At 35.7% G+C, this 285,108-nt stretch overlaps 2 protein-coding genes across 2 annotated transcripts; both read left to right on the top strand.

Moving 5' to 3' along the window:
- The first annotated feature begins 288 nt into the window (after positions 1-288).
- Positions 289-227,258, top strand: LOC101888469 (probable serine/threonine-protein kinase DDB_G0280133). The gene is made up of 5 exons (XM_059121296.1): positions 289-3,132; positions 200,388-200,523; positions 203,301-203,512; positions 225,917-226,224; positions 226,310-227,258. The coding sequence occupies exons 1-5, from the start codon at positions 1,396-1,398 to the stop codon at positions 226,428-226,430; spliced, it is 2,514 nt and encodes an 837-aa protein (XP_058977279.1). The 5' UTR covers positions 289-1,395; the 3' UTR covers positions 226,431-227,258.
- Positions 168,291-171,106, top strand: LOC131802004 (uncharacterized). Its single transcript, XM_059121305.1, has 6 exons — positions 168,291-168,971; positions 169,044-169,165; positions 169,223-169,363; positions 169,423-169,635; positions 169,707-170,270; positions 170,337-171,106. Exons 1-5 carry the CDS (start codon positions 168,668-168,670, stop codon positions 170,253-170,255), a joined length of 1,329 nt encoding a protein of 442 aa, XP_058977288.1. The 5' UTR covers positions 168,291-168,667; the 3' UTR covers positions 170,256-170,270; positions 170,337-171,106.
- Positions 227,259-285,108: the final 57,850 nt, after the last annotated feature.

Genomic DNA, 285,108 nt, shown 5'->3' on the forward strand with positions numbered 1-285,108 from the left:
TTGTATCGCATCAATGAACGGTGGTGATGGTGGTGGCTGCGTAACAACATGTTGCTACGTTTTATGTTGCGCATGTAACTGCATTCGTTCGTTGCTTTGTACGACGAAGTGCTGGCCCGAATGTAACTAAGCCAGAACACAAACAACAACAATGACAACGACAGCAGCAGCAGTGCTTTACTTGCTTGCTTTGCTCTATGTTTCAGACTCTTTGTTTTTGTTTACATGTTTTGAACGCATGGACGTTGTCTGCGATGGCTGGATGATTTTCAATTTCAGTTTTTTGCTTGACTTCGTGTTTAACTGTTCGTATTGACGGTGGAATTTTCAAAACCAAACGGCAACAATTTAAAAAAAAATAATCATATTCTCTGAGAGTCACTTACCAGAGGCACATTACAAATAAAATTATTTACAACAACAAAACAAAAAATAAAAGAAGATATTGTCATTTTTATGCTGCCGCTGCTGAATGGCAACAAACGGTGTTTTTGTTTTGGAATTTTTCCCTGCTTCTAAGCAGCAAGTGTGAGTGCGTGCGAGCGTGCGAATGAATGTGTGACGGCATTTTGACCCAGACCAGAAGTGAAAGATTAACAAATTCCAGTGGTGAATAATATTTCGGCTTAATTAGAATTTATGTGAAAAAAAATCTTTGATTGATTTATTGAATGGCCTTTCAAAAAATTGTGTGTGAGAGTAAAACCAATCTCTTGTAAAGTGTTCGCCAGTCTAAGTGGATCTGTGTGCGTGTGAATGAACTTGAAAATTGTTTGACAACCACGACAACGGAAAACGTAAACAAAAAAACTAAATGTGTGCGCTTAGAGTAATCAAAGCTTCAAAATTGCATAAATTACAATTCAAGTTCTTGTAAAGCGAAGGAGGAAATCTTTCGCAACCGCAGCAAAGTAGCAACAACAATTCAATCGCTAATACCACATTTTTGTGTTGGCTGCTGTGTGGAAACTTCAGAAACGTTGTCGGTCTATCGGTCGGTCGGACGTCGGGTTAGAAGCCGCAAGTTTGTTTACCCGCAAAAATAAAGGTGCGTTTCTTGAAGCCATTTGGCAATTACATTCAAGTGGTTGTCTGTCTAACTGACTGTCATGTCAGAGGCAAAATTGTGTTTAATTTTCTTTTGAAAATTGTGACAACAAAAGAAGTGCTCACTCAATCTCAAATAAAACGAAAATAAAAAAATTAATGAATTTAAAGTGATTTGAATTTGAAACGAAAAAGGAAGAGTTATCAAGAAAAAAAAATTAAATTAAAAGAGGTGTTCTTAAGTGCTTTTTGCTAAAAAAGATCATAAATTTCAGTTTAAAAATCGTTGGTCCCAAAACAATCTTTACGACCACAAACGAATATAAAAACAACATTCTCCTTGACAGGATGAAAGCATTAAATATGGACTTTTACCCACAACCATCTGCGGCATTATCTGCCGCCTCAACTCTCTCATCGAAATCTTGGGATCATATGCCACGCAGGCGCAGAAGATTCATGGGCCAGATGAATTTAATGTTATTGATGTTTCTGGGCTGCTGTATCGGTGCGATTTTATGGCCCCAGTTTAGTGTTGCTGCTGCCGCATCGGATTCCTCACTGCAAGACTTTGGATCCGTTACTGGGAAAGGTGAGAACATCTTTATGCTTGCCAGCAGCAGCAGCAACAACAACAACAACAACGGTGATGATCTTGGCAATGCCTTTCCCGGCTCCATACAAGGCAAAGGCCATGCATTCGACGACGACGATGACGGAGACGACGATGATGACTATGGCGATGGCGATGACAACAATCAAGGTGATGCAACTAATGCTGCAAAAATGCCACTAATGTCAAATGCCAGAAAAGAACAAGCATCGATCGACGAAGACATAGAAATGATGCAACGCTCACCACAATCTTCTAACATGCCAGTGCCCGCAGATCTCAACAAGCCACAATCTGAAAATAATCGTCATCTTAGATATCAGCAAATACAGCAAGCTCTGCGAGAACCCATAACACCTTTGCCTCCCAAACACTATCATCAGGGGCATCACCATCGTCATCATCATCAGCAGCAGCATCACAACAACCACCACCAGCAACAACATTATCGTCATCATGGCAAACACACGGCCGAGGACAAGAAGGAGGAGCAGGAGGATGAATTTAAATGGCCCTTGCCACCACCTCGTTCCAGGCAACACTACGAGCATCATCAGAGGCAACAACATTTGCGCCATCATCAACGACAACATTTGCATCACCACAGACGGCACAATTTCACTGGCACCGCAACAACAACCAGCTCCACAACGACAACCACAACTATGAGACCCCGTTATTTTGATCGCGACGGTTTGTACAGCAATTCCATGGCCTGGTTGCCGCCAACCACTCAAGGGCCCCTGCACGAGGAGGATGGGGAAGGAGAGGGTGAAGGCGGAAAACAAAACAAACATTTCTATAATCCCCATAATCGTTTGTTCAACGATGGCGAGGACGACCGCCAAAAACAGCAGGAGGACAAGGAACAGGAATTCAAACGCATTTCGCTGTCGTTGGATGCCCAAAAGGATAGCTTAGCCGGGGATAATGGCGATAATATCTTAAAACTCGATAGCGCCGATGATGAGTTGGACGATGATGATGACGACTATTCCTACGAAGATGACCTTGAAGATGTGAACACCAAAAATAAGAGTCCTCCTGTCGGAGGGCCCAATGCTGCAAAAGTCAATGTTAAACGTTACACGGCCCCAAACAGAAATCCCTATAAGCCCTCCGTCTCCTCCTATGGCTCCCGGAAACGTCCACAGCCACCCGCACGAAATGCCTTTGATGAAGACTATGACAGCCCAGCTTCAAATGACAACAACAACAACGAAAATGATGATGACACTTTTTCCGATGAGAAATGGAATAAAATTGAACACGAACACTATCGCAAACAGCAACAACATCAAAGAGCCATGCAGGCCTTGCGTTCGCGGCGACCATCGACAGGACCCGCAACTCTGGATAATTCTCCCAACAGCGTCAAGAACAATAAATACTCTTCCTCTGCTTCTTCATCATCATCACCGGTGGTACTTTCGAAATCAACAGCATCAGCAAAGCGTCCAGTTGTAAATGAGGTAAGTGTCGTATTTTATCTCCCAAGCCAACCCTAACACCCCTTGCCTGGTGATCTGAAGACCTTATCAGTTCCAGTTCACAAAAAAGTGTCATTTGCTGCTCTCTGTGCACCTCCCCCCTCCCCCTTTTTTGTTAATTTCGAAAACAGCAGGCAACAAAAAACTATTTACAAAAACAAAAAAGCAAAGCACTTGTGTTTGTTTAACGCTTAAGCGGCGTGCAATGACAGCGGTGGCGGAGCAGCCAATAGCTTTGTAATTCCTCCAACAATAACTATAACAACGACAACAAAGGTAGAGGAACCGTTTTGTAGTTTCCATAGCATTAACCCCGCCACAATACACTTGGAAAAAGGTGTTTATTTTAATGCAGGTTAAACGGGGTAAGGATATAATGATCATTGTTTTTAGGGAATATAAATAGATAAAAAAACTTCAACAAAGTCAAACGCCATAATTTTTACATTTTTTTTTAATTTTATTGAATGAAAGCAAAAAATGTCGGAAATAACATCAAATCTTAGAATAAGTTTAGATTTGTTCGAATAGGTCACCTTTGCACGAATTATGGCCTTCAAACGGCCAATGAAACCGTCATACGCTGCCCGAATGTTGCTCTGCGATATTTTGGCCCACTGACCGACCCTTTGGTATTTTATAGTCACAACCTTGCTTTCCAAAATACTCCAGAAACAATAGTCCAACGGATTGGTATTCGGAAATTTTGGTGACCGTTGTGTGCTGGAAATGAAGCGAGGAACCTTATTTTGTAACCATTCTTGGGTAGCACGAGTGCGATGTGGCTGAGTCCTGTTGGAATGTCCTAGGTCTGCGGCCAAAATGTTTGCGTGACCAAGGCTTCAATACACCCTCCAGAATATTTTCGCGATAATGTTCGGCATTTATACTGATGCCACGGTCGATTAATGCAAGCGGAGAGCGACCATCGGCTGTTATGGCGGCCGCCCACTATCACCATGGCAGGCGCTTGAGTTCTGGTGGCCAACCGAAAATGCGCATTTTCAGCTGACCTCTTTGATTGTTCACAAAGCTGGACAACGAATATTTTCTCATCGGAGAAAACCAAATTCGGCAGTTTACCACTTTCGGCCAAGCGAAGCAACTCTTTAGCTCTTTTGAGCCCATTTTCTTTCTGTTGCGGTGTAAGTTGTTGCACTTTTTGGAATTTCAATGGTGTTACCCCGAGCTGATTTTTCAATATTTGCCGATATGTCCAGCTCACGAGCCATTTTTCGGCCACTGCGACGCGGGTTTCGGTCAAGTCGCTGCTTTACTTTTCGAACCATTTCTGCGGATTTTCCTCTTTTCTTCCGTCCACTTCCTTGACGTTGGGCTACGCTACCAGTATTGCTATGTCGAAAACCCGTTACTAAATAATGGGTTTATCATTTTTATTTTGTTTCCTGATAAAGGGGTTGAACTGGCGATCTTCTATTTAACAAATCAAAATTCTTCGAAGATTCTAACTAGCGTCCTTACGTTTTGTAGTCGAATGTGCTTACTCTGTGCTGCCGTTACTCATTACTTAGTGTTATAAAAATAATAAATTTTGCTTTGTTAGTTTTTCAAGAATAAGTCGGTATAATTTAGCTCACAGGTAATGCAGAGGGCATGTAATTGTCATTACTGGTAAGGCTAAAAATTGCACATACATTTTCACAACTGTCGGACGAGTGGCTAAGAAATGACAGCAGTCTGAAGTTGGTTGCAGTTTTTTGTCCTCTTGTTATTATTCTCATTCCATTAGCCCAAAGGCTGATTTCGTGGTCATACCCTTTATTGGGGATAGTTGACCAAATTGTTAAGGATTTTTTCAGGATAGGATTCATAGCGACTACCCACTTATACAAATTTCCTCCTGAATTACACAAGAGTATATATTTCGGGATTCATTTTCCACTGTGTATAAACTCCCTGTAGTCTGTAATGCACTTCCATTCACATGGATCTCGTGCTGCTGCTGTGCTTTGACAATAAATTGCGTAGCTAGTTGTTGTTGTTTTTATTGGCGTAATGTGACGATGGCTATGCGACAGATCATCAGCCGGTCTATTTAGCCAGTCAGCCAGCCATCCCCGCCAGCCCCACTTACTCACACGTCTGGGCATTCGTCATCCACATTTCCAGATACATAGATACATTGTTCGCTCAACAGGAGATGGTTGGATGTATGAATGCCGTGCTAAAGGTTGATGCGCACTTTGTTGTTTTATTCATTGGTCTCGCGTTTTTGTTGTTTTGTTCTAGCCACCACTTTATGTTCGTTCTTCATTTTCATTGTTGTTTTTTATTTTTTTTTTGTTCATTGCATTGTATTTTATTTTATTCGATTTCAGTTTTGTGGTCTATAGTAATTTGTTTAATCATTAATCGTTCTTTTTTTTGTTTTGTTTTCCAACTGGATTGTAAGTTTCGTTTTTATTGTGGGTCTTTGTTTTCGTTTTTTTTCTGTTGCAATTACTATTAAATAATTGATGAAAGGGTATCTGGTGTTGTTGTTTTTGCTGTTTCATATGATATGATGGAATGTAACAACAATAGGGTAGGTGGGGAAGGAATTGTATGGGCCCAATTCCGCGTATAAGAATTGGTAATGTTGATCCAATAGCGAAATATGTTAGGGGGTTTCCAGCAATTGATCGGAAATTAATTTATTATCAGAAATTGGAAATCAGGTTAGAGGAAATTACCTAGAATTGGGTTTCCTTTGCATAAATGTATCTATTTGTTTTTTTTCTGTTTTGGCTATACAGCCAATGCTTGAATGGGTAGTTGCTCATAAATAAATGCTAATGAAAAGACAAAAGACTTGAAACAAAATATATGATACCTACCACAAAAGCGTAAATGCCTCTGGGGCATTGACTTCCAATTGTTGAGGAATTCAAAAATGTAGAACGATTTTTATACTAATTTCCTGCCATAAAACCCCGCAACACAATAGGGTTACATGGGCAGGTCGAAACTTTATTACCATTACCGCCTAATTATGACATCTCAAAAAATAACCCTTTTTTTATTGGGTTCTATTAATTGCTTATGGTTTAATGATACGCTCATTTTCGGATTAGAATCCCAAATTGGTTGCAGTCGAAAACAAGGTCTGGCTGTCTGATTACTTTGAAATACCATAAAACATCTCACCAAAGGGTGAGATAAAAAAACTGCAACAAAGTCAAAAGCCATAATTACTATTTTTTTTACATTTTATTGAAGAAAACCAATGGTTAGCGTCAAATTTTAAAATAAGTTTACATTTGTTCCAATTGGTCAACGTTGGCACGAATTATGACTTCAAACGGCCAATGAAACCGTCACACGCTGCCCGAATGTTGCTCTGCGGTATTTTGGTCCATTCCCGGCGAAGGGCTTACTTGAGGTGATCGGCACCTTGGTATTTTTTTAGTGCCAACCTTGCTTTCCATACTCCAGACACAACAGTTCAACAGATTGATATCCGGAGATTTTGGTGGCCATTGTGCGCTGGAAATGAAGCGAGGCACCTCATTTTGTACCCATTCTTGGGAGGTACGTGCTGAGTGCGATGGTGCTGAGTCCTGTTGGAATGTCCAAGGTCTGCGGCCCAAAGCTTTAATATACCCTCCAGAATATTTTCACAATAATACTCGGTATTTGTTCTGATGCCATGGTCGATTAATACGAGCGGGAGCAACCATCACCATGGCCGGCGCTTGAGTTCTGGTGGCCAACCGAAGTTGCACATTTTCAGCTGACCTCTTTGGCAAGTAAACACGATAATTTCGTTGCTGGACAACGAATGTTCTCATCGGAGAAAACCAAATTCTGCAGCTCACCACTTTTGGCCAAGCGAAGCAACTCTTTTTAAGTCCATTTTCTTTTAGTTGCGATGTAAGTTCTTGCACTTTTTGGAATTTCAATGGTTTTACCCCGAGATAATTTTTCAACATTTGCGAATTGAATATTGCGATATTTTCAGCTCACGAGCCATTTTTCGGCCACTGCGACTCGGGTTTCGATCAAGTCGCTTCTTTACTTTTCGAATCATTTCTGCTAATGTTGCTGTTTTCTTCGGTCCACTTACTTGACGTCGGGCTACGCTACCAGTACCACGGTAACGAGCGATGGCACGAGACACAAAATATTTATTCACATTTAAATGCTGGAGTGCTCTAACGATAGCCACTTTTGGGTTTTCAGCCAAATATAAAGAAATCACACTATCCTACTTGAATTCTATTACGAATAACTTTTTTCTGGAAAATTCTCACCAAAACAATACGCTTGTAAACAATATAATGAGCTGTCACTGGAATAATTTTAACAGCTGTCGGACGAGTGGCTTAGAAATGACAGCAGTCTGAAGATGTTTCATTTTTTTATCTTATCCTGTAGTCCATGCTCCACTAAATATCAGCCCCAATATTCCATCAAATAACAATTTGCATATTCCGAACTACAGAAATTGCCATCAGAAACTTGTAAGAAAATCGTCTACGCCCTTAATAACATGATAATCAGTATATTTAGATGTTATTTGGATGTTGTGCATGGATGGCCCAAAGCAAGAAAGCCATGCGTAGGTACCTCTATTCCCCTATCTACGCCTACCTCCCTCCCTCCCTCCCTCCCTCCCACTCTTCCGCATTACCAGTTCAAGATGCTAACTAACATCAAAAAGGCAGCAATTTTTTTGTTATCTACCTCAGCATCGTCTTGAGGCTGTGCCCAGTCAGCCGACCAGCCACCACATGTTTTGTGGTTAGCCCCAGCCAAGAGACATCGTTGTAATGTCAGTTTCTTGGTCAGTCAGTCAGCTAGTCGGTCAATCAGTTAGTAAAAGATGGTTAGTCGGATGAAGCATGGATGGCTAGGAAAAAAAAATAAATTGGCGTGGTGACCGTCTATGCATTCATTGTCTGAACGACCGTCTGTCTGTCGATCTGTCTATGTCTTGCAATGTCAGTTTATTACAAATCAGTTTTCAAACATTATCCATCTTTGGTAATGTGTTTTGTGGTTGTTGTTGTTGTTTTTCGCCATGTTTGGGATGTTATTACTTTTTGTTTTCAAGTCAGACTTTACCTTGAGGACATTTGAAGATATTATAAAAGTCATGTTTTTTTCAGAAGGTAATGTCATTATTGTCTGAGGAAGTATGAAGTTGTGTTGAATTTAGAATTATTGGGCTTACAGTTTGAAGATGTTTTTTTCGACCATAATAATATTGAAATAACAAATAGAATCACGAAGAATCGGTTACGAAGTACAAAAATGATGGGCTTAACCACATTATACATACAGCCAAAACGGGACCAGACGAGTTTCCACGAGAAGGGGAATAATAGCTTCTTTTTGAAAATTCATAAATTAATTCCTTAAAATTCAAAACAATTGAGAGCGAAAATCAAAATATTTGCTAGTTTTATTGCATTGGTTGGTAAGCGTTAGAATATCTGAAAACCTTCAGACGGCAACTTGTAGTTGGCTGCAGCACTAAAAAAAGTGTATGCATTGGAAGCAATGTAGTTGTTGTGGACAAAAAATCCATCACTACAAAAACAAAACGTTGCTGTGAAAAAGATCTGCCAATAGAACTTGAGTCGAACCTGGAGAATTTCTAGTGTATAATTCGCATATGCTAATTTGCAATAAGTTCGAAATATATACTACTTTCCAGAGAACGGCCCTTGTAAGCCATCAACCACATCAAATATGCCTGATGAGCCGCTTAACCTACGGCGAAACGCGTCGCATAGTGGTGAGTGTGTGATAGTGTCTATCTGGCTTTCCTTTTCACTGCAAATTTCAGATCATTAAGCTCGTCTCGAAAGAGAAAACAAACACTTAAATCATAAAACATATGATCTTCGCCTTAATAAGGCAAAACTCGAAAACCAAATTCGTCAGTCTACCACTTTTGGCCAAGCGAAGCAACACTTTAGCTCTTATGAGTCTATTTTCTTTCTGTTGCGGTGTAAGTTCTTGCACTTTTGGAATTTCAATGGCTTAACCCCGAGCTCTTTTATCAATATTTGCCGAATGGAATATTGCGATATGTGCAGAACACGAGCAATTTTTCGGCCACTGCGACGCGGGTCGCTTCTTTACTTTTCGAACCATTTCTGCTGATGCTGCTGTTTTCTTCTGTCCACTTCCTTGACGTCGGGCTACGCTACCAGTATCGCGGTAACGAGTCGGATGAAGACACAAAAGATTAATTCACATTTAAATGCTGGTGTGCTCTAACGATAGCCACTTGTTTTTTTCCAAATTATATAGAAATCACACTATCGCGCTTGAATTCCATCACGAATAACTTTTTTCTGGAAAATTCTTATCAAAATGATTTTGTAGGCTTTTAAACAATATAATGAGCTGTTACTGGAATAATTTTAACAGCTGTCGGACGAGTGGTTTAGAAATGACAGCAGTCTGAAGTTGGTTGACGTTTTTTCATCTCACCCTATTCTCTTTTATATATCGATTCATTCCAATTCTCAGCATTGGGTGTTCCCAGCATTCTCATTCGAGATATTGATTTTTCCGCCCAACCGTTTTCCTTCTCCTACTAGGAAGTAAAAAATCATACCTTTGCAGTGATCCCTAACATTTTCTGCACCTTTCCTATGGCATTAGTACTTCCTAGTCATTGTTTTTGTTTTTCCCCATTAAAAAAACATTGTTGCTATTGTTTGGCTTAGAACAACTAGACGTAACTGAGCCCTTCTCTCGAGGCTCATCCCATCCTCAATCCCATCATGTCGCATGACAATTGTCAATTGTTTGTTGTTGTTGATGTTGCTGTAAAAAGACAATGTTACATGTATCGATGGCATTTTTTGACTTTGATCTTGGAGCAGCAGAAACAACCGCAGCATCGACAGCAGGAGGAACAGCAACATTAAAACAATAAAACCCATTGACTGCTTGGAAGGAAAACATTTCTCTGCGAACAGCCAGTTATCTGTTTTCTATTTTACTGGCGCCATCGACGCCAATGAAGGCGGAATAGCAGAGAGAGAAGAAATTACCAAAGAAGGGATCAACGGAAGTCTTGTTGTTTTTCTTTATTGTTTTCATAATAGCTACTCACGCTGGCGATGATGGAGATGCCAGGACGGTCGGCGGACATGGTGACAAACTTCCAACGAAGAAGGTAAAGCCATAGCTACCATCTTGCAATCATCTCGTTCGTATGGGAGGCAGCGAGCCACTTGCAATAATGTAGGAAAAATTAAAAAACATGTCTGGTGGCGCCACAGCCCGATCTGCGCTCCATTAACGATCCATATCACTTGGCAAAATAATAACAATTAAGTCATTGATCTATCTTGTGGTGGCGGCCAGTCATCATCACCGGGCCAGTCGAATGGAGCCAGCGCCAGGATGATGATGATGACGGCAACGGTGACGCTGACGATGATGGCAGTGAGTGGCTTTCAAAACAGGCTTGGCACTTTCGACTGATCGATTGGATCTGTGGTAATTACTGGTGTAAATTAATTATAAATCGTTTGTTTTCCAAAGTTTCCAACATTGTGTGCAAATCAATTTAAGTATTTCGTTTCGGATTATCGAGGGTAAGAGAGCGGTCTGGGGGTAAAGCAGGATGCTTTGGCCTGTATCGTTGTTAAAAGCTAGTTTGTCTCGTGCTAAAGTGTTATAATGATTTGTCATTCGAATGAAATTGACCAGGCCAATAAAATGTTATGGAAATTAATTGAAACTTGAAACTTAACAAGAAAAAGTAATAAACAGAGGAAGTTGGTTAGGTCCACATGGGCTATTTGTAATCCGCTGCAATAGAGGATATCAAGAAATTTATGGAGTTCGAAGGTATTGCTATAAGGAGGGTTTAAGAGATTGTGTACTATTTTAGGGTCATCATCATTAGTGACGTATTTCTATCCTTGATATTTTTAAGTAATTTTCTAAGATTACGATTATAGCTTCGACCATCCTTCACATTTTCCCAGAGATTCACGATTATAGCTCTAATAATCATTTAAAATCTTCATAATAACCAACTTCTGTAGCTCTGACATTTCTTAAAAAGCATCCTTAAAATCAGTCCCATGCCAAAATATCCTTGAATTAAGCTCTGATAGTCCCACTATAATTATTTTCAAATAGTGGTTCTACCAACTCGTCAAGATCGGCGGTCGTAGTTTTTATTGTCGTTGCCAAATATTAAGAAATAACGTCTTCAAATGTAAACCCTAGAATCCCACAGTGGCAATATCAATATCAAATTCAGCTCTATCCCTCCACCCAATACCTAATTTAGTAACATTTGGTACAAATTCAGTACGCATATCCAAAAACCAGGCGGTTCTCTGAACTACAGACACCAACAGTTGCATCACAATCAAATTTCTCTTTAATGCTCTATTTCTTCAAGCAATTTACAATTCCAGACACCAACGGCGATTCAAGTACAAAATCTCAAAATCATCTCCATATCTCAATCCAAGGTACCAACAGAGACATCCACTCAACTTCCGGGATTCCACTTCTATACGTTCACTCAATACTAAATTTAATAGCATTTAATACTTTTCGAAAAATTATAGTATGCATTTTTAAAACCACCTCCATATCTCAACTTATGATCCAACAATGACCTTAATATCAAATGTTAATATTTCTGCTCTTCAATTACCAAATTTAGTACAATTTACTACAAATTCAGTACGTATTTCCAAAACCAGTTCCTTCTCTTAACCACCGACACCGACAGTGACATTCAAATCAAATTTCGGACTATTTAGTATTTTTCGTACAATTATAGTACACACACCCAACTCCATATCTTAATTCCAGATACTAATAGAGAACTAAATATAAAATTTCAAGATTCTAGCTCTATCTATTCACCCAATACCCAAAACCACTTTCTTATCTTAACCATGGACACATCTACATGAAATTTCAGGAATTCAGCTCTATTCCTTCACTCAATACCAATTTGGTACCATTTAGAACTATTCGAACAAATATAGCACACATTTCCAAAACCACCTCCGTATCTCAATTCCAGATACCAAGTGATACTTCAATATCAAATTTGAGGTTTCGACCCCCCATCCCTTCACTCAATACCAAAGGTAGTACCATTCAATACTTTTCGTACAATTATAGTACACATTTCCGAAACCATCTACGTGGGTCCAAATTTCAAGTATTATTTCTTAAGCCAATACCAAATTCTACCATAGATAGTACTATTTAGTACTTTTCGTGCACTTGTACGTGCACCTACCACCAACAGGGATGCAAAATTTCAAAATTCCTACTTCACCCGTTTTGCCTCAATCAAACTGTTCCAAATTAAGTACTATTTAGTACTACAGTTCAAATACTTAGTACACACTTCCAAAAACCACATTCATACTTTCCAACCTTGATCAGCGACTTTCATTCAAAATTTCAGAATTCTAACTCATTCCGTTTCTTCAATACGAAGTATTAAATTTTCAGTACTTTTCGTAATATTTTAGTACGCATTTCCAAAATTGCAGCCTTATCACAGGCATACGCACCAATACTGATTCTCGTGATAAAATTCAAGATCCTACCTTTAGCAGTTTCGACTGGGCGTTGATTCTCTATCAGCCAGTCAGATTGAGAGCCAACTATCGAATATATCAAATTTCTTTATCTGATAGCTAAAAAAACCCGAAAAATTGCAAACCTTCTGACCCGACTCACAACGACAAATTATATCGGTATCGAATTAAAATGATTGAGAATACCTTTTAAATATTTCATATCAGATCCGTATTTGTATATGGGAACTATATTGTGCATAGCACCCACAATGCAATTGCATATATATCGATAGCGATACAAATTGCATATATATCGCTTACTTTCTTCCAAAATGACGTGGCAGAAAAACGCCACTTACGAGAGCTATCGTTAAAAGAAAGTGTTTACGAGCTCAATTAAATTTCGTAATAAAGAACGCCGCCACAAAAAGCATTGAGTATTTTCATTATATTCATTGACCATTAACGAGATCCAAAAAAAAAATCACTTTTCAGAATTGCATCATTCGAATTTAGTGCAAAATTCAAGTGAAACAAAGATCATTGTCCCCACCCCATGCACGCACCCATTCACATTCATACACACACACACAAGTACTCAAAGGAAATTCAGCCAAAAAAAATTGGAACACATGGCAATTCCATTGCTGCTCACTCGCATAATCTTTGCCATAAAACTTATTATAGAGATTTTGTTTTATTTTCTACTCCCATCATCTTCCGTCTTGTTGTTGTTTTAATTCTAAACCATTTCGTCGTTTGGATTTTCTTTTTTTTTGTTAATTTTGTTTCTATCGTTGACCCATTTTCAAAGTAATTTTCATTCGTTCTTCTTCTTTTTTGTTTTCTGTTTGGGCATTTTCATGTCGCGATCATTGTCGGATGTGTTTTTGTGGCTCTGGTCTTGCACTTCTTCCTATGCCTCCCAAAAAAAACCAAGTCAAAGTAGTTGTTTTTTAGACAATTTATGTTCTTTAAATTGTTTTTAATTAAAAAAATGAAATCGGGTGCTGGGCCTGCACTCCATGGAATGACGCGATTCTGTTTTGTTTAATCGATGAACAAACATTGTTATTTCGGCCCAATCATGCGTAACTAATGTAACTATAGAGCTGGCATACTTCCTACCAGGGGGGCTCTTACCCCTTCCCCTTCCCCTTCCCACCATTAATATTTGGTATAAGACTCTAATTAATCTGTCCATTATTCAACGTTTTAGTGTTTTGGCGTTTTTAAAGCCATTAATATTTTATTACCAAATTAATCCCATCCATTAGCTGATTATGTAATTTATTTCTTTCGTCTTCCATTTCCTATTTCCCACCTTCTGTTGTTGGTGATGAAGAAGACATTCCATAAGGTCGTAGCTTATCCCCAAAACATATTTCGAACCCATGCAAAAAGGGTTTGGCCCTATTTTGGTTTGGCTGGCAATTCATTTCCATAATAAAAAAGACAAACACTCAAAGGTTGACCCCAAAAAACAGAAGAAGCAGGAGAGGAAAAATAAAAAAACTCAATTCCTCGCGTCATTTCTATTGTTGCGTGTCATTTCCCCAAAGAATATTTTATTTTTGCCTAATGAGCAGCACTCTTTTGACACGAGAACTGATGCCCAACAACTGGGCCCCCGCCGAACGACGATATGTGCCAGTGACAATTCCGACAGTTCGAAGGTCATTCGCAATACTCAATGACTTTGGCATTAATCGAGTCGTTGGTACTCTTCTCCTTTGTCTTTTGCTGCTTCGTTTTTTCCACGCTTTCAATCAGCTAAATGACAGCAGTTTTTCAGCTTTGTTCATTAATTATGATGTTGTTTGGAGTCATTAAATAAACATTATGATATAATAAATGCTTGCCAAGCTTAATTTGATAAATGAATGAATGAATGAAAAATTAATAACAGCGTTTAGACTCGGATGATGAAAAACTGGGTTTATGTTTCGATTTCAAAGAAACATATTAATGGTATTTTTTTCATACTTTGAAAATACTTTTCATAATACTCATTGACCTCCAGTATACCTCGATGATGACAATATCCAATAATAAAAATTGTGACATATTTACACCCAGAATTCTTAAAGGCGCTAACTTCGATTGACCTGAAATTTTCAAAAAAATAAATAAATAAAAATAAATAAATAAACTAAAATAAAATAAATAAATAAATAAATAACGTTAAAATTATGCTAAAATCTTAAAAATACCGAATGTAACCGTTATATTGGGGTCGATACGAAGACGTGGACCTACATAAGCAACTTTTGTCATATGTCATTTAAATACGAAATTTGAAAAAAGTCCCGTGAATAGTGTAGATAAAATCATCAAAATCGTCAAAATGGGGGCTATGCAAAGACCTGTACCTGCATTAACAATTTTCTGCCACATGCTGTAATACCTATTAGGAACTTAGAATCCGAAATTTCAAACAATTTCAAATGCCAAATATCGGGGGTACAGTTGTATGGGGACAATACGATATCGAGGACCTCCGTAGACAATACTCTTCCAGGGGATAAACTATTCAGAAGGAACTCCTTGTGTGGCTTTTCACGCAATTCCATTGAAAAATATAGCTAAACTCATCACAATACCGAATATAGGGAGGTACCGTTATATGGGGTATATATGATATCGTGGACCTATATAGGCAATGCTCTTCCTGGGTATAAAGTACTCACAAGGAACTCCTTTGGTGGATTTTCAGACAATTTTATTGAAAAATTTGGCTGCAATCGTCAAAATACCGAATATCTGGGGGGTACCGTTATATGGGGGATATATGATATCATGGACCGATATAGTCCATATTGGAACATTTGTACAAAATTGAAAAATTGAACAGTCCGGAAATTTGATTTATACGTCCGTCTGTCTGGCGCATGATATCTCTCAAAGGGAGTATCCGATTTGACTCAAACTCTGTACATGGTAGTATTATTTGTCAAGCTTATATCGAGTTCGAAGATGACAATATCGGTCGACTCCTTCTGGTACCTCCCAATAAATGGTCGGCATTTTCAAAGAAAATATTTTACTGCACAGAATGAGAAGGGATGATCCGAGTTTGCTATAATTCGCAAATCCTAAAACTTCCATCAGCTAGGTGAGGTGCAAAAACGGACAACATTGGCCCACTCCATCAAGTACCTCCCCCACAAAGGGTCAACATTTTGTAAAATTATACCTCTTATAAAATGTGATATGAGAGTCCGATTGTCTTCAACTTTTACACATCACAATATTTCTACCAACACAATATCATGTGGATATCATGGATATATTGGTCCAGGTACCTCCCCCACAAGTGGTCAGCCTGTTAAATATCAAGGAAGCTCAAAAACCGCTAAATTAATATCCGATTCTCTTCAAAGTTGCCACATCTCAATATTTCTATCAGCACAAGGTCTGTCATAAAGATGGTAGAGATCGCACCATTTGTTCCGGTACCTCCCCCACACAGGGTATAAACTGAAATAAGCTAAGCATTCGGTTCTCTTTAAATTTCATACATCCCATTATTTCTACTAACACAAGGTCTGATGTGACATATATCGGCGCACTCCTTCTGGTAACTCCCCCACAAGGGGTCAAAATCTGAATGTCTATAAATCCCATAAAACACGAAATTTACATACGGTTCCATTCACACTTGCCACATTTCAGTATTTCTAACAACATAAGATCTGTTATAAAGTTGGTAGAGATCGGATCATTTCTTCTGGTTCCTACCCCATATTGAGTTCAAGATTTTGAAAAACAAAACCCTAAAAGAAAGAGTAATTAGCGTCCAAAACTCTTCAAATTTCACACATACAAACATTTTTGCTAACACAAGATTTGTTGTGCAGATGACAAATATCTGCGAACCCCTTCTGGTACCTCAACCACAAAGGGTCACAATATTCAATACTTTCATCAGTCATAACTTACGAACAAGTCAGAGATTCGTTACAAATTGCAATATCTAAATATTTCTCTCAACCAGAGACCTGAGATGGATATGGAATTTATTATTTCGCATAAAATTGGGTATAAATGTTCGATTTCCTTTTAAGTTTGAACATGCCAATATTTTATCTGTATTAGATCAAGTATGAAAATGGAATACTTCGGTCCCCAATATTTGTTACCTCATGATGGTATTTGGGTTTAAGACATGGAGGTTGCTTGGAAATGCGTCCAGTGTTTTTACGAAAAGTACTAAATTGGGTATAGGGTGAGGGGGTAGGCCTGCAATCCTCCAAATTGATATGGACGTCTTTACTGGTATCTGAAATTGAGATATAGATTGAGATTTTTTAATTTGTACTAAATTTGGATCACTGTTGGTGTCTATGATTGAGAGATGTAGATTGTTTTTGACATACGTACTAAATTTGGTATTGGGTGATGGAGCTTAAATTCTCAAATTTGATACTGAGGACACTGCGATTTTCTGATGTTTAAATATGCAGACATTAAAGTTGTTTTTGGCAGAAATATTGGTGGTGTGTGAAACGGAAGTGAATTTACACAATTTTCATGAAAGACAATATAAGAGTAACATATTACGAATTCATTATTACCCCGAATTCAAATAGCATTACGTTAAATCCAAAAAAAAAAAAAAAACCTATTTAAAATTCATTATTTCTAGACACCAAGTTTAGCATATGATTACATATTTAAAACCAACATTTAGTTATGTTTCCTCATCTTCGACCAAGAAAACCACATCCGCTCACAATCGTTTTCATAATATTTTGGTAATTCTGTTTCTGTTTCCCCCAAAAATTACATAATCTTCTTCCACCCGGTACCCATGTCAGACAGCCTGTCTGCCCGTCAGAAAATATTAATATGATGCGATAAAACGAAACAAAATAACGCTAAATGTAAACGATATAAAACAATTATTTAATAAACCTTCCTTCCCCCCAAAACAAAAGAAAAAAAGTTATTTAATAAATTCCACCATCAAATTATAAATTTGTAAACGCTAATAGACAGATGCCTGACACGGCGTCCACCATTAAAGCTGGAATGTTTTTAATTCAATACTTTTTGTGGCAAGATAATGGCCCAGCTGATGAATATGACGATGATAATGATGATTAAGATAATGGTGGGGCAGACGCCGGTGCCAGTGGTGTTGAGCGGTGAGGTGAGGCTAGGCTGATGATAATGGCTCAGTTTCGCCGATGTAAATGAGGCACTTAAGCCGTTCGCCTTTGCCAGTTGTCCGTCAACTGTCCTTCGCCCATTGGTTTGAGTTCATCTTTCGTCATGCCCATTTGTCAGTCGGTCGGTCTGCCTGACCATTTGACTCTTTTGTCTTGTTGTTGTTGCTGCTGTTGTTGTTGATGATGATTGTTAATGTAACACACAAATGCGAAATTAATTTGCGTGTGGTTGCCTGGCTTCAACGCTTAGCTGGGTTATTTGGCTTGGCTGGCTAACTGACTTGTTGTGCAGTGTGGTGGCATGGCTGGTGTTGGGCCGAGGTGCCGGCCGGGTGGTAAACGCCAAGTCCGAACAATCCATCTACACAAAATTTAACGCCTGAGCGTGGACGCCGTTGATGGGTAGCTGTTGCCATTGTTGTTATCGCAGCTCGTAGCCCCCGTTGATGAGACGACGACGATGCTGCTGCTGATGATTGCTGGCTCTTAACTTATTTTCTTGGTTAATGTACTCCAACGTATTGTTGAATTTGCTTTTATTATTGTTGTTGGCGTTATTGTTATTTTTGTTTTTTTTTTTGTTTTTGAGCTGTTGAATATAATGTAAACTTTGCTGCATGATGGGTTAGCTAACTTTTAATGCTGTTTCCTCTGTTAAACCAACAAATGAAAAATAACAAAAATAAAAATAACAACAGAGAAACAGCAAAATGAAAATTAAAACAACAACAAATATACAATGTTTTTCTCACTCACCTCGCGTGCAATTCGTTTATTTATTTGAAAATGAATGAAAAGTATTTTGAGTTCATTAGAGCTTTTGCAACGTTGTTGAAAGTTTAACGACCAAAATTCCTTCGACAGGATATTGGAACATTTTTAATTTCTAAAGCTCAGTTTTGACGTTAAAGTAGATATAGAATTCTACGGAAAAATTGTAGGCATAGTAAAAATCTACTTTCATTACTAATCCGCATTTTTTGCATTATTTCTGATGACAACCACATACCCTCCGCATTAGCAGTATGCTAAAAATAACGAGTTATTCCCTTAGAACTTACAAGTCAAAATACCTCATCTCAAATAATGAGTTACGGCGGCATAGACACGAATGTAGTGAAATAAAACTCAAATTTAACTCACATATTGTAAAATCGGAGATGGTTCTTTTTCTACTTATTTATTGGTTCTTGTTGTCTGTACTTATTCCTATGACATGCCCATCTTAAAAGAAGGGGTAAGTTTGCAGTTTTGGAACTAGTTACTAGTATCAAAATTCACTTATTCTCATTTCAAATCGGAGTGCTGAAAACTCCATTCCCTAGCATTACCGATTACCCAGGCTTCGAACTTTGTACCTTTTTATAGTGCAGGGATACATTCTTAGATTTTAAACGCAGTTTATTCTCAAAATGTTTATTGTTTGTTTTCCTCTTATTCTGACTATGTTGTAATGATCCACTAAGTGAAAATAATAAATATAGTACCACTTAATACTTGTCATCTTTACCCTTTTCGTTAAAGGCGATCTTGATTTCATATTTCTGTATGCTAGCCTTATAGCTTCTTTCATTACAAATTGTAATACATTGGTTACAATAATGAAAATCGTAATGATATTCGAAATTCCAGCTTTATTAAATACCCTAAAACTAATTGTTAAGACTCACGCACTAACTGGTACCACTAGGTACATTTGAGGAACACATTTTCATTCTATCATTTTCATCTAATCATCCGATATAAATGGGCAAATCTATTACATTTTTATAAAAATTTTAGTAACTGAAAATAAATACCAAATTTTACACAGGCTCTTATCTCTAGCAATGACAGGACAACACTTAACTTCACTTCATATTAAAGTTAGCTCCGGCCCACTTATAGAAAAAATTCCCTAAACCACCTACATATCTCAAAGCATTTCTCTAAAGAGATTACTGCTCCAAATTTAACAATATGTAACTTTTCCTGCTGACAGTAAAAGTTTTACCAATTTTGGTGATTTTTAGAGGCCATTTGGTATATTTTGTACACAAATCAAACAACTTAAAATCAACTTAATATTTTTTATTAAAAAAAATCTTTAATATTTTTTATTAAAAAATATCTACTATATACTGTATCTGTACTTTTCGTACATTTATTGTATCAATTCTCAACAACCTTCCACTTGGTACAAATTTAGCACTTTTCGTACATTTCCTGTACACCAACAGAGTGTCTAAAGAAATGTTCACACCTTACCAATGGTACTAAATATTGAACATTTAGTACTTCTCTAACAATTTTGATACGAATCTCCAAGAAGGAGTTCATACGTCCGAATTAGGTAGTTAAACTAACATAAAGTTTTTATTATCAGTTCTTTTCAAACATTCAATACCGATTTTTCAATATTATTTACCTGTTGCATATTTTTTATATCGAACTTTTAGTACTTTTTTATACCTTCCACCATACATATTATGGAGGGTATATAAGGAAGCTAAAATTTTGCACAGAACAGTATTTTGTCTGCAGGCAGATCAAGTTCGAAGAAGGGCTATATCGGTCCACGATATCGTATCGGTACCTCCGATATTCGGTTTTTTGATGATTGTAGCCAACTTTTTCACTGAAATTGTCTGAAAATCCCCAAAAGGAGTTCCTTCGGAGTACTTAATCCCCTGGAAGAGTATTGTCTATATACATCCACGATATCGTATTTTCCGCATATAACGGTATTTTGATGATTTTAGCTACATTTAGGATTAGGACCGCATTTCCCTATGTCTTCGTATATACCCCAATATAACGGCTATATTCGGTATTTTTAAGATTTTAGCAGAATTATAAGGGGTAAAATTTACCACCACGTCATAAAATACGTCCCAAAATTTTACCTCGACAGTTAAAGGTTAATTTTTAATATCAAATACTCAGAAATAGTTAGTATTCTGGTATTTTTTGTACTTTTTGTATTGACAATTTTGCTATTACACCCTAAATATGGTTTCGAAAGTAGTTTCTAAGTACGTCCTTGGATAACTGTATGGATAAAAATTTGGGCAAATTAGATCAAGTTCAAAAATGAAATAAATTGGTCCACTGATTTTGGTAATATATTCTCTAGCCACGCATAGGGTCAGACATAGTAAATCTCATTCAACACGAATGGAACCGATGAAAGTCCAAACTTCGCACAGTAGTGCACAGTACAGAATTTAAAATTGTTTCAAACTATTCACAATATTTTTTGCCACAGTAGCCATTCCGCAACCACATATTTGTATTTTCTTCTAAATTAATATTTGGCATTTTCATTAAATATTCAAAAAAAAATTCTTCAAAACATCTTCAAAATTCCACTTCAAAATTTGTTTACAAGTAGCTAAATGTTGTTAACAAATTGTTTAAATCGAGTGGCTAATTTTTATTGGAGAACATTCTTTAGCCACAAAATACATGACACTGAAAAATGAGGTATTTATAATAGCCAAACACACTCACACACACATTCTCGTGGTGAAGTTTCAAGTGGAATCCCCACGGTTTTGAAAAACTAATTCTTGCACTTCAGCTAGGAGGCGTGGCATAGTGTGTTTATAGGGTAGGGTGTATCAAAACATTCGATCGAACCGAAATTATTGTTATTTTGTGTTTACTTCTTCTTCAACTTCATGTCTTCTTCAATGGATAAAATGCAGCGAAAAGCAAAGAAAACAAAAACAATTGCAACAACAGCAACACAAGCATTGGCTAACCATCATCGTCATCGTCAAGCAGCAGATACTAAACCAAGCAATTCATAATTTACAAGTTTACAAGTGTTGTTCCACTTTTCGGAGAGCGTTTTGTTTTTTGTCTACACTGAGTTGTTGATGCTGCTTCTTCTTATTTGGTGTGGTTAGTGTGTTTTTGTGTGAATTTGTTATTGTTGGTATTTTTAATGTGGCTGTCGCTCCTGGCCATTACAAAGCAATTTGCTGAGGTTAATTCGCTGTGAATTTTGATTTAATTAAAAAAGCAAATCCACATTAAACCGGATGGATTTAAAGTAAGCCGTGGAGTAGCAGGCGTGTGGATGTTAGACATCTTGTGTAATCATTAGACATTAACATGCCATCAAACAGCTACCACCTCCACAGCCATGTCCGCAACGAGACATAACCCCAGTAGTTGCCACCAGAAATTCCTTGGAAATTAGTTTTCAATTAATTCATTTAGATCATCTGCATTTGTCCTAAAATCCCGGCATAGTTTTCACTCATTGCGAATTTATCGCTGCATCGGATTCCAGGGAAAATCTCACGCTTCACGGGTTGGAATTTGCATAGAGCCCAAGGAGGCAATGACTGTTCTTAGTTTTGTTTTTTATTCCTAGACTGCCGGATCTTTGCAATGCCATCATTGTGACGGCGGCAGTGGTGGTGGCGGTGGTGCCACATGTGTTTGCAACAGCCATAATTTACTGCACGCATTATTGCAACAACAAGAACAACAACACCGACAACTGCAATGCTGCTATGTTGTCTGTGTAGATGTAGATATGTGTGTACGATTGTATTTATTCGAATTAAGCATCAACAGAACAGCAAACCATTCATAGCCAATGTCGGGCGGACAAATGGCCAAATGAGTAGCTGTCGTTCCTTGCAGCTTGTCCATTTGTGTGCCTCTTGGCGGCAACATTTTTCCAATAATGGCCTATGTCCGTTTTATTTCAAATCGAGGGGGTTACAGAAAGAACACACATTGAAGCAATAATTTCTATTTTGCATCTAGGATTGTTGTTGTTGTCGTTCCTCTTGTTATTGTTGGTGTTGTTGCTGTCTCTTTGTTCATGCGTTTTGTAAATGAATTTAGATTTGTTAATTTGCCTTTGCTTATGACAAACATATATATGCAGGCGTACGAACGATTCGGGGGAAGGTATCCAAATCGATCAGAATCTATAGATTCGATATATATAGATGGGATGGGATTAAATTTGAAATAAATCGTTTCATGTCTTAGTATTGTCTCCATGAGGAACATAATTAGTCCATACACCTTAATATTATGATTGAATCCGGCAGAAAGAAGATTTTCTTTGTCTTTCCCCAATACATAAAGCCAGTTTCCCAATTTACAGAGGCATTTCAGCAAATATGCTCATTTATATCGGCCTAAGGTTAATTCCTGGCACAGTAATCCCGATTAAATCGCTTGATTTGAGGGAGGAAGTATGTTTGGCTATAAAATTCCAGAATGTCTTGAAGTTTGCAGCGACTGTGGTCGACTGGTCCGCAGTTGCAGATCTACCAAACAAGAGAAGTATAAGGTTGTCTTTTTCACAGACGGGATATACAGGGTGAGATAAAAAATTGCAATGAAGTCAAATGCCATAATTGCTACATTTTTTTTTAAATTTTGCTGAATGAAAGCAAAAAATGTCGGAAATAGCATCAAAATTTAGAATAAGTGTAGATTTGTAGGAATTGGTCACCTTTGACACGAATTATGGTCTGAAGGCCAATAAAATCATCACACGCTGCCCGAATGTTGCTCTGCGGTATTTTGGCCCATTCCCGGCGAGGCCCTTGCTTGAGGTGATTGACACTTTGGTATTTTTTAGAGCCAACATTGCTTTCCTATATACTCCAGACAAAATAGTCCAACGGATTGGTATCCGGAGATTTTGGTGGCCATTCTGCGCTAGAAATGAAGCGAGAAACTTCATTTTGTAACCATTCTTGGGTGGTGCGTGCTGAGTCCTGTTGAAATGTCCAAGGTCTGCGGCCAAAATGTTTGCGTGCCCAAGCCTTAAATTCACCCTTCAGAATATTTCCGCTGTAATATTCGGGATCTATTCTAATGCCACGGTCGATTAATACGAGCGGAGGGCGACCATCGGCCCACACCATCACCATGGCCGTCGATTGAGTTCTGTGGCCACATTTTCAGCTGACGATCATTTAGTTTGTTTAGAAACTGCTGGACAACGAATGTTTTCTCATCGGAGAAAACCAAATTCGGCAGTTCACCACTTTCGGCCAAGCGAAGCACACTTTAGCTCTTTTGAGTCTATTTTCTTTCCCTTGCGGCGTAAGTTCTTGCACTTTTTTGAATTTTCAGTGGCTTTACCCCGAGCTCATTTTTCAATATTTGCCGAATGGGATATTGCGATATGTTCAGCTCACGAGCCATTTCGGCCACTGCGAAGCGGATTTCGATCAAGTCGCTTCTTTACTTTTCGAAACATTTCTTCTGATGTTCATGTTTTCTTTCGTTCACTTCCTTACGTCGGGCTACGCTACCAGTATCACGGTAACGAGCGATGGTACGAGACACAAAGGATTTATTCGCATTTAAATGCTGGAGTGCTATAACGATAGCCATTTGTGGGTTTCCAGCCAAATATAAAGAAATCACACTATCGCGCTTGAATTCCATCTCGAGTATTTTTTTTTCTGGAAAATTCTCACCAAAATGCTTTTGCACACTTGTGAACAATATAATGAGCTGTCACTGGAATAATTTTAACAGCTGTCGGACGAGTGGCTTAGAAATGACAGCAGTCTGAAATTGGTTGCAGTTTTTTCATCTCATCGTGTATATATATATTTTGGATCAGCGTAAAATTCTAAGATGATTTAGCGACGTCCGTCCGTCGGTGCGTCTGTCTGAAAACGAATAGAGATAGAAGGGTAACATTTTAACATGTGTATTTTCCCAGTAGGCAGGTTATGTTCGTAAATGGGCCATGTAGGTCCAAGTTTTCGTATAGCCCCCATGTAACAGTATTTCCCAATATTCGGTATTTTGAATTACTATATCACTCGCGAGAATTGTTTCAAATTTCGTATTCCAAGTTTTTAATGGTCACTACAGCCTATGTCTAAATATTTCGTATACACGTCTTCGTATAGGCCCCATATAATGGTACCTTCCGATATTCGGTATTTGCTGATTTTAGCGACATTATTTACCCGAATTGTTTCAAATTTCGTATTTGAAGTTTTTAGGGTGCCTATGACAAAAAATTACTTATGCAGGTCCGCGTTTTCATATAAGTCCGTATAAAGCTCATCATTTTAACGATATTTTTTGGATGTGGTGAAGGGTATTAATAGTTATGCCTGACCGAACTGAGCTCATTTTTTAGTTGTTTTTGGGGTTCGGTGTGCTTTTACACTTGGTTGGTGTCAATATCCTGATTGCAGACCATGCAGTCGACCAAGGAATCTAGATATCGGTTGGTATATATCTCCCCATGCATGACTAATCCATTCAAACTGAAAAGCAGGATTGTCAATTTGTGTGCGTTTCTCTACAAAAACAAAAAAAAAAAACACATTTGTGAAATAACAACAAATTATTATACCCCACAAGAAAATCGTACAAATTTATGAGAATTTATTCTGTTCTGGTGTTGTTCTCGTTGTTGCTGCTGCTGTTGAATATCTCAGGCGAAGCCATGCGGCGAAAAAGTCATCAACAGCGTCATACCAGTCGTCATCGTTCTTTCTCATCGAATGAACGTGTCAGGAATTGCAGTATTTTGTTTTAGCAAATGTTTTGCTGCTCTGCATCTTGTTGTTGTTGGTGTTTTGTTTAATTTTTTATTTGTTTTTGTTGTTTAATGACATTTATGAGAGTATAACATTGTGCGGATTATCACCCTCTTCTGAATAATTTGTGGCCAAGTGTTTGCTGGCAGAGATGGGAGTTTTTAGGGGAAAAGTAATCGCGGCAATTAAAAGATGATATATAAATGATAGGTATATAGATAGATAAATGCATAGATTGTATAATAGGTGGATGCTCTAATGAACTCCCAAACGAGGTCGTAACAAAGAAAGCTGATAAAGAAAAATTATTTTTATTTCTGTTCCAAAAATTGTATTTTTTGTTTCTTTTTTTAAATGCGTTTAATGAAATAAATTTACTATGAAAATGAAAGCCAGAGAGACAAGATCATGCACTCAACACTATGCTACTTTTTCGCCTTTGGTTAGACGGCTCGTCAGGTATTACAAGGGTCGTCCTTTGGAAAGTAGCATTTATTTCGATGTTTATACGATAAAGACATGTGTGAATTAATCACCGGAACTAGTCCCCTTTATTCGAAACTTCCGAGAGTAAAGCTCGCCTAGATAGAGAAAAAAGTAATCATATGTTCTTAGTACAGATTTGTATTTCCCATCCCTGCCCTGGGGTGATTTATCGTATAGCAATTTTCTATTCTAGTTGTGTTTTTTTCGTATTTGTTTTAAAATCGTCTCCTCCACCCACCCAATGATTTGTCTAAAATATTGTTTATTAATAAAAAAAAAAATAAAATAAGGTTGTTCCCATTTCTTTGAAAAGTAAAAGGGGGCGTTAAAAATGAATTTTGTTGTCGCAGTCTTTGCAGTAGCAGTCGCCACTGTCGTCATGGATGTCATTATTTTAGTTTTGTTATTGCTTTTGTGCGTGTTGGCAATATGTTTTGATGATTTGCTGGTAGTTTCATTTATTTGGGTTTGCAATGCAGCAATTGTTCTTGTTATTTTTGTAGTTATGAATATAGTGAATTAAGGTTGCCAGATTCGTCGATTCAATCAAGTGGGAATTGTATAATTCGCCAATGTAATGTTACTCAAAAAGTTCTGTTTTTTATAAGATCCTTATATAAATTATTGCGGTTTCCTGTCAATTGATAACCTATCAAAAGAGAATCGATAACTTTAATTTGACAAAAATGATAAATGACAACGATTTCCAAGGAAAGCTCTTTTTTAAGCCAAATTTGCAATAAAGTCAAATATGTCTCGAAAATTCTAAAATTTAAAATATTTTTCCTAAACTAAAGTTTCGGAAACGATTTTAAGCCAAAATTGCTTCAAAAAGTTACCACTTCTTTTGACTTCGTTCGCCATGAATCCATGTTTCGAATCCATGCGAATTATGTGTCTCAAAGCAAATGCAACTTTTTTTACTCTTCCAATGCCACCCTCAGAACCTATCCCTCACATACTCCATAAAGTGAGATGCGTATATAGTTTTTTTTAAAAAAATTTTAATCTCCAATTAATTTTTTAAGTATCGTATTTAACTGAAAGCTGAGACTCTTCTTGACTCGAATTCGAGTGAGAGCATTCCTGAGAAAAAGATAAAATCGTGCATTCTCTGTTTTCTTAAGTCTCTCGAATAAGAGCTAGCCTGTTTTACTTGTTTTCAAGTGGGAGTAAAATTAACTCGGAAAGAAACACAAAAACAAAGAAAAAACAATTAAAAAGTTAAGTTCGGCCGGACCGAATATTTAGTACCATCCACAATTTTGAAGAAACTTTAAAAATTTAAAAATTTCCGTCGCGAAATACCTCTTGAAGTAAAACCGTTATATGGGGGCTAAATGAAGACGTGGTGCTGCATAGCTATTTTTTTTGTCATTTTTGTCGATTCCGAACTTCAAATACGAACTTTGAAACACTTCCGCTTAATAATGTAAATACCGGATAAAGAGAGGTGCGGTTATATGAGGGCTATATGAAGACATAAACGACCTACATTAGACATTTTTCCGTTATCGGTTGAAGTACCCATTACGAACTTCCAAAACGAAATTTAAAGCAATTCGGGTATATAATGTCCCTAAAATTATTAAAATACTGAATATCTGGTAAAAAATGTCGCCAAAAACATCATAATACCGTATATCGAGGTGTGTCATTTTATGGAGGATATACGATATCATGGACTTATGTAGACAATTCTCTTCCAGGGGATAAAGTACCCACAAGGAACTCCTAGTGTGAATTTTCAGACAATTCCGTTGAAAAAGTTGGCTTAAATCCTCAATATACCGAATATCGTGGGGTCACGTATATGGAGGCTATACGATATCGTGGACCTACATAGATAATTCTCTTCCAAGGGTTAACGTACTCACAAGGAACTTATTGAGTAGATTTTCAGACAATTCCATTGGAAAATGTGGCTAAAATCATGAAAATACCCAATATCGGGAGGTACCGTTATATGGGGTATATAGGTTATTGTGGACCTGTATAGACAATTCTCTTTCAGGGGGTAAAATACTCACAAAGAACTGTGTAGAATTCCAGACAATTCCATTGAAAAATGTGGCTAAAATCATCAAAATACCGAACATCGGGGGGTTATTGTGGCTATACGATATCTGATCTTTGAAAAATTTAACTTCCTATTTTAATTAGTTTTGAGTCTAGTGTGATTACGACAGGCCGACAGACGGACGGACAGGTCTAAGTCGTCTTAGAATTTTTCGCTGATAGAGTTACAAACGGAATGTCGAACTTAGTATACCCTCCATACTGTGTATGGTGGAGGGTATAAAAACACGTAGAACCTGCATTGTCACCAACCTACACCAATAAAACATATAATAGTTTTTTTGCTTTTGTTTTTTATACACAAAATTCGCCGGGCCGTTTTTATGTTTTCCACTTCTTGGATTTTGAACACAATGTCCCGAGTAAACCCCAGGAACATTAAATACTATTACACACAACATGTCAAAAAAATATTTTTTTTTCACTCCATTTCAGTCTTAGTTAGAGTAACTCTTTTTGAGCATTACGATTCTAACTCTAAAATTTAAGAGAGATTAATTTCGTGCAAAGCTCTGACTCTTCGAGAACCCTTGCTAGCGAGAAAGTTTCACTTTCGAGTAAAAACGAGGAACCCCAATATTTTTCTTATGGAACACCTGGCAACCCTGTTAGCGGACTATGCATAAAAATAAGTGCAGTAAGTCTTTCAAGTTTTTCAATTAACTTATGATTTCCTTTGTTGTCGTCGTTGTTATTGCTGTGGGGGAGAGTGATATGTAGGGGGTCTTTGATGCAATTGTTTCGTTTCAGATATTCTTTTGTCGTCTCTTAGCAGCCCAGAGTCGTTAATCAATTTTGCATAGAAATAAAATTGAGCTGTGAGCTGCATGTCTGGCCAATGATACATTTGGCGAAAGTAATAAAATAACGAATTGAAATGAGAAATTGTGTGTTGTTGTTTTGCATATATTGTTGTTGTAATATGCAGAACAGACAGACAATGTCTATGCCTCATTGTTGAATTGATGGTTGGTTTAATGTGTCTGCGATCAGAGTTTTCATCACCCTGTGTCACAGACGCCATAAGTCCTTTGTGTAGAAGAGCAGCCATATGTTGCAAGGTATTTAGTGAGGGACAAGGAGTCAATGGCAGCAGAAAAAACGGAAGTTTGGAATGCGATAATTGTGCAGGGAATGAGGAGGAATTTACAAAAAGTTTATAATAAACTGAGTTTTGTGTTAAGCCAACCTTTTCTCTAATGGTTTATTGCTTAATATCTTCCTAACCTTGTTTTGCAACTTGTGGTCTTCAACTTAATATGTTTCTAACCTTGTTTCCGGTCTCCGTTTGTAACTTTTAGTTATATAAAACATGCTTAATTCCTTGTAATTTGGGTATTAATTTAATTCTCCCATTTTTTTCTCTCTTCTTTTCTTTTTAGGTAAGTTCTGCTGCACAAACCACCATACAAAAACAACAAATCGAATTATTTACGGTAATATTTTTGAAGAGTCAAGTTTTATTTGTATTTGGTTTTGGTCTTCCCCCTGTTTAACCTCTTCCATTACAATAACCTTTGACTTCCAACATTTTGATTAATGACCTAATCCAACGACTAAAAGTGTGAGACTGTAAGGTGGCATTACAAACTTTTAATGACTATTTATTGGCTGTTGGAATCAAAAAATTGGGAAAAACAGTAATTAATCACTCGGTTTTTGCTTGCAACAGCATTTTGTGCGTTTGCATGAATTAACCAAGGAGTGGATGTGAAAAATCGTTTACAGTTCATCTGTTAAAAATATGGTTAGAAATACCCTTAGAAAAAAGGTAATCGAAATCAAACGTGTATTAAAAACAATATTTGGGAGTGGAAAAGTATAACAAAAACACCCAGCAAAAAATTAATAGTACAAATTTTTAGATCTTCAAGTGGGAAAAAATCCAGAAACAAAAGGGGAAAAAATAATAATAATTTTTCATGTAAAAGAGTCAGCTATGTTTCATATAGAGCCTATATGTTATTAGATAAGTCAAAAATCGAAATAATGGTTTTATGTCCCAAATAATGTTCTATATCGCCTTAAAGGAATAACAGTTTAGCAAATTTGGACAAATCTTCAGGTTAGACTACGATCAGTGCAGCTCACACAATATTTTGGGATTCCATAAGAATTTACGGTTTACCAGACAAGTTTTGTTCCTCACTCTTCTACTGAAAAAAAACTTGTGTATTTAAGAATTTTGGTTATGCGAAGAAGAATTAGGGCTTTCCGTAATCGAGTCCTGGTTTATCGATTTTTTGACTCGGACTTTTTATAAAACCCCCAAAAAGTCGAAAAAGGGTCAATTGATGTCAAATAACAGCTCACAAACTTACCTTTCCAAAAGGCTACAATTTGTGCTAATACCTTTTTCGGGTCCAGAGATATAGGTCTTTCCACCCGCGTAACCGCATGTTTTCTATAAAAAAGCTTTATTTCGCGTAGCTGGCCTTTGGCTTCCAAATTATCAAATTTAGAAAACTTTGGTTCACGTTAGCCAGTGGGGACATAACCACAGGAGAATATCTCAAGCATATATCTGGTAAGTAGATTCGGGTCTTGAACCGTCTTCAAGAAAAAAATAGTTTCCCGGAATCAGGGTAAAAATGCCTGGCAAAAATGTTGAAAAAATTGAAGAGTTTTTACCAAACTAGAGTTAAGCCTAAATGGAGAATCCAGTTTTGTTTCAACTTCGCAAATCCTAATATTTGTATCAGCACTTGGTACCTCCCCCGCAAAGGGTTAGGATTAAGAAAAATCACAAATGTGTTAAAATGTGAAATAAAACTTCAATTGTCCTCAAAGTTCGCACATTGCTGTATTTCTTACAACTCTAGCTCTGCTATAAAAATAGGATAGAATGGACGGGATTGATATTTTTCAAAATTTTGACCCTTTGTGTGGGAGATACACGATGGAGTTGGAGTGGACCTATATTGCCCTTCTTCGAACTCAATCTAAATTTAACAATAAAATTACGATGTACCAAGTTTGAATCAAATCGGATACGCCTTTGACTGCACAGAAATAGAAAGGCTTATCCGATTTTGCTCCAACTTTGCAAATCCTAATATTGACATCATTGCTAGGTCAGGTGCGAAAGTGGACAATATCGGTCCACTCCACCAAGTACCTCCCCAAAAGGGGAAAAATTTTGAAAAATTTAAACTCAAATGAAATGTCTCATAAGAGTCTGTTTGACTATAAATTTCACACATTACAATAACTTCCCCAAGAAAGGTACCAGCAACTCTTAAAATCGAAGCTCTTAAACTTCGAATTCCATTAAAACTTGCACATCTGAATATATCTATCAACACAAGATCTGTTATAAAGAAGAAATCCGAAATAAGCATTCGGTTCTCTTCAAATTTCACACATCCCATTATTTCTACTAACACAAGATCTGTCGTGAAGATGGAATATATCGGGACACTCCTTCTGGTACCTCCTCGAAAACAGGTTGAAAATTTTTGAAAATCTATAGGCCCATAAAGCACGAAATATGCATCCAACTCTCTTCAAATTTCACACACACAAACATTTTTGCTAACACAAGATCTGCTGTGAAGATGATTTATATCTGCGAACGAATGTCAAAGTTTACGCCTTAGACGTGTTCTTTCGCGTCTGGGAGCCAGTTGGTCATTCTTTTTCCTGATGGATTTGGTGTATTTTTTTACGAAAATTCGATCGGTTTTATCAAGCTGTACAAATCTCTTCGATATTTCTTGATTTTATTTTAAGCTTAAAATATTCGCTTTCTTCTTTCAAAACTTTTCACAAACTACAATAAAAATTTGTTTGGTTAGCGGCAAAATAAAAGCTTCTTCCGGTCACAAAATCTAATAGAATTTGCCAAACAGTTTTCCGACTGCTTTTTATTTTTATATTCGCTGCCAATGGAGATTTTCTTTTGATTTTTTTATGTGCATTTCCATTTACATCGGGGATAGGAATTCATTCCCTTTCTAAGGGGGTGCACGAACTTGTATTGGAATCGCTTGCTGTACATCTTCTATGACGATCTGCTCGATGATGATGATTATGATGACTTAAGTGTTGGTTTCTTTATGATTTGTTTATTTCTTTCACGCCATGGACTATTACTGGCAGCATTGGTGGTGGGTTGGGGGTCATTGTTAAAAAAGATTTCTAGTTGGAGTTGGGTTTGCCTTGATTTTTTTTTCCGAAGAACAAAAAAATATAAACTAAACAATAGAGAAACGCAACAAAACTGAAAAAAAAAAACAGAGCCTAAAAACGACAATGGCAAAAGTCATTATGGTCCGGTGCCGCCGCCTGTTGGTAAATGCGATTTTATGGGAGCAACGAGTGAAATATTCCATCGACAGGGTCGTTCATTGATTTTAGCCGGTGCAGTTGTTGCACATGTTGGGGGTGCTGTTGCTGTTGTTGTTATTAGTAGTAGTATTATTGTTTTTCATTATTTATTTCAATGAAAATGCCATGAAAAACTCATGGGAAGAAGGAAGCTATGGTGGATGGCCATAACATGTTCAGCGTCATGGCTGCACTGGAGTTGGTTATTCAGTTGGTGTAGTTTTTTTTTTTTTTTGTGAGTCAGTTATGGTTGAAACATTCAATGAACAAGTGATGCCCATAAAGGGTCTGTTGCATTTGAGCCCCCCCCCCCCATTCCCTCTTCTCCTCTCTCATGCATTCATGAAATTCAAATGATTCAGTTGCAGTTGTTGTAACAAGGCTGAGGAGCAGATGATTTTTTTTGCAGTTATAAACATCAGTCGTTGGGTTTTTTTTTTTTTAATTTTGGAAGTCCAACCAGAGAGAAATGTTTTCTTTTTTTTAACTTTATTTTGGATTCGTTACGAATTTTATGTGTGTCTGTTCATTGTTCGTTTTGGCTTATTTTTGTTGCACTTTTACGCTTGGTTTTATTGGCCGGGGGTATTGGAAAAGTTTTCATGTTCAGTTGTTGTTCGATGGAAGTTATGAAAAAACACCAGAAAATAGTTTTTGTTTTCATTTGAAGTTTTTCTTTTCATTCATTTGATATGTTGTTATTGTTTTGTTGAATTTGGGAAACTTCATACACACATCTATACATACATATATGCATGTCTGGCAGAATGATGTCAGCGGAGGGCCAGTAGGTAGTGATATTCCCCATGTTATACTCTGATTTTCCCAGTATAAAATTGAAATCAAATTAAATTTAAATAAATTATATTTATATTTACCTGTTGTTTTTGTTGTTGTTTCGAAGAACTGTTATAAACTAGTGCAGTGGGTCAAGCCTTCTTCGGATGAAATGTTAAATGATAACGCCATGTTTTAGATAACTTCTAAAATGAGAGTGTGCCGGGTGGAAGATAACCACCTGCATCAAATGCTGTGTGGCCATAAATCAAATGGCGCTTTTCTTCGTATTAGAGATGACAACATTGTTGCCATTTACAGATGATAAGTTGAGAGTCTTATGGGAGATGATGGTGATATCGGATGCATGAGGAAAAAGTGATGTCACTATATAAGCGAAAAATTTAGTCCACTTGTGTTTGTATGAAAACAAGTTAAAAATTATCAGTCGTTTTTGCCGACAGATGTATACCCTCAGCCAATGTTCGATTATTTAAATATATTTTGACTTCAGTTATGATTGCTCAAATTATTTATCCTCTATGTTGTAGGCTTAGAAGGAATTGGCCAATATTGTCAATTTCGTATCGGACCTAAATAAATATGACCCTTTGCGAGTGATATACCAGAAGGGGTGGGCCGATACCTATCATCTTCACAACATATCTTGCGTTAGCTAAAATGTTTCAATGTGTGAAATTTGAAGAGAATTGAAAGCTTATTTCGCGTTTTATGGGCGTTTTATTTTCCAAATATTTGAACGCTTTGTGGGGGAGTACCAGAAAAAATGGTTGGAGGTACCAGAAAAAATGGTTCGATCTCTACAACCTTAATAACAGATCTCATGTTGATGGATATACCCGTTTTATGACCCTTTGAGGGGGACGTACCAGAAGGCGTGAATCGATATATCCCGTCTTCACAGCAGATCTTGTGTTAGTAGAATAAATGGGATGTGTGAAATATGATGAGAATCAGATGCTTATTTCAGATTTTATGATCGTTTTGGTTATTCAAAACTTTGACCCCTTGTGGTGGAGGTACTAGAAGGAGTGGCCCGATCTCTACCATATTTATAACAGATCTTGTGTTGATGGAAATATTGAGCTGAAGCCTGAATGGAATCTGATATTAATCTATCGTTTTATGAGCTTCATTAATATTCAAAATTTTGACCCTTTCTGGTGGAGGTACCAGAAGGAGTGGACCGATATATTCCATCTTCACACCAGACCTTGGATTAATAAAAATATTGTGATGCGTGCTATTTGAAGACAATCAGACTTTTACATCACATTTCATAAGAGTTATAATAATTTAAAATGTTTACCCTCTGTGGGAGAGGTACTTGATGGAGTGGACCGACATTATCCATTTTCGCACATTATATAGCACTAATGGAAATATTAGGATTTGCAAAGTTGGAGGAAAATCGGATTATACTTTCTCTCTTTGTGAAGTAAAATATTTTTTTTTTTTTTTTTTTTGAAAATTTCGACTTATTGTGGGAGAGGTAGGAGTGTGGAGTGAACCGATATGGCCCATCTCCGAACTCGATCTAAGCACCAGCCAGACATGCAGACGGACGGACGAATATCGCTAGATTGACTCCAAATGTCCTGAAACGGATTTGGTCCAAAAACCAATGGTCAACAACCGTTATTTCGTTGAGCCACGCTTTGGCCGTATCCATTGATATATATCCTCTCTAGCCATATGGCTGAGGTTAAAAAAATGTATGGGGAAATGTAGCTAAAACTAGCAAAATGCATAGAGTTCAGGTAAACCCTATAAAGAGATTCAATAGTATCTACCCACTTGTTCTGGTATTTCCTCATCAAATAATTCCCCAATTTCCTTCGAACTTTTCATATATCGATCCAATACTTCCGGTCTGTTCCAAAAACAAAAAAAAAAAAAAAAAAAATAAATAAATAAATAAAATAAATTAAAAAAATATTTCATAGAAATCGAAATGTGTATCCATGACATCGTAATATTCTGGGTATTTTTATGGGGATATAGGAACGTTTTTTTTTTTTCAAAAAAATTATCAAAATTTTAAAATATAAACACATTTTTTTTAAGGCCAGTTTCGAAAATGATCGCCTCTCCCTTATAGAGTCTAAATATATAAAAATTGTAGATAATTGTCCCTTTTTCCTTCAAACTTATATAATACTTGTATTAGTTAAGTTATTTTGGTACCTGCCCCGCAAAATCTCAAATTTTAAAGAAATCAGTTTCCCATTTGTAATCCCTATATCAGCACATTCCATACATCCTCGAAATTGGAAAAAATGTCGCTCTCTGAGAAGTTGGCACACTCCAATATGCTTGCTCATGTTACCGAAGGGAGGTACCGAAGACACGAAAACGTGGACCTTGATATTCAAAATTCCACCACCGCAGGTGGAACCCACTACAACCACAAATACCATTTTTTAGACAAATCCTTGGCAAAATGTGTCAAAAATCATCAAAATACCAAAATCGGGAGGTAACCTTATATAGGGGCTATCCCAAAACGTGGGCCGATGTATCTCATTTACAATACCAACCATCCTACACACAATACGTGCCAAATTTTAAAGCTCTACGACAAATATTGTGTTGCTGTGATTCAACTGACAGATAGGCGGACATCGTTAAATCGACTTAGAATTATATGCTGATCTTGAATATATATATTTTATGGGGTCTGTGACGAATATTTAGAAATGTTACAAACGTAATGACAAATTTAATATACCCTCCTTTCCAAGGTGGAGGGTACAATAATAAATCAAACCCAATTTGCCCCACCGTAATATTTCAATCAGTCTTGATGCATAAAAATTAAAATTAGATCCTCTTTATAGGAAGATTTAAATTCAGCCTCAGTAGTATTTTTATTACGTTTAAATTAGGCCCAATTCTTCCCATACCTCACTGAAATTTCCGGAGCCCACACTTTATTCTATGTATTTCAAATTGCAAGTAAGACATCTAAGGTCAAACCCTACTTTTTGGGTCACATATGATTTGTATACATACGTATGTAAAGGACCTATGCTAATGAAATATATCTGTCGCCTAATCGTGTATTACATTTTAACCTGTTTTAGTTTATGTAGTCAAATAATATCGGAAGACATTACATTTTTGTTCGCCTTCCGAATTTTATTATATAACAATAAATAACCAAGAGACGTTTTGTTTTTTCTTTACCCCAAACATTTCTTGTGTTTACATCACGATATTCGTTTGTTTTTCTTTTCTTTTTGTTTAAGAGCGTGTGTGTTTGTGTTAAATTCATGTTAACAACACCGCTAATAGTTTTGATGAAGATGACGTTGATGTTGTTGTTGTTGCTACTTCTTTATAAATGCATTTGCTAGAAGCTAAATTCCTTAGCTATTGCTTGTTACCACCTATAAATATTTTTGTGGGGGCCATATGTTGGCAACAATCGAATTCCACACATTGGGTTAAATTAATTTTGTGTTGTTCTCTTCCTCGACTTCGACATTTTGACATCACTTAACACCAAATGGTTTGACACCTGGCTGCTGCACTTTGGAAACTTGATTCGTAACCAAATGGCCCATTCACCTGCTTCTCTCATTGTAAACAGTGTTGCTTTTTTTCAATAAACAATTTGAAAATATGGGTTAAATGCCATTCCAGAAGTAAGGGTATTGAAAGAGTTATGCGTTATGGTGTGAAGAGTGGAAAACCATTTTGCATACACCCTTCCCACAGCCAGCCAGTCATCGGAAATTGCATAAATTGCAGTCGGCCATTTATTAATTAAAAATGATATCATCCATGCAAATGAGAAATAGATAAGCTTTTATGTTTTGTTCTTTTCATTAATTTCTAAAACTCCTTCCGGTTTAATTTCTTATTAGATCTCTATCCAACAATCGTAATAATGTTATTCTTCTTTCATTTCTCCTAGACGGATTTTTTTTTAGTTCTTGTGGAATGTGTGAATGACATGTCTGTGTGTGCGTGTGTGTGTGCGAAGGAGAGAGTGGATGCTATTACGGCAAATTAATTGTTCGCCATTTAACGCAATATCACGACAAAGCAATAAATCTCCATATTCACAAATGAAATATAATGTCTATTTGTTTATGAGGTATTCAAGTGTACAGTGGCTCACAGTAAAAATTTAATTGAAATAAAAATAAATTTTGATGCTCAAAAAATTGAGAATAAAAACATTTATAAAAGTCAAAATTAGGTTGAGAAGTCCGAAAAATTTCTCGAATTTAAATGCAGAGTGAAACTCACCCGAATTCGAGCGGGACTTCTCCCGGAATAAAAATATACTCAAAAAATCGATTAAACTCAATTTTTCGATGTCGATACTAACTCGAATTCGAGAGGGAGCGCTTCTGGGCGTAGAAAAATCGAGCAATCTCAATTTTTCGATGTCGCTCGAGTAGGAGTGAGCATGTTTTCCTTTTTTTCTTGAGTGGGAATAAAATCCGTTCTATATCGACCAGATTATACTCTTGCGAATCCTTTTTTAGTTTTTGTCATACCGCTCTTATATTTCTATGTATGCGTATTTTTTCTGTAAACACCACCCCCCTTTTCCCCCCGTTTCTACAGTACACAGTAATTACACACGTACACACAAATCACACCATGTAATCACTAGGGTGTACTCCTACACAAAAGAGATAAGTAGAAAAATATTCCCACTCATTGATCAATCCTGCTTGCGAGCAAGTTTCGCTTCCGAGTAAAAATGTTCAAATCAGTGCTCTGCATCTATCGAATCCTTGGGTAAAATCCGTTTCAGGAAATTTGCAGTAGGACTACGTTGTTTAAAGGCGGTAACCGATTTGGGCAAACATCTCCTAAAATGTGGAAAAGTCTTCAATTTTCGTAAGACTTCGCAAAATGTAGTAAAGACAACTCCATACCCTTTTCCTTACCAGTAGGCCAAAAAATAATTAAAAGAACATAATCTCTGCATTAACAGAGGGCCCAAAAATAACGAATTATTCCCCAAAAACTTCAAAAGCAAAATAATTTACTAATGGTGTGCCCGACTTTTAATCAGATGAACACCAGGTCAATACCTCCATCAGACATGCAAATACCGAAGAACGAAGTTTGATGAAATTAGAAAGAATTTCAAATCGTATGTTCTAAAAATAGAACTGTTGTTTTTTATACTTATTAACAGGCTCTTAGTGGCAATTTGGTAAGTACATACTTCCAATGCCATGTACATATTAAAATAAAAGGTTAGGAAGCTGTTTTGTAGGTAGTTACTTGTTCGAAAACGTATCTAATAAAACCCATTATTTGGTAATAACATTTGTTGCTGGAATTACCACCTCTCAACTTAACTTCCAAATTTTAAGAAAGTCGAGGATAGCCGATGTGGCCATGAGTCAAGTCTTCACAAGGTAGAACTTAATGTAATTTGTAATTGTTTATTTTAGCTAATTTATCTTAAATGATGGCGAATCTTAACAAGTCTATCCTATAAGAAGCCACAACATTTCGTTTAGAAGAACTTTTAAAAAAATTTCGTTATTTTCATCCCAAAAACAATTTTTTTGTTGAGCCACTGTAAACACACGGTTCACATTAATCATCTACAATAAGTGGTGAATGCTCTAAGTGAATGAATTTGTGTGTATGTGTGTGTTTTTTCTCCCGGCCAACGTTTTAATGAAATTGTATCTATTCATTAAAATGAACAAAAAACAGGTGCTCGCAACTGAAGATTGTGGGGAAATTGCCATCTGGTCGGGATAATAAACAAAGTGTGGGGGGGAAAGGGGGTCGGCCGACAGATATTGGGTGGGATATAATCTATATATAAATCACTCATGCGGAAACATTATAAGAAATTTTCCTTTCTAGGCCGACGATGTCGGGGGTGGTGGCGGAATACTCAGTGTGCACGCTTTGCCTGCTTGCTTGACACTTTGTGATTTCGATTTCATCGACAAACGGAAGCTGTTTCCTTTGTGTGTGCGCTTGATCCTTTGTAATTCATTGTTCACACACAATTACAATAACAACAATGGATTTGCACAATTGCATTTGCGTTTTATTTAATAATTAATTATCATAAATATTTCATACAGGATGATGTTGATTTGATGATGATGATGGGATTGATTTAATTTTTGTTGGTTTGACTTTATTTTGACATTCCATCATTTTAATGGAATTTTACTTTAGCGATCTATATCTGTGTGTACGTATGTATGTATGTGTGTTGTATGTCATTTATTATTCAGTAACTTTTGCCCCAACAAAAATAAATTCCAAACAGGATATTTAAAAATTAAATAAATTGAATCTCTGCAACCTCTAACGGAAATTACAACATTTCATTGTGCAAATGAAATTGACACCAACAGCTGTTGCCATTATTTTTAATTAAGTTTGAAATTTTCGCAGAACATAATAGAATTTAATATGTAAATTGATGTATTTTTTTTGGTAAAGGGTAGGACAACTGGGAATCCGAAAATGTCACTTTTTTGTGAATTTTTATGGTTTTTTCATGGAACAGTAACTTATTTGCTAGAAGAGTTTGTAAAATTTATTAAATAAATAATACAAATATTTAGTCCGATTTTTATAATATTCTGCACAAGTCATAGGTTTTTCCAGGTTCCTGTATAAAGTTACGAAAATAGAACCCATATTAGTGTAGGTCAAATTTACATAAAATTGTCTCAAATGCTCAATATCTACCTATAAAGAATATAATTTGATATATTTGACCGAATTCAGCTTATAATGACCCTATCAAGATCCAAGAATCCGCATTAAATATCTTCCATCTAAATATGGACATTATTTTCATGGTGATTTATAGCTGAACCTGAAATTTCAACAGATAGATTGGTTCTAAAAATTAACCAAAAATTCTTTTTATAATTATTTCCAAGATCTAAAGTTGTTCAAAAATCTCAAATACGAAATCAGTTAGAGGCCTTGTTTAAACATTCAAATCGGGATGACAGTATGGCGGATCCAATGAAAAGTGGTTCTCAAGATCAATTTATTTTACAAAGATTTTGTTTCCAAAAATGATGGCTGTAAATAAAAATAATGGTTTTGAAATCGTCTTGTTGATATTCGAGTTATGGCGGTTCAATTCTACAGGCTGAGACAAAAAAACTACAACAAAGTCAAACGCCATAATTGTTACATTTTTTTCAAATTTTATTAAAAGAAATCAAAAATGTCGGAAATAGCTTCGAATTTAAGAATAAGTTCAGATTTGTTCGAATTGGTCACCTTTGACACGAATTGTGGCCTTCAAACGGCCAATGAAACTGTCACTGCCCCAATGTTGCTCTGTGGTGTTTTGCCCCATTCCCTGCGAATCGCTTGCTTGAGGTGATCGACACTTTCGTATTTTTTAGTGCCAACCTTGTTTTCCAAAATACTGCAGACACTATAGTCCAACGGATTGCTATCCGGAGATTTTGGTGGCCATTGTGTGCTGGGAATGAAGCGAGGAACCTCATTTTGTAACCACTCTTGGGTGGCGCATGCTGAGTGCGAGGGTGCTGAGTCTACGGCCAAAATGTTTGCGTGCCCAAGGCTTTAATACACACTCCAGAATATTTTCGCGATAATATTCGGCGACCCACGCCAGCACCATGGTCAGCGCTTGAATTCTGGTGACCAACCGAAGGTGCACATTTTCAACTGTTCTCTTTGGCAAGTAAACACGATCATTTTGTTTGTTTACATACGACTAGACAACGAATATTTTCTCATCGGAAAAAAAACAAAAAGTGCTCGAAAAGTACTAAAGAGCACCAAATTTAGTACCATTTTATATTATGTGAATGGATAGAGGAAAAGTAGTGAATTTTCTGTTGGAATCAAGTTTGGGAAGTAGGGCTGATATAGTTAGGTGGTTTCGGAAATGTGCCAATTAAAACTGTACTTAATGCTACCATTTGGCTTTTGGGTGAATGGATGAAAGTGTAAATTTTGTATAGAAGGAGTTTTTTTTACAAATGTGTACAACAAGTGTACGAAAATTACTAAATAGTACATAATGTAGCATATAGCATGAGCATCACTGTGAATGCGACGCGTTGACACTTTAACGTTTTAAATGGTACTAAATTTAATATAGATTGTTGAAAAAAGAGCTGGAATTGTGAATATTGGTTTGGCGATCACTGTGAGTGTAATTAAAAAAACTCGTAATATAATATATTTGAAAAGTTCTAGTTGGTACAAAATTAGGCATAACTGTTGGAATTGAGCTGAACTTTAGGTTAGACAACGGACAATTTGCAGACTGCTAAATTTGGTAGTGAGTGTAAGGACAAAGCTGGAAATGTAAATTTTGGCACCAGGACTATGGTGAGTGTATAGCTCTTATATGGGGAGGCCGAGTTGCTAATACGTACAAATAGGCAACATGTGCATTGTTTTAGACCTAAGAGTACGATTTTTTGTATATGCGTAAAAAATTTTATATATAAAAAATTGCAGTCTTTCATTTAATAATCTGCACTATTTGGGATAAAAATTCACACATAAATTCACTTAATATAACATTTTGTTTCTACACAAGAAGTAGCGGATATTTGTTAGCGTAAATAAAATAGTTCGAATTTTTGTGGCAATGAAATTCTGAAATTACAATTGTAATTTTCTCGTTCCAAATTTCATCAGAAAAAGTATAATTCATGGCCCCCTTAAATTGCTTATAATTATTTTTTTTTTTTAATTTCATATGACAATTTAAGGTACTACAAGATGATGTCTAATGTCATGGCGACCCAAATAGAATAGAGAAAAATTGAGCATGACAAAGTTTTAAGAACTAAAAAATTCACTATTCTCAACATATCAAGCTTAAGCACCCTCATCACAAAGTATTTCCTCCACCTACAACATATGCATGTATGTGTGTATATATGTAAGCAAACATATGACTCAGGTGTTGTATTTCCTCTAAAATTGCCAAATCATTTACCAACAACTTGTGTCACACTTCAAGCGAACACATCTGTCTGTCTCTCTGTCTGTTTGTCTCTCCGTCTGTTTGGTTAATTATTTTATTTTTTTTTGTTTTTGTTTTCCATGGAGATTCCAATACATAAAATGAACGATACAATGCAAGGTGTCTTATAAATGAATTGTAATGCTAATGAAGTTTTCCCATCCATCTCCTACTCGTATGTGCGGTTTCCACAAAACATGTTGCTGTTGGTGTTCTTGTTGTTGTCACGTCGAGTGAGCGAGGTACAACAATGTTTTCAGAAACGCTTAAAATGTAATAAAAACCACATTAAACAATTGCAAGTGCCGCCTGCTGCCTGCTGTTGTTATTTGTGGTAATGCCACCTAGCAACTAGGATCGAGGGGTGGCTGGTTGAGGGTCTATCTACTATCCAAGTATGTAGCATTTCTGCCACTTCAAAACAAGGCGTTTGGCTGTTTGCTAGTCATTTTGAGGAGACTCGATGGTAGTTGATGACATGAAAATTGCATGGGAAAAATAACGAAAGGAGTGGTGGTTGATGGGTTGCCTGGCTGGCTGGCGGTCTGGTTGGTTCAGTGGTTAATGTGAAAATGTCATGAAACTATGTTAATTATTTCTATGCCAAAAACACATGAACTTGAACTAATTTAATTAGATACAGGTGGAAATTTTAAATAATTTTCCAAAAGAATCCGAACAGGGGAAGGGTGTTTCTTCTACCCGATACTTATGTCATTAATATGTCTGGAGTCTAGAGTGTATTACCACGAAATTAGTTTTCTAAATCTTTTTTAACTTTTAAAAAGGGTGTTATTACAAAGCTTACATTTAAATACATGTATCCAATAAATTGGAAACATAATCGTCTCAAATTCTAGAAACACAAGCAGATACTTGTATTTCCTTTGGCACAATAAATTTCCATGGAACTCCACAAGCCTTTGCAAAATAATAATTATTAATTATTATCTTACCATATTACGCAACCGTAGGAAGGCCATAGACACCTGGAACAAATCGCAAAAAATAATAATTAAAAATAAATAATCGCAATGCTTGTGTTACACTTCTGCTTCCTCCTTCGTCATCTGGTTCTCAGAAGTGGTAGCCTAATAACAGCTATAAATAAATTAAAGCATAACAGCTTCAAATTTCACAGAAATTCTTCAGTAGCAGGATACGAAGAATAACAGAAAAACGCCAACAGCATTGAAATCAATCCATGTTCATGGCCAGCCAGAAGTTGTTGAATAATTGAAAAACTGCACTCACACATACAACGGAGAAGAATGGTGCACAAAATTAAGATTATGATGATGAAGAGGAGGATGATAATAATGATGATGTTGCCGAGGTTGCAAGAAAAGCGGATGTGTTATTCTTGGGAATCTCTTCGGGGAAAAACGCCAGATATAACAAATAATTCCAGGGGGTAAACTAAGAAAACGGATGATGATTCTATAACGGGAATTAAAATGCAATTTAATGTTGAAAGTGTATGTGTGTGTGTGTGGGAGAAAAGGACATTTGGATTATCTAAAATCTCTCAATTTTATCTGCAGAAAAGCTAATTTAATTTGATTTTCTAATTCTGAAAAACAATTTTATTAGGTATTTGGATTATAAGTTATGGAAAACTAAGTTTTGGAGAGAAAAACGGAATTATATCCAAAAAGGTCATAGTGGCGAAAGTCGTATTCACCAATAACTCAAAATTAAAAAAAATTACAGTGGATTTGAAGAATGCCTTAATGGCAGAGGGGCTGGTATGGGTTCCTAGCCTTAAAATTAATTTTCTCACAAATTTTACCTATTTTCATTAAAATTGTTTGCCTCGACATTAAATTTTGACATTGAATGTATGTTTGTAAAGTGCCAACCATTTTAGTACAGTTTCTTTTCCAAATTACAACAGAAATGTAGGGTGATTTTAAAGTTTATGAGAAAAGTGCGGGATAAGGCTAAGTTTTTTTTTTCGAAATTCATACTAGAAGGGTACGAAAAGTTTTAAAAAGTACCAAATATAGTACTATTTGCATTGCACGAAAGGATAGAGCTAGAACTCTGAAGTTTGGAGGAGAAGTCATCGATGGAGTGTAGTGTTTTTGGGAAATTCGAACTTTAAGTGTACGAAAAGTTCTAAAAGCTACTAATTTGATATTGTCTACGGGAATCAAAGTAGGAAAGTGTGCCTGATATCAGGAGGTTTTGGAAATACGTATTTAGCTGCACAAATTGTACAAAATAGTACTACATTTGGTACAATTTTGTACTTACAATGTAAATGTGTTCAAAAGGTCGTAAAATAAGTGTACGGAATATTCTGTACTGTACTAAATACTGTGCTGTACTAAATTAGAGGCTAAGAATATAACTGAATTTATAAAAGTAGTACGAAATTCAGTGTGAAGTGTTGGTAAGGAGCTAAGGCAGAACTTTGAGTATTAGTTCGGAACTGCAAATTGTACGATTTCTTTAAAAGTTAAACTTTTGACTTTATCTTTCTAAAATACAATGAAAGATTTCTTGGGCTAGAGGGTGGGACCGCCGTTTTCTTTTCATTTTCTAGGAACTTTAAGTGCTGATGGGAGATTATTTTCAATCGATCGCTAAGGTTTATAATGTTTTTGATGCCATAAGACTTAATACAAAAAATGATTCGTCATATTAACCAGATCTCCGAAAAACTCGTTCGAATTCGAATACAACGATCACAGCCCCCCCCTCTCTCTTCCCCCTTGTCCACTCTTTTCCCTCGAACGCCCTCACACAGAAATCAGAAAACAAAATATTTTTTTTTCACTCGATTTCACTCTTACATATTTTCAAACGATTCGCCTTCTAATTTTGACTTTTGACTAGGGACTGTTCCCATACATAACAAAGGAATGAAGAGTATACTCCAAATAGAACTCACACTCTTTGAACAACACGGCTCTCGCTAATTTTTTAATCCCGAGTGAATACGAGCAAATCGGTGCTCTGAATTTTTGATGACATTTCCATTAAATTGATTTCAGTTAAATAATATTTGCGTGAATCTTAAGACATAATTGTGCAACATTTATTGTGAAATTGTAACAACATAAATTTCCCTCTCTGACCAACAATAGGAATTCAAAGTTTCTAAACTGAGTATTTACATACTAAATGCACTCAACTTTCTTTTGTGGAAGGTAAATCAAATTTATGAATGGCCATAAAAGCCTTTGTATTACCACAGATCATTTCGGCCGCGTGCCAGCCATCCTACCAGCAAAGGAAGAGTTTCAACATCCAGACTAAATTTAAACTCAAATTTCCTTCCACAAATAATAATAAAAGCAACTGACTGTCATCCTCAAAACATATATTTTCACGAAGTTGCATTTTTCCCTTTTTTCTACCAAAGGCAGCGGCGTAATAACGGGGAATTTTTCAGATTGTTATTGCATTGCGGATGATAGAACAAAAACTAAGAAAAAAAAAACACATCATCAGAATAGTCAACAGCGAAATTGCTGTTCGTAGGAAGTTGTAATAAAGTTGGAGTAAACAGAAGATATATTCATTTTACACTGGGTAACAAGGGTAGAAGAAGTTTTTTTTTCAAGTTTTAGAATTTCAGCACAGAAACCAATATTGTATCAGAGATTAGTAGCTTGAAACAAATAGCTGATATCATCCAAATATTAAATGAACTACGCTTAAAAAACCATTTTTTAATATTGGCTTACATTTTAAAACAATAAATAATTTGTTTCCCATTTCAATTTTGACTAGCCTAGACCATAGTCATTTTCAAATTGGCAAAAATCCTCAAATAATTCTTGAAAAGTGTTTTTAAAAATCCTTTTCAAAAATCTTTTAAACGAACCTTAAAAACTTTTAAAATGTCTACTCTAAACTTTAAAAGTCTGTTAAAATATACAGGATAAATAAACTTTTATTCCCCAAAGAGTTTCTCAAAACAAAAAAAAAAAAGAATGTAATTCCAATTCGATTGTAAGTTCACGATTATAGCCCTGAGAGCCCTTCTGAAAATGTTAAAAAAAAATCCACAAAAACGTCTTTCAAAACCCCGCTGAGGAAATCGCCGTTAATTATCCTGAGAGCGATTCAAATGAAAGAGTTCACATTTATTTCAGTCGTTTAAAGATATTTTTGAAAATGCTTCCAAAATATTCTAAGTTTCCATGATTATTGCTCTTAGGGTCCTTGAAAAAATATTCTTGCCCTAAGAGTCCTTGCGATATCCTTCAAACGTATTCTTAAAAAAATTACTCTAAAGTGTTCCCTGAAAGAGTAGTCCTAATAATTTGATTTAGGAGTCCTTTAAAAATGTATATCCTTAAAAATCAGGATTATTAAAAATCCTGTAAAAACTATCTTAAAATTCACGACTTTTAGATCTCTGATATATATTCATAATTCCCTTGGTAGAGTTTGTTAAAATTCATTATTGCCATCCTTCCTTATCCTTAATATACCAATATAAGGCCTTTTAAACTATACTTCAAAATTTTGTCTTATATTTCCACTAACCACGCTTATTACTTTAAGAGTCAGTGAAGAAATATTTCAAAAATCAAAAAGCTTTGTCCCTAAAATTCTCCAAAGTATTATTTAGGAAGGTTTTTATATATTTTTATAATCATTTCAAAAATATTCTCTAATATCCTCGCATATTCCTCCAATTTCTAATTTTCTGTTGTCGTGTGTAAAATCTACAAACAGATCAAGTTAGAAAAAAATTTTCCCGACTACAAGCAGGAAGACAACCGACAAACATGAAACTGTGTTTGTGATTGTCTAAAAATTGGATAGAATGCAATGCAGCCAGGAATTAAAACAGCCTTACTTCTTAAGCAGCATCGACTTGCCTTAATCGCAGACTCCAATGCCAATGCAATGGGATGAAGTGCTGCTACAACCACACACTTACAGATCCCAAATAGCCAACTCCTTGTCTTGCAACCAGTATCTATTACACAGCTGACGATTGTAAATTGAGTTGTAAACGAACGAAGCAGCAACTGCCAAACGTATTACGTTATTAAGAATGGGACTAAAGCCAGCCAGGCAGGCAACAAATCCAATTCTACTATGGAGGAGCCAACCACCAAATTGCTCAACAAACAGCATTAGCCAGGGCAATAGAAAAGGAGTAGGCGAAAATGATAAAGAAGAAGAAGAAAAATACTCGAGCATAGAAAGAAGAAAAATGGAAAATCTAGACTTTTCATTTATTCTCGAAGAATATTTATCTTTGAGCATTTAGTATCAACGCCCGCCCTATTTGCCATTTAAATCCGTTATGTACACTTGGCCTAATGAACAAACCGCACACTCACACACATTAACACACTCACATACACTCTTATAACACATTCAATCAAAGTTCCCCACACATAGACACACACACTGGCAGATAACAACTTTTAGTTTGTGATATAAGCCAAAGGCTTAAACTTCTCTCTCCCTCTCTCTCTCTCTCTCTCTCTTTTTGGCCGGCCTCCCTATGCACTCAGAGTTACATGCCTATGCCATGGCAGTTAATTGAAGTAAGGCAATTTACAATGGGAAGTTAGGAGCTGCGAGGAGGCGAAGTACCAACAGAGTTTTGCCAAAATGGCATTTGCATATTTGCAAGTTTATGGTAAAACAATTTCCAATTCCTTGTCAGCCACTAAACATTTTTAAGAGGCTTAAGCGACAGCATGAAAAAATTCAACAAAAAATCTTAATGTAATAAAGCCGGAACGAATGCACTAAACGAATGAGCAAACCATAAAATACCTTTTGGCAATAAATTCTATTAATTTTTAAAGTAAATTTTCCCTTTTTGAGGGTGGCCAGAGCAGTTAACAAATGGTTAAGATTTTAACAAGTTGGAAAGTATCAGTTGGTTGGCTGACAAATATGTACGCTTAGTCTATGGACGTCTAGGTGATTAGGTCGATGCCCTACAAAACGAGAGTATTTCTTCAATTTCAGATTAAAACAAACAAAAAAGGATCAGCCGATTTTGCGGACAAATGTATACCCTCAGCCAATGTTCGATTATTTAAAAACATTTTAACTTCTATTTTGATTATTCAAACTGTTGACCCTCTGTGTAGTAGGTACCGAAGGAGTGGGGCAATATTTTTCATTTCGTATCGAACCTAAATAAATATGATATAAATAATGCGACGTGACATGTTTGGACAATATTGGTTACTTCCTTCACTATCAGGGTGAGATAAAAAAACCTGCAACAAAGTCAAACGCCATATTTTTACATTTTTTTAGATTTTAGTGAATGATAACAAAACATGTCGGAAATAGCATCAAATTTTAGAATAAGTTTAGATTTGTTCGAAGGGCCACCTTTGACACGAATTATGGCCTTCAAACGGCCAACGAAACCGTCACACGCTGCCCGAATATTGCTCTGCGGTATTTTAGCTCATTCCCGGCGAAGCGCTTGCGTGAAGTGATCGACACTTTGGTATTTTTAGTGCCAACCTTGTTTTCCAAAATATTCCAGACACAATAGTCTAAGGGATTGGTATCCGGAGATTTTAGTGGTCATTGTGCGCTGGAAATGAAGCGAGGAACCTCATTTTGTAACCATTCTAGGGGGCGCGTGCTGAGTGCGGTAGCGCTGAGTCCTGTTGGAATGTTTAAGGTCTGCGGCAAAAATGTTTGCGTGCACAAGGCTTTAATACACCCTCCAGAATATTTTCGCGATAATAGTCGAAATTTATTCTGATGCCACAATGTCGATTAATACGAGCGGAGAGCGACCATCGGCTGTTATGGCGGCCCACACCATCACCATGGCCGGCGCTTGAGTTGTGGTGGCCAACCAAAGGTGCACATTTTCAGTTGACCTCTTTGGCAAGTAAACACGATCATTTTGTTTGTTTACAAACAGCTGGACAACGAATGTTTTCTCATTGGAGAAAACCAAATTCGGCAGTTCACCACTTTCGACCAAGCGAAGCAACACTAGCTCTTTTGAGTCTATTTTCTGTCTGTTGCGGTGTAAGTTCTTGCACTTTTTGGAATTTCAATGGCTTTACCCGATCTCATTTTTCAATATTTGCTATGGAATATTGAGATTTGTCAAAAATGTCTGAGGGGAATCGGATGTTAATTTCGCTTTCTATAGGCTTTATGAATATTTAAAATATTGACCCTTTGTGAGAGAGGAACCAGAAGGAGTGTATTGATATATTCCATCTTCATACGCGACCTTAGTTTGATATTGTGATGTGTGTATTTTGAAGGCAATCGGACTCTTACGTCACATTTTATAAGAGTTATAATTATTCAAAATGCTGACCCTTTGTGGGGGTCGTACTTGATGAAGTTGACCGACATTGTCTATTTTCGCACCTGACCGAGCACTGATGGAAATATTAGGATTTCCAAAGTTGGAGCAAAATCAGATTATTCCTTCTCTTTCTGTACAATAAATTATTTTATTTGGAAATATTGATATTTTGATAATATCCATCTCCGAAGTCGATCTAAGTTTGACACTATTATTACAATGTACCAAGTTTTGATCAAATCGCATACTCCCTTGTTTTTTTTTTTTTTTGAATATTTATAATTTAAGGTAAGATTTAGACTTTTATTCGCTTCTAAGGCTTATATTGGAATTTTTTAAAAATTTATATTGTTAAATATGTTGTCTAAGATGCCGGTTAAAGGGAGATTTGAGTCTAATTTTAGAAAAAAGACTACAAGGATCTCTTTGGTAAGGGATCAATTTTTCGACGAAAATAAGTTTGTTCTCTTTTTAATTTTTTTTAAATTTTACCGGGTATATTATATACCTTAAATAAGTGGATTCTAGGAATCCTAATCCAAAGATTTCAAAAAAGTGGAAGGATGGAATTTTTACCCTCTTTTCTGGTTAGTTTTCGATGTGAAATTTCAAAACGTTGATAAGCGTATATTATATTTTTCATAATTTGTTTTAATCAATTTCATAATCTAATGAATTTTTCTAATAAATATTTAAAAAATGTGTTTTTTTTTGTCTTAGAATGTTCTTAAAGAGGTTCGAATGTATAAGCAGGAACAGTCAGCACTATGGGAATGGGGTTGTCTTTTTTTATAAGCCTATATTTGACCTCTTTATGAAGAACAGAGTAAATTCAGGTCAACCAAATCTTCATCTTTGAAATGTGTTGAAATTTTTCATTTCTACACGATTTTGTATATTTTTTGTTTTAGTTTATCACACTGGCCTGGTCACCTTAAAATCAATTACAACCTGTCTTAACATATAAAACGCTTGCTACCGTTGCTGTTTATGTTATTGGGGGGATAATATAAATTCTAATGACTTATTTAAGATACTACCAATATTTAAGTAAATGGCCGGCAGCCTAAAAAAAATATTCGAAACTGATTGTTTATTCCAACGTCGTGAATTGTGTTTTTCTTTATCCGACACCAGCGATAACTGTATATCTAGCTATCGAGAATGAAGAATAAAAATATGTTGCTTGCCAGCTACTGCATAAATATGTACGGCATGTTTGTGGACGGTCGGTTGGTTCGCATGTCCAAGTTTTGGAGTAACAAACGCCTCAAACTCAAATCGAATCCAATCGAATCGATTGCATGCAGCATTTTTTCACATGAATAAATTGAAATTGATTAAATCCATCATTCTCACACCCCTGACAGGCAGGCTGTGATGCTGCTGCTGGTGTTCTAGACATGTGATATGTTTGGTAGATATTTTGTTTGGATGTTGAACAACAGTTCTTAAAATTGATTACAAAATATTTACTAAATAAAGAGCTGACCTGTAACCTGTCCGGCGAGTGTTGTAATCAAATGGCTGGGGAGGGGGTTGGGTTTGAATTATAATTTTACATTTGGGAAAAAGCTGTTTTAGATTCATTTAACGCTTCTGTTTTGGCATTTGGAAATATATCACTTCGAAATGTTGTTGCTTTTTGTTGTTGTCTGTGTGGTCAAATCCGCTTTTGCCTTTGTTGCGGATGATGGTGGCCCACCGATGTTTGTTTGCTGTTGCAACATTATTGGCTGATATATCAGCAACAGCATGGCCATTGCCGGTCAACAATCAGCCAGTAGCATTAAATTAATTCCAGTGATTTGTATACTAACTACATAACAGTAGCAAATGTTTGCAGTGTACACTGGGAGAAATGCAGAATCACTCAAAGGAATAATAAGACACGCCAAGATTTTTTGATATGGATAAGAATCAATAGATCTTTTAAGCTATAGTGGCGATTTAATATATCGGATTTCCTAATTTCCATATTTCTTTTTTTTCTCAGTGTATTTCACTGTGCCATTGCATTCACAGCTGTGCAAAATCAATATCCCACTTCAATTGGCCACATTGCGTACATACCCCGTTTATCGGCTTTTTCCTGCATCGCCGTAGAGGAGGTCTCCGTAATTGCCATAAATGTTTACCTTTCACTATAAATTAATTTTACTTTGTATGTTTCCAAAAAAAAAAGGAGAAAAATACTTTCGTTTTGAACATTTTTGACATGAAATCAGCCAAACAACCGACCAACATATGTGGTAGTTAAATGACATGTTTGAACATGAACTTATATAATATTGGAATTGATTCAAATCCCATGAAACATGAATATGAATGAAATGCAATTGGAATTTTTAAAATATATAAAGTGAAAATATGTTCGCCATATTTCATGAAGTTTTAAGAAGAAATGGATAGTAAAATCTGATCGTAATGGGCAGGCTCGTTTGGGAGTTTTTTTTTTTAATTATTAATTTTTTTCTTTTCCTTTTATACCAAATGTCTTCAAAATCTTTCATTTTTATGTTTATCGAGGAAGATATTAGTAAAACCAGTGCACAATGGACCCATATCCAATTTCAGCTTTATTCCTTCACCCAATACCAAATTTAGCATCATTTATCTCTCAATCAAAATCTGTCAATCCTAGACACCATCAGTTATCCACATTCGTACAATTATGGTACACATTTCCCAAGCCACTTCCTTATCTAAATTCGATCAAAAAAAAAAAAAAAAAAGAGAACTTATTATCAAATTTCACGATTCCAGCTCTATCCCTTCACCCAATACCCAATTTTGTAGAACCTAGTACTTTTCGAACAGTACACATATTTAGTACACATTTCACAAAGCACCTCCATATCTTAACTACAGACACCAACAGCGACATATATTTTATATTTGAGGATTCCAGCCCCACTGGTACTACTTTTGGTACAGTGATATTACACACTTTCAAAATCAGCTCCTTGTATACCGGCTACACATGCGACCCTAATACCAAATTTCAGCTTTCAAGCACTACTTGTTCAACCAATAACAAATTGTAGCAATCATATTACTATTTAGTACCATTCGTGCATTGTAGTACCCATTTCTGAAAACCACCTCTTTATCACAAACCAATCTCTAACAGGGACCCCAATATATAATTTTAGAATTCCAGCTTCATCAGTTCAGCCTTAACTAAACTCTTCAAAATTTAGTACCATTTAATACAGTTCGCACACTTTGTACACATATCCAAAACCACCTTCCTATATCAAACTTATTTGCCAACCTTTATCCTCATATCAAGTTTCAAGTTTTTAGTCTTATCCGTTTAAATAATACCAAATTGTACCATCTTTGATGTCTAATTCCACTTTACAACTTTTCGTAACCTTAATGTTGGAAACTCCAGCTCATTCCGTCTGTCCAAGAAAACTTATTTACTGTTTAGTACATTTTATTACTCTTCGTACCCTTTTAGTACGAATTTCCAAAAACCCAGTCTTCTCACACACCAAGGCTGATCCTCGGGGGGTTTCAATTTTTTAGGTTGGACCGTTTCTTCTGGGCGTTGATTCTGTATACTAGATCCCTTGAAGAATCTAATTTAAAATCCGCGATTATTACCCAAATAATTACTAAAAATGTTCCTAAAAATCCAGGACTAGCTTCCAAAGGACATCCAAAGTGCTTTATATATAAATATGTAAAAGCTCATCAAAAAAGCCATAAAAACTCCACAATTTTCTTCTGAAGACATTAAAATACTGGATTATCCTCGCAAATTTGTTCAAATGCTACTAAAATTATCTAAATGCTAATAAAAAAGAATCCTTATAAATCAACAGTTATTTTTCATTAAAAAATCCACGGTTATAGCTCGGAAGGATCTTTAAACTTTCGACTAAAAATCAACAATTTTAGCTTTGAAGATTATTTAAAAAGTTTATCCACGATTATTGTTCGAAGGGCCTTTAAAAGTGCACCAAAAATTCACAATTATAATTCCGAAGGTCCTTCATAAAAGATCCAAGATTATAGCATTAAAGGGTCTTGAACATTTCATTAAAATTCCACGAAAGTGGTTCTGATGAACCATTAAAAATTCCATTTAAAATCCACTGTTATAGCTCCGAAGGACTAGTAAAAATTCCTCTAAAGATCCACCTCCAAAGGGCCTTTAAAAATTGCAACAAAAATTCACGATTGTAGCTCCGTAGGACCTTAAACATTTTATAACAATAATAGCTCCGAAGGGTTTTTAAAAATTGCATCAAAAATCGATTATAGTTATAGTTCCTTTAAAAGTTTTCAATTGTTGTCCTGGAGGGCCTTTCGCAAATTTCAATAGGAATATCCACGATTATAGCCCTGAGGTGAGGGGCAATTAAAATGTCATTAAAATCCAAGATTATAGCTGCGAAAGCTCCTTTTATTTGATTGGTTTAGAAGAACCTTTTCAAAAAATTGCATTTAAAAATCCAAGATTATAACTTCGAAGGGACTATAATTTTTTCACTAAAAAATCCACTATTGTAGCTCCAAAGGGAGACGACCACTGCTTCAGAGGGAATACAAAAAAATTTCAAAAAAAAAAAATATCCCAGAAATTTCATTCGCAACACATGACTATCTTTCAAAGACTGTTCAAAAGGTTTTGTTAAAAATCCACGATTATAAATGAAATATTGCCATTATAAAACCAAATCCTAAACAACTCTGAAAGTGTCTACAGAAATTACAGCTTTGAAGGTTTCTACAAGATTTCCATTGAAAATTGACTATTATATTGGCTCTGAAAAACATTTAACTAAAAATCCTTTTTAACTTTAAAAATCGAAGAATTTACCTCAAAAGGTTTCTCAAATGTCATTAAAGAATCGATTTGTTAGTGCTGAAGGCTTCAGCAAAAAAAAAAAAAAAAAATCATTAAAGACCCGAAGATTATAACTCGTTAGTCCCGTCAAATAATACATTACAAAATGCAAGATTTAAGCTCTATAGTCTACTTTACAACTGTCGTTAATATTTGATAAAAACAATATTTTGTTAGAAAAATAGAAAGTTTTAAAATTCAGTTCGGCCATATAGGAATTCTTTATTTCTCTTTTATCTTCCCCATTTTCGCTTCCATATTCCTTGGTGTGATTATCGTTTATCCTTGAAACAATTTGTAACACTGTATCTCCACTTCAACTCGTACAGCGTGCCATCTAACTCTGTGTGTGTGTGCGCCATTCCCCTGGGGAATGCGAGAGAAATATTCTCTTCTCTTTGAACAAATAAATAAATGTTCGCTGTTGTTATTGCGGTTAATGTTTATTTTATGCAATACTTTATCTGCCTCCAGATACAGTATCATCTCTCTTTATGTATGTGTGTGTATGGGTTTGGGTATTTCATACAAATGAAAGTTTATAGCGAGCGAGCGAACGAGAGCAAAGAGAAGAAAAATTGGAATGCCGGTTCAAAGTTGTTTATTTAGTTTTTATGTAAAACTATTATTTATATTTTTTTTCTATAGATTTTTTGTTTGGTGAGTTTTGTTGCTTGTGTTATGGGTCTTTGATGGTGCTCCCATTAACCCTTTGAAGGTCGGGAGGTGTCTTCTAAAAGCAAATTGTGAGATAATTACACATCGATAATTAACCAGCTACTAGTAGGAAATTTCATGTCTGGGTGGTTTTGAGCTTTGCCACAAAAGGGTTAAGACATCTTGGATGCTTTATAGACTTTTCAAAATTTAAAAGCTTGTAAAACATTATAGTGATATGTATATAACCTTCAATATCCTCAGAACAGTTTTGGTATATCCTCGCTACTCAAAAGCCTCCATATAAGGTTATGGTCGAGTTTCAGATTTATTGTTCCCAATCCAATCATTTTTAGCCATATGGGTACAGAGGGTATATATAATTTGATACGGCCAAAACGTTCCTTATCGAAATAATGGTTTTAGTCTCCAGGACTCTTTGGACCAAATACGTTTCAGGACTTTTGGAGTCGATCTAGCGATATCCGTCCATCCGTCTGTCTGGCTGGAGCACACGATAACTCTTGAAGGGAGTATCCGATATGGTGCAAATTTGGTACACCGTAATATTATTGTCTGACTCAGATCGAATTCGGAGATGGGCAGCAACCTTTCACTACTTCTGGTACCTCCCCACTAAAAGTCGACATTTTTTATTGCAAAGAACGAGAAATTTTAATCCGACTTTATTCCAACTTTGTATCATTGCTAGGTCAGGTGCGAAAATGGACAATATCGGTCCACTCCATTCCCCTCGGGAAGGGTCAAACATATGAAAACTTTTAACATTTTATAAAATGTGATGCAAGAGTCCGATTGTCTTCAAATTACACACATCACAATATTTTTATTAAGCCAAGGTCTGGTGTGAAGATGGAATATATAGGTGCTCTCTTTCTGGTACTTCCCCCACAAAGGGTAAAAAATTTCAATATCCAAGAAACTCATGAAACGCGAAATTAACATCGGATTCCGTTCAGACTTGGTACATTCCAGTAATTCCATCAACACAATATCTGTTATAACGATGGTGGGAATCGGACCATTCCTTCTGATACCGGTCCCACAAAGAGTCAAAGTTTTGAAAAACCAAAACGATTATTAAATCCGAAATAAGCATACGGTTCACTTCATATTTCACACATCCTATTGTTTCTTCTCACACAAGATCTGCTGTGAAGATGGAGTATATCGGTTTACTCCTTCTGCTACCTCCCCCACAATGGGGGTACATTTTGAATATTCGTGAAGTTCATAAAACGCGAAATTATCATCCGATTCCATTCAGACTTGGCAAATCTCTATATTTCTACCAACACAAAATTTGTTATAAAGATTGTAGAGATCGGACCATTTCTTCTGGCACCTCCCCTCAAAGGGTTAACATTTTGAATAATTACAACTATTTTTAAATGTGATGAAGAGTCCGATTGTCTTCAAATTACACACATCAAAATTTTTTATTAACCCAAGGTCTGGTGTAAAGATGGAATATATCTGTCCACTCATGCTGGTACCTCACCCACAAAGGGTCACAATTGTAACTATTTTTATCTGTCATAACTTACGAAATAAGTCAGCAATTGGGAGAATAATAAGAGTTTGACTCAGGTTTGGGTTTGTGGTACAGTACAACTAATTTGTATGACCCGACATGTACTAACCCACTGTATGTCCTGTATTTCAACACTTAGAAAAACTTTCATTAATGTAGAATTTTATATGCGAAATTATCTACACCTTCAAATAACTAAAATGTTGAGATATCTTGTATGGAGCCTGAGCAAAACATGGACCTTTCTCCCTAAATTGATCTCCAAATTTAATATTTCACCAGTTCTTTTGTAAAAACCAAATACTTGGCACATAAGGGTTAATAAAATACGAGCATATTACCGTTCTCTAACCTTGCCAAACTTCAATTTTGCTGCATTCGCCGTCCCACAAATAGTATTCTGCTAATATAGAAACTAGCTCCAGTTTCTATTGCCCTCCTCTGTGGCAATTATATGAATGGAATTCCTTGAACTACACCAGCATCGTCGTCGTCCTCCTCATCATCATCGCCATCCTTGCATAAAATATAGACATCGAGCGAGGGCAGGGACAAACACAACCGTGGGCACATTTCACATCTTTAATGAACATGAACTTCGTTTTTATGGCCCTGCTTCTTCGACATCGTCCTACGCTCCCCGGTGAGAATGGCGAAATGAATGGGTTGAACAGAATCTTTTAATTGCAATTTCTTGTCTTTTTGGCTCAATATACAAGATTTTTCGGTTTTATGATACGTAGAGATGGAATAATTGCACAACCACCACCCATACGGAGGAGATGCCACACAACGCATGGAGGGAAATAGGAAAATTATTTATGTTTATAAAGATTTCCATTTGAAAATGAAGAAAAATTCCAGTGCATACATGTGTATTCCATACAAAAGTCATTCATTCGTTTATGTTGCATTCATTTATTTCTACACATGTCTTGGATTGAAGAGAGAGACAATGTGTTTCCCCTCTCTTTGAAGTCCATATCTCAGAATTATTTAAATTTCAAATCTGACAGAGAGGAGTAAAGCACACAATTTATGGGTTTCTTTTTCTTCTTGAGGTCTTCCTCATTATGCGAGGGATACATTGTTGGTCCACTCGTATTTTTCTCAGCATAACACCGCGATGATTCACCTCTTGAGCCGAGTGCATTTCATAATTTCAAGATTTACGTTTTTTACGACATTTCACTTCCCTCATGTTTATATGTGTTACATACATATGTTTCTATGTGTACCACACATTGCATTTCTCTTTTGATTCCTTTTTGCCATTTTATCTCGTTTTTATTTATCTTTTCCTTTCCTTTCCGATTATATGTTTTATTGTAATAAATTAAGAAAATGAAACTATGTGTAACAAAGACAATTGTTATGTCAAAGGTTTGTTTTTGTTGTTGTTGTTGTTTGTTCTTTCGATGTGCCTTCAAACAACACAAATTTATTTTCAAGGATATCTTTTGTAAAATGCAAACAAAATCATTTTTGTTTAAATCCTTTTGTAGTTCACATTTCATTCATATGCAAAATGTTGGTTGGATGAATATTTTTTTCGGCCTAGTGTCGATTTTAGTTGCTTTTCAAAGGAGGAGGAGGCTTTGTGACAATGGCCGGAGAGCAAGATAGAATGCATGAGGTCATGCCATTTAGAATTTTTTTAAGGATTGTTTGAAATGCTCGTCCCACCGAAATGTCTGGTTATTAAAAATGTATGATCATGGAAATGTTTTTCGGAAATATTGCTCGAGATTATTAAAGAAATAATTTTGAAATCTAAAATGGTAATGTGACTTATAAATACTTACATGAATAAGTGTACTGCAGATAAGCCTTAGAATGTTTTCATCGCAGAAGGGACAAAGCAAAGACTTGTCATTTATTTAATAACACATAGAAATTACGACCTAGGCCACATATTTTCCATAAGACCAAAATTGTAAGTCTGTAAAATAAGAATTTTTGAGATATGTTTTTTTTTTTCGATAACCTGCTGCATTCTTAGTTTTTGTACAGTTGACCATCTGTACCTGTAATTTTACTAAAGTTGAGCGATAAGTTTGAGCTTTAAATGAAAAGATAAGTTTAGAAATGTTCTAAGAAAAATGTAACTCTGCCACTATTGCTACAATTTTGAAAGTTTTCATGCAGGTCACTTTTGGCGCATTTAGCAGAGATTTAGAAAATTTACACTACAAGGTGCTTAAAGTACTGTACCACTGAGAGGCAGATAGAAGCCTGAATGTAAATATGCTACCGTGCCTATTAGGAATAAAATGGTAGGCACAAAGAAATTGTGTGAATTCGTACTGAAAGGGTACGAAAGGTACCAAAAGGCACAGTTCTATACATTTGTCTGTGGGTGTTTCTTGGAAGTGATTACTAAGTTGTTGTTTATGATTCTGAATTAGACAAACAAATACGGGTACAAAGACTACTATATGCATTGAAAGCTTGGAAAGTGTTTGGGTGCGAAATTAGGTGAGAGGTACATTTATATGCCTCTACGTTACATTGACGTTTTAAAGGACTACTTACCATTTAGCTGTGTGGCGCCCAACGAATTCACAATTGAGTCTTTAGAAAAAACTGAAATAAAAACATTTAAGTTTTTAATTTCATACTTTACCCGAAAAGAACACAAACCATCCCATCTTCTATTAGCGGACTTTATACAAAATTGGCGCCCAACATAATATCTCCTTTCCAAGATCTGCAATTAAGTTAGATCAATAATAAATGCAATATTTAATTAAGATTTTTTCATTCGTTACTGCCAATAGAAGCCCCGAAAGTCCCGAAGTAATAAACAGCATAGCAATGTGGCGCCCAACGTATCAAGCGAGTAAGAAACAAAATCTGTAGTAAAAAAATTGGCATTGAAAACTTTATTCTTTGTTTATTCTTTTTTGATTAAAATGTTGAGAAGATCTTGCAATTAGCTCTATTTCGTGACCGAAATTTGTAGGAAATGGCGCCCAACATGATTCTTAAATAGTTGATATCTAATGAAAAATTAGACATTCAATATAAGAGGTTTATTGGCCTTCTTCCAATAGATTAAAAGAACTGTTTCTCGGCAGAAACCCCTATTGGTTGTATGGCGCCCAACGTAACAATTGATTTCTTAGCAAAAAACCGCGAAGTTAAAAATTGGACTTCTGGACTAAATCTTAGCGCCCATAAAAAGGCCTTGTGCAAATAGCGCCTAAAATGATAAACTAAGTTTTTGTAATTTTGACAATCCAATCTATCAATGAGATATTCATTGGAGAAGATTTTTTATAGATCCTCTCTCAATAGAGACGCAAAACAATATGTCCATTATCTTCTGATAACATTTCCAGCGGTAGGGCGCCCAATATGAAAAATTACCCTAACGTTTCTGTAAAAAATAGCATACATCATAGCATAGGGCTTCAGTATTACATAACAAAATTCGCCCGTTTTTCATCACAAATGGCGCCCAACGTGATATTCAGTTTTTCAGCTTGTCAATGCAATAAAAATTCTAATTTTAAAAAGCGTCAAAAATCGGTCCATCATCAGCAGGTCCATACTAACTGTATAACACCCAACGTATAAAAAATGAGTCTACAAAAAAATTCCTTAAAGTAATGAATTTAATTCTTCACTTACATACATCGCCCTACAAAAATGTTGAGAAGGCTATATAAATGTCAAATTGGAGCCCAAAGTGATTTAAAGAAACAAATGGAGTAGTAGAAGCTCTGAGTGGGGGAAACTGCGAAAGAAACTCAAACTTCATAAAATATTAAACGAAATTGTAAAGAAGGCCCCTATAACTACCTAATTAGGAACTATTGTAAAGTTTTGAAAAATCTTTAAAAAAAGTAAAAAATGGTGAATAATTCAAGCTCGCAAACGGCGATATTTAAACAAATGAGATTTGTATACAAATCAGGTATGTATTTATGATCTGGCAGCTTGCTAAGTACAAAGGAGAATTCCTCAGTAAGGAATGTCGCTGCATCTTCAAGAAATAGAGATTTTTCCCATTATATTTAATCTTTTTATATCTCTTTTCTTTCGCAAGAGTAATTGCTGACAATTCCCCGAATCTCCGCTTCATTCAACAGTTCACCTGTTGTTCCATTTGCATTTACAAATGGGCCGTGAGAATATGCAAAACTATTTCAAGTGGAACCCACAATCTTCTGCATATCTGACGACTTTACGTGCGATTATTTCACAAATGCATATTTTTTGTTGTTCCTTGATGTTGATGTTTTTCACCATTTCCATTTGTTTATTGTTCTGTTTGTAGATGTGGGCCTGCTCATCGTAGAAAAAAAGTTGACTTTTCGTATGTCTGTGTGATATTTTCTTTTCTTTGTGAAAATTGAAGAAAAAACTACAACGATAACAAATCCTAATGTATACTTACCCAATTTGTGTTTACTCGCCTGGAAAGATACACAAACGCACACACACACGCACATAGAAATGCATCCTCACATCCACACATTACATTGGATTACATATTTGCATAAGAGTAATGATTTGTTTGTCTGCTGTTATTTTCTCCGAATCACATCTTTTGCCTTCTGCCGCTTAAACACTCTCATCATCCAGTTTTGTATTCTCCTCCAATCCAACTATGGCAAATGTTGTTCTACAAATTGTTTGTTCTTTTGAATGTTGACTAACTGGATGACTGACGGAATGACTGACTGTCTTGATGATGACAATCTGACTTCTTTGGTAGACTATCAGATGTGAGAAGCATTTGTTCTCGCAAGTAATTACAGATCCTTGCCATTGTTTGTTTTTAGCTTAAATGCCTTTGTTGTATTCCTTTTGGCCACACACACAAACATACATACGCACACACACTAGCATGCATTGGCCTTTTGGATAGATATGTTGTTGTTGTTCGTGATAACAAAACTTTTGTTTTGTTTTGATTTTCAAGCCAAGAACAAATTAATTTACAAAATCAGATAAGACAAACTAACAACAACAACAAGAACACAAATAGAATTTCAAGACAGAATCGGCTTGGTAAAGAAACCATCGATAAGATTTGAGTTATGGCTAATTGCATAGACTTTTTGTCGTCTACACGAGGTCATCTGTTTGCTGCAGTTGTTGTGTTTTTTTTATCAAAAGGACTTGCAGTCAAGGATATGTTTTGAAAGTTAATTAAGATTATTTATGTTATCGTATATTGTTGTAAAAGTGGGAGGGTAATATGGATGTTGTTGTTCTTGGAAAAGTGTAGAGAATATTTCGGAGATTTAGTTTTCAAAACTGAACTTGGGGTTCAAAGGTATATTTTGTGATTTTGTGGGGTTTCAATATTTGTACTGTTTCAAATGAGTGGACCTTCCTATCAGTGGTTATCTGCAAAAAAAAATGTTGGATTTAATTGTAAATATTAATTGCCCGGGCTCCTCCAAACCTCCCGCACAGGGTTTGCCATTTTTTAAAGGAAGGAGTCAACGAGACAATAATTTTTTATCGTTCCATTTTGCCTGCAACCAAATTCAGACTGCTGTCATTTCTAATCCACTCGTCCGACAGCTGCTAAAATTATTCCAGTTACAGGTCATTATATTGTTTACAAGCGTACAAAAGCATTTTGGGGAGAATTTTCCAAAAAAAAGTTATTCGTGATGGAATTCAAGCGTGATAGTGTGATTCCTTTATATTTGGCTAGAAAACCACAAGTGGCTACCGTTAGAGAACTCCAGCATTTAAGTGTGAATAAATCTTTTGTGTCTCGTACCATCGCTCGTTACCGTGATACCGGTAGTGTAGCCCGAAGTCAAGGAATTGGACGGAAGAAAACAGCAACATCAGCAGAAATGGTTCGAAAACTACAGAAGCGTCACAATGGCCGAAAAATGGCTCGTGATCTGAACATATCGCAATATTCCATTCGGCAAATATTGAAAAAAGAGCTCGGGGTAAAGCCATTGAAATTCCAAAAAGTGCAAAAACTTACTCTGCAACATAAAGAAAATAGATTAAAAAGAGCTAAAGAGTTGCTTCGCTTGGCCGAAAGTGGTGAACTGCCGAATTTGGTTTTCTCCGATGAGAAAACATTCGTTGTCCAGAAGTTTGTAAACAAATAAAATGATCGTGTTTACTTGCCAAAGAAGTCAGCTGAAAATATGCACCTTCGGTTGGCCACAAGAACTCAAGCGCACCCCTTGGTGATGGTGTGGGCCGCAATAACAGCCGATGGTCGCTCTCCGCTCGTTTTAATTGACTATGGCATCAGAATAAATGCCGAGTATTATCGCGAAAATATACTGCAGGGTGTATTAAAGCCTTGGGCACGCAAACATTTTGACCGCAGACCTTGGACTCAGCACCATCGCATTCAGCATGCGCCACCCAAGAATAGTTAAAAAAAGAGGTACCTCGCTTCATTTCCAGGGCACAATGGCTACCAAAATCTCCGGATACCAATCCGTTGGACTATTGTGTCTGGAGCATTTTGGAAAGCAAGGTTGGCACTAAAAAATAGCAAAGTATCGATCACCTCAAACAAGCACTTCGCCGGGAATAGGCTAAAATACCGCAGAGCAACTTTCGGGCAGCGTGTGACGGTTTCATTGACCGTTTGAAGGCCATAATTCGTGCCAAAAGTGACCAATTCGAACAAATCTAAACTTATTCTAAAATTGGATGCTATTTCCTACATTTTTTGCTTTTATTCAATAAAATTAAAAAAATAAAAATCATGGCGTTCGACCTTGTTACAGTTTTTTATCTCACCCTGTAACTGTACCTTCGATTTTCGGTTTTTTTTTAATAATTTTTGTCACATGTTTTACCGGTATTGTATCAAATTTGGTATTTGCAGTCCGGTATTGATACTACCACCACTGAGTTTTTGCAATGGTCAAATCAAAGTCAAATCTAAAATATTTTTGTTGTTGTGATTAAAATCGGGTGTATACAACAAATACATCAATTTGGTTTATATTTTAAACTACAAATTCCCATGACCTTATCATTTTACTAGAATTCACTTATCAACTTACACATCCTTTTATCAGTTGTTGGTATTGCGTTATTGCTATCTATGCGATATCAGATTGTAATGCGTTCCTTACCAATACAAAACTCCTTGTTTGTTTCTGTCACAGGACAACAGAATTTATGGCAAGGCTTTTGAGAGAAACAAACATCACTATTTTCCAAAGACCGTGTTACTTTTTTTTTGCAATATCTTGCCTGTGCTACTGCAGCTGTCATAAATTACAGATGCAACGCAATCATCCTCGGCATCATCGATTCTGCCATCCAAAAGGGCTACTATCCTACCTTGTTTCCCTTCAACCTTTGATAATTTATGATTTGAGGAGGCAAAACTGCTCCCCACTGCATTGCAAAAAAAAAAAAAAAAAAACGAGGCAGCATGTCGCTAATGTCTGACGACTACTGATTCCATCTGGAGCATCGGAGAGAAAGAAATGATGATGATGATGACGACGACGATGGTGGCTAAGCTGTTATGGTTGCTTCTCCTTCCGCTGGGTCATTGTTGACTTTATGTTTGTGAAATGTTTTGCCAATACAAAGTTTTTATCGATATTTTTATAGCTTCCACTCCGGCGGAAGAAGTTACGGGCAGATATGAGGAACAAAACTACAGACGGCAACTTGAAATACATTGAATGTTAAAATAATGCAAAATGTTATTGCTTTAGTTTTGTGATTGTTGTTGTAGTTTTTGTATCCGTTGAATTCGGTACAGAAATTACAGTTTTATGGTTATATCTCCACAATGTTTTGACAGGAGGTAGTTTCTGTTTACCAGGATAGTTCGATAACAGAAAAATAATATTTATTTTTTTAAATAGTATTTTTATATCTACTTTGAAAATATTTTGAAAGGTTAAAACTCTAGGACGATTGAAAAATATATTTTGAGTTCATCAGAATAAAAAAAAAAAATAAATAAAATAATAAAAAACACAACAACAACAATTTCAGACAAAATACCGTCTACGCAATTAGGCGAATATATCACGAAGGAAAGAACTAAAATTAATGATTTCGACAAAAACTACGCAGTTTGTATAGATTTCAGGATTTTTTGAAATAATGCCACTTTCGAAGGAGGGACACATATTTTCCAACTTCGAACATAATCGATGTCTTATAACACAAGTTTTCAATTTTGATCCCTATATTTATTTGATAACAATTTATTGTGATGTTCGAAGTTTGGATCAACACGAGTACTTCACTTGCCTTATGTGAGATTTAAATTTTTTTAAATTGTGGCTGTCTGTAGGAGAAAGCTCGCACGTTGGAAATATTAAGATGTGCAAAGTTTGGAAAAATCGGAAACTTATTTCACATTTTAGCGAGTTATGACAATTCAAAATGTTGGTCCCTTCGTGGAGGAGGTTCCAGCACCAATATTAATTAGTTTCGCATTTAACCTAAGTTTGGTTTAAATATTACAATATATATTCGTATTTGTGATAAGCGGGGTTAGAAGAAAATGGATAAGAAAATTTCACATTTTATGGAACTTGTATTTTCGTGGGGGAGGTACCGAAGTTTGATATAAAAATTACGATGTAAAGTTTTAAAAATTTTGGATATTCGAAAATAAAAAAAAAAATCTGAAATAAACTTCACATTTTAAAAATTTTTCAAAATTTCTTGAGGAAAGTACGTTAAAGCATTGGTCTGTTTTCCACCTGGCTGAAGCTTTATTATGGTGTGCTAAATTTGGACAATACGGAGTCCTCCATGCATACGCATTTTATGAGATTTCTTTTTTTTTTTTTTTTTTTGACTTTGTTGAAAGGAACCTCCTAGAAGTATTGTAATATTATTGTCAAATTTAGATCGAGTTCGGAGATAGGCAATATAGGTCCATTCATCCAAAATTTCCACGGAAAATAAGATGCGAAAATGCACAATATCGATCCACTCCATCATGTACCTCCCACACTAAGGATAAAAATTGTGAGTAATTATCACTCTTATAAAAAACGAAATAAGTATCCGATTCTCTTCAAATTTTACACATGACAATATTTCGACAAACACAAAACCTGATGTAAATAGGGAATATATCGGTCCAATCCTTCTGGTATCTCCCCCACAAAGATTCTAAATTTTGAGTAATTATGTCTCTAATAATTTTCGAAAAAAAAAACATTCGATTCTCTTCAAATTTTACAAATCTCTATATTTCTATTAACACATAATCAGGTGTGTTCCATATCGCTTCACTCCTTCTTATATATAAAAATCGAAATGAGCATCAGATTATTTTCTACCTTGGTACATTCCAACATTTCTATACACACAAGAAAATGTGTAAATATTCCATATCCATCGGCTCACTCCTTCTAGTACCTCCCCCACAAAAGGATTACATTTTGATTAACAATTCGCATATCATATTACAATTTAACTGATCATATTAACATGCCTTCCTCCAGTTGAACATCTGTAAGGAGAGGCCTAAGTTTGATTAAATTTTGCAGTGTATCATGCTTAGAACAATCGGATGCTTCTTTTGAGCGATATAGAGAGCCATGCAGACGGCCGGACATGTTTAAATAGGTTTCAAATATCGTGAAACAAAATTTTTTAATTTTTTTAAATAGGGTTAAAACCCCCTTTACACGGCATCGTTCCAAACCACATTATCCTACAGTTGAATTTGCCATAAATTTCTTCCATGGGTTCCAAAAGACACCAAAAGTAAAAAACTCATCTCAGTGTTAGGCTGAGGTTTCCCAACATCCTGAGGTTTCTTCTTCTTAGGACTTTCTTCATGACAGAGCAAAAAATAAATTTAGAGGCTGTGTTATTTATTCGTCTGTCTTATATATTAAGTTGACAAAATCTCTCACAATTTCCTGAAATCATTATCTCTCATTTTCCTTTTTAACGTTTCCCTTCCATAGACTGTCTTCCCGCTGCTTCACTCAATGCCAATAAATATTAAAATGTTGCATTGAATTTCAATATTTCAATTTCTTTGTGGCTCCTAATTCCCAAATTTATTACCTTCAATAGAATTAACTGCCATCACCACCACCACCACTCCGAAGAAGAAGAAGCCGCAGTCGAAGAACCGACCACAAAAAAATTATTTAATTTTCAATCTCATAAATATGATTTATCGCTAAACATCTACAACAGTGTTGTTTTATGACTCTTATTTTCAAAGCGAGCTATTCTCATATTACCGGGCTAAAGACGACGTGATTTGGTTTGGCTAGCCTAAGGAAAAGAAAACGAAAGTGTTGGCCATGGCATGGCTGGCGGACTGACTGTGGCATGTATGTACAGAGGGATTTTCATTTATCACCTCTAACAGGCAAAGCGCAAAGTAAAGAGGCTCGTCTTACAATCAATTGCCTGTTAAGTTTCGTTTTTTTTTCTTCTCTCCTTGGTGGTGGCAATAAGTTTGGGTCTTAAATCACTCTCACTTCTGCGGAACGAAGGCAATTTGACTGCATGGGAAAATAATAAAGTATTTCAGATATTAGGCTTAGGCACCGCTCCGTGTGCAGCAGCATTTGAATCTTCAGACGTGAGCTGAGGTTGTGGTCTCAGGCACTTTGACACCTAATATTTCGTGAACGTGCCTTGCCACGAGCAGACGACGCTGACGAAGAAGAAAATGAAATATGAAAAATAATAAAGCGGTCTTAAGTCATTTTCATGTGACATTTTGATACGATGAAGTCGACTTTCCCATATTAAAAATCTAAATTATGAATGCGGAATATTGAATTACTTTAATATTCCGTGAGCGTTTTCTTCACTTCATCTTTGTTTGTAAGTCAGTGGGTTAATGTTTTTTTTTTTTGAAAATCTGAATTTGATTTAAGTGTCGCAGCTGACAAGAATATTGCCCCGAGAATGGTAATAAAATATTTGATTGTTTATTTTTAGTATTTGAATACATATACACATTCGTAAACAAATACATACATCTGTTTTTAAGTATAGTTGTTGGTGAAGGTCACTCACTACTTGCCCCAATGATAAGCCTCACTTTCCTATGGAAGCTATTTCTTCTGTCTGGGAAAAATTAATAAATACGTATTTAAAATTCAAGGAAACAATTTTATGTTTTCTCAATTGTTTTCAAAATAAATAAAACATTTTAATTACGGCGCCAACTTGCAAACTTTGTAATTATTTTGGTGTAGAATAATTTAATATATATAGCTCGGAGAAGCAGCAGCTTTCTATTTCTGGCGCTGAGTGTGAACAGAATATTAATTTTTTCAGATGTCAGTGACAAGCAGTGGTGCAAGTATGGCTGTAACCTGTTTAAAAAAATTGAGTCTCCTTTAAAAAATAGACCATAGAAGACCTGCAATAGAGGAGCTCTTGTATCATATGACCTATAGATATTCGAGAGGCTTTTTAATTATTCTAGGATAATAGAAAACGTTCAGAATAGCTGAATAGCTGATTGATAATGGGAGATCTCTAAGTCGTCTAAAGACAATATGATTCCTCTTAGTCTTCCAAAGACTGTAGGACTCGTCTAGGTCTTTATCGGCAATAGGTGACCTCTGTCTCCATATACAATAAGATATCTATAGACAATTTAAAACCTCTGGGTCTGAAAATAAAAAAAAAATATGAGATCGGGGTCTTTTATTAAAATTAAGGGAACTCTAGTCTTCAGGGGAGCCCTTGGTCTTCTTTAAACAATTCTAGGTCTCCTACAAACAATTGGAGATCATCACCTACAAACAATAAGAGACTTCTAGGGCTTCTGCAAACAATAACAGACCTCTAGGCCTTCTATAGACGATGCCAAGCCTCTTAGTTTTCTATAGACTATAAAAGACCTCTAGGTGTTCTATAGACATTAGGAGAACTCTAGGTCTACTATAAGCGATATGATACATCTAGGCCTTCTATAAACAATAGGATATATCAAGGTCTTCTACAGTCAATAAGAGACCTATAGGTCTTCTATAGACAATAGGACACCTGTAGGCTAATAAAAGACCTGTTGGTCTTCTGTAGACTATAGGTGACCTGTAAGACTTCTTTAGGCAATAGGAGATCTATAGCTCTTCTATAGACAATGGGAGACCTAAAGGTCTTTTGTAGTCAATAGGAGACCTGTAGGTCTTCTACACACAATTGGAGACCTGTAGGTTTTGCATAGACAATTGGCCACCTCTAGGTTTTCTATAGACAACCTCTGTAGGTCTTGCATAGACAATTGGCCACCTCTAGGTCTTCTATAGACAACCTCTAGGTCTTCTATATACAATTGGAGACCTGTAGGTCTTCTATAGGCAATGGGAGACCTGTAGGTCTTCTATAGACAATAGGTGACCTGTAGGTCTTCTATATGCAATAGGAGAGCTATCGATCTTCTTCGATATGAGACCTATCGGACAATAGCAGACCTCTAGGTCTCCTATAGACAATGCGAGTAGGTTTTAGTTGTAGGTTTTCTAAAACCAATAGGAGACCTATAGGACTTCTTTAGAAAATAGTATACCTTTAGGTTTTCTGTAGACAGTAGGTGGCCCTTAGGTTGTCTATAGACAATACGAGACCTCTAGGTCTTCTATAGACAAAATAATAGCCAATGTCTTCTATAGGCAAAAAATACAGGGTGAGATAAAAAAACTCGATATTTTTTTTTTATTTTATTGGGAGTTCACCACTTTCTAAGCCAAGGCCAAGCGAAGCAACTCTTTAGCTCTTTTGAGTCTTTTTTCTTCTGTTGCGGTGTAAGTTCTTGCACTTTTTGGAATATCAATGGCTTTGACCCCGAGCTCATTTTTCAATATTTGCCGAATGGAATATTGCGATATGTTCAGCTCACGAACCATTCTTTGGCCACTGCAACGCGGGTTTCGATCAAGTCGCTTCCTTACTTTTCGAATCATTTCTGCTGATGTTGCTGTTTTCTTCCGCCCACTTCCTTGATGTCGGGCTATGCTACCAGTATCACGGTAACGAGCGATGGTACGAGACACAATGGATTTATTCACATTTAAATGCTGGAGTGCTCTAACGCGCTTGAATTCCATCACGTATAACTTTTTTTCTGAAAAATGCTTAAGCACGCTTGTAAGCAATATAATGGGCTGTCACTGGAATAATTTTAACAGCTGTCGGACGAGTGGCTTGGAAATGACAGCAGTCTGAAGTTGGTTGCAGTTTTTTCATCTCACCCTGTTGAACTCTATGTCTTCTCCCGATAATTTCTTTTGTCTTCGATTAAGCTGTAATATTTTCTAGCATTTCTGTCATTTTCTAAAAAAAAATCTCTGTCATCCAAACCATTTTCTAAATCGGAACAAGAATTCGGAACATGTAAAACTTAAAATTTTTGTGCGACTTAAAATTCTTATGCGTATTAAAATTTTTCTTCTGAGTTTGAGCCATAAGTTCTCTGACTCAGCCCATATTAATTAAGCAATTATTTGACAATTTTAATGGCAACTTCGTTCTGAGATTTATATCGAATGGGACAGTTAACATAAAGTTACGGTAAAATACGACCAATATTCCAATGACAGCAGTCTGGGCCAACTTCGCCACTTGCCCAAGTGAGTAAGTGAATGAGCAGCATTCATAAGAGCCAGGCGAACGTGTCACAACAAACATTTAATTGTCTACAAACATTGAAAAGTTATTTACGAACAACTTGTTGTTGTTGTTGCCTTTGTTGCCGCAGTAGTTGGTATTCATTTTTTCTGTGTTTTCAAAAATTGAATGCTATTGAATTTGATGTCTAAGGCTGAGGAATGCCAGTGGTGGGGTGCACCCCAAAAGCTCTGATGTCCATTGCGGTGCGGTGCGCACCCATGAGCCTCTGACATGTTAAATTATAACTCTGCGATGCCAAATTTGGTGAGGAAAAAAAACAACCAACCCGGTACGTATCTGAGGAACGTTAATAGTGTCTTTAGCAGCTAGTTTGTCATTTTTTTTCTTCTTTGAGGGAGGGAGGTTAGGTGCATTTTTTTGTTGGTTGCCAGTTGAGGTTCGTTATCTGCGTTGATCTGTTGGAACAACTTGGTATACCACATACCAGAGTCAAATGGTAGTATTTTTTTATGGTCACACTTACTCTCATTTAAGGCAATGCATTTGCATGAGTTGTGTGTTCGAAAAAAATAACAATAACAATAACAAAAAACACCGAAAAATATAAACATTGAAATTCGACATTTTTACCTTTCCATTTCTTGTTTTTTTTCGGTTTCGTCGGTGCAAGGTGTGAAGGTGATAAAGCATCCATCCAAATTCAAATAATTTATTGTTGTTGCACTAAAGTGTTATGCCGTGAACTGTTGTCAGAGCTTCGTTGTGTGGCATTTGGAGGGTGCTTAAAAATTGCCTTAAATATAATAAAAATTCAAATGAAAATAACAAAAAAAAAAACTCTGTGTCTGTTTTCTCTCTTTCTTCTCTGCCATTCCAATTTGTGTTATCATTGTCAATAGACAATGCCTAGGCACAGGCTTTAATGTCTAAAAGAGATATGTTTGTTTGCGAGTGTGTACTTTGATGTATGCACATATTTATTTAGAGTTACAGTTACAGATACCCTAGCTGCATACAATCGTATTTGTAAAATGCATTCATGTCTATATTTCGAGTTGTATGTCTGTCTGTCTGTCTGTCGTTCGTTTGGTATGTCCGTCCGTCCGTCCGTCCGTCCGTCCGTCTGTCTGTCTGCCTTCCATTCCATTTCGTTTTATTTCGTTTGTCTGCAATAAAAGATAATTTTATTGAGGGAGGGTGTTAATTCGTTGCACATTTCACATTTCAATTGAAATCCATAAGTAAATATTCAAATAACTTCGATAATAATCATAAAAGATGTTGTTATTGTTGTTGTTGTTGTTACTCTCTCCGGCTGGTGGTTTCAGTGTGCGATAGCAATGGACATGATTTTACACTTTAAATAAATGTTTATATGATCTAATTTTTACAGCACTTTTTTGTGTTTGAAGTGTGAGGAATATTGGGATGCAACACCCTGCATATCGTACAAACATATTTAAATATATAGGAAGTTGGATTTCTCAAGGAAAATTATAAAATCTGTCATCTAATGTTCCTAATATTTGTATTAAATTTAAGAAGTAAAACCTTTGGTATGGCTTCTTTTAAACTTGTTTTCTATATATACTAAATTAAAACAAAAATATATAATATAAAACTATGAAAAATACATGCCTAGCTTTTACTTAAAATAAAATTTGCCAATGATAAGTAAAATATTCCGAGCACCATAGAGTTCCTACCTTAGACACTGTAGCTTTAAAAATGTGGTCGCTGTAATTTATTATTTGCAGTTCTGCCTGAACAAAATATGATTGCTCCTGTGTATCAGGATCAATATTAGTGGGCCGGTGTTGACATCTGGAACTGGATTTTGAAATACGCACTAAAAAGTACATAAAGCACTAAATGGTAATAAATGAGCTATTGGGGAAGGGATAGAGCTGGAAACTTGGAATTAAGGTATGTTTGTTGTTGAGTAGAGTAGACGAACCAAATATTTTTTATTGGAAATTCGAACAATAGTATATGATAACTGATAGAATTACAAATCTGAAATTTGGTATGAAGATCTAGTTGAGGGTGGAGTTAAGTAGGTAGTTTTGGAAAATCTGTATGAAATGTTACTAAATTTGGTACAATATGGTTTTGAGCCGAGGAATAAGGGTGGAATGTTTGAAATAAGCATACAACTATATCACAATAGGTGTTCTTTAGGGTACTAAATTTGGTATATAATGATGAAAGGAACTGGACTCATGAAATTTGATGATCATAATGATCATTGTGAATGCGATGCGTTTAGATAAGGAGGCCAACTTGGGGAAGTCTATTCTAAAGTGCACGAAAAACACTGAATGGTATACAATTTGGTATAGAGTTTAGGAAAATAATGATAATAATGCACAGGTTTTGGAAAAGCCTTTTTACATTGAGTACGAATGGTTCTAAATTCGGTGTAAAAAATCTGTGAGTATGTAACTTTTAAATAATTAAGTCGATTTCCAAATACGTATTGTAAAAGGTTCGTAGAGTACGAAACGGTACTAAATTTGGTATTAGAGTGTATTAAGATCACTGCGAAATATAGCAGTTCCAATTTTGTACATATTTCGAGTTTGGAGATGGACACAATTTAGTTTTGGTAATTTCCCTACAAAGAATCAAATTTTTGAGTATTTATGCTTCTAATTCGAAATGAGTCGCAGATTTCCTTCAGTTCGAAATCCCGAGCTCAAAGATGGGATATAGGGTGAGATGAAAAAACTGCAACCAAATTCAGACTGTTATCATTTCCAAGCCACTCGTCCGACAGCTGTTAAAATTATTCCAGTGACAGGTCATTATATTGTTTACAAGCGTACAAAAGCATTTTGGTGAGGATATGCCAGAAAAAAAGATATTCGTGATGGAATTCAAGCGTGATAGTGTGATTTCTTTATATTTGGCTGGAAAACCACAAGTGGCTATGGTTAGAGCACTCCACCATTTAAATGTGAATTAATCTTTTGTGTCTCGTACCATCGCTCGTTACCGTGATACTGGTAGCATAGCCCGACGTCAAGGAAGTGGACGGAAGAAAACAACAACATCAGCAGAAATGGTTCGAAAAGTAAAGAAGCCACCCGCATCGCAATGGCCGAAAAATGGCTCGTGAGCTGAACATATCGCAATATTCCATTTGGCAAACAAACAAAATGATCGTGTTTACTTGCAGAAGAAGTCAGCTGAAAATGTGCACCTTCGGTTGGCCACCAGAACTCAAGCGCCGGCAGCCGATGGTCGCTCTCCGCTCGACCGTGGCATCATAATAAATGCCGAATATTATCGCGAAAATATTCTGGAGGGTGTATTAAGACCTTGGGCACGCAAACATTTTGGCCGCAGACCTTGGACATCCACCAGGACTCAGCACCATCGCACTCAGCACGCGCCATCCAAGAGTGGTTACAAAATGACGTTCCCCGCTTCATTTCCAGCGCAAAATGGCCACCAAATCTCTGGATACCAATCCGTTGGACTATTGCGTCTAGAGTATTTTGGAAAGCAAGGTTGGCACTAAAAAATACCAAAGTGCCGATCACCTCAAGCAAGCGCTTCGCCGGAAATCGGCCAAAATACCGCAGAACAACATTCGGGCAGCGTGTGCCGATTTGATTGGCCGTTTAAAGGCCATAATTCGTGCCAAAGGTGAGCAATTCGAACCAATCTAAACTTATTCTAAAATTATGCTATTGATGCTATTTCCGAAATAAAAAAAAAATGTAAAAATTATGGCGTTTGCCCTTGTTGTAGTTTTTTTTTATTCCACCCTGTATTTACTTTCTTGGTCTATAATGTTTATTTCGAGGAGTTACAAACGGAGTGACAACCTTGATATAACCTCCATAGTATGGTGGAGGGTATAAAATACGGTTGCCATCCCCGTGAAGAAACAATTAAATACTTGCTGCAGTGATTGCAATATTTTTTAGGGATCGATATATTATATCTGAAAAATACATGGCTAGCTATTTCTTAAGATCTGATAGCGGCAAGTGAGTTGAAGATAAGAGTATTTTTCTTTCAAACCTACAGTTCCTACCAGAGACACCGTTTTTTCAAAATCTCCTTAACCTCATAACCAAAGCTTTAAAAATGTGGCCGTGTTCACTTTTCCCGAAAATTTTAGTTGCTCCAAAGGGAATAAAATTTTTTCTTGAAATATGGGGTAGTTATTCTTGAAATTTTCTTTTATCTGTTGTATACATATTTTGACACCCTATTGTGCTGTTTCACAAACAAACATAAATTTATGCACGCACTTGAATGTTTTTACTCCATTTCCATAAACCTATCGGATAATAAGAGATAAAATCTAAAATTATTATTAACAGATATTAAAAATAATGTGATAAACAGGCTGCTGCCAACGATAGGAGGTCCGGTTCGGTTCAAGTGGGCTGTGGGTGGTCATAGAAAAGCTACTTAAAAATAATATTTTCCGGAATTTCATTCAGCACTTTTTGTAATCGAAAATATTTCAAAATTTAATCTAAAATTGAAAAAATATTTTAAATGAATATTTTGTTTTTGGAACATTACGTTAGCAATTAGAGTGTTTAGGGCTCTTTTTCTTGTTGCATGTCCATAATGTGCCACCTCTAGCTGGCATGCATGCTTTGTTATGCGGTCTTTAAATAGTTATTAATTTTCATTTAAAATTAGCCCCTATTTTATTACTTTGGCGGTTCGCCGCCACAGCCGTCAAAAAACCAACGAACAGACAACAAAGTTTGCCATTTAATTAATATGTTACGAGAGTACAAATATTGACTGATGGCGAACAAAACGCCATCATGTCGAGAGTAGTCAGCGCAACGTTTATTGTTGCGGTTAAGTTTAACTTGTGGTTAACACTACAACTTAACCATAAAAACATTCGTAGGAAAGTGAAAAAAGCGAACAAACAAACGACGACAACAGCAACATGTTACATTTCATTTCATGGTTCGTTAACGTTATTGTTGTGACAAAAGTAGCAACTGCAGCACTAACAACTGTGGTCCAATGGACCCTAGCAGTGGTCACGCTTGTCGAAATTGTGGGGCATGGGTGGACCACCAGCAGACAAAAGAAGAGACATTAAAAGCAATTACCAATTACCACCAACAGCATGCAATTGGGTTCATCACAAAGTTACTTCACATAAATCGAAACGAGGCGAGAGGAGTACCAATGGGGGGTGTCCGTCCTACTCGATCATACTTGGCTTGGCATGTTCGAATGTCCACTTTGGATGTTGTCTCCATTCACATCAAATAAATGTTGGACATGACACATTCACATGAGATGTCAGACATCATTACAATGCTGATGATGATGATGGCCATAGTGGCTGACCACCCCCGAATGCAACACTTACACCTCATGGCAATTTTCGAGCTGGGAGTGTCACTTTGCAAGTGTGTGTGTAAGTGTGTTTTTGTATAGCATTCCAATGACTCCATTGTTGCCGGTGCAATCACGTTGCAGGGAAAAGTGTTAATTTTAACACCGTTTCTGGCCATCTCTACCGGTAAACATGACGATGATGCTGATGATGTACTCTGGACCACAACAGATTGTCCGGCCTCATCTCATGAATGGTTAGTTGGTTGTAGTACAGTTTTACAACTCAATGGTCGCTTTCTCTCTCTCTCTCTCTCTTTCTCTCCATCATCAGCATCGGTATTGTCATTGTCAGTGGCATCTCTCCCACAAGATAGTCTATGTTTGAGACCGCCTTGCAATTTGTCCATTCTTATGGCCAACGACTTCTTTTGCAACTCTAACAACAACAACAACTTTACGACAATGCAACTCCATCGTCTGTTCATCTGTCTGCCCATGTTGTCCATCAGGGAAGCAATTAAAAATTATTGCAACATCGGCAAGTCCCCATTTTTATTGTTAATGTTTGAGTGATGTCTTCATTTTTATGATGTTCTGGCAAATTGTGTATTAACACAGCCGACAATGGCAACAACATGAATGACGGATGAGTTAGGTGGTTGGTTGGTAATTGCCTCTGGAAGTTGGGCAATGCAGGAAGGTACACGGTAATAAATATACAATTTTAAACAGGGGCTCAATGTCGGTCTGCGTCGAATAAAAACCACTCCTAAGGCTGCTAAAAAAATAAATATAAATTGGTTTTAGCCTTTGGATAACCAATCTTAGCCAGAATCTAAGGATCCTCAATATTTCTTAATGGTCTGTCCTCCCAGCAAAAACTTAATGTTCAGCATTCAAAATATGAGTTTTAAAACTTTACTTTGGTCACAAAATGTCTAAAAGTTATTGAAAGTGTCTCATACCATTTTCCATATTTTTTTAAAATAAAAAAACGAACAAAAAAATCGAAAACAATAAAAATGTTTATTTGTTTGATTGCCGTTGATTTTGTATCTCAATTTTTAGATTTCCATTTCATTTGATTGTCTGCTACTCCTTTATGTTCGTGTGTGTGTGTGCGTGCGTACGTCTGTGTCATTGTTGCTAAAAACCATAAATTTTTTGCATAAATTAATGTCAACAATTGTCAAGTTATCGCTTGACGTGCATGACAACTTTTGTCCGACGCATAGCAATCTTAAAATTTTCAACCGAACAGAAATAGTCTGTTCTGGCTGTCCATCCGTCCGTCTGTCTGTTCGACTGTCTCAGACAATAGACAAAAGCACAGAGCAGAACAATGCGAAACAATTGACCGACCCGACTGGTATGTGTCCAATAGGGTGAGTGACACACGATATGACCAAGACAATGTCATAAATAGAACATAACACAAGGAGCACAAGTTATCATCATGTCCAAGGACATGGGTACACACAGCGAAGGAAGGAAAAAAGAAAAAAACAAATCTTGTTAAACACTCAAAGAAATATTTGTTACTGAAAAGTAATTACAATACGAGAATCCTTATTTGCCTTAACATTTGAGGAGACAATAAAAACAGGTACAGAGGATTTTGTCAGGTTTCCGAACATATCAAAATTAGTTGATCATGGAGTATACAGATCGACTTCTTCTGTCACCTCTGCTACAAAAACGGACTATATTTGATCAAATCGAAGTTGTTCTGTATTTTTTTTTAAACAAAGGCGAGTTTCACTACCTTCTCGAAATCGAGTTACAAATCTCTCAGTAATTGCTTCTGTGTTTTTTGTACCCAAAATCAGCTGATATTTTTGCTGCTTTTACACAAGATCTCTAACCAAACACAATAAGATTTTTCCACTCGATTTCAATCTTAGAGAAAACTCTTACCCTATTACGAACATTTTGACTCCCACTCCTATTTTGCAAACGAGAGTGAGTGCTCTCACATAGAACACATATATGGGAAGTAATCTTCTTGTTAAAATCGACTCTTCAATCACTTCCGCCGGTGAGTTTTTTTCGCTCGCGAGTAAAGTCAAGTAAATTCGAGCTCTGGTTAAAACTCGTAATGTTTATATAGCGATACCTCCCTCCCTCCCTCCCTCCCTCTAGTACTTCCAATCAAATGGACAATATTTCAATTCGATGGTGGTATCGGATTCGGTTGAAACTTTGCAGATCGTAAGGTCAAACCCGGAAGAATCAGTGAAGGAAATTAAAAAAAAACTATTTAATTTTACATTTATAAAAGTAAAGTAAGAGGGTAAATAAAGTTTGTCAATCCGTTTGTAATATCTCGAAATATGGAGTTAGGACCCCACAAAGTATATATATTCTTGATAATGTCCGTCCTTGATAAAGTCACTAGCTTCCGAACGAAATGACGCAGGTTGATCAAATTTTACTCAGATGTATTTCATGTCTACAGGACTTTTGGTATTATTGGGCAAGTTTCGAGGTAGCTTCCATATAACTGTACACGCAGATTTAAGGTCTTTTAGTAGTTTTAGTTACAATTGTGACCCAAATTTCTTGTAAATTTCTTTCTTACCTTTGGCATGAATTATGGCCTTCAAACGGCAAATGAAACCGTCACACGCTGCCCGAAAATTGCTCTGCGGTATTTTGACCCATTCCCGGCGAAGCGCTTGCTTGAGGTGATCGCCACTTTGGTATTTTTTACTGACAACCTTGCTTTCCAAAATACTCCAGACACAATAGTCCAACGGATTGGTATCCGGAGATTTTTTGGCCACCTTGCGCTGGCCACATTTTGTAACCATTCTTGGGGGGGCGCATGCTGAGTGCAATGATGCTGAGTCCTCTTGGAATATCCAAGTTCTGCGACGAAAATGCGTGCCCAAGACTTTAATACGTCCTCCAGAATATTTTCGCGATAATATTCGGCATTTACGTCGCTTCTTTACTTTTCGAACCATTTCTGCTGATGTTGCTGTATTTTTCCGTCCACTTCCTTGACGTCGAGCTACGCTACCAAGTATCACGGTAACGAGCGATGGTACGAGACACAAAAGATTTATTCACATTTAAATGCTGAAGTGCTCTAACTATAGCCACTTGTGGAAATCACACTATTACGCTTGAATTCCATCACGAATAACTTTTTTTCTGGAAAATTCTCTCAAAATTGCTTTTGTACGCTTGTAAACAATATAATAAGCTGTCACTGGAATAATTTTAACAGCTGTCGGAAGAGTGGCTTGGAATTGACAGCATTCTGAAGTTGGTTGCAGTTTTTTCATCTCATCCTGATCTTGACAGAATCAACTTAATTTTTTAAACTTGGAGTTTGGAGTTCTTAATATGCACCAATTTCTCCGGCACACGTTTTTGTCCCATATAACTGTAACGCCTAATATTCGGAGTTTTTGAAATGATTTTCTACGGTTTTTTTACTTCTTACAAATTTCTTCCAAATGGTGTGGGGTATTAAAGCGGCGGACTTTGCTGCTTTTCTATTTTTTTTAATTTTGAACATTTTAAAATTTCTGTCAATAAATAAATAAATAAAAAAAAAAAAAAATAAATAAAAAATAATATTTTCGACATAGAACAGGAAGGGGAAATCCGAGAGTATGCTATATACTTCGAACATTTTCAATTAATGTATCACTGCCCGAAATTGGACAATATCAGTTCATCCCACTCGGAATATTTAATTGGAACTTATAAATTGAGCGAAGTCCACTATTAGGGCTCAATCTTTACATGTCGCAATATAAGAGCAAGTAGTAGATAGTAGAGCATATCAAAGACCTCCTGATACTTTCCATCTTCTTTTCATAATTTCGAATTTTTATTTAATATTGATAGTAACAAGACATTTTTATTTCTTATATTTTCAGGTGAGTTTCTTTCGTCGATACTCTTCTACCAACAAACCAAATGAAATATTTATTTTATGGGTATGTAAATTTTTATCAATTCAATTCTGGTTTAACCAGGATCTCTACCATTCAACGTAAGAAATATTACATTTTATGGAGATACATCTTTGTCCAAAATGATTACTAATGTGAACGAACTGCTCAAGGATGTGGAGTGTGCTATTAAAGTTTTTAGAACTTTTTAATCTTGAATATATTATAAAATAGAGATAAACATGAAATTATGGTAATTTTCGGTGATGTCATAATAATAGTTTTAAGTCCAACGTCTAAGGACAAATGAAGCTGTTACAACAAATATGTGCGGGTGGGTTAAACGAATTTGGCTAAAGATAAATATTATTTGCAATGATTTGTTTGCACAACAAATAAAAACAATAACAACAACAACACCATAAACCAAAAATTAAACAACAACCACTTTAACAACTGTCGCTAGCAAAGCTCTGGCAGACAGCTAGGCAGGCATAGGCCCGTATACTACCACGATTGTAAAACAGTAGTGATTGTTGAAGGTGGCTGTATTTAGAAGATAACAGCAAAAAACGCCATCCATCCAGTCAGCCAGCACTTGGGTATTTGCAAATGACATTTTACACAAAAACAAAATAGTAGTAGCAAGCGAGTAAAACCAAATCTTTCATGCAAACGACAACTACTTAGCTGTCGGTCATATGCCTGAGGAGGAGGGAGTCTTTAAGAATACAAAAGATTTGCCGTTTTTTCTGCTTGGCATCGCCATATCTTTGGGGTTTTCAAAAAAGGTAAATATGGGTATTTACATAGCCATTGTGTCAGGAGGGGATTCAGTGGAACAAGACCAACCAACATCTACGGACAAAGCTTGACGTTTGAATGGCCATAATGGTGTTGCAGATAAAAAACGCAATGGATGTGGTGGTACTCCACCGAACTGAGCGTTTCGTTGTTACTTTGCAGACTAAATGACTGACCGACCTGCTGAATGGCAGTCATTTAGCCGGCCGGCCGGCGGTATTAACTGCTTACCATAATGAGTGTTCGGCTACCATGTATACATGCCACCAAGCAACCATGTGAGCATGTGAGCTTGTGAACGCATTCAAGTGGCATTCGAGCAATGTCCGCTGCGAGTATCCGCGGCGAAACAGTATCTTGTAAAATATGATTATTTAATGTAAATAATTGTAAATGTTGGATTTGCCATGCAACGCCTTATTTTCAACACATTATTTTTATTTATTTGTTGGTGGTGGTGCTGGTTGGTGGTGGTGTGGGAGCAAGTTTGAGTTATGACGTGGCAATATCTTTATTAAGTAGCGTTGAAAACAATTCAAAAGTGTCCATCATTGCGACGATAGTCAAGTGAAATAATTCTCTGCCTCCTCTTTGGGTTATTGGACTCTTAAATGGCCAAAGAGTTAAGTGGTTTTAATGTATTTCCATATATTTTCGTTAATCGGAACTTTACATGAAGCTAAGCTGATTTTAATTGTAGTTCAGTTAATGTTTTATCTTCAATGGAGGATTATAGCGGATGTTTTTGGGTTATTTTATGTGGAGTGCTATTGCATGGGTTGAATACATAGAGTGACCATAATAAGCGTATCGCTTTCGAAATTCTAGAAAATTTCAAAGGGGTTTAACTAATAGTCACAAATCTCTTATAGGGGTTGGTTTATTTAGAGTTAGTTTTTGGATCCCAGGACCAACCATAAAGGGCCAGTCTTAATTGTAATCTGCTACCATAAGAAAAAAATCTCATCTCGATGTTATCTACTTTCGGGCATTTATCAATGCCTTTAATCCAAAAAAACCCTCAAAACCCTCCGTCGCATAGAGCTCCATAGAGAACCAGTAAAAACTCGTAGTTAGAAGTACTAACAACTTCGGATAGAGCTATAATCCAGGGTGTGATGTAGGGGTTCTTGGAGATCAACACTGAAAGGTAGAAGTAAGTATGAAATACTTTACTATGGGAAGAGGTAGGATTCTGATAGCAAATTTGATATGTTGTTTCTTCTGGTGAAGATAGAGTGACCTGCGTAGATTCGCTTAACATTTATAAAGCCGCCAATCTTCATCGGTTCCCTCAGTTTTATATTTGAAGGTGTTCTCCTCAGAAGTTATTTAAAATAATTCCCTCTAAAAACTTCTCGGCAAAAATTTTAATTGCAAATTTCATGCCAAGCCTTTTTTAACATTTTGGATCAAATAAGTAGTTTTTCACTAAAGAGCTGCTCTTGTTTGCTGGTTGGGTAACCAGATTTCTTGCCTTTAACCTCCTTGGCATGTCATGTCATGGGATATTATCCTTTTTTCCCGGTTTCTACCCAAAATGGTCATATACCTCGAAATTGTACAGATTTTCCAAATAATTTTTGAAAATTCGATCCTATTTTTAGGATCCAATCAGAATTGGCAAATAACTCGAAACTTGCGTTTTTTACAGAAGTTCATAGAGTTAGCCTTTTTTTAGGATAACGACAGATATCCAAATATCATTAGGTGGTGCTTTCCATATGCATTATATTGATACCAATATTCTACTGTCTCCCATGATTTTAACACGACTTAATAGGCGGTCCTGGTCGTTCTGTCTTTATTTTATTAATAATTAGTATTGTGACAATTTTCAAGGAGCTCGAATCACCAACACATCGGTCTGTTATCCAGAGCTCCGATTTGCTTTATTTTCCTAGCGAGTGAAAAATACTCACGAGTGGTTACACTTGAACAGATTTACAAGACGTTTAGTCTATAATCTTTAGGTTTATGTAGGGGTGCTCACAAGCACTTCTGTTGGAAAAAGTTGAAGTGGGAGTCCAAATGTTCGAAATATATTAAGAGTATACTCCAAAAATGAATCGAGTGGATTTTTGATGTTAAAATAGATTGGAGGGGTATTTTTGGAGATCGTGTATAAAGCCAAAAGAAAACAGTAGAATTTATTGGAAGGGTACAGATTGACGAAGATGCTCTTCAATCATTTGTTCTATAGAGTAGTCGGAAAGACTAGAATCAGCTCGATTTCAAGTGTACTTTACTCATACTCGGAAACAAGCAAAATAGCGTGCATGCTCTTATTCGAGCGGTTTAAAATAAAAGAGTATACTCGATTTCGTTTTTCTACTCGCAGTAGAAATCCCGCTCGAATGCGAGTAGAGATTGAAACTCCGAGCTCTACTGTTACTCTAGATCAGCTATGAGCAGCCTCGAACGAAAAAGTATCAACAAAGCACACATATTCTATCTCTATTTTCATTTACCGTTGTAATACAAATATTATGAGCAAGGCTGATCTAAATCAGAGCTAGCCTGCCACTACCAACATAAAAGCTGTGATTGTGTGTGTTTCATAGACATGGACATGGGGAGAGTAACTCTCCCTCTCTCGGTTAACATTGTGTGTGCTAATTCTTTGCGACTTTGAAAATTATGAAATCAAGCGACCTGAAAACTGCAAAGCTATGGCTGTCTGCAAAGCAAATTCTTTGTTGGTAAACAAGGAAGCAGTTCTGGTGGTGAGTCTACAGATCGATAGTTTGTTATATATATGGGGAGACGTAGGGAATGGGCAATGTGTTGGCGAGCGATAGTGCTCGGTTAACTACATATGGTTCGTGCCGCTGCTAGTATTCATTTTATCTAAACTAACGAAAAGTTCCACTGACCAAAATAAATACCGTTATCGTGAAATTTGACTATTTTTTAACTGAATTTAAAGTTTTTATACCCTAAATAGATTTGTAGAAATAGAGAAATACTGCCTGATATTGTTTTTCAGACACTTAAGTCCGTACTAATTACACTTTATTAGTTCCGGAAGAATTAGTTTTGTTTTCTTTTTTTACAAATATTTCGTTGCATTGAACTTCTTTTTATTTTTATCTAGGACACATTCCTCCTTAACTGGATTTTTTTTACGTTCCCGAGGAATGCTGTACAGAATCGTTACAAATAATATTACTTTATTCTGACCACAGTGACATTCAAACTCGTCTTAATTATTCGTCCGGTATCTTCTCTGCCCCGTTCGGTTTACACTAATTCATAAGTTTTGGGTCATTACGTCGAGAAAAAGACGAAATAAAATAGATGGCAAAATTCGAGAGACACCTGCATTTGCTCTGTGTGCTGTGGAACTATCTGTCCGTCCGTCCGCATGTTCGCCAGCAATGCTAATGATGCAATCACCAACCTTGAATGACTTGTAAATTTTTGTTTGGAATTCCATTCATTCGTGTTCTCTAGCACCAGCTATCAGCTTTTGGACCAATAGTTTGTTTGCGGCACTTGTTGTCAGTGTCGAGTGTTGTAGTGGTTGTTGCTGTGAATTTACATTATGCGTAATGAGTGCCGCCGCCATTCCATTTGCCCATTGAGACGGAAACTTTGCATTGAACCGATGCAGCAGAAATGCAATTTATGACTCATAATTGCAAATATTTTGTTAAGAGGAGAGATAAACGTAAGCCAGCCATTCAGCTACATAATTGAAAGTCGTATTAGAAGCAATTTTTTGAAAAGTGGTTTTTGGTTATGGGAAGAAAGAAAAACAAAACAAAAACGAATAAAAATGTGGAATCGTTAATTTATTGAGCGGAAAAGAAAACATGTAAAAAATATAGGAAATTTGTTTAGGGAACTAGTCTAATGACTAGCTTTGGCATAAAATAGGAAATAATTTGAATGGAAATAATTCATAATTTGAGAGATAAAGCAGAAATGAACTTTGTCGCCGTTTTGAATTCCTAGTTGGTAAATATGAAGAAAGTGTTGGCAAAAATTCCAAGCACTTAGTCCTTGGAATTTATATAGCGTTCAAATATAATAATACAATAATTTTCTTAGGATATAAGTAAGCAGCGTAGAGTAATAAGGGGTTGAGTATTTTGGTGAGATCGAAAAATAATATTTGGGACTAACTATGTAAAATATAAATTTTAATTATTTGTAAAATTTTTCAATAAATATTGGGAGAAGGAATAGAGATAAAATTCTGAAATTTGTTATAGATGTCACAATTGGTGTCTGTGGTTAAGATATAGAGGTGGTTTTTGAAACGTGTACTGTAATTGTTCAAATAGAACTAAGTGGTACTAAATTGGGTATATGGGGAAGGAATAGCGGTTAAATACTATCACTGACGGTGTCTATGGTTAAGAGAAGGAACTGGATTGGATATTCAGAGTATAATTGGAAATTACAGGGCTGAAAACCTGAAATTCGATATTTAGGGCACAGATAGTATCTTAGGTTGAGATATGAAGATTGTTTTCGAAATGTGACTGTGATTGTCCGAAAAGTAGTAAGTGGTACTGAATTGGGCTAAATTTGGTGAAGGGATAGAGCTGGAATCCCGAAATTTGATATTGAGGTCATTGTTGGTATCTGGAATTGAGATATGGAGGCGGTTTTGAAAATGCGTACTATAATTGTAAGAAAAGTACTAAATGTTACTAAATTTGTATCACTGTCTATGACGAAGAGATGTCTATGACGAAGAGATGTAGATTATTTTGGATGTGTACTAAATTTGAATAAATTTGGTATTGGGTAAGGGATAGAGCTGAAATTCTGAAATTTGATGTTGAGGTCACAGCTGGTTTCTAGGGTTTACATCATGATTTCATCCCGACTTTTTTATAGGACGACTTTTGTGAAATGAGAATCACACTGACTTCTTGTCTTTCCCAAAATATAACAAAATATTGCGAAGACTACCAGCACCTTTTCAACTGAGAACTCCTCGAGTTCTGTAAGTCGAAGAAACATTCACTCAGTCTCCTGTGGGTGAGTTTGTTGGCGTTTTTTTAAATATCCCTGTATAAGTATCCTTGTATTTTAAATCCTTTGAATAGGATAATTCCTTTTGCCAATTCTGCCGATCCTATATTGGTATCATTGGAAAGCTCATAAAGAGTACTATCTGTTGGCAAAGGAAGCTAGGTTCGTACCGATTCTGAGATACATGGAAATATCTGGCGGTCTCCGTAGACAAGGTAAATTTTAGAACAATTACGCCGACCAACTGAGCAAAGATTAAATTGTTTTTAAATATATTCTTATAACAATAGGTTCTTATTAACAGTCATCCTAGCTAAATATGATCAAGGATTATCATACAAATTATGTATGGTCTACGTCATGGGTCCTTAGGCGCTTTTTTTCTTTGCCTTATGCCTAATATTTCTCAATTTTAGACACCACAAAAACTTCTGTGGTACCACAACTTCATTGTGACATAAAATTCGGCACATTACGCGCTCTTATTCTTAATGTTCTGCATACTTGTGGAATAAATCTCAAACAATCTTACGTTAATTGCCTCTAAATTATGAAAATTGGCAATAAAACTCATAGATTACGCAATTTACACGCTATAACAAAATTTATTAACTGCACTTGCAAAACTATAAAACTTTAATTTAGCAAAGCTAAACGCACTATTTACCTGCCCCGTCCCCCTTCCAGCATCCATTAATGCCTCAGCTACCTCTGCTAAGCCTTAAAGTGGTTTTTATGACATTCGACTGCCAGTTGGCAGCTCTGTGGCAAATGTAGAAAATATTTGCATTATTTAAATGAAATGTCACTCAAATCTAATGATAAACTGTCATTCTATTATGAAATGTTGACGAACATGAAATGCATTCAAGTCATTAATTAAATAATTTTTGTGACAAAATTATTTCATCATAAATCAAGTAATTATTTTTATTAGTATTGTTATTATCATTAAGGCAGGCGAGAAAAATAACCTATTCGGAATAAATTAACTTTAATTAGAGAGGATATTCAAGGAAATGTAAACAAATGTAAATGTAAAAAGGATATAATACAAACGGGTCAATCAACACATTAACATAAATTATTAATAATTTTCGCTAATTGGATAATTTGCCAAATGAAAGAGATAGATAACTTTGTTTCTTTTCTCTAGCCTTTAAAGTATGTAAATAGGCTACAAACATATTTATTTATAATTAACTGAATTTTAAGCCGAAACTTGGTTTTTCCACAAACATTTTTCATATGAAATGTTGATTAATTTTAATTTAATAAAGCCTTTTTTGCTAAGGCCAACCCGGACTTCCTTTTTTACATTGCCGTTTTTTTTTTGTTTTTTTGAAAGGCTCTTCAAATTCTCCCTTTAGTTGTTGACCTCTATCCACTTGAGAGCCCAGCAAATTGTTGACAAGGACGTTTACATAAAAATGGCCACAAATAAAAGAATTGCCGTTTTTTGTCTCCTCTTTCCAAGAATTCCCATTAATTTTCAATTGCTAAAAATCGTTCTCTGTTTTCGTTTAATTGAAAAGAACAAAAAAACCAAAATCAAAACAATTTCGTATCTTTTTATGTGTGTTGATTTTTTTTTGGTTCTGAACCCAAAGCTAAAACCAAAGGAAAAGTTCACACCAAAAAGTCAAAGCCATTAAATGTAAAATGAACCCATTCACACAGTCACTCACAACAATACTCTTTTGTTTTCATAGCTAGCTTTCTTTTCATAGCTAGAAAGAAAGAACAGCAGATGAGCCTGTGTTGCTTTAAGGAAGTAAATTGAACACAAATGAATTAGAACAACTTCCAAGAATGGGACAAAAAGAAAGAAAAAACGCCAAATAATACAAAGGGCCAAGGGACAGTGTTTCAAGGACTATGGATTGGAAAAATGGAATATTGCTACTGATTAGTTTTTCTATGTACAAATCACAACTGCAAAAAAATTCAAAGTGTTGGGTCTATAAGCGATTTCTAAATTCTATCACATATAATTATGAAAAATATCTTATAGGAATCTCTTGAAAATAGACAAATATTTACAATTGATGTATTGAGAATTTAAAAATTAAATCAATCCTTAATTTGACCAAAATAAAAGATATATTTTTGGGAACATTAAAAGTTGTAAATGAATATTCCTGACTCTCAAATACAAAATGAAAAAAAAAAAACTTATTATCATGGTCAAGGTAATATTTTATTAAAAATGGACAAGCTTTCATATTATCCAAAATTATCGTCTTATTTTTTCCTATTTAGCCCCATTTAGCGCTCATTTGTCCTTTTTATGGCATATCATCTGCCCCTCCCCTACTATGAAACAAATGGGGTTTATTATACCCTACATCACACTGAGTCTTTGTGCATTTGAAGATAGATAAAGAAGCGAGTTAGAACCATAGTTTCTTTTGATGATCTGATTGATTGATTCTATATCAAATTCTAAGCCGATTTTTGTAAACAAAGTGCAGGTAGAATTAATTTCGCGATAGGGATGAAATTGTTTGACCCAAGGACGAACCCTGTTGAAATCGTAATGATAATAATAATGTAACGATACAGGGTGAGATAAAAAAACTGCAACAAAGTCAAGCGCCATAATTTTCACATTTTTTTTTAATTTTATTGAATGAAAGCAAAAATTGTCGAAAATAACATGACATTTTAGAATAACTTTAAATTTGTTCGAATTAGTCACCTTTGGCACGAATTATGGCCGTCAAACGTCACACGCTGCCCGAATGTTGCTCTGTGGTATTATGGTCCATTCCCAGCGAGGTGCTTGCTTGAGGTGATCGACACTTTGGTATTTTCAAGTGCCAATATTGCTTTCCAAAATACTCCGGACACAATAGTCCAAGGGATCGGTATCCGGAGATTTTGGTGGCCATTGTGCGCTGGAAATGAAGCGAGGAAACTCATTTTTTAACCATTTTGGGGTGCCGCGTTGTGAGTGCAATGGTGCTGAGTCCTCTTGAAATGTTCGAGGTCAGCGACGAAATGTTTGCGTGCCCAAGGCTTTAATACACCCTCCAGTATATTTTCGCGATAATATTCGGCATTTATTCTGATGCCACCGTCGATTACTACGAGCGGAGAGCGACCACCGGCCGTTATGATGGCCCACACCATTACCAGGCCGCTGCTTGATTTCTTGTGGCCAACCGAAGGTGCACATTTTCAGCTGACCTCTTTGGCAAGTAAACACGATCATTTTGCTGGTATACAAACTGCTGGACAACGAATGTTTTCTCATCGAAGAAAACCAAATTCGGCAGTTCATCACTTTCTGCCAAGCGAAGCAACTCTTTAGCTCTTTTGAGTCTATTTTCTGTCTGTTGTGGTGTAAATTCTTGCACTTTTTGGATTTTCAATGGTGTTACCCCAAGGCCATTTCTCAATATTTGCCGAATGGAATATTGGGATATTTTCAGCACACGAGCCAAGTCCCTTCTTTACTTTTCGAACCATTTCTGCTGATTTTGCTGTTTTCATCCGTCCACTTCCTTGATGTCGGGCTAGGCTACAGTTTTTTTTATCTCACCCCGTAGTCCGGTATGATCGTACATAGCAATACTTTAAACTTCATAGCTTTTCTAGAACTAATATCGCGTATCCCCACATCAAGGTTTTGAAAAAAAAAAAAAAAAAAAAAAAATAGCTACTTGCTACATATGAGCATTTGGCAATTAGATAACCAAAACTTACGGCCCTTTTGGATGCCTTGTAAGACGTGGAAACAACTCCTGCGTTGTTGATTTAAGTAGCTGTGACTTACATTTATATTACATCAGTTGTTCTTCTAAAATGGCCTCCTAATGTCGCCTCTTGGGACCACTGTTCAGCTTGTAAGGAAATATGTTTTCATGTAAGAATTCTGAAAATGTTTCGCAAAAAAACAAAAAGAAAAACGTAAAAGCAACAAGAATCAATCAACACAGCTGTTGGTCAAAGGCCACCGAGTTGCTCGAATGAATGTGGATGGTCAGACGGGTTGGGCAAATGTAATCATGTATCCGAACATTCTAAATGGACTCAAAATAGAGGAAAAAAAAACTGAAAGAACATTTGCTTCCACACAGCTATGCGAAGTGCCTACAAATGAGATCAGTTCGGAGCAGCAAAGTCGTCCATTTGATGACTTTGAGAAGGAAAGGAGGAATTTCGTTGCAGTCACACATCAAAATAAAGTGTTTGGCCGAAAAGCAACCAGACAAAATGCGAGTGCAAATGTCAAAACACAAGACAAAAACCCCTCCGCCAAGACGCGGCGAAAGGCAAGGAGTAAAGATTGAATATTTTGATAATAAAAAAAAAACTTGTTTTCCTCATTTTCCGTTGTGTTTTCGTCGGTGGCAGGACCAACAAACAAAGGCAACTTTTCAATTTCCGTGATTGATGATGTTGTTAAAATCGAGAAGACGGGGAAAAAATTGAAAAGAAAATGAAATAGAACAAAAAAAAAACAACAAAATGAATTTCAGAATATTTAAGTACCACGAAAGAAAATTGCTACGAAGTGGAGTGAGTGAGTGAGTGATGGAATGAAGGAGTTGCCCAGTGATTTGTTTTGGTGTATTTCGAAATTTCGGGGAGTAAACAGAACATGGGAAAATAAAACGCCCCCTTTTAAAGAGTGAAAACAAAAATGTGAGAAAAACACGTTTTTTTTTTGGAAATTTGTTAAATTACAAGTTGCATTTAGTACTACGCCTGGTTGAGATTTTTGTTGTTATTTCCCTAATGCACCTTATTTAGTTTTAATTAAGATTGATTTTCAGTTTTTCAGGTCATGTCTTCTAAATGAGAAGTTCGTTGTCAATGAATGATGTATTAGTTATATGTATGCACATCAAGTGGCAAAGAAATGTCAAATATCACTGGCCCTTACACCTTCAAGAAACCTAAAAATGTTAAAAATATAGAAAATTTTGTCTTTTCAAAGACCCTGTGGAGTCGAATTTGAAATGACAATAGACAGTCTTTAAAAAAATTTAAATCATGGTTATTCAAAATTTTGACCAATTTTGGAGGAGGTACCAGAAGGAGTTATTTTCCGTCTTTACACTACATCTTGTTTTAGTAGAAATATTTGGATGTGTGAAATTTGAAGAGAATTGGAAGTATATTTCGCATATTATGAGAAATTTTGACGGGTTATGGGAAGGTACCAGAAGGAGTGGTGTGATATATCCCATCTTCACACCTGATTATGTGTTAATATAAATACTGGGATGTGTCAAGTTTGAAAATAATCGAATGCTGATTTCGCATTTTATGAACTTCATAGTTATTCAAATGTTGACCCCTGTGTGGGGTAGGTACCAGAGCTTCATTTGTAAAATTTTAACAAAATTGGATGATCCTTTCTTGTCCTATACGGAAAGTTATTTTCTGTGTGGTGTGGTCATATATTGTCCATATCTGAGCGATGTACCAAGTTTGAACTAAATCGGATACTTCTTGCAAGAATTATTGTGCGTACCTGCCAGACAGGCGGACGTACGGACGGATGGTCACTGCTAGATCGACTCCATATGTCCTGAAACGGATTTGGTCCAAAGAGACATAGGGTCTACAACCGTTATTTCAGATCTCATTGATTGTGTTTGGGACTCAATGTTCCGTGTTGGATCTTCATCCTACGCTAATTAATAATTAATCTAATATACAAGGTCCTGAGATTTGAAAGAGAAGATCGTCATACACCTTATTGTACATCCTTCACAAAGTTTTCTAAAAAAAAAGAACACGTGGTGGATTGGATATCGTCCGTTAGGAAGATAAACAAGAAAAAAAGCAGTATGTTCGGAATTTGGAAATTTTCAAAACAAAAAAAAAAAACTTCCGCTAAAAATGCTGTTAAAATCTTAAAAATACCGGATATAGCCGTTACATTGGGGTCTACACGAATACGTGGACCTCCATAAGCAACTTTTTCCACAAGCCATTACAACATTCAAATACGAAACTTAAAAAAAAATCCGGTGAATAATGTAGTTTAAGTTATCAAAATACCGAATATAGGGATGTACTGAAATATGGGGCCTATACGAAGGCCAGGACCTGCATAAACAATTTTCTGACTGTAGTTCCCATTACGAACTCTAAATACGAAATTTGAAACAACTCCGGTGAAGATGTCCCTAAAAGTGTCAAAATATTGTATATTGGGGGAACCGTTGTATGTGGGCTATACGACGGTATCGTGTACCTATATAGACATTACTCTTTCAGGAAGTAAAGTGCTTGAAAAGAACTTCTAACTCATTAGAATACCGAATATATGGGGAATGTACGATATCATGGACAATAAAGGGGGGAATTCTTTTGTGGATTTTCAAACAATTCCATTGAAAAACTTGGCTACAATTATGTGGCTAAAATCATCAAAATACCGAATAACGGGGGTACGGTTATATGGGAGCTATACGATATCGTGGACTGATATAGCCCATCTTCGAACTTGACCTTGACTGCACACAAAAGACTGATCTGTGCCAAATTTTAGTTTTCTATATTTATTCCTTTTGACTCTAGCGTGATTCCAACAGACGGACGGGCTAAATTTTTAGAATTTTACACTGATCAAGAATATATATATTTTGTTATGTATTAAAGGGTTATTTCGATGAGTTACAAACGGAATGGCAAACCTAACATACCATCCATACTATGTATGGTGGAGGGTATAAAAAAGACTAGTAAATACTTGTAAACCTCATATATACTCCTCATTGAATTTTACAAACTTTAAATTGAAGAAGTGATTTAGGGCATAATTCGGTGACATTCCGACTGATTTGTCTTGAAACCAGCTTTAGGTAAAAATATTCCATAACATTATTCGTTAAATTTAAAAAACCCTTAAAATAAGTTTTATTTTATCGATGCACATATCGGAATTTTTATAGTACATTGCAATGTATGTTTACAACAAGTTGTAATATCTACACTTATCGATACACCCACCCACATGCAGAGACAATAAATACGGCATTATTAAATTAATTTATTAATTAAGTAATAAAAAACAAACAACAAACAAGCAAACATTGCTGCAAATACACACTGGGAGTTGTCCATGTGTGTGTGTGTTTTTCGGTTGGCATTCATATACATATGTGTGTGTGTGTGATCGATAATGCCTTTGTGGTTGTTGGCCACAAATTAAGCCTTTCGAATAGGTGTTAAAATGTTCAATTGCCCGACGTCATCGCGGACGTGGCCGAAGCTTACACAGGGGATTTGTGCAGAAAACACGTAGCCAATAGGGTTCAATAAAGCGGAAATGTATCCGGATTTAAAAATACATAAAATTATTAATGGCATCCCCATACAGCCATTCAGGTGGTGGCAGTGGCCATGGAATTTATGGTGCATTACAACTCCCCCCCCCCCCCCCCCCCCCCTTCATTGCCAATAATGCGATAATAAACCCAAATATTATTCAAAAATGAAAATAAATCAAATCCATAAAAAAATCCAAATTAATTTGTTATTCCCAAGCCATGAACCCCCCTAGGGCGTTAATAAGGCAAAGTGTTAACATGACAGACCGACCACCACACGACGTTCCTCGTAGAATGTCCACAAAACATAAATCTATCGAATTATCCATTCGGGCGGCGGTAATAAAACGTGTTAGTCTGGATGTGTGACTGGCGACGTGACATGGTCACCGCTACGTGATGGTGCGTAATGTCAAAGTGCGTGAAATGGACACGTCGCTGTTGTGTCCATTCCATTCAAAATATTTATCTGTTGATCAGCTCTCTAACAACCGAACATGTGTAAGTGGTTGAATGGGAAAAAGTGTTGCTGCTGTTGCTATCTAGATTCTTGTTAGATTTCCTTTTGGACAACTGCATTATTTTGTAAGCTGTTAACGTAAGCAACAACAACAACAACACCAACTGCAATATAATATTTCCCCCTGTCATGGTTTAACCCCTTCGCCAAGAACACGTCGCATCATGGCCAGTGACAAAGCCACTTTCAAACCAGTGTCGCTGTTGTTGTTGCTGCCACCACTTCTGTTGACTTCCTTAGTGTCTGTCTGTCTGTCTGTCTGCCTGTTGTCGTCTAGCATCCAGTCTTCTATTCATGGGAAATCCAAGTAAGAGCTCCGAAACACGTCCAAGAATGTATTGCACATGGCCAAGATGTTTTGTCTTCGAGTGTTGGATTGCCAGTTTGTTGTCTTGCCAGACAGAATGTCTGTTTATATTTTTGTATGAAAGAAAAACAAAAATGATTTAATAGCCAAAAGTAAAACTTTTTAACACCGATTTTAGATATGGGGTTGCTGTGGTCGTTTTTTTTTTGTTTTTGCATTGTTGTGAGAACTGAGAATAATCTGGTTGACATTAAATATACCTCCCATGTAGGTCTAAATCTTATGATTCATATCGATGTTGTGAAGTCATCCGTAGAATTTTTGTTTGTCGTTATTACAAGTTCCTGCCTCTTCTACATTATGTGGAATTTTGGGATTAAGATTTTTTAGAATCCTTGCTTTTTAGATATATAGTATCTCCAACAATTTTGCCGATGGCAATACGAGTTACCAAAGGGTATTTTTGGTCCTTTCTTTCAAAATACGATTAAAAATCCTTGTAAATCGTTGCAAGCCAAACTATTCCTCCAAATAATTTGTTATAAAATTCTATGGGTTCAAGAGGGCAATAAAATTCTCAATCATGCTTAAACGTTAGGTATTATAGATTAAAAAATATTAAACACGCATTTTAGGGCTAAAGACATACTTCATGTGTGTTTATGAAAAATTCTTCAACAAATGTCAGTATAAGTCACTAAAGAAATCTCTTTTTCCATTATGTATCATATATACAGGGTAAGATGAAAAAACTGCAAACAACTTCAGACTGCTGTCATTTCTAAGCCATTCGTCCGACAGCTGTTAAAATTATTCCAGTGACAGCTAATTATGTTGTTTACAAGCGTATAAAAGCATTTTGGTGAGCATTTTCCAGAAAAAAAGTTATTCGTGATGGAATTCAAGCGGGATTGTGTGATTTCTTTATATTTGACTGGAAAACCACAAGTGGCTATCGTTAGAGCACTTCAGCATTTCAGTGTGAATAAATTGTTTGTGTCTCGTACCATCGCTCGTTACCGTGATACTGGTAGCGTAGCCCGACGTCGATGAAGTGGACGGAAGAAAACAGAAACATCAGCAGAAATGGTTCGAAAATTAAAGAAGCGACTTGATCGAAACGCGCGTCGCTATGGCCAAAAAATGGTTCGTGAGCTGAACGCATCGCAATATTCCATTCGGCAAATATTGAAAAATGAGCACGGGGTAAAGCCATTGAAATTCCAAAAATTGCAAGAACAGGAAGAAAATAGACTCAAAAGAGCTAAAGAGTTGCTTCGCTTGGCCGAAAGTGGTGAACTGCCGAATTTGGTTTTCTCCGATGAGAACATTCGCAGTTTGTAAACAAACAAAATGATCGTGTCTACTTGCCAAAGAGGTCAGCTGAAATTGGCCACCAGAACTCACGCGCCGGCCATGGTGATGGTGTGGGAAGCCATAACAGCCGATGGTCACTCTCCGTTCGTATTAATCGACCGTGGCATAAGAATAAATGCCGAATATTATCACGAAAATATTCTGGAGGGTGTATTTAAGCCTTGGGCACGCAAACTTTTGGCCGCATACCAGGACCCAGCACCATCGCACTCAGCACACGCCGCCCAAGAATGGTTACAAAATGGGGTTCCTCGCTTTATTTCCAGCGCACAATGGCCAACAAAATCTTTGGATGCCAATCCGTTGAACTCTTGTGTCTGAAGTATTTTGGAAAGCAAGGTTGGCACTAAAAAAATACCAAAGTGCCGATCACCTCAAACAAGCGCTTCGCCAAGAATGGGCCGAAATATCGCAAAGCAACATTCGGGCAGCGTGTGACGGTTTCATTGGCCGTTTGAAGGACATAATTCGTGCCAAATATAACCAATTCGAACAAATCTAAACTTATTCTAAAATTTGATGCTATTTCCTACATTTTTTGCTTTCATTCAATAAACTTTATAAAAAAAAATTAAAAATTATGGCGTTTGACTTTCTAAGTTGATTTAACGATGTCTCTCTGTCGGTCTCTTGATATCACGATACAGCCCACATTATTTGACATAGAGCTTCTAAATTTGGCACAACAACTTGAATTGAGTCTAGGATGGTTGCTATTGAAACTACACGTTTTCGTTTAGCCACCATATAACGGATCATATTTTCCATATGAACATCAAACTTTTTGAATACGAAGAACTTTCAAAAAATTAGATAAGAATTACCGTTGTAATTTTTGTTAAAGTTTAGTCAGTATTAAATGTACTTTTACATTAGGTTTATGCAAGTGTTCTGTTGCGGCCTTCCTGAAGATAGAAAAACAATCCTCCAACTGGGGAAAATATTAACTTACATTTATTTTGGTGATGGTTTTTATTTTTAACGGCTATAATTCGGAAGCATCGGCATTTTCCTTTTATTATTTTGGCTTATGCTTCGAAAGAGTAATATAATACAATAATGCTGTTTTGGATACAGCATTGGCGGTAATGATTTTTTTTTAATTCTGAGAACAGATCATAATTTAGTGTTTTTAAGATTATTTCCTATTTTCCTGATAACAATGTTTAGTCATATGGATTGATGATCGCCACCAAACCCAAAACTATTCTCTAACAAAGAAAAAAGTTCATGGATATCACGGATTTCTATTGGCAACAACGATTCCATATTCAATAACGTATTCTACAATCGTTAAAATGAAACTTCAATATTCCTATTATTTTAATTTCTTTTCATTGCTGTATTGACATTTTATTTTAATTTTTAAACATCTCTTTGAATGTGACACTTGACACAAAAGCGGAGACAAATTGTTTTTATTTTATGTTGTTGCAAAATATAAAACCAGTAATGTAATTTCACTTTTTCCCAATGCTTTGACAATCCATCACAATTTTATTTTTTTATTTCTGCAATTTCAACACATAGCTCTGGGTGACATTTCGATTCATTCATCATTTCACGACTTGTCTTGTCACTTTTGTCCTATATATGAATAATTGCAATATTGCACATTTCAAACCATCTGTGAGACATTAGAAAACAACAACAACTACAACAACACCACCAACAATAGCAAACAACAAGTGTCAACAATATGCACAATCACTCACTTAAAATGGGTTTTGAATTAATTTCCAACTTGTGTCCCATTTTTTGAAGAAAAATTGTAATCATGTTAAGTGATGTCATTGTCATTCATTTTTATTCATTCCGAAGTAGAAGACGAAGAAAAAAAATGTTTTATGTCTTATTTTTGTTTGTGGCCCCCATAAAACTATGACAGCGGCAGCAGCAGCAGCAGTTTTAAACCCATTAACCTCAAAAGCCAAGAACTGTAGAGAAAATATAAAGTTTCGTTAGTGATACCACCCACAGAATGAACGCCGGAGAGAAAAAAATCGGCTTCAATGTTTTTTTTTTATGGTAGATGTTTGTTTGTAATCCTACAATTTATATGCACTATAAAAGACGACACAAGTTGTTAATCTGAACGTACTCACACACACGCATACATGGTCATATTTCACATACAATTCCTGGCGCAAATTTTTAAACATTGTCCCCAAAAAAGCCAAGGCCCAGACCAGGCCAGACCGCCTCTCATAAACTATCGATTGAACAATTTATGTTGAAATTTATTCGATTATTATGCGCCTCTTTTGCCACAAAATGACAGTTTGTGGCTGTATTTTGTGCTACAGTGAGCACTGGTTAAATGCAATTTGGGAAAAGGGCAATATGGTGTAAGACGATGAAGACAGGTAATTTAAGCGGTATCACCTGTGAGTTTTCAAATTATACCCCCAAGACGGGAAGATTGACGACAAAGTCATTATCAAATTAACAAATTGCAGCCACACAACAAACCGAATCTTAAAGTTGTATACCTCACTGCATATCCCGCTCCTCACTTCACCATTGACTTGAGTAGCGAACACCCATCCTAAATGTAGTAGGAGAAGAAATATGCGATTTGTGCGTGTTTGCCAAGCCCTAGAAGGGGATTAGGTATCACTCTTAGTCGATTGCAACCACACACACACACATGTGTACAAGGTTCTGTGTGTGTTTGTCAAAATCGTTCATCATTAACAGTGGTTATCAAGGATAATCTGTATTGGGAAAATTGTAAAAATGCAGACTTACTTTTCCAATCCCAGTTATTTTTTTTTTTTTGATATTTTAAATAAGTTATAAGATACGATATTTAGGGTAGTCATGTATACAAAATTTTTGGAACCGTCCATAGCTCTATGGGCTAGGATATTGTATTATTTGAAAATAAAAAAAAAAAAAATAATAAGATTTCCAATTGGTAAGTTTTTACTAGAGGGAGTTAGACCCTAGAATTTTGGAATAGCCACCGTTCAACGGTACATCTCGAAATGCTTCATTAACTAAAATCAAACCACTTTGAATTTTCCACTACTGGCTATTACAGGGAATTATAAGAAAATTTGTAGCAAATTCGAAAAAAATTCTAAATTTGCCGAAAATTTAAAAGGTAATGATGATATACAGGGTGAGATAAAAAACTGCAACAAAGACAAACGCCACAATTTTTACATGTTTTTTTTAAATTTTATTGAATGAAAACAAAAAATGTCGGAAATAGCATCAAATTTTAGAATAAGTTTAGATTTGTTGGAATTGGTCGCCGTTGGCACGAATTATGGCCTACAAACAGCCAATGAAACCGTCACACGCCGCCCGTTCCCGGCGAAGCGCTTGCTTGAGGTGATTGACATTTTCATAATTTTTTAGTGCCAACCTTGCTTTCCAAAAAACTCCAGACACAATAGTCCAACGGATTGGTATCCGGAGATTTTGGTGGCCATTTTGCGCTAGAAATGAAGCGAGGAACCTCAGTTTGTAACCATTCTTGGGTGGCTCGTGCTGAATACGATGGTACTGAGTCCTGTTGGAATGCCCAAGGTCTGCGGCCAAAAAGTTTGCGTGCCCTCCAGAATATTTTCGCGATAATATTCGGAGTTTATTCTGATCATCGACCATCGGCTGTTATGGCGGCCCACACCATCACAATGGCCGGTGCTTGAGTTCTGGTGGCCAACCGAAGGTGCACATTTTCAGCTGACCTCTTTGGCAAGTACGACTATCATTTTGTTTGTTTACAAACTGCTGGACAACGAATGTTTTCTCATCGGAGAAAACCAAATTCGGCAGTTCACCACTTTCGACCAAGCGAAGCAACTCTTTAGCTCTTTTGAGTCCATTTTCTTTCTGTTGCGGTGTAAGTTCTTGCACTTTTTGGAATTTCAATGGCTTTACCCCGAGCTCTTTTTTCAATATTTGCCGAATGGAATATTGCGATATGTTTAGCTCACTAGTCATTTTTCGGCCATTGCGACGCGGGTTCCGATCAAGTCGCTTCTTTACTTTACGAACCATTTCTGCTGATGTTACTGTTTTCTTCCGTCCACTTCCTTGACGTCGGGCTACGCTACTAGTATCACGGTAACGAGCGATGGCGCGAGATCCAAATGATATATTCACATTTAAATGCAGGAGTGCTCTAACGATAGCCACATGCGGTTTTCCAGCCAATAAATATAATATAAAGAAATCACACTATCTCGCTTGAATTCCATCACGAATATCTTTTTTTTCCTGGAAAATTCTTACCAAAGTGATTTTGTACGCTTGTAAACAATATAATGAGCTGTCACAGCAATCATTTTAACAGCAGTCGGACGAGTGGCTTAGAAATGACAGCAGTCTGAAGTTGGTTGCAGTTTTTTTATCTCAACTTGTATATCACTTATTCAATAAAATTCGAGCAAAGTAAATTGTCTCCAACATGCTCCACAAGTTGCACACAAAACTCCTGTGCATATGCTCCACAAGAAACTGAATGAAAAATCAGACGACAAAAATACGCCTTTTCAGTGTTCGCAGGCATTAGCATAAAGCCCACCACCACATCAACATCAAAGCTCGTTCAATGCTGACAAATCATTGGTGTTTGCCAAAACTGAAAGGCACCATTAATCGAAGCCATTGTAAATTAAGACTTTCCTTAAGTGCACTGAAAGTGCAGCTCGACATCGCCAGCAACTCCCAAGGAAATGCTTTAAAAATTTCATTCTTAAAAATACTCAGGCAGAGAGAGAGAAAAAAGGCAAACAAATCTTCATTAAGTCAAAGCATAAAACACTTCATAAATCATGTCAGGCAAACGTTTAATACTTAATAAATTACTAAGCTCAACTCGCATGTTGAGCAATGCGGATACCGGCGTATAAAGTTGAGACTTGAAAAAAAAAAAAAACGGGGAAAAAAGGAAAATAATTCCAAACGACGACAAGTCAACAACAATACAGATATTAAATCGACGCACACTCACATGCATGTATGCGCAGACAGGACACAATGCAACAAAAAACTGCCGGACAAAACATAATGTTCAATATTCATTAATGCGAACAAATTGCATTGGAACGTTTTAAATGGGCTGTAATATTGCACTTGATGGTGTCCAGGAACGTAGAGAGGATTTGATTTCAAATATATTTTTGTCCAGAGAGGAAGATATAAATTTTTGATTCTACGTCCCTGCTCAATCCAAATGCCATATGTTGCATGTTGCACACACATAATGTCCAGCATGCATCAATTAATTCCAAAAATGCCAGCACAACAAATAAAGCTATTATTTCCAGACAACCTAACTGTCCAAACTTGGGGAATAGGGATTTTATTAAAGCCAAGCCATAGTCCACATAATAGAGTGGGTGGTCTGGATTGTAATATTTCCTTACATTGTATCAAATAATTTTAAGCAATTTCACAACGAAGTAAAAAAAAACATTTGTCAAAAACCCAATTTTTCCAATCGCTGATGTATGCCGCCTCACCCTTTTGTTTTATTCTTTCTTCTGTCGTTGTCTACATGAAAAAGGTTGCCCTCCAGTCTCCATCCCTTTGGAATTTGACACCAATTGATGTCAAAATAATTTTTTTTTCGAATAAATAAAACGAAAGTCAGACACGCAGACCTTCCACATATCCCACGTACAAGGCCCCAGAAAATATTGAAGAAATTTTGAATTTGAACTTTATGAACTTTACATTCAATAAATAATTGATAATACAACAGTCTGAACACAGAAGCCTGCATTTGTAGATGCTGCCGAGTAATAAGTGTGCGCCTCTTCGTCTGTCTGTGTGTGTGTTTTTCATTGTAATTGAAATGATGTAATTATTGTCTGAATGTGAATGTTAGGAATAATCATTTTTCAAACAAATATTATAGGGGTCTAATTACGCACAAATATCATTGAACCGATAATTAAACAATTGAAGTCATTTGTCGGCGGTTTTGTCGTCAACTCTAATCTTGACTAGACCAATATCTGTTGGGGATAACTGCGAAGCAAAGTAGGCAGGGGAAAGTGCTACGGCCCAGGAAAAATTTAGGAATCAAATAAGATGGACAAACCTTTAGAAGGTAATATAAGAAAAATAAAATAGGGTAGATGTAAGACTTGAAAAACTCTTAGAAAAAGTACGATATAAATTTATATACATTTCTCAAAACATATTCAGGGTGAGATGAAAAAACTGCAACCAAATTCAGACTGCTGTAATTTCTCAGCCACACGGCCGAGAGCTGTTATTCCAGTGACTCCTCATTATATTGTTTACAAGCGTACAAAAGCATTTTAGTGAGAATTTTCCAGAAAAAAAGTTATTTGTGATGGAATTCCAGCGTGATAGTGGATTTCTTTATATTTGGCTGGAAAAGGACAAGTGGCTATCGTTAGAGCACTTCAGCATTTAAATGTGAATAAATCTTTTGTGTCTCGTACCATCGTTCGTTACAGTGATAATGGTAGCGTAGCCCGACGTCAAGGAAGAGGATGGAAGAAAACAGCAACATCAGCAGAAATGGTTCGAAATGTAAAGAAGCGACTTGATCGAAACCCGCGTTGCAGTGGCCGAAAACTGGCTCGCGAGCTGTACATATCGCAATATTCCATTCGGCAAATATTCAAATATGAGCTCGGGGTAAAGCCATTGAAATTCCAAAAAGTGCAAGAACTTACACCGCAACAGAAAGAAAATAGACTGAAAAGAACTAAAGGCTCGATAAAGATTTGCTTCGGCTGGCCGAAAGTGCTGAACTGCCGAATTTGATTTCTCCGATGAGAAAACATTCGTTGTCCAGCAGTTTGGTCAACTGAAAATGTGCACCTTCGGTTGACCAGCAGAACTCAAGCGTCGGCCATGGTCATGGTGTGGGTCGACATGGTCGCTCTCCGCTCGTATTAATCGACCGTGGCAACAGATTAAATGCCGAATATTATCGCGAAAATATTCTGGAGGATGTATTAAAGCTTTGGTCATGCAAACATTTTGGGCACAGACCTTGAACATTTTAACAAGAATCAGCACCCTCGCACTCAGCACGCTCCACCCAAGAATGGTTACAAAATGTGGTTCTTGGCTTAATTTCCAGCGCACAATGGCCACCAAAAACCCGGATACCAATCTGTTGGACTATTGTGTCTGGAGTATTTTGGAAAGCAAGGTTGGCACTAACAAATACCAAAGTGTCGATCTCCTGAAGCAAGCGCTTCGACAGGAATGGCCCAAAAGTACCGCAGAGCAACATTAATTCCATTCGTGACAAAGGTGACGAATTCGAACAAATCACAACTTATTCTAAAATTTGATGCTTTTTCCGACATTTTTTGCTTTCATTCAATAAAATTAAAAAAAAGTTAAAATGATGGCTTTTGACTTTGTTGCAGTTTTTTATCTCACCCTGTGTTTTTGGAAACAAATTAAATCGTCACCGCCTGACTTTTGTCCTTTGTTACTGCTTATTTTTGGTGCGGCTACAAAAAATTAATATTTTATTCTTCGGAGTATCCAAATGGTTAATTAGAAAGATCTTAATTAGACAGATATCTAACGACTCTCTCCCACTTATCTGTAGAGACCCATTTTCGTCTGTAAAGACTCTTTCCCGGTCTTTTTTAAAAGTCTCTCTCTGTCGTCAATAAACGGTCCCTCTCTCTTCCTGTCGTCTGTAAAGACTCTCCCTCTCTGTCGTCTATAAAGACTTTCAACCGGTCGTCTATAAATACTCTCCCCCGGTCTTCTATATATAGTCATCTGTAAAGACTTTCTTGGTTGTCTATATAGTCTCCTTTTTTAATCTGGGTCTAGGCATATTGAAAATGTTATAAATGTCGCTATCTGGATTTAGATGGACTATTTTGGGAATGATTAAAGACCTACATCCTTATAAGCTCTTACTTTCCTTGAATAGGGAATGGTATAAGATTTCGAAATTCACATTCAGTTGTGATCTATTCACTCATGACTTCGATGACAATTTACACAATTTTATTTTTAACGGAAAACTCTTCATTTCCAGCAAAATTTCTTACAAACTATAGCTATAAGCAATTGGGCAGTTCTTTTCATGAGGGCCAGAGTTTTTAAAAAACAACCGACTTTACTTGTTTATTTTTATTCTAATAATTATTTTGTCTAGAGCTCGGCTACTCTAGAAAATAACCTACCAAAATTGTACTAAAATTCCAATTGATCTTAATCTCCTAGCTGTTACATCACATCTTTGAGTAGCTGAATTATGCTCCCCATATTGTTGAACGTTTATTATTTTGGACTTTCCCATTCACTTTCAATTTCCTTGCTGCGTCACATTTCCACACTCACACAAAGTTTTGAAAAATTCCATAAAACAAAGTATTTTTATTGATGACGAAACAGAATTTCTCTAATTTATTTCACAGCTTTTCTTCATTGCAACTTCTCATTTATTGTTATTGTTGTTTTATTTGTTTTAATTAATTGTTTGTTTGCCAAGATAATAAAAGCGAAAGTGTGTGTGTGTGTTGTCTGACTCTCGCTATTGTTTTGTTATTTTCATTAATAATTAATATTTAAATTTCCTTCATTCTCTGTTATTCCAATCTAATTTGTAATTTGATATTTTTGGAGGTGACCCCGAGAAAACTCTTCTTTCCAACCATAATTTTGTGGAGAACCCACGAAAAAAAATCGATCTCATTGATTCAATCGTTCATTCACTGGGATGCGCTCGATCATTTGATGAAGTTATTGTTATTTTGACATAATACCAATGTTTCTCCCATCAATCACTTTGTTGTTGTTGTGTTCCCAATATTATAATTCGGACATCAGCCGGGCAGGCATCTTCCTCGACGTCATCGGTTGCGTGGTGTCGAGTTGCACATCTCATCCATAAATGAACATTGACTGATTGGCAACTTTTTTTTCCGTCCCGTTGTTAGTTGGCTTGGTTAATGCCGGAGCTGTTGCGGTCAATGGGCAATGGCAAATGTTTGGATTTATTAACAATGAAAATACATCAATAAAATTGAAAAATAACATTTGCTCTTCAATCATTCGGATGATGGTGTTGTTATTGTTGCTGATGCTCTTTTTTATTCTCTCTCAAACATTTGAATGAATGGTTTGTTGTTGTTGTTGTGTGTTTTTGGTATCAACACCACCAATCATCCAAACGATAATCTCCAGATATGAAGATGGATAACGCCCTGTTCACAGTGAGATGGAGAAAAAAAGTTATTGACAGGTAAATAATGGGGTTTGATGGTGGTATTATTTTTGCTGCTGCTGTTGTTGTAACGTCAAACCGCTGAAGGGGATTAAGCAGGTGATATAATGGATGTTGTAAATAGAAAGAAACAACAGCCAAATCACTTGGATTACGAAGAAAAAAGTCGAAATTATGACCATGGGATTGGGAATGGAAATTGGTCATTTGAACCACTGGGAAACACAAGATTCGACCCTGAAGATGTGATTAAATTTAAATTGAAAATTTTTGATAGGTTGTGGCGGCGATGGGATTAAATCCATGTTTAAATTATCAAAAATTAACACATTTCCAAGTTGCATTCGAACATAAGAGTGCTTTAAGAGTCGAGAGGTAACTAGTTTATGAGAGCAAAACTCAAATTACCTATTTCGATGAGATAACTTTGATTTATAATTCAAATTACAAATTATTAGTGTTTAGAAAGGTCTTTAAGAGGGGATTAAGTTGTCAACATTTAAATTTTCCGTGCGGGGCTATTTGAGAACAAAATCTCTTATAAGTTTTAGAAAGGAAAACTGACAACGTCTTAATCGTAGTGGAGGCATTAAGTTCACGCCTTCTTAGAAAATATTCTTGAAAACCCTCTTAATTAAAAAAAAAACGTTTTTTTTCATGCGTTACGTACGAAAAGAGCAAAATAATATTAGGAAATACTAAAAAGGTCTATACTTGCAACGTAAGATGAAAGAAAACGAAAATTTGTGTTATTTTATACAGCACACAATCTTAATTTTCATTCGATAGTCAACCCCTTTTAAGCTCCCTTATTCTCAAGACCCCAACTCTAATGAATATGGTTGCATTTTATGAGTCTAAAACTTGGATATCTCATTATAAATTGTGAGTTCTTATGAAGAAAAGAAATGGACCAAATCGATCGAATGTAAGGGACCTCAAATTGTTTTGCTTAGAGAAAATCAATAAATAGCCAAGATGAACATCGAATGCAATAATAACAAGGAACACCGAATATATCACATTATTTATGGGACAATTTTCTTCAAATATTACCAATGGCGAGTCTTTTCTCCCGATTTCATGAAAGTGGGGATCAAAGCAAAGAAGTAAGTCTGATGTAAGAACGTGGTTCTAGAAAAAGGTACGCAAGTGTACGAAAAGTACTAAAGGATATAGAGTGTGCTGAAATTCTGGATTTCCGTATAGGCCAATGTGATTGAGAAGCGTTTAGATAGGTATGAGGATTTGGAATATGTAAAATGTAAAGTGTACTAAAATTTCTGAAATGTGTATATCTAACGTTGTAGTTATTGTTATAATATACCACATATTTTTTCTTTGAATTCTGCTAATCAGGTTTAAAAATTCTGTAGTAAGTGGGTTAAGTTTGGCACGGCAATTGAATGCGTGCAGGATTTTGTGCAGGCCTGTATCTCACGCATGATAGACATTTCGCACATCTTCGTCAATTCGTGCCCATTTATGCTCTAATTGTTGATGGCATCTGTGACTGCATCTTCTTTATCCAGAGGCTCTCTCTTATAGAATTGGAAATTCTAGAACGTGTCTGTCCATCCTGACATGCCTAGGTGGGGGAGTTTTGTCCACCATACGATAACACCCAAAAGAACCGGCAACGATTATGATGATTGCACTGGTGACATGAGGAGGCACCCTGTCGCAGTTCTCAAGGCAGCACTGTGGCAGGTTTGAATGTTCTTCCATAGCGTTATAAGAAGTCAACAAGTTCGCGTTGTCCACACCCCAATTTCGGCCGGCTAGCGCCTTGAGGACATTGTTGCTAATTTTCATTTTGTCGCAGATAGCTATGGCTTGCGCGGAGGACTTGAACATACCATCAAATGTGATCGCGAAATATTTTTTTTTTGCCTCCACATTTAGCTGTCTTCTCATCTCCGCAGACGCAGTGGTAAAGAGTGTGGCGTGGTTTACTTTATCAGACATCTTTGATAGGTCTGGGGCTACCAACACTGTTCTATCACACGACTTGTTCTGGTTCAATCCTCGACTGGTATGTGGATATGGTGGGCAATGTTGTTGCTATACTATTTTGTGGATGGAGTCCGTGTGGATGGTTGGTTGATGCTGGGGAGGAGCAAAGTTCCAAGAGTCTTAGCTACAGGCTTCAGAAACGGGATCACCCGACCCATTTTCCAGGATGCGTACCTTAAAAAGTTAGAATTATGAAATTCGCAATGACGATCACTGTGAAAAAAAGTTATTCGTGATGGAATTCGAGCGTGATAGTGTGATTTCTTTATATTTGGATGGAAAACCACAAGTGGCTATCGTTAGAGCACTGCAGCATTTAAATGTGAATAAATCTTATGTGTCTCGTACCATCGCTCGTTGCCGTGATACTGGTAGCGTAGCTCAACGTCAAGGAAGTGGACGGAAGAAAACAGCAAAATCATCAGAAATGTTTCGAAAAGTAAAGAAGCGACTTGATTATAACCCGCGTCACAGTGGCCGAAAAATGGCTCGTGAGCTTCCTTTCCAGCGCACAATGGCCACCAGAATCTCCGAATACCAATCCGTTGGACTATTATTTGTCCGCCTGGGAAAACAAATAATCACAAATTTAACTATTCTGTATAATATGATTTGTACGTAATGAACTAGTACCAATTTTACTATTTTGAAACGCACACGGTCTTTAGAGCAAGGATCGGTGAAGGGAAAACGGACAACATATATATGAAAATATCGATTTCTTGTTTTTGGGTGATTTTTTGTTAAAAATCATTCCGCCATGTTGAACGATAGCGAACATATTTTGGTACTTCCTACAAATGTCGCACCGTGTAAATTCGGGGACTTATTGGAAAAAATAATAACTTATACATTATCAGGCTAAAAATGTCTTGCTCCTGGCAATAACATTGTTGTTGAGGGTCTCTCTCTCAAAGGGCCTTAAACCATTATTTCCATGATCCACAAATTCAAACTTATCAACTGACATCCACTCCATGTAAGCATAAAACTGAAGGTATAAATACTCTCAATGGACTATACATTTAAAGTGTGCATTTTACAATCAAATATTTAAGTTGGTCATAAAGAATTTTCAAACCTACTCATTGCCTTCGACCCAATATGTGACCTCTGGCTAATTTTATTTTATTTTTGGAACAGCATAAACACCCTTTACAACGTCATAAATTATCAGTGGTGGCTGTAAAACAAGACAGTTTGTTTTATTTTCGAACATTAGTGCTAACCGCGTTATTTGTTATTGGTTTGTAATTATTACTTCCGCCGGCCAAATCTTGGAAACTGCTATACTGACCCAATTTACTAAAAGCCGCCTGCATCTGAAATTTTTTAGCCAAATATGGCTGGCTGGCTAAACCAAATGTTCCAAGATAATACGGTATCAGTTTACATTTAATCAAAAAGCAAAAGCAAAACTGGTTGCAGATCAATAAAATCGGTTAAGATCAAGGTTTCTCTTCTGCTGTGGGATTTCAAAGACGACGAAGAAAAACACCAACAACAATAAAATACATTATCAAGTTTACAGCAGCGTTGTTAATGAGCAAAAAGAGAGCAAATTAAGCAGAAACAAAGAAGGAACCTGTTTGTCCCAACGAAATGATGATTTATGTGGTGTGGTGTGGGAGGCGAAGGGGGGATGCAGTGGCATTAATACCAAAAAAATGAAAAACAAAATCAGAGCAACAGATAAGGCCGTTCCCTAATGATTGGAGCAGAAAATCTGTGTCAGCTGTTGGTTGGTTGGCTGGCTGGCTGGCGGATGATGCTGCTATTTATTAATCCTGTATCAAAAAAGTTACAGAATTTTTGCTTTGGTTCCTAGGAAAATTGATAAGATGACTGGACAATCGGAACAATTTTTAAGTCATCTAAATTTCTGCCAAATCATTGGTTACATTTGCTTTAAAAACGTAAGGCACCACATGCCGATTTGACCATTCCCGTTTGTTTCTTTATTTATTCATTCAAAATCCATGGCACATGCTGTTTAGGGTCATGCTGCTCAGTGCCACGCTGTTTGCGGTCGGTCATACGTGCGGCTGAATGACCTTTTGTTGTTTTCCATGGTTTCCGATGAGTGGCATATCTGCTGCTGTTTCAATTCCAATTCCCTGCCGGGTTATTTGTGAGTGTGTTTCTGTGTGTTTGCGTCTGTTTGAATAGTTCAATATACAAATTTAAACAAATTTAAATTATTTCCATAATTGGGTGTCTATTTGTTTGCGCTCCCATTGTTGCAGCAGCATCAGCCACAGTGATAACGATAACCTTTGACTTGACTTGATTGAGGATGTTGTTGTTTGTGTATTATCTCGATAATGGGTGTGTGCGTTTGTGTCGAAATGTTTTGGGGTATACCCCACAGCAACAGGTTGTTGAATTGAAACAAGTGGCGGACATAATTAGATAAGGAAATTTAATGTCACCCTCTTTTTTATACCGTCCACCTTGAAAAGGAGGAGAATATATCGGAAATAGCACTAAATTTTAGAAAAAGTTTAAATTTGTTCGAATTGATCACCTTTGGTACGAATTATGACCTTCAAACGGCCAATGAAACCGTCACACACTGCCCGAATGTTGTTCTGCGGTATATTGGCCCATTCCCGGCTTGCTTGAGGTGATAGACTTCGGTATTTTTTGGTGCCAACCTTACTTTCCAAAATACTTCAGGCACAATAGTCCAACGAATGTTTTCTCATCGGAGAAAACCAAATTCGGCAGTTCACCACTTTCGGCTAAGCGAAGCAACTCTTTAGCTCTTTTGAGTCTATTTTCTTCCTGTTGCGATGTAAGTTCTTGCACTTTTTTAAAATTTCAATGGCTTTACCCGGAGCTCATTTTTCATTATTTGCCGAATGGAATATTGCGATATGTTCAGATTTGCTAGCAATATCACGGTAACGAGCGATGGCACGAGACACAAAAGATTTATTCACATTTAAATGCTGGGTTGCTCTAACGATAGCCACATATTGTTTTCCAACCAAATATAAAGAAATCACACTATCGCGCTTGAATTCCATTACGAATAACTTCTTTTCTGGAAAATTTTCACCAAAATGCTTTTGTACGCTTGTAAACAATATAATGAGCTTTCACTGGAATAATTTTAACAGCTGTCGGACGAGTGGCTCAGAAATGATAGCAGTCTGAATTTGGTTGCAGTTTTTTCATCTCATCCTGTATGTTAATCCTTGGAAATGCCGAACTTATATAATTTACGGCCGAGTCATAATTGATAAAAATTATGCACTTTATTATAATATTTTGTTATGATTCTTATATCCCCCGAAATGGGGTGGAACAATTTACTTGAAAATCTAATTTTTTGCCTGTTTCGCATCCCACCTCCAACAATGGTTTCGAAAGACATTTCTGGCTACATCTTAGTTCCACATTAGGATCATAAATATAATTTTTAAATCTTGGAAATTATTTTTAATGTCTTCAAAATACCAAAAGACTTTATTTTTGTTGGAAAAATTTTTTCTGACCTTCTGAGATACTGATTTTCATTTTTTATTTGAAATTACATTTTATTTCAAATTCCTATGCTTTTAATCAACAATTAAAAAAAAAACTCTATATCTCTTTATAAATTAATATATTTTCATTACTATTTGTGCTTTATAAAAAAAGAAACTTATTTATAAAGATACTCATATTGGTCCCCATTCATTGGACGTTGGCTGTATCATTTCAAAAACCAAAACAAAAAATAACACCCATTAACGCTCTATTTGCCTACAAAGCTTCTGCTGGCCCCAATAAATGTCAACAGTGTTTAAAACACAACATTTCTTCTTTTATTTGTTTATTTTGGGGAATTCTCATTCATAATATATGAGAAAATTTCAATTGGAAATTTATGCGATAATCGTCGCCTGTGCTGTGGTCTGTTGTCTTGGGAAACCAATGAATCGACAATACAGCCAACCCCCTTCGGCGCTGTGTTGTGGTGTGAACCCAATAAAATCACATAAAATTCAATCAGAAAATTTCAATATCCCCATAAATTAGCAAAATCATTGAGACTTGATGGTTATGGCTGCGGAACGGAAGCATTGAGGTTATCGATACCAGCATAATTCAATAATTTACATTGTATTCATTTATTTCCCACAGATTTTTGAAACAAAATTATCAATTATTTTACAAGAAGTTTTTTTTGTTTGTTAATTGAAAATATTTTTCTTGGCATCATGGAATAATTAAAAAAAATATTTTTTTTTATTTTGAGTTCTAAATTTTAATTCATAATTTATGTACGAGAGAAATATGAAAAATACGGACATTTATCTAATTTTGTTCTAATGAATGTAGAATTGAAATGAAAATATTTATAAGACTATAGCCAAATAAAAGTGGGATCCTTATCCTGAATTTCGGAAAGAAGTGAAGGAAATTGGATCATATTCTTATGGATCAACTCGAAACCGTGCTTTTTATATGATTTTCTCGAAATATGATTTTTTGAAAAGATTCGCTGAAATAAAAATTTTTTGGTTAGTGATTTTGTAAGAGGTGTTATGCACTAAGACTCTGTTACGAATTGTAACCCAGAAAAAATTCTAATTACCAAGAACTAGTAACTACTTATGAAGCAGCATCTTAACTCCTCACTTTACTTACTAAGATGCCAACAAGAGTCAAGAAATAAGTACAAAATATGAGTTGTTCGTTTCGTTTGTTGGCGTAGGGATTCTAACCAGCGACCTTAGGCTTGGTTGTCCGACATGCTCCCTCCATACTGCCAATTACTTGGTATGGAAAAAGTGAGTGATTTTTTAAGTTATTAGCAATGCCGATGATATAAACTTGTCATTATTTTTGGTATCTTACTGATGCAGCGGGTATGTATTTGTCTTATACCCTTAGCCATATGGCCACAGAAGGATAGACCAAAACGTACCTCATCGGAAAAACAGTTTTAGACCCTAGGTCTCTTTGGACAAAATCCATTTCAGGACATCTACAATCGATCTAGAGATGACCGTTCGTCCGTATGTCTGGCTGGCTGTTGCGCTCGATAACTCTCGGTCCAAATTTAGTACATCGTAATATTATTGTCAAACTTAGATCGAGTTCGGATATGGACAACATCGGTCAACTCCTTCTGGTACCTCCCCCACAAAAGGTCAACGAAAATATGTTACCTCGTATTATTCGATTTTGTGCAAACTTTGTAAATCCAAATATACAGGTGCCAATATGGACAGTACTGGTCCAGACCAGCAAGTACCTCTCCCACAAAGGTCAAAATTTGGAATAATTATAACTTTTATAAAATGTGAAATAATAGTCCGATTGTCTCAAAATTTCGTACATCCTAATACTTCTACTTACATGAGATCTGGTGTAGGACATATCGGCCACTCCCTCTGGTACCTCTCCCACGAAGGGTCAAATTTTTTAATGATTTTATTCCTGATAAAATATGAAATAAGCATTAGATTATCTTCAAATTTCACGTATCCCAATATTTATAATAACACAAAGCTAGGTGTGAAGATGAAATATGTCGGACCACTCCTTCTGGTTTCTCCCCCACAACGGGTCATAATTTTGAATGATTTTATCTCTGACAAAATACGAAATAAGCATCAGATTCTCTTAAAATTTATTGTATCCCAATGTTTTTACCAATGCAAGTTCCGGTGTGAAAATGATAAATATCGGCCAAACCCCTCTGATACCTCTCCCACAAAGGTTTACGTTTGCAATGCTTATATCTCTCATAATGTAAGAAACACCAGATTATTCGGAAAAAAATTGGGAATTTCTTCAAATTTTGTACAACTACATATTTTTATCAGAATTAGATGAAGTGGAAAATTGGTGCAATATATCTGGTACCTCACAAATATTTCAATCTTTTCTCCCAGCTCTTATTCTGGAATTTTTTTTACTTTCCTTTACGGGTGTCCGTCTTGTCCCCAGAATGTCATGGGTTCAATTCTTGAGAATATTTCCTATTTTTACGGAGAATGATCGGGATGGGTAAATAAAATTCTTGTTCATACATTTCAGGACTATTGTATCATCTGATATATATTTCAAGGTCACCCCAAATATTTGTAAAATATGGAAACGAAATTGATCATGAGTACTTAAATAGACTCAAAAATTATTGAAGAATAAGTTGCCGTACGGGCGACTTTCCGTCTGGCAAACTTCTTTTGTCACTTTCACAAACCAAAACGTTATTAACATTGCGCAGATCTCCTCTCGATTTGAAAACTTTATCCCTTTATAAAACTAAGTTCTTCTATTCCGAATTCACTTCATTAAAAGCAAATGCTTTTAATTATATCACTTAATGACAATAGATGTTCATTAAGTATGTCAATCATTCGTTTTCGATTGTAACATCGAATGCATTCAATTTACAACAGATTTATGCAGAAGGGCCACAGGCAACATGCCCAGCCACATTTAAATAAAAATCTAACAACATCAAAGAATGCGAGGGAGAGAGAGAGAGAGAGATACATCAAACAATTACTTCTAAGTTTAGTGGGTGGCACAATAGCATTTTTCTTTGTCTTCAAACGAAGTTGTACCAATGGCCAACTCTCTTAGAATCTCTTCTCATAGCTGATATCTCTGCTTTGCGGAAGAAGAATGCATTTTTGACTTTTGCCATTTTATTGATATTTACAAAAGAATTGATGCACAAAGAGATGATTTCTATTGAAAACAAAACAACATCTTAGATGTTTGTTGTTTTTCCATCAATCTATGACTTGGTCTCGGTCTGTCCATCTATCAATACGTCTGCTTGGCTAATCAAGTCTATTTGCTCCACCAATTATTTGCAATTGCCATTGCCTTTATTGTGATTGCACTGTGTAATTGACTGCAATTCTTATTTTCTGCATTCTGCATTGATCCTCATCGCTGGCAGAGGGAGTTAAGTGCCATAGCTTGGAACTCTCAAACTTTGTTTTATTGCAAATTTATGGCAATTGTTTTTTTTTAGAATGCGTTTCGATTTTGCATTGCAAAGTGACGCACTTGGATCGGACCAGAAGATTGGCGTGCAGCGGCCATTAAATCAAACGTCTGACATTTTGTCAAGTGGCTGACATGCCACGGGCAGGCAAGTCGTCATCAGAATGTTTGAACCGTTTGACAAGAAATTCATGATTGATTCCAGTATTCAATTGGAGTGCCAGCCATAATGACACAATAAATGACTCCACTCCATCCATTCAATCGCTTAGATAGGTTTTGAGTGGTTAATCCGCAAATCTGCCATTGTTTATTATGTCTGACATGTTTGGAATTATTGTAAATTGACTTGTTATTGTAGATTTTAATTGAATTTGCAAACGAATTCATGTTGAATTCATGTTTGCCATGAATTATTTATGTCCAATGTTGCTATTAGCATTGTTCTAGATTTAATCAAATTGCATAAAAAGAAATATATAAAATATTCATGTGGAAAGATATGTAAAATGTTGTAGAATTTTTATTGAGTGTAATTTTTATTTTTTTATGAAAATATTTTGGAATTCGTTATGCAAGTGTATGTTTTTATCAGTAAAGGATATGGTATTTAGAAATGTATATATCGGCAAGATTTAGATGTAGCCTTGACATAAATGTACATTCCCATTTCATTTTATTCAGTTTAGAAGTCCATTCACATTCTGGTCAACTATGGGCACAAGATATTGATAATTTATAAAAAGACAAAAAATATCGATCTCCAGAAATGGTTTTTTCTTCCGGTTCTGATAGACTTCTGTCCGAATTTGGTAATTTTTAATTGTTTCCCTTATTTATTCTGCACCTTAAGATGGGAAGATATACAATTTGTCATTCGTAATACATCGTAGATCCCATGCAGTACATGTAATCAACATAGAGACCAGATTATGAAATTTGTCACAATAGTTTGTATTGTGCCAGGAATGATGGGTGTTAAAGATGGAGTTTTTTTTTTTCAACCCACCTTAAGGTTCAGATCCATGTAACTGTACCTTCCCATTTTCGATCTATAAAAATTGAAACTTCGGTCTCTCGTTCTTACAAATTTTTTTCAATATCGGTACCTTTTTTGTTACATAATATATCAGCGAGTGGCCGCCACTTCGTCAGCGAAAAGTCCACCTTAAAATTTGAGATTCGTTCCAATATTTCGCGTTAGGCCTCAAAATGTATAATTTGTTCAGTTTGACAAAATTTTCTAATCAAAACTTTGTATATCGTACTAAATTTTAAAACTTTCAAATTTTAAATTTTCATTTGACTATTTTCTTTTTCAAAAAAATATTAGGAAAATGCTTACATCTTAAACCAAAAGGTTTTCAAATGTTTTAAGGTTTTCCGAGAAGATGTGTAAACCCTAGAAAGCAATAGTAACCCCAATACCAAATTATACATTCGACATCTCTCCATCCTAGACACCATCTGTGATCCAATCTTAGTATCGCATTTGCAAAACCATCACCAGATACCAAAAGAGACCTCAATATAGAATTGAAAGATTCCAGAACTATACATTCACTCAAATCCAAATTTAGTACTTTTCTTCGTATTCTTCGTACAATCAATCCCAGATACCGAGGTCGCTTAATATCAAATTTCCACATTTAAATTCTATTCCTTCACCCAATATATACCACTTTGCACTTTTCGAACGATTATAAAACATGCACATCCTCCATATCTTAACCACAGATACCAACTGTGACATATCAAATTTTGATGATTCCAAACCTACCCTTCACCCAATACCAAATTTAGTACCATTTAGTACTTTTCCTACAAATATAGGATTCATTTCTAAAGCACCGCCAAATCAGGAACACAGATATCAGTAATCTGAAAATCAAATTTCAGAATTGTATCTCTATCCCATCACCCAATACCAAATATAGTACCATTCAGTACTTTTCGTACGTTTATAGAACACATTTCCGAAACCACTTCCATATGTCCACAGTGACCCTTATACAAACTTTCAGATTTCAAGCGATGGCAGTTCACGCAATACCTACTTTTGTACCAAACATAGCAATTTTCGTGTACTTGTAGTACACATTTTAAAAACCACCTCTTTTTCACAAAACCAGCAGATCCCAATACAAAAAAAAAAAAAAAAAATGTGCCAGATTTAACACCATTTAGTAAGATACTAAGTAAGGTACTGTAAGGTACCTTCATATATCAATTATCATGCAAAATTTCAAGTTATTAGATCTATCCGTTCACAGAATACGAAATGACACTACATTTTTTAGAGCTTTTCGTACCCTTAAAGTTCGAAGATCCGTAAACCCTCCCATTCTTTTCTCATTCCAAATTTTTGGATTCCAGCTCATTGCGTTTGTGCAATAAATAGTATTCATTTCAATTTATGTACGTTTTAGTACCAAAACTGACCCTCCTGCAAAATTTCAAGATTCTAGCTTCAGCCGTTTCGCCTGAGCATTGATTTTTTGGACAGCCTGTCATTTATTTCACTACTCCTTTCTATATAGTTATATAACTGTTTCTTCGGTTTTCGACTTTTTTGAAGGTATTTGAAATAACTTCCAACAAAATGTGCTAAAACTCAATTTTCGGCTTATTATTAGGTATACTTTCTGCTTACTAAAAATGTTAGACATAGGTCCAATATTTGGTATGGCTTTCATATGAAGATATCTCGTGATTTGAGGTACTTTGATGGCAAAAATTTACAGTTGAATCAGCTGTAATTTATATTTTGATTTCTAATCAGGAACAGTTTCTAATCCCGAAAAAAATTCTAACTCCTCGAGAGATTAGTTTTTTGTACCAAACATCTTGCGCTATTCTACCTCAACTTTCCCTCGAACTTTATACTTCATTACTTTAAAAATCGAGCTCTTATGGGACAATAGCTCTCATCTACCACCAAAATGTCCCATGAATTTCCTTCTGCCTTTCGCCAGAATTCTGTCCAAACGTTGAAATTTTACCTCACATCCAGTTAGAGAATATATCATTGCAAAATAACCTAAATAGAGAGGGCAAGTTCCCCCTCTTTAATATTCGTTTAAATTTTCGAATTAAGATTCCTTGAAATCTGCGCATTTTAGGTATATAGTGTATATTAGCGAATATTGCAGAATGGCAATTTTTAACCCTCATTGGAGACAACAAGGCATCGTTTTCGTCCTTTTTCTAAAATATAAGAAAGAACACCCTTTAAATGGGATCGCAGCAAATGAAAACTTTTACAACATAAAATTCTACCATAGGTCCTAGGTTCTAAATCTTAAAGCCGTACTTTGTGCAAAAATCTCCAACAAAGCATCATTTAAAAAGGGTAGCATCATAGACAAAATGTTGTTACAGCTGTTATAGAATTTTGGCCATATATAGACGACCCCCATATTTTGAGATATTTTTCGCAATATGGATTTGGATAACATCCAGTACATCTAATGCATTTCTACAGAAAGATGAACCTCATTGATCTCAATTCGCTTTCTCAATTCAATGATAAAGTTATATTTCGCCTCAAAGTGATTTTTTTTTTGAATATTAAATTTCCAAGGCTGCAATAGCAAGTAAGCATATTTAGATAACGAGTGAAAATACATGGCGTTAATCACTTTCGATTGCTGAAATGTTCTTCGAATCTACCAAATATTTCATAGGCACTCAATTTTTATGAAGCACCTGTAATTTTTTTATAACCATAAAATTAATGTAATTATTTTTTTTATGTGCCAATAAAATTAAGTGCTTTGCTACACATTTCGTGAGTTGTGTTTGAAATTTTTCAATATTTTATGGCTTGTGCCACACTGGAGTATTTACTCATGCTAAATATTAAACAGTACCTTGATGAAACTTTTACTGAATTTTTCAATTTATTTCATTTTTTAATTTATATTTTTTTTTTATTAATGGCCCGACTAAGTTTCACCAAACCCACTTAAACGAAAGATAATTTCCAAATAATAAATAGTCACACGTAAATTGAAAATTTGCTGGAATAGTGTTTTGGCGTCATTAAATTTCATTTTTATGCGGCACTCATCATCAAAGGAATCAGCCAGCCAACCAACCAACATAATGCCTCAACTAGACGAGCACCAGCTACTAATATAATTTAATTTCAGCTATCAGCTATCACTTTGATATCAGCTATCTTGGGACGACATATCATCTAACAATCATAGTTTTCATTTGTTTAGTTTCGTTTTTATTCAATTAAAAAACTCACTTAATTTTTTTTTTTAGTTTTTTGCTCAATTTCAAGTTGGCGATAATCGCCGCTATCAGCAACATCAGCCAACAAACAAGTCGCATAAACCAACAAATGATCCATCATCCATTCGTTTGTGGTGATGAGAGATGATAATCATTAATACAACAGCAGCAGCAACAACAACAACGAGTGGCAGGAGCGAGCTGCAACTAGGGGTAACCAATGAGACCCGACATCCATTTTATATCCGCAAAAATGCTACTCCTGCCCCTGCAGCTATTCAGTAACACTTTCAAGCGGGCCGCCGCCTGTGTTTTTCCATCTCTTTTTCTTTCGGCTTTTGTAATTAATGCTCGCTTGTTGCCGCTGCTGCCACGAAAACAAACCAAGTGCAGATTTAAAAAATGTTCACAATTTGTTGTTGTTGTTTTCTTTTCTGCGCCTGAATTTGAATTGTTGAAATTAAAATGTTTGTAATTTTCTTTGAAATGCCCAGCCGCACATCGAGAGGGAGCTTTGAAACATTAACAAATTGCATTGCATTGCAGTTTTGTTATCTCCGATAAAAAGATTTGCAATACCCGTTTGTCACTTGCTATGCGACCGACGGCAAGGCTGTAGCGCCCGGCTTATGAAGGGGGGACTTCAGCGTCGCCGTCTCCAAAGAGACATCAGAGATAACTGTTTTAATAATCATTTAATTAAACAAATTGGACAGTCGAGATTGTCGGGTCAGGAAAAGTTGTCAATTTAATGAAAATATCCTTTGCCTGGGACTGTTGAAGTTAAACATTTGAAGACTGTTTTTCTTCTTAAGTGGAATATTTATCATTCGAAAATATCAACACCAGATGGAATTTGATTTAAAAACAAGTTGCGTTGAGGAAATATGAAATTATCACACGATTGCAAATCGAATATGTAATCGGGTGTTGTGAAATAAGCTCTGTGTGTTTCTGAAGCTGGTTCATCGTTTTCCGATAATCAGCGATTAAATTTGATTTAGGTTTGGTAACTCGGTGTCGTTGACCGAGAAATGGGAAAAATATCGGCTAATTGAAAATGTGAGTGAGGGTTAAAAAAATTTCAAACTTGAATTTCAGTAAAAGTTGTGACTGAGAATTATATAAATATATGTAAAATGTAAATTATGTATTTGACAAAAATTCATATTAAATTTAGAAACATATCCAAAACAGTCTACACCTCTCCATCCTAGACACCAACAGTGATCTAAATTTTTTTAACTTTTAGCCCAATTTAGTGCTTTTTACAAAATCCAGCTCTATACATCCATCCCAGATACCAACAAAGACCTCAATAACAAATTTCAGGATTTCAGTTGTATTCTTTCACACAATACCATATTTAGTACTATTTCGTACTTTTCGTAAAATTTTAATAACAACTTCCAAAACGACCTCCATATCTCCGCTACCAACAGAGACCGTAACATCAAATTAGAGGATTCCAGCCCTATCCCTTCACCCAATACCAAATTAAAAACCATTCAGTATTTTTAGTAAAATATAGGTGGCATTTTCAAATCAAAGCCAAATCTCAAACACAGATATCAAATTTCAGAATTGTGTCAATAACCCTTCACCTAATATCAAATAAAGTACCATTCACTACATTTCGTACTATTAAAGTCGAAACAACCTCCATATGTTCAGGCTACGCATGAACAGCGTCCTAATACCAGATTTTAGGATTCAAACACTATCTATTCATCCAGTAACAAATTGTACCAACAGGGACTCCAATACGAAAAAAACTGGTCCATATTTAGTACTGAAACTTAGTACATATTTCCAAAACCACCTTCATATTTCAAACATACCATCCAACCTGATACCAAATTTCAAGTTTTAAGCTCTATTCGTTCACATAATTCCAAATGGTACCGATTTAGAAAAGCGGTAGCATTTAAGAACTTATCGTAACCTTAAAGTTTGAATTTCCAAAAACTCTGTGGTACATGTATCCTGCGCTCAATGAACGACTGTCATTCCAAATTTCTAGCTTAATCCGTTTGTCCAAATACAAAGTATTCAATTTTTGGTACATTTTAGCACTTTTACAATAAATTTATCAAAATCTAGCAGACCTACACACCAAATTACCAGATTCTAGCTTCAGCCGTTTCGTCTGGCAGTTGGTTCTAGATTGGTAGTGAAATAACTGACCATTGCACTACTCTTTTATATAATAATCTTATCTAAATTTGCGTGCATTTTGGTTGTATGGATGTGAATAGCCGAAAACCTTCGTCAGATACGTAAACCGACTGGTAGACCTGATAAAAACCAAATCATATTCTTTCATGATTTTATTTGACCCTAGGTCTCTTTGGACTAAATCCGTTTAAAGGCATTTGGAGTCGATCTAGCGATGTCCGTCCATCTCGAAGGGAGTATCCGATTTGATCCAAACTTGGTGAATTGTAATATTATTACCAAACTCTGATCTGGTTCGGAGATGGACAATTTCGGTCCACTTCTTCTGGTACCTCATCCACATAAGGTTAAAATTTTGACAGAAAATTATTTACCTCACAGAATAAGAAAGGATCATTTGATTTTGTTCAAACTTTACGAATCCTAATATGTGTGTTTTTGCTAGGTTGGGAAAATATAGACCGACTCTTTCTAGTCAAAAGATCAAAATTTTGAATAATCTCAACGCTTATAAAATGTGAAATAACAGCCCAATTGTCTTAAAATTTCACATATCCCAATATTTTTAACAACTCCAGGTCTGGTATGTAGATGGGATACGTCGGACCATTCCTTTTGGCACCTCCACCACCCCGGGTAAACATTTTAAATACTTGTATCTCTTATGAAACATGAGATATCCAACTATTCTCTTCAAATTTCACAAATCTGAATATTTTTTCTAACATAAGATCTTGTGTGAAGGTACGATGTATCGGCTCATATGAGTCCGATTGTCTTCAAAATTTCGCACATCTTAGTATTTCCACTAACACAATATCTGGCATAAAGAACCGATATAACGATCAAAAAGGGTCAAAATTTTGGATAATAATAACTCTCATAGAGTGCGAAATAGACAATCGATTCTCTTTAAATTTCACATATCCCAATATTTTTACTAACGCAAGATCCAACCGACTGATACTTAATACACAAAAATGACAAAGCCAAAAATATTTTACATTTTTTAGACTCTTGTTCTACCGAACTCATGTCATCAGCGTAAATTTAAATTTCCCACTCCCAAATCCTGAAATTTCATTTGAAATAACCTTTGATTAAATCCATGCAAAACCTCCAACCTCTATTTTTATTAACAATAGAATTCTGATTCCTCATTGTTCTAATATATATTGAATTTCGTTTCTTCAAGACATTTCCAAGACCTCCCAGTTCGTGACGACTTTGATTTTCTGGGTGGGAGTTGTTTGTTGTTTTCATGCTTTGAGTTCATGGGCATTTCGATGCCAGCCGGTAATTTTGCGAGCCTTGTTCTCCACGATTTTCAATGGAAATCAAAATAAGAATTCTTTACAATTAATTTCCAAACGTCATTGTCTTGCCAGCAATTCAATCAAACTGCAATGAAAAAAATCGTTGAATGCAAATTCGTTCAAGTGATTGTTTTTCTGCCGGCTCGCTGGCTGGCCCTGTTACGAACTGAAAAGTTGAACTGTTTTGCGGCAATGGAGTGAATGTATGGTGGCACACTTGTGTGCATCAAACTGAGTTGCAAACAAAAAACCCCAGAAAACTTGATAATTGATTGACGCAATTCCCTCACGGACAGAGAGTGAGAGAAACGACATTTGCAAATAGCGCTGCTGCTGCAAAACGTAAAAATTGTAATGGCAAATTGAAAAGCGAGGAGGAAAAACATGAAGACGACAAATGTTACAATAATAATAACAACAGCCAACTGACAATAACAATTGTTGCCACAAAGTCTAGCATCGTCGGTGTAAACACAGTCGCCGTCGGTCGGCAGCTAAACGAAGACGACAGACAACACCGCCATCAACAGAAACTAAGTCTGTCTGTTGTAGAAGAAAAAACAAAACACAGCGACATGAGATATTTGAACATTACTCATACGGCCAGCAGTTCTTCGCTTCGCATCTCACCTCGAGTGGTGGTTCCCCGGGTGGCTGCTTCGTTACTTGTCTCTATTGATTTTGTTTTTGTTGTTGGCGTCTTCTTAAATAATATTGGCAACAGTGACACTTTAAAGTTTATTGCCACCAATGACGGAATGCTTTGTTGTTGTGTTTATTTGTTTTTTTTTTTCTTCTTCGCTCACCATCATCTGCGATGTACTACTGAAGGCCAAGCTGATGCTAAGATTATCGCACCACCGCCACCAAGTCTTACAGCTTAAGTGACCACATGCTGACACAAAATATATTCGCTAGTTGTTTGTTTTTGTTGTCGTTTTGTTTTGCACATATAATCGCAATGTTGTAAGGATGCTGCTGCTGTAGTTGTTGTTGTCTTTGTCGTTGTTTGTACAGCAGCTACATGTTGTGAGCAACATTTTCTAACTGAATTTCTGTTTCATTTGATGTTGCAACATACATTCATGGGTACACACGAGAGGTGGTATGGTATGGTAGTACTTTGAAGTATTTGGTGTCCAAGTGTGTCGTGGTCGTTGCCATGTTACCGGGTAATGGCAGAATATTAAATTTTTATTTTCAAAGAGAATTGTGTGTCTCGTTTATTGGAGTTCGTATTTTTTCCTTTCATAAATGTTATGAGTTCATGTTTTTTTGAAAAGGCAAATGTGCTGTTGCTCATAGAGATAAAGTTAAATAATTTAATACCCAATTTTTCTAAGATATTCGAAAACAACTCCACAGGGATTCCGATATTGACCTCTAAAACCGTAGTTTTCCAACAGAATCTGTTATAATATAAATACTTCTATTAATAAAATTTAGGTTCATTTCATACATATATAGATATAAGGAACAAAGTACTGAAACATTGATTATTATAAAAATTGGTTGTACATATTTTAAATAAATTATTTGATAATAATATCGAAAAAGTATCAGAGAAACTTTCCTCAGTGCTGCCCAGTTCTATGGTATTGATATGAGATCTACTGTACTCTACTGCGATATGTAGGAAATATTATGTAATTTGGTGGAACCTATATAGTCCGGAGCTATTTTTGATTAGATAAACCCAATTTTTTCACCGATTTTAGATTCGAACTTAAAGAAAGTCATACTATTTATTTCATGGAAAATATGGATTTTTGACACCTGGCACGAAGTAAATTATCAAAATCGTTGTACAAAATGGTTTAGGATATTGTCAGGTATAAATATGGATAGCTTTCAACTGCAATAATAAATTAATAAATTAAAAGATCTGGATGTAAAAGAAATTTAGTCGTAATTGATAGACAATTTATGTTTAAGAAACTTTTTCAAAGAACAATAAACCAAAGTTAATTTTTCTTACCATTTTTTCGCCCCAAGGAATTAATGCCAGTAAGATCCTTATTTTTCAATATTTTAAAAGTATTGAATATTTTAAAGAAAAAGTCCTCTCCAGGTTTGACTTTATCTGTGTAGCCTTTTTAGTTATATGATACATGAATAGGACCTCTGAATACTGAGGTCCCGGAATATATGACGACTTTTCCGAGACCTGGATTTTCATTGTGTTTTTCTTGCGAAATTCTGTCCTAAGATCTCAAATATTCAAATAAAGTTTTAGTTTTTACCTTTTACTTTTATAACCTCCTCCATACTATGGAGGGTATATAAATTATGTAATTCCGTTTGTGACTCCGTGAAATACTCATGTCAGAACCAACAAAGTATATATATTCTCGAGTCGATTTAGCAATGCCCGTCTTCCTGTCTGTCTGTCTATTTAAATCACGTTATCTTCCTAACGAATAAAGGTTAATTTGCATACATGTGTATTTTGCCAGTAGGCAGGTTAAGTTCGTAAGTGGGTCATATTAGAATAATAAGGGTACCTTCCAATATTTGGTATTTTGATGATTTTAGTGAAATTATTTCCCGGAACTGTACTGCAATGTATGCCAAAAAATATCTATGTACGTCTACGTCTTCGTATAGGCCCCATATAACGATACCTTCCTATATTCGGTATTTTGAATTGTTTCAAATTTCGTAATAGGTACTACAGCTTATGACAAAAAATTATTTAGGAGGGGACATGTCTTCGTAAACCCCCCATTAAAGGGTATCATTTGAGAGGCTTTTTTACGGATTTTTGTTTTTAATGTTTTAAGTTCCTTCAAAATGGTGAGGGCATTAAAAGCTCAGCCCAGCCAAACTTGTTTTATAATTTGTTTATATTCCGGAAATCTTTTGTAATTTGACTTCTTAGTAAAAAGAAATAATCTTCGGAAAAACATCAATATACGTTCACTTTTTTGTGTAACCCTCATATGAAGGTATGCACTGATTTTAGCAATTTCCGGGGTCTTGGCCTCATTGTTTCAATTGATTTGTTCCTTATTTGGAATCTTGGTTCCCAAGGAAGTAGCAAACCTCTTCGCGGAAGAGGAGGGACTATACATTTTAATATAGTCCCCATATAACGGTATCTCCTAGGTCCACGTTCCAACCCAATATTCTCTGGGGGTAGAAAATTCCCAATGGATTTTCAATTCTCAATTCTCCTTCACCCACTCAGATTGGTTGTTGCACAGTGTTATGGGAAAATATTTTTTTCCTGGAAGAAAAATAAGTTTACCCGAGTGTTTGTCCCGAAATTTCGGACACTTAATGCCGTTAATATCGGTTCGTTGGAATCGGACTTATATCTTAGGAGCCAAAAAATATATTAACACATATACACCATTTTGAAAAAAACCAGTCTGGTCATATACTTATTTTTTGCTTTAAGCTATTCTCTCTCATCAGACCCTAAAATGTCAAATTGTAGTTGATTCTATTGAATGTCGTGGCTGAAACGCTTAAAATTCCAAAATATCAGGATGCAGCGATTATTTTTAATTCCGATCATACAAGGATTCTAGGATTAAGGATCTTGAAGATATTGTAACATTATTTTACAGAAGTTTTATATGATGTCAACATTTTCAAATTCCGCTAGAATTGCTAATACATTAAATTAGGCACTGTAGGTTGGGGGTAATTATAAATTCGTAGGTGTATCAACTCCTCTTCGAACTTGGTATTTCTGTCAACGAGAGACAAATACACGCAAAAGGTATGTTTCATACACAACGGAATTCGTATTGGTTAAAGAATTTATTCTGTTGATGACTAATTTTGATAGGTTTCGCGACTTGGAGATAACGTGTTAAAGCCCCCATGCCTTGTTGGACTAAATAAATCAATATTATGGTGTATTTACTAAACCTACTTAAATTTGGTAAAAAAAATCTGGAACCTCCAACAAAAATGGAAAAAACATAACATATGGGCCTACTATCACCCACTGGAAGTTTAACATTTTCCCAAATTATTTTTCAAACTTGCAAAGCTTGAAATTTTACATAAGATGGTTACAGGACATAGCTTTAAACAGAATCTGAAATATTTAATTCTGAATTGGCTGGCTGCCACAATAATGATATTTATGTCACAACTTTCTCTTAATTCCTTTGAATATCGTTCCCTAGGTTATTATAATTTCTGTAATATCATATTCTGGAAGACAATAATTTCCTAATTGCTGATCGGATCACATACATTACATATTCTCTAGCATTTGTAAACTTGAATACACTGAGCTATTAAAGAATGTTTTCTTCTTCTTTTGTATCATATGTTATAACATTAGTCCTTGAATTAAGTTGTCACAAAAGTATATATATTTTCTAATTACAAAGTAAATTGCAATCAGTTGTAATCGGCATTATAGCCACACAGACACACACACACACATATGCACATGGAATTCGAAATTACATTGGCATATTTTATGTAAATATTTTGTAACCATTTATCTAATTTGTTTAATACACACAAACACACAATTTTAAACAATTCAATAAATATATGTTTTATCTCTGTTCTGTCTTTTGTCTTTTTGCAGGTAAATTCATTTTGTAATATGTCTAAGTTAAACGGTTTGTATCGCAATCTAGCCATGCAAATTTTGTATTGGATCTATGGATGAACGGACATACATACATATTTTAGCATGTAATGTATTCAATTCAATTCGATACGATACGAGAGTGAATTTATTAAGAAACAAACAGAGCCACAACCACAACCCCAACAACAAAAAGAGTAACAACAACAACAATGACATATTTACAATATTTAAACTTTCAAGTCAATGAACCCTCGAGAGCTGCATTCTTTTCAAATCGAACATTGAACAGAAATCGAATCGAAACGAAACGATTGAATAAACGAACATTGGCAAACATGCTGCTCGTAGTAACACACAAACATGACCAAATATTTGTTCAAATGGCAAAGAAGAAAAACGAGGGAAAATGTGAAGAAAAACTAAAACTTGGGAAAAAAAAAGAAAGAAAAACTAAGCAGCCGGTGGTGTTGTCCAGTGGGGCCCAGCATTTTTACAGCACACAAAGGCACAATGACAGAAAGAGAGAGCGAGAGAAAACAATCAATTTACTCTTTTAATTAGTTTGCATTATTCAACAACAATTGCCGTTCGTTCGTCCATTCATTCCTCCAGTTAGTCAGTCAGGTTGTCAGTCGGCATGTCCGTCCTCCACCATTCGTTTGCTCTTCATTGATCCCCAGATAGGAGAGGTGTAATCTCTCTCCCCCCACTCTTCCTACGATAAACTTCGATTTAATTCACATCAATTTGTTGGAATGACTCTCACATACCTTAAGAGCTCTATTACCGACATATGAGTGAGTAAGTGAGTGTGTGTGTGCAAGTGTCTCTATTATTCCCATTAGGATATCAAGTGGGTATGTATCGAAATGAAGAAAGAAAAAAGTAACGATGGAGTGAAAAGCAAAACTCTGCTGCTGGCGCATTCGATGGCAGATTATAAAAAATCGATAAATGATGGAATTTAATATTAAGTAATCAATGGGAAAGTTGTACACAAGCATATTTCTTTTTGCCCCTCTCCTCATCACCCCGCCACACCACAATGGAGAATAACATACATAACTATGCCAAGGAAACAAACATCCCATCCACATGTTTGTAATTTAAAAGAGATATCTTATGTTTGTGGTTTCTTCTTTGTTTACATCGTTTACAAAATGGAGGGCGGAGATGAAAATACTTCCATAATAAAAAAATATATATTGTATAAAAAATTAATAATTCATTGAGCCATGACAATTGATTTTTCTCTTCGAATGAAGGAAACATAGCTCGCTGACAAGATATGAAATTCCTTGGAAGAAAGAAAGAAAAAAAATGGAAAAAACCTCATTGTGTATACTCGTAGATACATTATTGACTACCCAGTAAATATTCGGATGAGCTTTTGTTAAGCTATGGAATTTTGGTGGCTTTGTTTTGTATTGATTTTCAATGCCAGGGGATTTTCACAATTTTTTTTTTCAGGAACAAAGGACACTATTGCAGCAGTGTTTAGGGATATTAAATATTTTAGTTGCAAATAAATATATGATGAAAATGGCAATATTGACTCATAAACAACAAAACTAATCAAAAAACAAAAAAAAAATATTAATAATAATATTTACATTTGTTATCCCTTGTCAAAATTCTCGGCTTAATGAGACCTAGCAGCGTTCGTTATTGGGTTATTTGGGTGAATTATTATTTTATTTGAATTATTTTAATTATTAGAATTATTATTTTTATTGTCCTAATTTTTTTAATCCCACATCTGCTAGGCATAAAAAGTTTGACTCGAAGCATTTAACACCTGTTTGAACTCATTCATAATTTTCTGAGCGTTTTGATTGATTTGAAGCAACTACAGAACTGCAACAAAGTCAAACGCCATTTACATTTCTTACATTTCTTTTAATTTCTTTTTTCTTTACATTTCTTGCTTTCCACAATACTCCAGACACAATTGTCCAACATATTGGTATCCGGAGATTTTGGTGGCCATTGTGCGAGGAACCTCATTTTGTAAACATTCTTGGGTGGCAGGGGCCGAGTCCTGTTGGAATATCCAAGGTCTGGTGCCAAAATGTTTGCGTGCCCAAGGCTTTAATACACCCTCCAGAATATTTTCGCGATATTATTCGGCATTTATTCTGAAGCCACTGTCGATTAATACGAGCGGAGAGCGACCATCGGCTGTTATGGAGGCCGCATACACCATCACCATGACCGGCGCTTGAGTTCTGGTGGCCAACCGAAGGTGCACATTTTCAGCTGACCTCTTTGGCAAGTAAACACGATCATTTTGTTCGTTTACAAACTGCTGGACAACGAATGTTTTCTCATCGGAGAAAACCAAATTTGGCACTTCACCACTTTCGGCCAAGCGAAGCAATTCTTTAGCTCTTTTGAGTCTATTTGCTTTCTGTTGCGGTGTAAGTTCTTGCACTTTTTGAAATTTCAATGGCTTTACCCCGAGCTCATTTTTCAATATTTGCCGAATGGAATATTGCGATATGTTCAGCTCACGGGCCATTTTTCGGACACTGCGATGCGGGTTTCGATCTAGTCGCTTCTTTACTTTTCGAACGATTTCTGCTAATGTTGCTGTTTTCTTCCGTCCACTTTCTTGACGTCGGACTACGCTACCAGTATCACGGTAACGAGCGATGGTACGAGACACCAAAGATTTATTCACATTTAAATGGTGGAGTGCTGTAACGAAAGCCAAGAAATCACCGTATTTCGCTTGAATTCCATCACGAATAACTTTTTTTCTGGAAAATTCTCACCAAAATGCTTTTGTACGTTTGTAAAAAATATAATGAGCTGTCACTGGAATGATATTAACAGGTGTCGGACGAGTGGCTTAGAAATGACAGCAGTCTGAAGTTGGTTGCATTTTTTTTCATCTCACCCGGTATTATTGTTAACCAAACCGAGCGCTATATGTGACCGACAATACCAAGTGAATGAGAATTATTTGCTACATGCTTAAACGAATACTAGGGTGGTTTGTTGAAACTGTTCTCATTGGTATCGTCATAAATTGAATTCGTTAATATTTGGTATTTGGTAATCGAGGATGTATAGAAACCCTGCTTAGAGAAGAAAATAGCATCGGTCCATTGTATGCGTGGATTTTTCGCACAAAATTCCCTTTTCTGCGGTTTTTTTCCAATAAACCGTGAATGGTTGTAAATATAAGTTGAGGTTCGAGTAATTCGGAGTGTAAGAAGTTATTTTCTGCATTTAAGGACACTAGAAGGAGTTGGCATTTATTAACCATTTTGAAGTATTAACAAGGTTTCAGGTTGTCTGGCACTAGCCAGATGAATGGACGGACGTTGCTACGTGGGCTCAAAAAAGGATTTCGCCTAATTGGTTATGTAGTTTAAATGAGGCATATTTCGGTCATACAATAAAAACCACCTCTTCTTTTTTTTCACAAAAAAAAAAAAAAAAAATAGAAGAGTGTGAAATTCCTTTCGGGATGACATCTATTGTTCGGAATTCTGTTATTTAGTGATATTTTTTATGTTGGTACACCTATAGTGCCTGATGCCCTGTATATCTGATTTCAGCTATTGGAGCCTAGAGTAAGAGACCTAACATATTATCAATTAAATTTATTTAAAGTATATATTACTTAGATCTTTCGAAGAATAAAAACATATTTTTCTCTCTTGGTTTCATTATGCCATACCTGTAATTGCATTTTACTTCAGAAGACTAGAACCCCAAAAAAATATCGGGGTTTCACAAAAGTTCGGCGAAATTTCTCTCCCCATGCTTAGAGCTCCATTTTATTGTGCGTTGTGGTTAAGTGTCAAGTCTACTTGTGCTTCTTCGTATTTGCAGTTGACGCTCATGCTTTCCTATCATTAATCATTAAAACATACAACATTGAATTTGTCCCCATGGTAAATGTTTTGCTGGGTAAAAGTAAAGCTATAGCGAACATTTTTCTGAAATATCCCACAAATTATCATTCCTGCGTAAATACAGAAAAAAACGCACATTCCCAATTGGATACGTTCGGATGATTTTTGCAATTTGTTACTTGTTAGGGGTATTTTTCGTAATCTTATCAAACTGGGGAAAAACGAGATTTTCCATTAGAGATTTTTCTCAGATATCATCCGTTTATTCCTGGGTAAAAGCATTTTACATTTTTTTCTTTCTTTTGTCATCTTAAATAATACCCCAAAGAAATAAATCATCAAAATTCACATTAAAGGCCGTCGATTGTTGCAGTTGTTGCGAAACATTTCATCATCTGGCTTTTGTGCGTGTGACTGTCGGCTGCAGCAATTGGCCAAAAAAAAAAGTGGAAAAGTGCAGCACTTCAAATTGAATTTTAAAATGCCAATGACACACCTCTGCAGAAATGTCATAAAAAATTATACAATCATTTATTATTATTTATGTAAGTGTAAAATGAATGTCATTTGGACAGGTTTTTTGTTTTTTTTTCTCTACTTTTGTAATAGATAAATTACATAAGAGAGCCCACCGACGAAGATGTGGAAAAAGGGGAAAGGTTGGTGGTCTTTGCACAATTTACAAATATTTTGTCACCAAAATATAATTTGTGAATAAATAACAAAAACTATTCACACTTTTGTAATTTATTTCAGTGAAAACAAGGGGGGGGGATACGAAATAACAAAATGATGAGGGCGTAATTCGAAATATAAGGACAATTGTAGATATATCTATAACGAATAGAGCATTAAATGAAATTCAGATCGCTTCCAATATATAAAATATTTAATTGATTTTCAGAAGCATAATATTGGAAACTAGAAGAAGCAAATTATATTACGTGGGCTACAATTGGCAAAATTAATAATGGGTTAATGAGAGATACCTACTTTAGTTAAAAAGCTAACTATAGAATTTTCGAAAAAAAAAAACTAAAAATCTCAATTTTTTAATATTCATCATAAAATTGATAAATATGTTCTATATGTTTTTAGAATACTTGAAACTTTTTTGAAGCAAATAGTGAATCAGATATAACTGCATCTCAGGCTTTTGTCTTTGTTAAAGTTTTTTTTCATTCTTTTTTATTCAGTGGAAGTTTTGTCATAAGGAAATGTTAAGGATTAAATTAAAGTCGCACACACAGATCCGTGTCTTGTTGAAGTGTAACAATCCCCGTCTAATTCCAAAAGGGTTAATGTCCTCTCAAGTTGAATGTGGCTGATGCTGCAATTCTAAGAAGCAGAAGAAGTACTTTTCGCTTCACTGCCTGTTTGTTTCTTCATTTATTCTGCACACAAAAGCACTCAACTTGCAATGAGATGTGGGTAGAGGTGTCGTTTCACATTTAAACTTCATGCATCAAACTAGGCTCAAAATTTCTTTCAAATAAGAAATTTCGGTTACAAAAAAGGGTACAAAAATAAAATAATGTGCGAATTATACATTTTATTTTTGTACCCTTTTTTGTAACCGAAATTTCTTATTTGAAAAATATTTCATTATACCCTTACCCATATGGCTAGAGGGGGAGGTTATCTATCATTTGATACAGCCAAAACGCTCCTCATCGATTATCCGATTTGGTCCAAACTTCGCACATTTTAACATTATTGTCATACATAGATCGAGTTCGGAGATGGGCAATATTGGTCCACTCCTTGTACCTCCGCCAAAAAAGGTCAACATTTTCAAAAAAAAAAAAAAAAAAAAAAAAATATTGCACAGAAATAGAAAGGATCATTCGATATTGCTTCAACCTTTCAAATCCAAATATTTGTATCAGTGCTTGGTCAGGTGCGAAAGTGGACAATATCGGTCCACTCCATGAAGTACCTCCCCCAGGGTCAAAATTTTGAATAAGTATAACTCCTATAAAATGTGATGTAAGAGTCTGATTGTATTCAAAATACACACATCACAATATTTTCATTAACCCTCCTTCTGGTACCTCCCTACAAAGGGTCAAAATTTGGAATATCCACGAAGCGAATGAGTTATTAACATCCGATTCCATTCTTCGCACAACTCAATATTTCTATAAACAGAAGATCTGCTGTAAAGATGGAATATATCGATCCATTTCCCCGGTACCTTCCCCACAAAGAGTCAACTTTTTGAATACCCATGAAGCTCATAAAACACCAACTTAAAATCCGATTCCATTCGGACTTGACACATCCCAATATTTTTTCAACACGGGATCTATTATAAAGATGGTTTAGATTTCTTCTGGGTAAGAATCAATATTTCTAATATCAATGGCCCTCATAAGATTCGAAATAAACATTCGATTCCATTCAGACTTGGTACATCTCAATATTTCCATCAACACATGATCTGCTGCAAAGATTGGACCAATTCTTCTGGTACCTCCCACATAGGGTTTAAGATTTTGAAAAACTCAAAGAAAACGGAATAAGCATCCTACTCTTATTATTTATATTTTTTCTACACAACCTCTATTCCAAATATATGAAATCTACTTCTTCCGCTAAGCCCGTGTTAAGCCCGTGAAACGTCAAACAGTCGAATTTCTTCTTAACCCTAGAACATACACTTTCATTCCTAAACAGAAGAAGTATTTCCCTAAAAAGGTTATAAAATCACCTCTACAGACTAGAGACACTTACATACATTCTTAATTTCCAGTTCCTGTCCAGTTCATATTCAAATAAATAGTCCACCTCTTCGAATTTCTTAGTTTTTAATTATAATTTTACTCGTTCGCCAATTATAGTGTCATTATAATCAAATTAGTTCGAATTTTTTACATTTCCAGCCGACCCCAAATATCAACAGTGACCCCAATGTCAGAACCTTTCACTAAGCCAATATTATAAGGTTTCAAATTGAGAACTAAGTCAGTTTTGTTTGAATTTAAATTCCCAATTGGGAATATTTCGTCTAGAATCGGGTTTCTCTTACACCACTGCACTAGGTTCCAAGATAATCGAATATTTTCCTTTAGAATGTCAGTTCATAATCAGCATTTCTTTTTAACATTCCAATGTGTAGATTACTACTGGTTTAATTCAAGTTTTTTACTTTAAACATTAAAATTCCCTTTCGTCACATAATTCCTAGTACGGCATCCCTATTGTACGGATACCTATTGTTGTCGTTGTTGTCGACTCTTAAGAGAAAAAATCCACCCACTCGCTGACGCACAATTTTTCATATTTGACTTCTTCCGGTCACCACTTGTACTTGTCACATTCAAGGCGTCGTTCTTTCCAGCTAACCTTACACTTACTTACCATTACAAATCCTCATAGTTATTTTTTTTTTTTTTTGTTCTGTACTCTTCTGGTTGACATTTAAGAGAGAGCATTTCAGCCCACGAACATTAATAAAACAAAAGTGTTGCGATGTTGTTTTCGGTAACTAAACCAAAATCTAGTCTAAACCAAGGCTTTTAGTGTTACAAGGAAAAGAAAAATAAGCAACAACAATAACACAGGCCGTAAACGTTTAACAACCAAGGAATATTTATCCCCTGAGATGATGCAGGACAACATGCAGACTCACACACATATTTAACTGGTATGTATTTTGTTGGCTGTTTTGGTGGGGTCACACATATTTTATGGCCAGGGCTCAATGTGACTTCTGTTGATTATATTAAGGGAATAATCTCAACGCCGAAGGATTATGGTAAGCGCGAGCCTCTATCTCCCTACATCGTAAAATCTTTACAGCCGCACCAATACATGCACATCCATTGTTAGTTTTTAATAGAAATCTTTGAGGAACATAAAGTTTCCTTCAGCAAAATTCATCTAAAAGCGAAAATTGTATTTTTGTCAAGAATATTGTAGTGAAAAACAGCCAGAATAGTTTGTTACACCCACACATTGTTTGAACGATGGATATGTTTTGTTTGGATAATGGCCCATGTCTGGAAGAATAATCTAGGCTAAAGTCAAATGCCAGTGTAAATCCGTTTGTTATGACAGCAAAACAACGTTATTACCAAACCTCAAGAAAAGCAATAAGTGAAATAAAGGTATCACATGGAATGGGAAGGTTAAAATAAATGGGTTGTTCTTCGATACATCTGTCAGTAGCATTACAGATTAATGCATGTAATGGGTACGTGATTTTTTATGAAACCACAAAAATGCATTATTTAAATGAAATGAAGCTCATTGTTCTAAATTCCTAGAAAGTATTTTTAAAAGAAAAAGAATTATATTCTAATCTAATTTTCTAAAGAATAATTTTATTCGAGTTTCACATTAACATCATCGCGTTTCTTCACAAATACAGGCTACTAGCATATATTCCTTTACTATAAAATTCACAGGAAAAATCATCTTAAAGTTCGAAGGGGAAAGCTTTTTACATCCTTCATCATATGAAAATGAGACCTATTTCCAAATTGGATAACCTCAAAATCCCTAATATTTGGATATTGTGTTGTATGGGAGTAAAGAACCAAAAATAAAATTTCGGTTGTCTAATAAACTGAATAGATATCCGATTTTTTATTAATTGAGAACTACTCCAGTTTTGGGATACATAAATGGTTATAGGCTAAAACATGTATTTGGTAAGATACCACGAATGTGGCGAAGTCATATATGAGAGCTATATTCAACTCAAAAGCCACTTCTATAGGGTTCGTCTTTATAAAAAATGATTATGTCTTCGATTCCAATTCATCTTATATATCATATCCTACTTCTGGATCTACTCCCTACTTAAATATAATTATGAAAAAATTGCGTCGAATGTTGAATTAAAAATCGGATGTGTCACATCTTAGCTAGAACCCAAGCAAATAAACCTAGTAAATAATCGAATCACCTAGAACCACTTCCATTCACATTTTGAGGTGAAATGGATTTCGCCCCTTTTTAAGGGCTTATATAACCACATTAATGTCTGAGAAATATCGTGTAATTTTAATACATTGCTGGTGTTCTCTCGACTCTTCTAATTAGGGGATTGACTTGTAGCTAGCATCTGATATATTCAATATTCCGAAAAACTCGCTCGGGTAAATAGTGAAACTCGCTCGAAGTCGAGCTAGAGCATTCCTGGGATTAAGAAAAAAACAAAACGACCAAAACTCTTGTTTTCGGTTTCGCTGGAATAAGGGCGACCACACTTCGTTAATTTTGTAGTGGGAGCAAAATTCTTAAAAAACGAGCAGATTCTACTTTTGCCGAGACTATTCAAATATACCTAATCGGAGAATGTTATAGTCAGAGCGGAGATTTGCTCGTTGTCAAACAAGAGTGACGTGGGCGCAAATATCCGCTCTGACAATAAAATTCTCCGATTAGATATATTTGGATAGTATTCGGAACTCGACCCGAAAGTGTTTAGGTTGCCACAGGATCAGAAGTGTTCGAGTTGCCATTGGATCGGATTGCTGTCGTCGGAAGATTTCTATGACGTTTGAGTGTTTTTAGCGCTGTTAAGTTAGTAATATCTTGGAGCATGCTAAGCGAAGTGAACTTGCTAAGCGAAGAACGGAGAGTCATCCCGACTGATTCCTCATAACACCGCTACAAAAAAATATGTTATATTTGGGCTGTGTCACAAAATTAATGGAATTAATAGCTGCATACTGTTTGGCACTCATGATATATAAAATTCAACCCAAAATCTACCTTTGCAAATTCGAAAATCGATTACAAAATTACAACTCTGCGAAATTTACTATAAGTTAACGACGACTTCTTCTTTTAGATATTTCAATACCAACAAATAAAAACGATGTTAAGTTCAGCCGGACTGAAATTTTTAAAACATCCACCTTTTCGAGAAATGGTATTTTTTAAAATGCGTTACAAACACATAAGTCCAATATTGGAGGCATATATTATATATCTTTTACTAGGTACTTACTTACTTATTATTCAAAACAATTCCGTGAATGATGTTGCTAAAATTATTAAAATTTCAAATTTTGTTAAATACCGTTATATGAAGTCTAAGAGGGGATGTACCCATTACTAAGAGGGGATGTACCCATTACTAACTTAAGTTTCCAAATTTCAAACAATTCTTTAAAAAAAATCTGCTAAAATCAGATTCGGGAGTTTTCTCTATGGATGCTATCCGAAACCGTGGCCCTGCATAGACAGTCAGAATTATATGAAATCTATTTCAAACACCAACTTCAAAAAAATTCTGTTGAAAAATGTGTCTAAAACATTCAAATACCGAATATCGGGAGTGCATTTTTATGAAGGACCTAAGATTAATTTGAGTAAAAGTTAGTCTACCTACTTTTTCCCTTCTGATTAAAGTTATATCCGCAGACGGACGGGCAGACCGATGGGCTAAACCTATATATATATATATATATATATATATATATATATATATATATATATATATATATATATATATATATATATATATATATATACATATATATATATATATATATATATATATATATATATATATATATATATATATATATATATATATCTTATGTTTATCAAGAATTGTGGGTTAAAAACATTAATTTCATATTTCGCTTTGGCTGTTATCGTTATCTTGCTCAGTTGATATCAGGTTGTTGTAGTCGTTATTTTCGTTTGTTCTTTCAGCTCCTGTATCATCACTTCAGTAAAACTTAGATAGGAATCTTTTGCAAATTCACAAAAATATACGATTTGTGAATTTATGAATTGTGAACCGTTCAATTGGACTATGTAATTCGTAAGCCACACAAAACCATTGTATCTTAATTTTATCTGTTACTTCTTTGGCCTAAATATAATTTTAATAATAATTTTTATAAAAATGTTCTCGAAAATTTCGTTTGCCAATATAACTCAAACTTTTTTATTATTGTCCACAATATTCTAATTTAATTGCAGTGTTTTTTTCTTTTAATTCTGCAATGCCATCTATTTATATACCCACATGAAGTCTAGGACTTTATTTTTATTCTTACTTTCATAATTATTTTAGAATTTTCCTTTTCGAGAATACAATTACTAAATTATAATTCTATTTTTTTTTTCTGCCAAAAGCGAAAAGAAAGCCGTTGACAATTTTCCAAATAAATGGGTGACTGGAATTATAATTTTATTTGTTATATAATTGTCACACTCCCCTCTCCCTCTCTCAAACTCTTATTTCCTTTTGTTAAACTATTTCAGACGTTGGGTTTTCGAAGCCTTTGAAAATACTACCAAAAATATGGGTCAAATGGAAAGCATTTTTTTAAATGTTGTCATTTGCAGATTTGTCGCCTGGTCTTCCACTTGCCACGCTGCTTCGCATCAGCCGACCAAGAGAGACGATTTTATGATTCTGTTGTCGCTTAAATGTTTAATGAAGTTGTTGTTGTTGTTTTTGTCGTTGTCTTTGTTTTTTATCTTCAAGTTTATGATTTCAGTGCTGTCAGCTTCCTGGGGGATTATGCAATGCAAGTTGTTGCCAGGCTTAATTCATTTAACGTTGTTTGTTGTTCTCGCCGACATGGCCGGGCTGACCGACCGTCCGTTCGTCGCCTTTGTCGTTGAAAGTTGTGTTGATTCTTTGCCAAAAGCCATAAAGTAATTCTGTAATTCATTGTTCTTCTCTCCTCTCCTTCGCTTCTCCTTGTTTTGATGGCGCTGCATGACCTATATTTTTCCGACGAGGATGGTCAGATACTTTGTACATAATTTTTGTGGCCTGTTTGCCATTAATTTCACTAAAACGTCTAAGTTACGATGCCACGAAATTAAGGGGAGATTATAAAATAACGCCGATTAGGAAAAGTTTTGTCGGGACATAAAAAAAAGAATTTGGGAAGGAGTTATTTAAAATGCGTGGATATTTTCTACAAATACATTCATGGGCCAGCGCCAGAAAATATAAAAAAGTATAACCGAATCCTTAGATTCGCTCAGACAAATTTTGTATTATAGCATAATATGTTGTCGTTAGGAATATATATAAATAAATCAAACTTAAAAAATAATAATAACAATAGTAATAATAATATTAATAATAATAGTAATAATAATAATAATAATAATAATAATAATAATAATAATAATAATAATAATAATAATAATAATAATAATAATAATAATAATAATAATAATAATAATAATAATAATAATAATAATAATAATAATAATAATAATAATAATAATAATAATAATAATAATAATAATAATAATAATAATAATAATAATAATAATAATAATAATAATAATAATAATAATAAAAATAATAGTAATAATAATAATGATACAAATAAACTAGCTGAAAGTATTAGCCAATATCGATTGTTTAAATATTCTGTTATGATTATTCAAATTGGTGACCCTCTATGGAGTAGCTTCCGAATGAATGGGCTAATATTGTCCATTTCGTATAGGACCTTAATAAATATGATATAAATATTGCGACGTGCCAGGTTTGGGCTCTCTTCACTTCCTTCACTTTATATGAGATATGTGATAACTTTTACAAAATGTTGAAAATTCTGACCATTTGTGGGTCAGGTACCGGAAATGGCGTTCGCACATATACGTAATTTTCACAACAGATCTTGTGTTAGCAAAAATGTTTGTTTGTGCGAAATATGAAGAGAACCGTATGGTTATTTCGCTTTTTGGAGCTTTTTGTTTTTCAAAATCTTGAACCCTATGTGGGGGAGGTACCAGAAGGAATGGTCCGATCTCTACCATATTTATAAAAAATCTTGTGTTGATAGAAATATTGTACATCTCAATATGTCTAAATGGAATCCCATGTTAATTTCGCGTTTTATGTGCTTCTTAGATATTCAAAATGTTGACCCTTTGCGGGGTATGTACCTGTAGGAGTGGACCGATATATTCCATCTTCAAACCAGACCTTGGGTTAATAAAAATATTGTGATGTGTGTAATTTGAAGCCAATTAGACACTTACATTTTATAAGAGTTCTAATTATTCAAATTTGTGACCCTTTGTGTCGGTACTTGATGGAGTGGGCCGATATTGTTCATGTTCTTGTCTGCACTGATGACACTATTAGAATTTGCAAAGTTAGAGGAAAATCGTATTGCCCTTTCTTTTTCTATGCAGTAAAATATTATTTTGAAAATTTCGACATTTTGTGGGGGTGAAGTACTGGAAGGAGTGGACCGATATTTCCCTTCTCCGAACTCGATATAAGTTTGACAATAATATTACGATGTATAAAGTTTGGCCCATATCAGCAGTTATCGTGCGCACCAGCAAGCCAGACACACACGGACGGATATTGCTACACACCAAATGTCCGGAAACGGATTTGGTCCAGAGAGAACTTAGACCCTAGACGGATCAACCCTCTTCAGCCATATGGCTGAGGGTTTAATAATTCTTACAGAAAAATGCTCAGCAGAAGGTGCAGCTAAAAAAAGTTGAGTCACGTATCGGCATTTGTAAAAGTCTACATCGCAAAGTAACCTAAACGGAGGGGGCAAGATCGCCCCTATTGCATATATATATATTTTTTTTAAATTTTCGGATTAAATTTTTCTGTTATCCATTCAGTATTACCGAGTACAATACGAGGATTTTGAGGCATCAATGGTCGTGTTAGTACAAAATCGAACACTTCCTTCGGCAGCTAACAAGAGAGGCATACGCTGCATTGAAACAAATTTCGCCCCAATAGACTTAAAGACCCTTGTAACCCCAAGTTACTATATAGCCATTAAGTATCTACATTGCTATAATAATTTCCTCTTAGGGAGTAATAAAAAATGTTCGCGAACATTTTTTTAACTTTCTTCAAAATTCAAAGTCAAAAGTAGTAAATTGTCTTATGAAGTTTTATTAAAATCCTTTTGGCTATAAATTATCCTGCAAGCTATTAGTTTACCGCCACGAGGTAAACTCTATTCAATGTATACACGCTCACACACAATAACTAATGGTAACCTACAGCTACAATAGTTACAAAGGGCTGGGTTATTTGTGGTTTCCATTTTTTTTTCGTATCTGAAGTTATTTTTATTGGTAGCAACACCAAAAAAAGGATTGACTTTTTTATTATCGTTTCCCCAATAAAATGGTTGACTGAATGACTCAGTGGCCGTCATATGAATGTCTGCCAGGCTGTCTGTCTACTGGCCTAGACAATAAAAGTTAAACGAAATTTAATTTTGTAACGACTAATTTTTCCAAAACAATTTGTGTTTCTTTTTTTTTTGCGGGGAGACCGACTAACTCCCCATTGTGGCACAAACCGAACCAGGTTTGAGGTGAGACATTTTATGGGACCACTGCCATTGTTGCCGGTTGTCATCATTGTTACCAAACAGTCAGTCGTCGTCATTCACTGTTCTCTCTCTGTGGCATGGAATTGAATGGAACGGTAGAGCATGGCATGGCATGCAACAAACCGCCAAGCCACCGCAATCATCATCACCACTGCTAAACGACAAGCAATTGGTCACGATCAGTTAGTTAAACTAAAACTGCATTTGTTGGTTAGATTACTGGTCGGTGGGTTGCCCGCTTGGCCTGACATGGCTCTATGGCTGGCTAGCTGACTGCTTTTGCTGACGTTTATTCATCGATGTTGCTTTTGTTTGATTTCTGTTTAGCGTGACTCTGACTGATGTTCGTGTGCCAGCCTGGCCAAAAAAACAAAACAAGCTTGACAAAAATGCAAAATAAACATCAGATTTTGTTAGCTTGCCGCCACGGCATGAAGTCTCATGAATGATCTCCCCGTTACTGTTGTTTAATAGAAAATTTGCAGCTACATTTCCACCAAAGGCCATGGGGGTAAGAAATAAATATGGGTTTTTGGTTTTGGGGGAATGCACGTGGGGTGCATAAATGACTTTGACTGCAATTGTTCGGGTTACGGCTGCCACCACAAGGAGTATTCGTACGTACATACTACATACGACTGTTCCGTATAGGTGATGTTGTTGTTTGTGGAAGAACTCATACAGGCATATTTTAACGACCAAACGCTTCTATGCCGGGTATTGACTTTCTGCCACATTTTGTGTGGGTTGTTGTTTGATTTTTCAAGAAATGTAGCTCAGGTTCAGGGCTGCAATAAAACGTGCACTACACCTTAAACCGAATACAAATAATAATCACCCATGCTCTTGCTGTATATGCAAACTAATACATTTGAAGCAAAAAAACAGATTGCTTATGACTGAGCGGTATGAAGAGTAAGTTAGCCAGCCATCCAGTTTAGCCATGTTTGTGACATTTGCTGCAATAGCCATAGCAAGTAAGTCTTTATAAGTTTTTGGTTATTTTCTATGGCAATTGTTGAGCTCTTTGTTAGGACAGCGACCACCCATTGATTTTGGACATTGGAATTGCTAATTTTAACATGTTCTCAGAGCAACTACGATACTAATCCATATTTTTATGTGTTAGGAAATGTAAAAAGATATCATCTTTTAGAATATATGAAAGATATATTGGTCATACGTTCGGGAATATGACCGATAAGTAGGAGTATGATTTATACGCCACAATTAAGGCTCTCCACCGGAAACCCTATGGATATTGAGGTATTTTAATGAAGTGCGGTCTAGGAAATAAAAAAAAAAATTAAATTTTGTTTGACGTTTTGTATGAAAAATATGTAAACTTCATTATCGTTATTAAATCCCAAATAAAATACTGAAATCCGTTTTCAAAAAACTAGTAAAATATTCCCTGGTGTTCATCGGGAAATCTTCCTAGTGAATATAGTGTATTTATATTAATGTAAATTTTTCATATGTCTTCAATTAAATGTGTGTGTTAATTATGACATTCCGTTTGTAACTCCTACAAATAATCACTTTGTACCCCATATAGTATATATTTTTCTGGTGCCACATAAAATTGAATGTCGATTTCGCAATATCTGTTTATCTGCGGAAATCATTCTACCCTCCGAAGGGTATTTTACAACCAAATTTGTGGTAAATTGAAAATTTTCAACAAACAACCTTGATATCAAAATTGGTATAAGGTGTTTGCATAGATACCACATTCTCTAGCAGAAAACTTCCTATACAGGTCCATGTTTGCGTATGCTCCCATATACCATCCAATATTAAAGACAAATCTTTCAATGGAATCTACATTTGAAGTTCGTAACACTTACCACCTTCTTTAAGAGAGGTCTGTTTATACAGGTCCACGTTTAAATTTTAGTTTTGAAATTGGGGTGGATCTAAGGAAGTGGTCTTGGACATGTGTACTCAATAATGAATTGTACAAAATGGTACGAAATTTGGTACCATTAAATGTAAATAAAAATGTTGGTATTGGGGTCTCTGCTGGGGGTAGGGTTACGATATGGAGCTTGGGGTTGGAATTTCTTTCAGCAAGCGTAGGAAAGGTACTAAATGGTACTGATATAGCTTGAAATCTGAAATATGACATTAGGGCTTCTATTGGAGTACAGGATTGAGAATTTATGTTCGGTTCGGAAACGTGTATTACAAGTGCACGAAAATACTGAATAGTACTATATTTGGTACAATTTGATATTGATTGAACATATAGTGTCTGAAATCGTGGTTTCTGAAATGTATACTATAATTTTACGATTAGTACCAAATGGTACAATATTTGGTATTGGGTGAAATGAATATATATAAAATTCTAAAATTTGATATCTGGATTACTGATGGTATCTGTGTTTAAGATTTAGAAATGCGTCCTATATTTCTATGAAGAGTACTACCACATAGTACTAAATTTAGTATTGGGTGAAAGAATAGAGAAACAGTTATGAAATTTGATATAGATGTCACTGTTGGTGTCTGTGGTTGAGATAGTTTGAAAATGTGTACTATAGTTGTTCGAGTGGTACTAATTTTGTATCACTATTGGTGAATAGGTTGGAGAGATGTACGTTGTTTTGGATATGAATACTTAATGGTACAATTTTTTGGTAATGGAGGATATTACAGGGCTGAAATCCTACCATTTTATATTGAGGTCACTCTTGGTTTCTAGGGTTTACATATGGAGGAGACGTTGAGATAATTTTGAACAGAAAAATTGGAGGTGGACTCACAATGGTTCTACTAGTAACCTCCTCGGTAAACTTCAAAATTATTCTTTCCGAAAAAGGAAAAACTTGAATAATATATGAAATCTTGAAAGTCTGAAAATTTAGTACGATGTATGATGTTTTGATTTAAAAATGTTTTCAAACTGAACAACTTGTAAAATTTGAGTACTAAAAAGGCCTAAAACGAACTGTTGGAACGAATCTAAAATTTTAACTTTTGATTTGAACTTTTCGCTGACGAAGTAGCGGGCACTTGCTACTTGTCAATTCAGATAAATTTTTAATCAACTCGACATTGTCAACATAGGTCCACGGTTTGACGCATAGCGATACTGGATGATTTTATTTGGTTTGAAGAGTCTAGACAAATTTTCTTGTTGGTCCAGATCTATTAACATCCCTCCTGTAACGGCACTGTCCAATTAGGGTATGTTAGAGATCCTAATCACATTTTTTGAAAAATGGATTACCGGTTTTACGGTCTTTACTTAACACAAAGCCTATATAATGGTAGGCCCAGATTGTAGGTATTTTGTGCCCAGTCGATTTTGATTTAATTGTAATTTTCAGTGTAGTTCATCTCGGCCGTTCTTAATATTTAATGTATTAATGTGTTCTAGTTTTTTCTCATGTCCATCAATCATATAATGACATAAAATGAAGATACAGTGGAGCACAAAAGTTTAAGCTGCCGAATCAAATAGTTTTCCCAAGTGAATTTAAATTCTTAATTAAGGGATTTCACCAAATAAAATTATATTTCAAAAATCAATGAACGATTTTCTTGACCATCTGCATGTGTTTTGCAAACAAATGGTCTCGAGGAAAACAAAACATGTAAAAACGACGTTAATTTTAGCCTAACTTTTGTCCTCAAATCCCTAAAATGTGGAATTTCCGTTTGCGTGGAGTTCATCTATCCACTGAAAATCCAAAATGTCAAATCACAGTTTATTTGAGTTGAAATCTGGGCAGAAACCTTTAAAATTCCGAAAATCAACAATATGGGAGATCCACTCACATATAACACGAAATGTAAAATTATGATATCAGGACAGAAATACCGAAAATCACATATATTTTTTAATAAAATGTTATTCTTCTCCGATACGAAAGTGAATTCGAACGAAACACAGAATTGAAAAAAAGATCTTTTATATTTGATTATTTAGGTCTTGAGTATTCCCCCATTGGCATAACTTCATATTACTCTCTATTAAAGAGAGCAATGTTTTTCAAAACGAAACTGACAGCTTTGCAATATTTCCTCATCGCAACCAATATCACGATTTCATCTCGGCGATAGGAATGGTCACTTGACTTTCTCACCTTTTTTACGTTACGACTTTGTTGAAAAGCAAGCTCTGTAAGTGACGAGCACAAGTGAATGAGAATCACACTCACTACTTGGCTTCCCGAAATATATTTTCAATTTTTGAATTAAAAAACACACATTTTGTGTTTTTTTTCGCTTTCGTCAAACGCCGGCCTTAAGGTTTTATAGATAAATCATCACTTTCCAAGTGTCTTTATTAGGTCCATGCACTTTTTTGTTTGTATAATTCTTTTTTATTTACCCTTCTATAACACCCATTCACTTTAGCGATCATTCCCACTGTCTGTGTGTGTTAAAAGTGATGTCGTTGCATAACATATGATAAAACTAATGCAAAATGCGTAATGGCCAACTTTCTTAAAACACTGAAACTATATTTTAGTTTTCAACATTTTTATATTCCAGTCTGTCACATAAATCCTTTTGGCAATAAATTTCCCCCAAATTATTTTCTTCCCACTTGCAATTTTGTGCCACCCTGTTCCACTGTCTGTTTATTTGGTTAGGAAATGAGTTTTCCCAACATCGTCGATCATTGGCGATAAAAACGAAAAATGCATTATTTTTTAGTGAATTGGCCATGACTACTCTTCACTGCAAGTCGTCGCAGCATGTCTGATCCTCCTATGGTTGCAGTTGCAGTTGTGGTTGCGGCGGCGGCATAACATTTTAACCTGTTCATGAATGATTCATGTAAATTGGCTGCTGCTTCTCTGCTACGCTCTGTCAGTTAGTCAGTCAGTCGGGCTGGTGGTGGCTAGATGCGGGACTCGAATGAAGTGCAATAGAAATGGACAAATTTACATTGACTTTAAAAAATTCATCAGAGTCATAAAAATCAAATGAATGAAATGCAATTTTTATGAGTTTATTTAGCTATGGATCGTTGGAATGATGGACAGACTCCTTGGATCAACCGCAAATGTGGAGAGAAGACAGACATTGTTATGCTACCACATTGCTAATAACCTATGATGCATACACTGAAAGAAATAAAATGCAGTTTAACGTGAAAAGACCATTCATCGAGAAATTAATGAAAAACCACAAAAACGTTACGTTAGTTAATGGGGAAAAACACTTTTATTCACCATTTCCATTTTCTATCCATTTCAATTGAATGTTTGAAAACTTTTCCTGCATAACCAACCAATTTGACCCTTTATTGCTTTTTGCCGTTACGACGCGATGATGTTTAGTAGCTGTGAAAATACTTTTCATTTTCATTTAATTAAAATTCAATCATAAAATTGTCACTTTGCGATTTCGGTTTCTCTTATTTTGGAGATTTCCGATGATATCTTTTATTGATATTGGCTATAAACAAATTTGTTTACTATAACCATTAAGCAGAGTCCATGGCGTTGGTGGTGACAGGTTAATGTTTGGAAAACCACATTTTGCGGCAATTTAAAGGTGTTTGGTTATACAACTGATTGAGGGGATTGAAAGTCTACATTGAAAATTATTTTATAAGGAATTTAAAAATTTTAATCAAAATCATGACTTCGAACTAATATCTTGAAATATGGAAATTTTTCTTATTTCCATGACATTCGGTCTAGTTTTAAACCTTAAATGACAATGAGAGTAATTGAAGCCCACTTAGGAATAATATGGATTAAAAAAAATTGAAACGAAATAAAGGTTTGCCGGTCACAGTGAGATGAAAGGTATTCCCTTACAAACACTTAAGAAAATAAGTTAAAAAGCTTTAATTGGTATTCCGCCTCACATATACCCTCAATATTTGACCAAATATTTATGAGTGCCTTTTTTGAGCCGTAAGATAAAAATAAAAATGAAAAAGGTACTCATAAATATGTGGTCAGGATTGAGGGTATATGTGAGGTGGAATACCGACAGAAGGTTTCGATTTCTTTCGCATTTTATGAAAGTTAAAGTTATTAGAAACTTTTACCTTTTGGGAGGTACCAGAAGGAGTGGTCAGTTTTGTACCAGATCTAGAGTTGGTAGAAATATTGGAATTTGAAAAATTTGAACAATATTAATCAAAATTTAACCCTTTGTTGGGGATGCACTGGAAGGAATGAGTAGATACTGCACCTGATACAAAGATTAGGATTTGCCAAGTTTGATCAACATCGGAAAAGCTATTCTCTTTTTATACCCTCCACCATAGTATGGAGGGTATATTAAGTTTTAAGTTCGTAATGGATACTACAGCCTCAGACAGGAAATGGGCCATGCAGGTCCACGTCTTCGTATAGCCCCCATATAACGGTACCCCCGATATTCGGTATTCTGATGATTTTAGCGACATTATTTACGGGAATTTTTTCAAATTTGGTATTTTGCAGGTCGGTATTTCATTTATTTTAGCTACATTATACATTATTTTTTTTCAAGTTAAGCATTTTAATATTTTAATAGCTTATGACAATAGTTGCCTATGCAGATCCACGTAGTCGTATATACCCTAATATACGGCTACATTCGGAATTTTTAAGATTTTAACCGAATTTTTAATGGATTTTATTTTTTGTAAATTGCCAAATTTGTACCAAATGGTGGAGTGTATTCAAAATTCGGCCCGGCAGAACTTACAGATTTTTTTACTTGTAATGAGGTAAATTACTTTCCTTGAAATTGTTTACCTTTTTAGGAGGAGATATCTGAAAAAACGAACCGATATTTTGCACATCGTCGCTGGGGCGCTCGTTTTAACGAAGTGGCTGATCCGCAGAGGTTCGCTAACATTTGAACCCGGGAGCGATAATGCTAAGCAAAGAGTACTACTTCGTATCAGATCTTTTCCCGCCGAGGAGGCACCGCCACAGTTCACAATGGGTGATGTTGCAAATGTCATTCGAAACGCTAAGTCATCCAAAGCGTTGGACCCAGACGGAAACTCAATGGCAATGTTGAAACAACTGGATACGCCGGGTGTTAAGGACCTGACAAAAGGTCTGAACCTGTCGCTAGCCACCCACATCATTCCCGAAGCCTGGAAATGTGGCGTGTGGCCCCGCTCCAGTAGCTATGCAAGGATGTCAGCAAGGGCGAAACATACAGGTGAACTTCGCATTTTTCGCCAGTAACAAATACTCTTAAGGCAGTACTCCTCCCCAGCATTAGAAAAAATATCCAGTTGCCAACAATTAACACAGATTCTGCCCATAGCACAGCACCACAACTGCATTGTGTGAACGCTAGTCGAACGTGGAATTCTGGAACAATAAGTCTAAACCACCTTCAGTGAAATAGGTGGTTACCCAAGTTGGGTGATATCTCCGGAACTGTTTAACCTCTAACTCTCTGGAGACTGTTATGTACGAAGATGACTGTATATGACGGGACCAGGTGGTGTTAATAACATATCTGTAAGGCTAAAAAACTTTCTTATGGAGCTTGCCACCTACTTGCACGCGAGGCATATAAAAATATATCCGCCACTAAATCAAAGACCACACTCTCAGATTGTCTGCGGAGATGAGAACAGAGCTGAATATAAAGGTCGGGGGAGATCCTAGAGGTCACATTCAAAAACATGTTCTAGTAGTCTACGCAAGCCACAGCTATCTGCGACAAAATGAAAGGTAGGAACAAGGTTCACAAGGCGCTAGCCGGCAGAATTTTGGGTGCGGACAAGGAGACCTTGTTGACCTCTTATACCCGCGATATGTCGGTCTGAGATCAGCTATGCGACCCCAGTGTGGTCTACAAATATAAGTGCTATATGTGGAAGAATATCCAGACCTGCAAGAATGCTGCCCTGAGAAATGCAACAGGGAGCCTCCTCTTGACACTAATGGACCGTCTACATGAAGAGACGAAGGTCCTTCCCGTTCGTCAGCATAATCATATGTTTCGTTGCAGAACCTTGGGTGTTATCGTGAGAGTCATCCAATGGTGATATGGTGGTTTGGCTTTTCAGGAAGGACATATATGATCTAGAATGAGCATGAAATGACGAAGACGTGTGTAATATCTGCCCGGCGTGTGACTTGTAAGTTAACATTAAGCGGCTGCAAAATTGGATCGATATGGCTCATTCCACTATTACCATCCCAATATTAAAACTTAAAGAAATATTTATTCAACTTCTTCATTTCAAGGACATACGCCAACATATAAGAACATAGCGATCATATTAGATATATTAACATGTTCGTTCACATTGATGTCGTTTCAAATGTAGGCTTCAGAGATTACTTGCTAAGAAAAGGTATTACATTGAGATTTTTTTTTGTAAATGATCGAAGTTGTGCAAAGTATTTCATTGATTTGGATACAAAATTGCTCCGTTCCATACCCAATAATACCCCCAGTGACAAAACCATAGTTGAGGGTTAAACAATGCTGTGTTGCATTCTAGCACACATTCAGCACACACACACACACAACTGCATTTGTAGCACAATTTTGTTAAGCACGATCGCCTGACGTTAAAGCTAAATCGGCGAGATTATTGAGAATGTTACATTGTCATGTCGCCGTCAGCCAGTCAGTCAAGAAAAGTTTGTCTGGTGCAGTGCTAACATATTCGGCTTGATGCCAGAGTCAGTCGCAGACAACGAATGTTGTAGCTGTTGTTGTTTTGTACTACAAAATGCTAATTGCATTTCCGAGAATTTTGTTGCGGTTCCGAGGCATAGCAAAAAACACTCAAACACACAGAACTAGATGCCAGCAATATGATTAATATGTTTGTAGACATGAACAAAAACGACAACAACAACAAAAAACAAAATAAAATGCAGAACAAAAACAGCGAATGAACAGTAGTAGTAGCATGGCGAACATTTTCAACGGAATAGCTGTTGTTGTTGGCAGAAAAGGTTGGGGGCTCTTCGAATTGCCATTTGTGTGTTGTGTTGGCCCGAGCCCCCACTTTTAGTTATCTAAACCAAATCACATGAATTGCATATTTCGGAAGCCGAAGTTGATGTTAAAATATGGCAAAAAATCAAAGATATGAAGTTCGAAAAGCTGATAGCCGATCAGCCATTGCCGCCTCCGCACAAACTTTAATAATGCTATGCCAACAAATTTAATTTAATCACTTGATTAGATAGATTTGAGCCATGGCAAGTGGATAATGCGGATAGTTGGATGGTGGGACGGACAGATGGGTGTATGAATGAATGCTTGATTTTTGTTAAGGCGATGATTGCAATGTTAAAGACTGGCAACGATCAACTGGATGATGGTTATGATTATTTGATTGCATATTATTCAAAGTTATTAAGACAAAATGGATTTAGCATTTATTTCCTCCGAAGTGATCATTTTGGGAGGCGATGGTGCCAAAAGTGACGTTTTAACAACCTGCCTTTGCACATGTTAGTGGAAAATGAATTACAGTAGAAGAGTGTTAGCAAAAAAACTCAAGATGTTTACCAATATGGGTCCATTCCTTTTAGTACCTCCCTCCCAAAGGGTCAACTTTTTGGATGGTCATAATCCTTATAATACGTAAAATGAGGATCCGCTATTTTTTAAAGTTGCCCCATCTCAATATTTCTACTAACACAAGGTCTGATATAAATATGGAATATGCAGGGTGAGATTATAAAACTGCAACCAACTTCAGACTGCTGTCATTTCTAAGCCACTCGTCAAATTGCATCAAAATCAAACGCCATATTTTTTTATTTTTTTTTTTAATTTTATTGAATGAAAGCAAAACATGTCGGAAATAGCATCAAATTTCAAAATAAGTTTAGATTTGTTCGAATTTGTCATCTTTGGCACGAATCATGGCCTTCAAACGGCCAATGAAACCATCACGCGCTGCCCGATGGCAGTTCACCACTTTCGGACAAGCGAAGCAACTCTTCAGCTCCTTTGAGCCTATTTTCTTTCTGTTGCGGTGTAAGTTCTTGCAGTTTTTGGAATTTCAATGGCTTTACACCGAGCACATTTTTCAATATTTGCCGAATGGAATATTGCGATATGTTCAGCTCACGAGCCATTTTTCGGCCTCTGTGACGCAGGTTTCGATCAAGTCGCTTCTTTGCTTTTCGAACCATTTCTGCTGATGTTGCTGTATTCTTCCGTCCACTTCCTTGACGCTAACAGTATTACGGTAACGAGCGATGGTACGAGACACAAAAGATTTATTCACATTTAAATGCTGGAGTGCTCTAACGATAGCCACTTGTGGTTTTCCAGATATCCAGTTTTCCAAATATAAGGAAATCACACTATCACGCTTGAATTCCATCACGAATAACTTTTTTTCTGGAAACCCCTGTATATATTGATACCTCAAGGGTCTTGGCTGTATTTTCCAGTTAATTTGACTGAAAATTATCGAAATTTTAGGCATTATGTTTTTTGAAAATGAAAAACATAAATCGATTTGTTTGCTACATCACCAAAAATTCCTATATTTTAAACATAAAACTACGTTTCCGATTTCGTCCAATTTTTGAGCATCTTAAAAGAATTGTATGTGGAATTTTCAAGTACTGACCTAGAACCTTGAATGTTCTTAAAAACATTTTTAAGGATGTGAAATTTTTTTTTCTAGCACTTCCTAAAGCAATCATGCATTTTGTAGAATTTTTTTAGACTTATTGCCGCACAAATTTGTAGAAAAATCAAACCCCTTCTAAAGGAAAATCCTGAATTTTTTATGGACAATTTCGCAGGTCCTTCAAACAAAATCCTGAAATTTGGAAAAAATGTGAAAAAATGAAATCACGTATGCAGGTCCATGTCTTCGGATAGGCCTCATATAACGATACCTCCCTATATTCGGTATTTTGGTGATTTTAGCGCCATTACTCACGGGAATTGTTTCAAATTTCGTATTTCAAGTTCGGAATCGGTACTACAGGAACACGTATGAAGGAGCACGCCTTCGTATAGCCCCCATATAAGGGGTTTCATTTGAGAGATATTTTTCTACGATTTTTTTTTATTATTATTATTATTATTATTATTATTTTTTAATTTTTACAAGTTCCTTAAAAATGGTGAAGGGTATTGAAAGCCGAACTTTGCTGCGTTTTTACTTCTTTTGATGTCATTTGCCAGTAAGCTGTATTCGTATGGCCTAGAAATTGATTCTCAGATATTTATACTTCAAAAATGCTGTAACTGATTTTTCAAAGTTGTAAAGGGCACTGGCTTTGACTGAAAGACCAGTCCCCTAAATAATAACTTCTATTTCACCCAACATTGCAAGCATACTTATAAAAGTCAGTACACTTTAGGAGTAGCGATGTAGCATACCATCTTATCAATCCCCTTTTACCAGTTTTTCCACCTCGCAATGACCGCTGATATTTTATTTGAATTGATTTCTAATTGTCAAAGTTGCTGACTGTCCATTGCTGGGCAAGCAGTGCCATAAACAAGCCGAACATTGGAAATTATGAATATGACAGTTGAAGACATTTTGCGCGCCGACTAAAAGAAAAGGATGATGATTAAAAAATACGATGATGGTAGCTTGACAGTCCACTTTCTTAGCCATTGATAACGAGTGCACTCACGCTATCCTGCTGTCCTATCGCGCAACGCGACACAAAATGCGTAGTCGTATTTGGCAGTAAAAGTGAAACGTGATCTTGCCACTTGTTCGCAATCGCATTGAATCGATCTATCGCTCAGTTATTCATTTCGTCGTTTGCATTGGCTTTATTAGCCATGGCTGGCAGCAAAGCGTTCAAATGTTTTAATTGCAACTAAATAAATATTACCGCAGGTATTTCCAGCTTTGGACTGGAGAGAGTCGGTGGCGGGGGGTGGTGGGGTGGTTTGGTCTGTTGAAAAATTGTAAATAATTTAATGTTAAACGATTAGTTATTATTAAATTACTATTCCGATCACTTGCTATTGAAACTTCGTTTTTTTCTCCTGTTTGTTGCACTATTTTCTAAAGCCAGAAAGCGTTACAGTGCGTTCGGCCATTGAAGTCAGTTAGCTGCAAATGACAGTCATCGTCAACGTTTCTCATCGGTGTGGCAACAGCCGGCCATAGCTACAGTCATTGTCAGCAGCGTCATTTCATTCGCAATTGAATTCGAGTAATTCATGTATCGCATAGCTGCTCTATGCCACCGATGACTATTTGCAATTTTTATGGGTGCCCTGCTTTTCGGGTATTTAATTAAAACAACGCAGCAGGTAATTGGCAGTAGTGGCTACAGACGAATCCGTGTAAGTGGATTATGGATAAATGAAAGTGATCCGTATAGGGTAACTTTATTTAGTGATTACAATTATAAATCAGATACATACATTTCCATCAGGCGCAAAGTATAAATATGGATAAAAGAAACAAAAATTACTTTTTTTATAAACTTCTAAATATGAAACTTTCCAACTTAGTATTTTAAATTTCATTTAATAAATATAATTTGAAGCTTCATATCGGTTGTGAATCAATCCCATATTCAGACATCACCTAATTTATATAACCACATTTTATTATTCAGGGTATAAATGATGCGGAGTCGCCTTTATCAGTAGTAACAGACATCGTATTAGGCTGTCATTACAGGTGTTGCTTTAATTGTCATTCGACAGCATCTTCATGCCGCCTCGTACACAGCTGTCGCTGTCAACACAGCAGAAATATTGGCGCTGCCTTAATTTCAAATGATTTTATGATGATTTGATGGCGTCGTTGCTGCTGCTGGCCTTGGTAATAAATGTCCATTTTTAAGTGAATTACAATCTTTCGGATGGCAGTGTATCCCCCACCAGCATTGCAATGCAAATGTTTTGCATTAAAGCAAACATGTTTTTCTCTTGCTGGTTTTTTTTGCACTCTGAAATTTTTGATTTAATATTCAATGCTTGAGCTTAGGTATTAATCGGAGATGCTTATCAAATAATTGAAAACACAAAAAAAAAGAAAATTATCAATTCGTCTCGTTTTAGCGTTTTGTTTACACAATTGAGTTTAAGCACAACGACAGTGTAACAATTAATGTCCGTCCGTTCGACTGTCAACTGGTCACTTTGTTTTACTAATTTACTTTTCTCCTCGAAACGGATGTGTGTGACTAATAGGACTCTGGTCAAATCCCTCATTTAAGTCGGTCTTAACAACCAATTGTGTCATGGCATCAAATGGAGGCTAGAAATAAAGAAAGAAAGTTGTTTTGAATGGATTCAAATCAACACCTACGATTTTGGTGAAAAGCTTTCACATTGTAATGGCAGACAGATGGTGTAAATTAACATAATTCGTTTGGCATTCAAATGCTTGGAGACATGAGAGCTGGAGTCCAGCTAAAGGGCAATAAATTTCATTCATTAGGAGAAAATAGGAGATGCGATGTTTTTAAATGTTGGTCGTCTAAACTAAATCAAACGAAGTTTCCTCGCTAGAATTTGAGAGAGAGAGAGAGAGAGAGAGAGAGAGAGAGAGGGGAGGAGAGAGCACTCCTGGTAGTATAAAAACAATCTAGTATACTCTCGCTGTTGTATTTTTAAGTACGTGTATTTTCTCAAGCCTCAACTGCAAATTAAACACACAATTAATAAACACTCACACGTACCTCTAAATCTTCAAAAAATATTTTTCAGCTCAATTTCCCTCTTAGAGTAAACTCTTAATCTTTTTCAACTCCCACTCTCACTTTCTAAGTACTAGGGAGCGCTTCCACAATGAACAAAAAAGTGGAGAGTAGACTTCGTATTAAGAGAGCAGAGAGAGTAGACTTCGCGAGTAAGTTTCACTCGCGAGTTAAAACCAACAAATCTGAGCTCTGGTTAAAGAAAAATTTCAAATATAGTCTTTATCAGAATATGGAACAATAATGACTTTTTCTGTAGGACAATATTCCAACCTCTGAAAAGTTAAAATGCGAATTATGGTTACAGCTCTTAAAATACCTGAAGTCACTGGGTTATTGAAGGCAGTTTCTATTCAAATACATTGAATTACAACTACTTGTATTGGCTTTGAAAATAAATAAATAAAAAAATGAAAATCTGATATCCGATATCGCCATGTGGACCTTATATCGAAATATCAATCCTAATATCCAATTTAAGCTGCATCACAATCCCGAATATAGGGAGGTATCGTTATATGGGGGCTATACGAAGACGAGAATCTGCACACGCAATTTTGCTATAGGTTGTAGTAACCATTACGAACTTTAAACTAAAATTTTTAAACCATGCCGGAAGAAAAATGTCGCTAAAATGATCAAAATACCGAATTTTGTGAGGTGCCGTTATAAGGGTGCTATACGGATTCGTGAACCTGCATATACACTTTTTTTACATACATTGTAGTATCCATTGTAAACTTCAACTACGAAATTTCAAATAATTCCGGTTATCGCTAAAATCATCAAAATACCGAATATCAGGAGGTGTGCAAAATTTTACCCTTCTATCTCAGTTCGTTCGAATGAAAGCATGATTACAACAGGCAGACAACGCTTAATCGACATAGAATTTTACTCTGATCAAAATTATATATACTTTGTTGGATCTGACATGAGTATTTCGAGGAGTTAACAACGGAATGACAAGGTTAATATACCCTCCATAGAATGGTGCAGGGTATAAAAAACAATATCACGAGAATGATAAACGTCGATTCACCGGATAGATTAGAAACATGCAATTATTTTTTATTTCAAAATTTTCCGATTTGAGTTTGGCACGCCCTTATCGACCTTTCCTCAAACCAAAACACTGTCAGTATTCTCAGTCCAATATTTCCTAACTCTCAAATGATTGCATTTTCACTCTTCAACTAATGCCATATTTCCAATGATTTTAAGCTATTTGTTGTTAATTTCACTAAAGTTCTCACGATTTGCATAACACGTACGATTTTGTTCCCAGCTTAAGCCGATTATGTTCATTCCATGGCCTGGCCGATGATGGTGTCATCCAAAAAATCAGATTAGAAATGCCATTAGCGATTATGGTCATCAAATCCTTTCCACTCAACAGCATTGGAATGTGTGTTTGGCTACGAAAAAAAGAATCGAATTATGTTGCTCACATCACCCCAACAACAGCTAGCCAGCCAGCCAGCATTACCAACAAACAACATTAACATCAACACCAACATCAGCGACAACAGTAACAGAAAAACACACCACAAACAGCCACGAGAACGAACGAATGAACGACGAACACATGCCAAACATTAACATCATTTTAACACTCCAATGCTGGAGGTGTTGATGTTCCTCGTTTAGCAGTTCTCTTTCTCCCATAATGTATTTAGTGGATAATGGGTTTCGAGTTGATGCCTCGAGGTCTATGGGAAATGGTTATAACCACCATGTGTGTGGTGATAATGGAAGCCCTACTCAACATACAAACAAACACCCATTCGGACGTACACATGTTCGGGTGTGTGTTGTACAACTATTTGAAATGTCCGTCCGTTGGTCCGTCCAGTGGTCATCACGATTTGAGGTTTGTTTTCTGACATGAACAAATTACATTTTGTTGTTATACATTTCGAACATAAAGTCAATATTAATTTTGACTTTTGAATGATTTGGGTAGTGGCAGCAGCAGGGTTGCAACAACATCAACAGCAGACCAAAAACTTATTGGCATAAAAGAGTGATTAGTTGAAAAAATAAATGCAAAAAAGGATGTAATTTGCCCTATAGGGTTTTGCAAATAATGTAAACTGTAGGAGAGTTTTTTTTGTTGACCAAATAAAAAAGTATATATTCATACATTATTTGCATGGCTATTATTCTATTCTAAATGTATGCATACATAAATAACACAATGCTACATAAATTATTAAAAAAATGGCAATACCAAAAATAAATATGAATATGATCTCTAACATAGCCCCACAAAGAGTTTAAGGGCGTTAAATCGCACGATCTAGGCCACCGATTCCGAGAATGAAATAAAGTTTTCACCGAACTTGTATCTTAATAAGGTCATTCTTACGCGTACTGTGTGGTATGTAGTACCTTCTTGTTGAAACATCATGTTCTGCAAGCTTTTGCATTTTCGGCAAAAAAAAAAAACATTACATATCATCCCACTGTAGTGTTCACCATTCACAGTTTTGTTACGAAGATGCCTAGATATCTGATGCCACCAGTCATAAATCGCACCAAACTGTGATTTTCAGGATGCATTGGTAGCTTTTGCAATGCTTTTGTCAGATCGTCATTCCAAAATCGGCAATTCTGCTTATTTATGTACGCATTAGGTGTACAATGATTTTAGTCCCGGAAAACATTTTTTTCGATTAAAAAGTGGATCTTCGGCCTATTTTGCAAGGGCCCATTCTCCAAATAGGTCGTATGGATTCTTGTGCCAGTTGTATTTTAAAAGGCTTTACACCTGCATCGTTTTTGGAGTAACAGAGGTGATCTCGACGAAGCGATAATTGATGTTTACACTGGTCGATTCGGCAACGACATTTAGTGTACAATTCACTCTTTATATACGTATTGAGGTACCACTATGTTTATCTAAAATTCAAACGCCATAATTTTTACAATTTTTAATTTTATTGAATGAAAGCAAAAAATGTTGGAAATAGCATCAAATTTTAGAAATTTAAAATTCACATTTGGCCCGATTTATGACCTTCAAACGGCCAATGAAACCGTCACACGTTGCCCGAATGTTGTTTTGCGGTACTTGGCCCAGCCCCGGCGAAGCGCTTGCTTGAGGTAATCGACAATTTGGTATTTTTAGTGCCAATCTTGCTTTCCATAATACTGCCCGGAAATTTTGGTGGCCATTGTGCCACTGGACAACGAATGTTTTCTCATCGGAGAAAACCAAATTCGGCAGTTCACCACTATCGGCCAAGCGAAGCAACTCTTTAGCTATTTTGAGTATATTTCGGGCTACGCTACCAGTATCACAGTAACGAGAATGGTACGAGACACAAAAGATTTATTCACTTTTAGGTGCTGGAATGCCCTAACCATAGCAACTTGTGTTTTTCCAGCCAAATTTAAAAAATCACGCTTGAATTCCATCACGAATAATTTTTTTTTCTGGAAAATTCTCTCAAAAATGGTTTTGTACGCTTGTAAACAATATAATAAGCTATCACTGTAATAATTTTAACAGCTATCGGACGAGTGGAACGACAGCAGTCTGAAGTTGGTTGCAGTTTTTTCATCTCGCCTTGTATAAACTTTTGTGTCGAATTGGAAAGCTCTACATTAAATAGAGTATGCCTCTGAATCGATATAGACCTTTAGTATGATCAAGGCTGTAGTTGCTTTATATGATCTTTAACGAATATTTCGGAATGTTACCAACGGAATGAATGGTTACTTAGGCTTTCCTAGTAAATTGAAATGAGTTAAATATTCAGGGCAGATACAGACGAGTCTGAGTAGGACGATATTACATACATATTTGTGAAAAAGTTTATGGTTTGACTTGTTCTCTTAAACTTTGAAAATACAACACCTGGGAAAACATTATGACGTGGTATATTTCGGGGTTTGTGTAGACATTTTTTCACAGATCTAAAAAATTTCCTGTATCACAGTGTAATTGCATATTCACAACAATAAAAACAAAAACATCTTTTTTTGATTTATGACCAAAAACAAAAACTCATATTTACACAATGTAGCAGCTAAATTTGCATTTGTATAGACATTTACAAATAAATTTAATAAATTATTTCAATTTGCATTTAGACCATCTGAAATTGGTGTTGTTTCTGTGGTGGAAGGGGAGGGGGCTAAACAAAACTAAAATGTATTTATTTATTTGCATTTGAAATGCATTCTGGCCAACACCTTAAACATGAAACCAAAACCAAAATCGTTTGTCAGCGGTATTCTACGTCGACCACACCAAATCCCTCTGCGTTGATGAATGACACTTTAAATTGGAATATTTGTGCGTACATAAATAACGACAATTACATTAGAATATTTGCATACGTGTGTGAGTGTAAAAATCACGTCTCATATTTTTGATACGGGACATTGCATAACAATGGTTAAAATTTATGGTTTCTTTATGCTTAAAGCATTCTGATGATTGGAGCAATTATTACATTAGTGCCACTTGACAATCAATTATAAATAAATCATACGTTTTACCAATAAATATATTTAAAAAAATATAAAAAAACCTATGCAGAAAATTTCCATGGAATATTTGAAAAATCACTAGATACAAAATATTTACGTATCTAAGATCCTTTATTACATGCAATAGCCCACACGTTACATCAGCTGTGGAAACCATCATAATTCTGTCAATAAAATCACATTTGTGGTTGTTTGCTTTATGGAGGCTTCATTGTTAGTTGTGTCACAATCTCCAAAATAGCACACTTTCCTGTCCCGATTCCCATTATTTTCGCATATTTGCATTTTGAAATGCATCGCTCTGGCTCTTATGGTTCTTATGGCTCATGGCTCTTTGGAAGCGTTCGATTTTGTTTGACTTCGGGCTTCACTTTAGAATTAGTTTGACAGTTGGTGGTAAGGTGTGCGGTTTTTGGTCTTTCCTTGACATTTAACAATTTCGAAACGATTAATTATTTTCGGTTTATTTGCGGTTTTGCAATTTAGTTTGTTTGCCCTGTGTCAATATGACATAAATAATTGATTTATTTGCCAAGGTGGCGGAGAGGGGAATAAATGGAAGCCAACAATTTTGTGACATTTAATATTTAATTTAATTGCTCAGAGGGAAAAGATTTTCAATGCACGGTAGTGGATTTAATTAAGCCTAACAAACGAAATCGGATTTAAATTAAAAATGAAATACATGAAAGCAAATTGGGTGGTTTGTTGGTTGGCTGACTGGCATATTTGAGTGATAATGTGATGTTAAATAGTAATTGCAGTCATGCAGATTATTAAAGTCGGTTAGTTTATAGTATATATTTAATAATAACCATAATTGTATATTTGGGGAAAATAAATTATATTAATTCATCTATACATAAATACCAAAAAATAATAATTTTTTCTCTTTCGTTTCAGGTATGTTTGAAATGTTTGAAAACTGCATATAAAGTATTGAACTTGGTAAGATAGCATCAGGAAAAAATAGTAGAAATTAAATCGAAGTATACTCGCTCGAACTGGCCCCCAAAGATTAAATTTGTCAACAACTTTAATATCAAGGCAGTCACCAAAGAGATCATTTGTGTCCTTTTTTCAAAATAGACTCAAAAATCTCCCATAATAGGGAATCAGAATATTCTACAAAATGATTTGTCATAAAATTCGACCAAACATCGAAGAATACATCAAAAGTCTTAATTATACCTAATCCCAGAAATTTATAAATATTAACATATTTAACTTGTTATCAGCCGGTTTTGCCGACAGATGTATTTTCCCTGCCTTGAATTATGATTTTTCACACTGTAGACCCTTTTCGAGGAGGTTCCGAAGCAGTTGGATAATGTTGTCCAATTCGTATCTGACTTAAGTCTGATATAAGTATTACAACGTGCCATATTTGGACTATATCGACTACTTCCCATACTTTATATAAGATATGTGGACATTTTTGGAAAATGTGGAAATATGCGTGAGGTAACAGACATACTTCATCTGATACAGATAAAAATATTGGTATGTGGAAAATTTGAAGGAAATCGAACAATTTTATGCGAAATCATAAATTCTATATCCATCTCAGATTTCTTGCTAATAAAAATATTTATATATAACAAGTTATATAAATTCGCCGACTTCAACTTCGGAAGTTATGAAAGAGATACGTATTGGAAATTAGGATCCTTTGTGAATGAGGTATCAGAAGGGGTTGCCAGATATCTATCATCTTCACAAAGATTTTGAGTTAGAAAAAATTTTTGGGTGTGTGTGTGAAATTTGAAGAGTTTTGGATGTTTATTTGACGTTTTGTTTTTCAAAAATGTTAACCTTTTGTGGGGGAAGTACCAGAAGGAGTGCCGATATGTCCGTGTAAGTAAAAATAATGGGATGTGTGAAAATAGTAGAGAACCGGATGCTTATTTCGGATTTTATGATCGTTTTGGTTATTCAAAATTTTGACCCTTTGTGGGGGAGATACCAGAAGAAATGATCCGATCTCTAACATCTTTATAACAGATCTTGTGTTGACGGAAATATTGGGATGACTTGGCACACTTGACTGAATTGAATCAGATGTTGATATCTTCATCGATATTCAAAATTTTGACCCTTTGTGGAGTAGATACCAGAAGGAATGGCACGATTTCTACCGTCTTTACAACAGATCCTGTGTTAATATAAATATTCAGATGTAAAGATTCTAAATGGAATCGTATGTTCATTTCGCATTTTATGAGGGTCGTGGATATTCAAAAATTTCGAATTTTTATGGGGGAGGTACTTGGTGGAGTTTACCGATATTATCCGTTTTTGCACCTGACCTAAAACTGACGTAAATATTTAGATTTGTAAAATTGGAGCAAAATCGGATTGCTGCTTTTCTTTCTGTGCAGAAAAAAATATATATATATTTTTTGAAAATATCGACTTTTTTTGTGGGGGAGATACCTGAAGGAGTGAACCGATTATTTCATCCCAACACCAGACCTTGGGTTAATAAAAGTATTGGGATGTGTGAAATTTGAAGACAATCGGACTCTTACATCACATTTAATAAGAGTTATAATTATTCAAAATGTTAACCCTTCGTGAGGAAGGTACTTGATAGAGTAGATCGATATTGTCCATTTTCGCACCGGAACTAGATCTGATGCAAATATTAGGATTTGCAAAGTTGGAGCTAAATCGGATTATCGCTTCCCTTTTTGTGCAGAAAATATATTTTTTGAAAATTTCGGCCTGTCGAGGAGGTACCAGAAGCTGTGGACCGATATTGCCCATCTCCGAACCCGATCTAAGTTTGACAAAAATATTACGATGTACCAAGTTTGGACCAAATATCTTCCACAAAGGCGTTGTCTTTCTGTCAGAAGTCAGATTGTATACGAGTTTCGTGGATAAACGCATATCTTAAGCCACAATTTGCCTATGCGGCTCAATTCCACCGACGTAGGCAGGGTTTGTGGTCCAGAGGGCCAGACCCCCTCCGAAATAGTAAAATTGTACACATTTTTAGAGAATATTGTTTGATAATCTCATTTTCTGTCAGTTGGGCCACCATTGAAGTGGCTTCGAAAGGCATTTCTGGCTACATCGCTCAATTCTATGCCTTTTTTGGTCCGTACCATAATCAATTACCATCATGAAATGAATCCAGAACCCCATATTTGACTTAATTCATTGGTCAATTTCTTTTTTTTTTTCAAAGATCTTAACCAAAATTTCCGCCTAAAGTATGACCCAGCTGATCCCGTTGGTACTCTCGTATCAACGTAGATATTATCTAATGCATTTTGTCTAGGAAGTATATCTGAATTTGCACAGCTAAATTTAAAATTGTCGTTTGTCATTTTAAATGTCTGATACTTTTCGGCGGCAATCTTCTCTTAATCTCTTTTATACTGGCAATAACATCCCTGTTTTTTGCCTTGAATATGCCATTAATTACATTCATTACCGACATTAAAACTCAAGGCTTTCACATTTTCATTGATTAATGACAACAATTGTCTTGCATTTTTTGTTTGCTCGCCAAAAAAGGAAGGAAGGAAGGCTTATTTAAATTCGTTTTTATGAAATCATATATCCGATATGATTAATGTCTGTTCGGCTTTCTCTACGTCGTGGCACGCTATTCATTTGCGAAACGTTTACCCATTGAATGGCAGCACAACACAACACATCGCAATTATCCTGTATTAATAAAGCTCATTAAATTAAATTATCAATTTATGGTTCCAAAGTGCAAATATGCCTCTTTTTTTTCCTTTTTTCTTTTCCTTGGTTCCTTGGCAGGAATTTTCCGCTGAAACGTGTCTAAAAAAGACTTGGCGTTTGACTGACACTGTGGCTCCTCAACACCCCAAAGAAACTCCTTCGGAGACATTGAAATTTTGCCGGCTGTCTGGATGGTGGCATTAAACTCTATCCTGTCAGGTGAATGATGTCTGAGATGTGGTGATACCTACCGGTGTCTGTCTGTCTCTCCGTCTGTCCGTCCATGATATGGTCAAGCAATCAGACTGATGGCGGCAAAGTGGTGGCGTTGTGTTGAATTTTAATTAAAATATTATGAAACGTGTTGCCATCGTTGGGCGGCGCTAAAATTGATTTTTTTTAATTAAGTTGTATTGTATGCCCGTTTTTTGGCCTTTACTTTGGCTACTCAAAATTAACACCCGCATTTAATAGCCACCTTCATTGTTTGCCACCATCATCAACCTAACCATAACTTAATTGTTCATTTGCACGCTTTTGCATCTGCAGGGCGGAATAGATATTATTTTAATGTTTAATGGCAAATGTAAGATAAATTGTGGCAAAGCCAAACTTGGTTAAAAAAACTTTCATGAATAAAGAGTAGAATTGAGTTTCAACAGGTTCTGGGTTTCTTAAAAAGATATTAAGTCGGGAAGTGACCAATAAACCTTATATTTAAAGCAGAATATAAATAAATAATAAAGTTCTGAGGTTTTTAAAAAATCAGAAACTAAATTACTGAAACCGACAACGTAAACCAAAATTATGTGATGATATACAGGGTGAGATTGAAAAACGGCAACAAAGTCAAACGCCATAATTTTTAAATTTTTTTTAAATTTTATTGAATGAAAGCAAATATCGGAAATAGCATCACATTCTAGAATAAGTTTAGATTTGTTTGAATTGGTCACCTTTGGCACGAATTATGGCCTTCAAACGGCCTTGATTTTGGTGGCCATTGTGTGCTGAATATTAAGCGAGGAACCTTATTGTGTAATCATTCAAGGGTGGCGCGTGCTGAGTCCTGTTGGAATGTCCAAGGTCTGCGGCCAAAATGTTTGCGTGCCTAACGCTTTAATACTCCCTCCAGAATATTTTCGCGATAATATTCGGCATCTTTTCTTGTGAGTCTATTTTCTTTCTGTTGCGGTATAAGTTCTTGCATTTTTTGAAATTTCAATGACTTTATCCCGAGCTCATTTTTGCCGAATGGAATAATTCGATATGTTCAGCTCACGAGCCACTTTTCGGCCACTGCGACGCGGGTTTCGATCAAGTTGCTTCTTTACTTTTCGAAGCATAGTGAGTTGTCACTGGAATAATTTTAACTGCTGTCGGACGAGTGACAGCAGTCTGAAGTTGGTTGCAGTTTTTTTATCTCACCCTGTATATGAAGTTAGTAAATCCTTTTTTAGGCATTATAAAATAAAGATTTCCATATGTAAAATATAAGATCAGGCATAAATTTATCATTATCAGATCGGAGAAAGCTTTTATGCAATCACATTGTAATTAATTACCTTAAAATCGGATATCCAAAATTTTGCAAGTAATTCACTGCCAGTCTGACCTAATATTTCGAATGTTAAACAGCATTAAGTGGAATATTCCTTGTCATTTATTATGTTGTGTTAAATGTTTTGAATATCCGCGATAAGTAATCCCTGCTTTTGTTTCACAACATTTACCATCATCAAGCGAATCATCATCATCATCATCATCTCCACCATCATCGCCCGTGAATGCTAACTCATTTGCATTTGCCATGGAGGAACTTGTTTCAACTGTTGCTGTTATCCTCCGATTCCATTCCATTCACCATCATTTGGCAATCTTTAAAGGTTGTTGTTTTCGTTCACAAGACAAGTACGGACAAGTATGCGAACGGTGGAATCATGTCTTTATTATTATCATTTATAATGTGAATAATTTAATTGTTTCGGATTACAAAAAAAGACAATTATTACACAATTTCACGTAAAAAAATTTTCAATAAAGAAAATAAATAATTTAAAAAATTACAGTGGCAAATAAAAATTTAAAAATACCAAAATTTGGCCTTATGAAAAATCATGTCTACAGAGGTAAATAAATAATTCTTCAACTAAATAAATAAAATATTGAATAAAAAATATTCCAAAATATTAAAATATTAATCAAGAGTTTTCATCAACCCCAGAAAACTTCTTCAAATTTTTCCTTCACATTAAACAGCCATTATAAAAATATTTGATTGAGCTTTGAACTTATATTTCATTTTATTTACCTACAGGCCTCTCCATAACCTAATATACTCTCTACTTTATTACGTTTATCCAATAAGTGTGTCACTTGACAATTACGTTAAGTCGCATTTTACATTGGTTGTTAAAATCTGGTGGTAATGCGGCAACATCTCTGCCAATTTAAATGCAATAAATATTGTGCGAAAGGCAATAATGTAAAACAATTTCCCATTAAAATTCAGTACATACAAAAAATATGTTAAGTTTTTGCCAAATCGGACTTTTTATGGTTTGAGTTTTCAGTACTCAAACTACACAATTTGTTCTGTTTGACAAACATTTTTACTTAAAACTTCATATGTCGCACTATGGGCCGATAGCATGTTTTGAGGCAAAAACTTATTTTCTCAAGTTAGTCGTTTGAATAAAAAATTAGTGGGATTATGTTCATAACACCTTATACCGAGCAGCAGAAGATGCCATATTTTCTTTTCACTATTTCCTGACATTTCAACTTAATAAAACCTTATATTATTATTGGTGTCAAACAAAAACTTATAAATATAAAATCGCTTGAAACTTATGTATGATAAGCTATAGCTATCAAGGAATTGATTTGATCTTGACGGAATTTTATCGTATGATCCAAGAAACAATTTAACAACTTAATAAGACAAAACTAGAAGGGTTGGTGTAACATTTACAAAAAAAAATGAGGGGAGTATATATGGGAGCTATATGTAAATCTGAACCGATTTCGACCTAAAAGTGTCAAAAGTATTTCTTAGCTGTAACATCGTACCAATTATCATTGTTATAGGGTTCATATTAGGACTCTGAAGGGCCTAAATCTCAAATTGGATGAAAGTTATATGTGGGAGCTATATCTATATTCTTGCCGATTCGAAGAAAATTTGGCAAATGATGTTATCATCATTACCAGCACCTAAAAACAAACTTTGGAAGTTCTACCTCGTCCCTGTGATTTGATTTTTCAGACTTTCAAGGACTTTTTTTAATATTTTTTTCAGTTTTTCCTTTTCGAAAAGAATAATAAGAAAATGTATACGTTTTACACCAAAAAAATCAAAATCTTTTATTTTTAAGTTTGCCGAGGAAGATACTAGTATACCAATACCAATGGGCCCATATATTTCCAAAACCACATTCTTATTTTAACCCTACCTTGATAACAATTTTTTTTTCATTTCATTTCATTTCAGAACTTTTCGTAACCTTAAAGTTCGAATTTCCATAAACTCTTTTATACATCTGTCTTATCTAAATTTACGATGCTGTGTTTGAACTTCCTTCGCTCATATTTCGAGAAAAATAATTCTAAATTTTGGTTCCGCTAAGGAATATCACCCCCCTTGGTACTACAAATGTTGAACGGGTAGAGAAATAATTATGAAAATCTGGAGGAAAGTCAACTTGTCGTTTAGGAGTCTACGATGTTCCAAAAATATGTCAATGAAGTACATTTGTTAAATTTGAAATTCGATTTGTATGCGATTTATATTTCTTAAAAATGGAGTTTAACCCTTTGTGATACATTTAGTTTAGGGACCATATATTCTCAACGATCAATATAACATTTTTAGGCCAAGTTTATTTGAATCTTTCTGCATTTAATACGGTAATACGGTTTTTGTTCTCTCTGAACAAAAAGGAAAACAAAACTAAAAAAAGAATTGTAAAATGTATGTGAAGAGCTTTTACTAAGCAAAGTACTAAGAAGGCGAAAATATCCTCTATGAAAAATACAATTACAAAAATAACTAAATTTTGCATAGTTTCCTGACGAAAAAAAAAATAATATGCGGATTTATGACGTTATTACAAAAATATGAAATATCACGGTGATCACTGCAGGTGTCAAAAATGTGTTTTACATTTTCGACCAATAAATAGAAATGGTACTAAAGACGCAAAACGGCAGAACCGATCTCTTAGCTTGAAATAAATTCCAAATTAAGGCGGAATCTGGGGACAAGAATGTTTTCCTATGGACTAAAAAATCACCACATTATTTCTCCCAATCAGTGTTATGGATTAAAAAAATATATATATTGAAAAAATTACTGAACTTTATTTGAAAATCAACCAATTTGAAAAGTATAGCCAACAACCCAGACATTATCCTTAGTATTAACACATCCATTACAATTTCAAGATTTTTTTCATTCCAACGTTACACAAAAAATCTCTCTTATGTATGTGAAACGTAAGAGCAATAATTACCCCCAACAGAACAAAAAGACCGATTTGTTGAGAAATGTAATAAAGCATCAGACATCATCGTCATAATCATAAAAGGTGAAAGAAAATGATTACAAAGAGCCTGCACCAAGTATCATCAGAATTAAACAAAATGATGATGATGAGCATCAATCCAAAAATGAAAGACCATAGCCGGCCAAAGGTCAATTAAGCTAGACTTCAGAAAAAGAAAAAAATATAAGACTGACCTGACCAATAAATGGAAGTAATTGAAGTGCAAACATCAAGCAGACGCAAAATTTAATACCATGCTGTCGGTTGGAGAGCGATAGAGAGTAACTGAATTACCCGTATTACTACACATGAGTCGGTTTTGAAGTGAGTTAAGAAACATTAAAGGAGGCAGACTGACAGGCAGGCATGCACTTCACAAGTACTTCATCATTTTTATTTTCAGCTGAGAACGAAAATTAAATACGAAGAGGGCGATAGATGTAAATGTAAACGAAATTGGGTGCGGCCATAAAGGCAGCAGCACATCTGCCTTTGTGATATGGATACCTAACGATAAAGATGATAATTGAAGTCTGGGCCCTTTTGTGAGCAAAACCCACTCGAGCAAATGAGACGCATTCGTGCAGGCGTTTTTATTAAACATTTCCACATGAGTTTTGTTGTAAAAAAAAGTCAGAGATGTGGCTGGCTCATCAACTGATATTGGATGGCTGCATGGCTGGCTATCAGATGCTAGTATTACAAACGTAGATTTCAATTACACATCCTACCGTTTCATTGATTTTCATGTTAATATCACAAGGGTTTCTTTGATGGAAGTTGCCTTGTATTCTTATCACTACTTCATCTTCTGTAGAAGCAATGGCCAATAAATATTTTTGAGAAGAAAGAAACTACTTTTTTACATTACATTTGAAATATGGACGCACCTAAATTATATTGTCTAACCTTTCTGGTATTTCAAAAAAAAATCCCTTTCAGTGCTGCCAGTTAACTGATTGAAAATTGATAATTTTGTAATAAATCACCTATAAACGGAATACAAAACGTCGGAGATTATCAGTAACTAGATTACATTACATTCTGAATTAAAAACGTTATTCCATTCAGAAATCTGTCTACCAATCAGTCGAAAAATGTTTATATGATATTTACACAATGTGTATTTTGATCAGAACTTAATTGGGTCATGAAATGATGAAATGAATGATGAAACTTACCAAATTGCTATAAAGCAATTTCTTATTTATTTTTAATATTAGAATTTCATTTTAATACTTCATTAACATAACGAGGAAGAATTTTAAGGCGGTGACAACAGGTCGTAGAAGAAAAAAACAATTAGAAATAGCAGCATCGAAATCCAGAATCCGGGTTCATTAAAAATCTTAATTGCAAGAAAATCGTTGCTGAAGTCATAATAAGATGCGGTAATGTAAAATTGGACCCATACCGAAAATGGGGCCTACAATTATTTTTTTAGTTTGTTAATAAAGGCATTTGACTACAATTTGGAAGACGTTTAAGTACCAAAAATGTTGCGGCACAGTTACAACCAAAATTTGGACCTTCAAAGAAGTTATTTTTTGTGTAGAGGGTCAAGCCAAAATAGCAAGTTTATCGAGTTGCTTGAATGTGAAGTGGAATTATCATACGGATGCCTGCTCCACAGAAAAGCAGACGTTGTAAATAGGATTCGCTCCCAACCCGATTCTAAGAACTCTCTGACTTAACATACACAGGTATGGAGATTCTCTATGAAAACGTGCACCTATTTCGTCAACATCTACGAAATGCTTGAAAGCAAGCTGTGCATGTTTATGGGGGCTGCTTCTCCAAAATTTGAGCGATTTCTTTAATTCATTCCGAATTCGGCATATCCATTAACAATCCAAAATACAAGGTGGCGCAAAAGTAATCCTTCTATCAGAAAATGCTATACATTTTACAATTGGCCCCTAAAGTCAGTTCTGTTTTGACATTTTTGTAGGAAACACATGCGAAATACACGTTTATAAACAATTGTACGCTTCACTGCTCCAGAACGCGGAATATTGGCCAACAATCGTGAATTTCGTCGCAGATTTTCTGGCCTTCCAACGCCTACTATTGAAACAGTAAGACGTCTAGCCGCTTGAATGAAATGATGCTGTCTGGCGTGGCAGACCGCGGACTATCCGTTCTGCAGAGAATATTGCTGTTGTAGCCGAGGATGTCATGGAAGCGTCGTCGACATCGACCAGACGACGTGCCACGCAAATGGATATCAGTCAAGGGTCTTTACAGCGAATTTTGGTACAAGATTTAAAGATGTTTCCGCACAAAGTCCATACATGCATCAGCTTTTTGCTGTTGACCGCCAATCGCGTCTAACATACCCTCAAACCATCCTTAATCACCATTTCCAACTTAGCGGGCACGTATATAAGCAAAATTTACACTTTGGGGCACCGAAAATCCGCGTGTAACCCACGAAGAGCCATTACACCCGCTCAAAGTCATTGCGCCACCTTATATATAGCTATGGCCCGGCAGAGAATCCATTCCAGATTCCCTGTTCTATATTAAAACTTGTTTTATGGTGAAATCAATTATTCCGAAAATTCGTTAAATTTGGCGCTCTATCAAAGATTCTGCCCAAATTTTCAAATTACTGCTAATTGGTTTGAAAATTGGGACCGGATCCTCGGAAAACCAGGAGATACCCTTACATGATGATTTAGTTGGTAATTGGAGCAGAATATCCTACACTGAGGGAAAAATCCCGTTGCGAAATCAAGCACGTATGTTGTCATTTTCGCAACGACCCGTTGTTATATTTTTCAACAACGGCTGTTGGTGAATTGTGCACGAACGTGCTCAAATTGACACCGAGACGTGGTCAACTTTCGGTACCAACAACAGCCGTGCTTAATTTGTCCATTTGTAATATTGGTAATTGCAGCCGATTACACACGAGTAAAAAATGACAACGGTGGTGCATGATTCACACACGGTCGTTGTCAATATGACACCGGTCGTGTATGAATTATGCACCACCACCTGCATAATGATGCACCACCGTTGTTACTTTGTACACCGACGTGCATGAATCGTACACGATCGTTGCCATTTTAGCAACTACCGTGTATGAATCATGCACCACCGTTGTCATTTTTTTTACTCGTGTGCAATCGGCTGCATATTTACCATTTTTTCCGTGTTATTGAAAGAGAAAGGACGCATTGTGCAAAAAATTTATTGAAAATGAATAATAATTCGCAAGATCCTCAAAATATCATTGGTGAGTTGTTAGAAATCGATGGCAATATTGTTGTGGTTCGCGATACAAACCATTGCAGCAGTCAAGATGCGGAAAACAATGAGGACGATTATATGTTAAGGGAGTTCTTAAAAGGAATAAATATGGAGTCGCTTTTTGAACAATTAAAAGGTAAGTAAATAAAAATGAATTTTTCAGTTAATCAGTGTAATTAACAAAGAATTTTCTTTTTTGTTCTTTTAGCATCACATGTAACATTTCGCAGCTTGCAGTACTTGAAAAAAGAAGATTTAAAGGAAGCAGTGCCACCATTGGGACTGCGTGTTGAATTCAGAGAAAAGCTCTTTGCTTGGAAAAAACGAAAGGTACGTATTATTTGTTTTACAGAGTTGAACTCAGTATTAATATTGTCATAACAATAGCTCGGGATTGATGACGAAACTATGTCAGTTCCATCTAAAATAGGTGAATGGTGGAAACGCAACGAGACACCTGCAAGTACTCCTGGTACTCCCGACACTACAGGTTCGAACTGCTCAAAAGCCAAAGGAATTTTGTCAGAGGTAAGGTAAGAGTAATATTTGTGTAAGCATAGTTAATGTAGTTTTTTTATTTAATATAGGATCTAACGGAATTGTTAACACATACCTCGAAGGGGAAACTAGCGCTTGAATGTAGTAGCGTTAATAAGAAATTAAGTGACGAGCAAAGAGATGATATAATTAATATAATTATTGAAGATATTTTAACCAACAATGTTACTCTTTACACTCAAGACTATATGCGCATATTGGATGAAATTTGTTCCGTTTTTCCTCTTGAAAACGAAATGAGGGTAAGATTAACAATATAAACAACGTATCTGATTATGTAGTTTCTTAACTTATAATATGTCTTTATTTTTAGGATTATTATTACATTTCAAGAAAAGGAAAGAACAACGCAAGCGGAAAACTTTATGCCAAGTATAGAAACAAGAAGTCCAAAAGAATAAAGCTTTTGATTTCCGAGCCTAGCACAAGCAAAGCAGCAACTCACACATCTCCTAATTTTTGTAACAAAGATGTTCCCGAAATTGATGAATCAGTTGAAAATTCATTGAAAGCTTCCTTACTAAGAGAATGTAATGATTGGGGATCGATCTGCGAAAAATGGAAAAGATCTTTTAACATACGGCAAAGAGATATAAAAAATATAAGTAGCCATACATTTCTCCTTGAATGGACGAAGTTGTCCGATGCAAGAGCTTCAGAATTGGTAAGTAGCCATGAGCTATTTATTTGTATATGGATACTAATGTTTCGTTTTAGGTCAACATTGATTTCGATATTATGTATCCACAGAAAGGCAATCTTCTACTTTCTAAATGGGACCAATTTAAGAAAAAAATTTACAATTATTATGGGAAAAATATTCATAACGAACATTGCAAACAACTCTTCGCAAATGTTTTGACGGCAAGCAGCATAGGTAAATTTTAATTCCTGATTTATCATAAACATTAAAAGTAATATTTATTTTATATTTCGGTTGCAGATGCTCAAGATTATATATACGCAATACTGTTGAATTCAGTTTTACCATCACCTGCTAGGTTTAAATGTGGAAACGGTAAATTACGAAAAAAAGTAACAATAGCTGATTCGCAGGAAAGTTTCGTACTGCGACTACCGACAATTAACGATTATAAAAGGCAAATTGATACAGTCACTGAAAAGTATTACAATGCTGGATTAACTATACAGCCATTTATAATTGTGGAGGGTTTGTCCGATTTGAATATAAAAGGTTTTTATGTTTTTTTTAACCACAATTTGTTAAAATTTCAATCGTTCCTCGAATGTTTAGATACATGTTTTAAAATTTTTCATGCACTTTCTTTAAAATATCCAAATGCCTGCCAAATTCCATGGATTTTTATCCAAAAATATTTTTATGAAATTAATACTGTATATGATATAAAATCAGTTAATTTGACTTCACTTATTAATTTCTGCAACAATAATTAAAGTACAATTCAAAATGTATATTTGCTTTCGTTGCCGTAAGCATTTTGATAAGGCAAATCTTTTAATAGCTCATTTGAAAACAGACCATTTAATGTCCACTAAATTTTTAAAAGTACAATGCGTTCAGGACAACTGTAAGCAAACATTTACAAAATTTACGTCATTCAGAATTCATTTAGAAAAACTTCACAAGAATCACACAAAAGCTCCACCAATGGTTAAAGCCATTAATGTGCCAGTTGAAATGTCATCATCAAAAGAAAATGATTATACAAACAGTGAAACTGTTATTAACAACAATACAATAGAAAAGGATTTAAATGTTTTGAAAAAGAAAACCTTATATCTGTCTTTACAATTACATGGTCAAAGCTATATGCCTAGAAATCATGTTATAGAAATACAACATTCTGTTTCAATTCTGCTTTCATCCATTTCATGTACAATTGAAAAATATATAACTGATCATCCAAATTATGAAGACTTAAGGTACTTACTAAACTTTTGTAAAAATCCTTTCGAAGAAACTAGAACGGAATATAGACTTTTAAAAATTTTAAAAGAACTAAACTTTTATGATGATCCAAAGGTTTATGTAATTAGCAATCAAGTCTCGGAAATTGTTATCAGCGGAAATCCCAGTTTAGGTCCAAAGTTATCCAATATTTATATAATGCCACTGAAATTCATGATAAGTGCCCTTTTTAAAATTCCAAATCTCTTAGATTTGACATTAGAAAACTCCAAAAAATTCCTAAATTCACCTGTTTTACAAAATTTTACAAACGGTGAGTTATATAAAACTAAATTATTAAAATATCAGTACAATTTAGTTATTCCCTATGTCCTTTACATGGATGATTTTCAAATTAATAATCCTCTTGGAACCCATACATTTTCCATATGTGGTTGTTATATTAGCTTTCCTTCAATGCCACAGCACTTGTTGTCAAAACTTGATTATATATTAACTGCTGCGTTTATACCATCAAAGGATTTAAAAGAACGTGGAAATGAAGTTTCATTTCACAATCTTGTAGAAGAGTTAAAAATTCTAGAAGAAGGGGTTGAAATTTGTGTTCAACAAAGTGTTCAGAAGGTGCATTTTATTTTAGGTGTAATTATTGGAGATAATTTAGCAGTTAATAGTATTTTAGGCTACGTGCAATCATTTAACTCTAAAAGATTTTGCCGGGTATGTAGAAGAAAAAAGTCCCAAATGCAATTCGACGCAATTCAGCATTTAGATAGTTTAAGAAACCAAGAGAATTACAACTCAAATGTATTGGAAAATAATTTTCAAGAAACAGGTATTAAAAACAAGTGTATCTTCGAATCTTTACCAAATTTTAACGTCACTGAAAATTTTTGTTTTGATATTATGCATGACATTTTCGAGGGCATATGTGTCTACGATATGTCTAATGTAATTCTCGGGCTGATTCAAGAAAATATTGTTACGTTAGATTGTATTAACAGCAGAAAATCTTTATTCCAATTTGGAGAAATTGAAGTGGGAAATAAATCTGGACCACTAGATTTATGTAGATTGAAAAACTATAACTTAAAAATGACAGCTAGTGAAACTATGTGTTTTACTAATTTTTTACCTTTAATGGTAGGCGATTTAATTCCTTTCTCCAACGATCACTGGAAAGTTTTTATAATATTATTACAAATAATCGATTTACTTTTAAGACCAAGTTATATAGAAGACGATTTAATAAAATTGGAAGAATTAATTAGAGATCACCATTCACTTTATATAACATTATACGGTTCGTTAAAACCGAAACACCACTTTCTTGTCCACTATCCCACAGCTATCCGAAAATGTGGTCCCCTTAAATATCTCTGGAGCATGAGATTCGAAGCTAAACACAAGGAAGCAAAAGCCTATTTAGGAAATACTACATCAAGAGTAAATCCCTGTCGTTCATTATCTATTAAGTCTGGATTGAAATTTTCCAATTTTTTATTAAAACACGAAGATAACTTAGAACCAAATGTTATCATTAATACGCATACCATCGAAGATTTGGCAAAAGAGGAATATTGTTACAAAAAAAGTAAGCCAGTTTTAAATTACCAAAATTGCAAAGTGTCTGATGACATTTTTTTTAAGGGAACTAGGTATAAAAAAAACTATTATTTAGCAACAAATAATGCCGCAATTGAACTTTTCAAAATTAAACATTTAATAATTGAAAATGAAAATGTTTACATTTTATGTAACCAAGTAAAAGTTAAAAACTTTGATTACCATTTACAATCGTATGAAGTTGGTTCTCTGAATGAGGATACAATTTTTTTAATACCAATTTTAGATTTTATTACTTACCCATTTCACTTATATCCTATGAATAATGGAAAAGTTTATTTCAGATTTAAGTTAATTTAATTTGTTTCTATACATTGAATATATGTAATTCGAATTGTTTTGTTAAATCAAATATGTATTTATATTGAATTTATGTAATTGGTTTCGTTCAATAAAATACTTTTCAAAAAATGTCGTTTCTTCTACTAAGGGTATAAAATGGAAAAGGAACGGATATCAAAAAATGACCACCATTGATTTCAATCTGACAACGGGCGTTGACAATCCGACAACGGAGCGTTGACAATCTGACAACGAAGCGTTGACGATCTGACAACGAAGCGTTGACAATCTGACAACGGGGCGTGCTCGAAATGACCACGTATGTGCTCATTTCATGCACATCTGTTGTTGAAATCGTTGCCAAAATCTCGGTGTCAAAATGACAACAGCGTGCTCATTTTGACACCAAACGTGGTTGATACACTATCATACACGGATGTGGTCATTTCATACACGGATGTTGTCATTTTTTCTCTGGGTGTACATACCGAAAAAATGGGAGCTATACCTACATATATATTTTATTACCAATACAAAATATCCTAGGTATGAAATGTCCGTGCTGTCTGATTTCAACAGATGGACAGAGGTACTGATATGATTAAGTTGACGTAGATTTTTACGCTGATCATGAATATATTTACTTAATGGGTTCTCAGACGAATACTTTGAGGTTTCCCAAATGGAAAGCCAAACTTTAATACACCCTCTAACTAGAACCGATGTTTACAACTTGGAACATTTCGAAAAAAAAAAACACAAATTAAATTAAAATTTGGTAAATTTCTATAATGGGATTACACGTGAACTGACATAGCGAGCACACGGACATGATGAAATTGAATAGATTTACATAGGTCTTCATTATCTTCCCACTGAGAACACCATGGATCAACATATCAGTCATATTTTCGGTTAACGACACATGATATTCGACATTTTAAATTTCTGGTATCCTTATAACGTAATTTATTAAATACAGGCTAGGAAATCTCAAGTTAACCAGTTTACCTTATCCATAAAGTCTGTGTTTACGATAAAATTTTATGCTGCCAACCCCAAACGGGAGAATTTGTTTTGTTCAAACCAACAACTCATTGAAAAAGGCCGCATATCGTTGAACATAAAAAATGTACCGTTTGTTGTTAATACGCCAGATCAATAAAAAATATTTGTTGTATTTGGATTTTATTTCAACTTGTCCGGCATGAAATAAATGTGTCTGTAAATCACTCGAATATCTTTGGCCAAGGATAAATTGGTAACGTTTGTTCAGCTGTTCTGTTTTTTTGGGGGGGTGGGGAGGAGGGTATTTCGATTTTCATTTGATTCTCGTTTACCAAAATGCAAAACAGAATATTGACATTTGAAAACATGAGAATGCTGGGTGAATAAAGTTCAGGGTACTCATAAAATTTGAATGAGCGACTGGCTACACATGAAGAAATAGTATCGCCCCAATTTAATGGATTGTGCAGCTCTGGGCGAAAACTCGAAAGAAAAACTTAGTGTGGGTGGATATTTTTTTAATTAAAATCAAATGAAATTGAAATAACAAATCAACTGTCAAAATACACTTAAAGGCAATCCCTGTAACTTGAACTATGACATCAATCGTCGAAGTGCTTACAAGTGCTTTTAAATAATGGAAAAAGAAACGAATTCTGAGGAGCTAACCCCAATACATAGATTAAAATGTAACGCAAATGGTTAGAAATTTTTCAGTTTGATTACTTTTTATAATTAAAAACGAAAAAAACACCAAATAGATACTAAATTCCAGCAACTCCAGCCCAGCAGTGCCCCTCCTTAATTTTATTAAATCCATCGCTGCCAACCAAGATTTCTCATTTCGTTTTAACCACAATTTCTTAGTTCCAATCAGTTTTTATTGCTTCTTTGCTTATTTCCATAAAGAACTGAAATCTGACAAAGAAACAATCGACGAAAATTGAAATGGATTCGTAACCGTTTTTTTTCCTTTTTTGTAGCTGGTGGTTTATTGCGAAATACTCATTACAGAGTTCCACACAAAAAATTCATATAAATGTATGTATGTATGTATGTATATCAGTTGTTGTTGAATACTTTGGAGTTTGTTTTTCCAATTCGTTTTGCATTGTTCTTTAAGTTGTTTTCAGAGTTTTTATTTAGATTTCAACAAAAATATTTTTGTTGCTAAGAATGTTGATTAGGAAGAAGTTTTTTTATTTTGCAATGCTTGATTTTATTGTCTGTTACCACATAGTGATCAAATAATAAAGGGCGTTTTTTAGCTATTATCTTATTGACAACACTGGTTTAATCAGCTCACACACGTTTCCTGTTTTGTTTCGCTGTAAAACATTTTGAGTTTGGTTTATCATTTAACCATGAATCGTCTTACAGACGAGCAAAATGCGTACTCTGTTAAGAAAGTTCATGGGCACTTCTTCCATTTTATGATCTATAAAGCACAGATTTGCTCGTTTTAACTCGAGAGTAAAACTTAGTCGCGAACGAGATTTTTGCCAAGGGTGGGGGTTCTATACGAAGTTTACTCTTCACCCTTTTATTCTGTGTGAGAGCGCTGCCGAGTCACTCTTGTTTGAAAAATGAGAATCGCTAGAAATAGAGAGTTAGAGTTTGCTTTAATAGTGAAATCAGTGGTCTTGGATATACATGCTAAGTGTGCGAACTGTACTCAATGCTACTAAATCTGGAACAATGTGTTTAATTATGTACGGATGAAGCTGGAATTTTGAAAGGTCGTGTTGAGTGTGAATGGTCGTGATGTGGTTTTGAAATATGTACTACAAGTGTATGGATAGTAATAAATAGTACTATATTATATGAAAGTGGCTTCGGAAATGTGCGCTATAATTGTACGAAACTGTACGCCAAATGCGTACTATATTTGTTCTAAAAGTTCAAAATGGTACCAATATTAGATCACCGTTGGCGTCTAGGATGGAGAGATGGAGAATGCATACTAAATACTACCAAATTAGGCATTGTGTGAAGGGATGGAGCTGGAAATTTGATATTCAGAACACTGTTGGTTAGGAGTTAGATATGAAGTCGTAGAAATACAAGGTGGCGCAAAAGTAAACTTCCGATTTTTTCTGGCTGTAATTAAAAAAAGACTAACTTTGATTCTTCTTGTGGATTATTTTTATTTGGTCTTTTAGTTTTTTTACATTAAGTCGAGAATATAATAAGGCCTTTTTTATGCCATTTTCAATAACTTTGGCCAAAACTTCCTGCTATAGGTCCTCACTTTCTTGACGGGTGTTATCTTTAAGAGCTGAAAGAGTCCGAGGTTTGTTGACATAAACCCGCGATTTGAAAAAGACCCCCAAAAATCAGTCTGGAGCGGTCTAATCAAATGCTCTTGCAGGTCAGAGCAAATCGCCAAGACGATTGTGACACGTGCCGTTGCACCGTCCTGCTCGAACCACATGTTTTCTAATCCCTACTCATCAATTTGCGGTAAAAAGAAGTCGTTGATCATTGCTTTGTAGCGCTCACAGTAACCGTTTGGCCCACTACGTATTCGAAGTAAAAAGGTTCGATGACACCCCCAGCGAAAACAGCACACCATACAACGACTTTAAGCGGGTGTAATTGCTCTTTGTGGGTTACGCGCGGATTTTCAGTGCCCCATAAGCGTAAATTTGGCGATTGAGGATGGCTTGAGCGTATGTTAGAAGTGATTGGCGGTCAGCAACTAACAGCTGATGCATCATCTGGACTTTGTACGCAAACATTTTCAAATCTTGTACCAAAATTCGCTGTAAATACCGTCGACTGATACCCATTTGCGTGGCACGTCGTCTGGTCGATGTCGAAGGCGCTTCCATGACATCCTCGGCTACATCAGCAATATTCTCTACAGAACGGATACTCCGGGGTCTGCCACGCCTGGCAGCACCTTTTGTTGTGCCAGTCACTTTTTACTACAAAAATGTCAAAAAAAAAATGACATTAACGGCCAATCGTAAAATGTATAGTATTTTCTGATAGGAGGATCACTTTTGCGGCACCTTGTCCAGAAATCCACTTGCACACTATATTAAATTTTCATTTCTGGCAATTCCATCAATTCTTGGGGAAATAAACAATTTATTTTAATTTTCACATTTTTCCCCAATCTATATTTAGTGATACGAAACTCTTGTCATTAGTAGGCACGCATCATATGTTTAACATTGTCATCTATGACTTCCACAACTTCTTTAATATTTCATCCACAAATGGTCATCATTTTTAACAGCTTATGTTTGGAGTAATTTTCGAACTTTATTCCATTCCTCCCCCCTTTGGAATACTCATATATATTCTCGGCTTAATTCAAAATCATAAATAATGCAATGGCCTACATAGCTTGCAATTATTCTCGAGTCACCACATCACTTTTTCCAGCAACTTCTAAGTCTTGGTGGAGGCAAAGTCACTTTGCATTCATATTTTATTTATCTTTTCATAAAATTTCCAACATTTTGATAAATGTTGACAATTCTTATCTTCTGCCAAAGCCAACGGTTACTTATAATTCATAAGAGGGGGAGCAAAAAAGTTTGGAAACCAACTCGACAACGAATAAAAAGGAAGAGAGAGAATGAAAATAATGAAGGAAACGCAGAAGGACATTTCAAATTTGGTCGTAAAACATTGGATAGCTGGCTGGCTGGCCGTCCTCGAACTAACGGAAAAATAAAGACAAAACCGCAAAAAACAGCAACAACCTACGCATGCACACATCTACATGCATAGCTCATGTTAATATAAAGTTATAACCATGAAGCAGAGCACTTTGTCAACTCAAAGCAAGGCAAAACAGGGATGCTACAAACCCACAAACCATGGCAACAGAAAACCTACTTTAGGCCTGAAGTTTTCCTAACCCACATATCTACAGTATCAGCAGCTAGTCAAGTGCCCGTAGTAAAGCAAGAAGCGAAAGAGACATCAAAAAAAGTGTGTCGCCCGTCCTTGTGATAAAATCATTCATGTTTTAAATGGAACTGAACAAAATTAAGCTATGCCAAAAACAATTTAAACTAAAAATCGGATTTGCTGCTGCAAGCCATTCGAATAAAACAAATAACTAAACTAGGAAGATAGCAAATAGAATGATAAACACGCACAAACACACATATACACTTTGGCATAATCCAATACATTCACAACAGTGTTTCCGCTTTTGTTGTTTCGTTTTATGCAATTTCTCTGGGAAGCCAGGACAGGACAGAGGGCAACAAAACCCAATTTCAGTTCAGCAGTCGGTGGACCCAACATGCATCGTGCTAAACCGCAAATATTCCAAGGAAACCAAAACTATTTTTATGGTCATGCCCTGTTCCATGTCCCCTACACTCCCCACTCATTCAAATAAAATAAAACTATTCGCAACTAGCCAGGCACTGCTGTTTCTCTTTTCCACTGCCACTGTCACAACTGGTAGCACGTCTAACATTTAATAGAGATGGAAATGAATTACAAAATAACTCTGCCAGTACTTTGACTTGTGTGTGAGTGTCTCTCTTTCTCTCTCCATCCTCTTTATTTTGTTTTACACACTTACACATAGAACTCAACTACATCCGCTTTCGTAAATGCAGTGCACTTTTTTTCGAACGGATGTTACTGCATACTTTTGGGGGGCCAAAGTTATTCTAGTGGCGGATTCCAGGGAATTTCTTGATTTATGCGGATGGGTGATGGTTTCAATATTTTAGTACCCAGCGAAATATGCTAAATGTCTATTCGTTTATATTTGCATATCTTTTGCGAGACGAAGGACAAAAAACTAACGTAGTTTTCAATTTTTCAACGTACATAAATAAGTGAACTAGTGAAGTCACTTTGGTGTGATTTAGGGTAACGAAATAAAATTACACTATTTAACGAGAGATTGGGAAGGTTCGTTTGGGTTAAGGTGTTTTTCGAAATTTAAAGAGTATTTGTCTGGAAAATATTCGGATTTCTAAGATTATGTGTATTTTACTATGAGATACTCTGTGGTGACATAAATATTTTAATATTCTTAAAGATGGCCCAATTTTTCTGCATGCCAAGCTTAAATCTGATCTATATGTCAATTATAATACAATAGGTCACAATGACAATGAGCCACGTCAATAAGACAGTGCAACATTTTTTCGAGTTATTGTAAAAGTATTTTCGAGTTATATTGAAGTAAATTTCAACATCATTAAAGCCTAGTATTATTTAAGTAAGTTCAGATTCCGTTTTGATTTCATAGATCTATCTTTACTTGGCTAAGTTTTTGATGTAGTTTTTTAATTGACTGCCTTTGACATGTAGCTATTTGGTAATACATGGAAATAATCGTTTAAGGCCTCAACAAATATTATCAAATTTGGGTGAGATGAAAAAACTGCAACCAATTTCAGGCTGCTGTCATTTCTAAGCCGTCTGACAGCTGTTAAAATTATAGCTGTGATAGCTCATTATATTGTTTACAAGCGTACAAAAGCATTTTTTCGAAAAGTAAAGAAGCGACTTGATCGGAAACCGCGTCGCAGTGGCCGAAAAATGGCTCATTAGCTGAACATATCGGAATATTCCATTCTGCAAATATTAAAAAATGAGCTCAGGGTAGAGCCATTGAAATTCCAAAAAGTGCAAACAAACAAAATTATCGTATTTACTTGCCAAAGAGGTCAGCTGAAAATGTGCACATTTGGTTGGCCACCAGAACTCAAGCGCCGGCCATGGTGATGGTGTGGGCCGCCTTAACAGCCGATGGTCACTCTATGCTAGTAGTAATCGACCGTGGTGGCATCAGGATAAGTGCCGAATATTATCGCGAAAATATTCTGGAAGGTGTAAAGCTTTGGGCACGCAAACATTTTGGCCGCAGACCTTGGACATTTCAACAGGACTCAGCACCATCGCAGTCAGCACGCGCCACCCATGAATGGTTACAAAATGAGATTCCTCGCTTCATTTCCAGCGCAAAATAGCCACCAAAATCTCCGGATACCAATCCGTTGGGTTTTTGTGTCTGGAGTATTTTGGAAAGTAAGGTTGGCACTAAAAAATACCAAAGTGTCGATCACCTCAAGCAAGCGCGTCGCCGGGAATGGGCCAAAATACCGCAGAGCAACATTCAGGCAGCATGTGACGGTTTCTTTGGCCGTTTGAAGGCCCATAATTCGTGCCAAAGGTGACCAATTCGAACAAATCTAAACATATTCTAAAATTTATGCTATTTCCGACATTTTTGCTTATATTCAATTAAAGTAAAAAAAAATGTAAAAATTATGGCGTTTGACTTTGTAGCAGTTATTTTATCTCACCCTGTAGTTAAAATTTTCGAAAAAACAGCTTTATCTCAATCATATACACCAACACTGACCCACTTGCAAAAGTTCACTAAAGCAGCTGTTACTCATGAACTAATACCAGACCTCCGAACAACTCTCTCAAATTCGAATTAAGAGTGAAACTCGCTCAAAGTTGAGCGGAAGCACTCGTCGGAGTAGAAAAAAAAAAGGAGCAAAACTCCATTTTTCGGTTTCGCTCGAATAAGGGCGAGCCTGCATTTCTCAATTTAGAGTGGGAGCATAATTCGTTCGAAATCGACCAGATTCTATTCTTTCCAAACACACTTTTAGTTTTTGTTGTTGTGTATGTTGTATGTGTGTGTATTCTCTCAAAACAATCAAACAAACGCATTGGCAATCATTGTCGCTAATCTGTACCAACAAAGTTTCACCTTGCTTCTACTAGTGTACTCTTTTTTGATTTTGTACACGATCGCAGTTCAGGGCAACATCCAAACTGGTTTGCTGTTACACATGGACAAACCAACAATCAAATATTTTTTGTCACTCAAATTCACTCTTCGAGCGAAACTAACTCTATTTCGAGCGTTTCGGCTCTCCCTCAAATTTTTGAAATATTCACAAAGTGAATAGTGAACTCCATATAAATCTTCTACTCTTCGATCAATCCCGCTCCCGGGCAGGTTTCACTCCAGAGTGAAAACGAGCAAATTTATGCTCTGTTCAATACATAATCAGAGACCGTTTATATGTAATAAGCTATATATTATATATTCTACCCATTTTTATACAACTTTAAATTACTGTTTTTCCCATGCAGCACCATCCCCTATCTGACTGATTTTTTCAATCTCTTACGTGAGTTAGTTTCTTCATTAAATTTCCCATACAACATTTTCCAAATAGTTGATGTAACTTTAAATAGAAATTTGTAAAACAGAAATAACATTTATTTATTTTTTGTTCTTAGATTCTATTTCCTGTTTCCTCTGCCCATTTTCGTAGCAGAAACATTTTATGCAATTTATATTCCCTTCCTTTTGAGCAAATTTCCTTTTTTAAACGTGTTTTCTTCTTCGGTGCTTGTGTTTGATTCCAGAAAATGTGGAAAAAGAGCCCCACAACCACCCGAAGGAGCAACACATACATATTGAGTACTATCTTTATCTCCTTAAAATAAAGATATTTTTCAAAGTAAACGAACTTTTCTCAAGCTATATGTTTCAAGCATTCTTTTCCTTATTGTCATATCCTCCGTCTGTGTTTTTCGCTGTAATTGTCTGATAAATCAAATGCATTGAGGTGAAATGCCAAAAATATTTTGTTGGCTATGGAGAAGTAAGTGAAAGAGAAAAAAAAACATAAAAAATAGTCGGATATTTAAAGCAAATTTGAAATTATTTATTTTAAGAAGAAATCGAGTTTCCATCCAAATTTAAAGTTTTTTTAATTAAAGCAACCTGCAATTTACCACAGATTTCATAACCTATGACAATTTTGGCTTCCATGTAACCAAAGTGCACATAAATGAGCTATACAATATTTAAAGTGAAAAACTAATTGCTTTCGAAATTTTTGAATCATGCATTCTGCATTCACAACAAAAATCAAAAATCGATGTGATTTTTTAATTAAATAAATTCCCAGAAAATATTCCTCTGAAATTGTCAGGGAATTTTACGAAATATTTTTTCTCATTGAAATGTGAAACTTCGAATAAAGTTATTACCACATTTTCTAAGGTTGACATATTTGCTCGGTTGTTAGCCAAAATCAGGACACACACACACCGTATCACATGTCGTGACTTATATTCACTTCTTCTATCTTCCTTCTTCTTCTTCGGCTCCTAAGCCCTGTGAAAATTGGCGAAAATAATTGCAAGATTTTTGTTATCGCCTTTGGAACCTTCAAGGAATTTATCACTTTGTTCGGTTTCGATTTTCCTTCATTTTCTTGGCAGCATTTTTGGGAAGTGGCATGCAGCAGCGCGGCATGACAATGGAAGTGGATGCCCGGCCTGGAAAGGCCTGGCTGCCTGTCCGACCACATATTGAATAAATAAAAATGTCATAATAACAAAAGTTACGACACTCAAAGTGCAAAGCCATCCAACCTAGCGGGCATTCCATTTGGTCACATGCTTCGATCCGGCTCAAGTGAATTTGCCCACATTTTCGCTGCTTAGCCGGCTATCTAACGCCAGAGCAAAGACCACAAAATTTTGCTACTGTCTGCGATAAATGGGAAACCCAAGCGACAGAGGTCTACTGATTGTGGTTTGATGATTTTATTGCCTGCTGCCTGCCCGCCTGGATAGGCTTTCCTTGTGCGCTCGCTCAGTCGGGCATTAATACGACTGTGACCAAAAAAAAAAAAAAAAAAACTAAAAAAGAAACGCAATATTTATTCCGGCATATAAAAGAGCCCACTAAACACCACCACCACCACAACGGCCACCTCTATGGCCGGCCGGCCGTATGGCAATGGCAATAGCGTTTGGCATGTGATGACAGTTTTATGATTTATAGGATAAAATTTGAAAATATTGATTGCGTTTTTCCGCCGTTTTCTTGGTAATTCAATTTAAGCCACCTTTAACAGAAATTAAATGTGAAGGCATTTTCATGTCGGACAAAAAGGAATTTAAATTGAATTGAATTTGTTGCAAACGTCAGATGTGTTTTGTTGTTGTTATTTGTTTTTCCTTGTCATACACCATTACATGGCATGGAATGTCAAATGTGGTTAAATTCCAGGAGTTTCCATCAAAAATTAATGTTGATTAAAAATGGCTGATTTAAGATATACACGATCGACAGGATTACATTTGTATACCCTCCACCATACTATGGAGGGTATATTAACTTCGTCATTCCGTTTGTAACTCCTCGAAATACTCATGGCAAACCCATCAGCGTAAAATTCTAAGTCGATTTAGCGATGTCAGTCTGTCTGTCTATCTTGCACATTCAGGGTGAGATAAAAAATCTGCAAAAAGTCAAACGCCATAATTTTTACATTTTTTTTTAATTTTATTGAATTAAATCAAAAAATTTCGCAAATAGCATCAAACTTTAGAATAAGTTTAGATTTGGTCGAATTGATCACCTTTGGCACGAATTATGGCCTTCAAACGGCCAATGCAACGACACACGCTGCACAAATGTTGCTCTGCGGTATTTTGGCCCATTCCCAGCGAAGCGCTTGCTTGAGGTGATCGACACTTTGGTAATTTTTAGTGCCAACCTTGTTTTCCAAAATATTCCAGACACAATAGTCCAACGGAAGGATATCCGGAGATTTTGGTGGACATTGTGCGCTGGAAATGAAGCGAGGAAATTTATTTTGTAAAAATTCTTGGTTCTGTTGGAATTTCCAAGGTCTGCGATACACCCTCCAGAATATTTTCGCGATAATATTCGGCACTTATCCTGATGCCACGGTCGATTAATACGAGCGGTGACCATCGGCTGATATGGCGGTCCACACCATCACCATGGCCGGGGCTTCACATCTAGTGGGCAACCGAAAGTGCACATTTTCAGCTGACCTCTTTGGCAAGTAGACACGATCATTTTGTTTGTTTACAAAATGCTGGACAACAAATGTTTCTCATCGGAGAAAATCAAAGTCCGGCAGTCACCACTTTCGGCCAAGCGAAGCAACTCTTTATCTCTTTTGAGTCTATTTTCTTTCTGTTGCGGTGTAAGTCCTTGCACTTTTTGGAATTTCAATATTTGCCGAATGGAATATTGCGATATGTTCAGCTCACGGACCATTTTTTGGCCATTGCGACGCGGGTTTTGATCAAGTCGCTTCTTTACTTTTCGAACCATTTCTACTGTTGTTGCTGTTTCCTTCCGTCCACTTCCTTGACGTCGAGCTACGCTATCAGTATTATGGTAACGAGCGATGGTACGAGACACAAAAGATTAATTCACATTTAAATGCTGGAGTGCTCTGACGATAGCCACTTTTGGTTTTCCAGCCAAATATAAAGAAATCCCACTATCACGCTTGAATTCCATCACGAATAACTTTTTTTCTGGAAAATTCTCACTAAAATGCTTTTTTACGCTTGTAAACAATATAATGAGCTGTCAGTGGAATAATTACCTGTCAGACGAGTGGCTTAGAAATTACAGCAGTCTGAAATTGATTGCAGTTTTTTCATCTCATCCTAAATTCGGTATAAAGTGTAAAAATAGGAGTGGAATTATAAATATTCATATAAGTATTTATGTAGATACTTCATATCGAAATAACGAGGATGTTTGAAAAATTGGACTGACCAGAAGAAAATCAAATCTCTTTTTGGACCTTTATGTATTCGTATATCCAAACCGTGACACATGGCAACAATTTTCTGCAATTATGTGTTAAACGTCTTGAGAGCATAAAGTCTGAAATTATAAATTTCCTAATTTGAGCAAAAGAAGATAACATCATGGCAACACATGGAACATTTAGTACCACTTACTAATTGGTATATGTTTAATTTCAAAAAAAAAACTCCATTCATTCCAATTCTTACAATCGGAATAGCAAATTTAATATACCCTTGCTCCTTGTGTACTTTATATATAATATAGTAAGTTTTTCAAACAGAATGGTAAATTTAATATCCCCGCACTTCAACTCACCAGCGAAAAATTTCCATAATTAAATTAAGGTAAATACGACTATAACGTTTAATCCACCAATTTATTTCAAAGGGGTTACAATGGCTGGGAGAGGACCCTTCCCACGCCTTGTGAAAAAGTACAATAGTTGAAGTGAAGGAAATGTTGTTGATTTCAGTGTAGCAAGTTCCTACCCCGCATGTCTCTGTTAGCCCTGTTGTAACTTTTATTTGAGTTGTTTACGAGGATGGACATCCTGCTGCACTTTTTGGTTCTGCCAAAGAATTGTGTGTATTTATTCAGGCCTCAACACAGCCGGTCTCTCTTTTTTCACCAACTTTTATCCCCAGTAAATGTGGTCTGTGGCAAAGGGAGAAACTGCCATGGTAGGCTCGGTGGTCACACATCGTTCCATATATCTGCGTGTGTGTGTGTGTGTGAGTGTGGAGTTCGAATGAATGGCCCAAAGTTTCACAATGAAATAAAGATTACATGAATGAATACAAAGTAGGATAGGACTCTGTGCGGTGAGAAGAGACAACAACAACAACAACAAAAAACCCAGTCATATAAGAGTGGTCAGCGTCATCAACTCCAATGGGGATTTGATACATTTTTTTCTCTCCATGTCATGTATATACCCCAAAGCACCCACTATTCCGAAAAAAACTTTCACACACACACATACAGATGTGTTTTTATGTGAATGAACGACCACTAGACAATGTATAAAAAGGCGATGAATGACTCCCAATAGGATTTATGCTGGTCCGCAAAAAAAAGGGGCAGAATAAAGTATCTCAAGCTTTAGCAAGCAAGCAACTATATCCGTTAACAAAAGCCGGAATACGTGGAGGAAATGGTTCGTTGGTGCGTTATGATGACCAGCTACCTATGACCAAGTCTGAGTGGAGGCAAAAAACCGTTAACGTAACTTTTTGACTTTGTGTAAAATATCTGTGTGCGCGTTCGTCCCACTTCGGTGTTATCTTTATTAAGGCTATGCCCAGCCCAGAAAAGTTGAATGAACAGAATTGCATTTTGTAACATAGTCAGGAGCTTCTACAGCTATTAGGAGAAGCTAGTAGGAGAAGTGTAACATAAAAAATGTAATTTATGTTTCATTTTTTTTCGCTCTGTTTTAATACCAAATATAAGTGGAAATTTCTGCATAAAATATGGAAAACTATCATTAAATACCTCATTTGCAAATTAATAGTTTTGAACAGAAAATACATTTAAAGTGTGTTAGTGGGTTTTCCATAAATGTGTGTTAATTATTGGCGCCATTAAAGGTGTTGTCGCAAAAAAAAAAAACTCAAAATTGGAATAACCTATTCCCCTAGTCACCCACTGCACCCGCGAGTGCTGACAAGTCATTCTGCATCCCAATTTCCATTGTTTTCGTTTTTTTTTTTAACAAAACTCAATTTAAATGCGGCTGGGATGGTTTTTGAGGTTTTTGGTATTTTGTTGTTTAGGATTTCACCCAGGTCCCGGTCCGCTCGCCCGCCAACCACCAAAACACCAACATCTGTTGCTGATAGTTTCGTTGTTGTTGTGGAGATTTTGCAGCAGCTCCAGGCTCTTCCTTCGATGCCGTACTGTGGGTGAATAGGCGTTAACACCCATGCAATTGATGGTGGCGCTTTGTAGTTGGCGCTGCATTGCAATAATTAGAAAGTGTTGATGAAAAATGTTGGGCGGAGTATAGATTTGATTATTAAATCGGTATAAATTGGAAAGTTTCTGCATAATGATAAATTAAAACGAACAAAAAAGGGCTAAAACCGAAGGTTTTAATTTTTTTGCAAAAATATGAATGTTATCAGTTTCGTTTTCATATAGGAAACGGGTAAACCAAATATGAATGATGGGGGGGGGGGGGGGGGGGGGGGGTGGGTCACAGTTGAAATGGTGGTGTGAGATTCGACAACACTTTTGGGAATAAAGAAGTTCTGTGAAATAATACTTGTCGAACAGGTATTGCGGGGTCACTGTATAATTAAAATAAAAAACAAGTAAAAAAACATTAAGTTCGGCCGGGCCAAACTTTTAATACCCTCCACCTTAGGGTAAAAGAAACATTAGAAGAAATGTGGCAAAAACCATTAAAATGCCGATTATGGGGAGGTACCGTTATATGGGGGCTATACCAAAACGTGGACCTATAATTACAATGTTTCGCCACCGGAGCTGGAACCCATTATGACCCACAAATACCAATTTTAAGACAAATCAGTGAAAAAATGTGGCAAAAACCATCAAAATACCGAATATCGGGAGGTACCGTTATATGGGGGCTATATCAAAACGTGGACCTATAATTACAATGTTTCGCCACCGGAGCTGGAACCCATTATGACCTACAAATACCAATTTTAAGACAAATCCGTAAAAAAATGTGGTAAAAAAACTAAAATACTAAATATCGGGGGCTATACCACAACGTGGACCTATACATGCAATGTTTTGCCACACGCTCAGGGACCCGCTATGACCTACAAATACCAATTTTAAGACAAATCCGTGAAAAAATGTGGCATAAATCATCAAAATACCGTATATCGGGAGGTACCGTTATATGGGGACTATACCAGAACGTGGACCGATATATCTCATTTTCAATACCAACCATCCTAGACACAATGAAAATAGCTCTGCTAAATTTTGGAGCTCTACGTCAAATAATGTGGGCTGTATCGTGATTTCAACAGACAGACAGACGGACAGACAGACAGACGGACAGACAGACAGACGGACATCGTTAAATCGACTTAGAATTTTATGCTGATTATGAATATATATACTTTATGGGGTCTAAAACGAATATTTAGGGATGTTACAAACGGAATGACAAAGTTAATATACCCTCCTTTCCAAAGTGGAGGGTATAAAAACCTTATTAAACTAAAAGTGCAAAAAGCTGGGACATTGTAATTGACGATTAGGAAGAATAAGGAGTTCTGAAATTTAGAAAATGAAAGGGACAAATTTTTGAAAAAAAAAAAAAACTTTTTGCGATTGAATCGAGGGTACTGGTAAAATACGCCTCATTTTAAGTATTTAATGGTACAATGAATTGTTTTGGTCGGGCAGTATTGGTTTGAAAATGTCCAGCCATATGGGACCTACATCATAAAATAAAAAAATTGGCCTGATAACTTAAGACCTTTTTGTAGTTATGCTAATACCATAACCTGTATTTTCCACTCCCCCCAGAGAAACGTGGTATTGGTACGGTTATATGGGGACTATACCAAAATATATAACATTTTCTGTAAGATTGCTTTCTACCCTCAAAGTAGCCAAAATACAAATTTTTAGCGAAATCGATAGGAATTGTAGTCAAGACCCTCAAAATACTTACAATTAGGAGGTACCTTTGGACGCTACTCCGAAACATTGACCCAAATTCGACATTTTTTTGCGAAAAAACCAAGCTGCCAAATAAGGGACAAATTAATTGAGGAATGGAACCAAGACGAATAAAAAAGCTCAAACTAGGTCATACCTTCATGATTTGAATTTTTTAATTTTATTTATTTATTTTTTTTGCTGAGAACTCAAACTACCATAATTTGGCGAAGTTAGTATGACACGTATGACTAAAATGTAAAAATTGCAAGAAATCGGGATATACCCTTTTAGGGGGGCTATATACCAATAGGCCTGTACCAAATTTCAATTAAAATATCTATCTTACATTTTGCGAAGTATAGGGCGAAATATTTGAGGACCTTTGTGACCCTGGGAACAACAAACGCTTTTGGGATTTTGATTTACTAACCGAATACTCTCACCTCTAAATAAAATTGGCCACACCCAGATTGGCTGTTGCGCAGTTATACCGGAGGTACCGTTAAAGGGGGCCTATATGTAGATTGGACAATTGTATGGATAATTTTCTTCTAGAGAAGGTAGGATCCGTTACGAACTCAAAATACTAAAATTGAAAAGAATCCGGTGAACATTTTTGAACTATACCAAAATGAAGATCTATATGAGAAATTCTTTGCAAGGAGGCCTTTTTTAAATGATATGAACATAGAATGCCAATTTACAGCACATTCAAAAATGCTTAAAACATTTCAAATCTGTCACTACAGTTATGTGAGGCTATATCAAAACGTGGACTATATAACCTATTTTCAAGACTAAAAAATTCGATGCATCTGAACAATTTTATCGACCTACATCATTCCCTTCGGAAGCAAGAGTGATTCTCTCAAACGGATGGACCGACAGACGAACCGACATGGCAAAAATGACATAGAATTTTATGCTGATCAAGAATATACAGATTGTGTGGTCTTAAATTTCGAAGAGTTACAAAGGGAATGGCAAACTTGGTATACACTTCATACTATGATGAAGGGTATAAAAATGTCCTGCTGTAGAATTCAACTAACGAGTAAAGTTTGAAATTTAAATATCTTTAAATGTTTAGGGTAAGATAAATCTCCAACTGAAAGTGGAAATAAATGGGACTGTTTGTGTATCAGGGTGTGATTAGGATGGGTTTTGGAAAGCAACCATGGAGGTATTGAACGCGTTTCTTTTTTTTAAATTAGTAAATCAGGGACGCATCCAAAAACAGTAGTGAGATTCTCTAACTCATTTTTTGAGTTACCGACAAAAATCGGTAACTTTGAAACCCAAAATGTTGATATAAAAAGGAAGTTAAAGTTGAAAACATTGGTATTTATCGGTAGGTCTTAGAGACTACTTTAATTGCCGAAATTATAAGCATTTTAATGTTAACGATTTTTGCCGGAAATTCAAAACATGAGTTAGAGGATCGCACTACAGGTTTCTCATCTGTATTCAACCATACATACTGCATATAATCGTTTTTTATACCCTACAACACTTTGTGTTGGGGGTATTATAAGTTTGATTGGGCCAAAAATTATGTAACACTACGAAATATTGATTTCCCACATAGGAAAGTGTATATGGATCTTCCTATCTCGCCGAGCTGAATCGATCTAGCTATGTATGTCCGTCTGTCCATGTTAATTTGTATTCACTTACAGGTCGCAATTATGCTCCGATCTTCATGAAATTTAAAATGTAGATGGGGTTAATGTCAGAATAGAACCCTATTTCTTTTTGAGATGATCGCATAATATTTAGTGGTTGAAATGGACCAAAAACTGAAAAATTTCCTGATTTTGCAGTTGCTCTACAGGTCACAATTATAAACCAATTGACTCGAAAGTTAGTACGGGGCTAGAGCTTTGGGCTGGGCAGAAGTCTTCCAATTTTGATGGTCATCGGATAACATTAAGTGGTTGAAATACACCATAGCATTTGTGATAAATAAAAGTCAAATTTCCATTAAACCGCGAATGCCGGCGAAATCGCAAATAGACGAACAGGTCAATTCTGACCATTACGTAGATGCCGATATACAATGTATATATACAAAGGAAGGGATGTTAGCTAGAATGCTTATATCTCCAGAATGGCTGGAGCGATTTTGACAAATTTTTGTAAATTTAGAATGCCCTTTTGGCATAAAAGTATAAAATATAAAAAATCGCATAAACAGATAACAATAATGATGTTAATATAGACTTGGAAGTATTTTGTGACATTATTTTATTTTTTCATATTTTTTATCGCATGCGATTTTTTCAATTTGATTTATAACATTGAAGTGTATATTTTGTAATATTTTTGCACTTTACAACACAGGTTGGGGTTATTATTTATATACAGGTTGCAATTATCGTCCGATCCTCACGAAATTTTTGACAAAGGTAGGGTTAGGCTCAGAAGGGCTTCAAATATGTCCGCAATGTATTTAGGGGTTGAAAAGGACCAGCAACTCAAAATGTTCCTGATTTTGCAGCCGTTATAATAGTCACAAATAGAAACCAAAGGACACGAAATCTTGCATGAAGTTAGAATTTAAGACAGCGGGTAGAATGGACCACTACTTTTGTGTGAAAAAATACCAACATTATTTACATGCGATTCAGATACACTATAGGCGAACTTCTAGCTTTTTTATGCTGATTTCGTTGATGAATATAGCCAAATTGCTTTTGGAGATGATCGCAAAATATTTAGGGGTTCAAATGAACCAAAAACAGAAAAAAAATCCTGATCACACAATTGAAGACAATTGACACGCCTGAGAAGATCGTTAAGCACAGCGAAGAATTCTAGCATTTTGGATGACCATTGGATTATATTTAGCCGTAAAATGGACCACAAAAACTAACAGCACGACGGAGTGCATAAATATCGGGAAAATGTCCCTGGTCAAAATGCTAAGGGTAATATCTGGGCGGTGCTCCGTGACATAATTTCAAAAGCGAAATCTTCCAAAATGGATTTGGACATGAGGGGGCTTCTCACATATTGTAGTGTTGTAGGGTATCACATGGTCGGCCCAGCACGACTATAGCCTTTGCTTACTTGTTTTTTTTTTCGTTCGGTCGATTGCAATGTCTTGGTCCACAATCTGGTACACGCCATACGAAATCCGCTTAGTTTTTCTTAATGATCTCGTTTTACATTTTCCCACGATTAATTGTCAACCCAATGACAAGTCAGTCAACTTTTCATGATTTGATATTAAAGTAAATTTATTTAAGATTCATATGACACTTTAATTATGATGTACTCACTCGCCTAGTTAGATGCCTGCCTGCCTATCCATTTATTTTAGAACGTCTCAATTACTGACACTGTCATCATTAGCTGATATTTCCGATTACCACCAAGAGGAGGAGAATGAGAAGAGAGAGGATCGGTTTGATTAATCACTCTTGAACACCCACCCATTCCAACGACCGACCGACCAACTGTCATTTGATCTGTTTACACAACACAAATTGCCGCCCACTCGTGATGTATGATGTGATGTGACTACGTCTGAGAGACTAGTTGTCTAACTGACTGGCGGATCGAGTGTAACTCTGAATGAATTACACTGATTTTCACATGATAAAAACAATTAATGATCGTATCATTTGAAATTAACTGCTGGTTACCAGTTAATGTCTGCCAACAGAGATAAGTTAATAAATTGTCGCGGCAAACCCGTTGCCAGCTGTTGTGTCGTTCGCGGTGTTGAACTTTGGTTCGTCTTTTAGAATAACGAAATCTTTGCCATGACACTTGAATTACAACACTAGAGAGAGAGAGAGAGAGATATAGAAAGAGGGAGAAGAACGGAAAAACGCAAACTCTTTGGCCATGACAAGACACCACAGAGACTTGGTAGTTTTGGAGTCTGATTGAAGGTTATGACTACAACAGCTAAATTCAGATGCCAATTTTGATTGTGGTTAGAGTTTTGTGGTTGGCAATAAAAACTACTTTTAATTAATATTTTTTTATCTGCCAAGCAAATATCATGGCTCAGAGTGCCACCAGCAGCAGCTATTCCATCTAAACATGCCAATATTTGAAGCGATTACAGATTATCATAACTGATATATGTTTGCTTTTGTTTTTGCTTTGTTCATCTGCAGAAAAAGCCAAAGAATAGGAGGGGCGAAGGCATGGAAAACAAGTCGGTTCTTTTGTGACACACATTTCTGTTTGATTGTAAAACCCAAAATGACATGGAGACATTCATTCATCCATCCAAGCAATCTCAGTTTTTGTTCTGCATCTGCTCATAGAAGTTTATATTTCCCCAGAGAATGGAAACTGGTGTCGGTCCGACATTCGGTTGGTGTTTCTGATGTTCTGTCATGTTTGACTATGGCCAGTGTTTGGAAGAGTTGACATAGTTTCTTCACTCAGATAATTCCACCCAGCAGCTGATGTTCTTTGAAGTCGTGTTATGCGAATTTGTACTCGCACTTGATAAATGACATGAGAGATGATTGTTATGTCCAAAACTATGACCATTTTTGTTTTTGTAGGTGTCTGTGTGTGTCTGTTTGTCCGACTGCCTGCTTTTTCATGTTGCTGACCATGGCTTTGATGTAGAACAACAAGCATTTTATTACAATTTCATGCCATAACACATATGGATGTCCTTTCGACTAAGCACACATAAATTCGGACCAAGAGCACTTTGGTGACACAATTGTTGTAGTTTCGCCCCGCCGCTACCAACACCACCAAGAAGAAGTAGCTTTATGGTCAATTACAGTGGTTTGATTTTGGTGTAATTTAGCTATGTTTTCGTGGGAACTCTACCAGTTTTTTGCGTCATGAAAATGGAAAAAAATGGTTACACTAATTATGGCTGTAAGCAGTTAAATGAGAACATTTTAACCCAGATATTGGGGCCAAAAACCTTGGTCAGTTGTGAAACTATATTGGCACAACTTTACAACTGTAAAAAAGACCACCGTCTGCAAAAAGTGAAAATTCCGGCAGAATACTTTTGGTAGAAGGGAGACGAATGGTATCCGTATCCTTGGATCGACTAGATGGTTGTCCCATAGTAACCAACATGTCGATCGAATTAGAAACTCTCCTGCTGAAATGGTAGTGGAGCGTTTCAACAGTGTTTACCCAGGAACAATTTGGTAAGCACATGCGCCACTTTTGTACTTACTAGTAATGATAAGGAGCGAACATAACGTCTGTATCGAGTACCTAAAATTAATGGGTTATTGAGTAAGAGAGGCAAAAAATGTACATGTCCTACTTCAAAATACAAAGTCACTGATTCGAATCCCTACGTCAATGAGAAGGTTGCGAGTTCAACCCCTCCATCGTCCAACAAAACGAGATGTTAAAAAGTATCACTCGGTTTGGCCGACAGATGTACAGTGGTTTCAATTTACCTGCATCAACATTAGCTGCGCATTGGCCTTTGCAGACCAAAAAACTTTTTTTATGCCATTTTTTTCTGAATACCTTTATTTGAATTGTATTTAAGTGCCCAATCGATAGCTGCACATTGGACATTCCTGCCTCGAAAATTTGGTAATTTTTTTTTAATTTGGTTACAAATGTTGTATTTATCTGCACAAGAAAATTTTTTGCAAACTCAAAGAAGACACTAAAAACTACCACTTCGTTTTTGTTTTTGTATTCGCAAAAACAATAACAACACAAGAAAAGAGCATGCATTAAAAACATATTCTCGCTTCCTCTCCCACACTAAAAGATGGTTATGCTGGATAAAACACCACTGATGCTCAAATACATATGTTGTGAATTTGTCTCTCTGAGTTTGTCTATCCATTGCTTAACTACTTTTGATGAGCTAAAAGAGAACACTCTTTTGTTTGAAGTTTCGATGACGCTAATGGTGAGCATTGCTTGCCTAGACAATTCATGAGAATTATGAATTATTTATTTTATGTTAAATTATTGTGTTTAATATAATTAAACCACTTAAACTTTAAAAGAATCCCCATTGATTTTGGCTGACTATTACACGTACGTAAGTAAAATAAAGATTGCTGCTTTGTTGTGCACGAATAGAAAATTAAAGATACCTGCACTTTTTGTGCACGTAAGTAAAATTAAAGATACCTGCTTCATTGTGCAGATAAATGCAATGAAGCTACCTGCATTTTGGGCATTGCTGCACAAGATGTCGTGCAATTTTTGATTGTGCAGGTAAGCAAAAAATACTGTACATATATCCTCAGCCAATGTTCGATTATTAAATATATTTTGATTTCTGTTATGATTATTCAAATTTTTGACCCTCTATGGAGTGGGTTCCGAAGAAATGGGCCATTATTGTTCATTTCGTATCGGACCTAAATATATATGATATAAATATTGCGACGTTCCAGGTATAGGACCAATGTTCTGATCTCTTCCATATTTATAACAAATCTTGTGTTGATGGAAAAATTGAGATATACTAAGTCTAAATGGAATCGGATGTTAATTTTGCGTTTTATAAACTTCGTAAATGTTCAAAATTTTGACCCTTTGTGGGGGAGGTACAAGAAGGAGTTGGCCGTTATATCCAATCTTTATAGCACATTTTGTGTTAGTAAAAATAATGGATAGTGTGAAATATGAAGAGAACCGGAAGCCTTTTTAGGATTTTATGACCGTTTTGGTTGTTCAAAATCTTGAACCCTATGTGGAGGAGGTACCAGGAGAAGTGGTCCGATCTCTACCATCTTTATAACATATCTTGTGTTGATGAAAGTGTTGAAATATACCATATATAACCTTTGTGGAAGAGGTACTTGATGGAATGGACCGATATTTTCCACTTTCGCACCTGACCTAGCACTGATGCAAATATTAGGATTCGCAAAGTTGGAACAAAATCGGATCATCCTTTTCCTTTCTGTGTAGTAAAATATTTTTTGTTTTTAAATTTAGACCTTTTGAGGCGAGGTACCAGAAAGAGTGGATATTGCCCATTTTCGAACTCAATCTATGTTTGGCAATAATATTATGATGTACCAAGTTTGGTTCAAATCGGATACTCCCTTCGAGAGCTATCGAGCGCAGCAGCCAGCAGTCGGGCGGACATCACTAGTTCGACTCCATATATCCTGAAACGGATTTGGTTCAAAGAGACCTAGGCACATTTTGGACGTATGTGTATTTATATATACCCTCTCTAGCCATATGGCTGAGGGTATAAAAATATGAATCTAGGGTTCTAAAAATATTACTTATTCTTTGGCTCTTGGCCAAATTGGAAAATACTATGACATGACATTGTTAAGATAAGAGGTAGTAAGGAGTTTTGTAAGTAGTTACTGACGGTAAGATGTACTTAATAGGCCCTTGTTTGTTAATGATATTTTTTGCAGGACAATCCAATTTGATTAGTGACAACTATTTTCACATATGCAGACAAACTTTACATCAAAATATTTTTTTGCTATCTTCCATCTTATCTGCGTTCCGAAATTTGTGTATGTGTCGCTCATTTCCTGCTTCTTATCTTCGAGTGTAATGCTTTGAAATATGACCAACTAATATAAATTTATTGTGGTTGGAAAGTAGTCGTCAGTAGGCATTGCTAATAGAGTCATAAATCGTACCCCAGAAAAGTCACAAGTGGACATGGACATTATGGGAGATTGTCTGGGACAAATTGTCGGCAATCAAATGCGTACAAAAAATAAATTGACCAATTCAAAGAAAACGAAAACAATTCACAGCCAAAGGATATTGAATTTATAAGAGGAGATGAGTTTCATCACACTTTGTAATTTAGATATCGCATAGGAGGAAGTGTTGGCCCTTCCCGTAATAAGAATGAAAGCATTTGAAATATACATATATTGGCTTCTTCTGTTTGCTTCAATGTATAACCAGTCTTAAAAAAAAACAGGAATGGAATTTCTTGAACACCGCCTCAATTGGACTAGGAATGCGAAGTCGAGAGCAAACATTTATATTTCCACGTTTGTCTTCAACCTTCGGAAAAACCTTAGGTCTTTCGATTTTGCTAAAGTTCGATTTTCGATTTTTTGCTTTCCACCAAAATTCGAAAAATTCGACATCGATTATTAATGTGTTTATTTTTGTTAAATAATAGCATCGGTTTTTTACATTTTAATGGGCGTAAAAAAATTAAAAATAAAATCTCATTATTGTTAATTTTTTTGACTCGATCTATCAGATCTACCTATTCTCACACAAATTCTTCTTTGTCACACAAATATTTCCTTTAATTCCAGAACTCCATAAAAATGTATTCCAATGGACTTAAACATCAAACAGATATCAATTAATTCTCCTAAATTTTTTTTTAGATTTTCTGTTTTCCATAAAATTTTAATTAAATGCACATAAATTGTTCTTTGTGATTTCTAAAGCAGTGGAATGTTTTTCTTTTCCAAATCTCAATATGATATCTACAAAAAGTTGTTCTTGTGAAATCCTAAAAGGACACACATGCAAAAAAAGAAAAAAACTTTCAATTGGTTCAAAAATAATTCGAAATATTTGCTATTGAAATTCCAAGAATGTTCACACAAAAGTCCAATATCAGCAAAACAACAACAACAGCAACAACTCGATTTGGCTTTATTAAGAAATAAGGAATTTTATAAAATTCCTCAAAAACATTGTGGTTTCATATTTGGAAAATATTTTATTATTTTTACCTCTTTGTGAGCTCTGTGCTGCACAATCATTTGAACATAAATAATTTATTTTGCAAGCTACCTACAACATGTGATAGATGTAATATCCTGGTATGAATGTCCTGAGTAGTTTTATGTCATCAACACTATCGCATGCCTGCCAAATGGAATGATGAATGGAGCACTTCGAACTTTTGATTATGTGTGTGAATGTATGTTTGTATGTATGTATTTAGATTCATGCAAAAAATGTGAGCAGTGCTGCCGTTTGAGTTGATAAGCGACCAATATTTTTTAATGGGGCGATTTTCGTAAGATTTCGTTGGGTATTCATATATAAGCTTGGAATATCTTTGTTATGACAATATTATTTGATGACGATATTATTGAATTAAAAGATTAACTCAAATCCCACAATACCTGTAATTGAGCGTGTCAAGTTCTAAAATTATATATAAGAAATACCCCAGACAACTTACTACCAATATTTGAGGTGTAGCCCTTATGAAAGGTACCTCAGTGTTTAAGAAAGAGAGTCCCAACCTTCAACAGAGTGGATTGTAATTATACATTCAAGTTTTCATGGAGCTAAAACCAATTCTAAAAAATATTTAAAAAAAGGTTCGCTGATTTTTATAGCACCTACACGGACTTCTTCGGATATAACATAGTTTTACCGAACCGAAATTTAGAATATAGCTTCAACTTTTTATACATTTTTCCACAACGATGACGCCGAATTTAACGTCCAAATCTGGTACATCGTAATAATATCGGTCCATATTGGTCTACACCTTTTGGTACCTCCACCACAAAAGGACAAAATGTAAAAAAAATATTTTTTACTTTACAGAAAGGGAAACGATGATCCAATTTTGCTCCAACTTTGCAAATCCTAATATTTCCATCAGAGCTAAGTCAGTTGCTACAAAGGGTCAAAATTTTGAATAATTATAACTCTTATAAAATGTGATGTAATATTCCGATTGTCTTCCAACTACACACATTACAATATTTTTATTAACCCAAGGTCTGGTGTGAAGATGGAATATATCGGTCCACTTCTTCTGGTACCCCCACAAAAGGGTCAATATTTTCAATATCCATAATATTTTCAAATTCATTAAAACTTGACAAATCTCAATATTTCTATCAGCACAAGATCTGTTATAAAGGTGGTAGAGATAGAACTATTACTTCTGGTACCTCCCCCGCAAGGGTCAAAGTTTTGAATAACCAAAACGATTATAAAATCCGAAATAAGCACCCGCTTCTCTTCATATTTCACACATCTCATTATTTCTACTAATACCAGATTTGCTGAAGATAGGATATATCGGTGCACTCATACTAGTACGTCCCCCACAAAGGGTCAACACTTTGAATATCCATGGAGCTCCTAAAATGGAAAATAAATATCCGATTGCATGCAGATTTGGTATATCTCAATATTTCCATCAACGTAAGATATGTTATAAAGATGGTAGAGATCGGACCATTTCTTCTGGTACCTCCCCCACATATTCAAGATTTTGAAGAACAAAACGCTCAAAGAAATCGAAATAGGCATCCAACATGATATTTATTTAGGTCCGATACGAAATGGACGATATTGGTCCATTGCTTCGAAACCTACTTCATAGAGGTTCAACCATTTAAATAATCATAACAGAAGTCAAAATATATTTAAATAATCGAATATTGGCTGAGGGTATATATCTGTCGGCAAAACCGATTGATTTTTTTTAATTTTTATTTTTAGATATTCCAAAACGTCGATAGATAAATATAGAATTATTGTCTCTAATGTATGCTATTTTAATATATTTTTATAATATTCAAAATACATTGACATTTTTAAAATACCTTATTAAGACTGCACCTTCCAAGTATTGACTTTCTGAAGATCCTAGTGGTATTTTTCATAAAGTTCTCTATAATTTCTTTGTGTTCTTAACGGCAACCAACCCTATCCCGAAAACATATCACCCATACGAGGATTCACTTTTTCCGTATTTTGATGCCATTAACAAAATTTAGTTAGATCAGGACGACCGGGACCGGGACATTATCACTTTTCTGATAATGGTATTTTTCATTTCTTACAAATTCCATTTTTGGTAGACAATATCTGCAGTGGCAACCCTACGTCCTAGAGGCACATGGAATTGATATCCACTCCAATGTAGACCCATAGAAGTACTATATTACAAATAATTGTATCTTTGGCAAAATAAGCCATGTGAACTAAGCCAGATGACAAACTTATTAACAATTTAATAAATTACATATTAACGAAGACTAACGAAAGTTTCGTTGTTGCTTGTTGTAGTTGTTGTTGTGTTTGGCTTACTAATCATAAAATGATTTTCGACACCAACACTACTCGTCGTTCGTCGGTTGTTGCTTTGTCATTAAAAACAAACAAAGCATAAAAATGTCTTTTGCCGAAAGCTGTCAAATAGACAAACGAGCTGTCGCCTTCTCAGATGTATGGCAGTCGGTATGGCTCATGGCTGGCTATGTAAATTTCGAGAGCCAAGTAACGCCATAACAATCACAGGCCATTAAATGGATTTTACCACCTGTCTGGTGGCTGTGTGTCGGGTTGAAAGTGCCTGCCAGCCAGGCAGTGAGCCAACCAGCCTGTCTGCCCATTTGCCCATGTTGTTATATCATTCACATGAGAGAAGAAATCGAAAAAATCCTGTTAAAATGACAAATATATCGGACGAAAAGGCTGTCGGTTGGTTGGTTTGGCCGCAGATTTTATGCGCCTTGGGGTATTTTTGCCATAACAAAGACATTTCCAGTTGTAATCGGACTGGACCAAGCCATGTGAATTTTGAAATTGAAAAAGCCTTGCAATTTGTTATTTTATGCGACAGTTGTAATTTTGTCAAAAAACAGCACACAGTATTTCAAAATCGCCCAAAAAAGCAAAGAAAAATGAAATAAATTGTGTGCCTTCCTACCACTAATCCCTAGAAGTAGCCCAAACTGAAATGAAATATTGAAATGAAAAGAAATGAAAAATCGAAACATGTCAATGTTGTGAACAAAAGTAAAAGGTGTTGAGGAAGTTATGACTGCAACGTATGTTAATTTGGCAACATAAGCCAAACCATTGCCTGAGTGTGAGATTTATAAGGTTCCAGCAACAACAATAAAAAACATTCGTGAAATGTTGCATGAAATTGCATTTTTTTTGTGAAAATATTTTATTTGAAATTAAATTAAATTGTTTTTTTTTTTTTCTTTCTGTTTTAGGACGATTCGGATAACATCTATTCACGCTATTACGTGCCGGGCACCGTGACCCGCAAAAAGGAGGAAGAACTTGGTTCACCCACATCTGTATTGGAGTCCAGGCGTCAATATGTCTTGCAGCAAAGACAAAATAAAGGTACGTTTGAATGCACAAAGAAAATGGAGATATTTTGTGAGAATGCAAAAATAAAAATTTTGAAAATCGAAAAGTAGAAACATGGCAAAAAGTAATGCGATTTTAAGAGGATTAGTAAAGAAAGCGCTGCAATTTAAGAATAAACTGAATATTATTCTATTATAGGATAGATTAAAAGAAAATAGAAAAATCAGTCATATATTTTGTGGTGCAATAACTCCCTTATAAGTTTTTCGTATCGGACCCCTATTGCATAGAATGTAATAAAAAGAAATCAATTTTTACCTATAACGTATAAAACGAACCTTGGATTAGCCTGGTCCTATTCCTGTCCATATGCTGTAGGGTAGGTCCCAAAGAAGATGGACACATTCCATTTCCCCGCTTGGTCTCATATAGATAAAAATGTGGGGCTTTGTTTTTTTTAAGAAAAACTTGACCTTTGTAGAAGAGATTCAAGAAGGCGTCAACTGATTTCGACTATTGTTTTCTCCTGACCTAAGGCTGATCCTGACCGTATCATATGAAATTTGGACTATAGGAGCATTGAAAAGTACAGAATAAATAAATTATGAAATTGAATAAAAAATCTAAAATTTATGATTCTTTCTAGGGATTTGTCTGAAGATTGAACTTAAAAAAATAAATAATTAAAAAAGAATAAAAACCAAAGAAACCAAAAAAACAAAAAAAAAAAAAAAAACAATTAATTCGGCCGGTCGAAACTTTGAATATCATCCACCATTTGGAACGTATTTGGAAATTTTCAAAAAATAAAATCCGTTACAAAGTCTTTTAAAATCATAAAATACCGAATATAGCCTTTATATTGAGGTCTTTGCGAAGAAGTGGACCTGCATTGGCAACTTTTGTCATAAGTCATTACAATATTCAAAAATGAAACATGAACAAAAATCCGGTGAATAATCTAGCTGAAATCATAAAAATGCCGAATATCAGGAGGTGCCGTTATATGGGAGCTATACGAAATTTTTCCCATAGGTTGTGGTAACCCTTAAGATCTTCTAATACGAAATTTGAAACGATTCCAGTAAATAATATTGCTGAAATCATCAAAATACCGAATATCGGAAGCTACTGTTATGTGGGGGCATACGAAGACGTGGACCACAAAATTTTTTGTCATAGGCTGTAGCATCTATTACGAACCTCAAATACGAAATTTCAAACATTTTCAGTGAATATTGTATCTATAATTGTGAAAATGGCGAATATAGGGATGTACTAATATATGGGGCCTATACGAAGACCTGAACCTGCATAGACAATTTTCTGTCATAGACTTCAGTTTCGAACAATACGAACTCTAAATACAATTTGAAACAACTCCGGTGAATAATGTCGCTAAAATCGTCAGAATATCGAATAACGGGGGATATCGTTGTTTGTGGGCACTACGATATCGACATAGACATTTCTCTTCCAGGGGGTAAAGTGCTTAAAAGGAACTTCTAGTATGGATTTTTAGACAATTTCATTAAAAAATGTAGCCAAATCAAATATAGGGAGGTACCATTATATTGGGGATATACGATATCGTGGACCCACGTAGACAATTCTCTTTCCGGGGGAAAAGTACTCAGAAGGAACTCCTTTTGTGGATTTTCAGACAATTTCAAAGACAAATTTAGCTACAATCATCAAAATACCAAATATTCGACGTACCGTTATATGGGAGCTATACGATATCGTGGACATATAGACCATCGTCGACCTGGAGACAAAAGACTGATCTGTGCAAAATTTTAGCTTCCTATCTTTATCAGTTTTGACTCTAGCGTGATAACAACAGGGATAGGGCTAAAATTAATATTTCGATGAGTTACAAACGGAATGACGAACTTAATATACCCTCCATACTATGTATGGTGGAGGGTATAATACGCTTAATAAAAGTTGCTTCTTCACCCTCTTTTCCTAGCTCTAAAATTGATATTTCCCTTGACTTCGCATCAATTTAAACGCTTTGCAAATATAAACAAAATATCTTTATCTTTTCAATTTCAATGTTTCGAAAACTATCTCAATTTATGCGCAATGCTCTCCTCTAAGTGGATTAGAACATCGTTTTGTTTTCAGAATATATCTTGGTTAAGTGTTCACCAACCAAAAAGGAAACAAAAACAAATCGAAAAAAGAAAACTTATCTTAAAGCCATAGCGTTTGACACCATAAAAAAACGTTTGTCAATGCCTTAGCATTGCACTAAAATGTCATTTCAAGTTTCGTGTTATTGAATCGAACGAGGAAAGATTGTCACTTCGTTCGGGTTTTTTTATTTTTATTCTGGCATTTGAAGCCATTGGTATGCAGTGTTTTTTGGCATCACGGTTATCGAAGGTGTTAAAATGCGATTTCTGGGTGTTTGCCTTCAAACGCGAAGTGGAGTGAATAGAGACAGGGTAAAAGGCTGCGAACAAATGAACGGTGTAAAAATGTAACACTAACTATGACAAGATGCATGCTTTCGACCTAGATTCCGTTTTTTTGGCTGCCAAAAAATAATTTGTTTACTGTTCGAGCGAGCATGTTGACACTTTTTGGGTAGCATGACAAGAAAAAAAAAACTAGAAGAGAAAAATGTAAAAAAACATACTGTTGTGGAAAATAAGCTCGCTGGATATTTGCTCTGGCTTTTCGGAGTTCAGAGCGTAGGCAGGATTTCTTGGTGTTTGATACTCCTTTTTGGGTTGACACCTAACTGTAATTGGAACTCCTTGTAATTTTGTTTTCCTTTTTTTATTTTTTACTTTCAGCCTTTGCCAGTGCCCATCATCGACGTATTGTAAAGGAGGGCTCCTGTCGCATACCACAACCACGAGTTGAACGCATTCGTCGTGACTCTTGGAAAATCTACACACCGCATTGCACAATTTTACATCGCTGCGCGGACGATACCGGCTGTTGTCCCACAGAGCGTCAAACCTGTGCCCCCAAACGCACAAAGAATGTGGATTTATACTTTTTTGTAAGTAATTTTTTGTGGTAGTATTAGGATGATATAAAGTCAGCTTGCATACATTATGATATTTGTGATAAATGGCTGAGATGGATTTAAATATTTAAAACTTTTAATGTCTACGCACACAATTTCCGCCGAACAGCCATATATTTAAATATGACTGAGAGTGAGGTTATCTATCTATTTATTTATTATTTCCGATTCTTGGAATTATTGAAACACATAAGCTCTATTTTATAAGGCATCTGAAAAATACGTGAAAATAATAGCTTGAAAATGTGATTTTCTATTATCGATGTATCTCGGAAAAAAAGTAGAATCAAAGGTCAACATTTTGAGAACTTTTTATGCCCTACAGTACACACCCACAGTTCGGTTTACAGTACACTATTATTTCTTTATGCATTTGTTTGTAACACGGAGAAGGAAGAGAGATAGACCCATAGTTCATCTGAATAGAATCACATTCTGAGTCGACGTATGAATGTCCGTCCGTCCGTCTGTCGATGTATTTTTGTAAAAAAAGTACAGGTCGCGTTTATTGTCCGCTTTTGCACCAATCAATTGTTTGGCCCAAGAATGAGCACTATTAAAATTGGTTCAAATGCATGGGTTTAAATTAGATATAGCTTCCATGCATATACAGGGTAAGATAAAAAAAAACTACAATAAAGTCGAACGCCATAATTTTTAAATTTTTTAAATTTTATTGAATGAAAGCAAAAAATGTCGGAAATAGCATCAAACTTTAGAATAAGTTTAGATTTGTTCTAATTTGGCTCGAATTATGGGCTTCAAACGACCAATGAAACCGTCACACGCTGGACAAATTTTGCGGTATTTTGGCCCATTCCCGGCGGAGCGCTTGCTTGAGGTGATCGACACTTTGGTATTCTTTAGTGCCAACCTTGCTTTCCAAAATGCTCCAGACACAATAGTTCAACGGATTTGTATCCTCTGATTTTGGCGGCCATTGTACGCTGGAAATGAAGCGAGGAACCTCATTTTGTAACCATTCTTGGTGATGGTGCTCAGTCCGGTTGGAATGTCCAAGGTCTGCGGCCAAAATGTTTGCGTGCCCAAGGCTTTAATACACCCTTCAGAATATTTCCGCGATAATATTCGACATTTATTCTAATGCCACGGTCGATTAATACGAGCGGAGAACGGTTGTTATGCGGCCCACACCATCACCATGGCCGGCGCTTGAGTTCTGGTGGTCAACCGAAGTTGCACATTTTCAGCTGACCTCTTTGGCAAGTAAACACGATCATGTTCCGAAGAAAACCAAATTCGGCAGTTACCACTTTCGCTCTTTTGAGTCTATTTTCTTTCTGTTGGACTTTTTGGAATTTCAATGGCTTTAGCCCGAGCTTATTTTTAATATTTGACGAATATAATATTGCCATATGTTCAACTCACGAGCCATTTTTCGGTCACTGCGACGCGGGTTTCGATCAAGTCGCTTCTTTACTTTTTGAACCATTTCTGCTGATGTTGCCGTTTTCTTCCGTCCACTTCCTTGACGTCGGGCTACGCTACCAGTAATCATGGTAACGAGCGATGGTAGGAGACACAAAAGATTTATTCAAATTTAAATGCTGGAGTGCTCCAACGATAGCCACTTGTGATTTCCAGCCAAATAAAAAAATGACACTATCACGCTTGAATTCCATCACGAATATATTTTTTTTTTTTTTTTTGGAAAATTCTCACCAAAACGCTTTTGTACGCTTGTAAACAATATAATGAGCTGTCACTGGAATAATTTTAACAGCTGTCGAACGAGTGGCTTAGAAATAACAGCAGTCTGAAGTTGGTTGCAGTTTTAGCTCTATTAAATATGCAGAGTGGTGTAGGATATCATATATAGGGCTCCCCGACATTAAACCTTTCATTTTTTTTTTTTTTTTTTGGAAATTTTTGGTTTGTCTAAAAAATATTTCACACAAAAGTTTTAAATCTATTCATGGATCATTTTTCAAAACAAAACAATCCAAATAGATTCAACCATCTCCACATGTAATATCTCAAATCACGATCATGGCTTCGAAATTGAAAATATATAAGAATAGCTTTGAAATATATTGCATTGAGATGGCTTTGAAAGTGGTAACTCTTAATGAAAATCATAACGACCGTTTTTGTAAAAAATGGCATTTAAATGCTTTTGAAACATATTTCAATTTCTATACCATCATGAAACTTTATTGCGTAACACTTTTTCTTTTGGCTATTTTCCAAAAATCAAATTGGTTTCTAGATGTAATGATATTTCCATCAAAGTATTCCCTATGAGGGTCTATGTTTTATGCTATTTCTCTATTCTACAAGTAATTCAATTTCTAATATAGGTTTTTTTTTATTTTAAATTATAAACAATTTCTGAAATTCTCCTAATTGCTGTCTTGCTGCAGTTCTAATTTGAAAAGAAAAACTTTTTTCTTTTCAAATTAGAACTGTTCACCATTTTTGTTTAATTTGTATTCGAATGCCAAAACTTAAAACGTTCCTAGTTTTTTTCAACAATTTTTTTTTTTTATTTACCATCGAAAATTCTATTGATTGTTACCATTCATTTATTCATTCTTTCTGAAGAAGTGGCGAACAATTTTTATTTGTTACGACTCGGAAGAACAACAGCCAACAGGATGCCAATAAAGTTTTCTGTTTATTTGTTGTTGTTGCTGTTGTTTTGAGAGAAAGAGGGAGATAAAACAAACAAACTTTGGGATGTTTTGTAAGTAGCAACTAATTGTTATTTTATTACCAGTTTGGTTTTGGGCAAAAGTTTTTCAATTTTAATTGGAATTTACTTAATTAAACTAACTTAATGAGCGAACCGAACATGGCGAATTTCGGACAAAGGATATAAATGAGGCATACACCAAAATACAGTTAGATTCAATTAGAGAATTGTAAGAGAGAGAGTTCGGAAATAATATAAATTGGATTTGGGGAGATTGAGTTGGAGACATTCAAAATAGTTTGGTTACTAGATCTGGCAAATTTATTGTCATACAGTGATAATTTGAATACATTTTTTGAAGATTTATCTTGGATACCATATGTGAAATAGACCCCAGTATTTCAAAGAACTTTGCCCCTTGTGTGGGTCGTTGATGTCATATTGTGTTCACCCGGTGCAAAGGCAAGTGTGAAAAAGAGACAGAGTCCATAGGGCTGACGCTCAAATTAAACACAAACAGAGATCCCAGTATAGCATTGTGAAATCCAATAGGACCCTTTTATCTATTAAGAAACCCATTTGGATATTGGATATTTTACAAGTTCCGTTAACTTTCTTTCTATCTAAACCGACGACCTATATTGTTCTGATAAAAACGTTTAAAGATTCTTTCACATAAAATCTTCAATTTATTCTCTCCCGTTATCCAATTTAAAAATTTGTTAAAACTGTATCTCACACCACTCCAATCAAGAGTTAACACACATAAAAGTGCAACTCTCATCCACTCGAATCTTTCGATTGCACTTAACGTCAGTCGCTGCAATGAATGGCAATGCAGCAGCAATTCGATTTAATTTGATGCGGACGGAATGCATACGACATACAGAGATATGGGTCCACTTTGAATATTTACTGCGAAAAGGTGTTCTATGCTCTAAAAACTCAAGATATCATGTCAGATTCAAATCAGTTGGAAAATATGGCTAACAACCTCGAAATATATGAAATTAATTGCACCATATCCTACGATTTCAAAATACCAACATTTTTGTATAAAAAGTTCGAAAACATGACAAAAGGAAAAACTTTAAATTTCTCCAGGACAAACTTTATATACCCTCCGCCATGAGGTGAGGAAAAACTTTAAAAAGAAAACAATTAAAAATCAGTAAGTCCGGCCGGGCCGAACTTTGACTGCTCTGTATCCTTTGGAACGTATTTGGAAAATTTCCAAAGAATAAAAACTCTTAAATAATTCTGTTAACATCTGAAAAGTACTGAATATAGGGAGTTGCCGTTATATTGGGGTCTATACGAAGACGTGGACCTGTCATAGGTCATTACAATATATAGATAAATAAGAAACTTGAAAAAAATCCGGTGAATAGTGTAGGTAAAATCATTGAAATAGTTTCGCTGAATATTGTATCCAAAATCGTCAAAATACCCAATATAGGGAGGTATCGATATATGGGGGCTATATGAAGACCTGGACCTCTATAAATAATTTTAAGTCGATATACGAAATTTGAATCAAATTCTGTGAACAATGCCGCTAAAATAATCAAAATAATCAACATACCGAATAAAGGGAGCTATACGTAGATCTAGGCCTGCATATACAATTTGCTGTCATAGACTGTAGTACCAGTTACGAACTTTCATTACGAAATTTGAATTAATTTTAGTGAACAATGTCGCTAAAATCATCACAATACCGAATATAGGGAGGTATAGTTATATGTGGGCTACATCTAAACGTGGACCTATATATGTGGTACCGCACTATCGGTTGAGCCATGCATGCTAGGGTTCTGATAGGTATTGGTCGGTTTTTCCAAATACCGAATAGAGGGCGATATAGGCTGTAGACTGTAGTAACTGTTACGGACTTTCATTACGAAATTTGAATCAATTTCGGTGAACAATGTCGCTAAAATAATCACAATACCGAATATAGGGAGGTACAGTTATATGGGGGCTATACCTTAATGTAGGCCTATACAGGACATTTCCAATACCAAAAGGCAAAATTTTATTATTTTACATTATCAACATTTTCGGTAGCTAGAGTCATTTCCACAAACTGATAGACGGAGCGATAAGGCCCCATTCACAAACTTAACTTCTGCCTTCTGACGAAATATGTGCAAAATGTTTGGCTTCTATCTCAATTCGTCGATTACAACTGACAGACAGGCGGACATCGGCAAATCGACTTAGAATTTTACGCTGACCCAGAATATATTTACTTTGTAGGGTCTAACATAAATATATTTCGTGGAGTTTTAAGCGGAATGACAAACTTAATATACCCTCCATACTATAGTGGAGGGTAGAAAAAAACTGAAAACACGCATTTTCCCTTGTATAGGGTCAGATCAAAAAGTGAGCCGACTTGACCTATTTTCCAAACCAATGATTCCAGAAGTGAACTGAAGCTCTCTCAAATTTTATAGATCATATAGAAGCAATGTAAAGGACCTAAAAAAGTTTGGTCTGAGAATCGAAGAACCTTCTGGAGTTTTAATCTATAAACGAATACTATCAAATCCCCTTTGAATTTCCCGCATCCTAGACGAATATTGCACAGTGTTATCATTAGTCATATGGTCCACATTTTGAGAAACCAATAAATTTGGTTACATTTTTGTATTTTATTTTCTGTAAAAGTATGTGTTTTGGATGACACAAATAAATGTCACAGTGTGCTTAAAGAGTCCTTACTGTAATTTTTAAATAATAATTCTTTTTTGGTTACTTTTTCAATTTTTAATAGATTTTTTTTCGCTGCAACGATGCCAAAAATAATCCACTAAAATATTCACAAAATTCCATTTGATGGTTGCATGCGGATTGATGAAATCGTCACCCTTGTTGCAACCTATTCCACATTTACATTCTGTCCTAGCTAGGGGTGTCCCATTTTTTTAGATTAGAAGAATTTTTCTTAAATAAACTGACAAATGCAAGGCTAAACCCATTCATTTGTGGTTGCGGATGGTGGCTGGCGCTTATGATGTGGAGTGATGTAATACATTGAGTTGGTTTTGTGATGGTAGTGGTGGGTTTACACCTGCAGGCCGTTAGGCAGGCAGGCACAGTCAGACAAATTTCCCCAAAATCCATTGTGAATGGGCTTTAATAAAATTCATGTTTCTTCCTTTCATGTGAGAAAAAAATGTATTTCTATTTTCTCGATTTTCATTCATTCGCTCAGTCAGTCATTCATTTATTGATGGCAACGAAAGGAGCGAGCGAGTCCCAGCGAACGCAAATTCAGCATCTGAAGCTGTGCGATATTTGATTGTGTAACAATTGTCTGGCATGCCTGAAATTTGTTTGATTTCGATTATTGGATTGGGTTGTCTGTCCGTCCGTCTGTCGGCTGGCTTTCACGTTTGCATTTCATTCAGTCGTTCATTCATTCGTTCGTTCGGCGCAATAGCTGTGTGTGTCCCCGGTTTTGTGTTTTGTTCCCACGCAGCGCCAAAGGATTTGTGGTCTTTAATATGTTTGTGTCGGCACGCAAATGTTTGTTGCATTTGTTATGTTTGCAACAACACCTGAGGCATTTTTTGTGGATGTTGCTCGATTTTGTGCATTGTTTGGCATTGTTGGATATCCAACTCGTTTTTATTTGTGATCAACAACAACATCAACAACAACGAAAAAAGGAAACCCAAATTTAATGAAATTTCATTTCAGCTGCCTTTGTGAAAAGAGGAAGAGATTTTCGTTGATGGGCGGTGGGGGTTACTGAGTTGCGCTGTCAGAGGTAGGTTGTTAAATATTTGAAATTCACATCTTTTTTTATTTTTTGCTGGATTAGTGGATTTTTATCCTCACAACAAATGGCATGCAAGAAATTCAAATGGAGGGATATTCTATTCAAATAATATTCCATTCAATTTTGCATTGACAAAAGTCTGTTTTGTTATTTGGGGCGAGCAAACATTTTTTCTCACAATAAGTGAACATTTTGAAAAGCTTTTCATTTTTGAAATATAAGGTAAAATAAAATTTAATATATCTTTTGGCGTATAGATTTCAGGAATTTCTACAATTAACTTTCAAATCCACTATAAAGTCCAAAGATACTTTACAGAAATGTAAATCTGTGTTTGTATGTGGTATACATGTATCGGCAAATTTTACTAATCGTATCTAACCTCTCATTTTTGCATTTTATTCAATTTTCATTTTATAATGTGAAGTTCGGAATTTAAAACAAATCTCTGGTTCGATTCTAATAATGATTATTCAAACTTTGGTCAATTCTTAGGGAAGTACCCTGAGATAGGGGGCTGCTATTTTCCATTTTTTCCACCATTTTTAAGTTGTTTACCAATTTTCGCACATTTCACACTTCAAATGATATATGAATTTATATCCTTTATAAGGACCCCTTTATCACTTTATAGGGCAGTAAAAATTGTATGCAGGTTGAGATAAAAAATATCAAACGCCATAATTTTTACATTTTTTTTTTCGGGCTACGTTACCAGTATGGTACGGTGACGAGCAATGGTACGAGACACAAAAGATTTATTCACAGCTTTAACAGCTGTCGGACGAGTGGTTTGGAAATGACAGCATCTGAAGTTGATTGCAGTTTTTTCATCTCACCCTGTATATCATTGTCATACAAAATGTTGTGCTAATAATAACATTGAGATACAAAAGATCTTCAGAAAATCGGGGTCCATTTTCAAATAATGAGAGTTTTGATTATTTTGTCCTTTCTATGAGATATACTAGCTTTAATATCCTCAGCCGAATGGCAACGCAGATACGGTAAGCCGAGTGCATATTACGAAAGTGGGGGACTTAAATTTCAAATCGGATGAAACATATATATGGGAGCTGTAGCTATCACTGATACGGTTAAAATGTTTGCCTTTCTGGCTAGAAGGTGCGCACGATAACTTTCTTAAAGAATTTTGTTCAAACCTGAAACATCGTAACAGGCCAAGATCAGATTATAATAGCGCTCCACTCTTTCATAACTCTTCCACAAAAACTCAAAAAATTAAAAATCTTAAAAAATTTTATCCGATTTGGTAAAAAATTCGCACATTGTAATAATAAGCCAAGTATGAAATAACGACAATATATCCCACTCTTTTTGCAACATCTTCAGGTGCCTTCCCAAAAAAGCTAATAATTTTGAAGAGAGAGAGAGAAGAAAAATTATAATCTTTAAAAATGCGGAGTTAGTGTTCGTTATCTAGCAATATATTAAATCTGGTTTCATAAAAAAGCTTACTTGGGTCAAGACATAAATTTTGGGTTTATATTTGAAGGCAAAGGGACTTATATTTCGTACTTTTTTTTTGAAAATTTGGATTTTACCAGAACAAATGGGTCAACGTTGTCTGATCTAAGTTTGATCGAAATATTACAACGTAAAAAATTAGTACCAAAGTGGATGCTCCCTTTAAGAGCAATCAGTCTGGCAAATAGGAGAGATGGACGTTGCTAGATGGAATTCCTTAACTGGATTTCTTGTACTGATGTATAGCGTCTTAAATAGTGTTTCATATATACATTGGACATGAAAAGCTTTTCTAAGGAACTCAAAAGAAATCGAAAGAAATCTTTGAATTTTTGTAACTGTCTGTTTCTGTCATTTATATAATCATTTTGACAAGAATCCACAACGCAACAGGTTTTCATACGAATGGGTTTCTAACTCGAAGTTGAATGTCAAATTCAGGCACCTGCTTTGGTATTGTCAAGTGGTACCAAAACCGCGAAATTGTTACATAAAGTTCAGGAACATAAGTACATCATAAGCTGTATTCAATGCTAATATTTTTGGTTCGAATATAAACAGTGAAAAGCAAAGCTAACATTTAAGTCGAATTCGAATGACTGTCTTTGTTCTGCTTTCATTTTCGAGTGACTTGGAAAACCTGTGCATAAATCATTAAATCAGCTGCCAAAAGATGATCAAAAAATATAATTCTCCTTGACGCAATAAAAAATTTCTAAAAATTCAAATCTTCTCTGAAAATGAGAGAGAAAGAGAGAGAATCAATCTTGCTTTCCAATATTCCAAAAACTTCCAAGTAACAAGTTTCGCCCCGCTTCATGGTCATATTGCCTATTAAATTGTTAATAATTTCGAAATTTAAATGATTTTTTTTTTTTTTTTTTGTTTTTGAAACTATGGTTCATAATACTGCTGAGCTTTCGCTTCTTTCCCACCAGCAAGCCATCTTCATTCCACCAAGTCCTTCAAAATTGCAAAAACAACACTTAAAAGGGTATTTGCCACTTATCGTTTAGTTCGTGGTAAATAGCTCCCCACACACAGACTCACAAATATTTAACGCTTGAATGGCTTGCTGTTTACATTGTGTGGCTAGGTGCTTGACCTGGATACCAAAGCATAGTTCGATTAAATTTAATTGGCCTGGTTGTGTGCCTGCGTGTGTGTGAGAGACGAAAGGCATACAAGAAAATGTCCATCCAATTGATTGATTGGCATTGATGCCACAAACAAGGTCCCCCGGCTGGGGTATTTTGCATTGAACCTCAGTGTCTCCGAGTGCCTGGCTTGTTAGCAAATTCACATGTGGGTGGTATTGAACTTGTGGTCGGTCGGTGGTAACTACTCACATTACCAGGCAGCCAAGCAGCCAGCCAGAGCCTGTCAGCTCGCCTAACATGCATGACCAAAAGGTGTTTTGTAATTGCGGTAAATATTGCGGTGGGAACCCCTTGCTGGGTGCCTTTCTTGTTATTGGCTGCAGAAGGTAAGCCATGCAACGCCATCTGTTGCCATCGATGTAAATATTTGATACCATTCAATTATGACTGGCCACGTTCCACACATTGGGGTCCTCCAGTTCATAATGCTTAATGGCCATGCCATTTATATGCTAATTTATAATCGTGCACGGCCCCTTGTGACTTTTGCCAGATTATGACAGAGCTCTCTGAGCTGGTCGCTTGTCTGATGTTTGCGATGATGTGGCTCAGAAAGTGTAACGTAACACGTAATTCATAAGCGCCAACGTAATAAAACCGAAGCGAAACGAAACGAACTGAATGGTGCCCAAACTCACTGCACACAACATAATAATCAGCAGCTAAATAACGCCGCTTAAGCCGTTTACCACCGCTCAGCATTTTCTCTAAGGCTGGACATTTCTTTTCACTGGGTTTTGGTCTTTGCTCTGGATTTTGGCTGACAGCGTTTTTCTTTCATTTGTTACCAGATTTGCTGGAGTGATTAGTCGTCGTGGTTGTTGCACGGTGGAGGGAATGGAGAGAGGTCAGGTGTTTGTTTGTTTAGCTCAGTTTGGTTTGAAGGATTTAATTATCGATCTTTGCGAGAAGTCAACACATTGCCAAAGTTTGTTTACATGCCACACATTTAGGCTGGCCGATGGTAATAGCCGGGTTTGCTAATATCGTTGGCATGTGGCATGCCACCATCGCATAATACATTCCTTTTTTCTAGCTGGCTTTTTTTTTGGGGCGAAAGTGGTTTTCCTACGCTCACTTGCATCACATGGTGTTTCCCTTCGTGTCCCTCTCTCACTGGCTCGCTGGTTCTGCCCCCTCCCCCAAACGTATGTCGAACACATCGATTTTAAGTTGTTTGAATTTGCAAAGCCGAAGCAGCCAGTGCTCCGTCTGTCGGCCTGTCTCCCTGTCTTGCCACAGCAATCCTTTTTCCACAGTCATAAATTAATCTTTGGCAAATTCATAAAGATTTTCTCGGTTATTAATGAAACAGAAATTACATAGTCTTACATCGCCGAGGCGGAAAGTTGTTTGCTGCCCCTCGTCTTCGGCACCTGTTCGGCTTCTTTCTTCCTTTTCACTGATAATGGCTAAGCCATCACCACATAGCCAGATATTGACACTTGCTTCGGTGTCAAACGGAATGCCCTAGTAAAGACAACTGGGGGTGGTGGGGTGTTGGTTGATTGAACTTTCAGCCGTGGTGCTTTTGCTCCACCATGGAAGATGGTTTATGGCCTGTTACAGAAGTTCGAAATTAGCTCACTCATGTTGTGTCAGCAAATGTAAATAAACAACTATGTCATACATTGAGCTTCGGGAAGCAGCAATATGTCCTCCTCCCGCATCCGGAGCAGGTGTTGTTGTGGAAAAAGGATACAGTGGTGTTGGAATAAAAAATTGACTTTCTTTTTCACTGCTAATTTAAGATAAGATTTAAGTGTGACTGCCTGATTCATCAACTCCCAGATGAAACGGCTGAAACTGGAATCTTCAAATTTTACATGTGGGTCAATGTTGGGTGTAGGGTGAGATGAGTCTGAGTTTTTAGAAATTCGAACTATGTAATATGTACTAAAAGGTACTAAAAATCGAATCGTCTGTATTGGGCAAACTGAAAAAACTATAATTCTGAACTTAAGAATTAGGGCCGCTGATTGGGTTTACCAAAGGCTTTTTAAAAAATTCGAACTAGTGCAGTGTACTAAAAAGTACAAATTTGGTATAATTATATGGTATAAGAAGGTGACTTTGCAAATTTGTACTAGAGTAAGAACTGCATAAAAGGTACTAAACTTGGCACACTTTGGCTTTAGGTTAACAAATGGAGCGGGAAATTACAAATGTTTGGTTTGAGAAATGCAATTACGCAAAAAGTACTAAATTGTTATACCCTACACCACAAGGGGGTCAGGGTATTATGTCTTTGTGCATTTGTTTGTAACAGGCAAAAGGAAACGAGATAAACCCATAGTTCCTTTTGATGATCTGCATAGAATCACATTCTGAGTCGATTCATGCATGTCCGTCCGTCCATCCGTCCATGTATTTTTGTAAACAAAGTACAGTTTGCATTTATTACCCGATCCAAATGAAATTTTGCACAAATAATTTGTTTGGCCCAAGGACGAACCCTATTGAAATTGGAGATAATCGGTAAAAAATTAGATATAGCTCCCATATATATCTTCGTCCGATTTGTACTTTATTGTGCACCAAACGTGTAATATCAGCCCGAATAGTATGGAATTTTGCACATACAACCAAATTAGGCCTGAAAATAAGTATCTGAAATTTGATCGAAATCGGTTCAGATATAGCTATAGCTCTCATATATGTTGTTCATCCGATTTGTTATTTTTGTCCTCCGCAGCCGTAATAAGCATCTGTAACAATAATATTTGGGAATTATATCGAGATCGGTTGAGATTTGGATATATCTCCCATATATAACGTAGTCCGATTTACCTTTTATTCTGCACCAAACGTCTAATATTTGCCGAAATGGGATGGAATTTGGCACATACGACCGAGTTGAGTCTAGAAGCTAGTATGCCAAATTTCCTGAAGATCGGTTAAGATATAGCTATAGCTCCTATATATATTATTCATCCGATTTGATGTATTTGTTACCCACAGCCGTAATATTCACTCCGTAACAACGATATTCAGGGAAATATATCAAATAAAGCTCAGAAATATCTTTGCCAAATTTTATCGAGATCGGTTCCGAATTGGATATAGCTCCCATATATATCTTTATCCGATTTCAAATTTATTGTGCACCAAGTGGGCAATACAAGTCCGAATTTAAAAGATACAAATGCTGTGGCATATTTAGTCCTTTGAACTTTAAATTATAATTATATCATAGCGCGTATGACTGAATTCTCCCATAAAAACTATTAATTGTTATGTGGAGCTCTACTAAATTAGCAAAGTGGTGTAGGGTATCATGAAGTCGGCCCCGCCCGACTTGGGACTGTCTTTTCTGGTCTGGTACTAAATGTAGTACTGGGTGAGCGTTAGTGTGTAGAGTTAAAATTTAGAGGTGGTATTGGAAATGCGTACCAGGAAAATTACGATAAGTACCAAATGGAATTAAATTTGATATTTGGGATGGGATAGAGTGGAAAATCTGGTATTGAGAATGATGGTGTTTGATGTTGTGTAGAATAGACGAACCGAAGGAATTTTTGAAATTGGAATAGAAATTGTACCAAAAGTACTAAAATTCCCTAAATTTGGTGGCATTAGGAATTATGTAACCGCATAGAGGCAAAATCTTGAAATTTGGTATGAGACTCTAGTTATGGAAGTAGTGTTGATATGCGAGGTTGTTTTTGAAATGTGTACCACGATACATAATTTGGTAAAATTTGGTTTTGGGTGAATGGGTAAAGGTGTAGTTGCGAAATTTAATACGATTGAGATAAGGGATCGTTCTCGAAATGCGTGCCATAAATGTACGAAAAGTACTAAATGGTACCAAATTTAGCATATAATGTAGGTATGGAACTGAAATTTCAAATATTGTTATTAGGATCACTGTAAATGCGAAGGGTTAAGATAGACAAATTTCAAAATGTGTACTTTAACGTGTAAATAGTACTAAAGTAGGGTACGAAAAGTACAAACAATTTCTAGATTTTTTACCACTAGTTTTGAGGGTCTGACAAGCGCTAAAACTGTGATTGAACTAAAACTTGTTTTGAACATTTCGTACTGAAGGGGTACGAAGACTACTGATAGGCGACTTACATTGTGCAGGACGTATGGGGTAATCGTGAAGAATAAAGAATAATTCTAGTGTAGTTTGGAGAAACATTGTTTTTTTATTTATTCAAAGTTGGGAAATTTTTAGGTATGGTATTACACAATAATTCAAGTTTTATTTGGAAAAGTGTTCCTTTTGTACCTAAATTTTGAATCCGAAGTACTTTTTTTGTAACTGTAATTTGTGTCACGAAAAAAATTATCAAGTTTAATTGACTTATATTCACCAGGTTAAATGTTATGGCCAAATAATGCAATTTTCGAGTGTAATAAATGACACAAACTTTAAAAAGTTGTAAAAATTTTATATAAGAGGTTTTCATTTATTGGTATCTAAATTTCGAAATTGGTTACTTTCGTATTTCTCTGACACAAACTATTACCAAACCACTGTTTCTAAGGCACTTTCCCTGAATCGTATTCGAATGTTGGTTGGCGGGTAAGTGCTTTGCAGTGTTTGTTTGACGTTTCGGTGGTATGGCTAACTGTGACAGTTTGACATTAATAGACGGTTTTATTTCCAAAGATGTTGTTCTTCGGGTTGACGGTGTTGTTGGTGTGCATCCGTGGCCACATAACCCGCAACCAAGCATCGTACATACATCGTATTCCTTTTCCTGTTCCTTGAGGTTTCCAGGCAATGTAGCTTCCTAGATATTGGGGAAACGAGTGTTCAACATGTGTATGCTGACATCATGTTTATAACTTCTTAAGTGCATCCTGTTCGGATAGCTGGCTGCCTGGCTTACTTGTGACACGTTGCAATTGCGGTAGCAGTGGCATTTGGTTGCATTTCGCAATAAACCATTAAAGAAACCAGACTGGGTACGAGATGGTATGCCTTATGTGGATGCGCCCAGAAAACATGGCGGGCAATTCATCATCACCTGCCTTGTACTCCCTAAATGCCGGAATATTTACACACTTTTAGTGTGCCAAAAGAACGGGGCCAACCACTTGCCGAGGATGTAGAGGTGCCATAGAGGCATTATGCCATAGCAAAGCCTTAAAAGAAAGTTCTATCTACCCACCATTAAGAAAGACATTATCTTTGCTTAGCTGGAAAGCAAAAACAGTGTCATCACGCTGACATTAGTAAAATGCTTCTAATAACCGGCAAGTCACCCATCTATGTGGCCATCAATTTGTTGTCAAGCTTAGCAAATAGCATAGTTGACAGTTTTTTTTTTTTTTCTTCTTTTTTTGATTGCGCTTCTCATAGAGTGGTTATCTGCTCTCTTGGGAATGAGGGGTTTCAAGTGATGTCTTAGTATTTCTAACTATGTTAATGGGAAAACAAGAACACACACGCACAGCAAATGTTGGAATATTTAAGGTCTTAAATACGACATGAAGGCGTATAATTTTGTATTAATGGGGAGAGAGGGAGAGGGATTGAAACGCCATAGATATGTATTTGAACGCATTCTCGTTTTACTCTGAAGGTAATGTGTAGCCTTTAATGTATTGAAAATTACAAGTTTTTACTTATATTGAAAAGGATAGATTTTCATTAGTCTATAGCCGAGATAAAATTTTTAAAATTTATAATCTTCAAATAATGAATACTTTTTTGATTATTTTTAAACTATTTCTCCATTAAACGAAAGGATTTCTTTTTTTTATTTTAAGTCACGTCATTACCAAAAGTGCGCTTATATTCACACCTAAAGTAGGATTGTGCATTTCGGAATCATATATAAAAAGATCTTCAATAACATGTAGCTCTTTAACGTCTCTCAAATGCATGCAAAAGTGTACTTAACAAATTTGTCCGTCCCTAACTCCTTTTTCACGAACAATGTCCACCCACATGAGTTCACTTTCTTTCTGGGAGTGTTTCAGCTGCAATTGTTTCATGTGTTGTGTTGTTGCAACAATTTGTTCTCCCTCGGGTAATAAATGTACTCACATTAATTTTAGGAGGTAAAAAATACAAAGACGATATGAGGTAGGGTTGACAATGGCATATTTTAAAGATGACAATTTTTTGAAAGAAAGTTAATGAAAAAGCGATTATTTTAATACCGCTTATTAGCTGTCAAAAAGATATTTTTTTTAATTTGAACTTCAAATTAAGGGAAATGTGATTGGAAGATACTTGAAAGTGATTCTAGTGTGATATACAGGGTGAGATAAAAAAAAACTGCAACGAAGTCAAACGCCATAATTTTTACATTTTTTTCAATTTTATTGAATGAAAGCAAGAAATGTCGGAAATATCATCAAATTTTAGTATAAGTTTAGATTTGTTCGAATTGGTCAACTTTGGCACGAATTATGGCCATCAAACGGCCAATGAAACCGTCACACGCTGCCCGAATGTTGCTCTTCGGTATTTTGGCCCATTCCCGGCGAAGCGCATGCTTGAGGTGATCGACACTTTGGTACTGTTAGTGCCAACCTTGCTTTCCAAAATACTCCAGACACAATAGTCCAAGGGATTGGTATCCGGAGATTTTGGTGGCCATTGTGCGTTGGAAATGAAGCGAGGAACCTCATTTTGTAACCATTCTTGGGTGGCGCGTGCTGAGTCCTGTTGGAATGTCCAAGGTCTGTGGCCAAAATGTTTGCGTGTCCAATACTTTAATACACCCCCAGAATATTTTCGCGATAATATTCGGCATTCATTCTGATGCCACGGTTGATTTATACGAGCGGAGAGCGATCATCGGCTGTCATGGCGGCCCACACCATCACCGTGTCTGCAGCTTGAGTTCTGGTGGCCAACCGAAGGTACACATTTCCAGCTAACCTCTTTGGCACGTAAACACGATAATTTTGTTTGTGAACAAACTGCTGGACAATGAATGTTTTCTCATCGGAGAAACCCAAATTCGGCCGTTTACCACTTATGGTCAAACGAAGCAACTCTTTAGCTCTTTTGAGTTTATTTTCTTTCTGTTGCGGTGTAAGTTCTTGCACTTTTTGGAATTTCAATGGCTTTAACCCGAGCTAATTTTTCAATAGTTGCAGAATGGAATATTGCGATATGTTCAGCTCACGAGCCATTGCGACGCGAGTTTCGATCAAGTCGCTCCTTTACTTCTCGAACCTTTTCTGCTGATTTGGCTGTTTTCTTCCGTCCACTTCTTTGACGTCGGGCTACGCTCAAAGTAACGAGCGATGGTACGAGACACAAAAGATTTATTCACATTTAAATGCTGGAGTGCTCTAACGATAGCCACATGTGGGTTTCCAGCCAACTTATAAAGAAATCACACTATCACCCTTGAATTCCATCACGAATAACTTTTTTTCTGGAAAGTTCTCATCGACATGCTTTTGTACGCCTGTAAACAAAATAATGAGCTGTCACTGGAAAAATTCGGACGAGTGGCTTAGAAATGACATCAGTCAGAAGTTGGTTGCAGTTTTTTCATATCACCCTGTATTCGTCAAATTTTCAAACATTTTCAATTATTTTACTTTAATTGCTAGAAACCACTTCAAGTTAATTTTCAAAATTCAGATCCAACGCGTCTACTTTTGTGGTATCAAATGGGTATTATATGAGTTCAAAGAATTGATTCATATATTGACATTCTAATTCATAAAATTACTAGAGTTGGCATTTTGCCGCATGGAATTTTGAAGATTTCGTTCATTACTCTTGGTCTGAAAACATACAAACAGAAAATGATAAGTGTGTTCTTTAAGTCGCCTGGTTGTATGCTACAAAAATGATAGTTTTCTATGTTCTTCCAAATGAAAAAGTTTTATTCAAATATAATGGAGTGTGGTGGGGTTGGGGAAGTCCAGCAGAGGAACAGCTTTACGTGAGTGTATGGATAGTAAATTGTAAGTTTTATACATATTTTTTTAATTTACCCTCAGTAAATGTTTCTTATTAATAGATATGCGTGTGCACTATCCTATTTACATATATGGGGAATATATAGTTAAATTCCGTGCGAGCTTTTCGAAATATATGGATCATAATATGAAGAGATTTCTAGATAGCTAGAATAACTTAATAATGCGGGACGCCATACTATCTGGGAAAATAGAATTATTAAATTGAAATTTCTATTCGATTTGCCTTGAAACCTTAGTAACCAAAGAATGCAGTTGGCACGGTAACAGTTTCATTCAATTACCGTGGCATGGAAAATATGTCAATATTGTTTGGCATCTATGAATTTATTTTAATTACCTGGCATCCACATAAACCACAGAGAGTTTTCTGCTACATTTGTGGCAGACGCGGATCTAATTACAGGCGAGAGAGAAAAAACAAACTGAAACACAAACGCCTATAAAAAGACACCAAACACGATTTCTTACATATTTTTGTGGTAAACTTTACGTCAATTGCCAGTTGCTGTGGTCGCCTCAATTACAACGTCAGGCAGGCCCATATTCACAGAGACATTCAAAGGAAAACTAAGTCAATTCCAGTAGCATTCGTCGGCCATGTAAACCCCATTCGTAAAACGGCATTTTTACATTTCAATTGCCACCGCCAGCATCAGCAGCAGTAGCAGCAGCAACAACAACAACAGCCACAACAACATTAACAGCCACAACAACATTAACAGCCAACTGAATTTACTTAATTATGTGGCACTTAATGAAGACATTTTCGTCCATTTATGTTGCCACTATTACTGCTACTGCTGCTCCTGCTGCTGTTGACAGACTTTATGAACTTATTTTTATCTGTCAAAATATGACACGAAACTGTGTGACAGTCATCAGGCTGTTTGCTGAGCACAAAGGAAAAGTTACAAGCTTCTCTACACCAGTAACATCACCACCACCACCACCAGTTCCATTGCCTGATATATTCATGAGGCAAAATTAAAATGGCAAACAGATGACAAACCCAACTAAAACGAACACCACCAGCAGAAGATCTTTACGAGAAACATGCAAACAACACTGGACTCAACTTTTGTAGGTTTTTTGTTGTTGTTTTCTTTTTAACATATGTTTGACAGATATTGTCCACATAATGGCAGACATAAAGTAAACAGACTTATTACTACTCGTGCTGGCTACGGAGTCAAAGACAGGGTCAAATTTGCAACTTAAGCAAGGATCATACCTTGTGGCAAGGGGCCTCCATTAGATACTGATCCTGAAACTTAGGTATCTTATTTAATTAACATTACCAACATTACTCATTACTTGTTTACTTACCGGTACCGGAAGGAGTGGCACGATATGTTCCATCTTCACAACAGATCTTTTTTTAATAAAAAATATCGGGATGTGTGAAATTCGAAGAAATTGGATTCTTATCTCACATTTTATAAGAGCTATACTTATGCACAATTGTTGACCCTTTCGTGGATGTACTTGATGCCGATATTGCCTGTTTTCGTACCTGAAATAGCACTGATACGAATATTGGGATTTACAAAATTTGAACGAAATGGGATGATCCTTTCCTGTTCTATTGGATAAATTATGAAAATTTTGACCTTTAGTAGGGAAGCACCATAAAAACTGGACCGATATTTCCCTTCTCCGAACTTGATCTAAGTTTGGTAATAACATTACGATGCATAGAGTTTGGACCGAATCAGATACTCCCTCCGAGAGTTATCGTGAGCATCAGCCAACCATACGGACACCCCTAAATCGACTCCAAATATCCTGAAACCATTATTTTGATAAGGCACGTTTTGGCCGTATGATTGATATGAACCCTCTGTAGCCATATGCCACCAGCTTGCAATATACAGGGTGAGATAAAACTGCAACAAACTTGAGACTGCTGTCTTTACTTAGGTACTGGTCCGACAGATGTTAAAATTATTCCAGTGACAGCTCATTATATTGTTTACAAGCTTATAAAAGCATTTTGGTAAAATTTTCCAGAAAAAAGTTATTCGTGATGGAATTCAAGCGTTCAAGCGATTTCTTTACTCAAATGCACTCCTGCATTTAAATCTGAATAAATCTTTTGTGTCTCGTACAATCGCTCGTTACCGTGATACTAGTAGTTGTGGTGGTCATGGAAGAGGACGGAAGAAAACAGAAACATCAGCAGAAATGGTTCAAAAAGTAAAGAAGCGACTTGATCGAAACCCGCGTCGCAGTAGCCGAAAAATGGCTCGTGAGCTGAACATATCGCAATTCCATTCGGCAAATATTGAAACATGAGCTCGGGGTAAAGCCATTGAAATTCCAAAAAGTGCAAAAACTTGCACCGCAACAAAAAGAAAACAGGCTCAAAAGGGCTAAATAGATGCGTCGCTTGGCCGAAAGTGGATCGTGTTTACTTCCCAAAGAGGTCAGCTGAAAATGTGCACCTTCGGTTGGTCACCAGGACTCAAGCGCCGTGGTGTGGGCCTCCATAACAGCCGATGGTCGCTCTCCGCTCGTATCAATCGACCGTGGCATCAGAATAAATGCCAAATATTATCGCGAACATATTCTGGAGGGTGTATTTAAGCCTTGGGCACGCAAACATTTTGGCCGCAGACTTTGGACATTCCAACAAGACTCAGCACGCGCCACCCAAGAATGGTTACAAAATTAGGTTCCTCGCTTCATTTACAGTAATGGCCTATTGTGTCTGAAGTATTTTGGAAAGCAAAGTTGGCACTAAACAATATCACAGCCAAAATACTGCAGAGCAACATTCGGGCAGCGTGTGACGGCTTCATTGGCCGTTTAAATCCATAATTCATGTCTAAGGTGACCAATTCGAACATATCTAAAATTTGATGCTATTTCCGACATTTTTTCCTTTCATTCAATAAAATTTAAAAAAAATGTAAAATTTATGGCGTTTGACTTTGTTGTAGTTTTTTTATTTCACCATGTAAACTGAACTACAATAAAATAGGCTTTCCTTCATTTCTTTTTTGCCCGGGGACTAATATTCCTTGTTTTGAAAACTGAGTTCATAATCTTTTTTTTAGATTTTTTTCAATGAACTTTGCTAAAATCAGGTTATACTGTGCGTTGGTACAATTTAGACATTCCCAAGTTTCATGAATATATATAATTTTGAATTCTGGAATTTTCTCATCAACGATGCTTCCCTTAAATTTTAGATACATTATTTATTAGTAAAGGCCCTGTTGCGGAGCAAAAAAGAAACACAAATAAATCGTCCCTGTTTGTACCCATATGTCATTGGTAATTTAATGCAAATTAACAGCATCATTAGCAGCAAATGTTTCAGTTTTTCGTGCTTTTGCCTCCTGTGTGTACGGAAGCCAGTTGATGGAGTGTCTGGGTGTCAATGTGATGTCTCCTCTGAAATCATTTTCCACACTTCGACATGCAAATGGTAACAGAAAATAAATTTACACGCAGCTCCTATCATCGATGCCATTAAAAGCCATCTGATAAATATTTCTTTTGGAGTAGAAGTGCACGTCCATGATGAAGATGAGCAAGAAAATCCATCTATTGGCGCTTAGCGATTCAAATTTCAAGAGAAATTTTAGAGGGATATCCATCCATATGTGTTCACACATGAGGACATTTGGGGAGGGAAATGATAGCTGAGCATGCAATGACGAGATATTGTCATTATCATTCGATTTAATTTCCATGAAGAAAATCCGTTTACTTTTACCTCTCTCAAAAAAATCGTTTCATTTGGGTCAATCTTTGAATGGAAAACCGTTGGTTTTGCTGGAGTGGGATGCGTGCGTTATATGGCTTTCCAATTTCTGTTAAACATTGTTGTTATTGTCGCTCAATGCTTTTACAAGTTTTTATGATTTTCAATATCCGAATGTTACAACTTTGTGTCTGTTTTGGACAGTTTGTGAGTGCTCTTGTTTCGAGTTTTTTTTCTTTTCAGTTGTCCAATTTTGTTTATATGGCACACTCATCATAATTAATTCATTAAATGTTTATGAAGCTCATATGGTGGATATGCAACCAGCGCGAGTCAGCCAGCCAGCCAGCCAAGCACTGCATCAAAATGAAAAACAGATACACTTTTTTATGGAACTCTTTTTTTTAACAATTTGAGATTCATTTACGAGTGCTGGCTGGCTGGCTGGCAGGCTGGATGACTGACTCCTCGTTTACATTGTTTATTGATTGTGGCGTTGTGGTTTTGTTGCCATTGAATGATGGTGGGTCTAGCGGCCTGCTGGTCGGGTTGTCATTCATTCTTTCGGTTAAAAGATCAAAATGCCTTAATTCGTATGCAAATTAATTGCTTTGTTTGTTGCTGCTGCTGCTGTTGTTGTTATTTAAAGCTACTACAGCTGGTGACGCTTTTATGAGTTCATTGTTGTTGCATTGCCACGGAGCAAGCGCCAATACAAAAGTTAAAGTTTATTTTATTTTTATTTGTTCGACAAAGGCATATGAATTCATAGAACGATCTGAAGTTGTAAAATTCCAAGAATTAGAACTGCTTACTCTAGTGATTTGAATGGAATTCGAAATTCATTTTAATTAGAAAAACTGTCAAACTTTGACATTATCTATTACTCAATCTTCCAATGAAATTGCTTTAACATTTATAGGAACTAATGCATAAAGATAATGTTAGAGTAATTTTAGTTTATTTTACATTATATTCATGATATTGATGGAAAATTAATTTTATTTTGAATAATTTAGTAAAAAATGTTGCTGACGATCGCAAGATGCTTGATGTAAATAGAGTTTGATGGACGCCCTTTCATATTCAGGGTCGTTTTTTCCTGGTCAACGTTCTTAAAATTTTGAATGGACAAATTATTCATCATTAAAGCTTTTTGTGCCCTCAGTCATAGGGCTATAGGTCTCTAGGTCTCTTTGGACCAAATCCGTTTCAGGACATTCGGAGTCGATCTAGCGATGTCCGTATGCTTTGCTGGTACGTACGATAACTCTTAAAGAGAGTATCCGATTTGGTCCAAACTCGGTGCATCGTAATATTATTATCAAAATTAGATCGAGTTCGGAGATGGACAATACCAGAAGGAACATCCTTCACAAATGGTCAAAATTTTCAATAAAAATATTTACTGCACAGAAAGAGAAGGATAACCCGTTTTTTCAACTATGCAAATCCGGAAAGAACGTTTTATTTAAAACTTCGATACATGTCAATACTTTTTTAGCTCTTCTTTCACAATCTGCTGAAATTGTTCCGCACAGTGTTATTATTCGATAACAATCATTGATGTTATTATTCAATACAGTTAAAAATATTTTTCTATACAATTTTAATTCTAATATATTTTGTTGCTTACTTTTTACCTTTGCAGGTCATAACCCTCAACGAAACCCAGGGCTCAATAGAAAAACTCACATTTGTCAATCACACAGAATGTCATTGTGTGGACAAAGCGAAGCAGCGTTCAGCTCTGTATGAAGCCGACGAAGCATCTTCGGAAATTGCCTCGAATCACATACCCTATCTGCGAAGAGCCACCATTCTGAACTGCAATTGTCCCAATTTGTTTGAGAAAATTCTGCAAGAGGATGGTTTTTGTCGATGTGACTGTTCGTCGGGCAATATGGGCTGTGATTGGCTCAAACGTGGCATGGAACATTTCTCCATGAATGATAGAAAGTAAGTATTTGGGTGAGGGACCATGCAGGGAAGAAATAGTTAGAAACAGTTACTAAATTCATTTTTTATCTCTTCTCTTCTGCAGATGTATTCTGGAGGGTCGTTGCAAGCTGCCCACCTGTGAGTATGGCACATATATGAAAAAGGTGGGCCGCTGTCCGCGACGTGAAGAACGACAAGACTCAATGGACACGGTTGATTGGTGAGCCTCATACTAGAGTTACATTTAAATGGCCAAAAGCTCGAACCTTTTGCCATTAATGAGCGTTCACACAATAACAACAAACGAAGCTAAATCGACGAAACGCCAACAACAATTCCGCACATAGGAACATTTTTGTAATAAGTTGTCGGATATTTCAGATATAAATGGTAGTTGGACCTTGTAGCAGGCGTTAGAACTTCAGCGCCCAACTAATGTTATTAATTAAAAAAAAAAAAAAAAACACAACAAACATTAACTTAAAGTATTATACGTGAAAACCCCCACATCATCCAAGATAAAAATTTATTATTATTATTGAATAAAAATTATATTATTTATAAATTTAGACTTTTTCGAAATTAAGTAATGTTACAAAACGAGAAGAATATAAAACTTTGAGTCAAAGAATACAAAAATAAAATATAATTAATTAATAAAAAATAATTAAAAGTTGATAAAGAAACCACTATTGGTGCAATGTTCTTGAAAACAACATCTACTCTAAACAATTTAATATACCAATATTAAAAATAATCAATTATATACGGATATACATTGAAAGAAGAAAACCAAACGAAAAAAAAGAAGACAAACAAAAAATCTACGAAAAACAACAGCAAAATCAGTGTTCTTACAACAGAAAAGCAACAGCATATCTTTTGAATTCCCTCCTATTAATCTTTATATCTGTATATGAAATATTGTAGTTTTCTATTATTACTAATTATAATTATTAGTATTGTATTTACTGTTATTACCCTACCCTCCTTACATTTTAGTAAGTTTTTGTCTACGAATCTGCATTTAGAATATACGTGAAACAAAACAATCTCTTAGATCTTATTTTATACATAAACATGTTTACAAAGAATCCTGAAAAAAAATCGACAAATAATCACAAGTAATTTTATTCAAAGCTACAGTGGCAATACTTTTTTGTTTTTTGCAGTATAGAGTAATTTTAATTTAACTGCATTGTTCATAGCTGCATATTAGCTTTTGCTGGCCATAGCATTTTTTAATGCAATTTTGAATTTTTCGAATAACAATTTCTTTTGATTTGATTGCAAAATACTTAAATTCTCTTTTTCATTATCGGTCTTGATTTGAATACCAACTAAAGTACCCATATGATATTGAATTAAAAAAATCTTGGTTTAAAACTGGTTAATGGATCTTTGCATTACAAATTTTTGGAATTCCTACATCATTTTTATCAGCCTTTTTGGCACATAACAAATTTTTCAATAAGTCTTCTGTGAGGCAGCTATGTGTGTTTAAATTTCCTGCATTTTTGGACCTGGCTTTGGGTTAATGCGTAGGGTTTTGTACTATATATAATGAGTTAAAAGTACTCAGTGACGCCATTTTGGAGTATAAACTTTGTATATTGGCGTTGTTGAAGACGATAGACTTCAATATTTCATATATTTGAAACCTCAGAACATTCTCGAAATTTTAGTTTATCGCAAACCGTTATGCTGACTTTGATGCAGGAATACCTTAATAATGCATTGTTTAATTTTTCCTTCTACTGTTCCAGCAACATTTTCTGATAACTTCTCTATCTTCCAACCAGTGTTAAACGCCATATTTTTTAATGAACCGAAAATTAAAACAACTTTCAACAATTCTATTTCGGAATTTGATAATACAAGAGACTTGTTTCTCTTTCGTCCATTGCAGGAAGCGATCTTCAAATTGCCTAAGGCTAGGTATGCATTATTCCATATATCAAGCGGCAGTGCACCATTATGGACCCAATTGTCTCCAAATTTCCTGGCTCCGACAGAGGGTAAAATGTGAAAATTTAGGATTTCTATATTTTTGGATGTTGGACGAATTATATGGCGCCATACGAAAATAAAAACAACTTTCGACAATTCTGTTTCTGTATTTGATAATATTTCGTGCCTTGCAGTAAGTTATCTTCATATTTCTTAAGACTATGTAAGCATTATTCCATATATCCCGATTGTCTCCAAATTGGTTTTCGACTGAAATAAACTCCAAAATATTGAAAGGGTAAAATGTAGGAAATCCATATATTTGGGCGTTGGTGAGTAAAAAGGTCCATAATTTGTAAAAACCCCAATTGTATGGTGCATATCTTTACAAGTATACCACTGGTTTCGACGAGCAAACTGAGATATTGTATTGAAAATATTCTTACTATTCCATAGGTGCCACTGACGCTAATTTACGTTGTTGCTGTAACAATTGTACATGTTGTGTTTGGGTTCAGCTAATCTGGTTCTAGCTCCAGGTTCTAAAGTTCAGCTACTTTACGTTAATTTATGTGGCCAGGTAAAGCAGGTACCAAGAGAAGAGACGAGTAGGCTCAAATTAGCTTTTGCTGATAGGATATTCCGAAAAGGTCCATTTTTTTTTTTTTTTTTTTTTTTTTTTGAAAATGCAATAAAAAATGGCTGCCACGACTGGCCATACAGTAGCCTACACACACGATCCAACTTTTTAAGAACATTATCGATTGCGTGCTTGTATGTGTTTCACTAATGGCTCGTCCACAAATGGCGCCTCTGGCTTGACGGCCTAACTATTATCGTTGAAGGCACCCGACAAATAATAGTCCAACGGTGTCAAATCACAGCTCTAAGGTGATCAACTGATAAAAGCCTTTCTAAACGTTGCCAATACCCTCCTCTATAATTTTTATGAACAAATAAATTGTTCAACACGACCCGATAACGGAACAGCCACTCTTGGCTCATTTTGAAGAAAAAAATGGCAAATTATATCTCAGGACCAAATCCGCACCAAACAGTGACTCGCTTTAGATGCATCGGCTTTACAATGTATGAATGTAGTTTTTCTGTGCCCAAATGCGACAATTTTACTTGTTTACATACGGAGCTGACGGTGTTTACCTTCATCCCAAATCCGTGCCCAATTTTAACACACATTATAGTGATTTTAATATCGCTCTTTTTTAGAGCGTTGTTCCAGCGTATACACAACCATATTCGTTCAGCGGAAGAATATAACTATTTTTTTCTTTTTAAACAGACATGATCTAAGTATTGCCGTTCAAGAAATAAACGCTAGTTAAAAAAAAAACGTTAGATGGTGGACCGTCCGTTCGTTCGTATGTCCCTGAAATTTTGCGAATGAAGTATAGGTCACACTTCCTTTCCCACTTACTGTCAAATTGAGATAACATTTTAAAAGTTAACTTGGTTGGCCACAGATATTATTTATAAACGATTCAGAGTTGAATATAGCCGATTTTGTATTCATTGTTCATCCATTGCGTTATATCTTCCAAGTCCAAAATAATGCCTGCCAAGCTAATTGGAAATTAGTACTGATATTTTTATGTCTCCTATATAAGTTATTAGGTACTTAAAGGTCCTTATATATCACATCATATATGCTGCTCTGACTTCTCAATATATATTTTAACAGAACACGATTGATGATGATAATTTTTTCAACACTTATTCCATTTTAAATAAGAACTGTAGTAAGGCGTCTAATGTTAATGATTTATCCGCTAACTCTGCAGCAATGGCGCTTATATGGTTTTTATAATTTCCCCAGATTAAAATCTTCATTAAATTCCCATTTGCATTGGTTAAAGTGGCCCAGTAGTATTGTGACGGACTGCTAATTGTTTTATACTCTAATGAAGGTTATACCAGATCTTTAATCTTTAATTATTCTAAAATCATAATAATTAAGTGCTTAGCTTTGCTCGATTATAGAACTGTTTTGTGAATGTTTGGTGTTTTGCAACAGGCATTAATGTTTATGATGGCGTAAAAAAAAATAAGTTAGCTCAATTAGAATTACACTGATCAACAAATTGCAAATAAATGTCTGTAGAATATTGGTCTTAATTATAAAGAGTTAATTTTATTACTTTTTTAAAAAGTCGCGAAGAGGGCCAGCACTTCCTCAAAGAGCACTGACCTTTAAGTATACAAGAGCAAAGACCTATATTTAGGTCCATATTCAATGATATTTGTCATGCTTCTGTATTCTTGTATTTTTACTATTAACATACCTATGTCATCAGCTGGTACACTACATATTATAGCCACACACCATTTGTTCGAAATGCATTTTTCAATTTTTCAAGTCTTTACGATTTTATGTCTTTGATAAGAGTAGGGGTAGAGGACTTAAAATCGAAAAAATAAAGAGCCAGAGTGGAAGGCTAAATCTTCTTCAACCACAGACTTGGAGAATAATAAATTTATATTAAGAGAAGTACCAATGATCGACATTTTTCAAAATCCTGGACATTTTCCCTTGAACCAAGTTTGTGAAACTATTTTCTTGTTGCCCTGTGTAATGTCTAATTGACAGCAATTAAATTGTTCACGATTCAAGAATTCATCATCATAACGTATGAATAGTTTCATTGCAAGTGTCAACTGGCATTTTGTTAGCTATCGGCGATATTTGAAATATCAAATATCTATTTCACTCAAAAGCTGGCCTGAGCTAAGTTGAGCTGATCTAGCGCCAGTTTATGGCATTAATTAACATCAATTTAATGGCTATTACTAACTGCGGTGGTGCATGGCGCCATTTGATTGCAACAAATTAATAATGAATTTGTTATTGTTCCCGGACAGGTTTCAACGTTCAATTACTTAACTGCTGGATATGTTTGCGGTAGCCGTATTTGGCGCTAAGGTTCGATGTAAATCAAATTCGATTGTCAACGACTCGATGGGAAATTGTTTCACAAATTAATTGGAAATATTTGCCACTGTAGGATTTTTTTTTATTTTAGTTGTAATATGTAATTTTGTATTTGTATATTTTCAATAAAACGATTGACGGATCGCATAACAGGATTGTGACACATACACTCACACAGCGTGAGAGAGAGAGAGGGACAGCTACATGTAAATGGATTACCTTTACTTTGTGTAACAACATCACATTTAATTATAAGTTTAAGCTGTACTATATTATTTGATTTAGTTTATATTATATTGAAATACATACACACATATTTCCATTTGCATCTATACGTTTATAATTTTGTGTAAATTTATTCCAATTCACACAAGCTTGCAGATTATGAAACTTTTAGTTAGAGGCTCATATCTAAATGACTTACAGGATATTTGACAAGTCGAACGAGATTTGAATATTGTATGACATTTTAATCAATTTAAGTAATTGCAAACTGATTGAACCTTATTAATAGGATCTACTTACGAAGCTGATATTTTAGCAAAATGAAAATAGCACTGGAAGTGAAGTTATCGTCATCTTTCTAATCTTCAAAACATGAATGCATTTAAAATACATTGTGGTTCAAAATGGAAGTTGAAAATTTATTTTGGACAGAGGCCTTGACAGCTGCAGTCAGAGTCGTCTTGAGTCGAATTTCCAACATTAGGGCGATGATTTTTTGCTTGTGACCTGAAATGCATCACAAAATCGCCGCATATATTTATATGAAGCTTGTGTAGTATGTTTTTGAGATGACATATATTTTCATTAAAATTTGTGGATTATTTCGTCCTTCATTACCTGAACCGGAGGAAAGTTGCGATAGGAAGATATTTTTTGGCATAAACATTTCCCGTGCAATTGTCAATATATTAGCCCTAAGAGAAATAGGCATTCCCATTAATACCTCTAAATGTAGAGTAGTGCCTACTAGTGTTCCCATATCAATTTTAGGGTCCGGAGAGTTATGCAATTTTTTTTTTGTTGAACTTCAATATAAATAATATCACTCGAAAATTAAGCTAAACAAGAGGTATGTTCGTCAGATTCAACCTCACAAATCTTGTGATTTTTTTTCTCATATTTTTTTGAGGACAGAGCAGAGGTCGTATGGGTCGAAGACATTTTTTATTGGTCCTGTCAAAATAGTATCAAAGATAGTGGCACAAATTTACAAATTCTGAGATATTGTAGCTTTCCGCTACAAAAAAGTTTTAAATGTTACAATATATATTTCATTTGTGCTAACATTTTTTAGACATTTAATTTTTTAAAGGGCAAAGTACATACGTTTTACATCTACAAAATTGGTTTGCATGATTTTCTACCTAGCTTTTACCATTCCTGGGATATGAAATAGTCACGCTATACGCGCGCTTCCCTGTCTTCCTGTTTGACTTGGTACGCATTTAAAATTCGATTTAGAACAAATTTCACAAATTTCAAACTTAGATTGAGTTCAAAATCCCCAAAATCAAAACACTCCGTTCGATACCTTCCCTACCAAAAGTCAACATTTTAAATATCTCCTTAATTCTTCCAATGTTGTGTCGATAGCACTACTCTTTACAGTGGGTCCCTCACAAACGGTGAAATTTTTCAAAAATCATCTACATCTCCAAAAATGCGACAATAACCTTATATGGTATAAACTTAATTCAAATGCTTAAATCAGGCCTTGATCAAGTCCGAAAATGGACAATTTCCGTTCCATTTTAGATAATCTTGATATCATTAGGAAAATGTGAATGCAACTATTTCAATAGAGAATTATCTGTAGTGCGATTCTCTTAATCATTTTTTGAGTTACCTACATAAATCTGTAACTTTGAAAACCAAAATTTTCATATAAAAAATAATTTAAGGTTGAAAACGCTGGTATCTATCGATAGGTCTTAGCGACTACTATGATTTCATCGCTAATTTCCCGATACATTTCGTAAATTACCAAAATATTAAGAATTTTATTTTTAACGACATTTTTCGCTAACTCAAAAAAAAGAGTTAGAGAATACCGCTACTGACCCGGAACATCGGATTGATTAACTTTTTGATAAATATTGTAGATTTGTAGTGAAATATTGACCTTTCACTGCGAATAAGTACTTTGCAAACAAGGGGTCGATGGGAAGTTTTTGCATATTGTTTGTAACGTTAAATTCTGTCAATTTTGACTGGACTATATTTTTGTCATAAAAAGGATGCTTTCCCTCTAACAAAGTTTCAAAATTTTGTAAACTTGTGTACTAATTATCACGACTGGTTTTAATTTTTACAACACCAAACTACATGATGTAAATTTATGGAAAAACATGCAAATTGTGAGAAAAACGACGGCAAAAACAACAAAAACTGTATACACTGACACCTTTAAAGTGGTTTGCTCATTTTCCGAAAAAAAAATCGACTCATGAAGTCTTAAAGGCAAAATCGAGACGACATTTGTTATTGTGAAACTGATATCGACAAATACTAGTTTTCCTTCCTCAAACGTGCAACCCTCCATCAAAGGCAAACGTGTAACGCCACCCAGCAGGGGGGTCCCAACACAGCGCTGTGCTTTTGAGCGGCAAATGATTTATTACCAATTTCAAAGCACATTTCAATTTCTCTGCCATGAAATTGAATTTGTCATTTTTGGCTACTTAAAGACAACTTTCGGACCACAATTTATGTGAGCGAGTGAAGCGTTTTATTGTTTTTGTACGTCATCCACGATGCCATATATATATTTTTTTTACTTTTGCATTACGACTTGATTTTTTTATTTTTGCATGACGATTTGATTTTGTAAAAGTGTTTTTACTTTTTTTTTTGTATATTTTTATCATAATTATTTTAAGTTTTTTTTCTGTTTATTATTGAAATAATTATTATTTTTCATTTAGATTTAATTTAGTATAAATATTTTTAAAAATCTAGTCGCAATTTATTGTATATGAACAAAAAAAAAATACAACTGCAATTGTCTCCCTAATCCTTTGATAATCGTTTATTAAAAATGTAAATTAATGCAACAAAAAAAAATGTCAAACGAGGATGGTATGACTGGAAAAAGAAGACCGAATCATTATCTACACCCCAACTATGAGAAAGTTCAATTATTAAATATTAATAAAATGTTGAATTAAAAAATTTCAAAATTGAAAAACTCGATTGTTTCTAGGTTTTGGATTGACGATGGATTTCGTTACAATTTTGGAAGGATAATGAAAAACTTCGTGGTATATATAGCCATTTTTTTAAATCTAACATTTCAGGCAACAAGTACAGATTGACTCAAGATTCAATTTTTTTATCCAAAATACCTGCCTTTCTTCACTTTATATACAGGGTGAGATAAAAAAACTCAAACTACATTATTTTTACATTTTTTTTCTAAATTTCATTTAATGAAAGCAAAAAATGTCGGAAATAGCATCAAATTTTAGAATAAGTTTAGATTTGTTCGAATTGGTCAACTTTGGTACGCATTATTGCCTTCAAACGGCCAATGAAACCGTCACACGCTGCCCGAATGTTGCTCTGCTGTATTTTGACCCATTCCCGGCGAAGCGCTTTCTTGAGGTGATCGACACTTTGGTATTTTTTAGTACCAACCTTGCTTTCCAAAATACTCCAGACACAATAGTTCAACGGATTGGTGTGCGGAGATTTTGGTGGCCATTGTGCGCTGAAAATGAAGCGAGGAACCTGATTTTGTAACCATTCTTGGGTGGCGCGTGCTGAGTGCGATGGTGCTGACTCCTGTTGGAATGTCCAAGGTCTGCGACCAAAATGTGTGCGTACCCAAGGCTTTAATACACACCCCAGAATATTTTCGGTCGATTAATACGAGCGGAGACCATCGGCTTGAGTTCTGGTGGCTAACCGAAAGTGCACATTTTCAGCTGACCTCCTTGGAATCATTTTGTTCGTTTACAAACTGCTGGACAACAAATTTTTTCTCATCGGAGAAAACCAAATTCGGCAGTTCACAATTTCGGCCAAGCGAAGCACCTCTCTAGCTCTTTTGAGTCTATTTTCTTTCTGTTGTGGTGTAAGTTTCTGCACTTTTCCGAATGAATATTGCGATATTTTCAGCTCACGAGCCATTTTTCGGCCACTGCGACGCGGGTTTCGATCAAATCGCTTCTTTGATTTTCGAACCATTTCTGCTGATGTTGCTGTTTTCTTCCGTCCACTTCCTAGACGTCGGTCTACGCTAGCAGTATCACGGTAACGAGTGATGGTACTAGACACAAAAGATTTATTCACATTTAAATGCTGGGGTGCTCTAACGATATCCGCTTGTGGTTTCCAGCCAAATATAAAGAAATCACACTATCACCATTTTTTATACCCTATAGCACATAGTGTAGTTGTATTTTTTATGAAAATTGTCTAAAATGTTGATTAAAATTGAAGTGGTCCATCATTGTCATACCATCCCCCAATTTAAATTAGAAACATAAAAATTCCCACACCAAATATATGCAAATTAAAAAGTTAAATCAATTGACACAATAAACATAAATATTTATATAACCTCAAAAATCTACCCCTCCCCATAAGCACTGTTATTGCTGAATATTTTATTAAATTTTATTTAAAAATAACATCATCAGGGCAATTGCCCCAAAAAATAGCACAAAATAGTTTCATTTTATTTCCATTATCAGAACCATGTGTGGGCAGAACGTAGCAATGACCAAAAAATTAAAATCCATTTAACACCAAAAACTGCAATTCAATTTTATGGAAAATTGTTAAATTGTAGCCGGTAGCTATAATTTGCAATTGCAATCAGCCAGCCACATAAATTCAAGGATAACTGCATATGCAAAACTAAATTTATATTTATTCAGCACCATCATCTCATCATCGTCATATTGTTATTACAACTACAAAATATTGCACAAATTTAATTTTAATTTCATTTCATTTAATTATTTTCTCTCATCGAAAACATCCCACTGTATGTAAGTTATACGAATATTTTATAGATCCTTGATGTCCCACCCAAAGTGTTTTGTTTTTATTTGTCACTCAAAACGGATGAATAAAAATTTAGTTTTTTAAGGAGATATCAGCAATCTCGTAGTATTTGTTTAGGCCTACTTTAATTTTGCATATGCATAAATTACTATTAAATTAAGATTTTTTACATATATATTTTTAGACTATTGTTATATATTTTTTTTTCTACTCTCTCATAATATATTTACATTTAACATTTAGGTATCCCAGACAGACAGACATAATGAATAGAAGCAATAATTTATGGAATATCTATTATTATTATTTTTTTTATTTTGTTTATATAATTTGTATAAATATTCGTTATTTTATATCTCTGTACATTTTAAACAAACAAAATGAAAACGAAAAAAAGAACATAAAAACAATATCATTTTAAGTATAACAATGGAATATAAAACAACAAGAACACATCTATTGTAATTACAAGCAACAACAGCAAAAACAAAAACTACTGATATTAATAAACAAAACTTAAATAAATCAATAAATATATTACAAAAAAACAACACACACAAAATAAAATAATTTTCAAATTAGAATTTAATTGTTTTATTTATACTTGACATTTGGAGGGAGGAGTTACAATAGGTATTGAAATGTGTTATACGATTAAGGTGGGAATATTGAATAGAAAATTAAATTGTTATGAAAGAATTCTAAAGAATATACAGACTACATGGTCAGGAAGGACAGATATACCTTTCCTGATCTTATAATGACAAAAATATTATATAAAACTTTTCCAGAATTCCACTCATTTCTGTTACCCCAACAAATCATAACAATCAAATCATACAAATTTTGAAAAAAAAAAAAAACATAAAATGGAATGTTTAACCTATCTCTAAATAACTCAATATAGGTATAGTCCCAAGTTAATGGAACTTCGGATTTTTAGAAGTTTTGATTTGTGATTTTTAAGAGCTATAGATAACAGTTTTTCAAAAACAAAAAAACATTTAATTCAGAAAAATATATGAACAACTAAAATAGTATCAGCCTGTTTTGCCGACAGATGTATACCCCCAGTCCTAAGTTATGATTATTCAAACGGTTCACCCTTTATGGGGGAGATTCCAAAGCAGTTGGCCAATATGGCCATTTTGTATCTGACCTAAGACTGAAATAAATATTACAACGCTCCAGATTTGGACTATATGGACTACTTCTCATACATATGAGATATTTGCAACTTTTTTGGAAAATGTGGAAATATGCGTGAGGTGTCAGATATAGCGGATCGAAGTATGCAAGTATTATAAATAATTCAATTAAATCCTCATATCAGATTTCTGGTTAGGAGAACTATTTAGATATAGCAAGTTGTTAAGAATCGCAGATTTGTTTCGCAATTTACGACAGATATCAATATTGGAAATTGTGACCTATTGTGGGTGAGGCACCAGAAGGGGTTGGCAGACACAGGGTGAGATGAAAAAAATGCAACTAATTTCAGACTGCTGTCATTTCTAAGCCACTCGTCCGACAGGTGTTAAAATTATTCCAGTGACAACTCATTATTTTGTTCAGAAACAAACGAAAGCATTTAGATTACAATTTTCCAGAAAAGAAAGTATTCGTGATGGAATTCAAGCCTGATAGTGTGATTTCTTTATATTTGGCTGGAAAACCACAAGTGGCTATCGTTAGAGCACTCCAGCATTTAAATGTGAATAAATCTTTTGTGTTTCGTACCATCGCTTGTTACCGTAATACAGGTAGCGTAACCCGACTACAAGGAAGTAAACGGAAGAAAACAGCAACATCAGCAGAAATGGTTCGAAAAGTAAAGAAGCGACTTGATCGAAACCCACGTCGCAGTTGCCTAAAAATTGGCTCGTGAGCTGAACATATCGCAATTCCATTCGGCTAATATTGAAAAATGAGGTCGGGGTAAAGCCTTTAAAATTCCAAAAAGTGCAAGAACTCACACCGCAACAGAAAGAAAATAGACTCAAAAGAGCTAAAGAGTTGCTTCGCTTGGCCGAAAGTGGTGAAGTGCCGAATTTGGTTTTCTCCGATCAGAAAACATTCGTTATCCAGCAGTTTGTAAACAAACAAAATTATCGTTTTTACTTGCCAAAGAGGTCAGCTGAAAATGTTCACCTTCGGTTGACCACCAGATCTCAAGCACCGGCCATGGTAATGGTGTGGGCCGCCATAACAGCCGATGGTCGCTCTCCGCTCGTATTAATCGACCTTGGCATCAGAATAAATGCCGAGTAATATTGCGAAAATATTCTGAGGGGTGTATTAAAGCCTTGGACACGCAAACATTTTGGCGCAGCCCTTGGACATTCCAACCGGAGTCAGCACCATCACACTCAGCACGCGCCACCCAAGAATGGTTATGAGGTGGTAATGAGGTTCCTCGCTTCATATCCAGCGCCAAATACCAAAGTGTCGATCACATTAAGCAAGCGCTTCGCCTCCTCTGATGCTTCCCTTCCCCTGACCATTTCCAGGCGTGATAAATTGCATAAGTTGCGGATCTAACTATGTTTGTCAAAGTGTTACCCGGTGGTAAGACTTTAAAGAATATTTTCCCACTAACTTCCTGGTCAATAATAGTATTTTTTAAAACCATCCCAGGGTCAAGATTTTCAGATAATATCAAATATATTGCTCACAGAATGCCTGACCTAAAATCTTGGTCCATTCGGACGATGGCATTGGATTGTCAAAAATATATCTAAAATTTCCTAGCCAAACTTATGATTCTTAAAGGAGTTCCTTGTAGAGAATCATAATTTAGGCTTAAGATTTACTTTTTCAATAACTACAAGAAAATCATTTTTTTTACAATTTTTTCTATGCCCTATTTTTTGTACAATCAATTTTTAAAGATTTTACATTCAAAACGTCCAATAATAATGACATCTTGAGAATTTGGTATCTCCCCTAAACCGTGAATAGAATGAATGAACTGATCGAAATATTCTGTAATGGCAATTCATCTAAAACTTTTCGAAAAATAGAGACTATTCTAAGTTAACTGTTGTTTTGAGACCAACACAAGTAAAACTTAAATTTACCATTTGAAACTTTTATTAGTTTGAATTTTTGCTTGGACAAATATTTTACAAATATTTTATTCATTCATATAAGCAATTTAATATACTTACTTCACTGTACAATTACAAACCAAACGTGCTTCTAAGAAAGCGTATATATTTAAATATTAATATTTTGCTGAGTATGACAAACAAAGTATGGGTATGGAACAGATTGTTAAAAGAAAACAAAATCCTGAAATCCCCACATTACGATTAAAATTTAATGCAAAAAGAAACTCAAATGGACATTTCAACTTATTTACATTAGAGAAGTTGTTGTCTACACTTGCCCGCCGCAGACCACTAATAAGCCCCACGAGCATGAAAATGCTGCTCTGCAAGCCATAAAAACAAGAAGCAATCAAAGAGACTCAATTACAAGAAACCAGACAAAATTCTTGCTAAGTCAAATACTTAGGCCGATGATATTCAGCCGTTGCTCCATAAAAATAAGTTTATTAACATTTGTTGTTAAACATTAAATTCATGTAAATTAAAAAATTTAATGCAACGGCAACGATGACGACTACACAACGACATATGGCCAATGCGTATGAGTCTCGTTTTATTATGCCTTTTTGCCAAGCAATTCGACAGAACGGCAGGCACTGCCATTGTCGTACAAATCAACATTAAGACATTTAATTCTGGATGCATTTAATTCAACTGTTCTTGCATTCGCCTTCCATAGAAAGCCTTAAGAGTAATTGTTGAATAAAAAGGCAATGAAAAAGTCCGTTTAAACTTATTTTCAAGCACTTGGCCTGGTGGGGCGGTATGTTCGCGTCAAACTTCTTTCAAACTTTGGTAACACAATATTTTCATAGGAACGTATGATCAGAAAATTTAACATTCTTCTCTAAAATTAAAGGGGACCTTTGCTCTTTTAGAGAATTTGTTTCTAGATATAATGTGATTGAAAATTAAATTTAGACGTTTTGTACACTACGACTTTGAATAATAATGTTTGAATTGAAATGTAAAGCCATTTTTTAAATGTTATTGAATGAAAGCAAAAAATGTCGGAAATAGCATCAAATTTTAGAAAAAGTTTAGATTTGTTCGAATTGATCACCTTTGGCACGAATTATGACCTTCAAATGACCAATGAAACAGTCACACTCTGTTCAAATGTTGCTATGCGGTATTTTGGCCCATTCACGGAGAAGCGCTTGCTTGAGGTGATCGACACTTTGGTATTTTTAGTGCCAATCCTGCTTTCCAAAATATTCCAGACACAAAAAACTGGAAATGAAGCGAGGAACCTCATTTTGTAGCCATGCTTGGGTGGCACGTGGTGATTGCAATAGTTCTGAGTCCTGTTGGAATGTCCAAGGTTTGCGGCCAAAATGTTTGCGTGCCCAAGGCTTTAATACACCCTCCAGAATATTTTCGCGATAATATGCGGCATTTATACTGATGCCACGGTCGATTATACGAACGGCTATCACAGTTTTGGTTGCACGGAAGGTGCACATTTTCTGCTGACCTCTTGGGCAAGTAAACACGATCATTTTGTTTGTTTACAAACTGCTGGACAACGAATGTTTTCTCATCGGAGAAGCCCAAATTCGGCAGATCACCACATTCGGCCGAGCGAAGCAACTCTTTAGCTCTTTTGAGTCTATTTTCTTTCTGTTGCGGTGTAAGTTCTAGCACTTTTTGGAATTGCAATGGCTTTATCCCGAACTCATTTTTCAATATTTCCGCATGGAATATTGCGATATGTTCAGCTCACGAACCATTTTTCGGACAATGCGACGCGGGTTTCGATCAAGTCGATTCCTTACTTTCTGCTGATGTTGATGTTTTCTTCCGTCCCCTTACCTGACGTCGGGCTACGCTACCACTATCACGGTAACGAGCGAAGGTACGAGACACAAAAGAATGCTGGAGTGCCCTAACGATAGCAACTTGTGGCTTCCCAGCCAATCATAAAGAAATCACACTATCATGCTTGAATTCCATTACGAATATTTTTTTTTTTTTCTAGAAAATTCTCACCGAAATGGTTCTGTATACTTGTAAACAATATAATGAGCTGCCACTGGAATAATTTTAACAGCTGTCGGATGAGTGGCTTAGAAATGACAGCAGTCTGAAGTTGGTTGCAGTTTTTTCATCTCACTCTTTTTAGAACCTCCCCTACGAAAGATCTAGATTTTTAAGAAAAATAATTTAAAATAATATCCGAAACAGGACAATAACCATGACACTCATCAAATGCAAATTAAGAATGGGATTCTTTATGATGTCGTCAGATCCCAATAATTTTACCAACAGACCAATCCTTCTCATAGCCCCCGAACAAAACTGTGACAAATTTTCGCTCTCAAAAAATGAAAAAAATGTCCGATATTTCTTTGAACTTTTTTGATCCATTCCTTCTGGTACCTCACCCACAAATGGTCAATATTTTGATCCCTAAATAAATGACCAGTTCTCTTTAAAGTTCGCACATTCTAATATTTGTACTAACATTGGATTAAGTATAATGATGGCACATGTAGGTTCAATCTTTATCCTACATCTTCAAAAATATTTACGTAAATGATATGTAGATGTCCACAATCCGATTGATACGTATTAACACCTTTTTTTCTAAAAACGTTTTAATGACCTAAATGGATACCAAATCATTCGATATACAATTTCTTATCTTAAAAATATAAAAATGAAAGACCATGAAATTTGTCTTTTTTTTAATGTTGCAACATCCATGAATTTTTAAACCTTTACACATACATCCATAACCTTTAGATTGAACTTCAGAACACAAAATCTAACATTCCATACGAAAATATTCAAGAACTAAATAATAATTCCTCGAAATAATTCACTTTTGTAGAGCATTCGAAATTCCGTTAGTATTCTCCCAACGCCATCAACAAAATTGCACCACCCCAAGTGTATGCAACGGTTTTTTGCCTAAATAAAAATGTTCTACCATGAAAAGGAATTTAAATCTTAAATAGTGGACTTGCACTCCAACATGAATGAGCCAAAGCTTCTAAATGAAGAGGCGAGGAGCGGAGGACTAACATATTCATACAACATATTTAAATTAATAACAAGAATGTACGTACAGCTCGTAATGTAGCCTCCACATAAATAGATGTTGCATGTATTTATGTATGTATGTACGTATGTGCACACATTCACAGTACACTCTCGAACACAGCAAAGAGTTGGCAGCCTACAATGTATGCGAGTAGCCAGTTAGTTGTACGAACATTTACATGCTGCAGCAGCAACAACATTATGGTACATTCAACATACAACAACAACACCATCAACGGCAGCGCGACCATTTGGGAACTCCAATATTACACAGCTCTGCTGGCCATAAAGTTTGTATAGATGTTTGCCGTTTTGTCAGGTATCCATGCCCGACATGGAGCAGTAGTTTTATGGGATAATAATGTGAACGTCTTTGTGTGAGTGTGTGTCTGTGTGTGTGTGTGACTATCAGAGTAAGAGAAGAGTATTAAGAATTCTACATTCAGGTTGAGAATAAACATTCATCCTTGCCTTATTGCCGCCGTACTGCCGCATGGGTTCATCGATGTGTACAGATATGGGAGTTACATTATGACCGAAGTGCGATTCCGTTGTGAAAACCTTGGAAAGAACACACAAAACACTATAAAAAGTGTAAAAGCCTTTAAGCACCGGTTGCTTTCAAATTTATAGAATTTCAAATGATACTGAGCAGTGGCGAACACACATTTTTTGTAGTTGGGCCGAAGTTACACCATGAGCTACCCGCTTTGCGACTACTGACGCTGAAGACAATGACAAAATAAAGCAGGTGGATAATTTTGTAAACGATGTTAGTATAATAAGGTGGCAACTATTTGCAATGGTTCTATTCGGATCTCATTCATTTAAATCTCAGGACATTAAATGTTCGTTGGAAAAGTTCGAAAAATGTTTTGAATACTCAAGTTCAGATTTGGGAGTGCTCGAAGAGTATATACACTCTTTGCTTTATTTGAAAACGCTCGCGAGTAACACCTGTTTGAAAAAAAGAGAGGGAGTCAAAGAGTTCCAAGGGAGAAAGAGTCGAATCGAGTTTGATTTGGTTCGCATTTGTGTTTTCGTGTGTGTTTTTATTGTTGAGTAGAAAAAGGGTTTTGGTGTTGCTTTAAGTTTGAGAAAGGTAGATCTTGTAGAAAAGTCAGTAAGAGAAAAACATCAAATATACGGGCCCGTTGGATTTTGGGTATAAAAACAACAAAAGCAACAACATGTGTTTATTGGGCAGATTGGTGACGAAACTCGTCAATGTGTTTTATTTTTTTTTTTTTCGTTTGCAGCAGTGGTTTGAAAAAAATACACATGCCTATTACAAAAAAAAAAAAAAATAAATAAATAAAAACAACGGTGTGATAAAAACTAAAAGAGTACTTCGCAAGAGTAGAATCTGCTCGTTATCGAGTGCAAGTAAAATTCGTCTGCTCACTCTTATTCGAGTGACATAAAAATTGAGTATACTCCATTTCTTTTTTACTTGCAGGAATACTCCCTCTCAAGTTCGAGTAAAGAGTGAACCGCTTTTGAAGTGAGTTAAAAATGCAAAAATCGGAAAAATTGTGTCCCATTTATATATAACAAGTTATAACGGTTCAGCCGACAGATGTATACGTTCTGCCAATGTTCGTATGTTTAAATATATATTGACTTGCGTCATGATTATTCAAAATGTTAACACGTTAAGGGGGATGTTCCGAGGGAGTGGGCCAATTTTGTTAAGCCTGATGTAAATATTACAACGTACCTGATCTGGCACAACTACTTCCTTCACTTTATATAAAATATGTGATAATATTTGGACATTTTCGAAATGTTGACCCGTTGTGGCGGAGGTACCAGAAGGACTTGTCCGATATATTCCATCTTCACACCAGATCTTTTGCTGACAAAAAAATTGAAATGGGCCGAATTTGAAAGGAATCAGACACAAATTTCGCGTTTCATGGGCTTCATGTTTATCAAGATGTTGACCCTTTGTGGGGGAAGTACCAGAAGGAGTAGACCGATATATTTCAACTTCATACCAGATTTGGTTATTCAAAAATATTTAGAGGTGTGGTAATTTAAGACAATCTGAAGCTTATTTCGCATTTTATGAGAGTTATAATTATTCGAAACTTTAAGGTTCAAAATGGGAAGGAAAAGACAGAAAGAATGGACCGAAATTTTCCATTTTCGCCTCTGACCTAGCACTGACAAATATATTAGGATTAACAAAGTTTTTATTAATTGATAAATTGTACTTAAATACTAAAATTGAATAAGTAGTTTTTTTAAAAACAAAAACTTGTATGAAATTGTGCCATCTCCAAAATTTTGAAACATTTTCTATCATTGCCACTAAAGATAGTGCAGACATTTTCAAGGACCGCCCTTTGGCGAGAAAGGTACAAAGGTGGTAAGGGGACTATTGTATCAGCGGTCCTGAATTCCTTAATTACAAATCAACAGCACAGACCCTTCTTCTTAAATATTACCTCAAATCCGTCAGTTATGAATGAAATCGAAAATTATTTAATCAAAAATCATGACCAAGACAGAAACGATTATTCCGAAATAGTGTTGAAGTCCCGATTTTGAGGCCTATACGAGTATATTTTTATTTGTTGGACATAAAAATATATATATAGTCAGGACACAAATCAAACTTTTGTTATCATACCACCACTGTTTTATTGTTTTTTTTTTCTGTTGTACGGGAAATTAAATAAAAAGCAACAACTTTTAATAAAAGTATTCACATTTCACGTTAGCACTTTTCACGAGCCCCCTCCAAACATTTACACGTCCAGTAAAAAGATTGTGTGTGTGTGTGCGTGTGCTCCTCCATTTATGTATGGGCGAATGTGTGAAACTTATGGCATGGAAAAGATTTCATTGCGTTCCGGCATTTCGATCATTCGGCCCAAAGGTAAATTGGCGCCTGTTACCAATTACAGTTTTATTGCACGTATGGACCCGTGCCGACTGACTTAGCGCCATGGTGTGATAATGCAGTGTGTGGTCCATATAAAGGCGTTTTTGTCGGTCGGTTCGCATGTCTATCTGTCTGGCTGCATGTCTGTCGGATTGTTTGTTTATTTGTGAACGTACACCTTATAAACGGCGTGCGTGAGAGTTTTTGGGCATCGGTGATAATATGAATGCGTATCGCATGCCTTTAATGAAAATGGCTCAATGTTCAATAATTGTATTAATTACATTTGTTTGGAATTCAATTTGGAATTGACTTCTCCTTCTGAAATGGATAGACAATTATTATTATCTAAAAATGGCCAGGTGTCTAGGATATGTCTGTGGTCTGAGAAAAAGTATAAACAGAAGGTCCCTTTTTTAAATAATTGTTAAATTTGCACCATGGGGAAATGCTGAAAGGTTTCCACTATTTTTAGAAATTCCTGTTTTAATCCAGGTTGGGCTTCTTTTTCTGTAAACATCTTACCATTTTATTCACAAATTTATAAGCGATTAGTTCCCAGAACAATTGAGTATTCTTCTTAAGATAAAACTATTTCCACCTTTTGCAACTGCCATCACCCATTTCTTATGACGACGTCATTGTTCCGCACAAAACAATGACTTTCGTTTGTGTCTGCATTTCTCCAAACCAAGAAACCAAACTATTTACATTTGCAACAAAGCGGCACTTTTGTCAGTTATTAATTCAAGCCTCGAGTCAATATAATTCGACTGACTGACTGGCTATCCCCCAAATCTCTCCTGCAAACGGTGACATCGAATGACTTTTCCAACTGATTAACATAAATTTGTTAATGACTTCGGTTTTCCTATTTCAAACTACAATTTACGCTCCCCTTTTGACCGAGCCATGCCAAGTACCGAAGTGGCGGTGGTGTTCAATACAAAGTAGGGAACACTTTGACTTTGGGGGAAATAAACGAAATCCATTTATTGGCGTTGATTTTTCTTCCTTCTATGGAACGATGCTTTTAGGCCATAATAAACAAACGATTTGTCGTTTGTGGGCATCGACAATAACCACCTGGATTTGAATGAGCTGCAGAAATTACAAGTCAACGAGAGGTGTGAGCGATCCAATCATGAGACAGTGGGTAATGCGCTACACTAGGATAACTGTTACAAATAGGTTTTTAAAATTTGGCTTGCAAGATTTACTGATTATAATCCGGTCATACAATTCCATTTATGGTTGCATGAAAATCATTTACATTTAACCACTGTACATAAAATTGTCCATACAGTTTATGTTACAAAGGGTATAGGCGAACACGAAGTAGGCGATTGTGAGAAGAAGTTTGTAATTACACTATGCGACAACAATGTAAAATAAAATAAATTTACAGGTCGAGACTGTCATTGGTTTTTACTTAAAGGATGGATATAAGGAGTTGTTGTAGCATTTCGCTTCTAACTACGAGTTCGTAAAGCATACAGGATGAATGCATAAAGCGGTTTGTGTCAGTCGAGTAAATTTTGAAGTATCGTATTGTGGACTGGTGTTCGATGTGGTCTTTCAGTTCGAACTCGACATAAATTACAATCATTCCGATCCCAATTGTTGCAAATCGAATCTGGTTTGTTAAGGCAGCTCTAGTTCTATTGCTCGGAAGGATGGTGGGTGAAGTTCAAGAATCGCATTTTTAATTTTCGTGAAATCTGTTTATTCTCATTTGTGTTGATGTCAAAAAGTGATTTCCTTGAATGGAGGATTTACATAAAGCCAAACATGTATTAGATCGATATATGGTTGAAATGACACAGAAATACAACATTCAACTTCATACTGAAGGTCATTTCCTCGTCGAACTCAGGCGAAGTTGATTGTTGGAGACAATAACACTGAGATTCGAAAACTTTGGGGGTTACAAATTCCTTGGTGGTGTACTCACTCACACTGAGTACTTTATCACATAGAAGAGAATTGTTTATATAGGTCCATGATATCGTATATCCCCCATATAACGGCACCTCCCGCTATTCAGTATTTTGACGATTTTAGCTACATTTTTCAATCGAATTGTCCGAAATTGCACACAAGGAGTTCTTTCTGAGTACTTTACCTCCTGAAAGAGTATTGTCTATATAGGTCCACGATATCGTATAGCCCCCATATAACGGGACCCCCAATATTCGGTATTTTGATGACTTTGGACACATTTTTCAATGGAATTGTTTGAAGTTGCACACAAGGAGTGCCGTGTGAATACTTTATCCCCTGAAATAGAATTGTCTATATAGGTCCACAATATCCTATATCCCCCATACATCAGCACCTTCCGATATTCCGTATTTTTAAGATTTTAACAGGATTTTATTTTTTTTAAATTTCTAATTCCTCCCAAATGGTGGATGGTATTCAAAGTTCGGCCCGGCCCGGCTGCTGTTTTTTACTTGTTAATTTTTATCCAACTAAAATTATTCAGGTTGCTAACATGTTGAGGATTTTGATTAGAAATCATTCTCATGGCTCATCCATCGAGATTTAATAGGAACGAATGAATTCGTGCTTCAGATGATATTTGCAACATCTTCCAACGTAAGCTGTGATGGTACATCTTCGAATGGAAGCATATTGTGCTAGATAATATATCTCTTACCCAAGACTGACACGTTTAAGGATAAATTATACTTTTAAAGGACTTAAACAGCAATTTGTGGCGTTAAGTTCCGGGGGGATTGCGAGGAAACAACTCCAGAAAATAAGCCCAGAAAAACTTGTGGTGGACGCGCATACGACGACAAATGAATCACAATCAGGGTTGATCTAAATCACGGCTCTAACCGAAATATTCTGACCAATATTGCACCCAAATCAGTAAAATGGACGGCAGCAATCTAAAGAGGGATTGACCGAGGGTAAGGCTGTGAAGACTATAGTTTCAGATATCCTCATTAGTTCCTGTTGTTATTTTTTTTGGATGTTGTTCTCTGAAGTGGAATTTTTGTAGACTTAGTATCAAACTTCGATTTGGTTGCCTGCCTTCGTCTTCGCAACTTCTTTATATCCCCAGAAATATGTCATTTGATATGGCAAAAACGTGCCTCATTGAAATAACGATTTTAGACTCTAGGTCCCTTTGGACAAAATCCGTTTCAGGACATTTGGAGTCGATCTAGAGATGTCTGTCCGTCCGTCTGGCTGGTTGGTACACACGATAACTCTCGAAGTGAGTATCCGATTTGGCCCAAACTTATTACATCGCAATATTATTATCAAACTTAGATTGAGTTCGTAGATTGGCAAAAGTTTGAAATTTTCACAAAAAAACATCCAAATATTTATTTCAGTGCTACGTCAGGTCCGAAAATGGATAATATCAGTCCACTCCATCAAGTACCTTCCCACAGAATGTCAAATTTTGAGTAATTATAATTTTTATAAAATATGATGTACGAGTCTGATTGTCTTCAAATTACACATATCACAATATCTTTATTAACCCAAGGTCTGGTGTGATAATGGAATACATCAATGGATTCCTTCTGGTACCGCCCCACAAAAGGGTCAAAATTTTGAATATTCATAAAGCTCATAAAACGTGAAATTAACATCTGATTCCATTCAGTCTTGGTAAACCACAATATTTCTATCAACACAAAATTTGTTATAAAGATGGTGGAGCTCGGACCATTTCTTCTGGTGCATCTCCCACATAGGGTACAAGGTTTAAAAAAAGCGAAATAAGCATTCAAATCTCTTCAAATTTCATACACATACACAAACATTTTGAAGTTTGAAAATGGAATATTTCGGTCGACTATATCTGGTAACTCACGCACATTTTGACATTTTCTAAAAATTATCACATATCTCACATAAACATTTTGATTCCGACATTCCAAGTTCCTTCTCCTTTCCTTTATTCAGGATACTCAATCAAGTTCTATTCTTTGGAGGGCACTTTGATTTGTACTTGCAAGAGAGCCTAGCTAGTCCAGCACATGTTTTGCAACAATGTGTATGTTGTGGTTCATACATGACTCTCAAACATGTTCGACTGTTTGCAATTTAAATTAACATTTATTAAAACTGTCGATCTGTGTGCCTTTTCAACATCATATCCAGCCATAAAGGGCCCGTTTGTCTATATCGTCGTCATTTTCACCTTTTTTCGTTGTTTCCATTGTTTTATCGCTGTGTGTGCCTTTACTATGTCAAAAGGCGCCTTAAGGGTGTTGAAGCAGCCTCAGCCGATCCATCGAAGAAGGGGTAAAACTGTAAAAACTCCCACGTTCAATGGGACGAACAAATAACCATCGAACAGCCAGGCAGGAAATGAGGTCCTATGCAAAGTAACGGCGAACGGGAAAAAGACAATGCGAATTTATGAATAGTCAGTCAGTCAAATGAAATGGCTTTGGCGCGCCAACAACCTAGTGTCGCTGATGTTTGAAAAGCAATTATTATGACTAAAGGCGATTCCAAAACGGCGGCCGACTGCAACAAACGGCAACGATTGTGCTGGTGACGATGGATTCCGTCTGTCCGCAGGACTGTATCGATTGAATAAGTCATTTCCTCCATAGCACGCCTCCCAGCCGATGCCGCCAGCCAAAGGTATCTTTCTACGAGTATCTATCGAACTATCGAGCTATCTGTTGTGCCCATGTATGTTTGACAAGCGGCAATAAATGTTCGCCCCGGCGTACCATAAACCCAGCTGGAACATGGCTTATAATCATAACAAGCAATAAAGTTTAAATTAAAATTAATTTACTGTCTTCTGTGTCGTATTTCGAGCAACAACAACAAAAACAACCACCTCGCAGAAAGCCACAAACGGAACGAGACAGAAAAGTAAATGCAATTTAACGATTGTCATGGCGTTGAAAGTGCTGCAAATCGGTCGAATGCCAGACAAATGGCAAGAAACTCATTTATATATCAAATAAACTATGAGTATATGTACATGGGTTGTGCAGTGGGCAAATATAGTGCACCAGTATTGGAGAATATTGGCTAGGCAATATCAATTAATGGGCACTGGAACAAAGACCCATCGTATGCAGACATGTGAGGAGTTGGCACAATTATTTTCAGAAACTTGGGGCCATATTTAAAAAGAGATGACTAATTAATTCTGGAATATGAAATAGTTATATATTTAGTTATATTATTTATTTATAGAATTCTTCCTCTCAGACCGTGGATGACTTCAGGGTGAAATGAAAAAACTGCAACAATTTCACACTGCTGTCATTTCTATTGTTTAGAAGAGTACAAAAGCATTTTGGTGAGAACTTTACTGGTAGCGTAGCCAGACATCAAGGAAGGGGACGGAAGAAAACAGCAACATCAGCAGAAACGGTTCGAAAAGTAAAGAAGTGGCTCGTGAGCTGAACAAATTGTAATATTCCATTCGGCAAATATTGAAAAATGATCTCGGGGTAAAGCCATTGAAATTCCAAAAAGTGCAAGGACTTACAGTGCAACAGAAAGAAAATAGACTCAAAAGAGCTAAAGAGTTGCTTCGCTTGGTCAAAAGTGGAAAACTGCCGAAGTAAAGCCTTGGATATTTCAACAGAACTCATAACCATATCACTCAGCACGCGCCATCCAAGAATGGTTACAAAACGAGGTTCTTCGCTTCAAGCGCACAATGGCCACAAAAATCTCCGGATACCAATCCATTGGACTATTGTGTCTGGAGTATTTTGGAAAGCAAGGTTGGCACTAAAAAATATCAAAGTGTCGATCACCTCAAGCATGCGCTTCGCCGGGAATGGGCCAAAATACCGCAAAGCAACATTCGGACAGCGTGTGACGGTTTCATTGGCCGTTTGAAGGCCATAATTCGTGCCAAAGGTGACCAATTCGAACAAATCTAAATTTATTCTAAAATTTGATGCTATTTCCGATATTTTTTTTTTCTATCATTCAATAAAATTAAAAAAAAATGTAAAACTTGTGGCGTTTGGCTTTGTTGCAGTTTTTTTATCTTAACCTGTAAAGGGGGTATAAAAAGATCGGCCCAGTTTAACTAGATGAAATTATTATTTCTGACTGAATGCCCATGCCCTAATTACAATTTTTATTTATTTTTCTTGGTGGATAATATCATCCTATTCCAATGCACACATTCAATAAGTTTATAAATTTTCTTAACGTCACTTAAACTGTGTCCCAATTGTTATACTCCATTTTTGAATTATTTTCAGTGGACGCCACAAAGTATGCAACATTCCATTGCCATTTAAAATGACAGAAAAATTAATTGATTACAAATGGCACAGCATAGATTGTGATCTACATCAACGCCTTCATCACTACACGCTGCCTAATTACACTCTGTGTTGTTTCATGACAGACAGCCAGCCAGGCGGGCGAACGGACGGCCACACGGACACAGTGTAACTCCTGATGCAGTAATGATGGGTGGTGGGAGACTGCAGGGTGGCATTACTTTTTGCAGCAGTCTGACTGACGAATAAATCTACACATTTAGCACTTAATCGCAAAACGAACTCTTAATGACAACTAAAACAAAAAAAAAGCCCGAGCATGCAAGGCAGCTAAATGGTGAACGAGAATATTTCAGCCAATGGGTTTGTCGACAAATACGCGATATGCTTTCCCTCTCGTTGCAAGTCGCCGTTGCAACAACGCATTGCAAAATGCATAAAACAAAATATTTGAAATTTGTCACAAGTCAAAGTGTCTGCTAAATTTAAACAACTTACAGCTGTCCTAACGAGGACTACATTTTATACGAAAACGACATCGAAAATCACACACACACACTCTCTCGCCATCGTCCAATCACACACCAACATCTACATTCGCAGGCAATGTTGTGCCCACATGGAATCGGGTATGTGGTTGCATTTACTTGCAACAACATGCCTCACCAAGATTACCGATTACTGTGGCCGGCACACTCAACGCCAGACGGCAAAGTGACGTTGTGCCACCAAAGTTTGGGAGAATGCAAATCCATGTGAATACGGAACGGAATTACGGAGCAGGGAATAGAAGAACCAAAACACCAGCAACAACAACAAAAATGTTCACGCTTTGAAACACTTTTAGTCTAATAAATGCGACATTTTCGACAACCGAAATGCCAAAATTAGTGATTGTAAACAAACGTATGAACGAGTAAATGAACCACCCAAAAAAAGAGAAGAAAAAATCCAAACAAATCGCATGCAAATATAAGTGGGGTTCTTAAAGTAGATATTCAGAATTTTTAAATCAGAAGGGAAAATTCACTTACCTTAGGATTTGAAGCCATTGCCAATGCTGCAAGAAAAAAAAAACAATTGTTACAAATATTTGCTTGTAAGTTGAAAATACGACAGAGTTTTGAAATTCAATAGAGTCAGAGTCATTAAAAATGTTTGGATATATTGACTTTTTCCTTTGATACGTTATGACAAATCCCAAATTTAAGTTGAAAAGTCACAAGTTGCATATTTAACATAGCAGATAAAAAGCTCTGTTAACGACAAACAGGAAATTCTCTTTGACTGTAAGGTTATAAAATCGTATGTGGCGGGTCGTGTTAACAATCCAAACTATCTTCCCGAGCACCGAAAGAAAGTTGATTAAGAGCACTCCAATGTATATGTCCATTTCTGAAGAAATCCTTTGAAAGTATAATTGAATTGGCCACTGTAGCTTCCACATAAATTCGGCCGGTCCAATATCAATAGATAAGGATAAGGAAATTACCCGTATTGAAGGATTTCTACAGATATGGAGAATCAATCTAAAATCGCTAATATTGTTATAATGCCAAAAATACTAATCATTACAACACATGTTCTGCCACACAAGATTGTGTACGAGTTAATGGGTGTATAAAGCCTTACAGTCTTTGGAACTTTAATTAATATATGTAATAATAATAAATTGGCAGCGAATTTTGTCAGTCTTTTATAGTTAAAAATAAATAAAAGCGGTATTTTGGCCCATTCCCGGCGAAGCGCTTGCTTGAGGTGATCGACACTTTGGTATTTTTTAGACACAGTAGTCCAACGGATTGGTTTCCGGAGATTTTGGTGGCCGTTGTGCGCTGGGAATGAAGCGAGGAACCTCATTTTTAACTATTCTTGGTTGGCGCGTGCTGAGTCCTGTTGGAATGTCGGCATTTATTCTGATGCTACGGAAGATTAATACAAGCGGAGAGGGACCATCGGTTGTTACGGAGGCCCACATCAAGGATCCTTGATCACCAAGGAATCAAGATCAAGGAATGTGTTCTTATCGCAGAAAACCAAATTCGGCCAAGCGAAGCAATTGTTTAGCTCTTTTGAATCTAGTTTCTTTCTGTTGCGGTCTAAGTTCTTGCACTTTTTGGAATTGCAATGGCTTTACCCCGAGCTCAATTTCAATATTCACTAAATGGAATATTGCAATATGTTCAGCTCAAGAACCATTTTTCGGCCACTGCGATTCGGGTTTGAATCAAGTCGCTTCTTTACTTTACGAAGCATTTCTGCTGATGTTGCTGTTTTCTTATGTCCATTTAAATGATGGAGTGCTATAACGATAGCCACTTGTGGTTTTCCAGCAAAAGATAAAAAATCACAGAGTGAGCTGTCACTGGAATAATTTTAACTGCTGTCGGACGAGTGGCTTAAAAATGTAAGCCACATGTAATTTCCTATATCTCTGACATTTGTGCATATATATTCCAATATATGAGATATTTTGAATATCAGCATTATGGTAACGGTCAGGAAAGACCGTTTCGTTGGAATTAAAACTAAATATCATTCGATGACCTTTTAAATTGGTAGGCTTCTGCCTCATGATCAATTTCGAGTTGATTAGTCTATAATTGTGACCTCTAAAGCAACTGCAAAGTCTAAAAATGTTTCTGGTATTGGTCCATTTCAACACACATATATGTAACAGGCAACATGGACAGATAGACGGACGGATACACATTGTAAGATCGATTCAGCTCGGCGAGATAGGATAACATCCTATGTCATGGACCAATATTTCGAGGTGTTATTATTTTTGAATCAAAATTATAATACCTTTAAAACGTAGTGTTGTATGGGATAACAAATATTTTAGTACTGAGAAGTATCCAATGTTGTTCAAACCTCACGCATCATAGTGTTTAAATGACAGTAACTACTTTTGTTCTTCACCAAAATATACCAAAATAAGTTAAAATATGGAGATAGGGTACACGGTTATCCCTCTAAACTCTCCATGATCGTCCCGTCCTTACCTCTGGTAACTAAGAAATCAATGTTGTTCTTTCAAAGACAAAACCAAAATATGATTAGTCCTTACGAAATAATAGTTGACTAAAATATCAGTGCAACATTAACACTTCACTTTCGCATCACTTCCTTCGAATAACCCTATAATCTCAACATTACCACATATTTCGGTGCCACAGAATAAAAAGAATAAATAAATAAAAAAACAAAAATCACACATTTAGAAAATTATTTATGCACAGACAAATTAGAATATCGTACAAACAACGGACGGACGGACGGACAGACAGACAGCGGCATTGCAATTTAGTCTATTCCAATGCATTTGTCGTTTGGGAATAATATCCGAGCGCGTTCCTTCTTATGCAGTTTTGAAAATAAATATCGAACAGACAAGATGTCTAATGGAGAATATGTTAAAATTTATAAAAAGAGATAATTTGTGGTAGTGGTTAGATCCAACACATTCGAACCGAATAAATAGTAGAAAGCAAAAGTTGTATTCGAATAATTTGAATCGAGAGAATTTGCAATTATTATTTACACACGGTTAAAATTATGGAACTATTATTGCATTTTAGAAATTGCGACAAAACATCATTCAATAAGACAGAAGAATTCTGTGTGTGTGGGGGAGGGGGTTACTCAGGACTCAACACGCGCCACACAAGAATGGTTTTAAAATGAGGTTCCTCGATTAATTTCCAGCGCAGAATGGCCACCAAAATCTCCGGATACCAATCCGTTGGACTATGGTGTCTGAAGTATTTCGGAAAGCAAGGTTGGCACTAAAAAATACCAAAGTGTCGATCACCTCAAGAAAGGGCTTCGCCGGGAATGGACCAAAGCAACATTAGGACAGCGTTTGACGGTTTCATTGGCGGTTTGAAGGCCACAATTCCTGCCAAAGGTGGCCAATTCGAACAAATCTAAAGTTATTCGAAAATTTGATGCTATTTCCGACATTTTTTGTTTTATTTAATAAAATTAAAAAAATGTAAAAATTATGGCATTTGACATTGTTGCAGTTTTTTATCTCACCCTGTATATCATCTACATAACAGATCTTGAGTTAACAAAAATATTTCGAAGTATGAAATTTGAAGAGAGCTGGTTGCTTATTTCGCGTTTTATGAGCGTTTTGTTTTTCAAAATGTTGAACCTATTGTGGGGGAAGTATCAGAAAGAGTTCGGTGATATATCCCAGTTTTACAGAAGACGTTGTGTTTGTAAAAATAATGGAATGTGTGAAATATGACGAGGATCGAATGCTTATTTTCGATTCCAGAAGGAATGGTCCGATCTGTACCATCTTTATAACAGATCTTGTGTTTTTAGAAATATTTTGATATACCAAGTCCGAATGGAATTGGATGTTAATTTCGCGTTTTATGAGCTTCATGGATACTCAATATTTGACCCGACATTGTCAATTCTCATACCTGACCTTGTGTTAATAAAAATTATTGTGACGTGTGTTATTTGAACCGGATGCTTATTTCGAATTTTATGATCGTTTTGGTTATTCAAAACTTTGACCCTTTGAGCTTCATTGATATTTAAAATTTTGACCCTTTGTGGAGACGTACCAGAAGGAGTGGATCGACATATCCCATCTTCACACCAGACCTTGGGTTACTAAATACATTGTGATGTTTGTAATTTAAAGACAATTGGACACTTACATCATATTTTATAAGAGTTATAATTATTCAAAATGTTGACCCTATTGTGACGAAGAGACTTGATGGAGTGAACCATTTTTCCATTTTCGCACCTGACGTAGCATTGATGCAAATATTAGAACTTGTGAAGTTGGAGCAAAATCGGATCACCCTTTCTCCTTCTTTTTTTATCTTTTTCTTTAAAAAATGTTGACATTTTGTGTGGGAGGTACCAGAAGAAATGGTTTGATCTCTACCATCCTTAAAAAAGATCTTGTACTGATAAAAATATTGATATGTTAAGCTACATGGATATTCAAAATTTTGACCCTTTGTGGGGGAAGTCCCAGAAGAAGTGGACCGATATATCCCATCTTCATACCAGACAATCGGCCTCTTACATAGCATTCACAATACAAATATTAGGATTGGCAAAGTTGGAGCAAAATCGGATCGCCATTTTTCTTTCTGTACAGTGAAATGTTTTTTTTTTTAATTTTTCGACCTTTTGTGGGAGGTACAACCGTGAGTGGACCGATATTACCCATCTCCGAACTCGATCTAATTATAATATTACAATGTAACAAGTTTAGACCAAATCGGATACTCAGAGATGGACGGGCGGACATCGCTAGATCAACTCAAAACTTCCTGAAACGGATTTGGTCCAATGAGACGCAGGATATAAAATCGTTATTTCGATGAGCCAAGTTTGAGGGTATAAAATGTAGCAAAAACAATAATTTTTGAAGTAGTTTAATTATGTACTTGCGGAATTCCTTCATTCTAGCCAAGGGTATACAATTTACTGAAACTTTATTATTATTATTATATTTAAGGGTATTACATGGTCTGCTACGCCCGACTGTAGCCTTGTTTAATTTTGCATATTTATTTTCTTTTTAATCCTACATAATGTAGGATAAGTCTTTAACAAATTAATAGTTTCGTGTGAATTATTCGGTTCAGAGGAATATGTTTTAATTATTATGTATTTAGTGAGACCCAAAAATATTAATAGCTCTACTATGGCTTTAAATATTAAAATGTCAACCACATTTCTATGAAAAACGCACTCATGATGTGGAAATTCAGATTATTCTACTTCCATAATTTTTGTATTTATTTTTTACTTTGGAATGCGTGGTGTTTGCCAGCCTATATTTAATCAGTGCAGCCGGTAATTACTCAGCATGCTAAACATATCGTTGTTTTATTTTTGTTCCGCCATACGCAAATAATATTTCAATTAACGAGTATTTCCAAAGAATATCAGCCATTGTGGAAAATCCATTATCGATATTATTCATAACATTTCAAACATCAAACATTTCGGTCGTCAATGTGCAGTAAAAAGCTGCCTTCAATTTATTCAGAGAATCGAATACATTTCTGGGTAATCGATAAATTTGGGTTCAATAAGAACTCTATGCAAACCGAATGCATTCAAACATATATTTTTCCAAATCTATTTTCGATTTAAAACATGTCCGCATATCAACTGAGAAACAAGTAAATTGTGTTTCGAGGTTTTGTGCAAGAGTTTTGATTTCCATTTTGGTATTTTTTTCTTTTTTTGTTGGTTTTGGCAAACATACAATATGAAACAACAACAACTGCAACACTAACACGAACATAAATCGCCAGAGTTTAAAAAAATTCAACATTACTTTTGGCACGATTCGGATTCACTTTGGTACGGATAAAGCCAAGTTAATATTGGTGTGGGTGCGTAGCACTTAAACGCTTCGCGATCGCAAAGATTTGGAAAGTCCAAACAAATGTCACGCGAGTTCGCTTCAGTGTGATGGGTGCTTCTGATTTTTGCCAAGCATTTCTAATGGCAAATTTACATTGTATTACTAAATCAAATCCGCACACACACACACTTCCAAGCACTTCAATACAACCACATCTAGATCAGCCATAAAGTGGACATCAAATGAATGAATGAGCGAACGAATTAAGTTCAAGTAATGGCTAGACTGACTGCAAGCGATAGAAAAACAAACAGAAAATCTGAAGCAAATGTTCCATTTTTCTTCGCCGTCAGTTGCTTTCGTTTTGGGAAATTTTGTTTTAAAACTTTGCCGTTGGCGGTGGCATGAAATGCAGTAGAAAAAAAAACACCAAAAAAATCCACAAAGAAGTTCATTAGGCTCGTTGTTTAACGCTAAGCTAATATTTGAAGGCAAAAAAGGATGGCAGCAGTAGCAGCTACTGAATTTTCTCATCGTTCAGATGTAATGCAGCGCAAGTAACTTGGTCTACTAGCCAGCTAGCAGCTAGTTGAATGTTAAATGAAAAACTCAAATATTAGAGTCAAGACCAACATAGCCTGGGAATGGCTGTCAGTAGGGCACAGGGACGATATTTATGGTAGAAAACAGTTGCTGTTAGGTTGCAACCTTAATTAGCAGGAAGCTAATTGAAACGAAGGATAAATGTACATATATTCTAAAAAATAAAACGTATAACTATCTGCTATATTAACATCTAAATTAGGTTATCCGAGCATTGTTGTGTTTGGTTGAAATGGGAAATTTTCATGTATTAAAATGAAATCGGTAAAAATAACAATAACACACTGACATAGTAATAGATTGGCTGACAATCAATATTTAGAATTAGAAACATTAAGTTCGGCTGGGCCGAACTTTTAATACCCTACCCAATTGGCTAAAGAAAACATTCTTATATAAAAGTATATGAATTAAAGCGTGTTCCATTTTTAACTAAAAATACCAGTAAGACCGTTTGGCTAATGCTGTTAAACTTTTCAAATAACCATAAAGTGGGTGAGCCCGTTGTTTGGGGGCCATACCAAAACGGGAACCTCTATAGACATTTTTATACATTAAGGATTGCCATCTATTTGAAATAATTTCGTGGGTAAATGTGACCAGGATTTCCAAAATACCGAATATCGATGGGTGTCGTTATATGTGCGATATAGGAAAACGTTAACCTAAATATTAAATGTTCTGCCACGGGAACTAGAACCCATTATGAACTTCAAATACCAATTTTCAGACAAATCCGTGGAAAAATGTGGCAAAAATCATTAAAATACTGAATATCCGAAGGTACCATTATGTGGAGCCATACCAAAACCTGGACCTATACATACAATGCGTCGCCACAGGTGCTAGAACCCATTATGATCAACAAATATACATTTTAGACAAATCCGTGAAAAAATGTGGCGAAAATCATCAAACTTCCGAATATCGGGAGGTAGTGTTATAAGGCGGCTATACCAAAACGGACCGATGGACCGATATATCTCAGTTTCAATACCAACCATCCTAGACACAATTCAAATTGTTCTGCCAAATTTTGAAGCTCTACGTCAAATAATGTCTATCAGTTTGAAGTCACGTTAAATCGACTTGGAATTTTATGGTGATCATAAATATATACACTTTATGGGGTCCACGACGAATATATATGGATGTTACAAACAGAATGACAAACTTAATATACCCTCCTCTTCAAGATGGTGGGTATTAAAAGATAAATGTGATAAAATGGACTCAAAATGACTAAATTATGGAGGAAGGAACAAAATATTGCATGGTCGTTTTTTGGTGGTTTGCAAAAAGTACGAAGGAGTACAAAATAGTCTACAATAAATTTCTATAGTGATTTTATGCGATTTGCACGAGAGTTACCAATAACGGAAAAGTACTTCATATGGTTGGGATGCACTGCAATAGTACTATTCTAAGAAAAGTACAAAAAGTAACGCCTTTGATATTGAATAACTGGTTGATGAGTATCTGACTCAACTTCTGATGAGAAGGGGTTAATAGAACTTTTTATTTAAATGAACTTAATTTGTAATAATAAAAGACTTGAGCCACTGACTGACTGAACCATCGACACTCAGATAGCTTAATCTCGATTATTGCAATTTTGGGTGAGGTTCAACCGTTTGGCAAAGATGAGAGGTAAGGCAAGGTTTCTCGAAATTCGTACTATAAAGTTAGCAAAAGTTACAAATATTGTACCGTACTATAGATTGAGCTATGCTAGGGTTTCAATTTTTGTACTCGGTTTTGTAGGTTTTTCCATTCTGTGAATTCATACTAGAAGGGTACGAAATGTACTAAAAGTTGTCAAATGTGGTACCATTTGTTTGGCTGAACGTATAGAGCTAAAAATTCTAATATTTGGTAGAGTGTAGATTGGATGAATGGAAAACGGTCCACTTCTTCGCCCCACAAAAGGTCGAAATTTAAAAAAAATATATATTTTACTGCACAGAAAGATAAAGGATAATCCGATTTTGCTCCAATTTGGCAAATCCTAATATTCCCATCAGTGCTGTGTCAGATGTTGACAATTGACAATATCGGTGCACTCCATCAAGTACCTCGCCTACGAGGGGTCAACATTTTGAATAATTATAACTCTTATTAAATGTGATATAAGTGTCCGATAGTCATCAAATTACACACAGCAAAATATTTTCACTAACCCAAGGTCTGGTGTGAATATGGAATATGTCAGTCTATTCCCTCTGGCACCTCGTGCACAAAAGGTCAACATTTTTTATTACCAAAACGATCATAAAATCCGATTTTCTTTATATTTCACACATCCCATTATTTTTACTAACAGAAGTTTTGCTGTGAAGATGGGATGTATCGGTCCACTCTTTCTGTTACTTCCCCCACAAAGGTTGAAATTTTTGAATATCTATGAAGCTCATAAAACGCGAAACTAACATCCGATTCCAATCAGACATGGCAATATTTCCATCCACACAAGATCTTTTAAATATAAGGTAGATATCGGACCATTTCTTCTTGTGCCTCCCACATAGGCTTCAAGATTTTAAAAAACGAAAAGCTCAAAGAAATCGATGTAAGCATCCAACTCACTACAAATTTCACACATACAAAGATTTTTGCTAACACAAGATCTGGTGTGAATATAATAAATATCTGTGAACCCCTTGTGACTCAAAATTATGACATACTTCATATAAAGTAAATGAAGTAACCAATATTGTCCAAACCTGTCACGTCGCAAATGGACAATATTGACCCATTCCTACGGTACGTACTCCATAGCGGGTCAAACAATAAATAACGGAAGACAAAATATATTTACATCTCTCGGCAAATCCGACTGATATATTTTAATTTGTTAATAGATAGAGTTAAAATTTTCAAATTTTATATTTGAGTCAAAGTTTTGAAGTATGCCTGATATAAGGTCGTGATTTTGGAAATGCAAACTTATGTTTACTAATCTTACGAAGTGGAACTAAATTTGGCACAAAATGGTAATTAATGTGGGTAGGAATAGAACTGGGATTATGAATTTTGATATTAGTTCTAAGTGGTATGGATGTGGTGGTGTTGTATAATGTAGGAAAAAAAGCAGGAATTGAGAATATTGAAGCAGGAATTGAGAATAGTAGAATATACGGTTGACAATCACAGTAGCATTTAGAAAAGAAGGTAGATTTTTACGAAGTTTTCGAAACGTACAAAGTGATACTAAATTTGGCATAATTGGGATCTGTGTGTGTAGCTTTTAGATAAGGAGGTGGGTTTGAAAATGCGCCCTATTATTGTACAAAAAGTACTAAATGTTATTAAATTTGATATAAAGTGTAGCAAAAAAGCTGAACTTATCAATATTTCTACAAAGGTCACATTTCGAAAAATACTAAATTTGTTGTATGTATAGAGTTGGAATTAAGAAATTTGATAAATAGATCCACTAGGAGGAAGGATTTAGGCAATGGGGAGTTATTGAAAATGCGTACATTTTTGGTAAACGAGTCACTGTGGGTGCGCAGAGTATAGACAATATTTTTAGTGTTTACCCTATGTTTTAAAAAAAGGTTGATTAAAGTTATAAATATAGCAACAAGAGCGGTTTTAGGAGAAAATCTCAGTATTCACAGAGATATTTCTCTATACATAAGCATCTTTCAGACTGCACTAAGAAAAGCAATATTAAGCTAAACACACAGAAAATTGATTCGACTGTGGTATACTAATTACAACTGGTTCCTTTATCCGAATTTTCGGAAAGTTTTAACGGCATATTTCGCATCGCTCCAAACTTATCCGGAAACGATAACCCATGTACGTAACTAGGGATCCTTCCCTCGTTCTAGTTCATTTTTTCCTCCCAAGCTAACAGTCATAACGATATCACTTTCATGTTTGTCTTCTCAAAAAGCAACACCGACAACACGAATGTCTGTTTATTTGTTCGAATGTTTGTTGAAGTCAACGCCGTTGTTTTATTTGGCTTATCTTGACTTTTGTTGCCGAGTATTTGTGACCGCGTTTTGTTTTCCTCTCCGCTTCTATACACACACACACACACTGTTTATTTGGGTTTATTGTATCAGAACGGATTGCATTGGGATTTTCGAGCGCCTGCATCACGCATTTCCATGCCTCCGGTCTACGCATCAGCACCAGCTAACTGCTGTATGGATGGATGCTGTTGCTGGTTGCCGTGTTGTTTGCTATTTCCATTTGCAGCCAAGAGTTTTTTCAAAGTTCGTTGCATGGATGCCATGTTAAATATTGGTTTATTTGGTTTTCGTATTTCTACTCTTCGTTCTTGTTTTGTTATTTTGTATTTTATTTTCTGGTGCCTCTAAACCTGGAAACAATTCGGAAAAAGGATAAAAGTTTTGAAAAACATTTTCCCTCATGCTCGTCCGTCAAAACATTTAATTTTCAGTGGGATTCGAGGTATTCAAATTCTAATTACACCAATTTCTTGTACAAGGCTTCATTGTCCTGTAGAGACACTAGAAGGGATGTTGCTTTTGTATTATAATTTATGGGTACGCAACTGATGTTTATCATCATTTATTGTATTTTTTTAATGCTGATGGTTCAATATTTACTAAATTATCAAATAAATCACGTTCCTATTATTATATTGGAGAACTTCTTATAATAGAGAAAATGAAAACATAAAGGATGCATTCTTCCGAAAAGGATTTTCACTAGGAGTTGGGGCAGAAATACGAGGTGGGTGCAGAGTTAACAGAATATAGATATTTCTGATAATTGATATTCAAGAATTAATTTGATCAATTATTTGTGCCAATACAAGTAAAACGGACTTGTTATATGTAGATTCCACCACTATGTTTATCAAAGTAAAATAAAATAATGAAAAGAGTAGAATATTTTATCCTAAAATAGAAATAAAAAAAACTAGTTACAAATTATCAGCCGGTTTTGCTGACAGATGTATACCCTCAGGCAAAATTCGATTATTTAAATATATAAATTAAAATATTATATGAATTTAAATTTATAATAAATAGCGGCTTGTCAGGTTTGAACTATATCGTCTGTGTTCTCACTCTATATATGAGATATGTAATAATATTTAGAAAACGTGTGCGTGAGATATCAGATATGATCGATCGAAGTATTCAATTTGAACATTTCATCTAATACAGAACCAATATTGGAATGGGCAAAATTACAAGAAATCATAACTTCCAAATTTATCTCAGGTTTCTGGTTAAGGGATATACCAAGCCTGAATGGAATCGGATGTTAATTTCGCGTTTTATAAACTACATGGATATTCTAAATCTTGATGGATGTACCAGATATATCGGACCGATATTTTCCATCTTCACAGCACATCTTGTGTTAGTAGAAATAATGGGTTCTGTGAAATATGAAGTGAACCGGATGCCTATTTCGTATTTTATAATCGATTTGGTTTTGTGGGGGAGGTACCAGAAGGTATGTTTCGATCTCTACCATCTTTTAAACATATCTTGTGTTGATAGAAATATTTGGAAGTGCCAAGTCTGAATGGAATCGGATGTCAGTTTCATGTTTTGAGCTTTATGAACATTCAAAATTTCGACCCCCTGTGGGGGAGGTACCGGAAGGAGTATACCGATATACTCTATCTTCACAACAGGCCTTGTGATGTGTGTAATTTGAAGACAATCGGACTCTTACATCACATTTTATAAGATTTATAATTATTCAAAATGTTGTGCCCTTGTGGGGGAGGTACATGTTGGAGTTGACCGTTATTGTCCATTTTAGTACCTAACCTAGCATTGAGGCAAGTATTAGGATCTGCAAAGTTGGAGCAAAAATGTGAGTATCCTTTTCCTTTCTGTGCAGTAAAATATTTTTTTGAAAATGTCGACTTTTTGTGGGGGAGGTACCAGAAGGAGTGGGCCGATATTGCCCATCTCCGAGCTCAATCGATAATAATATTACTATGTATCTTTTTTGGGCCACAGCAGATGCTTCCTTCGAGAGTTATTGTGCGTACCAGCCAGACAACCGGACGTATGAACGGACTGACATCGCTAGATCGACTCCAAATGTTCTGAAACGAAATTGATCCTAAGAGTTCTGGGGTCTAAAACCGTTATTTTAATGAGGCACGTTTTGGCCGTAACTAATCAGTATAATAACCCAAATAGCGCAACCTGTATTTACATCTGATTTAATTGTAAATTGTGGCAGAAACCTTTAAAATACCGAAAATCGGGAAGTACCTTTATATGAAGGACCTGATGCGAGCATCTTTCGCAAGGGAGTATAGACCTTTCAAGAATCCCAAATGTCAAGTTTCAGCTGATTTGGTTAGAAATTGCGGCCGAAACCCAAAAAATTTAAAATCAAGAGGTACCATTATATGGGGGCTATACCAATTGTTGGACTTTAATGTAACATTTTTTTGAAAGGAGAGAATAGAGCTACCGAGAATCCCAATGTCGAAGGGATATGATCAATTTGAGAAAATTTATGCCAATTTTCTATGGGAAAGTTAAAATTTCATCCAATATTGTTTTTCCCACATTTTGGGCAATGACGGTGGTGATCGACTGAATAAACTTGACAGGTTTATGAATTGGTACAATACTGTGTGATGAGTACTTAATTTGGTACTATCACTATTGGTATTAAGATTGGAAATTAAAGATAATTTAGGAAGTATGTACTACAAGTCGTAATGAGTCGTAATAGACAGAACCTAATTTCTGAAATTTTATTTTACACTGATGTTTAACGTTGATGATTAGGGATGAATACTAATATGGAAAATTCTTAAATCTTATTATGATAGAGAATGGAACAAATATTTTCATTTTTGGATAGATATTAGATGAGAAGAGTTCAATTTTCTACCACTGCTATTGCGAAGCTAGGTAGAGGTAGGAAAAAAAGGTAGAAAGAGTAAGGTAGAAAAAGTAAAGTGCTGTAGAACTAAAACCATTTAAATTAATTTTCTTTTAATTTTTTCTCTGTTAAAGGAATTTTTTCCCTTTAATTATCACAAGGGCATCGTAATTTTTTCACCGACATTAGATGCAAGCAGTGAGTGCATCCGATGCAATAATATTCAATGTGTGGTCTCCAGTTTCAGTTAACGGCCTATCCCTGTCGCTTAACCCATTCATCTTGATTTGTTTGCATTTCAAAGAGCATTACTGTCATCTCTTTATTTAATGTTCTCTTAAGCCCTTCAACGGCAGTGCAACCACGTTTACATTCAGCTTCTTATTCAGCTCCAGGAAAAGAAAAGAAAGCAAACAACAAAACGAACAACGAATTATGGATGTTTTGCTTTCATTTGTCGCTTGCCTTTGCCTTCGAACGTAACCCCCATTATGTTCCGAACGATTAGAGGTGATCCTTATCAAGAACAAGAATGAAAGAAATTTTGGAAAGAATACAAAAACCACTGTTTACGCATGTCTTCAAAGTTTCCCATTTCAATAAGATACGAAGTGAGACAACGCAGAAGAAACACGGCTTTTGGTTGGTGGTATCAACAACGTCTGTCTCCCTGACAAAAAAAAAAAAAAAAAAAAAAAAAAACAAACAAATTGGTCTCTTCCTGATTTTCTTGTGGGCAACATTTGGTGATTACTCACGCGCATGCGTAGCCAGCCAACGCACACACACACGCATTGTTGTGAGGAGATTAAAAATGTTGTAACATGATTCACTGGACCGACCCCGCGACCTGCCGCCTTATAATGTATAACCTTATTCTGTATCTGATGGTGTGTGTTTGTCTGTTTACACTGATGTTTAAAAAACGTTTAAAAACATTTCAAGAACGATTAGTCTGCTCACTCACAGAAAAACAAAAACATGATGGTGGCGTGCGTGTCATCTTCATTTCCAATAGGTCTACCAGATAAGTTGCAGAGTTCAAGGTGCAACTTATCTGTGTGTCGGTTCACTTCTGAGACACAGCGAACATGGAAAATTGACAGCTCTATAATTTGTGAGGAATTTATATTCGGGCAAAATGACATCTAAGTTATACGGGGGCAACATCATAGGAAAACAAAGTATAATTTGGGAGTTTCTCGTAATGGTTGTTGGCGTTTCAACAAACCCTTATCTATTAATTATTATAAAATTGACTGATTCTTTCCGTTGAGGTGTTTTGAAAAGATTAATGGGACTTTAAAAAAAATTTTATAACAGGTAATAGAAAAATATTCTCCTCTCTAAGATCTGAAAAGTATAAATACTGATTTTGATTGTCAGATTATGAAACTGAAAGCTAAGAACAATGTATTTAATGCAATTCGGCGATTCAAATTCCAAAATTGTTGTAATGATATTTTGTCCAGATATTTGGCATTGAAAATATATGTAGGAAATTCGTTTATTTGATATTATAAATTGAGTGATATCGGTCCAAGTTTAGCCACAGCCCCCATAGAAGGGTAAAGGTTGGTTTGTAGTATTTATAGTCATATTAATATCATCAAAACGTTCCTCGTCAGTATAACTGAGAAACGGACGTTAAATCGACTCCAAATGTCCCGAAATTGATTTCGTCCAGGATTTCGTCCATTTCAGGACATTTGGAATCAATTTAACGTTCGTTCCTCTGCCTGTCTGCTAGACTGATGCGCACTATAACTCTTGAAGGGAGTATTCGATTTCGTCCAAAGTACCACTTCTTCTGGCATCTGCCCACAAAAGGTCAAGATTTTCAAAGAAAATAATGTGCCTCATGGAACAAGAAATTATTATCCAATTTTATTAAAACTTTGAAAATCGTAATATTAATTTTTTATTTAAACCCTAATATCAGTTGTAGAATCGAAAATGGACAATATAGGCCAACTCCTTCTAGTACCTCTGCACACAGTAATTTTGCATAATTATAACTCCTGCAAAATGCGAAATAAGAGTCCGGTTGACTTCAAATAATGCAATTAAAAAAATTATTAAGGCAAGACCTAGTGGTGAGATGGGGATATAGGGCTCCATTATTTTTGATACCTCCCTTACACTCAATCCTCCCTCATCCTAACCATACATTCCATTTAGGTGTATGAAATTTATATTGCCATAAAAGTTGTGTTTAGGATTGAGATATGGAACGGTTTGGGAAATGAGTACCAAAATTATACGAAAAGTGCTAAGTTGTACTAAATTTGGTATTGGGTGAATGGATACAGCTGGAATCCTGAAATCTGATATTGGGGTCTCTATTGGTACCTGGTGTTGAGATCTGGTGGTGGTTTTGCGTACTTTAATTGTACGAAAAGTACTAATGGTACTAATTTTGGATCACTGTTGATGTCTTGAAAACTGAACTAATTGTGCGTTTAAGTACTAACAAGTAAAAAACATTAAATTCGGTCGGGTCGAAATTTTAATACCCTCAACCTTAGAGTAAACATTAGAACCCAACATGACCCACAAATACCAATTTTTAGACAAATTCATGAGAAAATGCAGCAAAAATCATTAAAATACCTAATATCGGGAGGTACCGCTATATGGGGCTATACAAAAACGTGGACCTATCCATACAATGTTTCGCAAAAAGAGCTAGAACCCATTAGGACCCAAAAATATCAAATTTAAACAAATCCCTAAAAAATGTGACAAAAATTATTTAAATACCGAATATCGAGAGGTACCGTTATATGGGGGCTATACCAAAACGTGGACCGATATGTCTCATTTTCATTATCACACAATACAAATAGTTCTGCTAAATGTTGACGTTCTACGTCAAATAGTGTGGGTTGTATTGTGATTTCAACAGACAGACGGACATCGTTAATTCGAGTTAGAATTTTATGGGTATAAAAAGGCCTAAAACTAACTGTTGGAAAAAAATCTACAATTTTAAGACATTATTTTCTCTCCTTATCTTACTAGTATCATCTCTGTGTGAAAGAATCGACAATCAACGTTTACAATCAGTTTGTCAAGAATAACTCCCATTACAGAACTTAAGCCCCTTTTGCGATTTGCCCCACTGACTTAACACCATCATCACTCCTAGATGTTATATAATTGCAGGTCATAACCCTGAAATGGAAGCAAAGGGATATTAAACATCACTCTGTTATTTATTCTAATTATTTTTTCCTTTATTAGCGTTGTGATATGTGAAGATCAGGGTCTTAATATCTTCAGGTTAATTATTATTGTAAATTCTTTCATTTTTAAGATTTAATGGCGTTGGTATTTACCAAAAAAAGGGATATCGCAAAAATCCTTCTTTATTTAACATCTATTAGTGATTTAAGATAACTTTTTAATTCGAATGTTGTTACTCGCCATCCAACATTCATTACTAACAAGCCCCCCAAATCGCTTTGTAGGAGAAATAAAAAATCATGACTTCTAAACATAACCCCTCAAATCCGGTACATCCTTCTATTCATAATTAAATGACACTCGCTCGTACCCATGTCAAATGGGAACCACACCTTAATAAATGAGAATCATTTCTGCTTTAGTTTTATGTTTTTCCACCTCTCGGATGGGTATCTAGAAAATTATGACAGTGAAGAAGATATAAAACATTGGCGGCAGCAGGATCTCGGATTACTAAAAAGGAATTTCTAAAGTCAACATTAAAGCAAAGCCACCGACATCAGCTAAGCAAATGTCTGACTGAATGTCGCTGGTGTCTGTGCTGATGTTAATGAATTTGAAATGTGGAAAAAAATGCAACAAAAACAAAAAGCTGTGACACATAGAAATGCAGAATGAAGAGATCATTGGTGGTGGTGGTGGCAGTGAGTATCTCAATAAAGTATGGCTGAGAGCTGAGAATAATTACAGTGTGGAGTGACAAAAGTCAAAATAAAAAAAATGTCAAATGAAAAATTGTATAAAGTGAATATTTTTCATTTTATATTTTCACGGAGCCAGAATCCATCTTCTGATCACATTTTCCAATCGAAGTGGCTATTAACTGACATTTTTTATACCCTCCACAATACATATATTAAGTTCGTCATTCCGTTTGTAACTCATCGAAATAATAATTTTAGACCCAACAAAGTATATATATTCTTGATCAGCGTAAAATTCTAGGACGATTTAGCACTGTCCGTCCGCCCGTCTGTTGTAATAACGCTGAGTCAAAACTAATTAATATAGGAAGTTAAAATTTTGCACAGATCAGTATTTTTGTTCGGTATTTTGATAATTTTAGCCACATTTTTCAATGGAGTTGACTGAAATTCTACAGAAGGAGTTCGTGACTACTTTACCCCTGAAGAAGAATTGTCTATGTAGGTCCACGATATCGTATATCCTCTATATAACTGTACCCCGATATTCGGTATATTGATGATTTTTGAATGGGATTGTCGGATATTCTGCACATGGAGTTGGTTTAACACAAGGAATTCCTTCAGAGTACTTTACCCCCTGAAAGAAAATTGTCTATATGTAGGTCAGTTCACGATATCGTATTTCCCCCATATAACGGTACCTCCCGACATTCGGCTTGTGATGATTTAGTATCATTTTTCAGAGGCATTGTCTGAAATTCCACACAAGGAATTCTCTGTGAAAGAAAATTTTCTACGTATAGCCTCCGATATTCGGCATTTGAGCCAGATTTTCAATGGAATAGTCTGAAAATCCACACAAAGAGTTCTCTCTGAGTACTTTACCGGTATTTACAAGATTTTCACGACATTATTCACCGGAATTGCGTAAAAATTCGTATTTGAAGTTCGTAATTGGTACTACAACCTGTGGTGGAAAATGCAGGTGCAGGTCCAAGTCTTAGTTTAGCCCCCATACAACGGTACCTCCCTTTATACGGTATTTTGATTATCGATTATTGATTAGCGACATTATTCACCGGAATTGTTTCGAATTTCGTATTTGAAGTTCGTTACTACAGCCCATGACAGAAAATTACTTATCCATCACCACGTCTTCGTGTAGCCCCTATATAAAGGTTTTTTTTTTTTTTTTTTTTGAGCTGGATTTTTTGACGGATTTTTTTTTTAAATTTTTGAAGTTCCATCCGAATGGTGGAGGGTATAAAAAGTTCTGCCAGGCCGAAATTAGCTGCTGTTTTTATTGTTATCTTATTAAGTAGACGACGTCCTTAATGTTGGTTGGTATTTACAGTCCCCAGGTTATGTCTAATGGTGAAGTAGGAGCCATTTTTACTTCTTTACCCCATAGAGACTTGTGCGGATGCAAAGCACTGTATTTCATTCATGAGCCTCTTCGAAATTGAGAACACGCCTTTAATTTGAAAATTGAATGAAAACAAAAAGAAAGACATACATATTTTCAAAAAAAAAAAAAACCGTCTGAAACCTCAAGATCATGATGGTATGCCGAGAATGTCATCCATTTTAGTGGAATGTGATGAACGATGTGTGCGTTTGTGTGTGTCTGCGAGAGTGAGATGACTAAGTCCATTAGCAATTCTGCATATCAGCCTAAAACCAAACCAGACGACAAAGTCAATTCCACAAAACCGAATGACACATAATGAAAATAAATAACCGTTGAAATATTTAAAATAAAATACGAATGCATGAACTAAACCCTTTGGCTTTTTTCGGAAACTCATCAATCATTCGATTATGTTTGCCTTCATGAACCGCCCGTGCCTGTGCTATTAGCATAGCCAGTGTTCAAAAGGATAGGCAGACGGAAACAAACAGTAGAGACTTCTTAAATAGTTTGTGACAAACATAAATATTACTTGCAATGCCCCCAAACCTCCCCCCTCTCCCTATCACTCTCCTTCTCAGTGAGTCTGCAGCATTGTCGCTTAAGAAATGTCTGAGGCAAATAAAGTTGCCAAGATGTTAACAAAAAAGTCTATTTAGATTTAATAATTTTTACAAAATGTTTCTAAGCTGTCAGTGGGACCCGCTTACGTTCGTATATTCGTTTGGGTGTGTGTGTGTGTGCGTGTAACCAATTTTTGAGCAAAAACATGATAAATGACATGTCTAAACAACTTCACGATCCCCGGGATACCAAAATTTATGACAATGTTTTGTATACAAATTGACTGAATGACCGACCGCCGATGCAACCAAACAACCAACCAACCAACAGCTATTTAAGCTTGCAACCACAGTTCCACTGCTGCCACAACCTTACAACAACAGAAAAAAAAAAAACAACTCGACTGGACTTTGCTGGGCAACCGAACCGTTTGGCCGTTAACTATGCCACCAACATCTAATGTAAAATGCACCAATAACAACAAATTCCGCCTGATGTAGTTGTTGTTGTCGAAATATCAATTGATCGACATGCCATAAAATATCAGTTGGTAGAGCCATACCCCAAAAAGTGGTAGTTAGCTGGTACTCCGCCTTTATATACGTACGTATGTGTGTACGTAACTTAAGTGTCAATTATTAATAACAAATGAATTTCATAATATTTTTTTCTCTTAAATGCCGCTGATGATGGGGGCACTGCAGGCACACGAGTTGCGTATGATAACAGTCGGTTAACTCGGTCGTTTTCATTTCGAATTAGGAGAATGATCGATGACACCCCAACTGGGAATGACACGCATGCGCCGACTGGCGTTGCGTTGGTTGGTCGGCTGCCTAGATGAATGTCGCACATAAATAATCATCGATATACCAAGAGAAAGAGTGAGTGAGTGTATGAAAGAGATAACTGGGCGATGTCAAGGTTATATTGTGGCGTTTAGATTACAACACTTGTTGCGATGTATATAGAGTGTCATACAAATGGGAATATGTCCATACATACATAGGATGCATATATTTATATGCATATTCTTTTTTTTTGTAGACATTTTATAAAAACAATATCCATTAAAGTATTTAAGATCCATTAAACTATTTACGATCATGTGACCAGCAAAAATTTTGTGAACAACATTTAGTATTACTAGCGATATATATTATCGATAAGCTAAAAAAAAATAATAAATAATTAAATTTTATTTTACCAAGTAATAATTAAAGGCGGCACTGAGTATGCACTACTACGACTACAAACCCAAATAACAATTAAAGTTTGTAGAAATGGCTGAGTGCATGGTTTTTCCAACTACCAATCAGAAAATCGCAGGTTTAACTCCTACAACGCGAAATCAAAACTGAGAATAAAGTGGGGTCAAATTAAACACAAATTAAGATCCAGTGTCATAAAAATGGGAACGACTGCTTTTTTGCTGACCTCCGAAGAATCGCTCTAATTTGTGCAAAGAGCGAAACTCACTCGAACTCGAGCAGAAACGATTTTGGGACCAGACAAAAAAAATCGAGCAAACTTAATTTTTTGATGTCGCTTCAATATGAGTGAGCATATTTTCCTCGTTTTTGAGTGGAAACAAAATTCCTTCAAAATCGATCAGATTCTACTCTTGCTGTGCCCCCTTTGTAGTTTTTGTCATACCGCTGCTGTATTTCTATATATTTGTATTTTTCTGCACAAGATCTCATCCCCCTCTTCCTCCATAACATGCCCATATTAAAACTAGCAAGCGCTCGCTATATCGCCGACAAAAAGTCCACCTTAAGGTTTTAGATTGGTTTCACCAGTTCATTTTAGTAATCAAAATTCACAATTGCTTAATTATTTGTTGGACAACATTTTCAAAAAAAAAAAAAAAAAAAAAAAAAAAAAACTTCGTACATCGTACTTACTTTCCAGCTGCACCAGTTGGAAAGGATAATGGAAATATTATTACTTTTAGCGCCAAAAAGTCTTCAAAATCTTTCGTTTTAATGGTTCCACATCCAATATTTCTGACCAAAACTATTTCAAAATTTTTTCATAATAAAAATTAGCCATCACCATATCCAAATGCAAATGCTAAGAGCGGCCTCAATATAAAATATCAGAATTCAAGCTCTATCCATTCACTCAACTGCAAATTTAGTACAATTTCCCATCCACCTTCATCTACCAAAACTATATACCAACCGTGGCCTCCGCATCAAATTTCAAAATCGCAGCTTCCTAAGACCCAATCCGAAATTTATTACCATATTTTTCCTACAGCTGTTCTACGCATGTGCAAAACCACATACTCCACCCTATACACCAACAGTGTCCTCGACACTAAATTTCAGAATTCCAACTCTTTCGGTACATTTTGTTTGTTTATAGTACGAATTTCCAAACTCTCCTCCCCAACTGCCGACACCAATATATTGCGGGATTTCAGCTCTATCCTTTCAGCCAATACCCAATTTTGCACAACTTAGTACTTTTCGAACAATCATTGTACACATTTCCAAAACAAATTTGAGGATTCCTCAGTATCAAATTTGAGGATCCCAGCAAAATCCATTCACCAATAACAAAATTTAGTACTTTTCGTGCACTTATTGTTCACGTTTCCACAAACCTACCACCGACAGAGTACCCAATAAATATTTTCAAAATTCCATTGAGTACAATTCGCACACTTAGTACCCATTTCCAAAACCACCTTCATACAGGGCAAGATGAAAAAAAGTGAAAAATTATGAAGGTTTCTGCAGAGAAACGGCGTAACGTTCAGCCATGCCATAATCTCCACCATGTGCGAACTTAAATTGCGATTTATTCGGTTGTTCTCAAATGTAAAAAAATGTAGTGATTGTGTTAACAAATAAATTTTAATACTGAATATTTATGTCAAATAATTGTCTACTCATTCAGTTGAAAATTTTGGGGGTGTACCGTTTTATATGGAAAATTTAAAAACTAGAATCTATATTGAAGGCTTTCAAAACATCTTAAATCGGTCGTTACCGCAAAATGTAGACCGGTATTGAAAACATTTCGTAGTTTGAATTTTCATTCAATGAGGGCACTATCGATAAATTGTCTCCGAATATTCCGAACAATTAAAATCCTGAATATGGAGCCAATCTGAAGTTATATGGGGGCTATACCTCAAATCGAGCCGTTTTAGTCCCATCCTAACCATTTTAAAAGTAAAACAAATGCCTTGTGGGATGTTATAACTAAACATACAATGGCAAAATCGGCTTAAAACGTTATGACGATCAGACGCGTTTTTCAAAGTATTCCAAACAGAGTGATAATTTTAATACACCCTTCATCTTATCTTATCAAATTCCAATCAAAAATCCGATAGGTTTTCAGTTATTCTGTCTTTAAGATGCCTGTATATAAACCATTCCACCTCATTATCATACCCACCTCGTGCATTTTCGCTGATATATTAGCCAAGTAAATGACAAATTTCTATTCAAATCAAAGAATGAACTGAATAAGGTCTCCCTAACAAACAGCAGCTTAGACTTGGGAAATCAGTTATCAGCAACACTGTGACTTGGCTTTTGGCTGGTGTGTCCGACGTCTAACAGGCTGTCATTCAGTTTGTCTGCAAACTGAAAATGCCCAGTTGCCTGCCAGAGCGTTCGTCTGCGACAAAGCCACGAATTCCGAGTATGTCTTACTTTTTAAGATGGTGTGACACTTTTTCTGGGTGTTGTTGTTGATGGTGTCGTTGCTCTTGTTTCCCAGTGTTAGACAGCGCTGTATTTTGCATAAAAAGCGAATGCTATTAAAAATGACTTTGTTCGTTGTTGTTGTTGTTATGGTGCCCGATACAGACAGACAGCCTGGCATAGCTACATAAAAACAGCGCCTAACTGCACTGCATATGGAAATTTGAATGCTTAATGTTCGGTCCCTGACAGATATATTTGAATAGATGTTGCACTCGAAATTATTCCGAGTGTCAAGATATTAGTCCAGAATAGGTGCTACAGCGGCTCCCAAGGAGGTGAATGCCGAGGGAGACAATAACGAGCGACACCATTTCGGTGGTAGGTGTAAAGTAGGAGTAGCTCAGCCAAAGATAAATTCAGATTGCACAAGGCGTTGCCTAACAAGGATCACAATCATGTCGCCTGCCAGTCACAAGCTATCCAATTGATATGCTGATGGAAATTTTGGAAAAAAAAAAAAAACAATGCGACTATTTGTTGTTCTATTAAATACTATTCGTTGTTTGGGGGCAATTAGGGCCACTCCATTGACCATGCTAATGTTTGTTAAAACAATTTAAAAAATCTATGTTTTGTATTTATGTTAATTATATGCAAGAATATAACAAAAATTATTAACTGCCATGACAAATTTCACAATGACACGATCGATGATCAATGGTTTTCGTAGCCTGATTTCGAAATCAGTAGAAATTGATGTATGTACATATTAATAATAAGTGGGTACAATACAATGTTATATTCGCATGCCACTACAACGTAGTAAAATATGTTATTCCCAAAGCTTAATAAAAATCACAAAAGCCAATGAAGGAGTAGCAGAATTTTTTAAAGTTTATTTTACATAAGTTTTGTTATTAGACTCTTAAACCGTCTCGACAGAATCGAAAACTAAAGCCAAAAATTGAAAAGCAATCTTATGATCCAAAAGTAATTTATTTTGGCGAAATCAAAAAGTAAATATGGGTCAGTTGGAAAATTCGAGTAAAAAGGAAAGGATGGAAAAGCTGCATCAGAGAACTTAAAAACAGAAGAGATAAAATCCAATTCAAATCCCTGATGATAACTATCGAAGATAGTCAAAATATCGGAAAAATAAATTAAAATATAAAAAAACAAATTCGTCTGTTTTTTTTAAATTCTGACCTCAAGCCAAACGAAAAACCAGAAGAAAATATGGGTAATATATTTTCTGAATTCAACGAATTTTGGGATTTTGATTTTCGTAGCCCGAATATATTCAGGGTGAGATAAAAAAAACCTGCAACAAAGTCAAAAGCCATAATTTTTAATTTTTTTTTTTTTTTAATTTTATTGAATGAAAGCAAAAAATGTTGGAAATAGCATAACATTTTAGAATAAGATTTGTTCCAATTGGTCAACCTTTGGCATGAATTATAGCCCTCAAATGGCCAATGAAACCGTCACACGCTTGCTTGAGATGATCGACACTTTTTTTAGTGCCAACCTTGCCTTCCAAAATACTCCAGACACAAAAATCCAACGGATTGGTATCTGGAGTTTTTGGTGGCCATTGTGCGCTGGAAATGAAGCGAGAAACCTCATATTGTAAGCATTCTTGGGCGGCGCGTGCTGAGTGCGATGGTGCTCAGTCCTGTTGTTATTTCCAAGGTCTGGTCCAAAAAGTTTACGTGCCCAAGGTTTTAATACACCCTCCTGAATATTTCGCTATAATATTCGACATTTATTCTGACCCACGGTCGATTAATACGAGCAGGAAGCGACCATCGGCAGTTATGGCGGCCCACACCATCACCATGGCCGGCGCTTGTGTTCTGGTGGCCAACCGAAGGTGCACATTTTCAGCTGACCTCTTTGGCAAGTAAACACGATCATTTTATTTGCTTACAAACTGCTGGACAATGAATGTTTTCTCATCGGAGAAAACCAAATTCGGCAGTTCACCACTTTCGGCCAAGCGAAGCAACTCTTTAGCTCTTTCGAGTCTCTTTTCTTTCTGTTGCGGTGTTACTTCTTGCACTTTTTGGAATTTCAATGGCTTTAGGCCGAGCTCATTTTGTAATATTTTTCGAATGGAATATTGCGATATGTCCAACTCACGAGCCATTTTTCGGCCACTGCAACGCGGGTTTCGATCAAGTCGCTTCTTTACTTTTCGAAACATTTCTGCTGATGTTGCTGTTTTCTTCCGTCCACTTCCATGACGTCGGACACCAAAGATTTATTCACATTTAAATGCTGGATTGCTCTAACGATAGCCACTTGTGGTTTTCCAGCCAAATATAAAGAAATCACACTATCACGCTTGAATTCAATCACGAATAACTTCTTTTTCTGTACAACAACAATATAATGAGCTGTCACTGGAATAATTTTAACAGCTTACGGTTTCAAGATATATATAATAATTTTTTGACTTATCAAACGACACACCGTTTTATTATAATCATTCTTCAAAGTCTCAGTGTGTGTCAAACTCAGCGCTTTGGGGTATCTGATTATCGATTTGCATCCAGTAGCTGATCAGCATACTTTTCCGCCATATTGTTGAATTTATATTATTAAGAGAACATTCTATGTTGTTTTTGGCAATAGGAAATATTGTCGGCATTTTCCATGCCCTTTATGCTCTCCACAGGTGACCATTGCCTTTTTATAGATGATTTGGTGCGGATAACTGACAGCCATGGCTTACACCCCAATCTAGGTAACACTGGTTCTGATTTATTATTTTTTTAGAATGAATAAATTTTTCAAAAAAAAAATTAGTCCGCACCTTTCAAAAGTTACACTTTTTCCTGCCAAATTCTGAAATATCATAACAAAATAATTTGTTTAAATAATTTTTACTCCAAAAAAAAAAAGAAACCACGGGCAAGTCATTCTTTGTCAGACACTTGAATGATTTTCGTTACATTTTCCCAAGGTCAAAGTTTCCTTCCATTGCTGAAGTGATAATTATTTCCATTTTCGGCTTAACACTACTTATCTGGGATCTACTCTGCCACCACCGACAGACAGACAGACGGACCGACCGACCGACCGACAACTTCAACAAAAGAAATAGAAATGACAAATTTGTTTACATTTGAATGTTCGGTGGTGTTGTTTTTGTTTCTGGGCACTTGGAAATGAATTTATGTTGGAGGTGGATTGTAATGGCAGTGGCTGACATCAGCAAACCGAATGAACGATTTCAACAGCTACCACAACAAGAAACACTTGGTGTTGTTTGGCGGTAATGCACTTTAAATTGCCAAAGTTTTCATTGCAACAGGGGAGAGGGGAGTAGGTGGGTGCCCGTATATGGAGACCTCTATGACAGCTTGACACTTGCAACATTCAAAAGTTACACCAAAGCTGTGCCGTTGGTTCAGGGGCCATAGGTTTGCTGTTAATGACATGCAATTTCATAGATACCAATCGCCAACGAACCACCCACCCACACTCTGTGAGGTGAGGTTAGTGAGTGAGTGAGCGAGCGAGCGAGTTCGTTCATCTGTGAATTATATGAGCTGTGGCAATTGCAACTATTTCATCCTTAGCTGGTCTTCTTTTGTCGTGGCATAGATGTGACTGACATTTGGTGGGCCGGTTGGTCGTTAAAAAGTGGGTTATTAATTTCAATTAACCGGCTATTCAGTGGATATTCCTCCACGACGACAGACCTTAAAAGGATGTGTCCAGATCGTTCAGCGATGGGAAGATGGCAATGCAAACATAAATGTGATCTCATGCAACAGCCGCAGCCAACAGAAGCTATTTGCGTTTGTGTGTGTGTGTGCGTCTTGTTAAATAAGTGTCAAGTGTGCGGTAAGTACATCGAGTGTTGGTGTTAAGTTGTTGTTATTGTTGTTGGCGCACTGCTGCTTGCGGTTTGTCGAATCTTTGGTGTTTTTTGGCCACTTGACAAAATCATTAATAAGATTTATGCACCATTAGCTGGCCAAAATGCATTGTAATGCAACAACAACAACAACAGCAGTAGCCACAGACAACCAAGTTGCAGAAAATATAAATAATGGTCGCCAAGATCATGACTAACCTTTTCTTCTTTTTCTTATTTTTCGCCGTCAAGTAGCCAACAACAAATAAGTGGTGCATTACAACAAATGTTGAACTTAGATTCGTTTGTTAACCAACAGCAATGTGTTTGCCGCTCATTGCAACCAAAAGTCGCATGCAACCTCATTGCCAGCAACATTTGCGTTGGCACTTCGTTTGCCATAATCATCTTCTTCTTCTTATTTTTCTTTCTGCCTCTGCTCTGCCACTGCCCCTCGGGTGCGTATGAGCGATACGCGCAAATGTCGTCCATATCGCTGGGCATTTAAGAAACATATGTTAGCATTAAGTCTGCCATGTCAGTCTGACATTGCCTTGGTTGGCTTTTTCGTATTTTTCTTCATCCATTATGGACCTCCACAACTGGCATCCGTAGCTCTGCAACATTATGCGTCTGCTTTGTGCCGGACTGATGCATAATTCAATGTTAGTGTCACCGAAAGACTATTTATTTCTGGACCTGGTAATTAGAGTTGTCACCAGCGAAACCGATTGCAAAGGATAATTGAGTGCGGCGTAAGGAAACGAATAGGTCCAATACAAAGGAGTTCGTTAAAAACAGTGTAAAATGGAAGTGAATCCTTTTGATCCGTAATTCACCGGTTTATTTATAATGCTCTGATTTAAGTTTTGTTCAGGAATTCATGAATCTCTGTTAAATGCCCTACTTCATTTCTCGATGATCAAACCGCATAACTCCATTTTCATCAACACTAGCATTTTTCTGCGCCATCCAACCAACCAACCAACCACTCACTCCACGAAAGAAGATAAATGCATTAAAACTAAAATAAATAGCAAATATCGAAGATAACGACATGGGAAAGTAACAGAAGAAAGTTCCATCCAATGTATAATGTGAGAATCTAGCGCGAAAAAGCATTACAAATTCGTGTTCTGTTCCAACTGCGCAAAAAAGTGTAGCAAGCATAAAATTTGTGGACAATTGGAGCACGAAAAAGTCCAGACACATTACATATTGTAGCAATAAAAAATGTACTAAAAATATATTCGTATGTAGGTAGGTAGGTAGAATGGTGTATTAAAAACTGAAAGTTTGCAGGCGAAGAGATGAAAGGGGTTGGCATTTTTTTTTTTTTTTTTTTTTTTTGAATGAGATCTCATTAACTTTGATGATGATGATGATGAGGATGAGATAATAAACAATTTAGATTCTTGAACTCATCTCTCCATAATTTGTTATTAGAGATTTCTTATCCAATCAATCAAAAAAAGAAAGTAGGGATTCAAACTCTCAAAAAATACCTACCCGAACATTACGTCAGAACGAAGAGTTTTTTTCATAAGGTGATTTTCGACGCAATAAGAGCCTAAATTGCAAAGGAATTTCAAAATTGAATTATAGATAAAACACACGAAATACTCAATGTAAGCAGTGATGGCAATATTACTGTTATACCAAATAGTGGACCTTTGTTGAACGTGTTCTGAATGGAGGCCCTTTGAAACCCGATACGTCAATTTACAAGTCTAAATCGTACACAATGTTTTATATTGTGAGGAAACTGTATGTACAAGTTATATATAATGATACTCTTTTAAAAGGAAAGAATTCAGATGTCGGCGACTCTAAATCCCAAATTATAATATCTCCAGCCATATGGTTAGAGAGGGTATATGTCATTTGATACGCCCAAAATTTGTATCATCGAAATAACGATTTTCGACCCTAGGTCTCTTTGGTCCAAATTCGTTTCAGGACATTTGGAGTCGATGTAGCAACGTCCGTCCATTTGCCCATCTGTCCTGCTGGAACGATAACTATCGAAGGGAGTATCTGATTTGGTCCATACTTGGTACATCGTTATATTATTATCAAACTTAGATCGAGTTCAGATATGGACAATATCCATCCTATCAATATTCTTCTGGCTCCTCCCCCAAATGTCAAAATTTTCAAAAAAAATGTGAGAAGAATAGTCCGATTTTGCTCCAATATTGCAAATCCTAATATTTGCATCAGTGCTAGGCCAGGTGCGAAAATGGACTATATCGAACAACATTTCGAACAATTATAACTCTTATAAAGTGTTATAACACAAGATCTGTTATATAGATGATAGAGATCGGATCATTTTTTCTGGTACCTCCCCCACAAAGGGTCAATTTTTTTTAATTAATCAAAACAATTAAAAAATCCGACATAAAAATCCGGCTCTTTTCATATCTCACACATCCCATTATTTCTACTAACAATAGATCTGATGTGAAGATGGGATATAACGGCCCACTCCTTGTGGTACCTCAACCACAAAGGGTCACATTTTTGAATATCCATGAAGCTAATACAACGCGAAATTTAGATCCGATTTCATTCAGATTTGGTATATCTCAATATTTCCATCAAAAAAGACCTGTTATAAAGTTGGTAGAGATCGCACGCCCAAAGGAAGCGAAAGAAGCGTCCAACTCTCATCAAATTTAACACAGACAAACATTTTTGCTAACACCAGATCTGTTGTGAAGATGCCAATCCCTTAAGGCACCTCACCCACAAATGGTCACAATGTCATAAATTGCGACACAAGTTAGCGATTCTTTACAACTTATATCTATTTTTCTAAATATTCCTCTCAACCAGAAACTTGATTGATTTCGCATACAATTGGATATACATTTTCAATTTAAATGAACTTCTGCCTGTATCAATATTTTTATCTGTATTAGATGATGTATTCCGTTTTCCTCACGAAACATTTTTAACATTTTCTTAAAATGATCACATATCTCATATAAAGTGAAGTAAGTAACCAATATAGTCCAAACCTGGCGCGTCGCATATTTACAGGGTGAGATAAAAAAATGCAATAAAGTCAAACGCCATCATTTTTACATTTTTTTTTTAAATTTTATTGAATGAAAGCAAAAAAATGTCGGAAATAGCATTAAATTTAAGAATCAGTTTAGATTTGTTCGAATTGGTCACCTTTGGCACGAATTATGGCCTTTAAACGGCTAATGAAACCGTCACACGCTTCCCGAATGTTGCTCTGCGGTATTATGACCCATTCCCGGCGAAGCACTTGCTTGAGGTGATCGACACTTTGGCATTTTTTAGTACCAACATTGCTTTCCAAAATACTCCAGACACAATAGTCCAACGTAAATATGCGCAACGTGTCTTCCACATGTTTTGGAACTGTTTTCTGCTTAAAATCGTCAGCCAATGGCTTGTCATTCCATTCGTTAAGATCTCTATCGACAGTTTAGCCATTTTCAGCCAATAATTTTTCTAAAATGACAGCCGAGTACAAAAACGAAACTATGAAATAAATGATTAAGTACTGCAATTTCTCATAACTCGGAACTGTGGGGTGGGCTGTGGATGGGGTCGTGATTAATGGGTTTTGTGAAAATCATTTCCACACCCCGATCCGAAGAAAAAAAAAATCCAAAATAATTTTCTGCATGAAATTCTTTAAGAGTTCAGTGAGAAATAATGAAACACGTTTATCTTTGGGGCGTGTGTATGTGTGTCTTCACATGGTTCTACGGTCTAGATTTGCTGATCGTTATCTGACAAGCAAAAGAGTACCCATGCATACTAACACATTTGTATATATTAGAGGCACTAAGGCGCTCACCAAAACAAAAACAAAAAAAAATGAAAACACTCACGCACTTGCATTTACACACGTTCACACGTCCATCTATTCATTTACAAATTGCAAATGCTCGTGCAGGGTGGCAAAGCTTTGTTGGAAAATAAAAATGAAATGAAAAGATTAGCAATAAATCTTTTTCTGCAGATTCTCAGAAATAGGTTTTTACATTTAGTTGTTGACGGTATGCATGAACTTATAGGCGTATAAAGGAAAGTGTATGTAAAAATTAGGAGAATTTTTTAATCTATAACGCCTTGAAGATCGACTCAGATTGTTATGCCCTCCACCATAGGAATTAGGGTGCATTAAATTAATCATTCCGTTTGTAACACCTATAAATATTCGTCATAAACCCCATTCATGATCAGCAAAAAATTCTAAGTCGATTTAACGATATATGTCTGCATGTGTGTCATTTGAACCAGCCCACATTATTTGAGGTAGAGCTTTGAAATTTGGTACAAGTGTGTTTATTGCGTCTAGGACGATTGGTATTGAAAATGAGATACATGGGTCACATTTTGGTTAAGCCCTCATGTAAAGGTATCTCCCGATATTCAGTATTTTGATAGTTTTAGCCACGTTTTTCCACGAATTTGTCTAAAAATTGGCATTCGTTCGTAATGGGTTCTAGTTCCGGTGACAGAGCATGGTGTATATAGGTCCACGTTTTCGGATAGTCGGTATTTTGACGATTTAAGCCACATTTTGTAGTTAAGTACCAATGCCTGTCTTTCTCTACAAACGATTTACATTACCCAACAGCATCGACAGTATCGAAAACTTTTCCGAGAAAAAAGGTAAAATAAGAAGGTTAAATAGTATGTGATGACGAGATAGTAATAAAAATCTGAACTTTGGTATCAGGGTCACTTTTCGTAAGGTATGGTTTTGGATATGTACTAAAAAGTACTTCAAGTGCACCAAAAGTACTGAAATTGGCTACATTTAGTACCATTTTTGATTATGTGAGGTGTTATCTTGAAATTTGTTTAGTTTTGAGAAGTAGGGAGACGTTTTTGAAAATGTGTGCCAAGTGTAAGAATTGTACTAAGTGGTGCTAAATTTGGTACAACTTTGTTTGGGTAAATCAATAGAACTGGAATTTTGAAGTTTTGGTATTGGGGTTACTGGAATTAGGTCTCTTTGGACCAAATGCGTTTCAGAACATTTGGAGTCGATCTAGCGTTGGTCGTCCGTCCGTCTGCCTGTGTGCTGGCTGGTGCGCTAGATAACTCTCGAAGGGAGTATCGGATTTGGTCCAAACTAGGAACATCGTAATCTTTGATCGAGTTCAGAAATGGCCAATATCGGTCCAATCCTGGATATATATATATAATATAGCACATAATTAGAAAATATAATCCGATTTTGCTGCAACTTTTCAAATCCTTATATTTGCATTAGCACTATGTCAGGTGCGAATATGGGAAATATCGACCGATTTCATTAAGTACACAAATCTCAATATTTTTTATTAACCCAAAGTCTGATGCTATGAGGGAATATATCGGTACACCTCTTCTGGTAACTCCTCCACAAAGGGTCAACATTTTGATTATCCATGAAGCTAATAAAAAGCAAAATTAATATCCAATTCCAATCAGCCTTAGTACATCTCAATATTTCATCAACACAAGATCTGTTATAAAGATGGTAGAGATCAGATAATTTCTTCTGGTACTTACCCCACATAGGGTTCAAGATTTTGGAAAACAAAACGCTCCAAGAAACCGAAATAAGCATCCAACTCTTTTCAAATTTCACACAAACAAACGTGTTTGCTATCACAAAATCTCTTTTGAGGGTGATATATACCTGCGAACCCCTTCTGGTACCTCACCCACAAAGCATCACAATTGTCAATACTTTTATCGGTCATAACTTGCGAAACAAATCAGCGATTCTTTACATAGCAAGTTCTAAATATTTCTCGCAACCAGAAGCCCGAGGTGAATATGGAGTTTATGATTTTCATAAATGTTTGATTTTCTTGTAATTTTGACCATACCAATATTTCTAATATTATATTTCTAAAAATTGTCACATATCTCATATAAAGTGAAGGAAGTATATTGTACAAACCTGGCACGACACAATATTTATATCATATTTATTTAGTTCCGATACGAAATTGACAATATTGGCCCATTCCTTCGGAACACAGTCCATAGAGGGTCAACAATTTGAATAATTATAACAGAAATAAAGACATATGTAAATAATCGGACATTTGCTGAGGGTATACATCTATCTGCAAAACCGACTGATGATATTTATTTTATTTTTAAAATATAGGTATAATTTTAACTAATCGAGTCCTACAGATATGAATATGAAAATTTCATAAAAATATAAAATAATTTTCGTAGAAAAAAAAATAGAAATGGTCAAGTCAAAAAACCCTTTTTTTCAGCTATGCCACTTTTCGAGTAAATGAACAATATGTTGTCCAAAAATCCAATGATTTTTTCTTCGCAAAATACCAAACATTGAAATATCGGAGCTGTGGGATAAGATGAGTAATACCTCTTTAACATTTAATTTAATAGATATGTATCTTCAAATTATCTTTATATTCCCC

The sequence above is a fragment of the Musca domestica genome, unplaced genomic scaffold (assembly GCF_030504385.1).
Source record: "Musca domestica strain aabys unplaced genomic scaffold, Musca_domestica.polishedcontigs.V.1.1 19, whole genome shotgun sequence".
NCBI lineage: Eukaryota > Metazoa > Arthropoda > Insecta > Diptera > Muscidae > Musca > Musca domestica.

Excerpts from the sequence above, each read along its gene's own strand:
- LOC101888469 (XM_059121296.1), top strand. The coding sequence starts at position 1,396 with ATGAAAGCATTAAATATGGACTTTTACCCACAACCATCTGCGGCATTA. Across the intron at positions 3,133-200,387 it reads AGCGTCCAGTTGTAAATGAG|GACGATTCGGATAACATCTA; the intron begins GTAAGTGTCGTA and ends TTTCTGTTTTAG. Across the intron at positions 200,524-203,300 it reads GCAGCAAAGACAAAATAAAG|CCTTTGCCAGTGCCCATCAT; the intron begins GTACGTTTGAAT and ends TTTTACTTTCAG.
- LOC131802004 (XM_059121305.1), top strand. The coding sequence starts at position 168,668 with ATGAATCATGCACCACCGTTGTCATTTTTTTTACTCGTGTGCAATCGG. Across the intron at positions 168,972-169,043 it reads GCTTTTTGAACAATTAAAAG|CATCACATGTAACATTTCGC; the intron begins GTAAGTAAATAA and ends TTGTTCTTTTAG. Across the intron at positions 169,636-169,706 it reads CTCTTGAAAACGAAATGAGG|GATTATTATTACATTTCAAG; the intron begins GTAAGATTAACA and ends CTTTATTTTTAG.